We start from the raw sequence: 287,079 nt of genomic DNA, 5'->3' as shown, positions 1-287,079 counted from the left end.
AAGATTTCATGGTTTAAGTTTGGTAGATGTGAAGATTTGTTATTTTACTTGTCTTGAATGACAGTAAATGGAATCATTCTGGACTAACAAGTCATGTGGAGCTCTGGGGAACTGTGATGGACATTTGACACTATTTTCTGACTTTCTACAACCCGAACAGTACGTTCGAGAAAATAATCAAATCTAATGATATAATAATAATCTAATGATATAATATGTAATAGTAGCATTTTGTATATGATTAAATAAAATATATATACTCATCGTTTACTATTGATACTTTAGGTACATTTACACTACACCTTACTTTCAGTGCAGGACCTTGTTCCTCACTTATAATGGTAGAAGAAGTATAAATGGTATAAAGAAGCCAGACCTGCAGCTGCTGCCTAGCTCGGCCTCCACCCAGCTGCCTCAACACGGATCTCAATAATCAAATTCAGTGAAAACTGCAACAGAGTTTCTGTGACTTAAAATACAGCTGATGGTGTGCTTAATGGGAAGGAGGGCACATTTAATCATGTAATTCATTCATGAGTGTAGAGTGCTCAAGACTCAGTGTAATAGAGAACGGCAGAAAAATGAGCAAAAATCAAGGACATAAGCTTAAACTCTTTCACTCTGCTAAGATTTATAATGATTACTGGCATCTAACCTTCTGAGATGCAAAGATTCAAAGATTCTTTATTGTCATTTCGCTATATATGCAGGACATACAGGCTAATCAAAATACTGTTTCTCCTTCACCAAGTGAGAGACGCCATTAAGTAAAAACAAAACACAAACAAAAACAAGATAGAATAGTAAAATCCATGTAAGAATAGTAAACCTATGTACAGATAATATTCCGTTCTAAATAAAATAGAATAAAGAGAAGAAAAACCTATGTACAGTAACTGTTGGCTTCTGCCTTTGAGCCAGGGCGGTTTTATTTTGAAAATTTGGTGTTTCCTGTTTTATTTTGGCAATGTTTGAGTTTCCGGTTGTTCACTGCTTTTTCCCCTCTCATTCCAGGTGTCTTGACTTTCCCCTCCTCCTGTGCTCCTTCCACCTCCTGATTACCCTTCCTCCCTTCATGTGGTTCACCTGTGTAATTGTCTCCCCTCCTGATGTATTTAGTCCTCATCCTCCCTGCACTCGTTGCCAGATTGTCTTGTGTGTTTCCTAGTGATGCTGCCAAGCTTTCCAGCATTACTTTCGTGTTTCTAGTTTCCTAGCCCTTATTGTGTATGATCTCTGCCCGGTATTTTTTTGAATTACGAGCTAGCTTTTTCCCTGTGGTACTTCTGCCTGTTTGGACTGACTTCACTTGTACTGAACTTGGACTTGATTAAACAGTTTTTTGCAACCTCCAACTCTGACTCTGCTCCTGTGTCCACTACACTTCCGCCTCCAGTTCGTCTCCCAGGTTTGGGGAGCATTCTGCTCCACCTTTGGTGCCTCTGCCAGCCTGTCCTCAGGCTTCCACCCCCAGACCAACGGCCAGACTGAACGAATATATCTGGACCTGGGGGCCACCCTCCGATGCGTCTGCCTCCACAGCCAATCTTCCTGTGAGTATGCACACAACTCCCTCATCTCTTCTGCCTCTGGTCTCTCTCCCTTCGAGTGCTCACTGGGCTACCAATCGCCACTGTTTCTGGAAGAGGAGAAGGAGGTGGCGGTATCCTCAGTCCAGCATCAGTTCCGCCGCTGCAGACGCGTCTGGAGGGAGGCTTGGGCTGCCCTGCTCTGCTCGTCTGAGAACAACAAAAGGCTGGCTGACCGGCACCACTTGGACCCTTTGAGATAGTGAAAATCATTAACCCAGTGGCAGTCAGACTCCGTCTTCCGAGGTCTCTCCGTATCCACCCAGTCTTCCACTTGTCTCAGATCAAGCCACACGTCACCAGTCCTCTGCAGCCGACTTCTCCTCCACCACTGCCTCCTCGGCTCATCGATGTTCAGCCAGCCTACACAGTGCGCAGACTGCTGGACATCAGACAGGGCAGGGGACTTCAGTATCTGGTCAACTGGCACGGGTATGGTCCTGAGGAGAGATCATGGGAGCCTACAACCCGCATACTGGACTCCGCTCTCATCCAGGAGTTCCATCGCATTCACCCAGAGAAGCCAGGTGGTGCGCCAAGAGGTGCAAGTTAAGGAGGGGATACTTTCAGGTTCTGCCTTTGAGCCAGGGCGGTTTTATTTTGAAAATTTGATGTTTCCTGTTTTATTTTGGCAATGTTTGAGTTTCCGGTTGTTCACTGCTTTTTCCTTTCATTCCAGGTGTCTTGTCTTCCCCCTCGTGTGCTCCTTCCACCTCCTGATTACCCTTCCACCCTTCATGTGGTTCACCTGTGTGTAAATGTCTCCCCTCTTCCTGATGTATTTAGTCCTCGTCCTCCCTGCACTCTTTGCCAGATTGTCTTGTATGTTTCCTAGTGATCCTGCCAAGCTTTCCAGCATTACTTTCGTGTTTATAGTTTCTAGTTTTTTTAGCCATTGTTGTGTATGATCTCTGCCCGGTATTTTTTGGATTACAAAGTAGCTTTCTCTCTGTGGTAAGTAAGTAAACTTTATTTATATAGCACTTTTCACAGATAAAGATCACAAAGTGCTTTATAACAAAAGTGCAGAGTGCCATGAAAATAAAATAACTAAAATAGCACTACATAATTACAACTTATTAAAATAATGTAAAAGTAATGGTACCTCTGCCTGTTTGGGCATCCCATGTACCGAACATGGACTGATTAAACAGTTTTTTGCCACCTCCAACTCGACTCTGTGCCTGTGTCCACTACACTTCCACCTCCTGACAATAACAGAGTGTGCAGTATGGCAGCAGCATAGTTGGCAGTAGTGCAATTTAGTGAGTAAAGTTCAAAATAATAAATAAAGCAGTCCACAGGAGATAGTTACTTAGCAGCAGATGAAAAGTTGGATTTTGGTCCAGGGGCTGGGGGGAGAGGAGGGAGGTAGTGGATGGAGTTCAGCTTCCTGACAGCCTGGTGGATGAAGCTGTTTGACAGTCTTGTGGAGCGGGCCCGGTGACTCCGGTACCTTCTCCCTGATGGCAGGAGGCTGAAGAGAGTGTGTGAGGGGTGGGAGGGTTCTCCAGCAATGCTGATGACTCTGCAGCTGAGGCGGGTGTGGAAAATGTCCACGATGGAGAGCAAGGGGGCACTGATGATCTTGCTGCCTGTATTCACTATGCGTTGCAGGGTTTTTAAGCAGGAGGCACTGCAGCCTCCATACCACACAATGATGCAGCCAGTGAGAATGCTCTCAATGGTCCCTCGGTAGGAGTACATGATGGGGGATGGGACTCTTGCTCTCTTCAGTTTGCAGAGGAAGTAGAGGTGTGTTTGAGCTTTCTTGGCCAGTGATGTGGTGTTGTTGGTCCAGGAGAGGTCCGCGGAGATGTGCACCCTTAGGAACCTAGTGCTGCTCACCCTCTCCACAGCCACACCGTTGATGATATGTGGGGGGTGTTGCAGAGGTCCTCTCCTGAAGTCCACAACAATCTCTTTGATTTTCCCCATGTTGAGGAACAGATTGTTGTCCTTGCACCACTGGAACAGTTGGCTTACCTTCTGTAGTTGGTTTCATCATTGTCATTGATGAGGCCCACTACAGTCATGTCATCTGCAAACTTGATTATGATTATGTGGTTGGTGCTGTAGCTGGGCACACAGTTGTAGGTAAGCAGGGTGAAGAGCAGGTCTGTGAGGTGTTGTTGCTGACCCGTACATTTTGCGGCCTCCCTGTTAAAAAGTCTAGCACCCAGTTGCAGAGAGAGGTTTTGAGTCCCAAGTCTCTTAGTTTCTGTGTGCTGGGGGATGATTTGTGTTGAATGCTGAACTGAAGTCTGGGGACAGTATCCTCACATATGAGTTTTTGGAGTCCAGGTGGGTGAGGGCTGGGTGGAGAGCAGCAGAGATTGCGTCCTCTGTGGACCTGTTTGTCCTGTAACCCAACAGGAATAGGTCGTGGGAAGGAATGAGCTTGACGTTCTGCATGACCAATTTCTCAAAGCACTTCATTATGTTGGGGGTTAGGGCCACGGTCTGTAGTCATTGTAGTTGGATGGGTATGGGAATTTTTTGGAACTGGCATTATTGTGGTGGCTTTGAAAAATATTGGGACAACAGCCTGGCTCAGGGAGATATTGAAGATGTCCATCAGGGCATCCTTGAGCTCATCAGCACAGTCCTGCTGCCTTACGCTCATTGATCTTGTAGAGTGACCTTTTAATGCTGGCTGGAGACAGATACGCAGCCTCCTCATCCAGGGGGTGGTCGTCTGTGCTGGTGTTTTAGTTTGTGTTTCAAAGCGGCCAAAGAAGTTGTTGAAGCAGTTTAGCAAAGTGATGTCACCGTCACAGGTCTGTGGTGGGGATTTGTAGTCTGTGAGGGTTTGGATGCCCCAGAGACACACAGTGCCTCTGGTGTTGCTGAAGTGAACGGATGTTTTCTTGCTATATTGTTCTTTCGCTTCCCTGGTTCCACGGGACAGGTTGGCTCTGGCTGTTCCTAAACCTGTGGTATCCCTGGCTCCGAAGGCTGCATCCCGAGCCCTCAGGAGCCTATGAACCTCTCCTGTCAGCCATGGTTTCTGGTTGGCACGAACATTGATGATGTTCCTGTGAGTGACATCATCTATGCACTTTGCGTTGTATGAAGTAACAGTCTCTGTCTACTCCTCTATGTCTGTGTGGTCATTGTAAGTGCTGCATGTTTTGGGATGCCTTTTGGATGAGAGGTGACATCCTCAAGAACCTCAAGCAAGTCCATCAGGTGCTTTCATGCTGCAAAACAAACATCCTCAGCATAGGGCTGGGCGATATATCGATATAAAAGATATATCGATATATTTTTAAATGGGATATGAAATTAGGCCATATCGTATATATCGATATAGTTCAAACTTGTGCTGTGATCCTTGATCCATCCAGTGCACATGCGTCACTACGTGTGCAGCCTGTTACGGCAGCTCCTGATTTTCTTTCACTTTTATTCTACTTTTCTTATCTTTGAGGCACTTTTCGTTATTTTTCTTTAATACGTTGGATTACTTTCTTTTCATCACACTGAGACATGTAGGTTGTGAGATTTTTGGGGCTTTTGTTTGCCATTGCGTTACTTTTTTTCGGCGTAGCGACGCAACAACACCACATGGCCCGCATTATTTACACCAGGGATCAGCTGTTAGACCTCAAGCCGGCTTTTTCACTGACAAGGCAAGAGGAGATCCCTGTTGAAATTTGGCGCAAGACACACCGGGGATGCAGAGGAAACAAAAAGTTACGGAGGAAGAGGGAGGCTCTGAAACATCAAAGGAGAAGTATTAAGCCGTGTCTCCCCTCTATCATCATGGGGAACGTGAGGTCCCTCGCAAATAAGATGGACGAGCTGATGGCGCTGGCCCAGAGTCAGAGGGAGTATCGTGAGTGTAGTGTGATGTGCTTCACGGAGACATGGCTGCACCAGGATGTTCCTGATGATAACGCTACCATCAGGGGCTTCCACACGGTCCGTGCCGACAGAGACTGCGTCAGGAGCGGTAAGCGCAAAGGAGGAGGGCTTGCCATTCTGGTGAATAATCGGTGGTGTAACCCCGCTCACATCACCGTGAAGGAGCGCATCTGTGGCCCGGATGTTGAACTGTGTGCTGTCGGAATTCGTCCATATTATCTGCCCAGGGAGTTTTCTCATGTTATCATGGTGGCAGTTTATGTTCCCCCCTCTGCAAACCCAAACACCGTGTGTGACGCCATTCACTCTGCAATAGCCCGGTTACAGACTCCGCACCCGAGTGCATTCATTGCTATCTCGTGTGACTTCAAAAAATTTCCCTACGGGAATTAATAAAGTTTTTTCTGATTCTGATCTGATCTGATCCAAGCAAGCTGCTAACCTGGAGCTCTCAGCACCGCTTCCAGAGCTGAATGGGTGGCTGAGGATGCAGTGCTTCGGTCACATATTACACTTGGCTATTGGTGTTTTACTTTGTGTTTTATGCTGCTATTTCGACCAGGTCTCTGTTGAAAAACTGATTGTTAAATAGAGGTTAAATAAATGAATCGTGACATGTGACATGTCATATTTGGCTTTGACTTTGACTGAACATTTGCTCTCACTTTGTGATAAAAATATCGGGATATATATCGTAAATCGATATTCAGCCTGAAGATATCGGGATATGACTTTTGGTCCATATCGCCCAGCCCTACCTCAGCATGAGGAACATGCTGGGGGTGTAGTCAAAATAATGCAAATGTGTCCTGACAAATGATTTTATATGAAATATGACATGCTTGTTGTGAAACAGATATTGACTCAACTTATGACTACTTTCTTTCTTTGCCTGCCTTTTGTGTGCCTATCTGTCGATCTGGGTGGCGAGCTGCTGCATGCAGTTGCCCTTATATGCATAAAAACAGGTAGACTGAACAAACTTTAAGTAGCCATGGTTGGTTTTGTCACTCTCCATGCACCCTCAGTTCACCTTCCCCCCCAGCTGGTGACATTTTAGAAGGGGCGGCTGACTAATAGTGGGCGATAAGGCACCAACCTCCTTGACCCACACGAAAAACATAAGAGTTTATTTTGCCGTTCCAAGTATTAGTGTCCAATCAGCAGCCCCTTGGGGCGATTTCAGTCATTGAAAATTTCAGTCATTGAAATTCAAATTTTTTAAACTATAGTTTAAAAAATTCTTTCCATGAAATTTTGTGGGAATTACCGTTCTGTCATCAGAGCAATCAAGGTTGGCTATCAAAGAATTAGGACCAGTCAGACCAAATTTAAATATCAAATATCGGCGGATAAATATCGGTGGCTAACAGGATGCAGGATGAAGTAGCTAAAGCACTGTTCTACTACCCCTGCCTTCTGATTCACCCGGATGGAAACACAGACACCGCCTGGACAACCACAGGTGTCACTGACATGCACCATCTCTTGGAGAAGGTGAGAAAACATGAAACATTGAATATGCATATGGACAGCTGCCTGAAACTTTAATCTTTTGGAACAGTTAACATTGCCATACAGTTGGATGAGAGCTACATGATACCTACGATGAGGTGAGCAAGAACCGCCATATTCTAGGCCCCCATATTTACTCTGTCAAATTCTGTGGCGTGTTTGAGTTAGCCTTGCGAGGCAAGGATGAAATCTGGGTTGAGCAACCCCGAGATTTTTTGTGGACTGGGCGACTTAGTGGCGCCGCTAGACGAGGTGATTGAGGAGCACTTAAAAATGGCATTATTATTGTTCTCTCTAAATGTTGAATTGTAAATAGTTGTATTGATTGTACATTGCCAGATGAATATCACTGTATATACTGAATATGCTCTGTGATGATTTAATTTTCACTATGGCATCATTCTACACTGCTTGAACATTGACCTTTTGCCCGGTTCTACTCTCCCCTCTGGCCAACTATATAATATGTCCAAGCCAGAGCAGGAGGCAATGGAAACATACATCCATGATTCATTGAAAGCAGGTATCATCCGGCCATCCTCATCCCTCTTAGGGGCTGAGTTTTTCTTTGTTCAGAAAAAAAGATAAAACACTCGTGCATTGACTATGAAGACGTGAGCAACATCACTATAAAGAATAAATACCTGCTGCCCCTCATCTCCTCAGCTTTTGAGTCTCTCAACCATTTTCTCGAAGCTACCGAACGCCTACCATCTAGTAAGGATTCAAGATGGGAATGAGTGGAAGACAGCTTTCAACACCCCTCTCAGCCATTTCGAGTACCTGGTCATGCCATTTGGTTTAACTAACGCACCAGCTGTTTTTCAGGCCCTTGTTAATGACGTGCTGAGAGGTTTCCTTAACCATTTTGTTTTTGTGTATTTGGATGACATTCTCATCTTCTCCCAGGACCCACACCAGCATCGTCAGCATGTTTGCCTGGTCCTCCAGAGACTCTTGGAGAATCATCTCCACATCAAGGCTGAGAAGTGTGAGTTCCATATCAACACCACCTCCTTCTTGGGATTCATTATCAAGAGTGGCCAGGTACAAGCAGATCCCAGCAAGGTGCAGGCAGTGTTGGAGTGGCCCGTCCCGTCAAACAGGAAACAATTACAGAGGTTTTTGGGGTTTGCAAACTTTGAGTTCGTGGTTGAGGTGGACGCCTCTGATGTGGGGGTTGGGGCCATCCTTTCTCAACGCTCCCCTACAGACCAGAAACTTCATCCCTGTGCTTTTTTCTACAGGCGTCTCTCCCCAGCTGAGTGCAACTATGATGCTGGCAACAGAGAACTCCTGGCAGTGAAGTTGGCAATGGAGGAGTGGAAACATTGGTTGGAAGGCAGCTGTTTGTGGTGTGGACTGACCAGAAAAACTTAGCTTACCTACAGTCTGCTAAGAGACTAAACTCTCGCCAGGTTGGATGGGCGCTATTCTTTGGTCTCTTCAGGTTCACCATCACTTATTGACCTGGCTCTAAAAATGTCAAACCCGACGCTCTGTCCCACTAGTTTGACTCTGAAGCCAAACCATCCACTCCTGACTCTATTTAGCCAACTTCCTCAGTTATAGGAGCCTTGACCTGGCCTTTCATGACTGACTTGTGTGCTGCTCAGCTGGAGGAGCCTGACCCAGCTACTGGTCCTCCTGGCAAACACTTTGTTCCCCAGTGTGTCCTCTCCTCAGTCCTCCAGTGGGGCCATGATTCTAAGCTCTTCTGCCATCCTGGTATCAAGAGAACATCTCCCCTGGATTGAGTACGCACACAACACCCTGGTTTCCTCTGCTACAGGTATGTCACCCTTCCAGTGTTCCTTAGGCTATCACCCTCTCCTCTTCCTTGACGATGAAAAGGACCTGGCAGCTCTATCAGTCCAGGCTCAGTATGACCGCTGCTGGATCTGGAAAGATGCTTGCAGAGCGCTGCTCAAATCCACGTCCACCTACAAACGCCAAGCTGACTATCACAGGATCCCGGCTCTAGAATACACCCCTGGTCAAAAAGTTTGGTTATCCACTACGGACATTCCACTCAAAGTGGACTCAAAAAAGCTGTCACCCAAATTCATTGGTCCCTTTGAGATCGAAAAGATCATTAACCCTGTTTCTGTTCACAGGCGAGGATTCCAGGGCGGCTCCTCCTCACCTTCAGGCTGATTGTGGACACGTGCGCAATATAGGCATAATCAGTCCTTCAGGCTATAAGAGGCTCGGCTTTCCTGTCAACCCTCGCCAGATCGTTCCATCATCTGCCGTGGTGACTAGACCTCTTAGCTTTTCTCCTCGTGACCTTTTTCTGGATTACTTACCTTTTTTATGCCTTTTCCTCCTGACTCCCACTACCCTCCTGTCCTCTCCTGTAGAATCCTCTGTTTTTTCCCTCGTGCTCACTCACTGCCGCTCCAGCTGATGCTGTCTCACCGCCCCGGAATCCACCTGCTTCCATTCTTTCACTTTTGTCATCCTGTTTTTGGAATAAACTGTTGAACACTACTCATCTGTCTGCGTTCGAGTTCTGGCGTGTTTCTAAGACTCTGCATTACAAAAATAACGTGTGGCCACAGGATCATAATGTGTGGCCCCGAGATAGTTAATGCTTGGCCACGAGATAATAACGCGTGGCCAAGAGATAGTTAATGCGTGGCCACAAGGGACCTGAGGGATTCAGCAGACCATGTGTATTCTTTCTTCTCTCACTCAAATAGTCCCTCACATCAATGGGTAATTGAGTGCGTACAGTATATGTGATCAGGGAACTATTTGTAATATGGTATTTTTGTGTATCCTGAAGTAAAGAAGTTGTTTACATGATGGCGATAAAGCTGATGCTAGCGTCATCAACGTCTAATGCATATGTCGTTAGCGGAATAGTAATGTTAGTATTTTGTGGTCAAGGGAAAACTGCGATAGTGTTGTGGTGTGTAGTTTATTATACATTCATTTTTAATACAGCATTTTTCTGTCATATCCGTAAATTGTTAAATTTGGATGTTTCTAAAGGCTACATATGAAATGGAGAGAGAGGAAGATGCCCTCCTGCAGTTTCTGCTGGAATGTGGAATTCTAGAAGAAATCATCACAAAACTGAAAAATGCTAAGGTGAGCTGTTCTTCACCCAGAAACTATACAATTAAAAATGTCCTGCAATGATCATACCTTAGACTTATAAAAATACGCTACATGATAAAATATATAGTGTTTTTATTCAACTTATCATGGTCACTGTTATGTCTCCTCCTACGTCTTTTAAGAAGAGATCCTATTTTAACCCAAAATAATCTAATTTTGCTGGTGTTGCTTAAGTTTTATTCTAAAATAAAAATCAGTCTGAACTAAGCCTGTGTACACGTTTTTCTGTGATGGTTTGCGTGATGTGATGGTTATATTATATAGTTGTCTTTAATAGAAAACAAAAATGTTGATGTCTTTTTTGCAGATTGATCCTTCAGTAATTCCACTGATGTCCGAACAGGATCTGGAGACAAATTGGCAGCTATTACCTTCCGTCACAACACTCATCGTTCAGATACAGAAACATCCAGGAGAGGTCAGCTGCTTGAAAGAATAAGGACAAAAGTCTGTGTTCCAGATAGCAAGGCTGTTAAAAGAGCAGAGTCTTCAGAGAAATTAAAAGGGAATAAAAGTGCAAAAAGACAGGCAAGGAGGCTAGAAATTGGATGGATGGACTTCAGCGAAAAAGAAGCTAACTTCAAACAGTTACGAACTGTGAAGGGAGGTGGAACCAGGCATGTCAGTGTTGACACTACAGTTAGAGAGCTCCAAGAAATGGCAGAATCACTTTTTTCTCCAAATGGGGTCTTCAAATCGCTGAAGCTAGAGGATCATGTTTGTTATATTTGTGACTTTTCACAAAACAAGGTTGGCCAAGATTGCACAGTGGAGGACCTGTATGACAAAAACAAAGTAAAAATGCTGAGATTGTACCTCTACACCAAATACACCAAGAAACATGTTCAAGACAAGGACAACTTGAGTGATTCTCCCCCAGCAACAACCTTGGGGGTCACAGGAAATGTTGCTCAGGATTTTAGCCAAGTGGAGACATCAGAACCAGAGGTCATGACTACTGACCTATCTTTACTACAGGAATCTGATGTCATACTACTGGATGAAGAAGTATCAAAAATGCAGATGCTTTATGAAGTAGAGGAACAGGGAAGAGGATTGCATGGTGAAGAAATAAGAAGGAATTCCAGAAATGATAACAGAGTCTAACAGTATAGGATAAGTAAAACAAGGACATATGTAAGACATATGTAACAGATGTTATTCCTGAGAGATGCTGCTTAACAATGCCAATGATAGTGAAGTGACAGTTGGAGCATTACCCAGTGATCATTCTGAACTGGATGACACTTTGCCATGGTGGTCATTGTTGTGCAAACGGGGTAACTGCCTTGCTGACCTCTTGGCAGCCTTTATTGACCCTGATATCATGAACAAAGACATGCACATTAAAAGAAATTGTCCCAATGGTAACCTTGAAGAGGGAGAAGGCTCAGGTGTTTTACGTGATTGCCTCTCACAATTCTGGGGAGAATTCTACAGCAAATGCTCATTAGGTACCAAAGTGAAGGTATCTTATCTTAGGCATGATTATCAAGTCCAGGAACGGCAGGCAGTTGCAGGGATTCTTGTGATGGGTTGGACAACTATCAGGTATTTTCCACTGCTTCCCCCTCTTCCACTTTTGGAAGAAGCTCTCTACGGTACAAGTTACAGCAGTGTGACAGATAGCTTCCTGCAGTATGTTTCAAAAGAAGAGAGGAAAATTCTTGAGCTTTCACTGGAATCATTTGAGTCTGTTGACAAAGATGACCTGATGGATGTTCTGGATGCACATGACTGCCACTACCTTGCCTCTGAAGACACAATGGCTATATCAATGTCACAAGGACACAAAACCCTAATCCAGTCTCCAATGTTTGTTATCGAATGCTCGAAGCCCATCTTGAACACTTTGGCAGATACTTTGTATATACCGAGGCTTGTTGAAATAACGGAGGAACATGTACCAATGCCAAAACGTGTTAAGAAACTTTTGAAATTCCCAGAACAGATGACTGCACTTCAGGACACTGTGGCAAGGCATCTACAGGTACATAGGAGAATCAGACGACACTACTTTGAAATCATTCCTTCGCTTCTGCACAAGGGCAGATATGTTGTTGACACACCCAATCACTGTTCAGTTCATAGAGTTGTCTGTATTCCAGTGTCGACCTCAGGCACATACATATGGGCGCTATTTGATGTTGCCAATCAACTACCAAAGCTACCCAGATCTCCGTAATGACTTTGATCTTGTGCTTAGAAGCTCAATTTGGGTTATGGACACAATCTAAATTCTTGAAGCAAACTAAGGCAGATTTAATTGTGCAAACACAATTATTATATTTTGTTATCCTGTATCAGAAATTGAAATCATCAGAGGCAGCTCAAATTCCAGCAAACAAACGAGTGCAATCAAGAGTTGGAAAAGGAAAATATATTTAATTTTACAATATTTGGCACTGACAATTAAATTTAGATTCAGAACCACAGGTAAAGAAATTATCTTTAAAATATAAACTTGTATAGTGTAAGTGTATAAACTCACTTGTAGAGTGACTGCAAATTTAGAAGAAGTACTCCACAGCTTCTCTGGTACCAGGGCGCAACAGGCACAACACACACAGGGACCTGGACATTTGACATACCGAGTGCAGTTCTGGAGCATCAAGTTCTTTGTGGATAATCAGCTTCTCAAATTGCAGCCATGTTCAGAGTGTCAAAGAGGACCATCAGGAGGCGCATGAAACAAAGCGGTTTAAGGTATTTACACTTACGAGTTTTCAGTTTACAAATCTACGGTCTCATCCACTCAGAACGCCTATTATGTTTAGTGTAACATTTCACGATGTTGATGTTTTTTGTTTGTGCAGAAAGAAAGAAAGCTGTGAATAATGAGGAGTTGGACTGTATTATAAGTGTCCACAGAAGACATCCAAACGACGGCTATAAGTTAATGCGTGGTCATCTGAATGCAAGAGGTGTGCGTGTTCCAAGTGAGTATAATAATATGGGTATTATTTACATTTATTTTTAAAGTATTAATTATTTAAATATGAAAGAGGAAGTAAATAAGTGAGCCTAGCTAAGTTTAAGATAATGTTCATGTATGTTTCCATTTGCAATGCATCAGTCATTTTCCTCCCCTCAGTACTCCCCTCAGAGTTGATGCAGAGGGAGTCTACATGAGACGTCTAAGGCTGCGTGTTTTAAGACGACCGCAGTATTCTGTCCCTGGCCCAAACTCTTTGTGGCATATATAACCATTAGCTAATCAGGTCAGTGATATTAGCAGATAAACAATACATCTTTCTATAGATGTGATTAGAATTGCTTTACAATAAACTGAGGCTATTTTGTTTGGTCCCAAACACCTCAGAAACAGTTTATCTAATCATATAGTTACTCTGGATGGCATTAATTTAGCCTCCAGTACGACTGTGAGGAACCTTGGAGTTATTTTTGATCAGGATCTGTCCTTTAACTCACATATAAAACAAGTCTCTAGGACCGCCTTCTTTCACCTGCGCAATATCAGTAAGATTAGGAACATTCTGTCGCAGAGTGATGCTGAAAAATTAGTCCATGCTTTTGTTACTTCTAGGCTGGACTACTGTAATTCCCTATCATCAGGATGTCCAGTTAACTCTCTAAAAAGCATCCAGCTGATCCAAAATGCTGCTGCGAAAGTACTGACTGGAATTAGCAAGAGAGATCACATTACTCCTGTACTAACTTCTCTTCATTGGCTTCCTGTAAAATCCAGAATTGATTTTAAAATCCTTCTCCTTACATATAAGGCCCTCAATGGCCAGGCTCCTTCATATCTCAAAGAGCTGATAATACCATATCATCCTAACAGATTGCTTCGTTCCCAGAATGCAGGTTTGCTTATGGTTCCCAAAATCTCTAAAAGTAGAATGGGAGGCCGAGCCTTTAGCTATCAGGCCCCTCTCCTATGGAACCAACTGCCAGTTTGGGTTCGGGAAGCAGACACCCTCTCTAATTTTAAAACTAAGCTTAAAACCTTCTTGTTTGATAAAGCTTATAATTAGTTGTAGTTACAGTCCTAGTTATTTATTAAACTTATAGTTAGTCACAATTATCTCTATAGACACTGTTACAGTTAAGGATATAGCCCTTAGTAGGGCTGGCTCAGGCAACTGAATCATCCCCTAGTTATGCTGCTATAGGCCTAGGCTGCTGGGGGACATCCCATGATTTACTGCGCACTTCTTCTTCTTTCTCTTTCTCTCCTCAGACCCACTCTCAAATTTATTAGCCTTTATTACATGTCATTAACTCTGTGTCCTCTCTGTCCCGTAGTCCTGTGTTTGTTTCTCTCTGGTCTCTCTTTCTCTGTACCTTACTGCAGGTACCTCTGGCTCCGGAGCTGCATGTCCTATGGTCCTGGCTCCACCCACCTGCTGCTGTTTATTGTTTACAATGATCTATTTCTAACATGTTTAATGTTCCGTTCTGCTACAGATAAATATTTGATTAATATTCTTTGCAAACTGTAATGTAAATAATTACCAGTCATGACAGCTTTTTGCCTCCGTGCTCTGTTTCATAATTCTAATCTGCTGAGCACACATTATCCAATAACTGTTCACTAACTGTAATGGAAATACTGACCCACATTGTCTGTATTATGCTGCATGTCTTTCTCCCCCTCTCCTCCATTCCTAGCTGTCCTATCTTCCTCCTTTTCCTCCTTTCACCCAGCCCGGCCATCGGCAGGAGGGTCCCCCATCTGAGCCAGGTTCTGCTCAAGGTTTCTTCCTGTTAAAAGGGAGTTTTCCTTGCCACTGTCGCCTTAAGTGCTTGCTCTGGGGTCAGGCTCTGGGTCTCTGTAAAGCGCTTTGAGACAATTTTGATTGTGGAAGGCGCTATATAAATAAAATTGAATTGAATTGAATTGAATAAAATTGTGCTTTTATGTGTGTTTACAATAGTTTGACAGGTGGAGATTTGTTGTCCATGGTGGGGTGGATGGATTCAGTCGTTTAGTGGTCTACCTGACTGTGGCTGGCAATAATAGAGCTTGTACGGTCTTACAGAGCTTTATCGCTACTGTTGAGCAGCGTGGGCTGCCATCAAGGGTACAGTTTGATAAAGGGGGGGAGAATGCAGATGTAGAATTCATGATCAGGAGCAGCGGTACTGACGGGAATTTGCACATTACAGGCAGAAGTGTCCACAATCAGCGGTGAATACGTTTGGCTTACACAACAAACATACCAGTTGACTGTACGTCTTTAGCATATGTCACACATAAAAACACCATGTCAATTTTATCCTAAACACAGAGTAGAGAGGATGTGGAGAGGTGTTTATGAACATGCCCTGGACCTCTTCTATCAGATTTTTACTTCATTGGAAGATCAGGGAACACTGAACTCAGACAATGAAGTCCATCTTTTCGCACTGCACCGGATCCTCCTTCCACTAATCCAGCAAAGCCTCCACTATTTCAGAGATGCTTGGAACTTTTATGGTCTTACAACTGAAACAGAGCTGAAAATAAGAAATACGTTGAATAAAACCATTGTCAACTACTGCACAGTATGTTCAGTGTTTTCAAAGACACTGAACTTGTATCAGTTGACCTGACCTACTGAACAGTGTAGTAAATGACATCTGTCTGAAAAAAAAAGTCCAAATCCAGTCTGTGCACTATTTATGGCAGAGAAAAGTGCTTTCTCAAAGTCCATGTAGGTTTTCAGATGAGCTGGCAGCTTTAGGGTTTCAAAGCATGTGGAGGACGTAGGAAGGGTTCCCCAAGAAATCTCCAGTTTCAGTTCAGCAGGAAGCATCTCCCAGCCTACCCAGAATGTCAGCAGCTGGGTCAGTGTACCTGATGAAGCTAGAAGTTATAAAATGGATTCAAGATGACATTTAGTTCAATGTTAACTGATCATATCCATCCATGAGACATAGACGCATTTGTAAAGAGAGTAATACATTAGCCAAATAAGGTGTTTATACCCGTTTCAATGAACATCCTTAGAAAGCCGGTGATGCGGCATGTGGACTCCATGTCAAAGTCTTCATCACTCTCTGCAAATGGCCATGTGATTTTTTCAAGAAGCATCTTAAAGAACACATCAATGTAATTATATTAAAGGGAGAACTTATTTTGGTGAAGGAATATGCAGATCACATTCTTGGTAAATGGAAAAAATAACCAGCTCAGTCATTGAAAATACATGTAAATTCATTAAATAAAGTCACAAATAACTAACTAAATTACTGACTTACCTGGGGTGTGAACTGCAGTTCAGCCATTTTGGGGAAAAGAAGTGGGACATCTGGCCATCTGATGGCTGACGTGGTGGTAACGTATTGTGTCACTTCCTGTTTGCTACTTCTGCGCTGTGGTGTTACGAGTGTTATCCTAGCTTATTAATCAACTCTAACTTTGCCGTGTTCTGTGGTCAATCTCTGAATTCCTGTACACATGTATTGCTTTAGTTAAACATCTGTGGTGCACGTGTCCCTCAGGATTTAACACTACACTCTAATCTAATCACTCTATCTCTGGTCCGCTAGCTTAGCTGTTAGCAATGGCTTCTCTTTCTCCTGCTGTCTCTCCTGCTGTGTCTCCTCTCTCTTGCACGGTGTGTGAGATGTTTAGTTACTCCTCTGCCTCCTTTAGCGATAATGGTATGTGTAATAAATGTAGCATTTTTGTAGCATTGGAGGCGAGACTGAGGGAAGTAGAGGCTCGGCTCCGCACCATAGATAATCGCCCCGTAGCAGCGCTAGCTAGTCAGTCCCCTGTAGCTGATGCGGACCAGCCTAGATTAGCTACAGCTAGCCGTCCTACGTTAGCTCCTGTCAGCCGTTCCCCGGCAGCTCCCGAGCAGCCGGGAAGCCAGGGCGGCTGGGTGGCAGTCCGAAGGAAGCATAGCATGAAACAACGGCCCGTGGTTCACCATCAACCGCTTCATGTTTCAAACAGATTTTCCCCAATCAGCAACACACCCGCTGAGGAAAAAACTCTGGTTATTGGCAGCTCCATTTTGCGAAATGTGAAGTTAGAGACTCCAGCGACCATAGTTAAATGCATTCCTGGGGCCAGAGCGGGCGACGTTGAATCGTTTTTAAAACTGCTGGCTAAGGATAAACGTAGATTTGGTAAGATCATTATTCACGTTGGCGGTAATGACACCCGATTACGCCAATCGGAGGTCACTAAAATTAATGTGGAATCGGTGTGTAACTTTGCCAAAACAATGTCGGACTCCGTAGTGTTCTCTGGACCCCTGCCCGATTTGACCAGTGATGACATGTTTAGCTGCATGTCATCATTCCGTCGCTGGCTGTCTAGGTGGTGTCCAGCAAACGACGTGGCCTTCATTGATAACTGGAAAACCTTTTGGGGAAAACCTGGTCTGATTAGGAGAGACGGCATCCATCCCACTTTGGATGGTGCAGCTCTCATATCTAGAAATATGACAGATTTTATTAGACAACCAAAGTCATGACAACCCAGAGTTGAGACCAGGAGGCAGAGTTGCAGTCCTACACGCTTCTCTGCAGTTTCTCTAGAGCTGTCACCCACCCATGATTCTTACTATTCCTACCATTCCGATTCCCTTTATCCTATAGAGACTGTGTCTGCTCCCCGTCAACAAAAAGTGTATAAATTAAAAAATGCAAGAGGTGTTATTCATAAAAACCTCAAAAAAATTAATACTACAAAAGTATCTGAACCTAAAGACACCACAATTAGATGTGGGCCATTAAACATTAGATCTCTCTTGTCTAAATCTCTGTTAGTAAATGATTTGATAATGGATCAGCAGATTGACTTATTCTGTCTGACTGAGACCTGGCTGCAGGAGGAAGAGTATGTCAGTCTAAATGAGTCAACCCCTGCTATTTATATTAATTATCACATTCCTCGAGGCACAGGCCGAGGAGGAGGAGTGGGAGCAATCTACCACCCAAGTTTACTAATTAATCCTAGACCTAAGCCGAAATATAGCACATTTGAAAGCCTTAGCTGTTTTATCTGATCATTCTTTAGTAACATTTGAATTTACAATAATGAACTGCACAGCATCTGGGAATAAAATTAACTACTGTAGATATTTGTCTGATAATGCTGTTATCAAATATAAGGAAGCTATTCCATCTTTATTATCTCCGTTGCCATATCCCAGTTTTACAGAGGGCAATGGCCTAAACTTTACTCCAGCAGATATAGACTATCTAGTTGATAGTAGTGCTGCTTCATTGCGTTCAACCCTTGATTCTGTTGCCCCTTTGAAAAAGAAGGTCAGTAATCAAAGAAAGTTAGCTCCATGGTACGATACACAAATACGTACTTTAAAGCAGATATCACGAAAGCTGGAAAGGAAATGGTTATCCACTAATTTAGAGGAATTCCGCCTAGCCTGGAAAGACAGCTTCATAATGTATAAAAAAGCCCTTCGTAAGGCAAGAACTGCCTATTACTCATCATTAATAGAGGAAAACAAGAACAACCCTAGGTTTCTTTTCAGCACTGTAGCCAGGCTGACAAAGAGCCATAGCTCTGTTGAACCATGCATCCCCCTAGCTCTTACTAGTAATGACTTTATGAGCTTCTTTAGCAACAAAATAGTAGACATTAGAGACAGAGTCCATCTTATCCTGCCTACAACTGTTAATGATGTAGGTATGTCTAGAACAGCATCTTTAGAAATGTCTGCCAGTCCTGATTTGTCGTTAGACTGTTTCTCTCCCATAGATCTCGCTGAATTGACTTCAATAGTTTCTAAATCTAAATCATCAACATGTCTTTTGGATCCTATCCCGACCAGACTTCTTAAAGATGTTTTGCCTTTGATTGGCACTAACATATTAGATCAGATAAATCTCTCTTTGGTAACAGGATATGTTCCACAGGCTTTTAAGGTTGCAGTTATCAAACCTTTACTTAAAAAGCCTTCTCTGGACTCTGACATTTTGGCAAACTATAGACCTATATCCAATCTCCCCTTTAATTCTAAAATTCTTGAAAAGGCTGTTGCAACTCAGTTGTGTGACCATCTACATAGGAACGGTTTGTTTGAAGTTTTTCAGTCAGGATTTAGAGTTCATCATAGCACAGAGACAGCACTGGTGAAAGTTACCAACGACCTTCTCATAGCATCAGATAATGGACTCGTCTCTATACTTGTCCTGCTAGATCTTAGTGCTGCATTTGACACTATTGATCATAATATCCTATTGGAAAGATTGGAACATGTTATTGGGATTAAAGGAAGAGCACTAGACTGGTTTAAATCATATCTATCAGATAGATACCAGTTTGTTCATGTTAATGATGATCCCTCCATATATACCAGAGTAAGTCATGGAGTTCCACAGGGTTCTGTGCCTGGACCGATATTGTTCACCTTATACATGCTTCCCCTAGGCAATATTATCAGGAAGCATGGAATAAATTTCCATTGCTATGCGGATGATACCCAGCTATATTTATCTATGAAGCCAGACGAAACAGATCAGTTAGCCATACTTCAGGCATATCTTAAAGACATAAAGGCCTGGATGACCTGTAACTTTCTTCTTCTGAATTCAGACAAAACTGAGGTTGTTTTGTTTGGTCCCAAACACCTCAGAAACAGTTTATCTAATCATATAGTTACTCTGGATGGCATTAATTTAGCCTCCAGTACGACTGTCAGAAGCCTTGGAGTTATTTTTGATCAGGATTTGTCCTTTAACTCACACATAAAACAAGTCTCTAGGACCGCCTTCTTTCACCTGTGCAATATCAGTAAGATTAGGAACATTCTGTCGCAGAGTGATGCTGAAAAATGATGCTTTTGTTACTTCTAGACTGGACTACTGTAATTCCCTATTATCAGGATGTCTAGATTTCAGCAGGGGCCATACCATCACATCTTTCAGTCCCTTTCTCAACTGTTTAATTTGGCGCATGGTCCTCCCAACGACCTAAGAGACAGACTCAATCCATATTACAGCCCAAAGGCTCAACCCAAATTTACAAAAGTTGGCACAGTAGGGAAAATGTTCATAAAAGCACAATGAAGTGCTTAATAAAATCAATTTAAACTCAGAGTTCAAAATGAGGAGAGGAAACGAGAGGAGAGGAATCTCAACCATAGGAAACCTGAGGAGACAAGAGACGATGAGACAGGCTGTGTCTCATCAGCTGGAAGAGACAAAAAACTGAGAGAATTAAGAAGCCGAATCGGACTTCTGGGAAGATGGCGGCGAGAGCAGACGCGTAGTTAGCGACTCTCCCAAATCGGTTATAACAAACCCACCACACACATTTAACTCGACAACAACTCGACTAACCCTAACCCTAACCCTAGGTGAATCTTGCAGGAGCCCAGGGGCGCATAACGGAACTTGAAGAATGGAAAATGGATGCAGGTGAAATCATTACGGAGATGCTGGAGCAGACTCGCCAGATGCAAGAAAAGATAACTGACCTCGAAGGGAGATCGCGGAAAAATAACATCCAAATCTTTGGCATCTCGGAAGACACGGAAGAAAACTCAGCTAGCAGGTATGTAGAACAACTTCTAAAAAATGAGTTACAGCTCCCTGAAGGAACAGAGCTCCAAATCTAAAGAGCGCACCGGTCCCTCGCCCAAAAACCAAGCCCGAATGCCCCCCCCCCCCCCCCCACCCCGAGATCCATCATAGTTAACTTTCTTAAGTTTAGAGTACTAAAGGAGAGAGGGATTCGTTTCCAGACACCGCTGACGAAAATACGCATACACTGGAGCAACGGAGTGAAAACGTACGAAAACACCAGGGAAGCCACACGGGACATGAGAGAGAGGGGTTACACAGCAGACCCGCTGGGCGAAGACAGTGCACCTGCGGCAGAAGGGAGGAAGCAAAGAGCACCAGATTGGCAGCGTGTTAAAAGAAAGGAAACGAGATGTGATGCAGCGCACCGTGCCAGAGAGAAGCTCCAAGAATTTCACAGGAAAACATGAATATGTACAACTAGAGAAGAGAGGTAACACTACAGATATAAAAAACATAGATTTCTTCAACATTTATAGTATTCAAAACCGACCGGGAGAGGTTCAGTTATTTTTTTTCTAAAGTTGGACATATCTAGACCTTATAAGAATTCCACCTGTTGGGACTAATTGTGAGTCTAGGAGGGGCCCTCTTTAGAGATGAGGATTTCCCCTATTCCGACCAACGGGAACTCGGGGGGAAGTGAACGTTCTCCCCATTATGTGAAGTCATTAACTGTTCTGGTTTATGTTGTTATATTTACTGTTCATGAGTGTTTGGTTTATGAGTGTTTGGGAGTATATTTTCTAAGAATAACAAAACATAGTGATGACTAATAATATCAAGATAATGTCGCTGAATGTAAATGGTCTAAATAGTCCAATAAAAAGACAGAGGGTCATGACAAAACTTAAAAAAGAAAAAGCACAAATTATCCTTCTCCAAGAAACCCACCTATCTCAATTAGAACACAGTAAACTAAAAAGGTATGGCTACAGGAACTTATATCATAACTCATTTAAAGGAGGACATAGAAGAGGAGTAGTAACATTAATATCCAATTCAACCCAATTTGAGCTTGAGAAGGAATATAAGGATAAAGAAGGGAGATACATTATAGTACAAGGCAGACTAGAAAAAGGAACCAATAACATTAGTGAACATATATGCACCCCCAGAAAGTGACAAATATTTTTTCAAATGCCTATTTGATGTCATAGCAGCAGAAACAAATGGTATTTTAATTTGTGCAGGAAATCTGAATGTTATTAGAAACCACAAAATGGATACAACTAGCCTCAAAAAGAACAAAATTAATCTTACAAAATTCATAAATATATCTTTGGAGGAGATGGGGATGATAGATGTGTGGAGGAGCTTACACCCCCTGGAAAAAGATTTTACACACTACTCAGCAGCACATAAAGTTCATTCAAGGATAGATTACTTTTTTATGAATGTAGAGGATAGCCATAGGGTGAGGGAATGTAGAATAGGGGGAGCAGACATGTCAGATCACAACCCACTCTATTTAACAATAAGTTTAAATAACAGAAAACGACATACAGTATGGAGACTTAATCTGGGAATATTGAATAATGATCAAAGAAGGGAGAAGGTAAAAATAGAAATAAAAAGGTATATTGAGGAAAATAACAATGGCTCAGTAGATCCAACAATATATTGGGATGTTATGAAGGCAGTCATTAGGGGAAAACTAATAGCAGAAACTGCAAATGCAAAAAGGGTTAAATTAGAGACTTACATAATACATAATTTGAAGTTAAGGGAATTGGAACAGAAATATCAAAACACAAATGACATAAAGATATATCAACAAATTAAGGAAACAAAAACAAAAATAAATGACATACTACTGGATGAAATTGAAAAAAAAGAATAAATTTTTGAAGCAGAGCTAGGGCAGGCTCAAAGACCTCTAAAATATTGGCAAAACAAATACGCAAACAGCAAGCAATTAATAATATATGTAAAATCAGAGACCCAAATACAGATGAGGTGATAACTACTCCAGAGGGAATTGAAAAAACCTTCCAGAGGTATTATCAAGATTTGTATACTCAGCCTACATCTGCAAATGAAGATGAAATGAAAACATTCCTAGACATGCTAGATCTACCCTCAATCGGACTTATACAAAATGGAAAATTAACGGCTGATATTACACTGAAGGAGGTGAAAGATGCAATAAATACATTAAAAAACAATAAATCACCGGGAAGTGATATCCCGCAGAGTGGTATAAGATATTTGAGGAAGAGCTTTCACCGTTACTTTTGGCTTCGTTCAATTGGACACTTAAAAACAATAAAATACTTCCATCCTGGACAGAGGCAATAATTACAGTCATACCAAAACAAGGAAAGGACAAGGAACTTTGTGCTAGTTATAGACCAATCTCTATATTAAATGTGGACTATAAAATATATACAACAATAATTTCTAAAAGATTGCGCTCCTTTATACCAGAAATAATAGAGGAAGATCAGACAGGATTTATAAGGGGGTGCCAGACACATGATAACATTAGAAGAACACTTCACGTGGTGGATCAAGCAAGAAAAGACAAAAAAAGTACCGTGTTAGTAAGCGTTGATGCTGAAAAAGCTTTTGACTGTGTAAATTGGAAATTTCTGTATAAAGTAATGGAATGATTCGGATTCAACAATAAGTCAATACAGTGCATAAGGACACTTTATCAACAGCCGACTGCTAGAATTAAAATTAATGGAAGCTTGACAGATAAAATTAGATTACAGAGATCAACGAGACAAGGATGCTGTCTATCACCTACTCTATTCGCTCTTTTTATAGAGCCTCTTGCACAGGCTGTTAGGCAAGACCTAGACATTAAAGGTGTGGAGGTGAACGGCATAGAATAAAAAATAGGACTTTTTGCGGATGACGTCATAGCCTACCTTGAGCATCCAAATAAATCATTACCTTCGCTGATGAAGCTTTTAGAATTATTTGGACACCTCTCAGGATATAAAATAAATATCTTGAAGACACAGGTTTTAACACTTAATTATAGCCCACCAAAAGAGATCCAAGAACTATTCAATTTTAAAATTGAGTACCTGGGGGTCACAATCACAAAAGGATTATCTAAGCTATACAAAGCAAATTATAATAAGATAAATCAAGAGATACAAAAAGACATCAAAATATGGTCTACGCTAACGTTAGATTTCAGTTCAAGAATTGAAATAATCAGAATGAATGTATTACCCAGGCTTCTGTACCTATTCCAGTCCCTACCAGTAAAGGTCCCCCAGCCCCAGTTTGTGAGCAGGAATAGAATAATATCAAGGTTTGTTTGGGGTGGCAAAAAGCCAAGAACAAGATTGGAAACTCTCCAACTACCAAAGGAAGAAGGAGGGATGGGACTTCCAAAGCTTAAAGAATACTTTCATGCAGCCCAATTGAGTTATATTGTAGGTTGGTGTAAACCGAATTACACGGCAAAGTGGAAAGAAATAGAAAAAGAGTTCGGGGAATACCCAATACAGAATATTATAGGAGATGAAGAAACATACAAGAAGATTAAAAACCAAAAAGATCCAATTACAATGTTCACACTAAAACTATGGTTCAGCATAATTAAAAAATATAGGATACGGAAAGACATACATTTATTAAAGTGGATAGCCTATGATAGCAATTTTAAACCGACTAAGTACGATAAAGGATTCAAGCAGTGGACAACCAAGGGAATTACAGCATGGTGTGTTCTGATGAAAGACGGACAGCTGGAGGGTTTCCAAAATATGAAAGAGAAATATAATTTGGATAAACATGAATTTTATAGGTACCTACAACTTAGAGATTACTTTATGAAAGAGATCAGGATGGACCCCTCCAAAGAAGTGAATGGTGTGATCCAAATGATAATCAATGCATATAAGGAAACCAAAGTTAGAATTATATCCGGGCTTTATAAAAGATTGACAACAAATAGACATTCAACTAAATACATAAAAGAAAAATGGGAATCAGAATTTAACATAAAAATTACGGATGAGGATTGGTTAAACATGTGGAGAATACATCACACATCCACTAATTCGCAGGGAGTTCTCTTGGAAAAATCTGATACGTTACTTTATTTCACCCAAGGTCTAGAGTAAACAATTAAACAAAAGTGTACCTTGTTGGAGAGAATGTGGAGTTTTAGATGCTGATCTCACACATATTTTTTGGAAATGTGATAAAATAACACAATTTTGGAAAATAATACATGATTTGTTACTGAAAATACTAGGCTATAAGATCCCTATGTCTAGTACAGTATTGTATCTGCATAACCTATGTGAAGAAAATGTACAATCAAAAGATAGATACTTGGTTAAAATACTACTAATTGCTGGTAAAAAAGCTATTACAAGGAAATGGGGAAAGGAGGATCCCCCTACCCAGGATCAATGGACACAGATCATAGAGGAAAACTTCAGTTCTGTCCATGTCACTGACAAACATGTGAAACCCAGCATCTTCAGAAACTGTTACAAAGCTGAGTTGAAAACAGCAAAACAGCATTCTGAACAAAAAGTAAATATTTTAACAGTTAGAATATATAACCCACTTGCACATTATTGTTTATGTAAAACTGTTATGCTGAGACTAAGAATCAGGCCAGGACCCAAAAGCAAAACCCCAAAGACAAGCAAAAGGAGTAAAATAAATGTCCTTTAATAAACCAAAAATCAGTGGAAGTGTCCAGGGCCAAGAAACAAAACTCAAATAACGAAAAATCATCCACGAAACAAAACCAAACGAAAATACAAAATGTTCTTACATGCCAACAGAGGAAACCAAGGTAAGTACATGAGGTGGGAAAAAATGCAAGGAGGTACAGGAAGGAACACAGGGGAGACACAGACTCAGGTACAGACTTGGGTATCGACACAGGCATGGACACAGACGAACTGACAAGAAAACAGGGAAACGACGAGACTTAAATACACAAGGCAATGGGCAATAGGTGAAACCAATTGGGGCGGGGCAGACAATCACAAATGGAGGGATACAAGACAAAGACAGGAAGTAGAAAATGAAAAGATACCAAGGGGGGAGTTGTAGGTCTCAGCAGTGAGGATCACTTCCGCGTTCAAAAAGCTGCAGTTCCTCGGCTGCCGCTTAGGACTGGCTCCAGAAGTGAGCAATTCTCCATTGACCCCCATGTTAAAATAGCCAACTTTACAGCCTAAAAAAGCATATTTACAGCCTGGTACATTTTTTGTTTTTGGTCTCAATTGATAGTTTCCACCTCCATGAACACTGTGGGGGGGGGGGGGGGGGGGGGTGAATTTTTTGTAGCACAGCCGTTTTAGTGTTATTTAGGCTTAATAAATTAGGCCGTGGTTACGTTGAGTGACAGCCCATAGACAGGCACAGGCAGTTAGCTCTTTGCTAAAGCATCGGCTGGGCTAGGCAGCTACATCCAGAGGCCTCCGGCTACCTCCAGCGGTTGACAGGGGCTGCAGTGTCCATGTTTGTTTGCCAGTGTTCGGATAGGTTTTTGTGCCAATATGGCTTGTTGTAGTGTAGACTGTACTCCGTCTGTGTTGCAGCTTTTTCAGTAAGTAAATTTCTCACTATTTTACCTGGATGTTTGCACTAATTACCATGTACCGGCATATTTTGCCGCTGGCTTATGACTTAATTGCTGATTTATGGTCGCTGCTGATACAGATAGAGGACCGGAGCGGATAATGTTAGGAACGCTGCTGCAGTGTGTTCCGTGCTCTCAGAGTCCGTTTATTGCGGGAGTACTAGGCTACAATTTTCTTTTGTCTCATTTTTCTGTTTAAAAAGTCCCACATTGCATGGACAGAGCAGCTCCGTCAGTAAGCGGTGGTGTGCTGCTGTAACTGTAAGTGGATAGTGGGTGGAGGCAGCGGTGAAAACCGGTAAATATTAAACATTTTAATATATTATTATCATCATTTTTACCGTTATCATTAATAATAATGACAATAATAATAATAATGTTTTTAACTTTTTTATATATTTTATCAATATGAAATAATGAGTGTTTCACAGTTAAATAACAGGCTAGAAATAAATTTCCCCCCACAACTCCACCAAACCCTGCAGCTCCATCTAAAACCTCTCTATCTGAAACAGTCATGTTTAAAACACAGCAGCAACATTATGATCTCTGTTGTATGCTCTGTGTCGCAGTTGTACGGGGTCGAGCTACTCAGGTAGCTCGACCCCGCTAAGCTGGAGCGTGTAGCTCCCGCTTAGCTTGTTAGCCTAGCTGATTAGCCTAGCTGATTAGCTGATTAGCCTTAGGCTAGCTCGGTTGCTCCAAGCTAAGTGGCTTGGAGCAACCGAGGCAAGCCAGGGTCAGTTCTCGGCCGGCTGACCCCGGCTGACCCGTAGAGTAACCGCCTCTTCGCCAAATATGGACAATACACTCCTGCTAAAATCCAAGATGGTGCAGCGCAAATGCCCATGGTTGGGTCACAAAAGCAACTCCCCGAAACCAATGGGTGACGTCACAGTCTATGCAAGATAAAAATGAATATGCTACCCTTGCATTTCTGTAGAAAGTACATACCCATTGCAGGTCAATCTGTGCAGCTTCATCTCTGAAAAAGGAACTGCCTTCTGACAAGTGAGGCAGGGGATGACTGGACCAGAGGCATGATGTGAGCTCTCCAAACAACAACAGATGGCTTTAAATTAAGGATTAAAAGTCACCAGTGAGCTTTGTTTTGATTATGTATGAAACTGAGTCTCTGTAAATTTACGTACACAATCTAACGGTAGATCCTGTTGAAGTGGACGTATGTAGATTGTAGCCTGTCCAGTCATCGTTGATGGACCTTTCAGATAGGCAAGGGTGTATCCAGTGCTGGGACACGGAAGCAATGAAAGATTTTGACTGTGAGTACAGCCAGCAATTTCTTGAAGTTCAAAGCCTCCCCCTTCTTGGAGCTTCCGAAACACTTCCATCAACTTATTTGTTATTACCATGGGATCATTGTCATTCTCTGTAAAAAAAAAAAAAAAAAAGAAAGAAAGACATAACTCATATTGACTCACCTAAAACTGAGCAAATAAGCCTGTGATAACCATTATTTACACTATGAAAATCAATTAAGTTTGGATCAGACATGAGCATATGAAAATACGTATGACTTTAGACTGCAGAGTAGAACTGCAATTAATTTTACGTTTTTATTTTGTTTGTTGGTTTGTTTGTTTTTTTTGTTTTGGTAAATTCCTAGTTTCATACTCACCTGAAAATGTTACTTTTTGCTCTTCAAGTCCTGAAGTAAGAAGGTCTGCTTTAAGCAGTACACTTGGAACTTTATCCGCCTTGTGGTCAGCCAAACAACAGACAGTGTGTGTGTGTGTAGCTTCTTCGACTAACTTGTGCTGGTCATCTCGTCATATTCCTTCTGGCTCCACCGTTATACGGCGCAAAGAGCCTTACTACCTCGGCTGCAACACAGAAAAATGTCAAAGCTCAATGGTCACATGTCAGCTAAAACAGCTTCATCGTCTGTCTTGGGATGTTGCTGCCAGCTAACACTATTTTGCCAATTAGCCAACTAGAGTTATGCTCCCACCATTAGCAATGATCGTATTACATTTGAATCACAATGAGCCTACCACATGTAGATAAGTTTTCGATTCAACTCCAAATTGTTATCTAATTTAACCCACACCCGTGTCCTGAGTCATTGATTGACTGCCAGGTTAGCTCAGTTGGTAGAGCACGAAACTCTATCTCAGGGTTGTGGGTTTGAGCTCCACTCTGGGTGGCATCGCTTCCCACCATGTTTGGGTGCAGCCGTGGCGCAGCAAGTTAAGCATACGGCTTTGGACCGCCCAGAGATCGGCGGGTTGCTGGTTCGATTCCTCGACCAAGCACAAGGGATACGCACAATGGATATGGGTGGTGGTGAAGGAGATGTGAACCCCCCCCCCCCCCGCCTCTGTGACCATCGCCGTGGTGCCCCTGAGCAAGGGGCACCACCCAGCTCCCTGGGCTCCTTCTAGGGAATGTGCACACTTGTGTGTGTTTTGTTCACTTTGTGTGGGTAAAATGCAGAGAGTAATTTCCTCATTCAATGAGTCAATCATTAAAGTATAAACTTAACTTATTAGTAGCACGTGGCTCACATTAACTTATTTAGCTTACCTTGGACAGGTGTACGTGATGGAGCGGCAGGTATCTGCTATGAATGAGCCACCGGAGCTGGAGGAGTTCTGCTCAGAGCTTCCTCAATCAAATGCGGTGCTTCTCTCAGCAGCTCCAGGCAAGTTTTTGACATTTTGTCCTGCACCTCACATGCTGCATTAAAATTGGGGCTAGCAGGACCAATTTTTACGCTTGGTTTTTAGCAGTTGCTAAATAAAGTTTTGCTTAATAGAGTATCCAAACCAACATAGAGGTGAATAGCGCCACCCAGTGTATCAGAATGTGTTCACTAGCTGATGGGCAGGGTAACCAATCAGGTGTTAGGATCCACCCATCTAACTTTGATGGGCGAGTTTGACAGATAAAATAAATTCATGAAACACTGCAACACAAGCCCTTGAAATGATTAATTAAATAGTGAAATAATTATATATGTTTTTTGCATGAAATGAATTGGTTTTTAAATTAATCATTGACACTTTTAATAACACATTTATTTATTTAATTCCAAGTTTAATTAATTCATGACACATTTAATGAGTTATTTAATGGTGTATTTATTTACTTCATTGTAGCACTTCCACTCCTCCATAGTCTGGAGGGTATTTTTTAATAATTTCAAGTGTCACTTATGCGATTTGCTAGGCTTGTCAGTTAAAGATGAATCCTCCCGGATTGTCAAGTAAAACTCTTGAGCTTGCAATGTGTTCTTGGGAAAAGTATGGTCAAACTCTGACATGATCATACTACACAGGTCAAATACATCTTTGTCACATGGGACAACTGAAATTAATTTGCATGCCTCTTTGCAGACATCAAGATCATCATGTGGAACAATGCAGTCCTCAGAACCCCAGAGCTGTGGCACAGGGTACACCACATCAGGAATCCCACTGGGTACATTGTGATTCCTTGTTGGGTGGATGCGGTTCCAGACTGCCTTGATCTCATCAAGCCCTACCTAAAAAGAGAATATGTATATATGAATATGTATGTATATGTATAATAGCCTAGTCTACATCTTGTTTACACAAATTACCCCCTGATTGCAAACGTCTAGTAGGTCCCCACTTTACTGCTGCACACCTTCCGGGTGATGTTTGGGCTACTCATTTATAACAAAAATAAATACAGCTTTTCTGTACGAACTGGGGTCGATTTCACGAAGCAGGTTATGTGGAAACTCTGAGTATGTTAAGCCTGAAATGAGGGAAACCCAGAGTTAACCGTTTCAATAAGGGAGGTAAATTAACCCCGAGATAGGGGTAAGTCAAGGAGTAAGTTAAGCCCATTTCATAAAGCGAGGTAACTCGTACTCTGAGTCTGTTACCATGGTAACTTAGTCTGTGAACATAACCTGGTCGGGAGCAGGTTTTATTCCAGAAACCCAGAGTTTGTTTCTGACTCCTCCCCTGGAGTACATAAAAGCTGAACCGTTTCCTTATAATTGAGTCTCCATAGAACCTGCTTAAAATGGCATGTCCCTTTCTGGAAGACCCGATTGATGAAGAAGCAAGACTGATTCACAGAGAACTGCGATTGCGTCGGCCGAGGATTTTCCGTCCACGTTTGGATACGTTTTCATATCCTCCCGACTTTTTATTTGAACGTTATCGTTTTTCGTTACAGTCACTGCAATACATTCACAACCTCATCCGCCCTCTCATCACTCACATCACCCACCGTGGACGTGCACTCACCACTGAACAAATACTTTGCATTGCTCTACGTTTTTTTGCAAATGGAAGTTTTCTTTATAATATCGGCGATGCAGAACACATAAGCAAAGCAACCGTTTGCAGGGCTATAAGAAAGGTGTGCCTCGCTCTGAAGCGGTTTTTATCAGTTTTTGTTGTTTTTCCCGGACACAAACCTGTGAGAGCCATCAAAGAAGAGTTCCATGGGATTGCAGGTAAATAACTTTAAATGATTAATAACTTTTCTGTCAATAACATGTTGCTGTGACCTCTGGGAGCAATAATTTGAATATCTTTTAGGATTTCCCAATGTGATTGGCTGCATTGATGGCACCCACATTCCTGTCACTGCTCCTTCAGAAAATGAAGGAGATTATGTGAATAGGAAGTCCTTCCATAGCATCAATGTGCAGGTACATACATTGACTACTACTTTTAAATGTCAGAGCACAAATATTTCAACTAACTTGTCTCATTTTCTGTACTGTCAAGATCATTTGTGATGCAGCACACATTATCACAAATGTGGAAGCCAAGTGGCCCGGGTCTGTGCATGACTCCCGCATATATAGAGAGTCTACAATAAGCAATAGACTGGAACGTGGTAAGTGGTCTGAAACATTGCTGTTTGTCACCGCAAAGATCTTTGTCTAATTTTTCTGAGAAAAATATCAGAAGTAAAAAATGTGACTTCACTTGCAGGAGAGATTCATGGCTTCCTTCTGGGTGACAGGGGTTACCCCTGCCAACGAAATCTTATAGCCCCTTACCCAGACCCTCAACCAGGACCCCAGCAGCACTTCAATGTGGCACACTGCAGGACGAGAGCCAGGGTAGAGATGACTATAGGCCTGTTGAAAGCCCGTTTCCAGTGCTTACGTCATCTCAGAGTAACCCCTGAGAGAGCCTGTGACATAATTGTGGCATGTGTTATTCTCCATAATATTGCAACTATTAGAGGAGAGCAACACCCTGCCCTCCTCTAATAATATTGCAACTATTAGAGGAGAGCAACACCCTGCCCTACAAATAGAAGACCCCGAGGAGGACCCCATCCAGCTCCCAGAAAATCAGGATGGAAGGGCAATCAGAGATCTGATCTGCAACAACCATTTTCCATGTTAAATTACAGCCACACAGAATACCACACTGTCACATGTTCATTTTATTTAGTCTTCCTTATATCCTACAGACAGACAGAGACAAAGAGAACATTTTTCTGTTAGTTTTTCATATTGCTCTAATAATACATTAAATTTACCTCTGACTACACACACACCTCCAGCTTGTGTTTAAGTATCTCGATTTCCAGATCTGCCTTTTGGATCTGGCGGTCCAGGTATAACATTTCCTTGTCCGTTTTTTCGATTTGTTTAAGTAGATGAATTTTGTATAATTCCTTGACTGGTAACTGGAAATCCACAAGAATATTGTTCAACACAGTCAATTATACAGAATTAAACTCTGTTGTTCACTGAAACTCTCACTGTATTCATTTGTTCTGCAGAAGTTGATGGACCCTCTTCATGCTGTCCAGTTATGCTCTGTTAAAAAAGGATGAATATGTTAGCTTCCATGTCAATATAAATCCATACAAGAAAGTCACATGTACATGTAATGCTGATCTAATATGATACCTCTGAGGGCCTGTCTGTGACAGCAGACACAGTGGCCTCATCTTCATGTTCATCATCCTTTGAAGTCAAGCATTTCATTTTGTGAACTTTATACCACTATTGGTTATGGGGTTATGGTGTGTTGAGGTACTTACAACAGGCTGGAGTTGGGCCACATGAGGCTCCAATAGGTGGAGACTTCCCTCAGAATCTATTGGATTCAGGAACAAACAGCTTTTGCATCTAAAAGAGGCTTCATTAAAAAAAAACAATATAGAAGTGTGGACTTGTTACATGTTATGAAGGCACTTGTGTCCTCAGGGCTGACTGGTTCAGATGAGCTGCCCCCTGGGATTCCCTCAGCCATGGGCCTTCCTGTTGTTTGGCTAAGGGCCCTCTCCTCTGCCTCTGTTAGAGGTGGTGGTGCAGGTCCTCCACCTGTTTTACGGGCCTCTGCCCTCTTTCTGTTGGCTAGGCAGGAGTCAAATGTTAACTTCACCACATTAATTAATGAAACATTACAGGGGGCAGAATGTGTGAAAACATCATGCAGGACTGAAAGAGCTGTTACAGTATTCAATAAATAAATTAAAAATATAAATAAAAATTGAAAATTGAATTACAATTAAATTGAAATAGACATATCAAATGTTACCAAAGTGAGATACAACCAGGCATGTTATATTTCCAACTCACCTGATTGAATTATATTTTTATATTTCATTTTCAACTGCCTCCAAGTCCGTTTTTCACCCCCTGGGTTGCACCTGCATGAACAGGGGGCCAACAACATTTTTTGCATGCAATATTTTATGAGTGATTAAAAACAAAACTTACGCATTGACTCGAGCAGTGATTTTTTCCCATGCGTTTTCTCTATCTTTTGCCGCTGCCACTGTGTTGCTTTTTTTCCGGAAAATATGCTCATATTCACCGTATGCCTCCATCAAAATTTCAAGCTCCAGGGGTGAAAAAAATGTTGAGCGCTTTCGTTTTGATCCCGCTTCCATGGTGAATCAAGGAATCGGGGCTCCATTGATGATGGCTTATTTATAGTCGTGGTGCACGCGCTTGACTCGGAGTCAACATACTCAGAGTTGACAAAACTAATGTGAATCAGCTGTGTTGAAACAGGAAATTCCGAGTTTTTCATCTCAGGGTTTGTCAACTCAGGGTTAACACTCATACTCAGAGTTTGTTGAACCTCCTTCATGAAATCGGCCCCTGGTATACCTCACAGCCCCACCAAAAACAATAAAATTACTGGCAGAGACCAGTCTATGGCAGAGACATAATCGACTGTTGCTGTTGATTCAAAACCATGGAGAGCGACATTTGTTGCGTAGCCTAGTGTGTTCACGTGTGTCGGCTAAGTATGGAGCTGTCCATAGTGCTGAAACACAGAGCGGAGGAGGGAGAGATGTGTAACGCTTCATCTATACAAAAGTTGTTTTAGCGTCCCCTCCTACAGATGCTGAAAGACAATGTGCATAAATTCAATTTCATGGTCAAATCGATGATTTTTTGTTAGACTTAGGCTTAACTTTTACTGACAAATTGCCTAAACCAAAACCAAAACCGGCTAATCATCAGTTACCCCTCCAAGCACAGGGAGGAGGCAGTAAATCTGTTTACCCTCTCAGTAGAACTGGTATATCAATAAAAGTACCGTATTAAGATCACTGTTAATATCTGTGCTTTAACATAAATACACCAGTTAAAGGGAAAGAAGAGCAGTCCACATAAGATACAGACTTTCAACCTCACCTGAATAATGTTCCGAAAGCACAGCTGCACAAGTGATTTGTCCAGGTAGTCCCCAAGACACAGGCCCTCATCTTTCATTTTGCCCAGAAGATGTATCCAGTACTCCATACCTTCTTTGCACAGCACACACCAAAACCTTTCAATTCTTTGATTTGTTGTACTGGCTCCTGCGATGTAGCTTCGTTCGCCAGTTCTACTGACGACATCACTGCGGCGGGGTAGGTCTAGATGTCTCGGACAACCACATTCTCTGTTCCTGCATCTGTCCGGACGATCTGTGGACAGCCACCAAACTCCTCCATGGCCTATATAAAGTAGCTCCCTATGACGCATGGGTCGCTGCTTGTGTATGCAGCTTTCAACCAAATTATTTTGCAAGAAAAGCCATCTATGCAACCACTGATGCAGATTCCATATGGCTTCAGCTTATCATAAGAATCGAAATGCCAGACATAGTTTGGGCCTTGAGAAAAATACTGGTCAGTCTCTTGGAACGCCGCATGGCTGAGGCGTCAGGGCCAGAGCTGCAAGAATTAAATGGAAATCCTCCTTTTTTGCACGAATGCCATTCTCTAAGCACTTCTGGTACATCCACCTGTAGTACCATGTAGTTTACCATGTCTGTCCAGCTGGTGAATGATGAAATCTATTACCTCCCCAACATTAGCATAGTCTTCACGTTTAAGTCCATGCATTTTGAGCAGCCGAATTAAGTGTCCCTTGCAAGTTACTACTCCATGCCTAACATGACAGTTACTTAAATATGTCATTGTAGTTCATACCAAGCTTAAAATAAAATGAAATTAATTCAAACTTGTCCATTTTGACAGCAGACAGTCTAGACTCCACATTTTTTTTGTACTACTGTGCCACTGTATCAGTGTACAATAGCAATTACAAGTTAAAAGCCAGAAATTCCTCCAGTGCAACGCTAACAAAACACTTAGCCTCTCTATGCAGGAAAACTCCCGAATGTAAACTAGTCTGTACCTATATCTAGTAACTATAATTAATTTGTAGTTAGCCACATTTAAGCTAAGCTAAGTTAGCTAGGATTCACATATCAGAGCACACAGTCGATAGCCATAATTCCTATTTCATTCAAAACACGTTTGGAAGGGTAAATATGACAGTACTGATGTAAAAACACAACACGCTAATGATAAGCAAAAGATTCCTTACCTGAATCCAGTTGGTAGTTTGTAGCCTACAAGTCCAAGTCCTGAGAGAGAAAAATACAACACGCACCCAGTAATGTGGGTGCAAGCGCAAACAGGCAGGTGTTCCAGAGTAGTTGATTGTTAGTTGATCAGATTTTTTTTCTTGCTACGTTTAATGAAGTAAAACTGGCTTGTTTAAATTAGGAACACTATATTCAGGATGTAATCAAATATTATAAGAAAACATAAATAACACGTTATAAGAAGAAAGTTCTAAGAATTAAGCTTGATTAAATAATGTAACATTTACTAGGGGTCAAGATCATTTTTTTCAGTGTAAGGTGCCAAGCCCTAACCTATGAGGAAAACTGGGACCAAAGAGGTTTAGAGGTTTTTCTGTGTTCTTGTAGTCATAGTATTAATCCAGCAGAGGGAGTCTGGGTACTGTAAATGAAGTGATCTGATCCCATGATTTGGCATCATCTCCTTTGTCTACATCTGTATAGCTGATATCACAGTGTAATTTTCTGATTATTTCTGTTATAAAAGTTTGTTCATTTAATTGGCTAATTAAAAAAAAAAAAACTTAAGCCAGTGCAATCAAATCCAAAATTCATTCTGACCTAAATGGAACCTCAAGTTTCCAAAATTTAAATAACTGTACTAATTTGTGTGTGTGTTTGTATGGCACTGTAACGCATTTGCTCTGTTACTGCTTAGATTGCCATAATGTTTGATATCGATAACCATGGTCCTCAGAGGATGATTCCTGAAGACTTTAGCCCCTAACGCTTAGAAGTGTGTGAGATGTTCATATTTAGTTTTTAACTGTGTGGGATTATGTCCCCCTATTTTCCCATTTATTCCTTTCTTCGTCTCTCCTCCCCCTTTCCTCCACCCCTTCCTCACCACCTCCTCCCTCCTGTTCTCTCCTCTTCTTTCTTCCCAAAGAGCAGCATGCCTTCACAGTCAAAAATGGAGGACAGAAGCGAGGAGTCGTTGGCTTTCTCTGTTCGGGTCTTCACCCTGCAGGAGGATGTGAAGCCTGAAGAAGATCACATGGAGACTCATGAGGTAATACTAGAAGCTGCAGGGGGCGCACCCCCAAGTACTACACTAGTTTCATCTGATTTATGCTTTTAATTCTGAATCTGATCCTGATGCCTAATATTAATAATAAGATATACTAATAGTAATAGTATAATTATTTAGCACCTTTCATACATAAAAGCTATGCTATAGCTACAGGCAGTTTGTTCCATAGTCTAGGAGTGCAATCGCTAAAAGAAGTTTCCCCAGTCGTTTTGTAGGCCTCTTAGAATTCTTATTGGTTGATACATCTTTGTTCAAAGTATGAAGACAGAGTTCTGAACTAGCCAAAGGAAGGAAATGGTATATGCGGTGTTTATGTGTCTGATTATTTCCCCACATTTGTGGCAGGAGAATGATTTTTGAATTCCAAAGTCCAAAACAGTGGTTTGCAAAATATTCATAAAATGGGCAGAAGCACAAGGAGAAATGTGGTCGCTGGTTGTCCAAAGGGGTAAAATCACCCACAAAGAGCAACTATATGTAAAATACCTTCACTAAAGTTTGCAGACCACTGTATATCAAATTTTCTTCTGAGGTAAATGTAATAGGGTTTATTGTGTACATTTAAACATGGTCGCACAGTAATCAGATTGTGGCTAATACCACATATCTCTAATGATAATGTTGGGTTACTTATAGAATCTGCTTTCCACACCATTGATCTATTTCTGACTTCCTCTCCAGCGTTGACTCTGAGAACCACATTTTCCACATTAGAGTGGGGAAGACAATCAGCAAAGGTGGGGAAAAAGACAGGAAAAAAGAAGGAAGCAACCTGGGAACAGGACTTCAAAATAAAACACAAATTACTGAAAAAAATTCAAGAAATGACGACAAGAGTCCACAACGAGTCCATAAAGAGTTCAACAGAAGTCCAAGACAGTCCAAAAAGAGTCCAAAGACCATCACCAAGGGGCTGATCATAACAAACACAGAGATTTAAATATACAAGAACTAATTGGGAACAGGTGACACAAATTAGGGCAGGGTAGACAATCACAAAGGAGGGGGAAAAAGACAGGAAGCAACACCAGAACAGATACGCAAGGAACATAACTTCAAAATGGAATAAGAACTACTAAGAACTATAAGATTGCTCAAAAAAAAAAAGATTTTGCAAGATTGCTCAAAAAAAAAAAGATTTTGCAGATTTTGTATCAACCATACCGACTGCGCCTCTGTGACTTTGGTGTATTATTTCCCACAGTTGTAAAAAAAATGTTGACAGTAATCATTTAATTTCCTCCAAAATGTTTTAGGCAATGCTATGTAGCAGAAAACTCAATGTTTAGGTTGGTGAACCATCACAGTTGACAATTTTAAGGATGTAGTGAAATGAATGTAAACCAATGGATCACTAAAATGGTTAAAAAAAAAATACATTCCAATCAAATGGTTAGCCGTGATTTAATGTGCATGTGATTTGTATTAAATGACCTATAACATGCAAATCACCGGCATAGATAAGACACTGTGGTCTGGTTATGTTCTGAAGGAGGTGCTGGTCCAGGATCGAGTGAGCGGGGAGCGGCGTGTCAGTGTGTGCAGACAGAGAGCTGAGCAGGAGCTCACCTTGCTTCTCAGCACAGGACTGGAGACTCAGCTTGTTACTGTGCAGGATGGTGAGTAACTAATTGATAACACCATTTTCACCATTTTTTCTTAGTTTGTATTTTATAAAATGTAATCTTCATCTTACAGATTAATTACCAGTGAATTAATCGATCCTAATAATCTTGAATGCAATTCAGTTGAGTTTTATTTAGTATATAGAAACCTTGAACAGAAGTGGACTCATGGTCGGCAGGGGGGGTGAGAATGGGGGTTGGGAGATATGAGTGCGAAAGTGGGAGGAAGAGGAAGAGGGGGAGGGAGTAGAAAGACAGAAAAGTGAGAAAGAGAGAGGGGGAGGAGGGGGAGAGGGAGAGAACGAGGAGTGAGAACAAGGGAGGATGAGGGAGAGGGGGTAGATAGAGAGAGAAAGAGGTGGGGAGGGGCAAACAAGAGAAGGAGTAAAGAGAATATGCTCAGTGAAGGTTCCACGTAATGGTAATGACAGAAGACTAAAAATAATAAGACTAGGATTAGTAATAGGACTAACAACAGTACAAACAATAACAATAGTAGAACTTTTAGTAATAGGACTAATTAGTGATTAGTGATTAGTGAAATGTAGTGATGGTATGATGGAAATTCAATGCAAGAATACATCTATAGTGAGGACTAGTGTTAGACCACATTATCCTGTATGAAACTGTCAATCACATTTATTAACTTGTTAATCAAAGGTTCACCTAGCACCAATCAAAAAACTAGCCTTAAAATCATTTCATGGTCCCCAGAGGCTTCAATGTCTATTACATACAATATGATAAATATGTTGGACTATGCAAATAGATGACTTTCATCCTTAAAACAAATATTACAGTTTCTTTGGTAATTTTGGCCTGTGTTTAAGTGAGAACAAAGGTCAGGATGTGTCACCAAAAATTTTAAGAACCATTGTCTGGGGAACATAAATACACTGCCAAGTTTGAGGGTAATCTGATTCATAGATGTTGGACAAAAGGACCATTGGAAATTTTAGCCTCCTTATATTTAAACATTTTTTTTTTAGGCAACAGAGCATCAATCTTCCAGTTTACAGTTTCCAAAGAAATGGACTGCTGCCAGGTTGGAGGGCAGTCCTTCCTGATTTCCACTGGCAAACTGAGTCTTCTGCTGCAGTTCAACAGTCCAACTGGTTCGTACGGTGTATGGTAACATTAATTCTGCCCATCGTTGTGGGGATTGGTTAATGTAACAGGACTTCACACATATAGTCGTCTCCTTCGGTCCTCCAGATATGAAGAATTTCCAGCAGCTGTTAAAAACAGGGAATGATGAAGAGACAGAGAAAGGTTGCGCAGAAAGAGATAAAAGAGGACGCAAGGATACTGAGACCCAAATACCTTCTTGGAGACATCCGGCTAAGTTTGAAACAAGGACTGAAAACACCCCTACGCAGTGCTACCAAGTAAGACACTCAATAATTAAGGCTGTTGTACATTTGAAAAATAACTAGCTGATTGTTGTTTGTGTTCATAGTTCCATAGCTGTCTGTCCCAGCAGCAGAGCCTGCTTCAGGACTACCTGAGGACCGCTACTTATCAGAGAGCAATTTTAGTCAATGAGACTGACTTCAGAGACAAGGTAATAGCACACAAGACACATGGTTTTTGGTGGAGACATTATATTGTCAAAGGTTCTTTTATTAAGTCAACTAGCATCGTATGCATCGTATCATTATTAGAAGCTGACAGCAGTGTGACCTGGTCTCTCTTCTCTCTCTTCAAATTCCTGTAGGTGGTTCTGGATGTGTGTTGTGGTTCTGGTATTCTGTCTTTCTTTGCCATCCAGGCTGGAGCCACCAGAGTGTATGCTGTTGAGTCCAGCCCCATGGCCAAGTACACACAGGTCAGTTCATTTAAATCCTCCATCTTTGTCATTATATTGTTATTGGCTGTTTTAAAACACAGATCATAACTGTACACACAAGTTTTGAAAATAATCTTATTCTCTGCAGAAATAAAACCATTGTGTGAGTCTTTGCAATTACAAGTAAGATTTGAATCTCCAGACTGTGTGGTTGGAGAATAATGTTATGTGTGTATTGGCTTTGCTAAAGCCTAAAAAGAAACCACAGCAATGCTCTAGATAGCATACACACACAGAGTACATACATCACATGCAGAGCGTGGCATTCTGGGGAGTTAATGGGTTGCAGCAACATCTGGCCCACAATGCAGTAGGATAGGGGCTGCAGGGAGGAGCTGATACACACTGAACAGAGATTAGACCGATATATGGGGATTATATCACACAGAGCAGTTACAACATGCTTCCTGGAAAGTCTGGGGCATAAAATAGGCAAATTTTCAGTTTCAAAATAGTTCCATTATTTTGGAAGAGCAGATGTAAGACTTGCATTGCCTACTCCAAATATTCTCCTAATACTAACCTGTCCAAGAGCAGAGAGGCGACATCCTTGTCTGTGCCATCTCTTCTTTCAGTGCTGTCTAATGAGGAAAAGCCACACCAATGGTAATCTGTTTGATTGCTTTCTTTTTTAGACTCTAATCGTTCCTCTGAATGCCACGTTTCTTGTTTATCTGGACCATTATAAAATTTTCTTGGATGCTTCCTAGGTTTTTCCACCATAGGCTCTGCCCTACCCATTCCATCTCTGTTGCTCTGGTTGCTCCCCTGGCAAACCAGTCATTGCTTCTGAGAATTGCCACCTTGGTGGAGAGGTTTGTGTGTCCCAGTGACCCTGGGAGTTGTGCAACTGCCCCTGGTGGACAGCTGTCAAGCTGAAGGAGACCTTTCTAGCTTGGCTTGCCCACAGGTCTACCAGTGCAGTGGACAGGCACCAGTAGGCCAGAGGGGCTGCAACATTCCAACCCTTTGGTCCCCCAGCCCTTTGGTCACCATGCAACTGGACTGAGAGTTGAGTTGTATTCTCAGCAGGAAGTCAAACATGTTTCCATTGGGTGTTGGCCTCCACCAGGGTTGGTCCCTTTTCACCAGTCCTGTTTGTGATTTTCATGGACAGGATTTCAAGGCACAGCAGGGGTGACAAGAATGAGCAAAATGAACAGGACAAGGGCTGGAATCATAACAGCCTTGGATTTCTGCTGAGTTCAGACATTGGCTGGACAAATGCTCTTCTCAGATGCCTGAGCTTGACCCACTGCACATGGCTAATGGGTCCGCTGTCCAGGGTGATGTTATTAGATCTTATCAGGCCTTCTCTTGTGCAACTGGATAATCATAGCCAAATAGTACTGTAGTCCAAAGTCTGATCCCACTGTTATGCAATTGCAAACCACAGGTGAAAACTTCACTTTTAAGTGTTACTGTAGTGGCTATCTGGTTTTACAGCATTGCAAAGGTTTCTTGTCTCCTTTGTAGATCCTGGTCCAGAGTAACAGTTTGTCTGAGCGGATCAGGGTCCTAGAGGGGGAGGTGGAAGATGTCATCTGTCCTGACATGGTGGATATCATCGTCTCCGAGCCAATGGGTTATATGCTGCTCAATGAGAGACTCATGGAGAGCTTCCTGTACGCCAGGAAATGGCTCAAACCCAACGGTAGGAGTGGAGAAATTTATTGCAACTTATTTTATGTGGAGGCCAGGAAACAAGGGAAAGGACCCAGATGCAGGCTGATTAATAAAGACATTCTTTGTGTTATTAAACAAGAATCGACTTACAGGTAGACGGTTGAGGAACCAGAGTCCATGCAGCCAGGAAAGAAAACTTAGGAAAAACTAAAATCCAAAAACAGAGACAATCACAAAGGAGGAAATAAAAAACTAAACAAAGACAGGAAGTGACTCCAAAACAGATACACAAGACATGTAACTACAAAATAAAACAGAAAGTACTAAACAGAAATCAATGAAGCTAAACAAGAGTCCACAAAAGAGTCACTGCAGGGTCTGATCATGACAACTTGGGTCATGGGAGACTTAAATACACAACAGGTGTTGGGGAACAGGTGAAACACATCAAGGTGGGGCAGATAATCACAAAGATGGGAAAAACAAACCAAGACAGAAAGTAAGTAAGTCCGGAACAGAGACACGAGGGTGGTTCTACATTGAATTACTCCCCTAATTATAACACTGTTGCACTAAGAGCAACAAATAAAAATTAAAACTAAAACTAAAACTAAAACCTGACCTTTCTGGCCTTCCTTGATTTAAAATCATCAATAATGTCATCATACGAAATCTGCTCCCCTATTGAATGATTGATCATGATGACAGCAAGGCAAGTAAGCCATTCCTGAGGCATGGTTGACCTCAGGTATGACTTAAAGACTTTAGCTTTGAAAAGCTCCTCTATACAGTGGATCTCCCATCCCCTCCTTGTCCGTTCCATTTGGGAGAGACCCAGAGGTGAACTTTCTACTCCACTTTCCCCTCCTCACACAGATTCTCAGCCAGCAAGGGTGCCTGCAGCTGCAAGGGGCGCAATTTTGCCAATTCCCAGCCTGGATTTTCTATTATCTAATATGATAGATAATAGAAAACTGCTTAGTGGCGCAGATGTTTTTTTTTTTTTCACGTGGTTGTGCTGTCCCCCATGTGATGCCGCCCCAGGCAGCTGCCCGGTTCGCCCATGCCAAAAACCACCACTGTGAGGGATGTAACTACAAAATAAAACAGGAAGTGCTAAACAGACATTAATGAAGCTAAAAAAGAGTCACTGGAGGGGCTGATTATGATAACTTGGGTGTTATATTTGTATCTTTTGTCTGACAGGGCAAGAAATAGGAACAGTTAGATGATATAAATGTTAAAATCACAAAAATAAGATCCATATGTTTATAAAAAATATTAATATTATTTAAGTAGTGTACAACAGTTTGTACAATGTAGGTCTTAAGATAAAGACTTTTATTTTATACTCGTGGTGACAAGAACAGTATAAAAGAAAATATAAAAGAGAATGCAGAGATCACGTTTTTTTCATGTAATGTTCCATGGCTGGAAAGACTTATTATTAAAGATATAGCAGTTCCAAATTTAAGCAAAAAGAAAATGAATAAGAGAAAAAGAGTCCACAGATCAGTCTCTCTTATGTTTAAATTCTCTCTCTGTCTTATTTCCTTCCTTTTCTGCATCTCTCTCCAGGTCTGATGTTTCCCTCCTGTGGTGATATTCATCTGGCTCCCTTCAGCGATGAGCAGCTTTACTTTGAGCACTACGCACGAGCCAGTTTCTGGTCTCTCTCGCAACACACACACACACACACACACACACACACACACACACACACACACACACACACACACACACATACACATACACACACATACACACACACATAAGCATGCGCCTACATAAATCCATGCATGAGAACACAAACACACTGGCTCCCATTCTCTCTCTCTTTCTCTCCCCCACACACAAGCATTCTCATTGCTTGACCTCAGTCAGGCATATTTCCTGTCGGGTGTAAAACGCTTGGGCTCAGTCCAGTCCTGACTCATACAGACCAGCTAAGATTTGACTGATAGAGGCTTTTTGTAGGCCGATAAGTTGGGGTTGAGACTGATATTTTGTCCTAAAACTAAAGATATTCAATATTTTCTGTCAGGAATTGTGATTTTCTCAGAATTTTATTCATTTAAACATCATTAGTTATGTAAATTTTTTTCTAAGAAAGAATACAAACCAAATTTTAGGTAATAAAATCATAAAATATTATAACTGATATACATTTATTGATATCAGTATATGAAAAGTGTAATTCATCTGGATATAATTATTCTAATAAACATTAAACGTAATAAGAAATAATATTCACATCACTTTTTGTAGCCAACAACATACTCTTAAACTGAAATTTTGTTGCTTATTATACAGACTTCATGTCTGTGCTGGTGGCAGCACTCTTATGTCAGAGAAATCCAACTTTCCTGTTTAGAGTATATGGATCCCTTCTTTGTATGAGTTGGCATCTTGGACTTCCAAGAAGTGGTCCACAGCAGCCATGACATTATAATTACTGTCAGAATTGCGACTGCTGAGCTTCTACTTCCTCTTGGGGAAGAGGTACTAGTGTGAGGGGGCCAAACCAGGTCAAATCAGGCCAAGGACCTCCTTGGGTGATGAGCCCTTGAGACCCTTGAGGTAATGGGTGATTGCACAAAGGCCGATGACTTTTCAAGGATTTTTTCCAAGAGAACTAACTTGCAATTTTCAATTATGCAAAACAGAAATACCACAAAAGGTTACTGACATAAGTACTCAAAGAGCTGAACCTGCATATGCATGTATCGAGACCTGTGTTGCCATGGTCCTTGCCTTCATTGCTCCACCACTCCATGCAGGTCAGGCTCAGTCAGCCTTGAGGAATGAAGGTAAACTATATATATTGATGTTTTTAACCAAAACTATTTCAGCTGTGACACTGCTTAGATGATTAAATTAATAACAGCTGCAACACTTAAGGTCTTTACAAAATTCCCATGTGGACTTGTATTAATACAGTTTCTACAACACAGAAATTTCAAAAATACCTCTAGCTCTGTGTTGTTCCACAAATAATTCAAAGCACATCCAAGAGAAACTACAGGAGTCTGAATCACAAGAACAGCAAAAGATTAACAGTAAAAAGTTTATGCTTCACAAACTTAACAAATTTATTAGACAACCACCCAATGTAAGGTTTATGCCACAACTGCCCCAAATTAATTACCAAAATCATTTTTTTATGTTTCTGTAATGGTTAATACACCAGCATGTAGAAACTCATGTCATGTCATGATCTGCCGCTTATCTGGGTCCAGCCCCAGGTCGTGGGGGAGACTCCCGCCCAGTATGTAGAAGCTCTTTAACCGAAATTATATTTTTAATGCAAAAATATAATTATTATTTTTACCTATTAATTTTCAGATTTACTGTTTACAAAGTAAAGTTTTTGAAAGATTTCTAAAATAGTTTTTTTCTCATTTCTATGACAGGTGGTCTAATAAATGTGTTAAGCACTGTACAGATTTGTGTGTGTGTGTGTGTGTGTATACTGTACTGACATCAACAGTTTGCACAGAGTGCAGAGAATCAGTGGTCACATGATGAAATCTTGTTTAAATGCATTTTTCTTTCCTCAGGCAGCAGAGAAGCTTCTATGGTGTTAACCTAAGTGCTCTTCACAGTGCCGCAGTGGATGAGTTTTTCAGGCAACCTATAGTGGTAAGCTGTAACAAAACCCCTTTCACTGAATATATGAAATGAGTTACCTTGCCACAATATGAGCATCTTATCACAAGTGCATATATTATATTATAGAATGTTGGTGTTATGTGTGTAAAGAGATCTAAAATGTTTTCACTGTGTTTGGTCTAAATTGTACAGAAAAGGATTAGGGCCAGATGTGCAAAACAAAAAACAAAAATAAGTGGTATTCTGAAATAAACAGATTGCACTTTGTTTTACTTCAGTATTTTTTCCAACAAATTAATTATTCAATGTCTTTTTCAGGACACATTTGATGTTCAGATCCTGATGGCCAGGTCTGTCAAGCACTGCATCAACTTCATGGAGGCTAAAGAAGAGGATTTGCATAGGTTACCATAGTTGTGTTTTTGAAGCATTTGAAGTTGCATTCATACACTTACTGCTGAAAGACGCATTGTGACCTTTGTGTGTGTGTGTGTGTGTGTGTGTGTGTGTGTGTGTGTGTGTGTATATATATATATATATATGTGGTTAAGTGGTTACATGCATGCATGAAAAAGTGCCTGGGCCAAAAAATAAGAACAACCAGGAACTTACAGGATTCAGTAAAGGCAGGGGAGCCTCGTGTACTAAGGGACTTATGTACAAATTTGACATAATTGTACATACATAATTGTACTGTAATGTTTACTTGTAATGAACTACATTTATTTGACATGAAAATACTTCTTACAACTATTATTAGTATTAAAGAAATTAAAATCAGTTCTCACATATATATGATTTGTCAACTACTTACCATTCCATATAATAATAATAATAACAATAATAACAACAACAATAATAATAATAATAATAATAATAATAATAATAATAATAATAATTCTTATTATTATTATTGTTGTTGTTGTTGTTGTTATTAGTAGTAGTAGTAGTAGTCATAACAGCTGTTTTTACATGTCATATAAATGTCAAGTCAATTAAATATTACAGTAGTATATTTGTAATTGTAATATAGAAATGCATTGTTGTCAGATAAATTAAGGGCAGTGAAAAGTATAATATTTCCCTCTGAAATGTAGTGGAGTAGAAGTAACAAGTAGCATAAAATAAAAATATGCAAGGAAAATACAAAATAAAAATACTTAATACTAAGTAGAATACAAGTACTTCCAAACAGTGCTTTGTATTTTTACAGGTATCTTCCAGCAATGATATTTGGGAAGTGCAGCATTAGAACATCAGATATTTGAGGACATAACAAACAAAGATGGACTCAAGGAAGACATTTTTGTTTGTATGTTTCTTCCAGAATGGAGATTCCCTTTGTATTTACACTGCAGCAATCTGGTCTGGTTCACGGACTCGCCTTCTGGTTTGATGTGGCTTATTTGGGATCCAAGTAAGAGATATACATATATACTCGCCTTGGCTCCTAAAACATAAAATATTCATTTGAATTCAGTTTGTTGCAATGTGACCTCTTTAAATCATCCACCTACCCCCTAACACCCACGCCCCTGTCACCACAGGTCAGCGGTATGGCTCTCCACAGCTCCTACTGAGCCCCTGACCCGCTGGCATCAGGTCAGGTGTTTGCTTCAGACACCGCTCTTTGCCAAGCTGGGTCAAACCCTGTCCGGGACTGTCCTGCTGGCCTCTAACAACAGGTACATCTGGACCTCAAATATCCTCTTTTATCTCCTTTATTTTTTTGAAATATTCAGCAGCGTTTACCTTGTCCTCCATTCCAGGCAGAGCTATGACATCCACATCACAGCCACCGTCGACCAATCAGGCTTCAAATCTGGAAACATCCTGGACCTCAAGGACCCTTTTTTCAGGTCATCACCCTCTAATACTTATGTTACATTTCACACTGGAATATGATATTACTTCAGCAAATTCAAGTCTTGCTTTAAGAACTGTTACTTAAAGGTAACCATGATTCTGTGTACAGGATGCCATCCTGGTTCCAGAACTAGGGAGATCCAGAACATTGGTGGGGTACCAATGGTTCAGGTCGGTGGCCTCTTTCTTCCAGGATGCAAGGTGAGGAGAACAGAGGAAAAACTTCATACTGCAATAACATCTAGTTTCTCTCATCATGCAGGCATCAGTCTATTTCTAACTGTACTGTTATTAAAGTGTACTTAAATGTTATTTATTATAACTTTATTATTATTATTATCATGGCACTGAAATTATAACGAGATTATTTTTTCTTTTACTGTCAGTCTCTTTCATCTCCAGAGGAACGGGATAAGGAATTGTCACGTTACACCTCCACACACGCCTGTGCTTTGACTTATTTTTGTTATTCTTTTATACATTTTGCCAACAGACATTGGTGCATGAATGTAAACCTAAAGCAAAACTAAAATATAAACTTTATACAGATACACATGTACACAAATACATGCATGTATTTAATTTGCTGTAATAAAATGTTCACACTGAATTCAGACTTTATTTTCGCATGCGTGGTAAAAAAAAAAAAAGTAATGCAGCTGACCAAATAAAATTGAATGTTTCAAATTAATTAAAACAAAAGCAACTAGAAGAGGATTCAGAGAGCATAAACCAGAATTCACAGAAAGAAAAAAAAAATCAAACGGTGGATCTGGATCTTGTCACCGGAAGTAATAACAGCCCACAATTTTTGCTAACTTTACATGTCTATTCTTTGTTTTACGTAATTGAGTAAACAGTGTGATTAAGAATGAGTCCAGATTTGAACTTCATTGTCATAAATTCATTTCAAAACATCCAACATGCAGAAATTGCCAGTTCCTTTGTCAAAAATAATGGACAGTCTGTGGTTGAGCTTATCGGAGCTTGGTTTATGCTTTTAAGTTGAAAAGAATACACCGGAAATGCTGTAGGAGTTCCGGCTGACAGGACGCTTGATGCCGATAGAGGCTAAAATCATCAGTGTTTCGGAAGAGGTTTTGCTCTTGCATGTTCTTCGAAGCACATTAACATTTGTAACACAACTTTTTAAAAGGCCTTACTGGAATAAATCCAAGCGCTACACACAATGTTGGCTACAGGAGCAGTAAGTACACACGACTGTTAACTTTCAATATTAGCGAGTTCGCTATCGTGAGCTAACCTACATGTCTAACAGGTTGTCCTTGCTCCCTAATGCTTATCATATTCATGTTATAAAGCCAGCTATAGCTGAATTTTCAATTGCAGTGTTTAATTCTGCATGAATGACAACTTTTGGTATAGTAACATGGTGGAATTTCAGCTGAAGTTTGGTGCGAAACACAAGAAATCAGCTAAAAATGGTGAATAACGTCCGTGTTGACTATATCAAACAAAGCTAACTTAGTTTAGCTAAATTAAGTCCATCTTACGTTAGCAGTTAAATAGATGCTAACTAGAGCAGCAGCTAAACAAAATGCTGCTCAACAGAGAACAGGTTGTACTGATGCTACATGTTCTGTGTTGTCCCCAGGCTGTAACCACAGCACTGGCACAAGTGGATAGAGAAAAGATTTATCAGTGGATCAATGAGCTGTCTAGTCCAGAGACCAGGGAGAACGCCCTCCTAGAGCTTAGCAAGAAGAGGGAGTCAGTACCAGACCTGGCTCCAATGCTGTGGCACTCCTGTGGTACCATAGCGGCCCTGCTGCAGGTGAGCTAGAGCGCTATTTTTTTCACAGGTCTTACCTTACAGGTGGTGTAATCACAGTTGTTGTTTTTTTTTTAACTGTTAACACATTATTCTCCAAGGTTCTTGCTTTACCTATATTTTCGCTTCTGTAATTGCTAGGAAATCGTCAACATCTACCCATCAATCAATCCCCCCACCCTAACAGCGCACCAGTCCAACAGAGTATGTAATGCCCTGGCACTCCTCCAGTGTGTAGCCTCCCATCCCGAGACAAGGTAACAGGCTTTCATGTGTGTATCAGTGTTCTGCCTGTCATTCATGTTTTCATTAATGTATATATATTAAATCATGACTGTGTCATTGTGGATATGCTTAGTGAAATACGTAAGCAGCTTTCCTGTATATGATGGACATATGTGTTTGTGCTGGTTGTGACCACTAACAGACAATTATATATGTATATGTAAGAAGTTTGGCAGCATGGTGGGAGTTAGTGAGCTTAAAGTGAAGAAGACTGGCAAATGCTGATAACAATGTGGACTGCTTTGGTCCTCCTCAGGTCAGCTTTCCTGGCTGCACACATCCCACTCTTCCTCTACCCGTTCTTACACACAGTTAGCAAAACGCGACCATTTGAGTACCTCCGCCTCACCAGCTTAGGAGTCATAGGTAAGAAATCTTCATTAATACAATCATCCATCATTTCTTATTATATTTACATAATCTCTTTAGTTGTAGCCGCCTCACCACCTCCGTGTGTCAATACTGTCTAGGTGCTTTGGTGAAAACAGATGAGCAGGAAGTCATCAATTTCCTGTTGACCACAGAGATAATTCCCTTGTGCCTTCGGATCATGGAGTCTGGCAGCGAGCTCTCCAAAACGGTACTCTCACCTGACACTATTCTCACCAATGTATCCTGTAGTGTTATTTCAAGTGGTTTGATCTAGACTGGATCTGGAATAATTGTTTTTCAGGTTGCAACCTTCATACTGCAGAAGATTCTCTTGGATGACACAGGGCTGGCCTACATCTGTCAAACATATGAGCGCTTCTCCCATGTTGCTATGATTCTCGTAAGCCATCTCTGTTTTAATTATTAAAATTTAAGACATTTATATCTGTTTATTCAGCTTGGCCTTAGATTTTTCTTCTTCTGTTCAGGGTAAAATGGTCCTTCAGCTGTCCAAAGAGCCATCAGCCCGCCTGCTCAAGCACGTTGTCCGCTGCTACTTACGCCTGTCTGACAACTCCAGGTACTTTTATCATGAATAAGGCCCAAAATGTTTTCATTTTCTGGAGCCAGAATATAATTCAACAATCCTTCCAGAGTATTCATGTGTATGTGTCTCATGTGTCTCCATGTTTTTTGTTTTTTTTTCCCATCTTGTGCAGAGCCAGAGAAGCTCTGCGGCAGTGCCTCCCCGACCAGCTCAAAGACACCACCTTCGCCCAGGTCTTGAAGGACGACACCACCACCAAACGTTGGCTGGCCCAGCTGGTGAAGAACCTTCAGGAGGGTCAAGTCACTGACCCCCGGGGCATCCCTCTTCCGCCGCAGTGACTCTCCCCCACTACTCACAACCCTGAGGAACACCAGCAAGGAACTGCCCAACAGATGACAAGCCTACGGTCATGGACATAGATGGTGCTGTTTTAATGAAAGACTTCCAGTGGAAAGGCTCCAGTTGTTTGAGCACTGTGTCAGTGGATCCACGGTTGCAAAGACACTCGCGTTTGTTGTGACACCATTTGTTGTGCAACTGATTTACAGATGTACAGTAAATTGTTGCACTACATATAACAGTTTCAGAATATTTATTTTGCTGCTGATATATTAGCTAAGTGCCACCTAGTGGCTGATTATTGCCATTTAGCAGAGAGCCTTGTTGGGGATCTAGTAACTACTGGACAAAGTTTTGTAAAGTGATTGTTGTCAGAATTCTGACTCTAATAACATCTGACAGTGTATTGGTCACATGATACCAAAAATAACGAACATCTTGCCCCTTAAAAAATGTTTGATATTGATAAACAGAAGACGATTTACAAGGGAAACTTGATCCTGAAGTATCATGAGGTGTCCACCACACGCCTCCATAACTGCCTCAGTCTCATTTGGTCTTTTGAAATCTGTGTCAAAATCTAATTATTTGTTTTGTATCTGCACTCATATTTTCAAGTTTTTTTTCCTTTTCCTTGTTTTAGTCTCACACATCAGCTGTGCAACAAACCAACCACCAAGGTGATCCCTGCTGTAAATGACTTCTATTGTAGAGTTTGCGACTGTGTTCTGTAGTTGTTTTTTTTTTCCTTTCTCTAGAGGAGGTCATTGTGAGGGAGTCCCTCCATTTTAGTCTTGGCTCAGTCTGTGTAATTTGAGGCGGGAAGCTGAGCTGAAGCTGTGGATTATTAATGCCTCAGAACATGAGCAGGGAACACAGGTGAAGACCACAGAGAGAATATTCATATTCTAAACTTACAGACTTATGTGTGTGAGCTCTCAGGTGCGTAAGTGATGTCACTAATAAGTCCAGAGGTCAGCTCTGAACGGTTTGTAAATTTCATGATGAATCTCCTCCTGGTGTGTTGTCCCTTGTGGTCTGCGTCTAAACTGGCATGATCAAAGTTTGATGAACGAGGCTTAGTAACGTTACACGGGACAGAAAACGTGGTGATTCTGTGGTGGTTGGAGCTCTGCAGGTCCTCCACCTGGCATGACAGGACACAGGTGGTTCTGGGCCAAATCGGTGGGAAACAGGCTGCTTGTGATCCTTTGCCAGTTAGCGTAACAGCCAGACTCTTTTGTCGAAAAGCCCGGTTTAATGTGGCCCAATATGGACCTTTGAATCAGATGCTGTAAGTCTGTTTTCCTATATTTTGGAGTGACTGTTTTAGTTACTTGGTAACAAAATTGTTGAGAGAACACTGCACAATAAGCTAATACATCACTGCACAGCTTTCCCAAAGAAAGTGATATTAGAGACCAGTGGCTAAAATTTATTTTTTTCTGGTATACCAGAGCATGTTAGTCTGGATTAAACTCTGTTGGACTCATTTCAGCAGCAACTGACCATCATCATTTGCTTTGACTCGTGAGCTTTACCAAGCTACAGTATTAGGCTGCAATCCATTAGCTGTGGTTTACTTCGTTGTGTATTATCAGTCAGCCAATCAGAAGAGAGGCTCAGAAACCTGACACAAAATGATTCTTTTGGTTCGCCCTTGCAGACCATGCTTCTAACACTACCAGAATCAAACCTAATTTCAGTGTAGCTCATTTGGTTGTTAGCATCAGCTAACGCTGTCTTAGCCTTCAATACAAATAGGCTTTCTGTCTATGGTTGTCTGGCCAGTCATTGCTCTGATGCTATCCCTAGAAATGGTCATAATAAAACTTTGCCTCAGTTTTATCCTTGAACTGGAGCATTCCCTCTTCGATTACAACGGGTGGTTCACTACTTACCGTGTTACATCCCCATGGTAACTTGTGCTTGCATGCCTAACCTGCTCAAGAGCAGGTTAAGTTTAGAGGGTCAGATCAAAACCTGTCAACAACCCAAGTACTAATACAGTCATCATTCTAACAGGATCCTGACAGGCACAAAAGATTTTAGAATAAAGTGATAAATAATAAAGAGCATCAGATATTTTTTACGAAAGAATGGAATGTTTTTTGTTGGAGGTTTTCCATGTGTTCACTCTGGTTTTGAATCACTAAATGACTACATAATGAATATTATAGCTTTATTTTAATTACACAAAGATTCTTTAATCACACCCTTGTAGCCAGATGGATAAAACCCAGACTCAGCTGAGCCAGTTGATAACCAGCTTTGAAGCCAGATAACCAAAAGGTATCCTGGAAATGTAAAACTTCCTTCGTAGCACAGGCCTCTGGGAAGACTGTGATTCTTCAACAGCATCATAAGTCCACCTCTCTATCATGAGGTTACCATTATGGTCTGATGACAAGTGGTGGGGAGCTACAGATTTATATGCATCCTTGATGGAACAGTAGCAGGTATTTTGTGTTACCCCCATCTTGTGGGCAAGACTTTTGTGTGAGGAGAGATGTTTTTTTGGATTGGCTTTGGTGTGGGGCATGGAGGAAGAGGAGGGGGGCATCACCAACTACTTGTGAAAAACATTCTGCTTGACAGGTATGATTTGAACCAGTCTGAGGCAGTATCATTGAGGCCAATGTGTTTTTCAAGGGCACCCAAAAAAACTTAATGAGCTACAATATCAAAATTCCGGTAAAGAAATGAGTCCTCTGCATCGGCTTTTAGCAAATGACGAGTGGTTACTTTTATGAGGGCAGTTTAAATATATTATGACTATTCATAAAAGGAAATCAGCTGTGACTGGAAACCTGAAACACACTGGACTCAAGTAGGTGGTTAAAAAGCTGAGTCGTCTGCATCAGCTTTTAGCAAAAGATGAGCAGTAACTTTAATGAGGACGGTTTCAGTGTTATGAGGTGAATGAAAGCCTGATAAGCATCAGCGGGAATGACGCAAAGGAAGTCCAGTATATGTGGTATATGTATACTAGAGATCTTATGAGGGAAATTTGGAACTGGTGAGCAGGTGAGAGGAGAATCAGGTGACAGAGAAAGGTGGGAAGTGCTTGAGTTACTGACGGGCAGGTAGGCACGACAGGATCTGTAATGACATCGGGGTTAGTGGAATTGTAATAAACCGTGACTGAATCACTTTCAGGTCTTTCAGCATTATGTACTAATTTTGATTGAGTTTCCGTTCAATACAATTTGTCTGAACGCTAAACAGGGCCAAGGATCTGATCAAGCAACAGGACAAAAAGGATCCAGAGAGAGAGAGAGAGAGAGGGAGAGAGCTGGGGAGGAGGGGTAGGTGAGCGTCACAGTGACTTGACTCTGGCTTTAGTTTATTGCTGCAGCGTGGTGTGCAGAGGGACAGCAATTGCTTCTCCCATGCCATATGATCTGTTCCAGCTCTGCAACACGGTCAGTGGCACCAACCGGGACTCAGGGATGATCCTGCAACAGGTCAGGCACCTCTTAGCTTCCAGCTGTTTCTCCTTACTTACTGTTTTTTGCTCCTTTATCCTATTTTACACATACACACACACACAGAAAACATATATATATATAAAACCAGTGGATATGTTTTATATATATATATAAACACATAAAAAATGCAGACAGTTCCATATAGTTTCTGTAATACCTGTGTGGATGTTTACAGCACTAAAGGAAGGAATCATGGGAATATTCAGCACACCTTTACTTTCAAAATAAAATGCCACCAGTTATCACTTGGCAAGATAACATGAAAATATTTGTCTGATAGCACACAGACAGATTCATTTCCTATACACTGGGTACTTTGTTGTATGGTTGCCTGTCTGGTGCTATATTTTCCTGACCAGTGGATATGTTATGGATATGTTGTGTAGCTGTGCCACATGTCACAGAGGAAGACAGCAAATGAACTGTTGTCCATTTAGAGCTGACTGAATATTTAAATTCTCCCTTGACGTTATGATCTTTTTATGCTGCCATTTTGCGTGTGTCATTTCCCTTTTGTTAAATTTAAAACTGCTAATTTATGTCAATTTTATATATTTTATTCTTTTATTACATTACAGTGAGTTTAACAAGTGATAACAAGAATTACTGCAGGTTTGCTGCAATAATACCTGTGTATGACTCAGATTCTGTGCATAAGAATGAACTTTGTCAATAAAATGAACAGAGCAGAGTCAGTTCAGGTCATAAATGAAAGGAATGCCGAGACCACGACAGGGGATTTGGGGAGATTAGTTGGCTTTAGCAAGCTCGACACAGAGACGGAACAAAAAGTGCAGGACAGGACAGAATGCAGTGAAAACATAATGGAGCAGCAAATAAGCAGCCTGATTGACTTTAGTCAGCCGCCTACTGACACTGTAAACAGCACAGGGATGAAGAGTGAATAATGTTGAGCATGCATCTAATATGAGTACACCCAGAGAGTAGTTGCCAGAAAATGAAACAAAAAAAAATTTGAAATTTCTACACTTTTGATTATACACACTACACTGTGTGTTTATTATAATTTAGTATGATTTATGCTGAAATCTGTTTGTGTACTCCACCTTGCTCCAAGACAGAATTTCCCACAGGAATAAAAAAGTCAAATCCATTATATATTCTGTTGCTATTCTGTTATTTTCTGTAGATGGCAGTGTGAGAAAACAGCGAATGGCTTCCAGAGAGAGTGGCCTCCGTAAGTTTGTTCTTGTTTCCTTTGGTGGGATCATGGTTTCACTATTTAGATTATTAAACAGGACAGTATGTGTTATAAATTCCAAAATTTATTAATCATAGTATTGGAATCACTCATGTTCATAATTCTTTCCTATTCTTTTCAGGCATACAGGGGGATGACAACCTCCAGTCCATGCTAGTAGGTACTGTGATGAGGAAAATCAAGTCTCGTACCTGGAAGAAGCAGCGTTACTTCAAACTGCAGGATGACTACATGACCATCTGGTACAAGTCCAAGAAGGCTGGCAACACCCACTCCACTTGTAAGAATGCAGGAATTATTGATACAATGAATGCCTCTGGTCTTTTCCATAGCAGCAAAAACACAGGTGAAAGTACCCCAGTGACAATGATCCAGGATGCACAATACCAGGACCCTAGATCTAAATGCAGTGCAGCTGTTTTAATGTTCTCAGTTGCACTGGTGCCTGCAATGATCAAAATGTCTGCCCATGTCTTTCTTTGTGCCCAGTTGCCGTGAGTGATGTGGAGGCAATACGAGAGGGCCACCAGTCTGAGGTGCTGCTCAGCATCGCAGATGAGTTCCCAGCTGAACGATGCTTCACACTGGTCTTCCGCGGTCGCAGGGCCAACCTGGACCTGGTGGCCGAGTCAGCTGAGGAAGCACAGTCCTGGATCAGGGGCATGAGAAAGCTGATTGAGAACCTGGAGAACATGGGGGAGCGAGAGAGGCTTGACCAGTATCCTTTATTTGGTGTTTTCAGTTATATGCCATCATTGCCCTAAAAGGGTGTACAGGTTTGCAATCCAACTCTTTTTCCTCTTTTGTTAGCAAAATGATACACAGACAAAAAAGTGTAAATCCCATCAATTCATCAATGAAGTGTTGAGACCATGAGGTCATCTGCCCATGATATACAAAATGGGATACTTTCTTAAGTGGCGTACCCAGATGGATTGGTGACTGGTTCAAGAAGGCAGACAAGAACAATGATGGCAGGATGAACTTCAAGGAAGTGCAAGATCTACTGAAGATGATGAATGTGGACATGAACGAGCACCATGCTCATCGTCTCTTCACAGTGAGAGGCATTAAGCAAAATGGACATTCCTGTTTTTTTGTGATTTCTGTAATGATTTTCTAAAGACCAACTACTGGCAACTGCCCTTAAACCATGTTCCTTTCTCTGCTCTCAGATGGCGGATAAATCCCAGTCGGGCACCCTTGAAGATGATGAGTTTGTGCTCTTCTACAAGATGTTGACCCAACGGGAGGATGTACTGAGGGTTTTCCAGGAGTACTCAGTTGATGGTCAGAAGCTATCCCAAAGCGATTTGGAGGACTTCTTGAGAGAGGAGCAGCTGGAGGGGGATAATGTCCAGCAGCACGCCAAGCAGCTCATTGAACGCTACGAGCCCTCAGAAACAGGTACGAGGCCCATACAAATTTGTCATCAACTTAGGACATAACACAATTATTAAGGGCATTAAACAGCCTCTGAGTAAGTGCTGTTGTAGAATCTGGCTGTCCTGGTTCTGATAACCTTGTTTTTTAATAGAAGGGAGGAAGTTAAAAAGATGGTTAGTGAGGTATAAGTGGGATGTAGATTTCAGAAAGGTGTCTACCATTTTATCCAGATGTTTTGTGCTGAGGTAGTTCCATCCCACACAGTTACTCCAAAGATGAGAGTGCTCTCAATCCCATCCTGTGATGGAGAAGACTTTTTCAAGCTTTCTTAAAAAGAAAAATCTTTGTTGACCTTTCTTCAATTCAGTTCAGTTAAATTTTTATTTATATAGCGTGGAGTTATAACTGGAGTTATTAAGGCACTTTCCATATAAAGCAGGTCTAGACTGTACTCTTTATAAATATTATCTATAGAAGCCTGACATTTCAACTCCAACTCCCCTTTAACAGGTAGACCCCTTGAACAGAACCTGGCTTGAGAGAGAGAGAGAGAAGGAGGGGAGGGGGCAAGAGGGGAGGAAAGAGAACATAGGACAATGCAGATTTCATGAAGACAGCAAGATTAAAAGTAATGAGAGGACAATAGTGTGATTAGTAATGGGACTAATAGCAATGCAAACAACAACAATAAAAGAACTAATGATGGTAAGACTAATAGTAGGAATAATAATAATAATTAGTAGTAATGGGGACAGTAGATGGCCCACAGAAGGAGACTCTCTGAGGGCAGATGAACCTGTAGAGAGTGACAGCAGAAGAGAAGAGAGGATAGAAAGAACAAAATTATGGGAAAGGGAAGAAGTTCAGTCAGTAACATGAATTATTGGGATATGAATGAGTACAGCTTAACTAGGGGACGGTTCAAGCAAAGCCTGAACTAACAAAGAGAATGGTTTTTTGGCTACTCTTGTTGTGTTCTAGTTGGGTAATAAGGTACTATGAGCTCCTTGAGATATGGTGGTGCCTGAGCATTGAAGGCTTTGTAGGTAAGGAGGAGAATTTTAAATTCTTACAGGTTTTTACAGGGAGCCAATGCAGAGAAGCCAATACATGAGTAATATGAGCTTGTTTCCTGGTTCCTGTCAGTACTCACACTGTGTTGTCCTCCTCCTAGTGTTGAGATTTTTACGTCCAAGATATTGTAGTTCTTCACCTGCCATCTACCTAATACCTTGTGGTTCAGGTCTACGTACCAACTGCACTATTTATATCATAACTTATTTTATTACATGTGCTACTTTTCCTTTGCTGTCCTTGCTTTATTGCACTAATGCCTTTTTTCACAACTGTTTTTGGTTTCTTGATTTGGTTTCTTGATTACTGACAAAGTGTTTTTGAATTGAATTGAATTGAAGTGAGGTTAATGTTGGATTCCAGCACTACGTGAGAAGGTTGTGACACCATTCTGCTGTATTTCCAGCTAAGCTGCTGAATGCCATGACATTTGATGGCTTCTTGATGTACCTTGGCTCAGCTGAGGGCTGCATCTTCAACCCACAGCAGCGGGGTGTGTACCAGGACATGAGCCAGCCGCTGTGCCATTACTTCATCTCCTCCTCCCACAACACCTACCTAATGGAGGACCAGTTCCGAGGACAGAGCAGCGTGGAAGGATACATCAGGTAGTGCTGCTTGATTCACTTTACAAGCTCTTTCAAGGTTGAAAATGGTAGTATTGGAATACTGCTTGCAAGGTCAGTTGGCGAGCTCCAGTCCTCTCGTGGCTCTAAGATCAGCACTGTAAAATTGTTAGTACTGTCTCCTCACAACAAAGGGTTCTGGGATCAAATCCACCAGCTGGGAAGTTTTCTGTTTAGTGTTTGCATGTTCACATTCTCCCCATGGGTTCTCTCTGGGTATTCCAAATGCAGATTTATTTATTTATTTAATTTCTAAAATTTAGGCACTGAGTTTATCCAACTTAGAATATTTTAGTTTTAGAGGTAACTCGGTCACATCTAAACGTACAGATATGATACACAGAACCTTTGAACAAGTGTCTTATTCTTTAGAGGGACAGTGTGTTTGTTGTCCATTGCAAAAAAAGGTGATTAAAGCTGAACAAAGAGCAGAGTCTGTCAGGCAATGATTACTGAACCATTTACATTTTGATACTATAAGTAATTTATAGGATGATTTTGTCCAAATCCACATCCGGTGTCATTTCATTGATAGATTGAGAGGATATTAGGTAAGAAATTTCCCTCAGCGGAAATCCCTTACCAAATGTCCTTTCTATTTGCCTATGCCTCATTGAGCTTCTCAGGGGTAATGAGTCTTGCTGTGATGTTGCTCTGCATTAATATTCCACCAATCATCCCTTTTACAAAATTCACTGTTACTGTGACGTTGCTCTGCGTTAATCTTCCAGCGATCATCCCTTTTACCAAATTCATCAATAAAATAAAGTAGGAGTCCTGATGTCAAATTCTTCTTAAATGATTCATTTATTTACATCAAATTGAGTTATGGAAATTTCAGGCTAATTATGGCACTAACAAACGAGACTAACTTGTGGCCAGTCTATGATTGCTTCCCCTGTGACCCTGAGAAAAATTAATAAAGAGAAAGACTGAATAAGTGAATGAATGAAAGACTGAGTTTGTCTTAAAGGGCTCTAAGTCGTGGCTGCCGGTGTGTCGAAGTGGACTGCTGGGATGGCACCAATGGGGAGCCCATTGTCTATCACGGACACACTTTCACTTCGAAGATACTCTTCAAGGATGTGGTCAATGCAGTGGGCAACTATGCTTTCAAGGTAGTGTCACCTAGATTGGTTAATTTACTGTGTAAATTACCACGAATCTAAGTGAGTGCAAACTGTACGTTGCTTGCAACAAAGCATTAAAGCCAAGGAGATGTTTCAATACAAGAATCAGGAAAAGATCAGGTCCTTTCTTTTTTGTTCCATGTCAGCTAACATCTAGCTGGAAGTACAGTTTTTGTCTTGCTCCTAGGTTAGTTTCTAAAGTTAGGTAGTTATCTAAAGATATCCAAAGACAATGTTTCAATCCAACAACAGATTGTCCAGGTCATGATTTTTTCTAATCAAACCTTGCTAGAGCAAAACGTGAGCCCACAAGCTCTGAGCAAAGTCCTTAGGCTTGTCCTGACAAGTTGGCTGCCCTAACTTTAACCCTAAAGACAGTCTTTTGGAACAACATTCTTTTGTACAGCCTATTTGGCAAGATGACCACACTGGTTCACATACTGCTTTTCAAGTAGGATAGGTGTAATCTCCTCATACTAGCATTACAATTGTTTTTGCTTTCACCATTCTGTAAAGCTGTATCAACATATCGCTCAGCATCTCATTGTATATTTATGAGAGAGTACAACGATACGATATCCAAGCCATAATCTGAAAGCCCTATGAAGTGATGTAGCCAAGGATCTGCCACAGAGTTCCAGCCCTGTTCCTGACAGGTTCACATGCATGTCAGAGCCTGCTGTATATGAGCATCTGTCTGCAATTGAATATTATGGCTTCATGACCCCTTGTCCATCTATCTGCCGCTCTTTCAGCCAGCCAGGCACAACGTGCAGTTCTATGGCAGAGGGTATATTACCTTTCCTCTATGATAATGCTCTCCAAGGTTAAGTTACAAACTCACTCACTCCCTCTTCCACTTCCCGCATCCAGGTATCAGAATATCCAGTCATCTTGTCCATCGAGAACCACTGCAGTGTTGAGCAACAGAGAGTCATGGCCCAACACCTCAACCGCATCCTCGGTGACAAGCTGCTGAAAAGCACATTGGATGGCAAGGCCCCCATCCGTCTGCCATCTCCTGAGGTGAGCTGTGTAGCTCTTTGTCTTGACCCTACCTCACTCTACATTGTTCTAGCAGGCTTATGCAAAAAAGGCTCTGTCAGTGTTTATGGATTCACATAAAGACCTGTGTTCAGACAGACAGCAATGAGTCCAGTGCAGGAATCAAAGGCTGCAATGAAGACATACAGGGTTATCTAAGTTGAATCTCAAGTTTTGAAAGCTCTTAGCTCTGCTGTGCAAAGTTTCAGATGGTATTCCTAAACTAAAGGGAAATGTGGAGGCCTGTCAAAACACATCCCACACAATGGCAGTGTGTTGATGTGTATCATTGTAGGCTGATGTATGTCAACGCTTCAGGCTACACCACTGTTCTGTTTGCCAGCATCAGTGTCCAGAGTTGAGTAGCAATTTTATCACATTTGCTTCCCTAGTGGGAAGCTAACACAAATACCTTAGCTACCAATACTAGCTTTATCAAAGGGGAAAGTTTTAAGCCTACTCTTAAACATGGAGATTGTGTTTGCCTCCCAGATCCAAAATGGTAGGTGGTAAATGGACTGCATTATCAACTACTCAAAGCACTTTACACAACAAGTCACAAGCTTTTTACTAATTTGGGGTTCAGGATCTTGCCCAAGGACATGTCAGCATGTGAACTAGAGGAGCCTGGATTTTACAGGGAGACAATGCAGAGAAGCTAACACAGGAGACATAAGATCTGATCCTGGTCTTGTCAGTACTCACGCTGCAGCATCTCTAAAGATTGGTGTCCACCTGCATTATTGGCACTACTTCTCGCCTCCTGCAGTGTTGGCGAATATGATTTAGCCATTTTTTATGGCTGTTTTAACATGTCCCACAACCACTCTGCCAATCATGTCACATTATTTGAAAATGAAACTGGACCTTTCTTGTCAGGATCTGAAGGGGAAGATTCTGCTGAAGGCCAAGAAAATTGGTGGACTGGAGGAGAGTTTCAATGGGATGGTGGAAGACTCTCTTACTGGGGAGGTCAGCGATGAAGATGAGGTGGCTGAAATTGATGAAGATAACCTCCACCGGGAGAGTGTCCGTCGCAGGGTTAAGGTAGGGCAGGTTGTGGTTCAACATTCTGGCCTCAGACCCAGATAGGCTATTATACACAGTCTAATGAAATGGATTGATTCAGGATCTTCTACTTCAGTCATTTTTAGGCTGATGACGCAACACTGAGGCAAATCAGGAAGCGGATTTCAATGTATGAATGGAACACTTAATGGATTAAGCTGACTTTGCCCAAAATAAAGGCACTCCTTTTGATTAAATGCATCTTTAATTTTATGAATTACACCAAAATGTCCTTTCATAGTTATTCCAGGTTATTTAATGAATTCTTTAGAATTCCAGCAGCTGTGGGGTGGGCTTGAACCTTGCCTGTATCTACTTAGCATGTTACAATAGACACATTAAATGACTCACCTCCCTCAAAACCCAGTACTGAGAAGCCATTGAGGGGTAGGTTCCTCAAGCAACCTAGTAAAAAAATAAGCTGATGAAGTTATTGTCTTCTATTAATGATTTAAGCGAGGCTAATTGGGATTCTTCCAGTTTGGTGGAGCACCATATCCTTTCACGTTTTCACTGTATTCGCTCTAAGGTTTGGGAGCTAAACCGGGGAGCAAACCTCTTTTGTTTTATTGTCTTTTTTAGAGGGGCAGTAGAGTCAAGTGTCATTCACACTGAGCCTGCAGTACTCTCAACGAGATGGCCCATTTAGAAGGGACTAAAGTTAGTCCTATGTTACATTGAGGCATGGCAACAAATTAAGTGCTGATGGAATCACTTCCTTAAATTTAGCTACAGCACCATCAGATAGATATCTACTGAAGATGTTTTTGCCTAATGGTGTGTTCAATAATTCCAGTGTAAAAGTGATTCAATAGTTAAATGTTCAATTTCAATGCCATATGCCAGAACAGGTTGGAGCGTGTGATTAAAACGGTGAGTTGGTTTATTTACACCCTGCTAGAAGCCAGTTGAGTCTAATAATGACACAGCACTATCAATGTCCATATGAATATTAAAATCACCTACTATAATTACTTAATCTGTAGTAAGGACAAACATGAGAAAAATTTAGAGTACGGTCCAGGAGTGTAAGGTCCAAGAAATTGAATTGGCTATGGTGTTTTCCAGCTTGAGACTGAGACGTAAAGAATGGTAAAGACTGGTAAAGACTGAGACAAGAATTTCCCATCATCCTTAGGCATTGTAATGTTTTTAGTGACTTTAAGAAGAGTCGTTGAATGCAACTGATGCAAAAACCTGATTAAAAGAAGTCAGTCTGTTGAAGGCCACTCAGAGACACCCAGAAAATCCAGTCGCCTTTTTATCCAGCGGAAAAGGATTGCATAAACTTCTGTCATCCCTCATGAAAAATACAGAGGATTGAAGGGCAGGGAGCAGACACTGGGTGTTAGATGAGGTGATCTATTTTCACTGTGATAGCACAGAAAGAGACAGAGGCAGGCCAGGACAAGGGAGAAAGAAGCTTCATCACTGAGCCACCACCTGTGACACTGATGAGCTCGAACCCAAGCTGTCCAGATTTCATGTGAACTGAAGTGAACTTTTAAAACTTAAAGAGGGTTTAGAATAAAAATATTTATCTATTTAGGCTTCGCGTCTTACTGAACTAAGTGATGTACATAAACTCTTATGCAGCAACTCTTATCCACCACTGATGCAAAAAATATATCACATAGCCATGCCATGCTAGGCCAAAGTAAGTTAAGTTCTGCAAGGTGAAGTTTGTAGGTCCTATAGATATAGATTGTGTAGGTCCTATAGATATCAATTGTGTAGTCACCTCTAAAATGAGGTATACTCGCTCATTGCAGTCAGTAATCACCTCTGTTTGCTAGAGTGTAAACTAACGTGGTTTTATACTGATGTTAAAGGCTGTAGAGCATTTTAGAATAGTATGTTTGATGTCAAAAACGCATCCATGTCCATTGCTGCAAAGGATTCATTGGGCACTTAGAGTCATGTTTATTAATAAGCATCTGAGAAGCATGAAATACCACACTGGGACTCCCGTCAACACGGTCATCAGAGGTGAGGCCAGCGCCGAGTTTGACAGTGATGTGAGCTCAGCCGGTGCCCCTGCTGATGGTTTAGGTGTCTGAAGAGATGGTTGTCTTGCTGTCTGGTAGACAGGGTGAAGGTGGGAGGGGTGACGCTCTGAAGCCTTGGTTGGCTGGCTGGATCAGTTTTCATCTGGAAGCAGGGTGGGTATGCACGTGGAGGTTGCACTGTCATTGTGCCATACCAGAGATCTTTATAATCATGGGACCTACTCTGGCAACACACCAGTTTTTGCTTGGCATTGTGGATGAGTATTACTTACACAGTTCAGGAGGGGGCTGTCTCAAGGTTTCGATGTGTTCGGGACCGAAGTAGCAGTCACCTGAATCAATGAGCCTCATGGGACTTCAAGGAGTTGATGACCTAAAGAGTTTGAAATGCTTGGGAACGTTCCACTAGTTGGCAGAACTAATGAAACCCCTTGGATGAGTCTGAATCTTTTTGCCTTTGATGTAGTACATCCGAGAATGTCAACCGGCCCTTGCAAGAGCTAGAAAGGTAACTGTCAGATGACACAGAGTCAATAAGAGTCTGTCTCTGGAGCAGACAGAAGGTTAGCAGACAGGGTTGTTGACTGGTGGCTGACTGAGATGAGGCTTTTTTCAAAGCCTGGTCTTTGCACTTCCTACTAGGATTTCACTTTTCCCATGCCCCAGTCCAACTCACAAGGGAATAAGATAATTCAATCTGGACCTTCTCAAAAGCAGAATCTGGTGTGTCAGTTCATACTGTCAAGACCTAATCCAGAAACACAAGGGAATGTACCCAAACGCAGACACAAAGAGGTAGGCTTACTGGCAGATGGGTGGATGACCAGGTAGATGAATAGCAAGACAGGCAAGCAAATACTCCCTTTGACTCACTGCTGCCTCACCGGCTGCCATAGCCAGTTACCCGACCCATTTCACCATTTCATCACTGCACACCAACCTTTCATTATCCCAATAGTCAGCCAGTAATTTCCATTTTTGAACAATGCCAAGATCTAAAACCTAAATTGGTTGATGTCCTTTGTGGCATATGTCCATTCTGAGTGTTGAGGCTCATGACTTATGACTTCAATGTGTAAAAGACCTTTTGAAATACCTGGGAACTTCCTACCATTTGGCAGAGCTGATGAAACCTCTTCAATGAGTGATGAAACTCTGACACAAAATCTTTTTTTGCCTGTGGCATAGTACTTCCGGAAACACATTAGCCTGGTATTCTGTGTCAACTGTGTCAATCAGAGCTTTTTTGGATAGGATCTAGCATCCAAATTTTGCCTTCCTGCATAGGTTACCAGTGTACTTATCACCACATAGTTTTTTGTGTTTTGTCCTCTTTTGCTGCAGAAATCAAAACAGCGTCTGTCCAAGGAGCTGTCCGACTGTGTTGTCTACTGCAAAAGTGTCCACTTCAGCAGCTTCAAACACTCCCGCATCCACTCCAAGTTCTACGAAGTGGCCTCTTTCACAGAGTCCAAAGCCCGCAAACACCTGAAAGAGGCCGGTGAGTCCAGTCACAGTCGATTAAATACAAAAACATTCAAGGGGGAAGTGTTAATACTTGTAATTTAATTTAAAGTTTCATCATGAAAATATGTTTATAACATTAACATGTATCAGGGGCTTCAGTCACAACCTCTCTGTCAGCTTTAACTATATTCTTGATGTATCATTTCTGTTTCAGGGGCCGAGTTTGTGCACCATAACTCACGGCAGCTGACCAGGGTTTATCCCAGTGGCTTCCGAACTGATTCCTCCAATTTCAATCCTCAGGAAATGTGGAATGCTGGGTGCCAAATCGGTGACTGCAACTGAAAGATCCTTTCACATATGACTTACTTCTCTGATGCACTAATGTTGCACTAGGCTAATGTTTGTGTAAAGATATCTTCCTATGACCTAAATTTTTTTTTTAAGTTGCGGTGACTAGAGATGGAAATTACAAATCCCTTTTCTTCAATTCAGACATTCCACAGTCACTTTTGTTGATTGGGGATGAGTGGGATAGATATTTGAGTGTAACTTGTTAAAAAGACGATGGAGTGCAGCCATTGTTTCAATTGGAACATGCATAAAGTTTGTTTGAGTTTGTTCTGACAGGCTGAACCATGCACAAAGATCACCAGACAATATGGCCATGTGTTAAACTGATGTCTCTAACAAAAGAATGACTCCAAACAGAAAAAGCTGTTCTTACTAGATCTCGTCTCATTTATCTCATTGGTATCATTCACTACACTGCATATCCTCTCAAAGTGCCTGAAGAGAACGTGTTCTCTTTTTTGTGTTTTGCAGGAATAGCATGAAAAAGGTTGGAAAAACAAAAAATAAACCTTGTTTCTTTTCCTTTTCCCTCAGTTGCATTGAATTTCCAGACCGCTGGGGAAGCAATGGATCTGAATGATAGCCTGTTCGGTCAGAATGGCCGCTGTGGATACATCTTGAAGCCCAGTTTTATGAGAGAGGTTGAGAAAAGATTTGACCCTGAGATGCCCCCAAAACGGGATGGTTACCAACCTGTCATCCTCAACATACAGGTACAAAAAAAAGAAGCTAATTAAGGATTTAGAAATGTGGTCCTTGATTAACCATTCAAAAAAATAAAGTTTTCATTGAGAACTCTATATTTGTCTGTATTTTTTAAGGTGATCAGTGGCCAGCAGCTGCCAAAAGTCAACATCAAAGAGGATTCTATAGTGGATCCTCTGGTCCGGGTGGAGATCCATGGAGTTCCCATGGACCAGGCCAAGCAGGAGACCAGATACATTGAGAACAATGGTACAGGAGACCATACACTTCTCCCAGTAGAAATAAATAAAGGATGGATTGAATGAACAGATGAATAAACAGGATGAATAAGGTTAATTTGCCCTCTCTGCAGGGTTCAACCCTGTGTGGTACGACACTCTGCGCTTCACCATCCACACTCCTGAGCTGGCCATGGTGCGTTTTGTGGTGGAGGACTATGACAAAACATCTAAAAATGACTTTGTGGGGCAGTATACTCTTCCTCTTAGCTGCATGCAGCAAGGTAAGGCTGAACAAACAGGATGGTTGCACCTGTTATTGTTAGATAAATTGTCTGATGACATAATGTGTTGTGGCTGTATTTTTATATTACATTGTGTAATACTGAAGGTTGAGTGTATAGTGAAGGTGTTTACCAAACGTTGAGTGTATAATGATGGTTGAGTGTATTCTGAAGGTATATACTGAAGGTTGAGTGTACACATAAGGTGTATACTGACAGTTGAGTGTATTCTAAAGGTTAAGTACATACCAAAGGTTGAGTATACACCAAAGGTATATACTGAAGGTTGAGTGTATACTCAAGGTGTATACTGCCGGTTGAATACATACTGAAGGTAGATTGTATTCAGAAAGTTACTGAATGTTTGTGGTGGAACACCTTCCAACCACAGTGTATAATATGACATTCTTGAGTTTGTCATCTGTATGTGCGATTTTATGCAGGAGCGCTATAAAACACATAAACATTCCATTTAGCTTGCACAGGAGTAAATGAAAAAGCCTAATATCTTCCAAATCCCTCTGCTTCGTCTTTTCAGGTTATCGTCACATTCACCTTTTATCCAAAGATGGGACCAGTATTCCTCCCTCCTCCTTATTTGTACACATCAGGATCACAGCACTGAAATAAACCTCCTTCACTTTCCTAACAGAGGTAGTGGAAATAACATCTTTAACACATACTAATTAGCAATGAGAGTAGAATTGTTCCTAACTTTAGAAAATGTCAAGTTCCTAAAATAGTTTTTCATATTATTTGATGTGAAGAAATACTATGCCAAATGTTTAGTGGTTGTCATGCAGCAGATATATATTAGATATGCATGTTTTTTGTTCTCTACAGTGTGTGTGTGTGTGTGCATGTAACCTGCTCTGACCTGACCTTTGCTGCTTGTGTTTGCGCAAAAAGATTTGTTTGTGTTGTAGAGAAGAATGTGCCACCAATATGTTTAGGTCTGGATGTATGTGTTTTGTCAGTATTTTCTTTTAAGGAGCAGCACTTCATGGTCACTGTCTTCGTGGACTGCTGTCCTCTGCTTTCACTGTGGACAACATGCTAAACTTATGCTTCTAGATGAAAGCTGAAATGCATTTCTCTTCCTGCTATGCAGATTTAGCTGCTCACTTGGAAAGCTTTAGGGAGGAAACAGAACTAAACAGAAACATAGCAATCAAGTTGAATTTGCATTGTATATTCCAAAGTTGTAAATTTGTTTTTAAATGGTTTGAGATGGATTACATTTTAAAAAGGCTTAAAATTCAGGTTCAAATCATGGTGAGACATAGTGAGACATTTCATTGGGAAACAAGCATGCAGAGAAATAATATGTGAAATAAACAAAGCTGACTGTGACAATGAGAGAACCAAGAACAAGCTCTGAACTATGTTGAAAAAACTGTGAATTTAGTCAGTTAGCTTTGCCAGGTGTGTTAGCGAATGATTCTAACCAACATCAGCCTTCTTCAACAATGTGTCAACAATTAGTAACAATTATTTTCACTATTGGCTCATTCTCAGATTTTTTTCAATTAATTAATTCATGTTTTGTCTCTAAAATGTCAGAAAATAGCAAAAATAAATGTCCATTAATATTTCTGAACAGACCAGAATCCAAAAATGATGCTAATTGAACTGTCACATGAGAAATGGGTGCATGTGTACTGTCTAGTTTACGGTGTAGCCTTTGCAGTCTTAGTAATACAATACTGAAACAGGACCCGGTGTGGGATTAGCTGAATCAGTGGAATCTGATCTTGTTTCTTAAATCCCCAGAAAATTAAATATGTATTTGTATAAGTGAATTTGAAATGTATTGTCCCACCACAGTCCAATTCAGTTTTATTTCATGACACTAAATTCCATTTCAAAACTCACAAATTTACACATTTTGAGTTTAGCAAAGGCAAATTTCTGAAAATATGAACAAGGACACTTGAGTCTTTATGCATTCAGGGAAAATTATTTTTATTACATTAACACAACCACAGCTTTCTACTAAGTGGGGCCATTGGAGGTCGAGTGACAGAGGCATAATGACATCTCCCAATGTTCTCAGTCAGATCAGTTGTGTTTGTTTGTGTTGTGTGTTGTGTTATAAAAAGCAAGTCACTGTACTTAAAGTCTCTTTATTTGCTTGAATAACATGAATATTAGAATGAATATTAAGCTAAAGAGAAAGTTTAAAATCACAGTTTGACTAGTCTTGTGTCATGTGATATTATTTTTGTGGTTTGTACATATTACCCATTTGTGTAAATGTGTTTTGATATGTCTATTTTTGTATACACTGATACATTCATATGTATTGTACAGTATAGCACATTGTAGTGTTATAATAGCTTTTTTGCTTGTATTTTGTTTTGTTTTGTTTTTTTTATTGTAGAAGACCTTTGCCATGTCAAGCTGCAAGTAAATATAATTTTCACTTAATGATGCAACTAGTTTATTCTTCATTTGATCCAATGGTTATTTTGAATAAATTCAAATATGACCAAGAAAGCCGAGGATGAGTTCCATGAGTTCCAAAGCAAAATGCATTAGCTTGCTGCAGAAAAATAGATGCATACCTGCACATGGAACAGAATACTGTACCCCTCTGGATCCCAATCCCCCACGCCTTTAGAGCAGCTTTATTGATTTATATTGAACTATATGTAAATACATATTAACAGGGCTCTCAAGTTTTGAATGCAGGCAAGAGTGAGACCTTAGAGTCTTGTATTGTCAGGGATATGAGTCAGTAAATAAATTGTTGTACTACTCCCACTTAAGGGTCAACTGTAGACCTGTGCATGAACCTTTGCATGTCCCCTCCCCCTGGGCCATGGGCCAGAGTCGTCTGTACCCTTTGACTCCCCTATGGTTTAGTCTGTTGGACTGAACCATATTTGGATTTGTCTTTTGGACTGAACCAGATATGACTTAGTCTGTTGGACCAAACCAGATATGGTTTAGACTAATGTACAGAACCATATTAAGAATAAAGATTAAGATTAAGAGATACTTTATTAGTCCCTGTGGGGAAATTCGTTTGTAGCAGCAGTCACAAGGAATGGTTTAGTCTGTTTGACTGAACCACTTATAGTTTAGGTTGTTGTTGGACTCTACCATATAAGGTTTAGGTTGTTGTTGGACTAAACCATAGGACTTGTAATGGAGTATTTTTGTACGTGGTATTGGTACATTGGTAATTTAAGGATCTGAATAGTTCGTCCACCACTGGGCACAAATAGGAAATCAGTTTCAACATCAATATATCACTCAAACATATATGTAATTTAGCCAATAGTGAATAAATTTAGCTTAAAGTTATTGATTTGATAATTAAAAAAAACAAAATTAAGCAAGTAGCTGGAGGAAGGAACCAAGTTTTCTTCTGCGCCGTTTTCTACCGATCCTTTAGCGTCGGTGCACCAGTCACGCTAGTCATGTACATGTTATTGCTTTTCAGAATAAAACCTTTATATATTAATGTCTAATGTGCTCGTGTTTTAATGTGAATTAAACGTCCTAAACTTCAAAGAAAACGTTCGGTCATCGAGAATTGACAGTAAATCTCTAAGGACTTTTCTATAATGGTCATTTTAACGAAAAGTGAGACATTTAACTCAGTTGTCTGTAACAGACGAGTTTCCGGTGGTAGTTTAGCTAGCTTGACAATAGTCCCATGCTTTCTACACGGGGAGGTGGAACTCGACAGAAGGTGCATTTTAAGTACAGTGTAGTTTAAGTTTAACATTAAAATAGATTAAAATGGTGGGAAAGATCAAACATGTCCGCCAGAAGCTTCACCAGGCGGCGGTGAAGTTGGATACACCGCCGAACTTCACTGCACCGCTCGGGTCCGTGTCGACTCCGGGTTTGGAGAAGCCTCCTGTCCCGGCTCAACTCAGCTTTACTTCTCCGCTTCTGAAGAACAACCAGAGGGACAAAAAGGTCTGTCACGAGAAGTGTTATACGAAATACATAAGACTGATTGTGACAATTAGCGAACCAAGACCAAGCGCCGAACTGCATTCAGAAAATGTGAATTTAGCGAGTTAGCTTTGCCTGGTGTGTTAGCGAATGAGTACACCTAGTAAACACACGTTTTAAGCTTTATAAACACTCTTTCCTGTGAAGCGGCGCCGTTGTCTCATGACAGAATTGTATTACCTGACAAAGTTATTCAACTCAGTGAAAGTGTTTTATTTTGAAATCTCAGTAAGAAAAGGTAAGTCAATTCTAAACTATATATATTAGTTAATATATATTAGTGCTCTACCTATATTATACATCTCACAGGCCCCGGCAGAGAGCTCCTTCCCCACTGGGATCTTTGTTGGCACTAAAATCACTCCAGAGGCTCTTAAACAAACGCTGAAGTCTGTGGAAATTCCAGATGTACCCATACCTGCCAGGAAAGGTAAGATCCGCTGGAAGTTGATCAGAGTGACCTCAGTTTGTCTGGTGGGAAATTGCATTTTGATTTCAGGCAAGTCACATCAAAGTGGCTAAAACAACCCAAGACACTGACACTGGCAACGACTAAAAGTGTGACCATAATCTAAATCTAAATACATACTGAATAATACAGATATTAAAGGGGTAATCCAGCAATAGAGATAACCCTGATAATATTATCACATCTCTTTAGATATAGACTTCTGCTTTATGATTATTATATCATATTCTAGGGATCATTAGAAATGTATTGGACAGATCAACAACAGATGAAAAAGTAAGATAAGAGTGGATGTAGAAGTCCAAAGAAGTTGTACCTTAAAGCTTGGTACAAAGCTGAAGACACTGTCACAGGTGTTTTATTATTTGACAGACAGAAAGGAGCATCAGCCCAAACACTCACTGAACCACTGCTCAGTAACCACTAGAGTTCTAGAGAGAACACCACAGAGAACATCAACTGTCAAGTGTGCTTGTACCAAAAAAAAAAAAAATCTCAGTTTGTCTGTAGAGCTGGTAGAGACCTCGAGCTGAGTGAACAGGAAAGTGAATTTTAACTTAACATCAGTTCAGTTTTGTTTCTGTAGTGTTGAATCATAACAAAAGAGGAGAAGAGCGAGAGAGAAAGAAAGAGAGAGAGGGGAGTCCACGGGATGAGGCAGAGAGGAGTGGGGGGAAGAGAGGGAGAAAGAGGAGAGAGAGGGAGATGGGAAGATGGAGAAAGGGAGAGGTGTGAATGGGGGAGAGAGAGAGAGAGGGAGAAAGGAAGAGAGAGGAGTGAGAGAGAGAGCAGGGGACAGATAGAGAGAGCGAGAAATCAACGATGGTCAGCAAAAGCTCATGACTGTGTCTTTGAAGGTTTCAGTAATGTGTTTTGGGCCTGCAGAAGAGTTCTAAGGGCTTGAGGGTCCTGGGCCCCTGCAGAGCCTGGTCTCTCGGGGGAATGAACTATATTGGTTGAGTGCAGGTGCAGGTTCTGGTGCTTCTGCTCCACCTTCAGCCCTAGTACTGTCTTACAGTAATGCCCTTATGTACCACTAGATGGTGTATAAGACCTTGCAGTTGTCCTCCTCATGTGACAGCAGCACCGCAGCAGACTACAGTAAGGGTTGTCTTTAATTTTTTTTTTTTTTTTTGGGGGGGGGTGGGGGCTTCTGTCCTGCTTTGAAACAGCACTTTAAAAGACTGGCACACAAATCTGAGCAGAGCAGATAATCAAAGGGGTGGAAGGAGGCCGTTAATGGGGATGGATGGATGGATGACTTGGATGCTGAGCACACTGTGCTGAACGACGCCTCACCACACAACGGCCTGCTGCTATTTATAGAGCAGGAGTGATGTATATTTAGCTCATGCATGAAATCAAGGTTTAGCCACCATCGGTGTTTCCTTGCTTCAAGTGGGAGACACAGATGAAGGGCATTTTTGTTTTTCAAAGCCTGCTGTAGTCCAGGCAGAAAGCTGTTGATTTCTATTCAATTCCACACTTTATGAAAGTCAGGCTGAGTCTGGAAACCTGTTTGACGGAGGAAATCCATCTCATTGGACATCATTATTGATTCATTTGTCTCTTATCTTTTCAGTTACTAGTCTATAAAATATAAAAATGAGAAATAAGAAAAGGAAGGAAGGAAGGTGACATCCAACCAAAGGTCCTGAACCTAAGAATATTCAATTTTATGTTGGTTACATTGATATAAAACATAAAAAACAACATTAATTTAGTCAGTTGGCAATTGGCTACTCTAAATTGTGCATTCGTGTGAATGTGAGTGGTTGTTTGTCTCTATATGTCAGCCCTGTGATCGACTGGCGACCTGTTCAGGGTGTAGCCGCCTCTTGCCAGCCCCCTTGTGGCCCTTAAGAAGGTGAACGGTACAGAAAACAGACTATTAACACCCTTTTGGCTGTGTAGCCAGACTTAATGCACCCCTCCACCCACCGGGGTGGAGGGCTGAAAAGGGCTGGGTAGGTGAGGGGTATTAGCCTCCAGGCAGCCGTAATCACAGCTATCCATTTCATCTAACAGCGGGAAGACGATGCTCCCAATGGGATCTGAGTGGTGGTAACCCCCCCCCCAACACAATAGACCCCCCACCCACTCGTGAGAGATTAGATTTCTCCACCTCTACCCACATTTGTAGTCAGCAGCAGATGCCTATCTCTGCTTGTTCTCTTACTGCAAACAGCAGCAGAAACACTCATGTGGTTAAGCGCTGCAGTGGCAGATAAAGGCCTGCCGGGAATCTCAAGAGATAACAAGCCTGTCTGAACAGCACCCGTTCACACTTCCAGCACATGGGATATGTACACAGCGCATTTCAAACACTCTCAGTGGCAGGATTTTCATAAAATCTTTGCTTGACTATTTATTAGAATTTCGAAGTTGAAGAATTCAGTTCCATAGAAAACTTACTTTTGTGGTCCTGATGGTCCTTGATTGAGGATATGACTCCGCTAGCCAAACAGTCCAAGCTGGTGGTGGTGTAAAGGTGTGGGAGATGCAGTCTGAGTATTGGTGCTGAACATGTTCATCCTTTTATGGCCACAGTCTACCATTCTCTAATGGCTACTCCCGGCATGATAATGCTCCATGTCATATCAAACTGGTTTCATGAACATGACGGCAAGTTCAGTGGACTCCCCAGTCTCCAGATCTGGATCCAGAACGCCACTGGGATGCGGCACAATGTAAAACTGGCAGCATGAATGTGCATCTGACGAATCTGCAGAAATGATGTAATGCTAGTCCTCAAAAAAATAATTCCTCCTGTTTGTGTTTAAAAATAAAAATCTATATCTGTGAGGAGATTTTAAAGATCTACATCCAACCAGAGGGCTTGGAGCTGAGATCCACAGACAGCAGGGAAATCAGAAAATACTGAGAGGCAGACAGGTTCTTTTCCCTTTTCCTGGTCCCGCTTACCTTTTTTTTTCTTCACTCACAGCCTATTTGTGCATCCTGTGACATATTCTGATCTTATCAGACCACAGTGGGTTTTGACATTATTAGCCTTCTGCAGTCATGCACAGCGAGAAGGGAAATGAATATTTAGTGGAAGTCCAGGCCACTGTGTAAATATCTCTGCCCCCATTTTGTTTTATTTGGGCGTTTACTGGCAGCACTGCCAACTTAGCATGTTTGTTGCTGGATTTTCAGACCCCTTTAGTGACCCAGTCATTGACCTTTATTTATAAAATCAGAATACTAAGGATACTAAGAGTATATCAGCTGCTGCTCCAGTACACTGTCCTTCTGCAGCAGCATGATGGTTGCAGCAGTAAGCACAGTCACACATTGAGGCAGAAGCAGAATAGTATTGAATTATTTTCACACACGTACTTATATCTTCGTGAGTACACTCCTTGACATAAGGACCTGAATACCTAACCCTAACCAAAACCCAGTTCTAACCTGAACCCGAAAACAAGGTCTTAACACTCAAATAGTCCTTTAAAGTTGTGAGGACCGACCAAAATCACTCACTTTCCCAAAATGTCCTCACTCTGTAAGGTGCTTTTCTTGGTCCCTACAAAGATAGATGTGCAAGCACACACACAGACACACACTACCACCTTTCTGGTCCTTAAGGATATCCTGACCACAGGGAACCAGCAGGTAGCTTTGCTGATAAAATGCCGGCAGTACATTTTTTTTCCCATTATTAAATCCATTATTTATCCCATTAAAAGCTAAGCTGTTAGGATTTCCAAGTCTGTTGGGATCCAGTTGTAAGAGTGAAATGGTGCTGATATGTGCTGTTACTGTGTGTGTGGTTTTCACAGGCCCAGAAGAGAAGAGAGTCATGCCAAAGAAAGAGAAGATGAAGGAGAGGAGGGAGAAATGGCTTAACAGTGAGTATACATTAACATTCCGCACTTCAGGATGAATGTACACATAGTGTTGGCAGATGCACGCTGATACAGTTTTACAGCAGAGTGTTAGACACTATGTATAATTATCACCAATTTTATGATTTTATGGTGTTCTTTCATCTGTCTCAGACACCCTAAGTAAAAATGTGATGAAGTTTGTTTGGCAGGAAGAGATGATTGTACCAGATCTAAACAGGAAGTCATTCAAGGTTTGAAAATGATGAGACTGTGTCAAGGTCCATCTTTAAATGGCCAAACGGACTGCATTTATTTTTAACTGACCATTCAAAACAGTTTTACACTACACACAGTACTTTTTATTTTACGGGAGCAATTTGGGGTTCAGCATCTTGCCAAAGGACACTTCGTCACGTGGACCACAGGAGCTGGGGTTTTGAAACACAGACCTCCTGAACCACAGTTGTCCAAGCGTGTTTAAGCATGTCACAAAAGTAACAGTAATGACACTTCAACATGTGGACCAACTGAGGCCCAGATGGGGCCGAGGATCAATCATTTTTTAGCAACAAGAGGAAAGTTACAGTAATAATACTTCAGCACACGGACCGGAGGAGCTGGGGATCAGGGACCTAATACAGGACCAATTAGCTTCTAAACTGTGTTTGTACTGTCCACCAGATCCAGTTCCTCTTTGCCAGTGTTATTAGCTGTCTCTTCCTCTTTTAGTTTCTTTTGAATGCCCTCTGCCATATTTGAGTTTGCTCAAATAAGCTCGATAAACTGAGTCTCTTTGTAATAATAACTCCACCCCCCCCAACACCACTGCCACCATCTCTGCCGCCATTGCCTCCCATAATTGTAATCAGGCCTGTAACTGTACCCTTCTGCTGCACCGATCAATTCCTCAGTAACACAACACGTATCCTTGTTCAGGCTTATAATTAGGTGCTAATGACGGGGCACCTCAGTCCAGCTGAAACCCAAGACTGGCTCCACTGCTGGCAGTTTTTGGGAATTAGTAGAAAATTCAAATGAAATATGAGCTTTATTCAGATCATGGACTTGGGGTCGGGGGAATGGAGTTAGACCAGAGTGGTTTCAGAAATCCTCATACCACTAAGCTGGATTATAAGCTACATCCAGACCACCAGGATGCAGAAGAGGAACCTTTAAACATTTTTTAATTAGACATTTTTGTGTCACTGGATTTCATTGTGTAGCAGATGGATTTGTCCTGGACATAATTTGCTTTCTCTTCTCCATCTCCCCTTAGAGATCAGCTCCATCAAACAGGCCCAGGAGCGACAGGCTGCCGAGGCCCGCAGGCAGGCCACACCCGTGGTCGGAGACCTTAGGCCGCTGGCCGACGCCCTGCCGGAGCTCTGTCAGCTCATCGGCCACCAACCCACCTCTGCCGCTCTCTCCACTCGCCGCAAGAGCAGGAAAAACAAAGCGTAAGTGCCAAGGTGACCCCCCTCAGTGGGCGTCAAGTGTCAGCGTCAAAGCTGATGTTGATTTTCACTGGAGTCCTCCATGATTCTCACATTTCTTTTGCCCTTTGGACAAACAAATGTGAACCAGGAGCAGCACGGTGCAAAGATTCACTTGATGAGCTTCTTGTGCTCACTCTGTCATCTTTTAACCAACAAATAAGTGATGAAAAATTGGAGTGGCATGAGAGATTGCGGATGGATGTGTAGCAACTAGACATGGATCCACCAATTAAACGTATTCCAGGTTTATTCCTTTATTCCTGCATTCTATAGAAGGACAAATACAAATGTCTCTGCAGGTATTTAAAGGGATAGCCCATGGTAAACATAATATCCTATGATTGTTTTAATGAAATACTCTGTATTGTGTCCAAAGACCTAAGAGGACAAGGGTCCTGAAACTGAAAATCAGTTTCAAGTGTTTATAGCATGTTCACACTACCAATATTACAAGCTAAACCAAATCTGATTGTACGTGGTGGAGATACTGCTCCAGGATCAGCTCAGAAAGTTTCTGACAGCATGTGTATTACATAATTTCCTGATAGGAACAATGAAAAATGGTTAGTATATAACACATATGTAGTTACAGGTTTAAATAAAGTTGTATTGAACTGAATTTGAATTGACAGCTTGAGATGGGCTAAGGGAGTTTGAGTCTTGGACATGGAATGTGATCCCCTTTTTTGGGGAAAGATCCAGACTTAGTGTGGGAGGTGGAGCGAGAACAACAGGACATAGAAGGGCTCACCTCCATGCCCAGCCCTTCTCCAGAACCGAAGTCCTGGACTCAAATGACTATAATAAACACTGTATTCGCTGATCTAATGTTTCAGCGTGAGCCCACATTCGGGGTCCAGAATCAGATCTCCAAAGCTACTTCAGTGATCTAAAACATCAAACAGGTGGAATAACTGTCAGTGATAATATGGAGGTCAGAAAGAGTAAATGGCATCAGGGTCAGGGTAAAATCCCTTTGCTCCACCTGCCTCCAGTTCTTTGTACTTCTGCTGTGGGGACTCCTGTATGGGGACTTGTGTACTTTGGGGGCTCCTGCACCTCTGTGTAATCATATTCCTGTCTTTGTCCTCCCTTCACCCTCCAGGCCGATGAAAAGGCCCGAGCCAACGGATTTCAGTCAGATGAAACAATCCCAGAAACGCAAACTCCTGTAAGCAGTTTTTTTCCCTTTAATGTTAACATTTTTGCACAATTATCAGTGAAATCCCACGCTTCTTAACACTAATATGCTTTGCTGTTATTTGCAGAGAAACAGAGAGCGACCACTTCAGGGACATGGTAAAGACTCTCTCTGGTAAAACGAACCCTCTAGCTGACATCAGCGAGCAGCTGAGGAAGAGGATGCGGCAGGAGGAAGAACAAGGCCCAGGCTAAGGGCAGCAGATTCATGTCCTTCCACAGACTTTAAAAATCCCTGAATCCCTGTCTATGTTTGACGTCAGAGACACCAGACCGTGTCCAGTCTGGTTAAAAAAGAAGAGGAAGAACCCTGTAACTGGTATTTAGTCTTTGAGTCACACCTCTCAGCTGCTGACTAAAGGATGCTAACAGATCCTTGAGGTTTATTTAACTATATAACTACAACAGCTCCACTCATCTGTGTACATGGAATATCTTGTCGTGGCACAGCTGAGCCATTAGCATGAGTTAGCAGATGAGCAAGAGCTGTGGAAAGTGCTTCACATCATTTTCTCCACCAATCGTGGACGTGGACTTCCTCCCAGCTCACAACCAAGGATTTCAGACTCATCACAATGTTTAACAAAGTTAAATGTACTTCATTTAATGAAATATTTGTATAGAAGCTCTGAGGCTTGAAAATAAAATCTGCATTTTCCCCTTGTTACAAAGTGTTTTTTCTGTTAATTTTAAATTATATAAGCATATACACTACTCACAAAAAGTTAGGGATATTTGACTTCAAGGATATTCAGATTTCAGAATGCACCTAAAATGAAGATTCCATCTTCATGGATTATAATGCCCTAGCTCATCAAGGCTGCATCGTCAGGGAATGGCTGCTGGAGGCTGGGGTACCTCAAATGGAGTGGTCTGAACTCTCTCCCGACCTGAATCCCATAGAAAACCTATGGGATCAGCTGAGCCGTAGTATAGATGGTCGTAACCCTGCACCCCAGAACCTCAATGCCTCAGCAGGCAATATGTCAACTTGTGAACAGCATGAGACGTCGTTGCCAAGCTGTAATTGATGCTCAAGGACTCATGACAAGACACTGAGACACTGACATTTTTTGTTGTGGTGTACCCATCATCCAATCAGTTTGCATTAAATCTTATTTAAAATTTTATTGCTATAGCACTTAATCCTGGGCCTTTTCTTAGGGATTTTTCATATAGAGCGGGTTTAGAGCCAACTTTTTCTAATATTATCTACAGAGACCCAACATTTCCTCAAAGAGCAGCAACCCTAACCCTTGTCCCCCACAGAAAAGTAAAGGTTCAATCCATCAAAAGAAAACAAAGCTTACCAGTGCGATGCCCCCCACCTCCCCAGCACCACCTTCCCCTGCTATGATTAGATTGGTGGTAAGAAAAACCTAATCAATAGAGCTGCTGAGGCCATTAGGACTCATTAATAATGGAAGCCATGGAAAGAGCACAGTGTCAGATTAGAAGTAATCAGAGCTTAGCAGCCTTCAGCATGCACTGAAAATACGGACCAAGGGGTCTCGTGAACCCCGGTCTCTAGTGTGACAGTCCACCCCAGTTCCTGATGACCCTGCTCTTAATAAATGTGTCACCTCATTCATTAAAAAAATATTACTTGCAGTTTAGTCATTTGGAAGTGTCATTTTCTTTAGGAAACAGGAAGGGAAGGAACGTGTCCTGATACATGGCACAGGTCTTTGTCCAAAACCTGATTCTGCTTTGTGAAATACAACCTGAACTTAACCACATCGCCATCTCCATAAAGCTTATGTATGCCCTCAGCTGAAATTCCAGTCTGGCCAGTCACAGACTTGGATGGAGTGATGTGGATCAGGATCCTAGATGAGTTCCATAGGCCTGCTGCTTCTGATAAAACCTGAGGTGAGTGGGGCAGAGGGGGGTTCATCTCAGACATTGAAATGACAGCAGCACGATGATCACGTAGGTTGCTGCAAACTGATTGGATGATGTGGAAAGTGTGAGTGCCTTCAGTCAGCTGCTGAGGGTAAAGAAAAATCAAAGTAAGCAAGCAAGGATCAGGTGAAATGTAGTCTTTCTGTATTTTAATTTCGTGTTTCTGCTTTCCATTTTAAATTTTAACCAATAAGTGTTGCATTGTAAATGAATATGTATGACACCTTTAAAAAAAGCACAGGACGATGAGAAAAGTAACAGGAAAACAAAGACAGCAGAAGACACACAAAAACAGAAAAAAGTTTATTCTAATATCCTTTAGGCTTGATATGATGCAGCATATATATATATGTGTGTGGGTGTATGTGTGTGTGTGTACATATAGAAACAGAATCTGTCACACATGTACACATATACATATGTATGTGTGTATAAACATATAAATATATAAAAAAAAACATATACACACCCACATATGTACATACATATATTCACATACAGATTTTGTTTTTGTATATTTCTCAGTTCATCTTTATACTAATAAATATCACACGTTCTAAACAAAAACCATAAAAGAAGAGTTGAAAGGGTCACAGTGTGTGTCCACAGAGGGCATGAGCCGTGCCTCAGCGTTCGTAAATGATGTTTGCATGGAACATGTGAACTATTTAAATGTAATGAGTCTACATTTATGGCTCCAGAAAATCAGAATCAGAATCAGAATCAGAAAAAACTTTATTAATCCCTGTAGGGAAATTCTTTTGTTACTTACACACTCCCAAGTGAAAAATGAAGAAGAAATTGAACAGAGAAGATTAAGATATATATATATATATAATCCAATATTCAAACAGAAAATATAATATAGTGGAAAAATAGAAAAAATAGAAAAAACATAGACATCTTCTTATTTGCATTATATACATGAGGTATGTGTTTTAACTGTTTCAAAATGATGTATACACAGTATACATGAGTTTTTTTTTCGCTCTGTTGTGCAGCGTGGAACAATGAGTCTGTTGCTGAACGAGCGTCTGTGACTGATCAGCACATGGTGGAGAGGGTGTGAAGGAGAGTCCAATATTGTCCTAACTTTGGACAACACTCTTCTCTCCAACACTGTATTCAGTGAGTCCAGTTCCTCCCCCACAACATGGCTGGCCTTCTTTATGATTTTATTGAGTCTGTTAGTGTCTTTTACCCTCAGACTGCTGCCCCAGCAGGCAACAGTGTACAGGATGGCACTGGCCACCACAGACTCATAGAACATCCGCAGCATCGTTCGGCAGATGTTGAAGGACCTTAGCCGTCTCAGAAAATAGAGACCGCTCTGGCCCTTTTTGTACACACTGTCCACGTTTTTGGACCAGTCCAGTTTGTAATCCAGGTACACCCCCAGGTACCTGTACTCCTCCACCATGTCCACACTGACCCCTTGAATGGTAACAGGGGTCACCGTAGCCTTGGTCCTCCTCAAGTCCACCACCAGTTCCTTTGTCTTTGTCACATTGAGCTGCAGGTGGTTTCTCCTGCTCCACGTGACGAAGTTGTCAACCACAGTCCTGTACTCACTCTCATCACCACCTGAAATACATCCTACTACTGCAGAGTCATCAGAAAACTTCTGAAGGTGGCAGGTCTCTGTGCAGTATCTGAAATCAGTGGTGTAGAGAGTGAAGAGGAAGGGAGAGAGGACGGTCCCCTGTGGAGCCCCGGTGTTGCTGATCACTCTGTCTGACATACAGCACTGCAAGCGCACGTACTGTGGTCTGCCAGTCAGGTAGTCCACAATCCAGGACACCAGTGGGGCATCCACCTGCATCGTTGTCAGCTTCTCACCCAGTAGAGTCGGCCTGATGGTGTCAAAAACCTCAGTGATTTACCTGAATTACTATTCAAAATAAAATTGACAATTGTATTTCTTAGGTGAGGATAATTAGAATTGTCCAGTGCGTTACTATAATAACCCAGAGTTACACGACTTAAAAAGACTGTACAGGAAGTGTGTCCAATCAGCGTGCACCAATGCGCTCTCCTTCCTCTGTGCCCGCCTCTTTGCTCCTGTCCAATGAGAAAAGGCAGCTTTTAGAGCAGCCAGGAAAGATCTTGCCTGGGTGATGTTGCCCAGTGATTCCGTTTTTTTTCTTGCCTCCCTCACAGCTCAGAGCCATTCACTACACCGTTACTGTATCCTCCGGAGGACTGACTGCGCACTTGAGCGCGCGGTGGAGTTCGGTCGGACGCTGCAGCACCACCTGCGTTCATCACCGCTGACCATCAGCTGGCTCTCACAGAGACTGCGCGTTCCCTTTGCGCTGAAGCTCACCGTAAGCACCCTTTCATTATCATTATTTTTTTCTTTTACACATTTATAGCGACCGTCATACTCAGTTCAAAACTCCATTCCAAAATGTGTAAATTTAGCCTTCAATTTACGTTCTACGCGCACGGCTCTTTGAGGAAAATACATTCCAAGTGCATCTGAATCAAATGAAGCACAGTGAGTTGCACGGCTTCTCTACAGGCTCAGAAACTTTATTATTAGGTTGATGCTGCTTTCTACAGCACAGCCCGGCGGATTTTGGCGGAAGAGTACTGGGGGCGCAGGCAAACCATTTGTGTGTATGGGACCAACTGCTGCCGGATGCGTTATCTTTCTGTCCAAATGAATAAAGGAGCTGAGCAAGTAAATTTAAGATAAATATGGATTTAGCTTAAATTAGTAGCTTATTAAATTAAATTAAATTAAGTGACTTTCTCTTTCTATGAGGTTGAAGCGTGTGGAGCAGGACTCATGAATCTGTAGAAAAGATGTGTCAAAAGCAGAGTAGGGTTCTGTTTCTGTCCCACATGCTGATCTGAAGACTATGAGAACCTGATCATTTAAACTCGTTTTTTTGTTTGTTTGTTTTTCCAATAAGAAAACATACCAAGACCTGATTCAAGACATGAAATCGAGACATAAAATCATAGTATGATTTAAAGACATGAAAACATGAAAACATGACAACAACACATCCATCCATTTGGTCACAGACTGTTAGGGAAAGAAGTTTGTGAAGCTTAAATAAAAAAGAAAACATTTTCAGCAGTTGAATGTTTATAGACAGAGCAAACATTGTTCTGTCTATGAGGAGTACAACCTGTACAAGCATATATTTAATGATTTTGGAAGGAGTCTGATAAAATTATCCTGGTGAATTTTCAGAACGGAGGATTTCAACTTAGCATTTCCTGCTTTGACAAAACCATGCACTGATTTGAATGTGTGTGTATATGTGTGTGTACTTGTGTTTACTGGCAAAATGGCCAAGATATAATCAAGCCCACTGTTATCTATAGAAATTGAAGTGTGTATTTTCATCCTGTTTGGTTTGCACTGTCTGCTGTGCAGCTTGTCCTAATGACAATTAGTGGTGGCCTAAGCTTAATGGAAAGTGAGCGTTAAAAATCAATGTGTGGTGAAGCATGGTTAAAATGACTTTGATGTTAATCATTTCATTTCATTCAGTCATTTCAAATACGACCCTAGTGCAGATAGACGGATATTTGGAATAATTCCGGAGGAAAAAGGTGCGTCAAGTTGTAAATTCATGACTCTTATTTTGAAGAATGGGTAAATTAAATATCTCTTGTCTTCTGAAACATGCATAAATTATGCAGAAGACGCTAAATGACTATTGTAGTATGAAGACAGATTATCCTGTGTTATTTCCCTGTGTGGAAAACTGCCTCTGCCTGTAACAGAATGCCTATTTGGCAAATTACTGCTGCAAATTACTTCTGGCCTCTGAATGGCTTGGCTCGACTTGCTGCAGGCTTTTTTTTTGCTCATCTCCCACTTAGCCTACATGCACAAAAATAGAACTAAAAAAGGCGGATGGCAGAATGCGCATTCACTTCCATGTAAGTGGCGTGACTCAATCGTGGACATCTTCAGCAAAACTGGACTCATTGTGTTTACATTGGGGGTGGGGTGGGAGGGGGGGGGTGGGGGGTGGTGTCTCATTGGCTGTCTTATTTGAAGTTTGACATCAGTTTTGGTCTCTAGGTTCAGTGATCCAGACTATGGATGGTTGTTGCACATGTTGGCTCATGTGGATGCTAGCTGCAGGTCCTTGTACATTCAGGAGTCACCCCTTTTTTTAAGCATTGGAGGGGGTGTAATCAAACTCCGTAGCTAAGATATGTTGTCCATCCATCCATCCATTTATTTCCAGCTGCTAATCTGGGATTGGGTCGCAGTGGCAGCAGGTCAAGCAGGACAAACCAGCTGTCCCTCTCCCCAGCAACATTTTCCAGTTCATACTTGGGAACCCCAGGATGTTTCCACGCCAGATGAGATATATAATTTATCCAGAGTGTTTTGAGCTAATCAGATGCCCGAACCACCTCAACTGGCTCCTTTCGTCATGAAGGAACCAGTTCCCCCTTGGTGTCAGAGCTCCTAACCCTAACTCTAGGGGGTGAGCCTTGCCACCCTGCAGAGGAAACTCATTTCAGCTGCCTGTATCTGTGACCTCATTCTTTTAGTCACTAACCAAAGCTCATGACTATAGGTGAGGGTCCTAATGGTGATCACCTGGTAAATCGAGAGCTTTGCCTTCCAACTCAGCTCCCTCTTTGCCACTATGGACCGATACAATGTCTGCTTTACTTCTGCCGCTGGCCCAATCTGCCTGTCAATCTCCTGCTCCATTCTGCCCTCACACTTGGGGCAGCAGCGGTGTCCCCAGCCTCCACTCTCAGGGATTAGCAGGGCAGGCTGGTTTTATATGACTCAGTTAGTCATTTTTTTACTCAGCTGTGCAGTCAGGGTCATGGGGATGTGGACTGAAAAGCACACCCTGGAGCTGACAAATATAGATCATGGCTTGTTTGGTGATGTCAGGCTTGACAGTGTTTATTGTGGTTATCAAATCAATTTGTGTTTTTCACTCCTTTTGAATCACACCAAGAGACATTCAGAGGAGATTTAAAATCCCTCTGGATTTTGTCTCTATGTTTCTGCTGTCACATAGTGGTTAGAACACCTAAACACCTAAAAGACTAAATATGCTGTTTGTCTTACAAAATATCCACATGAGCCTTTCGGTTAAGTATTATATGTACCTGTGCAATGACCAATGAAACAGTTGTGCACCAGACTCTTGATCCCCACCATGGAACTCTTAGCAACCCTTTTGTACAGAAAAATAAACAGGAAATTATGGATTCTTTTTCAAAGTAAGATTTCTAAAACATATCAGGTGAGTAAACATCTCAGCAATAAATTTTGAATAACACGTTTATGGCTTTCGTTATCTGTTTATCTGACAATTATTGCCTAGATTAATTCAATATTATGTTGATGAAATGTCACAAAACTTATGTGACCATGTTGGATATTAAATCCTCACATCTGAGAGTCTGGAAATGGAGAGAGATTGGATAATGCAGTGTAGTCAGGAAATGGGGGGAAAGCGAACAGGAAGTGACATGCAGTAAATGGTCCAGCTGGCTGGGAATTGAACCAGGGTAGTCATGTAGTATGTCCAGTCATCCATACCTACCTCAATCTGCTCTGGGGTCTGGATTTTTTTTCTGGTAATCTGGTGTGATCCTGGAGGGGTTTCATGATCTGTGATTTGGAGGGGTGTCATGAACTGTGATCCTTGAGTGGTTTCATAATCCATAATTCTAGAGGGGTGTCAAGATCTTTGATTTAGAGGGTTGTCAAGGTCTGTGGGGTTTAAAGATCTGACGGCTGGAGAAAGAGGAAGTGTCCTTATCGTAGAGAGAGGTCAAAGCCTGTTGGAGGACAAGAGGCAACATTTCAGCCAGATCTGTGGTCCTGGATGGGTTTCATGATCTGTGATCCTGGACGGGTTTCATGAGAAAATGATAAAATGAATGATAGAGCTATTTCATTTGAGTCACTGCTAATATTAGATGTGTTTGGATAATCAGAGGAGCCAAATGTTGATCTCATTATGAAATTCTCTGACAGTGTGGCAGATGGCTTCTAAAAACAGGCTGGAAATCACACTGTCAGAAGCGGGGGAATGTGCTGTGGGGTTTAGAAATATTGCAAAGCCAATTTGATCTGATGCATCAACATCAGGTGCAAGTTCCCTTTGAAATGTGCTGGTTTAGAGGCAAACAAAACAGATTAGGATTTTTGAAGTTCTAGACTTTGTGAGTTGGTGATAATTCTCTTTTTGTTGTTGTTTTGCATAATCCCTTTAAAGCCACATGGGAGCATCCCAACACCAGGCGTGCCATACCTTCGTCGTCATGGTAACTATAATATGACCTGTAAGAGTGTTCCAGTGGCAGGTGGATTGGACAATTGTTGTTCTGATAACGATTATATGACCTGGCGTACTGTACCTTCGTCATCATTGTAACAATAAGACCTGTAGGAATGCGGTAGGCATACCAGACCTTCGTTGCCATGGTAACAATAATACAATTTGATTTTACCTTTCCTGTGTCTTGTTGGCCCACCTGTCCACCCAGACCTTTCCTGACATGGACTTTGTCGTTTTTTTATACTACATCTCAAAGTCAACTTTATTGTCAATACCATATGTACAGGTCATACACAGGTTTGAAATTGCAGTGCTCCCTAGGCCCACAGTGTTACAGTAAACAAAAGTAGTAAGATAAATAAATAAAGACAGTATAAACATAAACAGTATAAACACACAGCTCCATCAACAGTACACAACATCTCAGTAGCTGAGAAGAAAGAAAGAAAAGACCTAGTTGAGAAGAGAAATACTTGTATATAATACAAAAATCTGCGACACAAAAGAATTTGTGTGTAATTTTTAGCTCAAATTATGTAATTTAAGCAGTAACAGGGTTATAGGTTATATAGCAGCAGCTGAATGTGAGTGCCGGTGCAAGTCTGTTTCAGCCCAGTGGTGTGTGTGCGTGTGTGGGAGTGATTGATGTAAACACAAGTCCCCCGCCGTGAGTCTTTCCTCCTTCGACGAGAGCTCTGTCTGCCCGATAGCATGTTAGCCGGTCCAGTTGAATGGCGCTGTCGGGCAGTGGCAGCTGGTGAAAAAAATTCTTGGTGGGGCTGATGTGCCAATAAATTTCCCTGCCTACTCCAGTATAAGCATTCAAATAAACAGTCAGAAAATGACTTAAATTGCACAATAATAATTTAATTTCCTTCTCAAAATGACAGATAAAGTATATTAACAATTCACATAGGTTACATGTACGCTTTAGAAAGGAACAGTATCAAAAACAATACAAAAACAAATAAAAACGGTATCAAAAACAAAATTCAGCTACAGCTATGATATCAACTGAACCTACACAAATCAACAATGTGTGTGCACGTGTGTGTGTGTGTATGTGTGTGTGTATGTGTGAGAGAGACAGACAGAGAGAAGATTAACTGAATGGGGTACAAGAACTTTGCTCGTCTGTCTTTCTGTGTGGCAAATTTCTCAATGACCCTGGTGTTGAAGTCAGGAATGTCTCTTGTCAGTTTTTTCTCTATGGAGAGCATGGCCAGAGCATTGAGCCGATCTTGTGCCATGGTGTTTCTAAGGAAAGTCTTTATCCTGTTTAAAGTAGAGAAGCACCTCTCTGACTCTGATGTTGTCATCGGCGTGGTGATGAGGATGTTTAGAAGACTTACGCTTTCAGTGAATGTGTCTTGAAGATTGTTTTCCATCAAAACCTGATAGAGAGCCAATGCACCACTGCAACTCTGGAACTCCTCGATTTCATAGATCAAGGACAGTTCTGTCTTAAGTCTGGCCTTGTCCAATGAGGGATAGGCTTCCACCGTGGCTTCAAGATTCAAAGGGTTTATTGTCATTTGCACAGTAAGGAAACAGGTTTCCCTGTACAATGAAATTCTTACTTTGCTCTTCACCCAGAATGCCATACAAAACGTTGTAAGTAAAATAAAATAGATAATAGTATTTACAAAATATTAACAAGAGCATAAGTGAAAAAGTTACATAAGATATAAACTGTACTGATATATACAAATCAGCTGTTGTGCAAATTCAGCTGAGAGTGAAGTGAAGACTGTGCAAAAGAACTGTTATGTGAACAGTGCGGTATGTGTGCAGTTATTAAGGTGCAGAACAGTAATAAATAATAACAGTCAGTATGTGCAAAAGTTGCAGCCTGTTGTTACAGACTCCTGTCAGCTGTTGAGGAGTCTGATGGCAGACGGGAAGAAAGAGTTTTTAAGTCTGGTGGTCCTGCACTTCACACTCCTGTACCTCCGGCCTGAAGGGAGGAGAGTGAACAGACCTTGTTGTGGGTGGGTGGGGTCCTTGATGATGGAGGCAGCTCTCCTGTGGACTCTGCGCTGGTAGATGCTCTGCAGAGAGGGCAGAGGAGTCCTGGTGATCTTAGACGCAGTCTTCACCACTCTCTGCAGGCATTTGCGGTCCATGGCAGTGGAGCTGCCGTACCACACAGTGATGCAGCTGGTCAAGATAGACTCAACAACGCAGCTGTAGAAGTTCCTGAGGATCTTTGGTGACATGCCAAACTTCCTCAGCCTCCTCAGGAAGTACAGCCGCTGCTGAGCTTTCTTCACCAGCTGTGTGGTGTTGAGTGTCCAGGTGAGGTCGTGGCTGAGGTGGACCCCCAAGTATTTAAAGCTGCTCACCCTCTCCACTTCCAGACCCCGGATAAGTAGTGGCTGATGAGGGCTCCTCTCCTTCCTCATGTCCACTATCATCTCCTTGGTCTTGTCTGTGTTGAGGGTGAGGTTGTTGTCCTCACACCATGTCACCAGAGTGGCCACCTCCCTCCTGTAGGCTGCCTCGTTCCCGCCAGTGATGCGTCCTATCACAGCGGTGTCGTCCGCAAACTTCAGGATGATGTTGTCCTTGTGAGAGGCCACACAGTCGTGGGTGAACAGGGTGTAGAGGATGGGACTGAGGACACAGCCCTGTGGTGTGCCGATGTTTGTGATGATGCTGGCTGAAGTCTTGTTCCCTATTCTGACAGACTGAGGCCTGCCAGTCAGAAAGTCCAGGAGCCAGTCACAGATGAAGGGGTGTAGTCCAAGGGGTGCATTCCAGTGCTGAATCTGGGAACTTTCTGCTGTGTTGCTGGAACAAGTCTCCTTGCAACAGAGTGGCACTGACGAGGTGCTTGGTGAATGAAAACCTCTCCTTGGCATGGCTCATAATGGTGTCACATACCTATGCAATGACATGTAATTTTTAAAAATATTATGACAATAATAATATGACAATATGACAATATACATTTCAGTCAGGATTACTATATCAAATGGCCAGCATCTTCATTAGATTTGATCTGATTCAAATCAGAACAAGCAGCAAGTGCTCACCTCCAGTGCCAAGTGGTGTTGCGTGCCTTCTCCCAGTGTCCTCCGTTTCTTTGTGGGTGGCTCCTGAACAGGTCTTCTGTACTGCTCATCCTCCACCAGATTAGGAACAGCCTCCCTGATCCAATACAGGAATTTTGTGAGTAAGTTCCGAAAACTGGCGAGGGATATATTAATCAAACCCAAGGCTGTGTTACAATTACTGGCAATTATATTTCATCTAAACATCACATTATATTTTCATCTAAACATCATAGATACACTACATATTAACATAGCTACCGGGCTGGTCTTGTGTTCCTTTGCCAAACTGCTGAAGCTTTGAGCTACATTTTCTGTATAAAATGCTCTAAAGATGATGATGAATGAAACAATGCTAGGAAAAAACAAAAAGCTTCATCTTCCAGCATCCTCACATAGCTGCCGGCTTCTCTCTTTGTGGGGCCATCAAATGCTTCTCTGTTCCGGATGGTCTGAAAACACTTCACCAGGTCATCCTTGTGCTCATACACAGTGTTAACAGCACAACTGTTGAAGTTCCAACGTGTTGATGACGCACTTGGAAGTCGATGCGCCACCACCTCATCCAGCACTGCTCGATTTTGTGAAAAAAGAAGCAAATCCCCCCCATTTCGGAAAAAAAGTGACCGATCTGAGGGATATGAGAGGTTGCTTGTTGCATTACCAGGTTTAACTGATGGGCATAACAGTGAACGTAGTGAGCGTTTGAATAGATGTCCTGTATCTTACGCTGCACTCCTCCGGTGGCACCCCTCATTACTGAAGCCCCATCATAGCCTGGGCGATCAACTTTTTTTCTTGTCCCTCAGGAAGGATGGTGCGCAGTCTCTCCACTAAGGTGCTAGCTATTGCATCCGCACAGGCATTGGGTAGCTTGATGAACTAAAAAAAAAACGCTCTTGTATGTTGTTGCGTTGGTCAATGTATCTCAGCACCAGGACTAGCTGACAGTGTGTGGAAATGTCAGTAGTTTCATCAGCTTGGATAGCTAAAAAGTTTGCTGTCTTTACCTCATCCACGATCTGTTCTTGCAGAACTGCCAGCATACAGTCCAGCAGCACATTCTGAACCGTCTTTGAAGTGCCTTTAAATACAGTCGCACTTTCAAGGTGTTCCCTCAAGTCCCGATCTATGGATGCCATTAAGTCCACCAGACCTCGGAAAATTCCGGGATTGTCTGAAGAAACACTCTCATCATGTCCCCGCATTGATAGTTCAAAAGCACCACAAAATTTCAAGCAGTCGATGATCTTAGATAAAATATGACGTTTTTTATCCACCTCTTCATTGTGCCTTCTGACAGCAATGCGGTGCCCTTCGTCTAGCTGCGCCGCTATGCTTATCTTTCCAACCACAGCTAGCTTTATGCAGTTTTCCATGTGAACTTTTGATCATTCGTGCTTCTTAATGCGTTCTGAGAGGTGCTTTAAGTCAGTCTGTCCAGAAACTGTCCACGTCAAATCACACTTGTCACTTTTAAAAAGTATGCAGGGGAAACAAAAAAGTGCATTAGATATTCCACAGCCTGTTAGCAAGGATTTGCGCTGGGACCAATTTCTGCTAAAGGTCCTGTTATAGGCCTTTCCTTTCTCCTTGGTTGGCTGGGTGATGGTTATTTCGGGCTTGTCAGGTCCCAGCTCCTTAACACATATTTTTTCTACCATCGTCCTTCTCGCAAAAGGGTAGTTTAAAAGGGATCTCACCGAATTTGGTGGAAGCTGCCCCTCAACTGTGGTTAACGCCGCCATCATCACTTTGACTGACTAACCTGTGACCTCATAGCAATCCCTTTCGTGGCATTTCCTGAGTAAGGGGCTAAATTTTCAGCGTCCCCCAAATCCTAAAATTACGCGACGCTAATTGGCTGAATATTTTGTTTTTCCCCCAGTAACAGTACACAATTGGCTATTTCGCTACAATCGGGGGCGCTTTTCACTAGCGCCCAGGAAGAATTCTATTAATAGACCAAAATGTTACTAATCTGTGACGTCAGGGGAAATTGACTGTTGAATGAGAGTCAGCTGGTGGAAATGATGTTTATATAGTTTAGATTGCATGTAGGAACACACTATTAAGTAAAAATGACATTGATAATATACATTTTGTTAAAAAATACAAATATATAAAATATATACATATATATTTTATATATTTTTTCCCCCTCCACATCTGGGAGGGCGGTGCCCCACCGCCCCCTATGGGCCTAAAACAGCCTCTGCTCTGCTGTCGGGAATGCTGTTGTTGAGCCATGTTTCCACAAACACAAAGACACAACACTCTCTCACAGACTTCATAGTGGACCGGTGTAGACGTACGTGATCTAGCTTGTTGTCCAGCGAGCATACATTGGACAGTACGATGGTGGGGATGGCAGGTTTGTGTGGGTTAGCCGCTAGCCTATCCCGGATTCCTCCGTGCTTACCCCTCTTCTGTTTTCTCTCGCACTGGTTTAGTTGTGTAAAAAGGAACATTTTAGGAGACAGGGTTGCCTTTTTTCACACAACAGGGTGTTGGGTTTCACGGGTTTCATGTTTAAGATGGGGAGGAAAAATTTCGTCTTGGACGTCCTGGGCTCCAGGTTGGGCTTAAGGTTTGAGAAAACCTTAATAATCAGCACATCAAAATCTGGTTATCCATGGGAATATTTTTTTTTTTAACTCTGAGAGTTTGTACACTGTGTGAGCTTCAATCAAAATCCATAAACATTAAAACATGTCAAGACTCGAGTTACATACCTGACTTGAATGCCCCAAAAATATGTGAAGTGTTGTGTGACTTGAAGTTTTTTAAAGATACCCAAGTCGTTGGGTCTATGTAGAGATGGGCCATTTGCACACCCCTCAAATCAACACATGAACCTTAGCATCGAGCACTTTGATTGGCTTATTCACACCTTTCTGGAGGCATACAGGCAAACTCCTATTTCCAGTTATGTTTTGAAACTTAAATGTCTTTCAGGTGCCTCCTCAGCACCCGTTAACGTTGATACCCTGTTTGCCTGATTTCTGCTGCCTCAGTTTCTGAGATGCTGATGCAAGTGTTTCCCTGAATGCTTCCTTGAATCAGCGCTATTCCTTCTCATTTTCCTGTATCAGTCTTTCCTTATTCTTTTTTTTTCTTCCTCACTTTCTTTTTGTGGCGGTGAGGTGAGGCCCCATCCCTCTGCAGAGTGGTGTCGAGCAGCTGTCAAGCTCACTTTAATATTTTATAGGTCGCTGCTTTAATGAAGTGGAGGGAACGCTGGCCCTCATTAACAGGAGTCAGCCTATCAATGCTTAGATGTCGAGCTTCTGAATCATTTATACCTCAGATTTTTTCCCCCTCACCTGCTCTTTGATGTGTTCAGGCCCAGATCAGCACAGATACACTGAGATGAGCCGCACACTTGCGTTACTTAAACCGAGGAAGGTTTTGATATTTGAACAAGTCAAGTCAGTTTTATTTCTACAGGTCCAAATCATAACAGAAGTTATCTTAGCAGGTAGCAGGTTCAGACTGTACTCTTCATAGTATTATCTACAGAGACACAACTTTTTCCCCAAGAGCAGCACTTGGTGACAGTGAAGAGAGGGGGAGGGGGCAAACAGCAGAGAGCAGGAGGAAAGAGAACATAGCTCAGTTCAGTGCAGGTTCCACATAATGATAATGACAGAAGACTAAAAATAAAAAGAAAACAATGGTAGGATTAGTAATAGGACTAACAACATACGAAACTGTCTTATGGGTCAAATCTGGATCCTAGCCCTGTTGTTTGAGACCACTGTTCTAAAATATACTCAGAAGGCAGTCAAACTGCCAATCAGACAATTGACAGTTGATGACTTCCTTGACTTTGTCCTTCTCTGAAGGATGCAATTTCCTTTGGCATTAAGACCCTGCTGGGATTTGGCCTTATGCTCCAGGGGCTGCTTGTTTTGTACTTAAGAGATGCATCATTGTCTGTCCATGTGAGGTTGTCAGACGTCAAGCAAAGATCCCCAATCCACACTCTATCCCCTGCCTTGTGGACATCTTAAAGACACTGTGATTGAAGTCAGAGCCTGGAGGTGGGATTTTCAGGGGCTGCAAACTGTGCGCAGGAGCCTGAGAGAGAGGTTAACTCAGGACGCTGCCGCAAGCTGCTTACACAACCACCAGAGGTGTAAATCATTTCTGACAAGACAACAAACGAGTGCAGAAATGAGTGTAACCTCACATGACTGTACCAGCGGTGTATGAGTTCTGGGGGCGTCAGATGGGGGGGGGGGGGGGGCACATTCAGGGAGGATGGTACAGGACCCTTGGTTTCTGTATTAAACCAGACCACCATCTTTCCCTAACTTTTAATCAGCCAATTTGATGCTATAGCTCATCCCCGCCTATTCCGGCCCTCGTGTGTTCTGTTTTTGTTTTTTGTTTTTTTTGTTTTTATTAATTCCAGACAGCATTGTTCCATCAGCATTTTACATCTCATATGTTTTCCAAATATACAGAACATACAAAAACTCCATACAAAGGAGGCTCAAACTCACACTTAAAGCCAAATCAAGGATATGTTGAAATATTTTTCCCTTCTATCCATATTTTCACTCCCTTTCTTTTTTTCTCCTGGTGTAGAAAAAACACAAACACAAACACAAACACAAACACAAAAAAAATATGAACAATGAAATGTAAATTTTGTAGCAAAGGTCTGTAAAATACAATATTTTTACCGGATAAAATCTGCTCTCAATGGTGATAGAAAAATCAACCCAGTTTTTCCATAAATTCCTAAATTTATCTGGCTCTAGCCAAAAAAAGTCAACTTTTCCATCATATAAATGCTATGCATTACCTCGACCCAATCCTCAATTTTAGGTGCCTCTGTTTTCAGCCACTTCCTGCTGATGGCTTTTTTACCTGCCACCAACATTATTCTGAATATATATTTGTCCCCTGGATTTCCTAAAAAGGTTTTTGAAAGAACCTCAAACAAGTCCAGTTGCCTTCATACAATATTTAGAAATACCATCACATCCTCACCATAAAAAATGACCTGGATGACTGAGAATCTTCACAAGATACAGAACCCCAGGTCGCCCCTGATGTGCCCAGTGGTGTGCGAATGGGTGAATGCAGTATAAAGTACTTTGAGGGGTTGATTAGAATAGGAAAGAGAAAAAGTAGGGGGAGTCCCCCAAAACATTAGGGGACTCTAGGGACTACGAATATCCAGTGGCAGATTAGATTTTAGGACGAAGAACCTGTTAGACTCTCCTGGAGTATCGTGTCCCCCCAGGCCCCAATTTTATTTCAGTGTCAATAAAGCATGCGGGAGAGTAAATGGCATAGAGTTAATGTGGAAGAGTGTGTCGAGTCCAGTCAGCAATGCATCACCCCCTTCAGTTTTGCTGCCTCCGTAAAGACGGACGTTTTCCAATACAGTAAGAGACAGCCAATCGAACAGCCCGTGTGCTGCTGTAATTCAACAGCTCTCCGGGGACCCATTCAGCAGAGTGGCTGCATAGATAAAAGCTCCAAACTTGAAGAAAAAAACCTAAAGGGACAAGAGTAACGAGAGACTGACTTTAGTCACAAGAATGAGATTAAAAACACTACTAGTCACATTTTTGTGTTTTTTATTCACATTTAAGAAGTTCACGTACAGTGAATAACCTTAAATGACCTCCATAAAGTTGAGGGGTAAACTAAAAAAAAAAAAAAATTAGGTCACCAAAAACAGAAAAATCATGATTAAGCATGCTTTTTCAAGGATTCTATTAAAATGAAAATAGGTTCATTTACAGCTTAACTGCAGCGGTTAAAAGAAATTAAGCTTTTTGTCTGTGCAGAGGCCGTGTCCAATTAAGGGCACCTCCAGATGTGATCTGAGGGATCAGATCTTTTTCATATATTTATGTATTTAAATATTTCTTTAAGCGTTGGTCATATATTTAAATGTTTAAAATGATGTTTTCCTTACGCACTACCTCCTGACTCAGATGGGTCAGTCTTGAGAGGTTCCAAAATCAACTCATTTCCAGAAACCAGCAAACTATAACTGTGAGGGACATTCTGTCTCTGTTCACTTCCGAGTATAAGTCTACCAGTTGAGGTAAACAGATCGCACTGTTAAACCTCTGCAGAAGAATGGGGGGGGGGGCAACATAATGTGGTGGTTCAAAGAGCTGCAGTCTAAGCTCAAATGATAAAAACCATGTGGAAATCTGACATTGTGATGTGAACTGTATGTCTGCAAGGGAGCATTGCTTTACCAGACAAATACATTCTGTCTAGGTCACTAATGCAAATGTTGCTTAGCAGGTGATTACTGCGGCAAAGGAAAGGGAATTCTGGATTTTGACTTCTAGGGGTGCCAAGACCAGCATCACCTTGAGGCCTGGCTCCAGGAAAATCCTGAGTGTCCCCATTCTGTGAGGTTCCCTCTCTTTAGAGTCATTTTTATTTTCTTTAGCTTGATTAAACTCAGTGAACTCGTGTAATGACATTTTGCAATGTGGTCTCAGAGCTGCTGTCTCTGTTGAGACTGACACAATATTTTAATACTAACCAACTAAGAATGATGAGATTTGTGTTGCTTCCTCTTGCATGTTGAAACCCTGGAACCTGCAAGTTCCTTCATCTGTGATGAGTGTTAAGATGCATAGAAGAGTGGGAGGAGAGGGAAGAGTGTGGGCATATGAAGTACAACTGCTCCACCTACAGGCTGTTCACTGTAATCTCACTTTTACTGACTGTCCTTCAGTCTGTAGAGACATGGATGTATGTACAGTAACGTGGCTGCTTCTCATGGTTTCTCATTTCAGAGCACAGTGTTGGTCGGTGAACTCCTCCCTGATCTGGAAACAGACATAAACCAGGTTGGTAGACTCTGCATGCTCATTTCCTTCTATATATTAGCATTACAGAAGCATAGAGAATACAGAAGACATCCTGACTTTCAGTCTCCATTGTCGTTCAGACTCACTATATTTCTCCTAATCCATCTTTTCATCTGATTTCATGACAAGGTCGACATCTTACAAACTTCAAAAACTAGACACTTACAGCTGTTTTCCCATTGTGGGAGTGGGCCTTCCTCATGAATAGAGACTCTTTATATGAAAAATTGACAGAATGCCCTTTAGATCATGACAAAACAATAAATATGTTGCAGAACTTTCAATAGTGGCACACTGTGGACTATAATGCACACATGCACAGGTGTTTTCACTCGCATATGCTCAGGCTAAAGGTGGATAGAGGTACAGTAAAACAGGAATTGTGTGAGGTCGCAGAAGTCCATGCACCAACAGGACCAGGGTTTTCTATATCCATCTGTAAGGACCAGGTCCTTCCAGGACCCTGGAACTGGTTAGGGTTAGGGTTATGTAAAGTTTTTATTCCCATCACCAGTTCCACCTATGCTTCTTTTCCAAATCAAATGTCTGCTGTGAGTAAAGTGGTGTGTGTGTGTGTATATAAGTGAGTACTGAGTTGTGTTTTTAGTAATGGACGAAAGGGGGCAGTGATGACTTTCAAACTGTCTCAGCAAGTAACACAGTGTTGCCTCCATGTCTGCATTCTCAGGACATGTATAAATGCCACCTTCCCCTCACAGCTCACTTCACTTAATAGTAATACATGTAATTAATGATATAATACAGCCAATAAAGCCCACAGTATAGATTTATACACAATGGAAAGAGAAAAAACTCAGAATTATGGTAAAAAGAGAAAAAAATCTGACTTTAAACTCAGAATTACACATTTTTTTTATGTGACTCAACTCACAGGGCTCATTAGAATGAATTTAGGACTCAGCTTCAACTCAGCTTCTCTCCTCCAGTTTTTTGTAGGAGAGGGACAGTGCTATTGTAATAGTACTGGTGTAATAGTGCTGGTGTAACAGTGCTACTGCAGCAGTACTAGTGTAACAGTGCTACTTTTATAGTGCTGGTGTAACAGTGCTACTGTAACAGTACTGGTGTAACAGTGCTACTGTAATAGTGCGGGTGTAACAGTGCTACTGCAACAGTTCGAGTTAACCAGTGTTACTGTATAAGTGCAAGTGTAACAATGGTACTGTAACAGTGCTAGAGTAGTAGTGCTACTGTGAAAGAGCTACTGTAGCAGTGCTAGTGTAACAGTGCCACTGTAAAATTGTTACATGAAGGAAAGTAACTGCAGTAGAGTGAGTTTTTAGTGTTTGATCCACTGTGACTGTGTAATGTTTCCTGTAATATTCTGCTTCTCAGTGTTTAGCACTTCAACAGCTACTCTTAAAAACTTGTCTCATAGAGTGACATATGCATATTCATTTTTTTAAAATAAGAGTACTCGCTTCCCAAGTTTATCACAGCCCAGAGTGGAGGATTTGAGAGTGGGGGTGGAAATAGAGAGGGGAGAGAGGCTGACAGAGGAGGGAGGAGGAGAATCCCATCCCATTTATCTGACAGCCATTTAGCAGAGCGAGTCCATGTGGCAGCAGCTCTTAGCCTGCCTCTTGGTGTGACTGGCCGGCCCCTCCCCCTCACTCCCCCACCTCAGTCCAAAGTTATACAGACAACACTGTGGGTCTATACTTAGCCTTAGGCTGAGAGTGAGGAAGACATCAGAGCCTGCAGGGTAAGCTGAGCGGACGAGACATGGCTCTGCTGCTGGACAGCTCCCATAGCGTGGCAGCCTACCACTGCCTGATCGGCCGCAGGTTCAGGAGGAGGAGGAAGAAACGCTCAGAGCGCAAAGGTATGATTTCTATAGCTGCTGCTCCGCTCGGCTGAAGGCTAGAGGAAAACAGCGCTGCTGTTTGGAGGATTGTGTTTTGCCTTATGTACAGTGTGGTTTCTTCTCCTCATAGGGAGGATCAGGTGAAGTCTCGCCTTTACATTAATGTCATCTCAGTAGTTATTGTGGGTTTTCTTCCGCCTTTTTAGTGTTTGTTGTTTTTAATTATTTTTAAAAAAACTAACTTCTTTGGTAAATGAGGCCAGATTCTTGTGGTGAATAACATGCTTTAATTAAATCTAAAAAATGAATTGCATAGCCGTTAATTATTCTTCTACAGAAGATTAAAACAAAGATGCCCCCCAAAAAACCCATTACCATCATGTCTTAGTTACTTTGTTATTATGTAACTTACTGCAAGAAGCCAAATAGCAACAGTGTCACATGATTTGCAAGTTTATAATGAGAACGAGAGTGAGAGTTTTTAATGGTGTTTCACAGTAATAATAAATATAATTACTTTTGAAAACTCCACCAGTGATTAACTTCCTGGAGGGACAGCACCTGAAAAGGTCCGGTTCTGAAAACTGCAGGGCACTCTGGGACATTTTTTTAGTTCTATTACACTTTTACAACCCAGAGACACATTTAACTGTAAATTACGTAGACCACTTTTTCGACCAACAGGGGTAATGAGCGAGACGTTTAATTCCCTTGTGGAAAAACTATATAACGGTGACTGTTTACTGATCGTCCAGCACATGGGGGTGACACTGAGATACTGGATCTGTGATCAATACCCTCCTATTACATGTACCTGCACTGGGGTCCTTTGCAGACCATGGTTATACATGCATATGCCCAGAGTGGATAGCAATGGCTGAATCCTGGTACATCCTACCGGTACTGCTGGGACCTCTGTGTATTTGTTGGGAAAAGGTTTGGACAGAATTACTCACTGATTAAAAAAGTGTTCTTGGACCTGATCCAAGACCTATTACCAAGCTGGTTACGAACTGGCTCAGTTAAGTCTTGGTTTATCCATCTGGCTACGAGCATGTTCGTGTGAAAGAGGCTGAGTGTTAACTACAAGCAACCATGAATGAAGTACTTAATATGAATAATGAACAATGTGAATCCAGTTATAGGGACATATAGTTGGGATGTTGACAGGTTTTGATCTGATCCTCTGAACTTAACCTGCTCCGGAGCAGGATAGCCTCATAAGTTCCCATGGTGATATAATCCAGTAAGACGTGAACCACCATCGTAACCCTGAAAACTGGGGTTTAAACCTTAAGTTAATTGGCTAACCCCAAATCCTGCTTCGTATTACAGGCCTCTGGACTACCTGGCTATCAAGTGCTCAAGTGGCCTCCTTGGCAGATGAGCTGAATCCTCTTCAATCACATTTAGAGGCTAGATCAGTTAGCATTAGTCCTTTATTGGTCTGGACATGTTGTACTGTATAAAGTGTTTGTGGATTTGTGCATAGCAGTGACTGTGTGAAATGTAGGTGGAGGCATGGTGGTGCAGGGGTGGTGCACTGTCGCCCTACAGCAAGAAGGTTCTGGGTTTCAAGAGTTCCCTCTGGTTCAGTTGGGTTCAGTTACAGAGCATCATAATGCTGGAGTGGTGCTTGTGTCCACCTCATGAATCCAACTCCAATATTCCCTCTCTTTTAGCTCTGTTTTTTGTCTCCAGCTCAGCTTGGCTTGGCGCTTGGCTTCCTCCCACAGTCCAAAGACATGCACATAGGGTTAATTGCTGTGATGGGCTGGTGACCTGTTCAGGGTGTACCCCGCCTCTCGCCCAAAGTCAGCTAGGATTGGCTCCCGTACCCCATACTCTTAAGAGGATAAGCTGTTTAAAAAAAAATAATGGATGGATGGCTGTCCATCCCAGTATAGAGCCTCACACAGCCGTTTCCAAAACTTTTCAAGTTGAAGCATCTGAAGACACCTCCTGCGTTTACAGGGTCAGTTTCTTTCCTTAATGTTCTTTCTGAATGATTTAACACCCTGATGATAAAGTCTACAAACAGCCCTGGTAAAAAAAGTTCCACAGCATTATTATCAGTTAACTGTGACATTTGTAAAAATTATGAATGAATTTAAAATAAATGAATGAGAAAATTCATTTCAAAAGCATCTCTCAGTAAATGTCAGATACACATATATTTCATATATTTTTGTTGTAGTGTCCTTGCTTGAACATGCATTCAGCTCTGCTCATTTTCCTTTCCACGCATGTGTCACCAGCTCTGTGCACTATTGCACCCACTAATATAGTCACTGGCTGTAAAGCTCAAGTGCACTTAATCCTCACATTAATTCAAATCTCACCTGTCATAGGTGCACTGTAATTTCTCTTCTGTTTATCCCACTTGGGAATATTCAGTTTAGGCTAACTGTTATTTATGGAGAGTGTAGTTTAAAAAAAGTATTAATGTGTAAAGAAATGGAGGTATTGTGCATACTTTGCATGCAGGGAGAATAAGAAGCCCATCATTTCTTTGTCCCTGCTAAGCGGGGGTGTTGTGAGATGAAGTGAAGTGTGAGTTTAATCTACTGGGAGCAAAAGTGAATTTCAGGCGAGGTATAAGCTGATGTGCTCTGCGAGGCGTGGACAGCGCTAAGGGATGTGTCTGTCGGCCCCTAAAAAAACGCAGCCAGAGATCTCTGTCTGGCAAACAGCTGCCGGTCAGTGATGATGTGGAGGACTTGATACAGTAACCAGCTCCCCTTCCTTCCCTCCTCCCTGCAGCTACTCCACCTCTCTCTGCCTTTGCCTGGGTTTGGCCTGAAGCTTCGCTGATAACCACCTATGAAATCCCAAGGCTCAGGGTTAATTTAAGCCAGATTTGTACTTAAAATACTACTTGTATTCAACTGAAGACACAGTTTTACTACTCTTAAACAGTCATGGAAGTAATAAGTAAGAGTAACAATACCCTGATGTATAAATACTCCAATGTCCCACATTCTATGTGCAATTTTCCTCTTTTCTTTATTTTCAATTGGGAGTTGTAAGTAACAGTAAGAATTTCCATACGGGGATTAATGAAATTTTTCTGATTCTGATTCTGATTTCAAATTTAGTAAAAGTACAGAATTATCAGCAGAATGCAAAATTTACTTTGTAGTTTGAAAATTTACTTCCAAATTTTGGAATTTTGGATTTGTGTGCAGCTGTTTATTATATTCTTAATTTCTTACTTGTTTCTCTGTGCTCCACACCATGAGGAATGGCATTCACTGGACAGTCTTCTTCAGAAAGGTGACAATGATTAGACTGGCCCACTTTAGTCTGGTCCACTCTGTATAGTCCACTCTTTATCTCTGTCCTTCCAGTCCTCAGTGTAGTTCCATATGTTTGACTGATATATCATATGATGCTGGCTTTCCCTCAGTCAGCCAGAAGTGTTTTCTCCTTCCCTCTTTCTTTCTGTCCTTCTTTATCTTTCTTGAGTCAGTTGAATAATGTTTCAGTTATTTCCACCTTTAATTAAGATAGTTGGTCACAACAGGACTGAATACGGCATTAAGAATTGCCTGGGTGAACCTGGACTTGATTAGAATAGGATAGGAGATAATGAGACAAACAAAAGTCACCCGAAAGCTAAGACGAGGAATTATGACAAAGAGAATGTAGTGCTTGGCTTCACTGTGACTAGGAGACAAGGAAAGACCGGTGTGTTTAATATCTATTTATAGTTCAGAGTAGAGTGATTGGGGGGGTGCGAAATGTTTTCTTCTTCCTAGGGGGTGCGTAACAGAAAATAATTGAGAAGCACTGGTTTAGATTCAGAATCAGTCTTTACATGATGAAACATCAGCCCCTTCAAAGAAAGACAATTTTCTGTTGAAGGATTAAGTTTAGACATTTTAATTATTTATTTAAAAAAAATTCAGATTAAGCTGTTTGAGGAAAAAATTTTTTTTTCTATGTCCATAAAAAGCTGCATTCAGCAGAATAACATTTTTCTTCAAAGGCAAACTAAAAAGGCTGATTTTACATGAGTGTGCTGGATATTTTTGTACCTTTTGTTTTAAAATCAGTTGTCTGAGCAGAGAAATCATTCCTGTGGAAAAGCACTAAATGCTGTGCTCATCAAGATTCTGTTCGTCACAGTTTATCAGAGTCCCGAGTGTGGACAGTAACTTTGAAGCGTACACAGACATAACCTGCTCGTTAGGCATCAGTAGACAGCGCCTACCTTCCGCCCTCCGCCTCCACCTGCCTGTCCGTCAGCTCCTGTCTCGCTAATCCTGAAGCCTTGGGGTGTGAAATTCAACATCATCAGCTCCCCAGCTTCCCGTCCCCCAACCCTCTCTCTCTCTCTCTCTCTCTCTCTCTCTCTCTCTGGGAGATAGCAGAGGGACCTGGCTTCAGCCTTGACTGGGTGGGAGGAGGACAGCGATAGCCATCTCTGGAGAGCGGCAAGGGCAGTGATGCAGAGAGAATGGGGTGCAGGAGGGGTCAAGCAGGTGCCGGGGGAACCTGGAATCATCTCAAGCCAACCTTATCACAACTGCCATACATCCATCCCATTTTCTAACCCATTTTCTGTACTGCTTATTCTCTTAAAGGTCAAGAGTACACCCTGAGCAGGTCACCAGTCTATCACAGGGCTCACATATAGAGACAAACAACCCTCATTTTCATGGACAATTTAGATTCACCAGTTAAACTTATATGCATGTCTTTGGATTGTGTGAGCCAAGTGGAGGTGGAGACCAAAAACAGAGCTAAAAGAGAGGGAATATTGCAGTAGACATGAGGTGGACACAAACACCACTACAGCATGGTGATGCTTTGTAACTGAATGTAGAATAAGCAGATCTAGTAAAACTGGATGATTCCTAAGAATTTTGGTTGCTGCATTTCCGTCAGTAACTAACCGACCCCAGACTGTGAGACTCCCACCTCTCCTCCATTCGCACGCTGAGCACCGGCTCTCCACAGGGCTGTGTGCTGAGCCCCCTCCTGTACTGCCTCTACACCCATGACTGCAGTCCGGGCCACAACAGCAACCTCATTGTTAAGTTTGCTGACGACACTACAGTGGTCGGACTCATCTAAAAGGGAGATGAAGCAGCCTACAGAGAGGAGGTCCTGAAGTTGGCATCCTGGTGTTGGCTCTGAACACCAAGAAAACCAAGGAGATCATTGTCGACTTCAGGAGGCACAGCACCGACTTAGCCCCCCTCTACATCAACGGCGAGTGCGTGGAGAGAGTCCACACTTTCCGGTTTCTTGGGATCCTCATCTCCGCTGACATCTCCTGGACAGAGAACATCACAGCGGTCATTAAGAAGGCTCAGCAGCGGCTACACTTCCTGAGGGTCCTCAGGAAGCACAACCTGGACTCCATCCTGCTGCTGACCTTCTACCGCTCGTCCATTGAGAGCCTGCTGACATACTGCATCACAGTATGGTATGGCAGCTGCACCATGGCAGACAGGGAGAGGCTTCAGAGGGTAGTTAAGGCGGCACAGAAGATCATCGGCTGCCCCCTCCCCTCCCTGATGGACATTTACACCTCCCGCTGCCTCAGCAGAGCAAAGAGCATCACCAAGGACAGCTCCCACCCTGGCTTTGCTCTGTTTGACCTGTTGCCCTCAGGAAGGCGCTACAGGCACATCAGAACAAAGACTAACAGACTCAGAGACAGTTTTTTCCCGAAAGCCATAACACATGCACTGAACCCCACAGTCTATTCCCCTAACCCCCCGGACTTCCTTCCTTCTATCCACTCACTGTGCAATATCCGTACACTGTGCAATATTCATTAATGAGCAATAACCCATACTTGAAAAGGCTGTTGCAACTCAGTTGTGCGACCATCTACATAGGAACGGTTTGTTTGAAGTTTTTCAGTCAGGATTTAGAGTTCATCATAGCACAGAGACAGCACTGGTGAAAGTTACCAACGACCTTCTTATAGCATCAGATAATGGACTCGTCTCTATACTTGTCCTGCTAGATCTTAGTGCTGCATTTGACACTATTGATCATAATATCCTATTGGATAGATTGGAACATGTTATTGGGATTAAAGGAACAGCACTAGGCTGGTTTAAATCATATCTATCAGATAGATACCAGTTTGTTCATGCTAATGATGATCCCTCCATATATACCAGAGTAAGTCATGGAGTTCCACAGGGTTCTGTGCTTGGACCGATACTGTTCACCTTATACATGCTTCCCCTAGGCAATATTATCAGGAAGCATGGAATAAATTTCCATTGCTATGCGGATGATACCCAGCTATATTTATCTATGAAACCAGACGAAACAGATCAGTTAACCATACTTCAGGCATGTCTTAAAGACATAAAGGCCTGGATGACCTGTAACTTTCTTCTTCTGAATTCAGACAAAACTGAGGTTATTTTGTTTGGTCCCAAACACCTCAGAAACAGTTTATCTAATCATATAGTTACTCTGGATGGCATTAATTTAGCCTCCAGTACGACTGTGAGGAACCTTGGAGTTATTTTTGATCAGGATCTGTCCTTTAACTCACATATAAAACAAGTCTCTAGGACCGCCTTCTTTCACCTGCGCAATATCAGTAAGATTAGGAACATTCTGTCGCAGAGTGATGCTGAAAAATTAGTCCATGCTTTTGTTACTTCTAGGCTGGACTACTGTAATTCCCTATTATCAGGATGTCCAGTTAACTCTCTAAAAAGCATCCAGCTGATCCAAAATGCTGCAGCGAGAGTACTGACTGGAATTAGCAAGAGAGATCACATTACTCCTGTACTAACTTCTCTTCATTGGCTTCCTGTAAAATCCAGAATTGATTTTAAAATCCTTCTCCTTACATATAAGGCCCTCAATGGCCAGGCTCCTTCATATCTCAAAGAGCTGATAGTACCATATCATCCTAACAGATTGCTTCGTTCCCAGAATGCAGGTTTGCTTATGGTTCCCAAAATCTCTAAAAGTAGAATGGGAGGCCGATCCTTTAGCTATCAGGCCCCTCTCCTATGGAACCAACTGCCAGTTTGGGTTCGGGAAGCAGACACCCTCTCTAATTTTAAAACGAAGCTTAAAACCTTCTTGTTTGATAAAGCTTATAATTAGTTGTAGTTACAGTCCTAGTTATTTATTAAACTTATAGTTAGTCACAATTATCTCTATAGACACTGTTACAGTTAAGGATATAGCCCTTAGTAGGGCTGGCTCAGGCAACTGAATCATCCCCTAGTTATGCTGCTATAGGCCTATGCTGCTGGGGGACATCCCATGATTTACTGCACACTTCTTCTTCTTTCTCTCCTCAGACCCACTCTCAAATTTATTAGCCTTTATTACGTGTCATTAACTCTGTGTCCTCTCTGTCCCGTAGTCCTGTGTTTGTTTCTCTCTGGTCTCTCTTTCTCTGTACCTTACTGCAGGTACCTCTGGCTCCGGAGCTGCATGTCCTATGGTCCTGGCTCCACCCACCTGCTGCTGTTTATTGTTTACAATGATCTATTTCTAACATGTTTAATGTTCCGTTCTGCTACAGATAAATATTTGATTAATATTCTTTGCAAACTGTAATGTAAATAATTACCAGTCATGACAGCTTTTTGCCTCCGTGCTCTGTTTCATAATTCTAATCTGCTGAGCACACATTATCCAATAACTGTTCACTAACTGTAATGTAAATACTGACCCACATTGTCTGTATTATGCTGCATGTCTTTCTCCCCCTCTCCTCCATTCCTAGCTGTCCTATCTTCCTCCTTTTCCTCCTTTCACCCAGCCCGGCCATCGGCAGGAGGGTCCCCCATCTGAGCCAGGTTCTGCTCAAGGTTTCTTCCTGTTAAAAGGGAGTTTTCCTTGCCACTGTCGCCTTAAGTGCTTGCTCTGGGGTCAGGCTCTGGGTCTCTGTAAAGCGCTTTGAGACAATTTTGATTGTGGAAGGCGCTATATAAATAAAATTGAATTGAATTGAATTGAATTGAATACTTCTTGAACTGTGCACCTTACCCCCCCTTGTATTTTGTTTTTTTTTCTCTTCATATTGTTGTATAGCTTTCCTTTTACATTTTGACTTGCACTAAACTTATTTAATTTAATCTTATTTTATTTTATTTTATTCTATTCTATGTTGTATATTTATACATGTTGCACTGGAGAAGGAGATGCTTTCCATCTCGTTGTACATGTAAAAGATGTCCAATGACAATAAAAGGCATTCTATTCTATTCTATTGCCCATTATTTTGGAAAAGCTTTTCTATATAAAAAAAAAACCACTGATAAACAGAAAAAGACATTACGTGTGAACATGGTCTAACTTTCTCTAGCTACTAAGCCACGTTAGGTGCTAACGTTAGTCCAGTCAAGGTGTCTTTATGTAATGTCATGTAACTAGCTCTGCTGGCTAATGTGACAGCACATGAATATTTCCAGAACTCTTACTGTTGCCTTTATAAGCCTTTCTATGGCTGGGAAAACATTCAGCATTCAAAAGCTTTATTTACAAAGCTCTATCAAAGGATGCAGGAGGACGGAAGGAGATAATGCACTTAATTGTTTTACCTTCGGGAAGGTTGGTACTTCTCCTTGGCCCCAAGTGGAGAGGGCACCACAGTGGTTTTAATAGTTTGCTGTCAGCAGCACAAATGTCTCTAGGAGAGGAGGAGAGGGGCAGTGTGGTGGTCTGAATAGAAGCCCTGTTGGTTAAGCGAGTTGCATTAGCTTGTGCAATTGATACAGCGTTGACCCTGCCCCTACAGCTACTCCCAGGGAACCACACAGCAAATTAAAGCCGTCATAAAGATTTCACAGAGTCCCAAGTGAAAATGTTAGAAAGATGTCTGGAGCCAGAGAGTGTCCTTGGGAAGCAGCGGGGAATTTATTTTCTGGTACTTCAGCAGTGCTAGTGCAACAAAGCTGAATCAGAGAATTGCATACCAAAGTTTCTCTAATATACCGAAGTGCTTTGACCATTACAGTAGAATTTACTACAATTAACAAGTTATGATGATGATGAGATGATTTATTGTTTTTATTGTCAGTAAATTCATGAAACTAATTTATTCCTCTGCGCCATGGAGCTCCATTGTTTCCAAAAACAAATACATCAGGGACAGATGTGCCTCAGGTAGAGCATGTTGTCCGCTAATCAGAAGGTCTGTGGTATGTCTGTATGAATATATGGGTATATGAATGTATGGGTGAATGTATGGATGTGTGACTATATGGATGTATGAATGTATGGGTCAGTAAATGGCTGTGGGAATGTCTGGGTGTATGAATGTATGGGTGAATGTATGGATGTTTGCGTGTATAGTTGAATATATGGCTGTATGAATATATGGATGTATGAATGTATGGGTGAATATATGGTTGGGTGAATGTATTGCTGTATGAATGGATGGGTGAATGTATGTATGGGCGAGCAAATGGGTGAATGTATGGCTGTATGAAAATATGAATGTATGAATGTATGGGTGAATATATGGTTGGGTGAATGTATTGCTGTATGAATTTATGGGTGAATATATGGCTGTGGGTGTTTTCTTCCATCACCCTCTGCCTCGTTCATTTGTTTCCACGTGCGATTGAATATAAGGGTTTAGCATTTTTTACATTAGACTGATTCTGTTATGGTTTTCCTTGTAATCTGCTGTAAATGTCACATTTCCATCCGCTTTCGGGAACGCTGTGAAAAGTGAAGTGAATTTAAAACAGGAAACTTCCAGAGACCTGCAGGTTAATAAGCTTTCACTTTGTACCTTTCAAGCTGAAAAGGTCAGCCAATGATCATGTTGAATTGAACAAACTTTATTGAAATGTCTTACTTTTGCGATAGCCTTGTTCACAGTCAAAATGTCACGCTTTTGTTTAAGTTTAATTAAATTTACATGCTGGTACAATACAAAACCACAGAACCTGTTATTTGATTCGGGGCAGATTTATTATAGAAGGCATTTTTTTAAACTCAATTTCATTTTTGTGAGGTTTAAACAACAAATGATACAAATGAAACTTCCCTCCAGCGTTTCCAGTTTCTTTTCCCTATCCACTCCCTCTCATCCACCATCTCCCCAGCCTCCCCATCAATGTGTCACACCATGGTCCGTCAGGGTCCCAATTTCTGCACCAAATGTCATTTCATGGGGAGAAAATAGGAGTGTGTGTGTGTGTGTGTGAGAGAGAGAGAGAGAGAGAGAGAGAGAGAGAGAGAGAGAGAGAGAGAGAGAAAAGCACTGCTGCAGGCAATGTTCAACAATTTTTTTTTCTGTTTTTGTCTGTGTCACATGTTTGAGGCTGTCTGCTTCTCCTCAGGATCAATCCATCTGCATTACACCACTAAAAGAGTTCTCTGACAGCTGTTTGCAGTTGTTTTCTCTCTGGGGCTGTGACTATAACTTGGCTCCAGCATCAGAAAAAGGCCCCAAAATCCATTTGTCGCTGTCAGCTCACTAGTCACAAGCTAACACTGATTGCTGGTGTCTAAATATCCACATCAAGAAGCCTTATGCCAATCAGAAATTTACTACATTTTCTGGGTAGAATATATATATATATATATATATATATATATATATATATATATATATATATATATATATATATATATATATATATGCACGCAGGAATGGAACTACCTGTAATCTGGATTTAAGTTGGGTTTTCGTCTCTGACTTTTCAGATATATGTCATGAAAAGGCAACACACACACACACACACACACACATATATATATATATGCTCAAGTGAACATGATAACCAAGCAACAACAGCTTCCTTCTCTACATAGGCTTGTCCACTTCTACCACTAGTTGATGGGAGTTTGTATTACAGCTCCACAGATGTATGTACTTTATAAATATATGAAACAGCAACAAGTACCCACAACCTAAACGTGATCCAGACAGCAAATAATGAGCTAAACAAGCTTATTTTTCCCATTGTCTTGGAGTTTCACTCCGTTCTTCCTCCAGAGAAAAGCTGATTAGCCATTTAATTTGTCTAATTGAGTTTGTCTGACTTGTAGCTGAGAATAGCAAACATCGTAAACTGACAACAACTAAGCATTACAGAGTTATATGAAATAGGCTTAACTCTGACAACATGCTGCAGACATAAATACAGCCAAAGTCACCACATGAGGGGCAGGGGGTGAACTCTTCACCCTGTGGTCTCTAATAGACCACATCTTAAATTAAAGCTGTAAGTTCTTTGGTTGAACTGTGGACAGGCACTAGAGCCAAAAAGCACGAGAACACTATAAGTTCTTTGGTAGAACAGTGGACAGGCAGAAGAACCAAAGACTACAGAAGCAGTGTAGGTTGGTTAGTAATATGTATATATTATGATGTAAGTAAAAAATGATATGATATTGCTGACCCAGTGAAACTGGGTCTGTATAAGAGAAAACTATTGTAAAGTCATGTTAAAGTGAATAACTGATTAAACTGAATGAACTTTTTTTGAATGATGTTTTTTTCCTCCAGGTCGAACAGGGGCCCGGCCTCCTCGGAACCAACAGAGGCTGCTCACCATAGAGGGGGAAGGAGCAGGAAGCATGAGTGAGTCCTTTTTATCATTTCAACTCTAAGGGGCATATTGATATTTATGTGAATTTTAAGTTTTTAAGCATCAAGTATATTATAAATAACTTCGTACACTTGATGATGATGTTGGATCTGGGTTGTGACCAGGTGCTGTATGCTTCTATGACTGTCCTTGAAAATGTACCATCCAAATCCTTCTGGCTCAGAAGGCAGGATCAGAGCTTAATCCCAAGGGTCAGGGTGTTTCTGCTGTGAGATTTTGATGGCAGATTCTAAGCTTGCCCCAACAAAAAAAAAAGATCCTTAAAGCCCCCCTCAAGAGCCACCTCTGGATTTGGATCGTAGGCCTATTTCAGCCTAAAACCATCTGACCCAGGACCAGCCTCAATAGGACTTTATGTAAAAGTGAAGTAACACAGAGCTTTACTTTTGCCTGTCCCCATCCATGCATCAGTATATGGTTCATTCACAGGGAGAGGACGTGGTTTGATAAGTTAGCTATCTATTTATAAGCATCAGGCGGGAGTTGCTATTTCATTTTCAAAAGAGAGTGAAGCGTAAATTGAGAGGAGTCAGCGGGCTGGAAGATCTGAACCAGTTTGGCATTGTGATTCTGCGTGCTGCTGCTTTGGTCCCAGGGCTAACTGATGGAGCCTCTTTACTTGTTTCATTATTTTTGTTGGGACATTAATAATCCTGTCCCTGTTCTGTGTAAGGCAAAGCGAAACCAGTCGGGAGAACATGTGGATTATGGCTGACAGTGGAGGGGGTGGGGGGCTGGATGCAGGCTGATGGTGGAAGTATTCAAGGTTATTCAAGGGCTAAACAGAGAGTCATAGAATTAAATCAAATATTCCAGGTAACTATTAATTCAGTACTTGCCAAACAATTGTAAGTGCCAACACACATTTAGACCCTTCGTCAGTTGACCTTGAAGCTACTTAGGAAATCCCCAGTGGATTCGGTTCTCCAGCAATTTTGCAAAGAGAATTTCTATTTCTGTTTGAAGTGAAAATGTTTGCTTGCGGAGCTGCAGCACTGTCTGTTCCAGTGAAGTATCCAAAACAATGTATTCCCTCTTCCCCCACAGACAATTAGCCCCCCCCGCCATGTTACTCAGGGCATTATCTGCAATTGTGTTTCGTCTCTCTCTTGCATGCTTGTTACTTACTTCCAGTAGTCAACTGGCTCTGATTGAACGCTGGATGTATCTCTGTCCAGGCACTGTACACTTATTTATTATTTACAGTTCACATTGCGAAGCGTGAAGCTAACCTTGGCTTATAACAATAATTGGCTAGGGATGACATTCTACAGAATTTTATCAAAACAGAATCTGAATCCCAAGTTCTATCTAATCCCTTATTGAGTGTTTTTGGGTAGTGTGTTTGATTCCGGGGGGCTGGGATTGGGATTGGCTCCAGCCACCCCTCCCCCCCCTCCATGACCGTTAACAGGATAAGCGGTATAGAAAATTGATGGATGGATGTTTTATGGGGAATGAAGACATGCTTATGTACTTTTACTTTACTTTTTTATTTCACCTAGTTCACCACAGGGATTCCACTGTTCTAAAAGGACATAGGGCTTTCACCGCATATTTAGTCTCTGCTCTGTGACACTCATCAACCCTGTCCTGATTAATTTTTATGCCTCTGCGCCAGAGACAGCCATGGCCTGCAGCGTCGGCGCTCAAGGTTACCTGAAGGCGAATTTTACTGTTGCACTGCTTCAGATCACAGAATACACTGTAACACTGACCACAGGCTCAGGCTGAGCACTCGTTCTCAAGTTGCCAAAAATGACACAAGTCCTTACTTTATCGTGATGGACTGTAGATAAATATTAGCTTGTGAATGAAAGATCGGATAAGGGATTTGTTTGCCACAGACCTTAATTAGTCTTTTACCGACTTTGAACCAGATACAAAAATGAAACCAGCAATCAGAACCCATCCCTATAGTTGCCATATAACTGTCACAAACTGAACTGTCGTTGATTGTTTTCGGACATATTAAATATAAGCTTGTATTTTGTATGTATCGCCAGAATTATTGTGTTGTTCAGAAGCTGCTGGTCTTCTGTTTGAAGTGACCATGTTTAACCAATCAAATGCTAAAAAACACCTTTTTCTGGTATTTTCCTTAAGGCTCAGGATTATTTTGACTCCCCCATCTTTCCCCGCATCCCGTCTAAACCTGCATTTTATTGGATTGCTTTCTGTCCTGAGCACCGAAAGGAGTAACCTATCGAGCTTTTGCTGGAGGATGTTATAAATGGAAATTTACATTAAGTTCCGTCGGCTTTGTAAACAGGGCCTGGTGATATGTGTTCCCAAAATCACAGAGGATCTTCCAGAGAAGAACATTTAAGAAAAAAAAAATCTTACAATTCCTAATTTGTTGAATTTATAGTTTAGATTTGAATCTTTTTCTTTTCATGCTAGTTAAAACCTTGTCATTAATTTCCTTGAAAAAGGAACTTTCTAATTTTCATCTAAATTTTCCCCCCTGGCTATGTGGAATAGTTGTGGTTGTATGTTTATTTTAGAATTAATAACATTAATCTGCTCAGAGGACACCTGTATGCACATGATTTATTGTCACCACACTTTTCTAATGTCACCACATACTGTAAGTATTAATTAAGGAACACACATCACTTGTTCAGTTTCAAAGAGAGATAAAGGAATCTCTAAATTTTACATTTACAAGATCCTGCAACGAAGGCATTGTAAGTTACTCTTTCTGGGCACCGCAGGTTCATGCAGCACAGATGTTAAGGAAAATCGGAACTTCGACAACCTCTTCTCCAAAGAGGGTGTTGCAGCTGAGGCTGCTCAACTCCCCAATGGGAGTGCTGGGGGTGGGAGGAAGCGTCCCTTAGAGGAGGGCAATAATGGGCATACACATCCAAAGTACAGACCCAAGAAGCGTAAGAAGGCCCCTGGGCCCATTCTGCCAAAGAATGCCCTCATGCAGCTGAATGAGATCAAGCCAGGGCTGCAGTACAAACTGCTCTCCCAGACGGGGCCAGTCCATGCCCCTGCCTTTGTGATGACTGTGGAGGTCAATGGGCAGCTTTTTGAGGGTTCGGGTCCAACGAAGAAGAAGGCCAAGCTGAATGCAGCAGAGAAGGCCCTGCGCTCCTTTGTTCAGTTCCCTAACGCTTCTGAAGCCCACATGGCCATGGGTCGGACTCTGTCTGTTCACACGGACTTCACCTCAGACCAGGCTGACTTTCCGGACATGCTCTTTAACGCATTTGAGACATCCACCCCTCTAGATGAGTCCTTTTACCTTGCTTCCAACAGTAACGGTTGTTTCAGCTCATTGGGAATAGAGTACCCATTGCTACCCTCCCCTATACCAAACCTGGTCCAGGCTCCATTACTTCCCGCCCCTTCCACCTTCATCTCACCTACAAACGGCAAGAATCCTGTGATGATCCTGAATGAGTTGCGGCCCGGCCTCAAGTATGATTTTGTGTCGGAGAGCGGGGAAAGCCACGCTAAGAACTTTGTCATGTCAGTGACAGTAGATGCTCAGAACTTCCAGGGTTCCGGGCGGAACAAGAAGCTAGCCAAGGCCCGGGCTGCCCAAGCTGCTCTGTCCGCTCTGTTTAACATGCAGCTGGACCAGGCTCCATCACGGCAACCTATACCCAGAGAGGGACTGCAGCTCCACTTGCCACAGGTAAGCATGGAAGAAGGTAAATGAAAACTGAAAGTACCTGATGCTTTTGTTTGCATATAGTTACTCAGAATAATTGATCCTAAAAACATGTGCCTAATGTAAGGGTGGCAAGGTGGTGCAGTGGTTAGCACTGTCACCTCACAGCAAGAAGCTGCATTTGAATGCTGGTTTGTTTGATCGGATCTACAAATAACTAACCTGGCAAAGTCTGATTGAAGATGGAGACAAATACAATACATTGAGATCTAATTACACATAAACTAATTCCTGCCTGTAATCCCTGTACGCTGATAACAAAAGTGATATCTTAATTGCTATCACTCCCTGAATGCTATTCAAACATTGCTGCTCATTGTAAAAGCCTTTCCAAGTCCCTCTGCTTTACTTCCAGAGCACTGTGTGAAGCAGATCAGTGTCCGTCAATCACACCAGAGCAGCAACCCTAACTGAAATATTCAGAAAATATTCATCCTTCCATTTATCTTTCACATGTAATTCTTTCTTTCTGTCACATCTTTGTTTCGGTCCCAGATCCTGGCAGACGCCGTCTCTCGTCTAGTTGTTGACAAGTTCAGCGAACTGACGGACAGCTTTGCATCTCCGCACGCCCGACGGAAAGTCTTGGCAGGTGTCGTCATGACAACAGGTATTCTTTAAAACTATATCCAAGAAGACTTTTAATTTCAGTGTCTGAAGCTGCAGCAACAAAAAGACAATACCAAGGAGACCTTTGTTAGCTTAGCTAACTCAATGGCCTTTACTGATGTTTTGAAGACCTGTATGTTTCAGTCCTCTTTGTAGTGAGAGAAAGGTCACTTTGACACAGTGTTTCCTCAGTTAAAGAACCAATGAGAACAGATCCCAAGTCCACATGGACAAATTGAATTTGTCCAACTATCTGTAAAAAATACTTCCCTTCACAGAGGTTTGACCTAGTTAATGATTAGTTTTGCAGACTGGACTACGGAGCCAACAGTCCTGACACACCACTCCCACTATAGACTTACACCTTAATACTTTGTTGTCCAGGTAAAGACGTGAAGGAAGCTCAGGTCATCTGTGTGTCCACTGGAACCAAGTGTATTAATGGTGAATATATGAGCGACAGAGGTTTGGCCCTCAACGACTGCCATGCTGAGATTGTGGCTCGAAGGTCGCTCATCAGGTACCTGTACTCCCAGCTGGAGCATTTCCTCAGGTGAGGCACAATATGGCACAGAGCTTATAGCTGCACTAAACTGCGTCTAACATGCATCCTGTATTGTGTAACCTTACAGGACATGTCCTGTATCCTTGTAGGATGTATCTTGTGTCTTGTAACATGCATCCTGCATCCTTACAGGACGTGTTCTGTATCCTTGTAACATGCATCCTGTATCCTTACAGGAAGCATCCTTATAAGATGGATCCTGTGTCCTGTCACATATATCCTGTATCCTTACAGGATGAATCTTGTATCCCTGTAGGGTGTGTCCTGTAACCTAACCTTGATTTTGTAGCATATTTTATGATATATTGTCATTTGTTTCCATTTGTGTCTTCAGTAACAATGAAGATGAGCACCAGAGATCCATCTTCTCCAGGTGTGACAACAGACAAGGGTTCAGATTGAAGAAGAATGTCCAGTTCCACCTGTACATCAGCACCTCCCCCTGTGGAGATGCCCGCATCTTCTCTCCTCATGAAGCTGGAGTGGAGGGTGAGTGGCTTGAGATTGCCGCCCTATTGGTCCTACACTTATACTTCTACATGAGACCATGTCCTTTCATTCATTTTTCCTGTGTCAGATCAGGGAGACAGACACCCGAACAGAAAGGCTCGCGGGCAGCTGCGCACTAAAATTGAATCTGGTGAAGGAACCATCCCAGTCCGCTCCAGTAACACCATTCAGACGTGGGACGGGGTCCTTCAGGGAGAGAGGCTGCTCACCATGTCCTGCAGTGACAAGATAGCCAGGTCTGGGTTCTGTTTATTACTTGTTCACAAATCCAGTCATGACCTGCTCAACACTTTACACTGCCTAACACACTTCAGGAGGTGGCCTCCAGCACAACTTATCAGGCACTTATAAAGCAGTCTTGGGATTCCTTCCCAGACAGAGCAGCACCTAATCACTAACTCCATGATTCATATGACCCTAACAACTCACATGATGGCAGGATGGGGCAATGACTCACATGACCTCACAACCCTTGAGGTGTGAACGACCCCACAATAAGGTAAACTGTGCTGATGGACTGCCAGCTCTCCTTAGACTCTGGTTGTTCCCGGTCTCTGGAAGAGTCCTAAGATCATCTTTTATGCATATGACTGTCTCAGTATATATATAATAATCATCATATTGTAATATTTGCAAGCCTCAAATCCAGGTATTTACCTTTTTGTGGGGTCGTTCACACCTTGAGGGTCATTGAGGTCATATGTGACTTGTTTCCACGTTCTGCCATTATGGTCATTGCAGTCATGACTCACCTATTCACATACCTATTCACACATGACTCATGTGACCCTAATGACTCACATGTGACCTCAACGGCCTTCAAGGCGTGAACAACTCCACAATAAGGTCAATGCCTGGATTCCTGTCGTTAGAGCTGAAGACATTACAGATGAGAGGTCTTCAAGAACCTCAAGTCCAGTTGCCTTTCTGTAGCTTCTGGAAGTCCTTGTATATTTAAACTCTTTCTAAATATTTGTAGTTTTAATTTTTATTCTCAATTTGTATTAGTAAACCGGCTTGCCTTAAGTTGCCCCCCAAGAGTCTAATAAAGTATTTAGAATTTGAAATATTTCCATTTTTAGTATAAGTAAGCTTTGTCATATTTACTTCTTGGACTAAAGCTTTACTTAAAAAACAAATATTATAAATGTATATATCAGGGAAATTTCAAGGGATGCTTGGGCCTATATGCTCCAAGTGGTGGCGGTAACAACAAGTCCAGCAAGTGGAGTTGGCAAGCCATCTTGTGTCTGGGTCTAGAATAAGAATCCTCTAGTATTGGTTTCATGACCAACAAGGGGGCAGGGGGCAGGATAGTCTTTGCTTAAGACCTGAGACCAAAGGCTGTGCTTTTATGTGGAGATTTTCTCAGGTGTCATTGATTAGGCTTCTTGATGAATCTCCAGGAGGTCGCTAATGGGATTCAGGACTCCTCTGAACTGGAATCAGATTTGCCTTTTTTAGGTGAATTATTTGGAACAATAATGTTGATTTATACAGATTTGTCTACAGGTTTAACCTTAAATTTGTCCCTTTCAGGTGGAACGTGGTTGGTTTCCAAGGTTCCCTCATGAGCTACTTCACTGAGCCCATCTACTTCTCCAGCATCATCCTGGGCAGCTTGTACCACGCTGACCACCTCTCCAGAGCCATGTACCAGAGGATTACTGAGATCGAGGACCTGCCACAGCCTTTCAGCTTGAACAGACCTCTGCTCAGTGGTGAGATGGGACGTTTTCAAATATACCAGGGCATCAGATCTGAAAAGCTGTGTGTCACTCCTTGTGGCTTTTATGGAAGTTTGAAGTCTCCATTATGTTTCTGAGTTTACTGAATTTGCAAATCTCTAAAGAGGAAATGAAGCGTGATTGTTTGACATGATTGTTTGACTTTGTTTCCGTGGTCTGCAGGAATAAGTAACGCTGAGGCTCGGCAGCCAGGAAAAGCGCCAAACTTCAGTGTGAACTGGACAGTGGGAGATCAAGGACTGGAGGTGATCAACGCCACCACAGGGAAAGATGATCTCAGTCGACCCTCCAGGCTCTGTAAACACGCCCTCTACAGCCGCTGGATGCGTCTGCACTGCAAGGTAATACACTGCATACCCCTTCTCTTTACCCCAGTGGTTCCCAAACTGGGGGGCGCTGCCATAGCAGGGGGGGCGCGAAAAGACTGAATGAATTAATCAATAAATGATATTGCTAGCAAAACATGGAGAAGCTTTTGACGGGACTGTCACGTAAAAGAAAAGCAGAGGATGAAGCATCTCCAAATGTGCTTCCAAAACAATTACATCCTCAAAAACAACACCATCGGCAGGCGCATCTATATGTCAAAGGACATAGAGGAGCAGTTTAATGATAAGGTGCGTGACAGCCGCTTTTGTCTGCAGATGGATGAAGCCACTGACGGTAACAAAGACTGTTTATTGATAACTTATGTGAGATTCATAGATGGGGATGACATGAGGGAGGAATTGAAGAAGAACTGTTTAAAATCATAGATTCTTACTTGAAAGAGGCCAATCTCGAATGGGAAGACTGTGTGGGGATCTGCACAGACGGGGCGCAGGCTGTGGCTGGGAAACGGGGAGGGCTGCAAGCGCTCGTCAAGCGCGTCTCCCCCAATGTGCAGTGGACGCGCTGCATGATACACCGCGAAGCGCTGGCGTCTAAACACCTGAGTTCCGAGCTGAATGATGTTATGACCGACGTTATTGCCACCGTTAACTACATAAAAACACGACCTGTCAAAGCCCATATTTTTTCGACACTGTTTTCCTTTGTTTAAATTTTTGATGGGGGAATGGGGGGGGGGGGGGGGCACGAAAATTTTCTTATGTACCAAAGGGGGGGCCCAGCAGAGAAAGTTTGGGAACCACTGCTTTACCCCATGTTTCCGGCCTGCCGCTTCACTGCTAACTCTCAAGTAAAGGCAATGCATGTTTAGTTCTCTATGTTATACATTTTCATTCTAGACCATTTAAACCATTAGCAGGAAGGAAAAAAGGATTTAAAATTGGAGCCCCCAGGTGAAAAGTATGATCAGTTTGCCTTTAATCCACCCTACAAGTTGGGTCACAAGCACTGATGCTGTGAACTACAGTAGGTTTTCAAACATTGTATTTAAATGAATGTGTTGGCATGGCAATAATGAATTCTGAATTATGAAAATGAACGGATGGATGGATAAACTGAAATAGAATAAGTATGCTTTGACAAGGAACTCATTTATCCTTCAAATGCTAAGCACATGCAGGAAATAACAGATTCCGTCAACAGGTGTTGGACCAACTCAGCTCCAGTGGAACCAGTTCCCACAAAGCCCTCCTGAAACACAGAGCACTGAAAACAAAAAAGCAAACCTGTTTCCTTGATGGGCCTCTGGGTTATTTCAATTCTTAGGTGATGGATGTCCTGCTTATCAAGGGGAACATCCATCACTTCCCGTTTTAAAATCATATCTGACAACTTTTAGGAGAAATAAGCTGAGGATGGATGAGCTAGTCACCCTGGTGATGAATTGGAGGGAGTTTTATGAGTGTTAGAGTGTTTTGCAGAGATCTGGATTCCATTGCTACCACTGATTGGCTTTTAGATGGTTTAGGCAAACAGGATGGAATCTCTCATTGAACTGTTAGCCATGACGCAACCTCCGTTCTACATTCCTAGGGAGTTCTCAGACCTCGGGAACACATTTGCTAACCTAGCTACACTGCAACTGTTAACATTTTTGTTACTGACTGCCCGACCCCCCTCTCCTAACTGTCCCATAGCTCTCCTCCACCCTGCGGATCAGAACAGTGAGGCCCAGCAGCTACCATGAGGCCAAGCAGGCGGCAGTGGAGTACCACTCCGCCAAGCAGACCCTCTTCAGAGCCTTCCGCAAAGCCGGACTGGGTGCCTGGGTAAAGAAACCGATAGAGCAAGACCAGTTTGCCCTCACCATCTGAGTTATTGCATGGCCTGGTGCAGACTTTCAGTTTCAGTGGTGGAGTCATTTTCCTCTGGACTGTCATGGGCTGGAGTGTGTGTTAATTGGAAGAAAGGCACCAAATCCAGATGTCAGAATCCATGGATTTAACATTCCACCTTACCTTTTATAGCCTCATGCTACTCCCTCTCAGCCAGCACTACAAACTGTATTTTAAAAAAAGATACGTATTCAGTCAGTTATGCAACTTTATACAAATTGTTGTATATTGATGTATGTATGAATTTTGCATGGATGATTATACCAAATTCATAGGAAGTCTCCGGTAAAAGATTTGTTATCATCTTCAGTATTGTGATCTCAAATCAAATCTTCAGTATTGTGATCTCCTGCAGTTTGTAAAACCAGGTTTGATCTTGTCCGTTGCAGTTCTTTCACTGCAAATTTGAGGTCACAAGGATAATATATAATAAGCAACAACCACCACAGCTGATTGTGATGAGCTTCTCTTTAAGCAGTAACATCTATTCAATGATTATTAATTGATTAATAATTATGATTATTATTATCTAAAGTCACACCATGGTGACCATTGGAGGAACAGCAACTTAAATCTCAATAATGCTGATGCAGTTTCATTTGTGGCTTGACTGCAACAGTGGGGTCAACAGGTTTCTCCATTGGTCCTTGCTCTTTCAAAATAGATTGGCACAATAAGTTTCTATTATGTCATCAATGGATGTTTGCAATAAGTGTTGCAGACTTTTTTTTTTTTTTTCAAAAATAGCACCTAGCGACAGAGACTTTAGCTATTCTCCATAGAAGAGAGTCTCCAGTGTTTCCCCGAGGTCAGACTCCACAAACACACCTCTCTATGAGTCTCATTCAACTGACCTCCAGAGCAGCTGACAGACACACGAATGATCCTCTAGCTTTCTCTCTGACTGATCATTTTACAGGTAAATATATCTGAAACCACAGGAAAGCCGTTGTCTTTAACTTATAAAATCAAGATCTTAGCAGCAGCAGAGATAGCTTGAAATGACTGCAAGTTAACGTGGCTCAGTCTAGATATATATTAGGTTTTGTCCTAGTCTGGTTTAGAAAAAGGGTTCAGTTATTTACTAAAACATCAGCTCACTGTTGGATCAATCCACATTTGGTGCTTTAGTGAGTATTTGGTGCTGCCAGACCGTCTTCCCCCTCTCTTTAATCCTTACTGTCTTGGGTCATTTCTTCGCCAACCAGGTTTTGACACTTTCAGGAATCCTGATGCAGATATTTGTTACCACCAGGGTTTGACTAGCTGCCCAAGCTGAACCAAAGGAGGAAACTCTCCAGAGGTTGAAACCTAAAACATGTTTCCCAATATGAGCCCTGTTGCACTTATTCTAACCACTTTTATGCAATGAAACAAACATTTCAGAGTCTGTGAATGTGTCTAACTGCTGAAAACCCACATACTGCTGGTGTTGGTATTGGTGTCAAGTCATTTTTTACCACAGTAAAAGCACACCAAAGATGATGTCAGTATTTTTCAAACCTTTGAAAATGTATTTATTTTTATCTTATTTTCTGATGCTTTAATCTGCTTCTACAAACCATTCATCTGTATGTTGCTGATGATGTGTGTAACATGGGTAGCGCTATTGTCTTTATATGTCTTCACTGTGTGTCCCTGTGTTTCTAATTTAAACCATGAAAACTCTGAGCATATGCAAACATTTTCCTGTCTCAGCATAAGTTACCACAGGATCTGCACCTCAATAGAGTAGGTATGAACGGGATGAAAGGGGAACCACAACCCTCTACATGTCAGCTCTCTGTCCATATGTTGATGGTTGGTGAGCCTCTACAGTTCTAGTTCATTTCATGCACTTTGTTATTGAGTTGTCCCATAAAATACAGCAGAACCACAGGGACTAATGCATGAGCTCTACATGTAAAGCATGACAAATCGAAATATAAAATATGTAGAAACTGAGTCAAGTCACTGAGCTAGAGATTTAATAAAATGCTACTGCAGTCAGTTTATTTTGTTGTCTTTTGAACTCTTATGGGACCTCTGAGCCATTTTCATGGTAGCTATCAAAAACTTGAGATTTAATCAAGTTTAATACAGGCAGCTACCGGAAACTTTTAAGGCGGAATGTTGTCTTACAGGTTACTCAATGCTCCTAGAAGAATGTGACCATATGCGGCCCAGACGACCTCTGGATGTGGTCTGAGTGATCGGATCTCAAATGTGTCCTTAATGCTTCTTGAATGCGTCGCCTGAACTCGTGAAAGAGCTGTCCACGATCCACTGACTGGATCAGGTGAGATACATGTTAAGGTTCCAGGTCTGAACAGGGACCAGTGAACAGGGACTAGTGTCTGGATCTGGTTAAACCAGATCCACCTCTGGAAACGGTCAAGTGCAGCCTATTAGGAAGGATAAAAAAGACAGCCACAGGATCAAGGGCACTGAGATCAGCAGAGAGCTAAAGAGGGGCTAGTTCATCTTTAACGGGGTCAGCAAGTCCATGAAGAAGAAGGACGTCTGGTTCTGTCCACTTTAGGCAACCAAAGCCTTCGACTGAGTGAGTTATTCTGTGCCCAACAATTGCATTTCAGCACCATGTCTCTCACATATCAGCTGTAGCAGACTGGGGCATGGTTTTTGACTTTACCATGGATGTTCAATATTGAAATGTCACTGAGATTAAACCTGGATGTTGCCGCTTTATCTTGAACTTTAGTGAGATGGTGGCATTTGCAAGCGAAGGCAACTTTTACCACCAGTGGACAAAGGTAGTGAGTGGAAAGGTCAAACATACACATTTAAATGCAAATGCATTTGAACAGAATCATTAGCATTAGAAATGTTAAGTTTTTCAAGAACCCCTAAAATTTTGTTGATTCTGGGGTCTCCCAGGTCTTTTTTGAGGGGGAGCCAAGCTCCCCAACAGGACAGGTGAACAGGTAAAGACGCATCAGTTTCGCTTCAATGATTGGGCAACGACTGGTGTCAGTGTCATACACACACCTACCTGTCTTCTGGTTTTCATAGATCCAGAACTTAAAGGTCATCGTCATTCAATGTCGGATAGACGGAAGTGAAGAGCCTGGCTACTCATTGTGTCCTCTCATATTTCAACTCCACTGAGCAGAAAATTAAAATGGAAATTTTAGGCCTTGAACAGAGTTGAGGGTCCCATTGACCTGTACCAATTATTATGATTTATGGCAAATGATTACATTGCTGAGCTCATTCTGTGCTCCCACTCGTAACCATTCATTTCTAAATGCAGTGTTTAGAATATTACTTTGAATATTCCTCTTAGGTCCACATTCCTCTTATTAGTTATTGATTGAATGTAAAAGTCATCATTCCTCTGTTCGGTATTCATTAGAAGTTGTAACTGACTATAATGTTATGATCCTCAAACCGTATCATGGATACGATACAGTTTATTTTCATTCTGACTGATATGCAGGATGAGATGGATGAGGACATCTCATACTCAGGTCTTATTTGATATTTTATTCTTTTTTCTCAGAACAAATATACAAAGTACAGATATGCTAAACTCAGAATTCAGACTTTAAACTTTAAAGGTAAAAAACCAATGTGTGACAGACTGTTGTAAAAGTTAAATTATAAAGTTGTGAATTTGCATCTCAGAGAAAAAGCAAACTGTGGTTTTCATAGTGCTGCCTTTCTGTACTGAATGTACATTAAGTCCATGGAGAGGCCCATTAAGTGGCTAATGGGGTTTGATTGCTGGGGAAACGAGCTGTGACAAATGAGGAGATGTCCTAATGGACGGATAGCTTCAGCCACTAAGCCAGAGAATTTGATGGTGGGAGGACAGGAGACAACAAAACTCTCAGGACTTTTCAGAACAAAACTGATCAAAACACTGGTTTATTTTGACTCAGTCGAAATACAATTTGGGGCCCAGCTGCCCCCAAATGTGGATTAGTCCACCACTGAAAATAGTCCCCAACAAATGCACTACTTTGTCCCGTTTGAGAGACCAATGAATGAACCTTTTCAAAAATGAAACTAACACAAAGAAACAATCACATTCTTGGTTTGGGTCTTCTCTTGAGATTTGCTGACACATATGAATCCATCTTGATCGGATGTACAGTAATCATCTGAAACTCAAACTATAAACTTTTTTTTTTTAATTTTTACTATGGCTATCCAAGTATTATAAAGCGGTTGAGGGGAAGACTTCAAATTTGATGAGGACAAGGTCCGTTTTCCGTCACCCCTCTCAAAGACTTAGCCCAGGAACATAATTTGCAGATAAATTGGGGAAGGTGGAGGGGTATGAAGGGCTGTTTTCACTAATCCCACTTCACCTTGAAGCTCTCCTTTCACTCATTTTAAGCCAGACTCCATCAGCTCAGATACCTCAGCTTGGAAATCAGCCTCTAAACTTTGTTCTCGCATGGAGGGAATGGAGCCAGAGAGATTCTTGCTGAAAAGTGTCAATATAGAAATCTCTGTCAGTTTTCAGGGGTCTGGCTGTTTTGCTGATGATGAAGAGAGGACAGATAATCCACAGTGAGATTATCTGCCTCTCTCATGTTGCCCAGGTGCTGGTGGCTGATATGACACAAAGTAATAGGCCCCTACCAGCAAATGCGGGGGATGGAAGTGAGGAAAGCTTTAGATAGCAACAGATAAACAGCAGGTGCCTGGCATTATGTCAACAACAACAAAAGCACGGCAGCATTCACCAGATTTTTAGTCAATACCATCATTTTGACATGACATTGTAGCAGCCAGGAAACATGAATCACAAATGGAGATGCATTAGAGCTGTTGCAAGCAAAGTTGATCAAATTAATTAATTTTTTGGAGGTCTTTGTCGTGAAGCCTTCGCTGTAGGTGTTAGGATTAGGCTGGAGTGTGTGTTCTTGGTTGGACAGGGCATGGGGATGTCTCATTTTCCCGCCATATTGTCTTCACACCAGTTAGGAATCATCTCATCACTCCACCCTCTTCCTTCAGTATTTAAGGACCGGTTCAGCAGTCTGTTCTTTGCCAGTTCTTCAGTCTTCCTGTCTGGTTTGTGCCTCAGGAGTTCCTGCCATACCACACTCTGGAAGAAGACAATTTACTCTCTGTCCTCTTGTGATCCTTGTCTGCTCTTCTACATCAACCTGGGTTTCTCCGTCCTCTGCTGCCTCCAGAAATTCTGCCTCAGATTAACAGTGACTTTTGCCTGAACTTTCTGGTGGCAAAAAAGACTGGACTTTTCACTATATCTCTGAGTCCTGGAGTCTGCATTTGGGTCCAAGTCTTTGTAATCTGGTTGTAACAGTAAGTGTGTCTAATGGATCTGTATATATTCATACTTATTGGAAACAACAACACCTACATCAGAATGGTGTTGGTTGTTCAATATAACATTAAATCTCCCCCATGAAACTGATTGGCAAACTCAGCACTCTGGCACTCCCCAACATTTTTGACTGGCAGTCACACCTCCTCCACTCCAGTTCTTGGGATCCACATCTCCATCACATCCTGGATCCTTTTTCTCACTGAAGACTTCCATCGTTGCCACACTCACAAGCCTGGTGGGACATCCAAGGCCATTCCCTCAAGAGAGGGAGGATGGTAGTGTCATGTGGACCACCTCTGCCTGGGTTCTGTTCCCCCTGGCTCCCCCTGTAAAGTATAGATGATCTGAAAAGATTTGCACATTAACACAGTGTTGCATTGTGTCCAGTTCTGTAACATGTGTTCCATCTTGTGGTTGCTATTGTTTAGTACAAGAAGAAGAAGAAGAAGAAGAGGAAGAAGTTTTATTGTCATTTGTCTGGTAAGAACAATGAAACATATTTTAGCAGCTCTCTAGTTCAGCAGTGTGTAGAGATAGTCATGGTGGCTGAATTAATTATTACTTGTGCTACTAAAAGCATTAAAAATTAAATTAGAAAAACTCAGCAGCGCTATATGTCAATGGTTGAGAGTCGGAGAGAAATCAGGGAGTTGACCTTTGTACTTGTAAGCTTAGGAAAAGCCTCCAAGGAATGATTGAAATGTCCCTAAACCAAACAAAAACTACAATGTGTGAGTCCAGAATATGACACAACTGTCTGGATTTGGATGCATTTCCTCAGACAGAGGGACTGCTCAGACCAGGCATCGCCATGTGTCTCTGGTTATTGGATGGGATCTCACTGCCCCCTGTTCAGGAGAGACCCAGGAGCAGGGATGAGTTGAATTATTAAGTAAAAATTGTACACTTTCATATGAATTATGCAAAAGGGACTGTCATTTAAAAAGAAATCTCCAGATTTACCTTTTACTACATTAAAGTGATGAGAAATCTCTACATGGACATCTGTTCAGTAGAGAAGAGTAGGGCCAAGTGTGCAAAAAGAAGGAAAAAAAGTAGGATTCTGAGTTTAAACTCAGGAATCTGAGATTAAAGTCTTGATTCTGACTTTTTTTCTCAGAGTTCTGACCTCAAACTCAGATTTTTAATTTAATTTAATTTAGCTTTGCTTTGTTTTGTGTTATATGTTCACATTGTTCACACATGAAAAAACAATTGTGATATAAAAATAAATAAATAAATAAACTAATTAATTAATTTATTATATTTTACAATTAAGAATTACAACGATGACCAGAACAGGTTCAATGCTGCCAGCCAGGTGGCAGCAGACACTCTCTCTCTCTCTCTCTCTCTCTCTCTCTCTCTCACACACACACACACACACACACACACACACACACACACACACACACACACACACACACACACACACTGATAGGTTAGGAAAATCAAATCCATCCATCCCATTGGTCACGTAACCGCCAATACGTTGGTGACGTAACCACGCACTTACTTGAATGCCGGAAGAGGAGCAGAGTAGCGGAGTAACTATTAAACTTAGCAGTTGTCCGAGTCCAGGTTATCGGAAAGGTAGGCAAATAACAACAAGTGGGTTTCACTCATTTAGCAATATCAGTGTCGTTTTACTCTTGTTGCGGTGCAAAGCCCGCTAATTGCTGAAAATCTTATCAAGTTAGAACCGTTCGCCCTACCTAACTCGCTAAAAGCTAACCGAGCTCAGTGGATTGTGGTTTTATCAAAGTAAGTGGTCCGCTTTGATTTGTCTTCTGTGCCGAATTTACAATAATAACTTCCAGATTTAAAAAATAATCTTATTTTAATAAACTTTGGTAATTTAATGTCAGAAACCATTTAGCAACTTTAAATTGTCTGAATTTTCCAATCGAGTTTAGGAGTTTTGTTTAAATCTTAGGTCACTAACGCCTGTGCCTTGTTTCATTTCTTGCAGCCAAGGTGAAACGATGGAACAGGCAAGTTACCGCACTATATACCGTGTGTGTGTGTGTGTGTGTGTGTGTGTGTGTGTCAGTCAGTCAGACACTGGGCAAACAGTGGGTCATCTTTCATTCATTTGTGTAACGCTAAAGGGGCGTCTTCTCTCAGCTGTGGGGGACTGCAGAAACCGGATCACTACAGTGGGTTTGACAGGTGAAAGGCACTCAAGTACGGTTGCTACTCTGAAGAATGGACATCAGGCCTAATTACTTCTTACATTGGAGAAATAAGACATATGTCTATCTGTGGACCTACAGGCAGTTCCAGGTAGCAAACAGGGTTGACATTGCTCTAAAATGTTTGACTTGTCCTACATTTTTCTTTTCCTCCTCGGTTGTTTGTGTTTGTGCTGCAGCAGGAGCAGGTTGAATGGGATGATGTGAATAAACTCCTCCAGCATCATGGTTTTAAGCCAGTCCATTTCACAGATCCTGTAGAGAACAAGAACCTTTCAGGTACAGTCAATGGCTCTTTTCTTTGCAAATTTGTCATTTTTAAGTAAGTTTTTTTAAGTAAGTAAGTTTCCGTTGTGCATGAGTCTCCGTGTAATTTTAGATTTGGTTCTGCTGGACAGGAGGTCAGCTGGGGAGATCAGGACCACTCTGAGGACCATGCTCACAGACTCTGAGAGGAGACAAGCTCTCATCCAGGAGCTTGTCAAGTCCAACAACCAACTCAAGTGAGCCAAGCAATTCAGCCGCCAGTTATTCCTTTTTATTACTTCATCTTGAATGTAGTGTAGGTTTCAGAGAATTAGACATTTTTAACAGTTGACAAAATGATTGATAAATATCCAAATCAGAGGAGCTTATTAAAAATTGAGCACATGAAATTATGTAGGAGCCAGACAGCTTTGTTTCTGCAGGAGAACTTTATCTATTAAAGGAACAATAAACATCACCTCTCCCTTATAGTCTTATAGAAATCCTTCACAGTAGAAGCCTGCACTGTGCAGATATTACATGTCAGTGGGTGTTTTGCATCCACACATCTGTTTAATAATGTATATGCATTGTTGTGGCGACCACCTGTCCCTCTGTTATCCAATTTTATCAGCATCAGATGGTATCCCGGAGATACTCAATGAGCCTTCTAGCTCATTACAGGTATGAAGTGTAAACCTTGAAGCTGGACCGCAGCCAGGTGGTGATCACAGACCAGTGTTGGGGTGGTTGTCAGGCATACCAAGACAAATCTGGGTGGGCACCTTCAAAACACACACACTAAGACATAGACAGGCGTGTCAAGTTTCTAACCTGCTTTTGAAAGTGTTCAGTATGGGGGGGGCCTCGCTCAGATCCTTAGGCTCCCCCTGCTGTAGAGTTAGAACAAGGACAGGACACTGGATGTGGACCTGAGAGGTCTTAGACCTGAGCTCAAAGGTATTTTACAGCTTTGTAGACCAGTAGCGGAATTTTAAAACTGATTCTGCAGAGATCTGAGAACAGGTGAAATACGTTCAGACTTTTTAAGTCAGAATTCTAACTTTAATCTCAGAATTCCAACTTTATTCCCAGAATTCTGAATTCTTTCTCACAAGTCTGACTTCAAACTCGGAATTCTGATTTTTTTTTTCCTCACACGTGGCCCTAATCCTCTTTCATATCAGGTTTCATATCAGGGACACAGAAGAAAGGGGAGCTCAATTTTTTGTCCTTGATCTGTTGCACCAAAGATGAGTCTTTTGTTTTCGGCTGGGCTTTGTCCAAAAACCAGACATCATGGACCCAGTCCTGTCCACCTTAAGAAGGAAGAAGCAGGTGTAAATAAAAGGTGCTCTGTGAGAATGACCCTTTTCTGTTTGTGTTTCCAGAGAGGAGGTTCAGGAGCACGAGTCGAGCGGCTCTTCAGTCTCAGCGGGCCACAGAGCTTGAGGGGCTGCTGGACGGTGTGAAGACCAGAGTCCAGAACCTGGAGGACCGCTACCTCTGCAAGGCTGTCCAGCATCGCAGCCAGACACAGCAACTTCAGCAGGAAAAACAAGAAGCACAAGTACGTCAAGAGTCTTACATAAGCTTACATGTATGATAAACTGCGTGATTTATAAATGTGGCTGTGTAATTGTTATCTCACGCAAGAAACTGTGTGAGGTTCTGGAGCAGAAGCTGTTGAGGCAGAAGGAGAAAGAAGCTGAACTTCAGAGGAAGCTTTATTTTACAGTCAAAGAAGAAGAGCGTCACTTAGCTCACCGGAGTCAGACTTTCCAGCACATCTGTAAGAGAGTCAGCCAAGACAGCTCTGCAGCAGACCAGCAGTAAGAGCATTTCTGGTTTCTGATTGGACCACGTCATGCATAGTATTTGTGCGTACACAGTGAGGCATTGTGGTTTAAGTTGTTAAAGAGTTCTACTTCCTGAACAGTTTTAATCACCAGTTAACATGGAATAGAAAAGGCTGAATTTCCCCATGTTGTACGTGCAGGGTCCTGGATGTGATTGACTTCTATGAGACCGAAATGTCTCGGCTGCTGGATGAGCTCAGGTAACATGCCAGAAAATAGTAGACTAGTAGACTAGAAAAATGCAATCCTAAAGAACTTTGTTGCTCCTGCTTGCATTAAGGTGTCTATTTTCACCCCAGGTCAGCTAAAGGAGAATTATCAGGACCTCGTCAAAACCAAATGAAGAAGACATCTAGCAATATTACACAATCTTTCCAAACCATCCTCAAGGTAATCCAACAATCTCTGATTGAGTTTTCTGAAATGTCTTCCACTGATACAGCGATGTAGATAAAACCTTTTGTGTCTCTTCTAAGGCATATCGGGACCAGCAGAAGGAAAGCAAAAGTCAAATCGAAGAGCTAAAGCGGGAAGCTGAGCGCCTGAAGCAGGAACTGGAAACAAGGTGTGTACGTTCACCCTGCTCGAAACAAGTGCATTTGCTGTGGTATCAGTGTTGATTGTGTTTTTCTGTGTAGGCCGACCCTCAAAGAAGTGAAGTTCTACAAACACAAACTGCGTCGCTTGGAAGGATTAATCAAACCCAATAACACAAGGTAGGAGCACTGAATGTCTTTGGAGTTTAACCTGGTAGTCTCAGTACCAACCATCTTTGCAGACTACCTAAAGAAGACAACGCAACTGCAGTTCATGAGCACATCAGTGATCGAGCCAGGGAAGCCGGTTTATGTGCCCGCTATCACCATGTAAGTTTTGCGACTGGGACCCCTCAAAGACTTCTGGGTCCTTGTTGCTTTCTGAAATCTACTTCTTCAAACATAACTGTCAAGGACTTTTTTTTTTCTGTATTTCTCCCCCTCTATTTCAGCTGTTGACCGAGATCAGCACAGTTGTGGCTAATGCCAGCGCTCCATCATGCCAGCACAGACACGAACCATCCTCCGTTGGTTTAGAGCTGTCAGAGTTTCGTAGTCTGCTCCCAACGCTGGAGGTCTGGGCCCAGCAGCTCCACCTGCTTAAGGTAAACACTTTCACGTCAGCCCTGAATAAGCAGCCCTGAGACCTTTACACACTGTCAGAGGTGAAGCTGACAGAGGTTGATATTAGGTTTTCACACCATCACTAATCAGTAAATACATTTTACTATTAGTAAAGTTGTTGTTGTATTTCAGTGGTTCTGAACATTGTTCCTGTAAAGCAGGTTTTGTTTGTTTCACAGAGGAACCCGTGAGCTTCAATGTCTCTTTCATGCTCCTCACTTCTTCACAGTCTTAGCAGTTTTCCCATCAGTGGACCGATCTGCTGCTCAGGGACGAGGGTCTGTGCCAGTACTATTTGAACAACTTGAAATTCAGCCCATTCAAGTCGATTTAAACACAAGCTGAACACATACTAACCATGTCAGTCTGGAAAACACATCAGCCTCATTGAACACATTTACTGTGTGTGTTGCATATGTAGTTCTTGCACTCGATGCATGTATATTGTGTTTTTCTGTCCATCTTGGGTCGACATACTCCTCTTTTTGTTGCTGCTGGCTGAAATAATGAAAAGATCTCCTGTTTTTGATGCTCCTGGCCACAGATGTTCTCATCCCTGTGCAGTGTACTCATGAGTACCACATTCTTGCCCTTCTTTGGCACATAGGATACCAGGGACGTGTCAGCCGTGTGCACAAACTTGGAAGAATTGACGGGCCTGTTATCCTTTATCCTTAACTATAACAGTGTCTATAAAAATAATTGTGACAAACTATAGGTTTTGTCATAATAACTAAAACTGTAACGACAACTAATGATAAGCTTTGTCAAATAAAAAGGTTTTAAGCTTAATTTTAAAATTAGAGAGAGTGTCTGCTTCCCGAACCCAAACTGGCAGTTGGTTCCACAGGAGAGGGGCCTGATAGCTAAAGGCTCGGCCTCCCATTCTACTTCTAGAGATTCTGGGAACCATAAGCAAACCTGCATTCTGGGAGCAAAGCAATCTGTTGGGATGATATGGTACTATCAGCTCTTTGAGATATGAAGGAGCCTGGCCACTGAGGGCCTTATATGTAAGGAGAAGGATTTTAAAATCAATTCTGGATTTTATGGGAAGCCAATGAAATAGTATAAACTGCCTAAAGGGGCAGCAGCCCCTAAATAGCTGCTCATCAGTGGTGAGTATTAGACCAGAGGTTGTAAAACAGGTGGAGGCAGTGCACCCACTTGTCACACACTGTCCTGATGGCAGCTAGCTTGGACAGACACACAAAACACACACACACACACACACACTGACAGCAGACCCAGACAGGAGGACAGAGTGAAGATACACAGGACCTACAATTTCCACACTTTCATTAGGCCTGGGTCCAGACCCAAACATCCTGTATGTAATATAAATGTGTGTGTGTTTGTGTGTGGTCGTTGAAAATGTGTTCGGATATATGTTCTTCACAGAAAATGAGCCAAGGCCAATGAGTCTGAGTTTGAAAAAATAATTAATTGTATCATTTTTGTTTTGATAAAAAATGAAAACAGGTCCACAGACCCGAACACCATACAAGGGTTAAATAGTGTTAATTCATAGTTCATATTTACATACAGGGAAAGTTTCTGGGTACAGCCACTCTGAAAGAGCCCCTAGGAGCGAAGCCAGACCAAAGAGTCCTCCAGGGTTAGGGTTAGAGTTAGGGCTTCACCCTAACAGCCGCATTTTGCTATATTGCCTACCATATGTGGCAGAAGAAATATCAGTTTTTAACAGCAAAAAATAAAGTATATAAGAAGCATAGGATCCCAAAAAAGTTGCTCCAAAATACATACCAATCCACTGAAAATAGCATTCATTTCATATGGGAAACACACTATAACTGAAACAATGTTTTCTTTTACAGTTTGATATCACAAACACTTAGACTTCAGCAGTGTAGCAGCTGGATGTCCTTGTCTGACTCCATCTTTAAAGTTTCTTTTGCTGTAACACAAAAGTGAAACACTCATGTAGGGCATGTGACCATTCTCATATATGACAGAAAATACTTGCAGGTAAATCACTGAGTCTACCTTGACCTACCAAGATCCACAGATCTTTTGTATGATTCTCATGGGTTCAGTTTTTTTTTTTTTTTTTGTTTTTTGTACACATTCCTGTTTAGTTTTTCTGATATAGTCCATCAATGCCATGAAAACCACAAAGTAGATTTTACTGGGAAAAGCTTAGAAAAGATAACTAAAAGATAACTAAAGTTATTTACATGGTAAGGTTTTTTCTTTTTGATTAGATAAAATAGTTTAGGTTCAATCTGCTTTCTGCCCCTAGTGTAATTAAGTCATTCACAGGTGTGAATTCACAGGATCAAACAAAAGTTTCAGTTTTTCAAACATTTCTAAAATCCAGACATACAGTTCTGGTCAAAATGACTGGCAGCTCTAAATTTTAACTATATCATTGATATCATCTTCACAAATAAAAGCAAATGAACCTATTTGTATGATCATAATGTTTTAATAAAATGTCCATGATTAAAAGAAAACAAAACTTGTGTATTAGTGAAATAATACAAACACAAAATGTAGCCCAGACACAGTTGTTGGCTCCCTTCGCTAATATTTGGCTGCAGAACCTTTGGCAACAGTGACAGCCTCTAAACTTTTCTTGAAGCCATCTAGAAGCTTCTTGCACTGTCTACTGGTAGTTTCTCTCTTCCATTGCTGTACATTCAAACTATTGTAGGTTTGCAGGAATTGTTTTTGCAATGGCAGATTCCAGCTCTCCAAAAAATTAGCCTGTTTTTTTCTTTCCTGCATATTCTACACCAGCCTTTGCAATTTTTCATCACTGAGTTTCATCTTAGTGCCTCGTCTGGAAAGTATCTGAACAGATTTATGACAGTGAAATTTCTTAACAATTAACAATTGCAAACTGTTAAAACAGGGATTTAAAGATTCATTTCTTTTATATATCTGAAGATATTCTAGTCTGTACTTGAATTTCCAATCCCGCTTTTTAAAAAAACACATTATGATTATAAAAAACACAGTCAAAAGAAGTAAGATCAGTAAGGTAAATAAGGTTGCAGATTAAAAAAAAAAGCACACATTAAAACACATTATTAAAATGTTTCTTTTACACTAGTTCATCTAGCCATCCATTCACATTTCTAAAATACAGATGATTTTGTATTACAGTTCACACATATGACTTTTATGACTTCTGGAACAGAATTACAGAATATTACCACTGTTGTTGTTGCTGCACCAGTGAACCTCTCAGAGACACCATCAGGAATCAACCAACAAACCTTTGCCACAAAAGGAGAAAATACACTGCACCTTGTTCAGATTCCAGGTGTTGTTGCTAATGTACGCATGCTCGCCTTTACCCTTGAGACTGTGTGGCGTTTGTGTGTCTATTCTGTGTGGCATTGAGGTCCATGATGAACATTTCCTCTCCTGTGTGTACATCAAGCATATGTGTGGAAATGACAGTAAACCTGAACCAGTTTCTGGTCTATTGCTTTCCTCATGAGCTGAAGCAGCAACATGAGCAACCATATTTCTAATCTGGCTCCAGGTCTGGTCGTGGACCTTGATCACATTGTGGTTCGAGGTAGGAAGTGGGTGCAGGCCTGGTAGTGGCTCACTCTGTTGCCCTTCCTGAGGTCTCCCTTGCGAGAAAGAGCCAGGTAGATCCCTGGATGAGTCAGAGAGGAGTAGGTGGTGTAGTGATTCTCCTCCAAGTTCTCCTTCAGCAGGCAGTTGTCACAAAACTGCTCCTGGAAAAGATGTTCTCAGTTACTGTAAATATGTTTTCTGTATTATAGTTTTTTTCAGTAATTCCTCAAATGCTGTAAAACAGGGGTATTCAACTAAAATTTTAAGAGGTCCAGTGAGAGAAAATTACTTCAAGCAAAGGTCCAGAACACTACAATATAAACATTATGAATATATGATATATAGATATAGATATATATGTGTGTGTGTGTATATATATATATATATATACACACACACACACATACATGGACATATACATACAGGAAGGCTGGCTCTGTCATTGGCTGCAGACAGGAGACTTTTGAAGCAGTGGTGGAGAGGAGGACACTGAACAAACTGTTATCCATCATGGATAACCCTGATCACCCTCTCCACCCTGTACTGGACAGACAACGGAGCGCCTTTTCCAAAAGGCTCCGACAGCTTCGTTGTCAAAAGGACCGTTACAGGAAATCTTTCCTGCCTCATGCCATAAGACTGTTTAACACCTCATCACTGTGTCACAGATAACACTGCTGTATATGACAGATCTGACACAAGGTTCAGCTTCAACTGCACAATTTGTTTTTGTACTTAGATTTTATATTTCTATTTAAATGGCACACTTCCTTTTGTACTCTTATTTTAAATTCCTATTTCTGTAAATAATGTCTATACTGTTTATTTTTACCATTAGAGGTTTATGTTCGGAGGCTGAGTGCCTGTGTTTTGCTGCTGTGATAGCGAAATTTCCCAGCTTGGGATGAATAAAGTATTTCTATTCTATTCTATTCTATATACATATACATATACACATACATACATATATATATACAATGTACATATATATATATATATATATATATATATATATATATATAGAGAGAGAGAGAGAGAGAGAGAGAGAGAGAGAGAGTCAAGCCCGAAATTATTCATACCCCTGGCAAATTTTGACTTAAAGTTACTTTTAAATGTAAATAAAAGCTGAGAAATTTTTTTTTCCGCAGTGATGCCTCTTGTACATCGTCTTATTATCTTCTGGGAGACGCCTGTGTCATTTCCAATCAAGAAAACGCTTGCTGGTTGAATAAAAGTAATTTTAAGTCAAAATTAAAAAATATTTATACAAAAATATACAAAAATATTTATTGTCACTTAATTTGTTAAGTATAAGTAAATCTGGGCTGGAATGGTGTCAGGGCCATCGTCTTCCCCGTCTCCCGCTCACTCGCCTCTTTGTCTTCTCTCCCTGTCTCCGGCTCACTCGCCTCTCTGTCTTCTCTCGCTGCCTCCCGCTCACTTGCCTCTCTGTCTTCTCTTCCTGTCTCCAGCTCACTTGTCTATAAATGTCATCTCCTTGTATCGCTAACTTCCCTTTCCACCTGTCACTCACCTCTGCTCTCTCTCATCTCTGTATTCAGAGTCGCGCTTTCACTCTCAAATTTGATTGGCTGAGCAGTGTCACGTGGGATGGCTTAACTCGCAGGTAATTGGTCTGTCCGCTAAATAGATACTGTAAAGACTAGAAAAGCTGTGCTGGTTAAAATATTAGCGTCCTGTCGTGATGTAGAATGATCGATAATTTATTGATTGTAGGTCTGGGTCCGCATAGGACGGCGTCTGGGTCCGGACCCGGACCCGGACCGCGGTCCGCCAGTCATTTACACATTAAATCTGTGAGATGATGAATGTCTCTGTGTGTGATACTAGACAAACTGCTTTTTGGCCTTTGTGTTTTCATTTGCAATATTTTCAATGTTTGTTTTTGCCTACATTTGTTTTTTACAAATTGATTATTTTTTTTTAAATAAAGCAAGATATAAAATACATCTCACTGCTATCATTTGCTTTGGATAAAACTGACTTTACAAATATTAATCTTCATTTCGAGTTTCCACTTAGAGACACCAAACCCAGGTATGTGAGGACAGAGCAGCCTCTGTCACTGACTGTGCTGGAAAATGCAGCTCTGTGTGAGCTGGGGTTACAAGCAAAAAATTATGACAATTTGAATTCTTCTTTATGTCTTTATTTCCATGTAGCTGCCACACTCATCAAGGGGAGAAGATAACTATGTTGAAATGTATTACAACTATTCATTATACGGATATGAGGACTATGACCTGTTCAACCTCTCCTCCTCGGGTAACCTCAGCCTCCTCTGGTCTGTTTCCTCTGTTGTTTTCCTTATGTTAGCGCAGCATTAGACAGCAACATGGCCTACACTCCCAATCATAGCTTAGCAACCAGAACTAGGCAAAGCAGGCCTGACAAGCTTTGGATTTCTCCCTACGTCGCCGAGCTTCCAGCATCAAACATTTAACTCCCTGTGCTGCTTACTGTGTGATTTCCTGTGAATGTTGTTTTACACCTATTTTGCTGCATTTTAATGGCTTACCTGTTCTCTCTCTACCTACAGTCGACACCAGCTCCATCTCCTCCTCCTCCAAAGTTGACCTCAATCTCCCCTGTCTGGTCTGTCTCCTCCTGGTTCTGCGCATGCTGGCACATTAAAGAGCATTTTCTATCACACTTGTTGTGATGACGTTTTGTTGAACTGTGTAATCATGTAAACTTTCAGAATCTGCTTAATGAAACTGTATTGTATTCCCCCTCATTTGTTCTGGTGATTTTCTTGCCTGATGTATTAACACTGACTACACACATGCAGAGGTGGAGAGTAGCTAAATAAATGTACGTTTTCAGATTTTACATGTAGACATAGAATCAACTTGTAAAACTAGAGGCTTCTGTGTGACAGTCAATACAAATGCTCCTGCTGAGGAGACAGAGGGAAAGAGAGGACCAGACAAACTGACAACTTCTTTCTAATTTATGGACAATTTATTATCCATAATTACAATCACAATCACAATTACACCATAAAAATGTATAAAAATATCTGAAAAGATTAAAAATAATAACAATAAATGAATAAATAAAAGTAAAATAAAAAATAAAACAAAAACAGGGCGAACAATATATACAATAATATATACAATAATATACACAATAATATATACAATAATATACACAGGATGAAGACCTGCAGGATCCTGCTGATCTTCTCCTGTGAGAGGAGACAGAGGTGAAGAGTCAGAAACACCTGAGATCAAAGTTCCAGATAGAAGAAGGAAAACCTACAGTGTGACTTCATTCAGTCATCACCATGCTCCTTTCTCTTTATTATCCTGCTGATTCCAAAGTGAGCAAAGGACAGGACACCAAGCCTTAATGCTGATGGCAAAAACACTGTGAGCTACAATCACAGCCATGTAAAGTGTGTCTTCCCCTCAGAGAACATCTGACATCTATAGTGACAGAAAAACTACTTTCTAAGCTGCAGTGACGTGTTGCTGCCACAAGATGGCGGCATTGGTTCAACTCTCCAGTCTGTGTCTCACCTGTTGTAACACACATACTAACTCATACTAACATTTACTGTTTTGTGAATACGGAGCAGGAGAGTTTTTATTACTGAGATTTTGCAGCAGCTTTTTAATTCTAAATAATCCTAGTTTCAAACATCAGTTTACTCAGAAGCAGAATAAAATCTCACAAGGTATAATATCTCATAGATAAATCTGTATAACTATGAATAATCAAAGAGATAATTTAGGACAAAAACGCCTGATGCTCCAACTCTGTTCAGTCAAAGTCCATCAGATAAAGAACAATATGGATATTGTGAACTCTGCTGGAAAATCAAATCAAATAAACTTTTACCGTCACTGAGGAACTAACAGGACTTCTGCTGCTGCACTGTGCTCCAGTTAGACTGAAACGTCTGCTATTTGTCAGAACTATCTGACAAATAGTAGAAGGACTTCTAGTAGGCCGAGCTACTAGAAGCATATTTGTCAGAAGCACTAGTGTTTGCATATTCTGTTCTAATATGTGAACTGAATATGCTTCTAGAAGGCGGGCCTCTTAGAAGCATGTTCAATTTGAATCCACCGAACTGAGCTTTACTTCATCATCAGCAGATCTGAACAAGGACTTGAGGCAAATCAGACTGTTTGTACTCTCCCTCTGACAGAGGGGAAAACTTACATAGGAGTTCCTGACTGAGGGAGGTGAGTGTCTCTCTCTCCCTCTGTGTCTCCCTCTGTGTCTCCCTCTGAGCCACACATGAGCCTGTACAGCATAAACGCTGCTGCTGATGCTCCTCCCAGTCCCAGTGCCAGTGTGACATAAAAGTCAAGCCATTGTTGACTCTCTGGCTGTGGGCTCACAGTGGGTCTGTGAGGTCCGGGGGGATCAGCAGCTGTAAAGGACATAAAAATGTGGCTGATTTAAATCTTTAAACTGCTGCTGAAAGAAAAATAATCTTTCAAGTACAAACAATAAATATTCTCTGGTTCCAGCTTCTCAGGTGTAAAGATTTTCTGCTTCTCTCTGGTTCATTTCATTGTAAACTGAAATTTTTTTGTGTGTGCGACTGTTAGTGAGACAGAAGAAGCAGTCAGCTGAGTCCACTTACCTGTGACGTTGAGGTGACCTCGGTCAACGCTCCTCACATCGCTGGCGTTGTGGCTCCCCTCTGTCACTACAAATGCTCCTACAGAGGAGACAGAGAGGGAAAGTGAGGACCAGACAAACTGACAACTTCTTTATTTCTTTCTAGTTACTGGACAATAAACTGAAGGAGTAAACTAACCACAGACACAGGAGGTCAGGATGATGACCTGCAGGATCCTGCTGATCTTCTCCTGTGAGAGGAGACAGAGGTGAAGAGTCAGAAACACCTGAGATCAAAGTTCCAGATAGAAGAAGGAAAACCTACAGTGTGACTTCATTCAGTCATCACCATGCTTTCTCTTTATTATCCTGCTGATTCCAAAGTGAGCAAAGGACAGGACACCAAGCCTTAACGCTGATGGCAAAAACACTGTGAGTACAGTGTTGATTAACTTAAACTGTTACTGAAATAATGTGAAATTATGTGTAAAATGAATTACTAATGTACAAAACATACAATATATGAAATGTTTATTATTTGGAACAGAGCTTGGACAGTGCTAAAAAAGATATTAAAGTACAAAAACAAATACCATCTCAATTTGACAAAAAGGTCCAACCTCTGATTGTACGCCTCTTTAGTGTAACGCCTCTTTAGAGAGACACTTCAGAGGGGAAACGCCTCTCTCGTTTACTTCTCTGTTTTTATGTTAATGCTGCTGATTCATGTGTCTGTAGCTGAGGTGTTTTGTTTTTTGGTTCTCTGGGCTGTTTGCAGGACTGATGCTGTGATACTCGGGATTTGAGAGTCGGCGGGGACAGAGAGGAGGGAAACTTCTAGGAGAATTTGAGAAAAGATGCTGCCAGAATGTCTGTTCACATCTGACATAAAATCACTTCCTAATAAACAAATTTTGTTCACCCATAAATGACTTGGATCAAGTGAAATTAGATGGAGTGTATTTATACTGAATTATCCACCATGTCCAGCTTCATGAAATATTTCTGCGCCTCGGTTTTTTCACTGTACGTCTACGAAATGTGAAGCTCAACATTTCCTCTTAAATAAACAGACATGAGACATAAACTGTACCTCTCTCCATCATCAGTATAATTGCAACACGTTGGCCTACCTTCAGTTAACTTTGGTGTGTTGAAGAAAACATCACTGTTCTCTCCATGACAGGTCACATTCAGGACAAAATGTTCTGTGGGTGTAAATAAATAAGGTTTTAGACTCCGATGTGTGAAAGTGTGAAACACTGACGTTTCCATCCTGCACAACAACAGTTCACTGGCTCTTCCTGATGCAACATATTTCCTAATCACACTTCTGCTAACTCACCAGAGGTCTCCAGCACCTTTTGTTTCGTGGTCTTGTCATAACCGACCAGATCACACCAGTATTTTCCAGAGTCTTCAGCTGTGACTTTGGACACATCAAGTCTGATTTGTCTTTGTCGGAGAGCGTCTCTGTCCCACTGAACCCTTCCTGTAAACTGCTGATGCTGAGACTCTGGGACCTCGGCACCGTTTATCAGCCGATACAAAACCTTAAGAAGCTTTGACTGGAAAAAACAGACGAGGCTGATGAGAGACGCGTCGGTTTGGGTCTGAATGTCCAGTCTGATGGTGATGTTATCGTTCTCCTCTGCCTGAAAGGAGGTCTGAGTCCTTTGAACAACAGGCTTCCCTGTAGAGGACACAGAGGGACACAGAGACGTTATGTGGACTTCACTGACACGAAGACACAAGTTACGTTTCATAGACTAAACTACTCATGGAGAAAATAATGGTCAGATGATCTGATGATGAAAATAACTGACAGTTGCAGCAGCACTAACCACAGACAGAGGAGCTCAGGCCGACGAGCACCAGGATCCACAGCATCTTCTCCATCCCATGACCAACTATTGAATACAAGTAAACACAAACAGCATTAACAGGCCTAAGACTTCAGCTAGTAGCCTACCTGTTGTTGTTGTTGTTGGTCTGTCAGCTGTTTCCAGGAACCACGGAGTCCTCACAGGGTGCATGAACATGGACGAACCAGCGGAGATGCAGTTTTCCTGCTGAACAACTTTCTGGGTTCCTGGGCTCAGAGTCTGACCTGGAAATGAGACACGGCTGTTTCTATATTTTCATTTCATCTGGGGTTTAACTCTGTAACTCTCACTGTTAGAAACTCATGTTTCTCTCCATGATCACCAAACACTGTGTTTACATCAGAGGTCTGTTTATTGTGGACGGTCACTCCTTAAACAACAAAGTTATTCCTTTAAAAAATAACAGTAATAACTGCTGGACGCAGAGTTTCACTGCACAGCAGCCTGAACGTTGTCAGATGAGGAAGTTGATCGACAGCAAAGACTCAGATGAGCAGAGAGAGGTGAAGAGGAAATGGAGTCTCTTTAACACACAAAGCCAGAACAGGAAGATTCATACTTTAATAAAACTCAAATCTAAAGTTAAAGAAAGAAAGTATAAAAACAGAGGCCTGAGAAAAGTACTGGAACAATCAGCTGGAGCCCAACAACAGATAAACCACTGAAAACTGATCCAGTGGAGCAGATTTATACATGTTGTCAGATCTACATGGACTAAAAGGTGTTTGGTCTCAGTCTGTGAAAAACTGCTAATTTCTAAAGTCAGAAATTAAAGGACGGAGTCTGAACATTTTGGCCTGATTTGAGTTTGAATCCGCGCTGACGGTGAATCCAGAGCAAACCTGTCATCAGCCCCGAGTAAACAATGAAAACAACACAAACAGTGAATCGAAGATTTTAGTGACTTCTGTGTTTGTAGGCGACGGAGCAGCGAGCTGTTCCACTCAGATTATCCACATGTTGAGTTTACCTGAACTGTTTGACTGCAGGTCAGTCTGAGGCTTCAGATGAGGAAAGTGCCTGGGTTGTTTCATCAGCTGCGCTCGTGACAGGCGTAATCTGTTATCAGTAATAATGAAAGTGAAAGTTTTCTATACGTATAAAAAATCACAAGGTGATAATAACAACGATATGAACAAATGTGAACCTTTTAACGTCTTTTTGAGAATTATTATTCTGTATTTTTAGTCTTTCATTTATTTTAAGCCCAATTATTTTACTTTTTGTGCAACTGTTTGTAAAACCCGACTGAAGGTTCGTGTCCTGAGCCAGAGTCAGTACGGTTAGAACCACTAACAGGTCCAAGCAGGTCTCAGCATTTTAAGCTTTCTGTGTGTGTGTTTATGCTTTTTAAGTGGTACAGTTGTTTGTCAAAGAAATTACCAAAACAGTGGCCTCACAGTGGGTCCCTGAGGTCTGGGGGGATCAGCAGCAGCTGTAAAGGACATAAAAATGTGGCTGATTTAAATCTTTAAACTGCTGCTGAAAGAAAAATAATCTTAGTAAATATCTGGTTCCAGCTTCTCAGGTGTAAAGATTTTCTGCTTCTCTCTGGTTCATTTCATTGTAAACTGAAATTTTTTTGTGTGTGCGACTGTAAGAGCCATTTGCAAAATTGTTCATGGTCATAAATTACTTTGGTGGGCACTTGGTGTGGTGGCTTTTGTGTGCCAGTAGGTGTCGCTGGTGTGCTGCCACAGCAACAGGTATTTAGGGCTGTTAGCTCACCTCACTGGGCGTGTTTGACCCCGGAAGGGCATAAGGTTCTTGACCGCTATGGCGGCTGGTTTGAATTTCTTTGTGTGATGAAGATGCCAGTAAATGTGATCAAACTGGAAAATAAATTGACAATGTGGCACAGTAAGACGATCAATAGACTCTTCATTCATACGAAGTAAAGCAGACGGTAAGGGGAACAGTAGCGTGTCATCCAAGCCACTCCCGGGAGTCTTTACACCTCGGCGTCTCGGTATCAGACCGAGCTCCAACAGCGACTGTTAGTGAGACAGAAGAAGCAGTCAGCTGAGTCCACTTACCTGTGACGTTGAGGTGGCCTCGGTCAACGCTCCTCACATTGCTGGCGTTGTGGCTCCCCTCTGTCACTACAAATGCTCCTACAGAGGAGACAGAGAGGGAAAGTGAGGACCAGACAAACTGACAACTTCTTTATTTCTTTCTAGTTACTGGACAATAAACTGAAGGAGTAAACTAAACACAGACACAGGAGGTCAGGATGATGACCTGCAGGATCCTGCTGATCTTCTCCTGTGAGAGGAGACAGAGGTGAAGAGTCAGAAACACCTGAGATCAAAGTTCCAGGTAGAAGAAGGAAAACCTACAGTGTGACTTCATTCAGTCATCACCATGCTTGAATCCACCGAACTGAGCTTTACTTCATCATCAGCAGATCTGAACAAAGACTTGAGGCAAATCAGACTGTTTGTACTCTCCCTCTGACAGAGGGGAAAACTTACATAGGAGTTCCTGACTGAGGGGGGTGAGTGTCTCTCTCTCCCTCTGTGAACCCTCTGTGTCTCCCTCTGAGCCACACATGAGCCGGTACAGCATAAACGCTGCTGCTGATGCTCCCACCCAGGGGCGCCGCCAGAAATCTTGGGCCCCATGAAAGATTAGAATAACAACTACAAATATCAGTTATGATACAGACTAGTTTTCATGATCATATTGCTATTGTTTCTCTCAACTCAACACTTTTGTCTCTTCATTTAGATGCCCAAGTCTAGACGCCGAGGCTTCTTTGTAGCAAAGTCATGAATTAAATCTTTGAAATCGAGAGAGAGAGCCAGGTCACTTTCAATTGAGAGGATTGCCAGACTGTTCAACCTCTCCTGTACCATTGTTGACCTGAGGTAGCTCTTGATAAGTTTCAGTTTACTAAATGCTCTTTCGCCACCAGCAACTGTGACTGGGAGAGTGCAAAAAATCCTAATGGCAATACAGACTTCTCCAAAAATGCTCTGGAGTTGCATTTTGTAAATTGAATTGAGAAGCTCAAGACTGGTGCAACCAGAGGGGAAAGTGGCAGAAAATACTGTGTTGAGATGTCTGATTTCACTCTCAAACTGAGGAGTGAGGTCCTTTGTGTACTTGCTGATGAGTGGGTGACACACAGAAGCAACATCACTGTCCCTTAACCTGTGCTGCTTGAGCTCGCCCTGCTCTCTTCCTCTATTGGAGCACATCTGGTCTCCTGGCCTGAAGAGGGACCTGGCTCTAAAGTATCCATAATGTGCAAAATACAGTCTGTTATAAATTCACTCTGATAGAGTGATGCCTGCCAAATTAACATTGCATTTAAATGAACTCCATACTGTAAGTAGCCTAATAATTGTTGCTCATGAAAGAAAATAAACACCTAAAATTAATTTGAAAGTGACCGTGGATTCTCCATTTTATAGTAACAGTCTTTTCAGACTAATTCTGACTGTTGCCTATTATCACCAACACTTTAATATGCTCACTAGCTTGGTAGCTGCTCCCTGTGTAATTAAAAAGAATCCTAAAGCCTTTATCTATGGATTGTATTGCTCACCTTCCTCTCCTTCAACTGCGCTTGAGGGTGAGGGCAAGTGTCCCTCTGAGGCTGAATCTGTGCATGTTGAGGGCACTTCATTAGTTATGAAACTAGTTAGCAGTAGCACCAGCATAATGTAATGATTTATCTTGTATATTAGCCTAGCAGCCTAGTTTATCACACATATTTATCCACTTTTGTACATTCATCTTATCTACCGTGGCAATAAAGGTAGAGAATTTAAATAAAATGGCACTGTAAACTGTTCTCTTGATGGGCTAATCCAACCACTTTAATACGAAAAATGTAGGTCTATCATTCTATAGCATATTGTAAACACCAAGATGAGTGACGACTAATACCTGCTAATAGCCTACCTTTCTTTGGGAAAAACTGTGTCAGCAGCTGTCTGCCCTTTTTCTCCCTCTCAGCCTTCTCCTGCCTCTCCTTTCTTTTCTGGTAACATGACTTCATACTTCACCTACTCCTGCAGCAGCGCTAACGCTCAGAACAGCTGATCACTCTCTGAGTCCAGCATACGCATTTGACAGTCCCGCTCTGCTCGAGTCAGACTGTACCATTCTTTAATAAGAGAGGGGGGTAAATGACATGATAAAGAATTCAAGGAAAATGTTATAGAAAACGAAAACCATGTTCAATGTGCTTATTCTAACAGACGAAATGTAATATTTTATTTGAAAAGCTTAAACAGGGAAAAATTATTAAGATAATATTATTAGCCCCTCAGCCCTCAGCCCAGGGCCCCTGTCAGTGCTGGGCCCTTAGAATCGTCCTAACCTTTCCCCCCCCCTGGCGGCGCCCCTGCACACACACACACACACACTGATAGGTTAGGAAAATCAAATCCATCCATCCCATTGGTCACGTAACCGCCAATACGTTGGCGACGTAACCACGCACTTATTTGAATGCCGGAAGAGGAGCAGAGTAGCGGAGTAACTATTAAACTTAGCAGTTGTCCGAGTCCAGGTTATCGGAAAGGTAGGCAAATAACAACTAGTGGCTTTCATTGATTTAGCAATATCAGTGTCGTTTTACTCTTATTGCGGTGCAAAGCCCGCTAATTGCTGAAAATCTTATCTAGTTAGAACCGTTCACCCTACCTAACTCGGTAGAAGCTAACCGAGCTCAGTGGATTGTGGTTTTATCAAAATAAGTGGCCCGCTTTGATTTGTCTTCTGTGCCGAATTTACAATAATAACTTCCAGATTTAAAAAATAATCTTATTTTAATAAACTTTGGTAATATAATGTCAGAAACCGTTTAGCAACTTTAAATTGTCTGAATTTTCCAATCGAGTTTAGGAGTTTTGTTTAAATCTTTGGTCACTAACGCCTGCGCCTTGTTTCATTTCTTGCAGCCAAGGTGAAACGATGGAACAGGCAAGTTACCGCACTATATACCGTGTGTGTGTGTGTGTGTGTGTGTGTGTGTGTGTGTGTGTGTGTGTGTGTGTCAGTCAGTCAGTCAGTCAGTCAGTCAGTCAGTCAGACAGTGGGCAAACAGTGGGTCATCTTTCATTCATTTGTGTAACGCTAAAGGGGCGTCTTCTCTCAGCTGTGGGGGACTGCAGAAACCGGATCACTACAGTGGGTTTGACGGGTGAAAGGCACTCAAGTACGGTTGCTACTCTGAAGAATGGACATCAGGCCTAATTACTTCTTACAATGGAGAAATAAGACATATGTCTATCTGTGGACCTACAGGCAGTTCCAGGTAGCAAACAGGGTTGACATTGCTCTAAAATGTTTGACTTGTCCTACATTTTTCATTTCCTCCTCGGTTGTTTGTGCTGCAGCAGGAGCAGGTTGAATGGGATGATGTGAATAAACTCCTCCAGCATCATGGTTTTAAGCCAGTCCATTTCACAGATCCTGTAGAGAACAAGAACCTTTCAGGTAACAGTCAATGGCTCTAATTTTCTTTGCAAATTTGTCATTTTTAAGTAAGTTTTTTTTAAGTAAGTAAGTTTCCGTTGTGCATGAGTCTCCGTGTAATTTTAGATTTGGTTCTGCTGGACAAGAGGTCAGCTGGGGAGATCAGGACCACTCTGAGGACCATGCTCACAGACTCTGAGAGGAGACAAGCTCTCATCCAGGAGCTTGTCAAGTCCAACAACCAACTCAAGTGAGCCAAGCAATTCAGCTGCCAGTTATTCCTTTTTATTACCTCATCTTGAATGTAGTGTAGGTTTCAGAGAATTAGACATTTTTAACAGTTGACAAAATGATTGATAAATATCCAAATCAGAGGAGTTTTTTAAAAATTGAGCACATGAAATTATGTAGGAGCCAGACAGCTTTGTTTCTGCTGGAGAACTTTATCTATTAAAGGAACAATAAACATCACCTCTCCCTTATAGTCTTATAGAAATCCTTCACAGTAGAAGCCGTGGGTGTTTTGCATCCACACATCTGTTTAATAATGTATATGCATTGTTGTGGCGACCACCTGTCCCGCTGTTATCCAATCTTATCAGCATCAGATGGGTATCCCGGAGATACTCAATGAGCCTTCTAGCTCATTACAGGTATGAAGTGTAAACCTTGAAGCTGGACCGCAGCCAGGTGGTGATCACAGACCAGTGTTGGGGTGGTTGTCAGGCATACCAAGACAAATCTGGGTGGGCACCTTCAAAACACACACACTAAGACATAGACTGGCGTGTCAAGTTTCTAACCTGCTTTTGAAAGTGTTCATTATGGGGGGGGCCTCGCTCAGATCCTTAGGCTCCCCCTGCTGTAGAGTTAGAACAAGGACAGGACACTGGATGTGGACCTGAGAGGTCTTAGACCTGAGCTCAAAGGTATTTTACAGCTTTGTAGACCAGTAGCGGAATTTTAAAACTGATTCTGCAGAGATCTGAGAACAGGTGAAATACGTTCAGACTTTTTAAGTCAGAATTCTAACTTTAATCTCAGAATTCCGACTTTATTCCCGGAATTCGGAATTCTAATTTTTTTTTTCCTCACACGTGGCCCTAATCCTCTTTCAATCAATCAAGTTTCATATCAGGGACACAGAAGAAAGGGGAGCTCAATTTTTTGTCCCTGATCTGTTGCACCAAAGATGAGTCTTTTGTTTTCAGCTGGGCTCTGTCCAAAAACCAGACATCATGGACCCAGTCCTGTCCACCTTAAGAAGGAAGAAGCAGGTGTAAATAAAAGGTGCTCTGTGAGAATGACCCTTTTCTGTTTGTGTTTCCAGAGAGGAGGTTCAGGAGCACATGAGTCGAGCGGCTCTTCAGTCTCAACGGGCCACAGAGCTTGAGGGGCTGCTGGAAGGTGTGAAGACCAGAGTCCAGGACCTGGAGGACCGCTACCTCTGCAAGGCTGTCCAGCATCGCAGCCAGACACAGCAACTTCAGCAGGAAAAACAAGAAGCACAAGTACGTCAAGAGCCTTACATAAGCTTACATGTATGATAAACTGCGTGATTTATAAATGTGGCTGTGTAATTGTTATCTCACGCAAGAAACTGTGTGAGGTTCTGGAGCAGAAGCTGTTGAGGCAGAAGGAGAAAGAAGCTGAACTTCAGAGGAAGCTTTATTTTACCGTCAAAGAAGAAGAGCGTCACTTAGCTCACCGGAGTCAGACTTTCCAGCACATCTGTAAGAGAGTCAGCCAAGACAGCTCTGCAGCAGACCAGCAGTAAGAGCATTTCTGGTTTCTGATTGGACCACATCATGCATAGTATTTGTGCGTACACAGTGAGGCATTGTGGTTGTTAAAGAGTTCTACTTCCTGAACAGTTTTAATCACCAATTAACATGGAATAGAAAAAGCTGAATTTCCCCATGTTGTACGTGCAGGGTCCTGGATGTGATTGACTTCTATGAGACCGAAATGTCTCGGCTGCTGGATGAGCTCAGGTAAAGTGCCAGAGAATAGTAGACTAGAAAAATGCAATCCTAAAGAACTTTGTTGCTCCTGCTTGCATTAAGGTGTCTATTTTCACCCCAGGTCAGCTAAAGGAGAATTATCAGGACCTCATCAAAACCAAATGAAGAAGACATCTAGCAGTATTACACAATCTTTCCAAACCATCCTCAAGGTAATCCAACAATCTCTGATTGAGTTTTCTGAAATGTCTTCCACTGATACAGCGATGTAGATAAAACCTTTTGTGTCTCTTCTAAGGCATATCGGGACCAGCAGAAGGAAAGCAAAAGTCAAATCGAAGAGCTAAAGCGGGAAGCTGAGCGCCTGAAGCAGGAACTGGAAACAAGGTGTGTACGTTCACCCTGCTCGAAACAAGTGCATTTGCTGTGGTATCAGTGTTGATTGTATTTTTCTGTGTAGGCCGACGCTCAAAGAAGTGAAGTTCTACAAACACAAACTGCGTCGCTTGGAAGGATTAATCAAACCCAATAACACAAGGTAGGAGCACTGAATGTCTTTGGAGTTTAACCTGGTGGTCTAAGTACCCAGGGTTTGATGAGGGGACTGGAACCAGAATCATGTTTGTGCCCTTTGTATTAGGGTTAGCTTTAATGTCTCCTTGTCACCCTGGGTAAGGGACCCAGGTAGTACCCTAACCCTAACCCTAACCCATGAACAGTACCAACCATCTTTGCAGACTACCTAAAGAAGACAACGCAACTGCAGTTCATGAGCACATCAGTGATCGAGCCAGGGAAGCCGGTTTATGTGCCCGCTATCACCATGTAAGTTTTGCGACTGGGACCCCTCAAGGACTTCTGGGTCCTTGTTGTTTTCTGAAATCTACTTCTTCAAACATAACTGTCAAGGACTTTTTTTTTCTGTATTTCTCCCCCGCTATTTCAGCTGTTAACCGAGATCAGCACAGTTGTGGCTAATGCCAGCGCTCCATCATGTCTGCACAGACACGAACCATCCTCTGTTGGTTTAGAGCTGTCGGAGTTTCGTAGTCTGCTCCCAACGCTGGAGGTCTGGGCCCAGCAGCTCCACCTGCTTAAGGTAAACACTTTCACGTCAGCCCTGAATAAGCAGCCCTGAGGCCTTTACACACTGTTTGCAGGTCTTTAAAAGTCCAAAAGCATGAATTTCAGTTTCAAAAATATAAAAAAGAACATCTTTAGATACCCATCACAATCTGGACTTGCTTGAGGTTCTTGAAGACCTCTCATCTGAAAGGTTTCCTCAGTTCTAACCAACTGGTGGGGAATCTGGGTACTTGTGGCGAAATTCACACTTCAAGGGTGGTTGAGGTCACATGTGAGTCATTGCCCTACAACTGTCCCATTTCAAGCAGGACCAGCCTTCTTCTGGTTCTACTGGTTTTCATACCTTTGCTGCTTTGGTATTAAATTACATTCTTAAAGTATTGTGTGTTTAGGAGCTGCAGCGAGGTCTAACTAAACTGATTGCCAGACTGGTTCTGTGGCAGCCGTCCGAGGGCCATGATTCTGCAGATGCTCTGAAGGTGGAGGACATGATAATGTTGGTGGACACCATGCTTGAAAGCACCTCTTCTGATGATGACAAGGTAGCATTTTGCAGCACTTTTGTGCTACTTTATCAAGTCCTGTTAGATGGAAGGATGCAAAATCCGTCTGAAATGCTGCCGGGATATCTAAAATCCTCTCAGATCCTCCTGGACAGGTTGGACTCTATAGAAACCTCCTAATTCGAAAGTGTGTTCTCCAGGTGTCGAGGACTCCCACGCGATACACTCTGGCGTCCATGGTGTCACACTTCCAAAAGCTGTTTGACGTGACCTCCCTCAGCGGTGTCTATCCGCGTATGAACCAGATCTACACCAGGCTGGGAGAGATGACCAACACCATGAGGAACATCCGAGAGATTCTGGACTTAGGTAGCTAGTGCAAAGGTGGACCCCACTAAATGTTACTTTGCAGATTTTGAAATAGCGAAGATGTCCAGTTGACGTTTTCATGATGATTTTCGTGTCAGACAGCAGTGTTCCTCCGGCTGAGGTGGTGAACCAGGTGGCCAGACTGGTCTCGTCCAAAGGACAAACTGCTGGGTTCCACAAGCTGCTGAGAGACGCGGACATTGAAAGGTTCACATATATAGAACTTGCATATTGTTTGAAATACCAGAGACCAAGCCATGTCAGGATTAGAGCAGTTCTACAGTCATTCAGACTGTTCTGTTTCACCCTCGGCTCCTGTTTTTCAGTCTCATCGTCAAAGTGAAGCAGCACGAGGAGTTTTTTCCCGCTTTCCATGGCCTCATTATGGACATGTTCCAGATTCTGGGTAAGACACAACAATGTCCCATGCTGTTTAATGCAGAGTCTGGGCCAACAGCTGTGGGCCACCTACTGTCCCATTATTAGTCTCATTAATTATTATTATTATTATTAGTCATATTATCATTAGTTCTACTATTGTTATTGTTTGTGTGGTTATTAGTCCTATTACTAATCCTACTATTGTCTATAGCTGCTATAGACCTGCAGTCTTTTATCATCATTATGTGGAACCTGCACTGAGTTATGTTTTTTCCTCCTGCTCTCACTAACACCCCCCACTTCTCTCTCCCCCACTCCCTCCCTGTCCCTTTCTCTGCCCTCTCTCCCCCTCTTTCTCACTCCTCTTTCACTCTTGCTCCTCTCTACTCTCCCTCTTCCCGTCTCTCCCTCTCTCACTCCCTTCTCCCTCCCTCTACCCCTCTCCCCTTTTCCCCCTTCAGTTTTCCCCTCCACTGTCACCAAGTGCTGATCTCAGGGGAAATGTTGGGTCTGTGTAGATCATATTTGAAAGAGTTTGCTCTGAACCTGCTCTATATGAAAAGAGCCTTGAGATCATTTCTGTTATGATTTGACTCCACTAATGTCCTTTGCTGTAGCTTTAGGTTTTCTTACAATGTTTTTCACCCTTCCTTTTCCAGGAGTCAGCACTCTAGACAACATCCTCCCAGCTCTGAAGTCTTTGAAACAAACGGCACAGTGACACGCTTTTTCGACTGACCTGAGACCTGTGTTTAGTGAATGATGATGGATGTGAAGTGTGAGTGTTGTTTTAATAAAAAAAAAAGTCACCTTGCAAACCCTGATCTGTGGTGTGAGTCTAATACCAATGATGCTAACTGAATGGGAACCAATGGACAAAACTACTGTAGATACATGGAGAGATACTACTGGACTAATAGGGACTCTGTGTTGTACTTGTAGTTATCCTTTTGATGGCATAAACATAATCCCAGTGAATCGCATGCCTGCCAGAGTTCTGTGAAGGACTGCAGGGGTTTTCTGTATCACATCACCACATATCAACCACATAGTGAATTAAAGCAGTTTCTAAAGATATGTTTTTCAGATTTCTGAACGTTTCCCACCTGGACAAAAGAGAATCAAGGTTGCTGTAGAACCATAGAACAAAGTTCCTTTTAAGTTGTATGATTTTAGAACCAGTTCTTTGGACCTTTTACCCTCAGTTTCCCTGATTTCCCTTGAATCTCTTACATCTGTTAACATGTCAACATGCACAGACTTGAAACTGACCTCAGTCCCATCACAGTTATCAACATGTCTTTCTTGAGAACTAGTGAGACCTAAAGTTCCTCTGAAAGGAAACAATGACAGTAAGAGTTGACTCAGCTTTAACTCTTCATCCGTTAAGGATGTGAATGGCCTTAAAGCTGAGCTCAACGCTTTAATCGCACACTGACTGTTTCCAAGAGACATCAGGTTCCTATAAAGACTGTCCGCACTGAATCTGTCAGACTTTGTACTGACCCCCATTAGCATTCTCACCTGCAGACACAGTCCCACCTGTGGACATTGTTATATGTAGTTTTGTATTACATATACTTCTATATAGTTTAGTACAGTTTTATATAATTACATATAGTTTTATATAATTATATATAGCGTTACATAGATTTATATAGTTCTACAGGCTTTACAAAGTTCTGTATAGTTTTATATAGTTCAGAAAGTTTGCATTATGATTTTCACGTGTTCCCCTCAGGATCCGGTCTGCTGTGCGGGTGTCCTGCAGACGGTTGCTAGGAGGCGGAGACGCCTGCCTGGTAGAAATACAGAGCAGAGACCGGCTCCACTCACTCATTAATCCTCGCTCAGCATCGTAACGGTTCTACTGTGTACGTTTCTGCGCGCGGGGGGGATAATCCGGTGTGCAGTCCGGTATTTGTCGGTTCGGCGGGACTGTATGTGTTGTTTTGCTCGTTTACCCTTGTAGAACACATCCAAATCTGGGGGGAAATGTCCCCAATGGCGACAGAGTGCTATCAAGAGGACATTCTGGACTTCTTGAGGGAGCGGGGAGGGAGAGTGAGGAGCACTGATTTAACGGAGCACTTTAAAGCCGTGTTCCCGGAGGAGCCGGAGAAGAAGGCGGCGGTCCGGGAGACATTTAAGAACTACGTGAACAACATCGCTTTTGTAAAGGCGGTGAATGGGGTTAAATATGTCTACCTGAGGAAGAGGTTCCGCGGGTCTGTGAGGGAGCAGCAAAGCCCCAGACTGACAAGAACGGAACCGGAACAAGTTTTAAATGAAGGTTCACGCGGAGCAGACGCAACACTACCGGGCTCAGGTTACGGAAGTGACAGCCAGGTGAGAGCTTCGCGAGACCCCCCTCCTGAAGTCGAAGACAAGCCTCGGTGTTATGAGTTTGCAGGTGTAGCAGAGGAGGTGGACAGCAGCTCAGGTGAGATGGGGAACACATGGGGGACAGAGAGGAGACACTCCAAGAAAGACAAGCCGCAAGAAGCACCTGACATACCTGAGATTTCAGTGATCGAGGCGTCGCCTCTTCCTGCAGAGGAATCTGTGTTTACCTTGCCTGGGCCTGCAGAGACCGGTAGTACAGGACAGGCTGACACAGCTACTGCTGAATTGAGTCCCACAGACAGACAGGCTGAAACTGGAGATCTCTCAGTAGCAAGCCTGAATGAAGTAGAGCAGAGTCACGTGGTGACCAGACGCAGGAACTCTAAAGGATCCCAGCGCAGATTTCTCTCCGGGCAGCCGGACTCAGACGAGGTGGAGGACGAGGGACAGTTTGACGTACACAGCCTGTGTGGCAGTGACAGTAGCAACACCCCTAAAGGGAGCCGCAAGCACTTCCTCGAGGTCATGATGAACACTTCCCCTCAGGTGAGGCGCAGCATGGTGCTGCGCAGGTCGACCTACATGTCCTCCAAGTATGACAGTGACTCAGTGTCCGTAGCCTCCTCAAACCCAGATGAAGAGAGGGCCACTCTGGATCCCCTGGAACATGAGTGGATGATGTGTGCTTCAGATGGGGAATGGGGCAGCTTGGACCGCCTCCTCACTGCAGAGCCCAGCCTGGTCCTGAGGAAGGATTTTGTCACCGGGTTCACCTGCCTGCACTGGGCCGCCAAGCACGGCAAACCTGAGCTCATGGCTCTGATTATTAACTTCGCCAAGCAGCACAACATTCCCATCAACATCGATGTTCGATCCAACACCGGCTACACCCCACTGCACATCGCTGCCATGCACAACCACATGGAGGTGGTGAAGCTCTTGGTGGGGGCCTACAGCGCTGATGTGGAGATCAGGGACTACAGTGGGAGGAAGGCCTGCCAGTACCTCACGGACAGTGTTAGTGTGGACATACGGGACATCATAGGAGCATATGAGCAGTCAAACTCAGAGAATGCAAACCGTGGGCATGGGGGCCGCTGGAGGTTCTCCAAGGTTCTCCAGTCTAACCTGAGGCCCCTCAAATTGCTGAACCCCAGCGACTGTGACTCTGTGGATGGGGAGGGCCGACCCAGAGAGAAACCCCTCAGGAGGAAGTCTTCTCTCAGCAGAATGAAGCCCAAACTGCAGAAGCTGCGCGTGAGGACGTCTCAGATCGTCCACAGCACATCTTTTCATGACACAGAAGAAGTGGACAAGGAATCTGTGTTTGTGAGAGGCTCATTTAAGACTAGACCCAAGACTCATTTGTTTTGGTGAGACCAGCACTGGCGCAGGACAGGACTTGGTGAACAGGTATGAAAGCACAGAAATGAAGCAAAAGACACATTTAAGACAATTTTTGACATCCCATATAAAGACTGGTCTCAAGGACAGTAGTCAGCAGTCTGGACCTGGATTTCAGTATTTGTGGGTTTTTGTGTTCTTCTGAATTAGTGCAGGTAAAAAATGAGAATGTGTGTTGATATTCACCATCTCAAAATGGGGTCATTTTACACCAAACAATTCAGAAAACTTTTTTTTTTTTCAGCGGTGGATTAATCCACATTTGGTGCCTTTTGCTGATATAAATATTCAAATATATCTTATATATGCTTGTTAGTGGGACACATTTCTGCACATGGGATCTATTGACTGTAAGAAAAGTATAGAATATCACTAACACACTAATCAAATGAATTAAATACAATTAGGCCCCTCACCTAAAGAGAAAGCCACTGTGGAAGAATGCTCGTATTACACCTTTAAGTATTTAGATGATGCACCTTTGGCTACAATCACATCACTGGGTCTGTGTGGATAGATCTCAGTCTGCAGTTTTGCTCCATTCTTCTTCTTTGCAGAACTGGTCAAGCTCTGTCAGGTTGCACAGGGATCAGGCTGCTAACTCCTTCAATGTCTTTGTACTACAGTCACCACTAGCACCAACTGGCTAGACCTCTGTTGAATTAGTCACTTTAAAGGGGGTTATTATTTATGCACCCACTTATTTTCCATTATGTATTTTGACTTAATTGACATTACTTTGTAGAAATCTGCTTCATCTGCTACATTAAAGATTTTTTTTTCAAATTCTTGTCAAAAAGACAAAATATATTGACCATGATTCCATATCTAAAAGCAAAAATAGGAAATACACATACACACTCTGTAGTTCAGGTCAGCCTGCTTCCCTTCATCAGTCCACAGCTGACACTAAACCCTCTTGACCTTTTTGTAATCTGGATCAACAAGGCCAAGCTGGTGGCTTTAAGAGACAAGGTCTGGTCTTTGGTTGATGGGTAAAGTTAAGTGAGATGTTTCTGGATGAACTTAGTCAGGCCATGTGGGACTTTTGCACTTACAATATCAATTTTTTAAAAGGGCTAAATCCATTTAACTGGATCAGGATCTGGTTTACATATGTCAGTACTGGTGTATTTGACAGTTGATAAGTAACATTAATTTTACACTTGTTTCTTACCTCAGAGTCTAGGTTGATGTGTCCAACGGATCCTGGGTGGTGACAGGGCCATTTTAATAGTTTGTACACTTGATGTTTGTGCTCTAATGAAATAAAATTTAAGTCATTGTACTCGTATAAAGGACTTTGTGTCTCTTTTCCCAGAAACAGAACAGTTTGACACTCAAGGTTTTAGTTGGATTTTCTGAAGCTTTTTTACTCTTGAAGTCTTCATCAGTCGGCAGGGGGTTGCAGTTGAAAGCCCCAGAAAAGGCCAAAACAGTTTGTTTTGCACCACTGTAAACTATCAGTGGGCAAAAGAATGTGGACAACCAAATCCTCTGGCCACATGAGTCAGTGTCACTTTCCAACATCAGATGTTGACCCTTTTTTGCTTTCAGACACCAGAGCATTGATGAGGTCCAGGTACTTGATAGAGTTGGTGCCGGGTAGGGCCAGGTGCTGGATAGAGTGGGTAGTGGCCCAGGGGCTGGATAGGTGAACCTAGCCTGGCATAAACCCATAACTCAGCTTGGGCAACTTCTTTATTAGTGAAGAATTCAGATTAGATTTTTCTATGGAAGCCAAGAGCAGCCATGTGCTTATGATCTTTGTCAAAGTAAAAACTATCAACTAAAATAGAGTTCAATCATTTATCAAAACAGATGCCATAAAATAAAATACAAATAAAATTACTGATCTGGTGTCGGTGAAAAAACAGTCGGTGGTTTGGTGTCTCAAAGGCACTTTATTAGCATGTTCTGCCTTTGTCCATTTGCTAAACATATAATGTTATTAAATGAACCCACAGGAAGAAGGCGTCATTCACAGTAAATCATGGGAAATCATTTGTGTGCAACATGATCAATATTTTCGACATTTGGACTGGATACAGTTTACAGCTGAAATGTTTACATGTGCACAGCTTCACTTGGATTTTAGTGCGGACACTTTCATGTAGACAGTTTCACTTGGACAGTTAAACGTAAACAGTCGAATGTCAGTGCAATTGCTGGTTCATAATATGAACATAAAATTATCTTTAAGGCTAAGAAAGAGGCTACAATCTGACTAGTCGCAATAATTAAAACACCCATGTTTTTTCACACAGATTTCACACAGATCACAAAACTGGAAACACACCAGAATATTAAAAAGACTCAGCCACTGCTAAGGTGTCTGGAGCCTGATTGTTTTGCCTTATTAGAATCAAAATGGACGATTTTTGGCATCTTTATCAGACATTGTTGAAAACATTCTTTGTTTTTCTTTAAGATTTTTGGCTTTTGCTCCTTCACTGAAGCTGGATCTGTAAAAAACAGCTGAGGACGGTCTATAAATCTGGATATTTAGGTGCTTCAGATACCATCTTTCACAGGAAGGCCCACAAGCTCACAGCTTTTCTTCCACAGCTCTGCTTGTAGCTCAGAGTCGTAGGACAGGTCGGAGGACTGTGTCTTCTGGCCGTTGTACAGGTAACAGCCCCCCACCCCCTCCATCTCAGAGGCAGCTGCGGCGTAGATGGCTGTGGACGCTCCCTCTGATGCAGTCTGAGAAGCACATACACGAAGAAAGTCATGATAGCACCATAAACTGAGATGGGAATACTTATGGGACTGTCGGAACTTCAAGTGTCTCCTGATGTCTTGTAAGTGAAATCCTAAAAAATACAATGCTGGTAGAAACGTACCCTGAACAGGATCTTGGCCACTGGTTTCTTCAGCACCTGTGCGAGGGTCCACAGGTTGTCGTACAGTGCTGTGTCCACCATGCCGGGGTCAATGGCATTGGCGGTTACGGGAAAGCCACCAGCTGTCAGTTGTTCCTGCAGGCGGTAGGTGAAAAGGACCAGAGCCAGTTTGCTTTGAGAGTAGGCACCATGGGAACTGTAGCAGATCCTGGAGACAGAGAGGGGGTAACACAAAGGAACATGAAGCCAAACAGTCCATATGTCCAACAAATGAGTATTCCTCAATCTTCTTACCTCCTATTCAAGTCATCCATGTGCAGGACTCCTGCATAGTGCGTAGCAGAGGACATGTTGACAATTCTGGAGCAGCAGCCCTGTCGTCCTGACCTCTTCAGGATGTCCAGAAGCAGGTTGGTCAGCAGGAAGTGGCCCAAGTAGTTGAGACCAAAGTGGAACTCAAAGCCGTCCTCTGTCTGCAACTCAGGAACCAGCATGGTCCCAGCTTACATGACAAAATCACAAGGGGATACTGTTTTAGAGTTATCAAAGACCTATATTAAAAACTCTAATATGTATTCACGGTGACAGTGAAATAGCCTACCATTGTTAACCAGAACATGGAGGGGGAGACATCTGTCTCTGAACGTCTGAGCAAATTGTCGCACTGATTTAAAGGAGGTCAGGTCCAAGAAGACAAACTCAGCTGTGAAATAAATACAATTTTATGAGTCTCACCAACAGCTTTAAAGATTAAAGTTCTGTTTTTGTTGAAGATGCGTTGAAAACTGAACATTCTAACCTTCATGACGGTTTATTAATTGATCCAAATCAATCACTTTTTTGAGGTAAGATAATCAAACTAAAATCCCATGTAGGACATATATATAGATAACGTTATTATTCATTATGTGTGGTGTTTGAGTCCACCTGATGAATCTAAGTTCAGTATTCCTTCTCTTTAAGCTGTGTTTTTGGTCTGCACTAGCTCCTGGGGAAAAACAAGGACCTGAAGGAAGCTAAAAAGCTCTGTAGAACAAGAGTTACTGAACCATATGTTTAAAAAATTAATTAGTGCAGCCTTAGAATTAAATTTCAGCCTAAAACCATCAGTGTAGAGGAATATTATTTGAGAAATTTGGGGTTGGAAGTAGCTCCTGGGATTAAATCTTTGGAACTAGAATGTGCCTTTAAAACTCTGGTACGGTCTTATTTCTTAGAACCTGCAGGCATGTTGTTAATGAGTCACATGCTACTGCTCAGGCACCTGATTAAATCAATTAAAGTCCCACATTGCAGTTGCAGTCGCAGCATTAAAGTTAACTGAGACACCAAAGTCAGTAGAGATATTAGAACAGTTTCTCCCACAGAGTGGGACTGAAACAAAGAGCTCTTTGTGGTCATCATTAGATTTGGTATTTATGAAGCACACTCTCTTAACTTTAAGAGGAAATTCATTCAGATTTTACACTTTTTTAGGACTCTTTGGTCATTGGCCCAGGGGTTTAAATCAGAACTGTTTGCACTATTGAGTATTTTACTATTTGTTTCCCAAATGAAAGGAAACTAGTTAGATTTCTGCAGACGCCAGCTGAGTATCCATGAAGTCCTCAGGGGAAGTGTTATGGTCTCAGTACAAAGCCATAAAGCTGATCCAAGGTCTGAGATCAACCATATCTATGGTGAGCTGACGGTTTTCTAATCTTGTGGACAAGAACTTTTAAAGTTATTTTGACAGTAAATTTAAATAAATGTACAATCATTTTTGGATGATTTGGCATAAAAAAATGGACATTTAGTTTGACAAAATAACCTTAAATTACCGACCACTTGCTAGCTTTTTATGAAGCTTTCAACTGCCTCTAATGGTCTTGTGGTGGTTCAAAGCTGGTGTCAACACAACTAAAGACCAGGACAGTCATTTTTAACAATTAACTGGAAGTGTATCTGCACTTCTCTAGAATTAGTACCAAAATAGACCTTTCCAGGAACCTTCCCACAAATTTACAGGTACATATCAGCATATCAGTGTCTTTCTAAAAAAATAATTAGGGAAACTACAGCGCCCATTAAATGAGTGATCTAAAAAAAAAAGATTATAAAAGATATTGAAACAGAACAGACTACAAATGACTTAATATGGATGCCATCTTAACTTTCATTTTGTTTCATCTGTTTTCTTCAGAAAGACTGGAGACCAAAGATGTAGAGAGGTGGAGACAGACTGACACTGACCTTTACCTTCGCAGCCTTCCTCCTGAATCTTCCTGACAGTGGCTGTGCCCTCTTCCTGCTCGTTCCCAGCTGGAGATGATGGAGATCAGAGAGACGTGGTGGGTAGATGTCCATCAGATAACCACTTCAACTGAGTCCTATCATCACTGTCTACAGCAGTACAAGTTACTAATGTAACATGGAATTCAGTAACACTGTCTATAAAAGTGAACATGTATCTGAAGCTTTCAGCTGCATCTCATGGTCTTCTGGTCTCTGTTCAAAGCTGGTCTTTTCATCATCTATAAAAGTAAACATGTAATCACACTGAGTATGGGGGGCTGTTTCCTGTTCCATTGGAACATGAGACCATTACCTCAACCAGTCCATTTGAATTTAGCCTGATTGTGGGTAGTTTTCAAGACAGCACAGCTGGTGGATCTTCTCAAGCTGTATAGTTCAGACCAGCCACCAATGAGAAACATGTGCATCTATGAGCTAAACTCATAAAAGCCCCCAAAACCAGCTTTGAAAAGAGGCCATGTTTTGCTGTGAGAGAATATCCTGTGGAGTATTTGCTCTATTTATTTACAACTTTCAATTAAACCTGAGAGAGAGGAAGGAAAAGCAGAGCAGGCATATCATTGGACAGTAGCCTACCTATGATAACATGCATGCCAAGACTTGCCAGGTGCCTCGCTGTCTCTAAACCCATTCCTCTGGTACCCCCCGTCACAATGGCAACCCTTCCATTTTGCTTGGACAAGACTGTGTGAAGGAGAGATGGCACCACATGAGAACATAATGCAATCTTTCAAATCATTGTCAATATGACTGGATCTTTACTTTGTAAATAACAGGTAGGGTGAAAAGTAATGGCACCGCAGCCAGACCGGTGTGTCTTGCTGATACAATCTTTTCCGTTTATCAGATTGGGTGCTGCCACACAGATTTTTAACTACAATCCACAGTCTGCAATACAATGTGGACTTTGTCAACTGACCCACAAGGGCCAAAATAGAAAGCTAGAGTAGCTAGTGTAGGCAGGAACGGCTAGACAAGAATCAGCTAATTAAATTGCATCTGTTGCCATTGTAATAAACCCCAACAATACCAATTATATTTATAATACTGTATTATTATTGCAATAAAAATGGTCTGAACATCAGCCAGTCAAGTAAACATTGAAAACAAAGTCTTTACTGTCACAAAGTTCTTTTATACCATACAGTCTATGTGTCGGTATGTTCTTCAGAGTAATGCATTTTTAAGATTCATCATTCAGCCTGACCAAAAAAAAAATCAAAAGGACACACAACAAGCAGTGTTACTGTTGCAATATTACTATAATCAATACAGTTCTTTTTGTTTGTCATTAGAGATTTGTTTGATCCAATGTCAACATATTATGGCTAATTCTGCCATTTTCACTAACACTTTCTGTACAGATATGACAAATTTTTTTCTCATTTGTACAATAGCAAAACAAATATGTAGTTTTCTTTTTCCTGGGACTGAGTTTTCAGTATTTGTACTAGTGTGGCTAAAAAGGTCCTGGGTTTAGCTTGATTGAACACCTCAAATTTTTTAATGCTCCAGTGTAGGTCCAGTAGGTCTTCCGGTACACGTGCAACAAAGTTGTCAAAATTCTCAGACGTTGCAATTTCAAGTCCTCAGTCACTCAAGAGGCTGAGCCAGACTAAAGTTTCCTTCCCAAACATTGTCCAAATCATCCTCACAGGGTTCCGATTCATAGTAGCTCCGTGAGTTCTCATACAAGAAGACCTGCTGATCTACTAGAGCAGGAGCTATGCGGTTCCTCTTCCCACACAGAACAGTCCCAGAGGAACTGAAAAGCCTATGACAAGGTACACTTGTGGCAGGAACACACCAGTACTTCTGCAGCACCTTGGGGAGGGTAGGGAACAAGGCTGCATGACTTGACCACCACAACAAAGGGTCTTCATTCAGACCTAGAACCCTCTGTGACTTATAGTTGCTCAGCTCCTCTACTGCCTGAGCATGCAGCTCCTCCTGGCTCTGGTTTGCATCAGACTGGCAAAATATGGCAGCCAAAGGGTTGTCTTGGGTTGTGCTGCTAGCTGAAGATTCACTTAGAGGTGCCTGCTTTTTGCTGGGTGGTTCATCAGACAGCAAAGAGAAATCATCAAGGCATGATCGCTCCGAAATCTGCTTCTCAAGGATCGCCTTTGCCTCCTCGATAATGTTGCTCTCAACTTTGGAACGTTCCTGAGTGGACAGAAAAGGCAGTTTCTTGTACCGGGGATCCAGGAATGCAGCAATGTTGAGGAATGTTGAGACCTCTTGCGATAGCTGAGAATTCTGCAAATAGGTGCTTGATAAGACCTTGGACATGACCTCTTTAGTCATGCTGATCTCTTTGAGGTCCCCTTCCTTGACTTTGAGGGTGGTGTTCAACAGCATATGAAGTACAGGCCTCACCATGCTAATGGTTGGGTACCTACAAGAAATGAACATATTAGCCACAACTTTGAAAGGCTGGAGGACTTCAATCAAGCCCTCCAATAAAGTCCAGTCAGAGCCTTCAAAGGTGAAATGGTGGCCGCTGGAATTCTCTGTAAATGTTGCAGTTACAGCAACCTGTTGCTCTTTCAGTCTCTGTAACATTGCTAATGTGGCAAGCCAAGACCTACCCCTGTCTGTGATGAGTTCACACTGAGTGAGGCCATGCTGCTTTTGTTTTTCTGTCAGCAGATACATCGCAGGTTCTCTGAAATGATCAACAAGTTTGCGGCAACTTCCCAAGAAGCAGTCAACCCGTGGTAGCTGGAAGGCTTCGTCCATTGCATGATTGATGGTGTGGCCGAGGCATGGCATTTGAACTGACAGTTCCAGGAGAGAGCACGCTTTAACAATGTCCACTGAACCATTTGTGGTGGCACCACTGACTTTGTGAGTTATCCCCCATTCAACAAAAGTTTCATACATTGCTCTGGTGATGTTCTCGGCTGTGTTGTCCTCTTGTACTTCAAATGTTTTGAGGCACTTGTTGATCATAGAGAAACCAGTTGTACTATTAACAGAATGCATGGAGAGTGAAATGTAAGTTCTGTTTTGGGTTTGACTTTGCCAGAGATCTGTAGTAACGCCACAGTTCACAACCCCAGCAAGCTCACTAAAGACCATGTCCCGGGTACGACAATACATCTGAGGAACCATTTTAACTGCAAGGTCAATTTTGGTGGGTGGAGAGTACCCCGGATCAACAGTACTCATTAAGGTCTTAAAGGTATGTTCTTCAACTGTGGATACAGGGTACAGCCCCTCACAAATGAAGTTGAGGATAGCTACTGTCAGATCATTGTGTCGCCTGTTTTCATAGTCTAAGCTCTGCCTTAAGTTTGTGTCCTGGAGTTGCTGCTGACCATGTAGACCTGAAGGCTCACTCTTTATCCTGGAGAATGCTGTGGTGAACACCTCTCGCATCTGACCCGTGTTGCTCTTCACAAACTCACTGAACTCTACGGGATGATTCTTTTCAAGGTGGTATGACAGATTGGAGGTATTTCCAGAGTAAGCGATTTGACTCATGCATACGCGGCAGTATATCCGCTTCCAGTGCAATATGCACCCATCTGCATCTGTGTCAAAGCCAAAGTATTTCCAGACTTTACTTTTTGCTCGTGGGTGTGCGACCAGATTGAGGCCAGAGCACGAAGGTCCTGAACTTTTACCCTCCATTGGTTCCTTTCGAAAGCAATCCACTTAGATGCCTTCACTTAGCAAGCACCTTCACAAGAGTAGTGAAATAAAGATTTGAGGATGTTTAAAGGTACAAAACAGCAGAACAGCAGCTTGGTTAGGGCTTGGAAGCGACTGCTGGTCAACAGCTGGCTAATAGCAGTCGCTTCCTTCTTAATGGTCCGAGTTTCAGTCTCTATTTCATACGTGTTCCATTGTCTGACAATAGAAAGAGAGAAACGTGTTAATGTTATTGCGACTTAAGCTATATTAAGCTAAACTAGGCAGAATGCAAATACAACACAATGACGTCCAGACTACGCCTATTAGCCTATTATGTCATCTACACGACAGCTTCATTTAGCAACTTTTCAAAGTTTAGCCACTTCTTCACCAATACTTTATTGAACTACTGTTAAATTATTTTCGTAACTGGTGATAATAACGTATTGTTTGTTACCAGATTCCTGTGGGCTTTCTCATTCATCATGCGCACATGTAAATAAACCCTTTATAAGCCCTGATTCAAATGATCAGGCTCCCCCCAGCTTTGCTAACAAGGAGCCTTTGAGTCTTTAAACGTGGTTTCTCGTCGCCATGGCATTTCAAAAATCTGGCTCCTGCACAAAGTCATATAAGCTGATTAAGAGTGTGTAAACATAGTTTAATATGGTCAAGGCAACACAGCTGCAGTGAATGTTGCAACATGAACCATCAGACATCCTGCAGGTTTTTAAAAGTCCACAATGTAATTGACTAAGAAACCACTTATTTGAAAATTAATACATTTAAATTATTGAAGTCTTTTAGATGTTTAAGAACTACCTCCTGTTTCAACTTTGACCCCTGTTCTTGTATTGTACTATCATAATCTACATTTTTACCTTTGAGGGAGGTAATTGGGTTGAACAATAGTTTATGCTATATAAATTATTAGACAGCTGGTCTTTATCTTTTGGTCATGGTGCAGGATATTCCATGTAACCCCCCCACTCATTAAAGTGCCTACATTCGTTGAGAGACTATAATCGTATAAACTCATTTCACCATCTCAAGGCACAACCAGTTCTTTGTCTTGATGTGTAATGCATTGGTGATTACGTTCTCTGCTGTCACATGCTTTAGCAAAAAATTCCCTTTTGGTTAATGGCTTTAAATTAGTTTAAGTGTGCACAAAGAGCATCACAAACAGGGAGTCCTTCTTTAAAGGCAGTTCAAGCTTTTTCCACGGCTTTTGGTCACATCTGACGATTCTTCAGCAGATGGCCTTCTAGCCAAACTCTAGAAAAGCTCTAGATAAGACAGTGAATTTTATCAAAACTACACCTTCCAGGGTCATGTATTTATTTAGGGTCATGGGTCAAGCAGTTCTTCCCATGTGCTCAGAGATCAACTTTAAAAACGAAGGACATCGCTCTTGACGTTTTTAGGTAGGTCTCCATATATTTAGACAGACAGGAAGTTTATTCATTAACTGTATTCATGAACAATGCCTGCAGGACATGGGTCAATGAAATCAATCACATGTTATGTGATTAAAACCTACTAAATTAATAATTACAGCTTTTTTGTGTCACACTTAAATGCTGGCTCTTGTATAATGCAGAACATTGAAGCACAGCCCATTGCTTTTAACAGTCAATATCAAAGTATTCTAATAATATGGAGATAGTTTTTAATGGTGAATATGAATAGAGGAAGGTCAGTATGTAACCTGAAGGTCACAGGTTCCTGGTTCATTTAAAAACATATAGCTATAAAAGTCTTAAAATGTCTCACACAGCATTATTTTATTATATTACAAGCGATACACTGGAAACTGTGAAGCTGTGACTGGTGAAAACATTCACTGTCGTAATTTAGGTGGAAGATAATAATGATATATATCGTTAAATTCTGAACTTCACATGCTGAATTGACGGGAAGACTGCGAAACATAAAACGGCAAAACCATATTTTTATCTATTACTATCTTTTGTCTTTACATGAGACAAACTATCAGAAATTGTAATTTTTCCTACGGAGCCCGGTACGCATGTTAAATATCGTAGACGCAGTGAAATAATAAAAGAATGCATACATATATGAGACACTGGAACAAAAATGGTGCTGACCTGGTAAAGTAAAAGATCTGTTGAACATCTGGTAGAGAAGAACTTTAAGTCCGCATAAATACAGTTTGAGAAGAGGCACTAACACTGACTGCAGCCACATCTTTCCGTTCCGCCGAACAGCTTCCGACTCCCAGTGCGCGTCACCCTCTAAATGAGTCCGGGTCGGGGCCTGCGCGGGTTAAGTCTGCCCGTGGTTCCACCCTAAAGAAAATTGCGTCACAAAATGAATGAATGAGTGAATAAATAAATCACAGATTAATTATCAAAGCACGAAAGCTTATGCATGATAAGTCATGCATCAAAATTGACCAGCAACATGTGATTTCCTAATGACAAAGGAAGAAAAAAGGACAAGAAGAAAGGAAGGAAAATGGAAAGAAAGAAAGACCACAGGGATTTGTTCCAGTTCCATCCACTTCCATATTCTCCTCATGACCTTCACTATATTGGTTGGGCTGGTAAAATCAATTTTATTTTGAAATGATAAGTTGCTCATTGCTATGTCCTCTGGGCAACACAGTGCAGTCTGCTGAAGAAAAGCTCTAAATTGATTGGATGTTTCAAGACTGCCAGATGTTCGTCCAGTCAGCCTGGTAATGCAGAGCCACAGCTTTATATCTCTCCTTTTCTTTCTTTCTGTCTGTTTTTCTTTCTTTCTTTTTTCTTTCATTCTTCTAAACTGCTAAAAATAATAATAATAATAATAATGAGATCAGTGTAGGATGAAGAACTGCTTTACACATAATCACAGATCCCAACAGGTCAAAACAATCTGCAAACAAACTTTACGTGTGTGTGTGGCCAAGCACATACTGTGTTCAGAAAGTGTTATTTAAATAAAGGTTATCAATATGTTCTACAGTAAAAACCATTATGATAACAGAACCAAGCTTTACAGACTGACATGGATCATTCTCACCACTAATTGCTCAGTAATGCATTGGATTTAAACTAATCACCTTTTATCAGGTCCATTAAGAAACTTATTTGGCGGTATGTGTGATGCAAGGACCCTGTCTCAGACTTGACACACCCAGGCTGGTCTTTAAAGGCAGGGTCAGGACTGGATCTGCACGCGACAACTGCTACTGCAAATTCTAAGACACGGCCACATCTACTGGGCTGCTGCTGGTGGTGTTTTTTGTTGTAATTTCATTTTGAACGGAAGGACTTGAGAAAAGTCATCATGGCGTTTGATTTGAGCATCTCTATCTTCCTGCTTCTTCTTACTGGAGCAGTGACAGTAAAAGGTAAGACAACTATTGGCTGCAATGATATTAGAACCACACAATTTACCTTACAATTTTATAAGCTGATACAGTACTCACACCATGAACAGAAACTCAGAAATAGAATTATTAATTAGTCTGAGACTGATTTTAGATCAGTTGCACAGTACACTATACATGGGTAGAGAACATGTCAGCCAGTCGGCATCATTTTTGTTCCAATGTGGGCAGATAACATGAAATAAACATAGTAGCTACAAGTGTTGAAGAATTAAAGAGGTCAAAGGTTCAGCTGAAATTAAATAGTTCTATTTAAAACATTTGGAACAGATTGTGTCAATGAATTTTCAAATTTATTAGTTTTTAAGTAGAGAAGGTAACTCATACTTCTTGCATTTCAGTTTTAAGAAGCTGTTGTATTTTGTATCTAAACTGAACTTAAATTTGAGAGTTAACAGGTACAGTTATTCCAATGTTCTGTCAGAGCTGATGTAGATTTGTAAGGCTCCTTCTTTGTGTCTCCCTCATGCAGGATCTGATCTGTCTGATGCCCTTGATGACAATGGTGAGTTATGTTTACTCAGATTGGATTAATAAGAGTTTCAGGCAGTGTCAGAATAATCACTGGGATCTAGAGAGGACTTCAGTGATTCAGGATGGCTCCTTTGCACTGAGAGATCTGTATTCCTGTGGTCCTGACCTGAATAGGGTCTGGGGTCGATCGATAGATTCATGCAACTCTGTTTGTGGTGTGGACAGATTATGAGAGGATGCGGATGTTGAAAGACTGCATGTAGAATCTAAATGTCGGGATGATGCCGAGGATTGGCGGTGTCAACCAAAGACACGAGAGTCCTGCTTTCCGTTGACTCATAGATACAGCAGGTCATAACAGGCTAACCTCAGGATTACACCATTTCTGCTGCTACCCAAGGATTAAACCTGTGGTGCAACTAATCAAGACATGGTGGCCCTACGCCCAGCATTTACATTTACAGATACTAGCACAGTCTCAGTCTTAAAGGGCTTATAGTTGCTACTGATTATGAGCTGATGTAGATCAGTGACCAATCCAGGTCAACTGAAAAAAAGAATGGCTTTGAATTTGATATGACTGCAGAATGTGGACTGGTTTAAGGTTCTTCTTCTGCAGCTGTATTTCTGGTCTACTAGTATCGTCATCTGTGTCATTTTTTCTCAATATTTCTGTACTCGCAGACTCCCATTATGCACCAGCTGTCGACAGACCAAAGCGTTGGAGTGGTGAGCATGCAAACGCTTCTGGCAAAGCTTCACTGTACATGCAAAGGTTGCACCTCAAGCAGGGAGTGGCTCTCTGAGTGCTTTAATAATCCAGAATGTTGTGTAATGGTATGTTGTGTCTTTCTCAAACAGGGTTCAATCTTTTTGATGGACTTCGTGGCAATGGTGAGTGAGTGGACAAAAATATTTGGTAGCATGTCCATTAAAATTTCATGGATCTCAAGTCTGGACCCAATCCCAGCTGATACTAGACAAGAGGCACCAGAGCAGTTTAAAGTCTCAGTTTAAACTCAGACATCAAAGTCACAAAGTCAGACTTTAAAGTCAGACATTAATCTCAGAATTCTGGCTTATTTCTCTGAATTCTTTTTTCTCAGAATTAGGACTTTAAATTCCAAATTCTGTTTTTTTTTTTTTTTTGGTGGAATAATTCTGACTTTAAACTCAGATTTCTACATTTTCTTCACTGAATATGTCAGAACCATTCATAACAATCAAGTCAAATTCTTCAGTTCAGGTCAAAACTTTACTATGACACACAGGGATTGATTTAAGCTACACTCACCAACAGCCCTGTGATAAATTCTCCTTCATGAGGATCATATTGTACAGTTTTTATTGAATCGGCTGTTTAAGGTGTTGATTTATATTAATGGTTGTTTTGGAGGCTGTCATTTGTGGAGCTGATGAACTGGACTGGGTTAACCTGAGTAACAGTATCCTTTTAAATTTGGGGTCCAGTCTTTTCTGATAAATAGGGTCAAGTATTATTATTAAGCAGTGATTTGGAAATGTTGGGAAATCTGTCTTACAGGAGACTCTTCCTCAGGACCCAAACCCACTAAACCCACTGCAGGAGGTCAGTCTGCAAATGTCCTTCAAATGTCTTACATTTTTGTCAGATTGGAATTGAATTATGTAAAAGGTGTCCACTACCTGCTCAGCAGCAGGAACTGATGGAGGTCAAAAACAAAGCTAAAAGAGGAGGAATACTGGGCTTAGAGTCATCAGGTGGACACAAGCTATTTCATTTCTTTGACACATAGTCGAAGAAGTCTTTGAGTCTTTCAGAGGAAGCTGAACTGTGAGCTCTATTCTGACAATTGTAGACCACAGAAAACAATAACAAATAATTATGCATAAAATTGTGTATTTATGTTTATGAATCTGAATACCTTCAAATTAATCTGAATATGTTGAAGGTTGAATACGGATATTTTTTTTTTTCTGTTCATCCTCAGATCCCAAACCGTTCAAGGGCTCTGGAGGAGGTAAGTCCACAAAACTTCAACCCACACCTTCCTCGCCAGTTCTTGACCAAGAGATGGGTGACAAATGAAAATCAATATCAGTTGATTGAGATATATTTGGTATAATGATAAAGTTTCAATAACAATAACCTTACTGAGAAGATCTTTATTTAAACTTTGTTTAAATAAACTTTGTTTCCTTTCTAGATCACTTTGGATTCAATCTGGAGGATGCTCTCCGTCCAGGTTAAGAAAAAAAATAAAAAATGTGTGCTTTCTTAAAACTGTAATATTAAATGCTAAACTGGACATATTTAGAGGACACAGAAAACATTGTCCACACAGTTTTCCTATAATTGGTCACTGACGTCTTGTTGCTATATAACACATCAGCTAAGTATCTGGCTCACTGGAAAGTCTTGGCAGACGTGCTCTCATTTGTCCTTATGTTCTATTTTTTTTTGTTCCTCCAGCTGTAAAGCCCACTGGTAAACCTGGTGAGTCAGCGGGAGGTGAGTCAGCCAACATTAAAACTTTTCAATTACTTTTGAATGAAATTACCTCTATTATTTATTTATTTATTTTATGACCAAAAAGGAACACCACTTCTCTAAACTGCTCCTCAGACTGTCAGGAAAGCGTGCTGCAGAAACTGGGCACAATCATTGACAATCAAAATCAGCAGCTCCGCCTGCTGCTGCAGATGATGGCTCGCCTTCCTGCCTCCTCTCGCTTCAGTGAAAATTCCATGCTGGGCTGAGAATGCAGGTCTCTGCGATGCTAAGGTGAATTTCCAACAGGCTCTAACAGGACTATCCTAGTCCTATCCAGGACTAAGCTATATATACAAGAAAGGTGAATCCAGGGCAACTGCACTGATATTAGAGTCTTGAAGACATTTCACCTCTCATCCAAGAGGTTTTTTCAGTTCTGACTAACTGTTTGGGAGACCCAGGTATTTAGTCTTGGCAGAACCCAGGTACTTAGTCTTGGTAGTCAAGAACGATAACCCGGATGACTGAGAACCTTCACAGATTTCAGACACAGCTTTAGTAATCCACTTAAACTGACTAAACTTTGCTTGTGTTTTTTTTTTTTTTTAGACATGGAGAGGATGGGACGACAGCTGGTGTCTTCTTCAACGTGTCTGAACATCTTAATCTTTTTCCTGACCAATACACATTCATAGGAACACTGATGATATTTCCATCTTTATTATAGTCAAGAGTATTTTAAATACAAGCAGAACAACATCCAAATATAATGGAAGTTTAATGAGACACTGATGGCAGGGTAAAGATGATTGGTGGAGGGTACTCTGTTTAAGGATACTTTATCACGCTCAATCAATAAAGATAATCATGAAGAGTCGACTATTTTATCATCTTTTATGGGCCCCCCTAGTGGGACATACAACCAATGTATGTACGGTCTGGGCTCTTCTGTATAGAGTGTGCCTGCGTGGGTTCTCTCCGGGTACTCTGGCTTTCTCCCACAGTCTCAGAAACATGCATGGGATAGGGTAAGTGGCGACTCTAAATTGTATGAGTGAGTGCGTGTGTGGTTGTCTGTCTTTGTGTGTCAGCCCTGCAATTGACTGGCAACCAGTCCAGGGTGTACCCCGCCTCTCACCCATAGTCAGCTGGGATAGGCTCCAGCTCCCCTGCGACCCTGACGGATTAAGCGGTAGAGAATGAATGAATTATATTGTTTTTATTTTATATTATTGTTATTCTCTGCTGTTGCTATGTGTGCTTGTGCATATTTTTTCCACTTTTATTTAATTTCTGATAACTTTAATTTCTAAAATGTTTTAGCAGTGTTGGAGTTGGAGGTTGTTATAATGTAAATATTGTTATAATAATAAAACATGGCTGTTTGTGGGTTTGGGGTTAGGGTTTAGGGTTAGGGTTTAGGGTTAGGGTTGGGGGGGTGGGTCTCTTGAGTTCAACAGTATGCAAGATAAATCTGACACCTTTGACCAGGTGACCCAGGTGGGGTTGATCATCACTTTTGATGCAAAGCCACCTGGTGACCTTCTCTGCAGCTTCACTTCCGGATTGAATAGCCCTCTTCTCTGCCACTCCTATAATGCCCAGCTGATTGAGGACTTGTGAGCGGCCTGCCTCTGCTGCCGAACTCTGTTGGCTCATAGGTGGTTTTCCAGGCCTGTTCCTGGCACATGATGCATTTCCTCTCATTTGCTTCCTCAATATGCTCTTCCCAGGGAACAGTGAGTTCCAGCATGATTAGCTGTTTTATCACCTTGGAGGTGATGATCACATCTGGTCAGAGTGATGTCATTACAATGTGTTGTGGAAACTTCAGCTGCTTCCGTAGATCAATCTGCAGCTGCCAGTCGAGGCGGTGTGGAGGAGGCCTGCAGTTGTTTTCGATAGTGGGTGGGGTTTCTGTCCAGCTTTCACAAAGGCTTGGGGGGAATGATGGTGTTTTGTGATGCTGATGGTTGTGGCTGTGGTCTCAGCAACCACTTTGAGCAACTGGTCATGGAGCCAACGGTAACAGCCATCCCCCAGGGCCTTGGGGCAAAACTTCAACTTTTAGCTGTGTTATGTAAGTGAAGAAAGGCGCTCTATTATGATAATGATCATTTAATTTAAGGCCATGTACACGTAAGGTACATCCACACAGGTGATTTACTTCATAGGTAGCACAGTTCAGAAGGGTCAGGTGGTAAAAATGTCTTTTAGTCTCATCTATTTTAACTGTTTCTCATTAGATAAATGGACAGTAAAGACAGGTCTCAGTGCAGGTGTTGATCCAGATGTTTTTAGGTCGAGCATGTCAGTTACTGTGAACCAGGCAAATTCTGGGTGAAGAGAAGCCTCTGAGCAGAGAAGCAGGCAGCAGGGGGACAGAAGAGGATACTGAGGACACCTGCTGGACAAATGAGGATTAACGAAGACAGTGTGTTTGACAGGGACTGAGCTTCTGCATGTCTTTCTCATTATCATCATCGTCATCATCAACACTGAAAAACAACAATAACTTGTGGGGAATAGTTGGAATGAATCGCCCATACCTCAGACCGTGACTCAGACTGAAATCAGCACTGGGTGGCTCACAAGTTTTAGAAGAAACTGTTTGGAACACAGTCTGTCCTGCCCAGAGTGTAAAAGGACACCAGTCTGGACAGGGAGACCGTGTCCACAAATATCTACTAGCTAAACAGAGACACATGAATGCGCAGCTAAAAGCTGATTAGTGCGTTAAAACTATCTTAAAAACTAGCTAAAAAAATTACGTAGCAGTGAAGAAATAAGTTACAGTCAACATGAAGTTTTGTTTGAGGCTTGCTTTACTTCTTCTTCTCGTCATTGGAACATTGACACAAAACTGTAATTACACGATAAGATTGTCATTGCACAATCATTCTTTGTACAAAAGTACAACGAAATTGAGGTACTGTCCCACATCAGTGCAAAAGAAGGCATACGAATCACAGTCCAGAATAAAAAAGAAAAATAGAAAAAAGTAGAATAAAATAATAAAATAAAATAAAATAAATATATCCAGGATAGAAATATACAGTGTGTACAGTATATACAAAGACGGTGGACATTGTTTATTGCACATGACCTGCTGTTGGAAAGGTGGCTAGTTGGATTAAGTCAGGCTAATGTAAGTATGGTTATGGTTATGTATTTTAGTGCACTTGCCTTACAGTGACTAAATGGAATCATGGTTATTATAATTTGTCTTCTTTTTTTCCAGAAGATTTTACAAATAAATAAGTAAATAAATAAACCCAACTACCTATTTAATGTAAAAGCGAAAATAGTTCAAACAATTCAACAAAGGTCCAGCCAATTTGTGCTGGTAGTGATTGTAGTGTGTGGAAGACACCTATGACTACTCTGAAGGAGTTAAAAGCTTCAGCAGCTGAGATGGTAGAGACTCTGCATACAACAATCATTGCCCGGGTTCTTCACCAGTCAAAGCTTTATGGGAAAGCAGCAAAGAGGAAGCCACAGATGAAGAAAGCTCATGTTAAATATCGACAAGAGTTCGCCCCCAAGTCATATGGGAGACTCCAAGGTCAACTGGAAGAAGGTTCTTTGGTCTGATGAGACCAAAATGGAGCTGCATATGAGCACAAACACGCTGTGCCTACCATGAAGCACGGTGTTGTGCTGTGGGGATGCTTCTCAGCAGCAAGGCCCTGGAGAGTTCGTAAAGGCAGAGGGTAAAATGAATACTGCAAAGTATAAGGAAATCCTGGAGGACAATGGCCGGACATAGACATGGTTTAAAGACAAGGTGAATGTCTGGAGCGGCTAAATCAAAACCCAGACTTGACCACCTGGACTTGAAAATGGCTCTTCACGCCCTGATCCCTGAGAAGTTTTACCAAGAAGAATGGAGTAAATTTGTAGTGTGACAGAGACCTATCCACACCTACAAATGCATCTATGAAATACTGACTTATAGGGAATATATAGAATATTTATGCAAACACAAATTTTCCATGATATAGTTTTAATTGATTCACATTACTTTGTAGAAATCTGTAAAAAAATTCTTGTAAAAAAAAATTATACTGACCATGATTCCATTTGTAAAAGCAATAAAAGGGAAAACTATCCAAGTGAACCCTGTGAACTTAGTCATGGTTTTCAGCTGAGACCTGCTGAAGAAAGACCTGAATCAGTAATGAGATTTAATATATTTTATACGCACAGATGTACCTACAAAGTAGGTTCATGGACCCTTATTTGACCCTTAGGTTGTGTGGTTCATCAAGTCACACAAGGCCCATCAGTATGGGGACAGAACTGCTGAGGTCCCTTAATGTAACCCCCCAAGATTAAAACAAGAAAAAAAAAACTAGAAACATATTCATACATCATTTTTAATAGGATTTACTTTAGATGTACTCCCCTGCAGGTTGATCCAACCCCCAGATACTTTGGAAAAAATACAAATTACATAACCAAAGTGTCCTCACGGGTTAGATAAGGTCCTTTTTGGTAGTTTTGGTCAATATTTTATTTTTTGAAACTGCTTTGGAATATTTACTAGCACCAGAAACAACCTGTAATTGATACATGACTAGAAAATATATGATTAATCAAGGTCTTTTTAATATTGTTATACATTTCTGATGAATTGATCTGTCTCTTTGATTTATTTAAGAAATAAGCTAAATTTCAGTGATCAGTCATCCTATGTCCAGAGCTGATTGTGGTGCTGTCCCTTGTGTCTTTTTCATACAGGATTTGACCTGTCTGACGCCCTTGACGGTGAGTGATTCTCTCTGTAGCTGGGACATTTTCCAATCAAAGTTGGTACCATGTTCTTTTAAAGACAGTAGTAGTTTTGTTTTTTTTTGTGTGGTTTTTTTTTTGAAGGTAGTTCATGTACTTTGGGTTCAGGGTAATTCTCACAATCCCAGTGTCCATGGCTAAAAATCTACGATGCAATGCTGTTCATTGCATTGTGGTTCATTGCATTTGATAGATGGGCCCCCCCCCCCCCCCCCCCCCAACACCAGTGGACATCCAGGGAATGGACACTGAGAGAGTGGACTCTTACAAGTACCTATGTGTTCACCTGAACAATATACTGAATTGGACTGATAACACAAATGCTCTGTACAAGAAAGGTCAGAGCAGGCTATGGTTAATCAAGGTCTTTTTTAAAATTGTTATATATATATAAATGTATAAATGTAGTTTTAAAATGTAGTAGACCATTAAGGAAGGCTACAGGCCTGAAGCTAATGATTATTCACATCACTGATTCTTTTCTCAATTAACCGATTTGTTTTTGTGTTTTATTTAAGGTTAAAACAAATACTAGAAAATGTTTTTGAACTTCCCCAAAACCCAAATTGAAATCTCCAAATTTCCACATTGTCCAAGCAGAGGTTCACAAACTTAAAAAGGATTCATTTGACAAAGGAAACAGTGTTGGCATGTGAAACAACCCACAAGTTTCAGCAGTGACTTATGCTTCAAAGCTGCTCACTGTATGAATTGGTTCTGCCATAGCAACGCTGCAAACACTCTGTATGACTCCCTGCAACACCCAAACACTGAACACATGTCTTTCCACTATAAAGGAAAAGATGGCTGTAGAGTCATGGATAGTGGAAGCAGATAAAACACTGTTAGTTAAGAGTTGAAACTGAAGAAATAAGCTAAATTTCAGTGATCAGTCATCCTATGTCCAGAGCTGATTGTGGTGCTGTCCCTTGTGTCTTTTTCATACAGGATTTGACCTGTCTGACGCCCTTGACGGTGAGTGACTCTCTCTGTAGTTGGGACATTTTCCAATCAAAGTTAGTACCATGTTCTTTTAAAGGCAGTAGTAGTTTTTTTTTTTTTGAAAGGTAATTCATGTACTTTGGGTTCAGGGAAATTCTCACAATGCCAGTGTCCATGGCTAAAAACCTACAATGCAATGCTGTTCCATGGGTGTTCACCTGAACAACAAACTGGACTGGACTGATAACACAAATGCTCTGTCCAGGAAGGATTTACCTTCTCAGGAGACTCAGGTCCTTTGGAGTGCAGGGGGCACTCCTTAAGTCCTTCTTTGACTCTGTAGTAGCATCAGCCACGTTTTATGGTGTGGTCTGCTGGAGCAGCAGCAACAGCTCTACTGCTGACAGGAAGGCCAGCTCAGTCCTGGGTTGCCCCCTTGACCCAGTGCAGGTGGTGGGAGAGAGGAGGATGGTAGCAAAGCTATCATTAATGATGGTGAATGAGATGCAGATTCAGTTTCCCCATTGAGGCACTAATAAAGCTGTATATTATTATTATATTAAAATTGCTATAATGTAGACCTGCTTCTGTCAGTAATGACATCTATTTATTGCACGCTATAGAGTGAACTACTGGTGTTTGTTAAGTAGCGAATGCACTCAGTGTACACTCAGTTGCCAGTATATTAGGTACATCTCACCACTGTGAGATGAAGAAGATTGTGGGATGTGGATGAAAGCTAGAAAAGAAATATTAAGTCTTGAGCTCCTTTTTTTTGTCAAACTACTTAAGGGGATGTTTTAACAGATGCACTGGCATTTAAAGGCAGTGTGGTGGTGGCTAGTTAGATAATAACACTGTTCATTTCCTTTTTCCTGTTGTTCATCTAGATCTACCAATGGAGAAACCAAAAGTCACAGAGAAGCCTAAAACTGATGGTTTGTGCACACACAAACACAAACACAAACACAAACACAAACACAAACACACACACACACACACACACACACCAGAAGGTATCCGCTGATAGTTGTAACAGCACCTGAAGAGTTCACTGTTACTTTAGGTGACGCTCAGCAACCATTGGCCGAATCTTCTGCCCTTTTCTGTAGATACAATTCCCAGAGGATGTATCTTAATGCTTTTGGTGACTGTTTACGTGTGTGTGTGTGTCAAATAATGAAAAAGGACATAGTTTTGTTTTTATGTGCTGAGGTTATCATTTTCAGGAAGACAACTTCATTTGTGTTAACGTTTGTGTGGTTGTGTACTTTAGGGCGCTTTGGATTCAATCAGGGGGATATAGATGGGTGACAAATGAAAATCAAAATCAATTGAACTCAACTGGAGGAATGAACTGCATCTTCTCAGACATACAGCATACCCTCATTTAGTCTTTTAATAATCTCCCACTTTGCGTCATGTTCATACTCGAACCCTCTTTGGAAACATCTGCATTTGTGATGCATTTAGGGTTATCCATTCATTTGTCACCTGTTTGTAGCTATTGATTGAGATATATCTGGTATAATGAAAATAAAGTTTCAATAACAATAACCTTACTGAGAAGATCTTTATTTAAACTTTGTGTTTTTTAAATGTTTCCTTTCTAGATCACTTTGGATTCACTCTGGAGGATGCTCTCCATCCAGGTAAAAAAAAAAAGAAATGATATCACAGGAATATTTTACACGCAAAAACACTGATATTACAGGTGTTTTTTTAAACTGTAACATTAAATGCTAAACTGCCTTTTGTGGGATAAATAAAGAGCAAGGTAGGGCTGATACATACATATTTAGAGGACACAGAAAACATCATCCACATAATTTTCCTATAATTGGTCACTGAAGTCTTTTTGCTATGTAACACATCAGTATCTGGCTCACTGGAAAGTCTTGGCAGATGTACTCTCAAATGTTCTATTTTTTGTTCCCCCAGCTGTAAAGCCCACTGGTAAACCTGGGGCGGGAGGTGAGTCAACCAACATTAATACTTTAATGTGTGACTTTTTAATGAAACTACCTCTGTTATTTATTCATTTATTTTATGAGCAAAATGTAACGCCACATCTCTAAACTGTTCCTCAGACTGTCAGGAAAGCGTGCTGCAGAAACTGGGAACAATCATTGACAATCAAAATCAGCAGCTCTGCCTGCTGATGCAGATGATGGCTCGGCTTCCTGCCTCCTCTCGCTTCAGTGAAAAGTCCATGCGCTGAACGTGCAGGTCTCTTGGGTGCTAAGGTGAATACACAGCTATATATACGAGAAAGGTAAATCCAGGGCAACTGCACTGGTATTAGAGTCTTGAAGACATTTCACCTCTCATCCAAGAGGTTTTTTCAGTTCTGACTAACTGTTTGGGAGACCCAGGTATTTAGTCTTGGCAGTACCCACGTACTTAGTCTTGGTAGTCAAGAACGATAACCCGGATGACTGAGAACCTTCACAGATTTCAGACACAGCTTTAGTAATCCACTTAAACTGACTAAACTTTGCTTGTGTTTTTTTTTTTTTTTAGACATGGAGAGGATGGGACGACAGCTGGCGTCTTCTTCAAACGTGTCTGAACATCTTAATCTTTTTCCTGACCAATACACATTCATAGGAACACTGATGATATTTCCATCTTTATTATAGTCAAGAGTATTTTAAATACAAGCAGCACAACATCCAAATATAATGGGAGTTTAATGAGACACTGATGGCAGGGTAAAGATGATTGGTGGAGGGTACTCTGTTTAAGGATACTTTATCACGCTCAATCAATAAAGATAATCACGAAGAGTCGACTATTTTATCATCTTTTATGGGCCCCCATAGTGGGGCATACAACCAATGTATGTACGGTCTGGGCTCTTCTGTATGGAGTGTGCCTGCGTGGGTTCTCTCCGGGTACTCCGGCTCCCTCCCACAATCTCAAAAACATGCATGGGATAGGGTAAGTGGCGACTCTAAATTGTGTGAGTGAGTGCGTGTGTGGTTGTCTGTCCCTGTGTGTCAGCCCTGCGATTGACTGGCAACCAGTCCAGGGTGTAGCCCGCCTCTCGCCCATAGTCAGCTGGGATAGGCTCCAGCTCCCCTGTGACCCTGACGGATTAAGCGGTAGAGAATGAATGAATTATATTGTTTTTATTTTATATTCTCTGCTGTTGCTATGTGTGCTTGTGCATATTTTTTTCCACTTTTATTTAATTTCTGATAACTTTAATTTCTAAAATGTTTTAGCAATGTTGGAGTTGGAGATTGTTATAATGTAAATATTGTTATAATAATAAAACATGGCTGTTTGTGGGTTTGGGGTTAGGGGTTAGCGTTTAGGGTTAGGGTTGGGGGGGTGGGTCTCTTGAGTTCAACAGTATGCAAGATAAATCTTTGACCAGGTGACCCAGGTGGGGTTGATCATCACTCTTGATACAAAGCCACCTGGTGACCTTCTCTGCAGCTTCACTTCCGGATTGAATAGCCCTCTTCTCTGCCACTCCTATAACGCCCAGCTGATTGAGGACTTTGCAGAGACCCAGGTATTTAGTCTTGGCAGAACCCAGGTACTTAGTCTTGGTAGTCAAGAACGATAACCTGGATGACTGAGTGCCTTCACAGATTTCAGACACAGCTTTAGTAATCCACTTAAACTGCCTAAACTTTGCTTGTGTTTTTTTTTTTTTTTTTAAGACATGGAGAGGATGGGACAGCAGCTGACGTCTTCTTCAATGTGTCTGAACTTCTTAATCCTTTTCCTGATCAATACACATTCATAGGAACACTGATGATATTTCCATATAGTCAACAGTATTTTAAATACAAGCAGCATCCAAATATAATGGCAGGGTAAAGATGATTGGTGGAGGGTACTCTGTTTCAGGATACTTTATCAAACTTACAGTGAATCAATAAAGATAATCACGAAGAGTCAACTCTTTATTTTATCATTTTTTATGGGGCGTAGAACCATTGCAAGACAGGGGCCAGAACCTGACAGAACAAGACAAGTAATATTATTAATTACTGCTGGAAAAAGGCATTGTTAATAATATTAGCTTCACCTGTACTTTTCCTAATATAAGTCAAAATCTGAAATATGAAGGTACCTACAGGATCTTTGACCAGGTGACCCAGGTGGGGTTGATCATCCATCTTGATACAAAGCCACCTGGTGACCTTCTCTGCAGCTTCACATACAGATTGAATGGCCCTCTTCTCTGCCACTCCTATAATGCCCAGCTGATTGAGGACTATTACAAGTTCTCAACCAGCTGGGCATTATAGGAGTGGCATATGTGTACGGGTCTTTAAATTAAATGATCATTACAGATCATTTAATTTAAAGACCCGTACATGTGTGGTACATCCACACAGGTGATTTTACTTCATCTGATGGAAGATGGAAGATTTTTCCAAACAAAATCTTTGGTCAAAGGGTATGATTTTTTAATATTTATGTTAACATATATGCATATGTAGCACAGTTCTTAAGGGTCAGATGGTAAAAATGTCTTTCAGTTTCATCTGTTTTGACTGTTTCTCATTAGATAAATGGACAGTAAAGACAGGTCTCAGTGCAGGTGTTGATCCAGATGTTTTTAAGTCGAGCATGTCAGTCAGTTACTGTGAACCAGGCAAATTCTTATCACTATACTTAGTGGTGAAGAGGAGCCTCTGAGCAGAGAAGCAGGCAGCAGGGGGACAGAAGAGGATACTGAGGACACCTGTTGGACAAATGAGGATTAATGAAGACAGTGTGTTTGACAGGGACTGAGCTTCTGCATGTCTTTCTCATTATCATTATCATCATCGTCATCATCAACACTGAATAACAACAATAACTTATGGGGAATAGCTGGAATGAATCGCCCATACCTCAGACCGTGAGTCAGACTGAAATCAGCTCCACTCTGGGTGGCGCACAAGTTTTATAAGACACTGGTTTGAAACCCACATCCTGGTACCAAAGTAGATGTTACACGAAAACGTCATTCTCAGTTTTATACAAATTACGCTTTATAATTTCATTTGTTTGATCCCAATTTCTCTTCCATTTTTTCTTTTTCTCCCCCAAATATAGCTGGGAAGTTAATGTATAAATCATGCGCCAAATTCCATTCAAATTAGTACCATGTAAGAATGCCTTGCCTCCCAGCAATCAGATTCTAGGACGCCAGGGCATATTTTACAAAACCATAGTAATAACGAGGGTCTTCTGGTGAATGCGGCTACACCAGATCCAACCAGTCCCATCACACAGTGCTTTATTTTAATTAAGAAAACTTCGCTCCTCGCCGCAATCGTTTTGAGTTATATAAAGTGTTGTTGTTATTGTTATTATTATTATTTTTTTTTATCAAAGATTGTGCTTCAATGTGCCTAACATCTATACCGAAATGAATAATGAAAATAGTTATCACGTATACCCGCTTGAAGTAAGTTTCATAACGTCTGTAGTTTTGCTTACAAGCGAGAACATTTTAAATTGTATCATTTGTAAACGCAGTTCGGCGTTGCTTGAAATGGGAGCGATAACCAAACAACTACATTTTAAAAAAGTTAAAATTAAGTTGGCAAATTAGTGGACTTACTGGCTACATCTTATGTATCGCTGCACATCACTGCTAAAATAATACGCTCAAGGGTTCGTTTAAAAATGTTTTATTAAAACATGTAACGCCTTTACGAAAGGCTGCCACACCCAGTCTGTCCTGCCCTGAGTCATAAAGTGTAAGAAGACACCAGTCTGGACAAGAAAGCTGTGTCCGCAAATATCTACTAGCTAAACAGAGACACATGAATGCGAAGCTTAAAACGGATTCACGCGTGAAAACTAGCTTTAAAACTAGCTAAAAAAAAGTTACGTAGCAGCGAAGGAAGAAAAGTTACAGTCAACATGGAGTTTTGTTTGAGGCTTGCTTTACTTCTTCTTCTCGTCATTGGAACATTGACACAAGACGGTAAGCGAATTATTGGAATTGTAATTATCAGAAAATACAGGTTGTGTAATAATTATATTACGGTTATGGTTATGTATTTTTGTGCGCTTGCCTTTTAAGGAGACCGACGGAAAGCTAATGGCTAATTAAAGACTAAAAGTAATGGATGTTATGCAGACAGCTAGAGGGGCCATTATCTAACCAAAAACACTATTCAAGTAACAGTAAGACTAGCTATGGCTATTGTGCAGTGGTTAGCTCATGGTGGTGAATCCTGTCCAATTTTCCATGTTCATGTGGACACTGTCCACTTCACTGCCCAAAGCATCCACCTCAGAGCAGCAGCTTTGTGTGGGCTTATGGATAATGATGTTACACTGTATGTACAGTGCCTAAATGGAATCATAGTTATTATAATTTGTCTTTTTTTTCCAGAAGATTTTACAAAAAAATAAACAAACAAACAAACCCAACCCAACATATATAATTTAAAAGTGAAAACAGATTTCTACAAAGTAATGTCAATTAATTTAAAATATATAACTTAAAATAAGTAAGTGCATAAATATTAACCCCCTTTAAAGTGAATAATTCAACAAAGGTCCAGCGAATTGGTGGTAGTAGTGACTGTAGTGTGTGGAAGACACCTATGACTACTCTGAAGGAGTTAAAAGCTTCAGCAGCTGAGATGGTAGAGACTCTACATACAACAATCATTGCCTGGGTTCTTCACCAGCCAAAGCTTTATGGGAAAGCAGCAAAGAGGAAGCCACAGATGAAGAAAGCTCACGTTAAATATCGACAAGAGTTCGCCTCATGTCATGTGGGAGACTTCAGGGTCAACTGGAAGAAGGTTCTTTGGTCTGATGAGACCAAAATGGAGCTGCATATGAGCATAAGCATGCCATGCCCACCGTGAAGCATGGTGGTGGCGGTGTTGTGCTGTGGGGATGCTTCTCGGCAGCCAGGCCCCGGAGGGTTCGTAAAGGTAGAGGGTAAAATGAATGCTGCAAAGTATAAGGAAATCCTGGAGGACAATGGCTGGACACAGACATGGTTTAAAGACAAGGTGAATGGTCTGGAGTGGCTGAATGAAAACCCAGACTTCAATCCAATAGAGAATTTGTGGCTGGACTTCAAATTGGCTGTTCACGCCCTGATCCTTGAGAAGTTTTACAAAGAAGAATGGAGTAAAATTACAGTGTGACTGAGACCTATCCACACCTACAAATGCATCTACTAAATACTGACTTAAAGGAGGTGAATATTTATGCAATCACTTATTTTCCATGATATATTTTTAATAGTTTTATTTTGGCAAATTCTTGTAAAAAAATAATTATACTGACCATGATTCCATTTATAAAAGCAATAAAAGGGAAAAATATTTAAGTGAACCATGTGAACTTAGTCATGGTTTTCAGCTGAGGCCTGCTGAAGAAAGACCTGAATCAGTGATGAGATTTAATACATTTTATATGCACAGATGTACCTACAAAGTAGGTACATGGACCCTTATTTGACCCTTAGGTTATGTGGTTCATTAAATCATACAAGGCCCGTCAGTATGGGGACAGAACTGCTGAGGTCCCTTAATGTAACCCCCCAAGATTAAAACAAGAAAAAAAACTAGAAACATGTTCATACATCATTTTTAATAGGATTTACTTTAGATGTACTCCCCTGCAGGTTGATCCAACCCCCAGATACTTTGGAAACAACACAAATTACATAACCAAACTGTCCTCACTTACTTAGATAAGGTCAATATTTTATTTTTTAACTGCTTTGGAATATTTTCTAGCACCAGAAACAACCTGTAATTGATACATGACTGGAAAATATATGGTTAATCAAGGTCTTTTCAATATTGTTTTTACACATTTTACGGTGTATAAATGATTATTCCCAGCATTGATTCTTTTCTCAATTAACTGATCAGTTTTTGTGTTTAATTTAAGGTTAAAACAAATACTAGAAAATGTTTTTGAGCTTCCCTAAAACCCAAATTGAAATCTTCAAATTGTCCAAGCAGAGGTGCACAAACTTAAAAAGGACTCATTTGACAAAGGAAACAGTGTTGGCATGTGAAACAACCCACAAGTTTCAGCAGTGACTCATGCTTCAAAGCTGCTTGCTGTATGAATCGGCGCTGCCATAGCAACGCTGCAAACACTCTGTCTGCCTCCCTGCAACACCCAAACACTGAACACATGTCTTTCCACTATGAAGGAAAAGATGGCTGCAGAGTCATGGGTAGTGGAAGCAGATAAACACTGTTAGTTAAGAGTTGAAACTGATCTGTCTCTTTGACTTATTTAAGAAATAAGCTAAATTTCAGCGATCAGTCTTTCTATGTCCAGAGCTGATTGTGGTGCTGTCCCTTGTGTCTTTTTCATACAGGATTTGACCTGTCTGATGCCCTTGACGGTGAGTGACTCTCTCTGTAGTTGGGACATTTTCCAATCAAAGTTGGCACCATGTTCTTTTAAAGACAGTAGTATTAGTATTAGTAGTAGTAGTAGTAGTAGTAGTAGAAAGTAGTAGTTTTTTTTGGGCGGCACGGTGGTGCAGTGGTTAGCACTGTCGCCTCACAGCAAGAGGGTTCCAGGTTCAAATCGATCTGGGCTCTTCTGCGTGGAGTTTGCATGTTCTCCCAATACCTGCATGGGTTCTCTCCGTACTCCAGCTCCCACAATCCCAAAATGGGATAAGTTAATTGGCTTGCCCGTAGGTGTGAGTGAGTGGTTGTCTGTCTTTGTGTGTGTGTCAGCAGTCCAGGGTATAACCCGCCTCTCGCCCATAGTCAGCTGGGATAGGCTCCAGCTCCCCCGCGACCCTGATGGATTAAGCGGTAGAAAATGAATGAATGAATTCATGTACTTTGGGTTCAGGGAAATTCTCACAATGCCAGTGTCCAATGGCTAAAAACATTTGTTTTCATTTGATAGATGGGACCCCCCCCAACACCTTACAAGTACCTAGGTGTTCACCTGAACAATAAACTGGACTGGACTGATAACACAAACGCTCTGTACAAGAAGGATTTACCTTCTCAGGAGACTCAGGTCCTTTGGAGTGCAGGGGGCACTCCTTAAGTCCTTCTTTGACTCTGTAGTAGCATCAGCCACTTTTTATGGTGTCTGCGGGAGCAGCAGCAACAGCTCTACTGCTGACAGGAAGGCCAGCTCAGTCCTGGGTTGCCCCCTTGACCCAGTGCAGGTGGTGGGAGAGAGGAGGATGGTAGCAAAGCTATCATCAATGATGGTGAATGAGATGCAGATGCAGTTTCCCCATTGTGGGACTAATAAAGCTGTATATTATTATTATCTTAAAATTGCCATAATATAGACCTGCTTCTGTCATGACATCTATTCATTACACACTATAGAGTGAACTAATGGTGTTTGTTAAGTAACGAATCCACTTAGTGTACACTCAGTTGCCAGTATATTAGGTACATCTCACCACTGTGAGATGAAGAAGATTGTGGGATGTGGATGAAAGCTAGAAAAGTAAAGAAATGTTAAGTCTCAAGCTCTTTTTTTGTCAAACTACTTAAGGGGAAGTTTTAACAGATGCACTGGCATTTAAAGGCAGTGTGGTGGTGGTTGGAAATGGTGGCCTGTCGTCGGTTAATACCACAGTTCATTTCCTTTTTCCTTTTGTTCCATCTAGATCTTCCAAAGGAGAAACCAAAAGTCACAGAGAAGCCTAAAACTGATGGTTTGTGCACACACACACACACACACCAGAAAGTGTCAGCTGATAGTAGTTACAGCGCCTGAAGAGTTCACTGTTCACATTAGAATATAATGAAAAAGGACATAGATGGTTTTGCTTTTATGTGCTGGGGTTCAGAGATGTCATGTTCAGGAAGATAAGTTCATTTGTGTTAAAGTTGTGTAGTAGTTGAGTTGTGTATTTAAGGTGACTTTGGATTTAATCTGGGGGATGCCCTGGATACAGGTGATAGACTGAAGTAAACTTTATTTACATTAACTTTATACTAACCCTAACCCTTAAAACAAAGTTGCAAAGCCCTTTATGAAAAACAAAAATGTATTTAGCTAGGTTAAAAAAGAACAACAAGCATCGAAAAGCATCATGAAAAAAAAAGATAATTTAAGCTAGTCAGATTGATGCCCTTCTTTTTTCTTGTGCTCTAATATTAGCTGCAAATGTTTGCAAATCTGGCTAGCTAGCTCACTCCCTACAGTAGTAGCCAGGAATTAATTTGTAGGTGAGAACATTTCATTCTCCTTTACTTCATGTTGTGTAAAAAAAAAGCAGCATATCTGTAAATGATACAGAAAACTTCAGAAGTGGATGGAGACTGATTGTCAAGTCAAATAAATGTGAAAATTAATCATTTTCTTTTGGTTCCTCATCCCTTGAAAATGATTTAGTTAACATTGGTGATAATGTCTCTGTACCCACAGACACCAAACCCAAACCTGACAAACCTGCTGACACGCCACCAAAGACTAGCGGAGGAGGTGAGTCGACAAAAGTTTCTTTTCATTTTACATGGATGTTGAAAAAGGAGAAGGGTGGTGATTATATTATTGCAGATATTTTTGTACCCCCATTGAAAAAGTACATAGATAGTTTTGCTTTTATGTGCTGAGTTTCAAAGAGGTCATTTTCAGGAAGATAACTTAATTTGTTCTAAAGTTTGTGTGGTTCTATATTTTAGGTGACTTTGGATTTGATTTGGGGGATGCCCTGGATACAGGTAATAGACTGAAGCTGATGGTTTAAAGTCTCTCTTGTTTAACAGACACAATCTTGAGAAACTTTATTTATATAGAATTCCTTAAAACAAAGTTACAATCCCTTTTCTCGAAAGAAAAATAGAATTTTACAGTTTAAAAAAGAACAAGCTTCAAAAAGCATCATGAAAAAAGATAAGGTAAGCTAGTCAGTTTGATGCTCTTCTTTTTTTTCTCTTGTGCTCTAATATTAGCTGCAAATCATATCTGGCTAGCTAACTCACAGTAATAACTGGGAGTTATTTCGAAGGTCAGAACTGTAAATGTTACTATAACAGAGTGTAGGCTCACACAGTGTAAAATATAAATGGATATGTGTGTTATATTTAATTATTTATCATGGAGACAGACTGTCATGTCAAATAAATGTGAAAATTAAGCCCAGTATATTCTCAGACTGCTGTCTTTGGTCATTTCTGGCTCATCTAGCTTTTCACCCCTCGAAAATGATTCAGGTAACATTGGTGATAATGTCTCTGTACCCACAGACACCAACCCCAAACCTGACAAACCTGCTGACAAGCCAAAGCCACCAAAGACTAGCGGAGGAGGTGAGTCGACAAAAGTTTCAACTCATTTCTTGTTTCTATTGACTTTTTATTTTACATGGATGTTAAAAGATGTCAGTAAATCCCATATGCAGAGCCAAACCAACAGTGAATGTACTGTGTATCAAAACCTGAGCCATAGAGCTCCATTATTTCCAAAACCCTATTACAAATAGATTCATGAGCAGCACTGTTGCACTGGGTGACATGTCCCTTCACCACTGTGAACACACACTGCAGTTTTTATTTTAACTCAGTCCCATACACACTGTCCCGCAGCATTAAAATACTCACAAGAGCACCAAATGTGGATTCATCCGCCGCTGAAAATAGCGCCCAACAATTGCACAGTTTCCTGCTGTTCCCTCCTGAGTCACAGACAAGGCAGTCAGTGTAGCCATATGGACTAAGTTATAGTGTTAAATGACAATAAGAAAAGTATAAAATAACAGCAGTGTAATCCATTAACGGCGTGTAGCGTGCATGTGTCCTCACTTTTTGACTTAATTTGTAGTGTGCTTATCGGCAATAATTCCTACTTCTCTCTATAATGTTCTTTCATCACTATGAACACACACACTAGTTTGTTTTGGCTCAATCCCACGCACACACACACCATCCTGCTGCCCCAAATGCAAACTAGAGCACCAAATGTGGATTCATCCACCACACTGAGTAGAAAAATAATAAAGTACAGTGTATGTGAGTAGCATGATTGCTTTTTATTTATTGTGTTGTTAATTTCTCAGATTCGGGAACATTCTCTGACTCCGACTTGTTTGACGTTCGTGACGGGGATTACAAGCCCGATGGAGGCCGCTCGGGAGGAGGTGAGACATCTGCGGCTATAAACATTTCTCATTACCTTCACAGCTGTCCAACTGATGTGCATATCCAATCTGAAGTGTCATATTTCTGGGTGTAGCCTTGGGTTCTCCCCAGTATGACTCACCGTGCTTTCTTTCCATTGTTGTGTTTTGTTGTCCTTCACTGTCACTGACTCAGCCCGAGGAGGTTTAAAGAGAATGGCACAACATTTATTTGTTTATTTAACGCCATGGTAACGCTGACAAATTCAAACTGGCTATTTATGTAGGGGGTCAAGTATGTCACTTGCCATTTTTTGATTTGTTGCCTGAAGGGAAATGAAAATAGTTAAGGCACACCAGTATGGTTTGTGTTTTCCTGGCATGTGGCTTTGCTTTTAGACGACCGAATGCAGTTTTTGACAGGTGTGTGCTACATATCTTCAGAAGTGTTTTGCAGTGTTCAGGTTTTTTTTTAGAGGAAAATATAAATCTGGAAGCCTGCAAAGTTTCTGTGTGCTCAGCGTGTACGTTCACACAGTTTTTATTTGTTCACTCGGTTTATCTGCCATGCAGAGGGTTTGTTTGTCCAAAACTATATCTCTCATAGGAGCATTAAAAACAGCCCTTGTGCTTTTAAAGGAATCGTGACACAAAGGCATAGACGCGCCTGTTGTTTTTTTAGAGCGTTTCTTTGCAGTTGTTTAGTCAGAGCATGGAACGAATTAGTTGTTCTTCTGCTACAGAAAGAAAAAAGGGAATAAAAACCCCAGGCTTCGCAGCGTAATTAGAACCACATGCTCAGTTTTCACATGTGATTCTGCATGATCCTGCACATTAAGCAGCAGCTACAGTAACCTGTTATTAACTCCTCAGCTGGAATTTTCCTCACAACCAACTAGAGAAAGAGGAAGCACAGTGATGAGGCAGTAATATTGATCCATTGTTCTCCTTGTTCTTTTAAATTCAGGCCGTGCAGTGGACCCCGATCCTCAAGGTAGGTTTTTAGTCTTATATTTACTGGTCCTGTCTAGGATTCCAAGGCCATCATTGTCCAATGTTATACCTCTAAAAGTAGCATTCCCATCAACCTCAGCCTAACAAGCTGATGTAAGATGGTGAACATGGGAAACATTATACCTGAGGGTAAGGAGGGTCTGAAAGTACAAAAAAGTGCTATGGGAATTATTATTTTTTTTTTTTAATCTCGACCCACTTTATGGACCAAAAGTCAGTTTATCATTTATTATATTTTTTGAAACCTTGTCTTCTGAGTTGCCCCAAAAGTGCAATGCTAAATTGCTGGATGTGTATGTGCTGGTCTCCAGACTTAAAATCATTTGGATCCTGTATTAGTGGTCTCTTTTATAGTCTGATGGTCATAAACTCGGTTGACTGACTTGCACTTTGTCTTCCTCACAGGTGGCGCTGATCAGCCTCAAGGTAAATCTATCTCTGATCTTATTCTGCGCTAATGAGGATGCACTTCCTGTTTTTGTGTGCATGTCTGTTGGTTCCAGTTATTTCGGGCATCATTTTGCCTGCCTGTAGAACTGATATGCTTTAAAGGTCTTGAAGGGAATTTCCTGTTTTGTGTCTCAGAGGAAGCTGTGTTCACTGCTTCTGTTTTACTTCTGTTGAAGTTTTATTTTACGTGCCACTGTCACGCACTGATTTGGTGTTATGCTTGCGGCATTCAGAGTACTTCATATTTGTCAGACTTTCTTTGGATCGTTAAAGACTTTGGGTATTTGATCAGTTGGATTTCGTTTTAATCTGGCGTCTTTGAGGATTTATTGGATAATTGGCTTGAATGTCATACCGGTGCCCCTGGTCTGGTTTCTGCGGCTAAAACCCTGCTACGATTGTGTGTTGTTGCAGATCCGTGGGGCCAAATCCTGAAGATGCTAAATGCTAACATGCCAGAGGAATTCCATATGTGGATGTCCAACTTAAAGCAAATCTTAAGGCCTCTGTTAGAGAGGGCCATGGATCTGCTGCAAGCTGTGCCATGAGCCAACAGCCCATTTATGCTCTGATCGGCTCTCGGGTCTGAGGTTGCGCTTGGTTAGTGGTTTGCTGTTGGGGAAAAAAAATATTTAGCAGGGTGTTTGAAAAGACAGGAATTGGATGAAGTGGAGATTGTGATCACTGGGATAGTATCTTTTTTTTCTCTGTCCTGTAACCACAGTCTTTCAGGACCATGCTCGCCATGCTCGCAACTGTAAAGTGGTTGCGAGCTAACAATAGCTAGTTCATTCTCATAAAACAGCTAACAAGTTTACACAGAAACAGGAGAATGTAACACTTGCTTTGACCTTTGAACCCTGGCTTACTCGGTGTTATTGACACTCATAGCTGTAGGTCTGCGCACCGCTAAGCCACCCTGACAGCACCCATGCTAGCAGCCCTGCTAGAAATAATGTAAATGTTAGCTTTATCCTGTGATTCTGGACTTACCAGATACCCTGAATCTGGGTGTGTACATACCTTCCTCCTCTTCATGTGGTATTGTGACTCATTCATATGTCATTGTTATACAACATTGAAATGGGAGTGTGAACTCCCATGGATACGGTACTTTTCAGAAAATATAAATCATACATGTCGGTTGTTTTGATTGGTGGTGGGTTCTTGTTTTCCTGTGAATTTTTGTTTGCCACAAAACGGTATAATGACGGCATTATACTATCAGTGTTTTCATAGAATTCTTGAGTAGAATAGCTCAGATTATGGAGCGCCGAATGAGAAAAAAATTTGGGCGTAAAATAAACACAGCCAGGTGTTTTGAAGGTGTGGTCAAACAGGAAGCAAAAGCCGTACCGGATTTGCAGATTTTGGCAGGTCATAAATAAGCTCATATGACAGGAAATGCAGATCTGTTCGGTTAAACGTCCTGTGTAGGAGTTTTTAAGGAGTTTACACTTAATCTGCGAGCTGCCGTCATGCTGTCATCACATCATGTCTGGACATGAATGGTGTCTGCCTGTGTGTGCACTGTCCAGTGGATCTTCAACAGTCAGCACCAGTCTGCACACATTCTTAACGAGATGTGTACTTCATCATGAATAAAACAAACCTGTAGATCGGTATGCATTTGGATCTTTGTTTCCGTGGTTACCCTTCTGATGCATGTTCACCAAAATGTAAAGAAACACAGGATTAAGCACACCTTGCTTCCTGTTTGCATTATCTGTCCCCTGCATGATGGGAACTGCAGTTCCAAAGCTCATGTTCATTCCAATTAACTATGATTAAAAACCACAGGAGGGAAAAAATCCATGAATATAAGCCATACAGTACTAAAGTATACCGTGCAGTATATAGAATAGAAATGGAGAATACATCATATATTATAATGTGTTATAAAATGCAAGAACATATGATACAACAAGGATATTAGAAGTATTGTTATAAAGTGATATAAGTGTTATAATGCATTGTAAAACAAAATAATTCATCTCCCATATTAATTAATATAGAATTAATTATGTTTATTATTATTATATAGTATATAGCATGTATAGTTGTGGCGCCATTAGGATCAAACCTGGGGCAGAATAGGTTTAACCTCCCCTCCCCCAGTAGTAGAATCCAGGCTTGCCCAGAAACATTTTTCCAGCAATTTCGGCTTCCTGTGTGTGTGTGCGCTCAGCGTATTCCTGCTCCCGCTTGGCATTTTAATTTCTTATTGTCATGTCATGGCGACGCCCTGCTTTAGTACACAATGATGCATCTAAAGAAGAGAAGACACACCTCTTCATCCATGAGTCACTGTGGTTTGAAAATCGTGCCAGTCAACAGAACAGCGAGCCTCGTGATCCATGCGCAGTGTTGTGTGTTTCACTCACTCCTATTGGTTTGTGTGTGTGCAGCCTCTGTGCTCCACCCTGCCCTGGAGCTTGGGTGTGTTTTTCTGTTTTTAATCCACCCTTTCATGTGTCTCATTCACCATGTCACTTACACCCACTGACTGTGTTCTCCCTCTTCAAGTAGATTCAGGCTGGTATTAAAAGTTGTTGACTGCAACTATACACAGTACTATCCACAATACAACTGTTTATCAAAGAATAAGGCTTAAAATTTTCTGAATATCACCTTTAGGAGTGAAAAAGTTCTTGAGTGAGGAAATGAGGAGTAACTTATATCAGAAAAACATAGTAAAGAACTACAAAGATCTAAATCAGTCCCAGGGAAGACTACTAGGTGAGCTGTAAACATACACCAAATGTGAGTTTCCAGTCGGGTGTGAGTGTGTGTGTGTGCTTTGTCCTGCAGCAGCTGGATCTGGGCCGATCGCAGGAATTGCCAGCGCCATCGGAGTGGCTCTGCTGGGAGCAGCGTCCAGTTACTTTGCTTACCAGAAGAAAAAGCTCTGCTTCAAACTGCAGGGAGGTAAGTATGTTTTTCTTTATCCCATCAAAACTTTAAATTGTACTTCTTCCACTGGCAATATGTAGACAATGTATAGAGTCACAAGTAAAACAAAGTCTTTGTTCAGGTGCAGATCCAGAGAGCGGTAAAGGCCAAGGCGGTACTCACTCTGATCCTCAAGGTACGTTTCTTTGCTTTTCTGCTGCAGTTTTTATACATGAGCATGTTGTAGCGGATTTTTGCTCCGTTATACACTGTATCATATTTGAGCCCAATCATATATGGAGTGTGTACTACATCAAAAAATTAAAAAACATTTCTGTCTGAAATGCAGTGAAGTAGAAGTACACAACTAAACGCATCTGTTACTTTACAAGAACGTAGACATCAGTATCATCTACATATACGCAGGAGGTCAAATATCACTTCAGCATATGGTGTGTTATAACAGAGAATCTATGAGCTGATTATTAAAGACATTTCATATCACTTAACATGTTCATAACAAGAGCCGGCTTAAATCTGAGGCCTGTACTACAAAGCAGAATTTGGGGTTAGCCAGATAACCTCTGGTTTAAACCTGGGTTTTCAGGTTTACAATGGTGGTTCACTTCTTACCGGGTTGCATCACCATAGTAGCTTCTGCTGCATGGCTGACCTACTCAGATCAAAACCTGTCAACAGCCCTGACTACTGAAAAGTCAGACCACTGACTGAAAAAGCTGATTCCTACAGGATCATGACAGGGACAAAAGAATTTACAATGAAGTAATAAATAATGAAGAGCATCAGATATTTTTAAAAATAAATGCTTTTTCTGTTGGAGGTTTTCCGTGTGTCTCAGCTCCGTGTGTCTCCCTCTGTTTGTTTACAAACAGTTTAATAACTACACTAAATAACTACATAATAAATATTATAGCTTCATTTTAATTGAACAAAGGTGATCCAGGATGGCCAACTTTAGGCTCAGTGAAACCAGACAACCGAAAGAAATCCTGGATATATTGAACTTGCTTTGTAGTACAGGCCTCTGGCCAGGGGCACCGCCAGAAATCTTGGGCCCCATGAAAGATTAGAATTTTGGGCCCTCCTTTTTTGCGAAAATCTGTTTAGGTGATCGTGGTAACATCATTAAATGGCATTATTTTAAATGCACCATTGTCAGAATTAGACTTTAAGATATTGCAACTACGTATTGTAAAGTTATTTTGTATGGAGTCCATTCTAAATGTTCACATGTTGAAACAACTTGCATGCATCACTGTATCAGTATGGATTTACAACAGATACACAAAAACCTAAAAATTATTTTCTCTGTTTCCTACATTTCTGGACTTATTGTAGCATATATGATGAAATGTATCCCTTAATAAATAACTAGGCTATAGGCTATGAACTGCAAGAAATCCACTGAGTGTTTTTGCTTTCTTTTGTGCAACACTCATTTATTAAAAAGCACAGTAAATGTTCAGACATTCAAGGTCGATACCTACAAAACAATCTCAAAAAATTCCAAACATGAACATGAAAATTTACACTACTGATATATTAAAGGTACGTATGAAAAGGGTGCTTTCTTTCACACGAACTATTATTAACAACTACAAATATCAGTTATGATACAGACTAGTTTTCATGATCATATTGCTATTGTTTCTCTCAACTCAACACTTTTGTCTCTTCATTTAGATGCCCAAGTCTAGACGCCGAGGCTTCTTTGTAGCAAAGTCATGAATTAAATCTTTGAAATCGAGAGAGAGAGCCAGGTCACTTTCAATTGAGAGGATTGCCAGACTGTTCAACCTCTCCTGTACCATTGTTGACCTGAGGTAGCTCTTGATAAGTTTCAGTTTACTAAATGCTCTTTCGCCACCAGCAACTGTGACTGGGAGAGTGCAAAAAATCCTAATGGCAATACAGACTTCTCCAAAAATGCTCTGGAGTTGCATTTTGTAAATTGAATTGAGAAGCTCAAGACTGGTGCAACCAGAGGGGAAAGTGGCAGAAAATACTGTGTTGAGATGTCTGATTTCACTCTCAAACTGAGGAGTGAGGTCCTTTGTGTACTTGCTGATGAGTGGGTGACACACAGAAGCAACATCACTGTCCCTTAACCTGTGCTGCTTGAGCTCGCCCTGCTCTCTTCCTCTATTGGAGCACATCTGGTCTCCTGGCCTGAAGAGGGACCTGGCTCTAAAGTATCCATAATTTGCAAAATACAGTCTGTTATAAATTCACTCTGATAGAGTGATGCCTGCCAAATTAACATTGCATTTAAATGAACTCCATACTGTAAGTAGCCTAATAATTGTTGCTCATGAAAGAAAATAAACACCTAAAATTAATTTGAAAGTGACCGTGGATTCTCCATTTTATAGTAACAGTCTTTTCAGACTAATTCTGACTGTTGCCTATTATCACCAACACTTTTATATGCTCACTAGCTTGGTAGCTGCTCCCTGTGTAATTAAAAAAAATCCTAAAGCCTTTATCTATGGATTGTATTGCTCACCTTCCTCTCCTTCAACTGCGCTTGAGGGTGAGGGCAGGTGTCCCTCTGAGGCTGAATCTGTGCATGTTGAGGGCACTTCATTAGTTATGAAACTAGTTAGCAGTAGCACCAGCATAATGTAATGATTTATCTTGTATATTAGCCTAGCAGCCTAGTTTATCACACATATTTATCCACTTTTGTACATTCATCTTATCTACCGTGGCAATAAAGGTAGAGAATTTAAATAAAATGGCACTGTAAACTGTTCTCTTGATGGGCTAATCCAACCACTTTAATACGAAAAATGTAGGTCTATCATTCTATAGCATATTGTAAACACCAAGATGAGTGACGACTAATACCTGCTAATAGCCTACCTTTCTTTGGGAAAAACTGTGTCAGCAGCTGTCTGCCCTTTTTCTCCCTCTCAGCCTTCTCCTGCCTCTCCTTTCTTTTCTGGTAACATGACTTCATACTTCATATAATCCTGCAGCAGCGCTAACGCTCAGAACAGCTGATCACTCTCTGAGTCCAGCATACGCATTTGACAGTCCCGCTCTGCTCGAGTCAGACTGTACCATTCTTTAATAAGAGAGGGGGGTAAATGACATGATAAAGAATTCAAGGAAAATGTTATAGAAAACGAAAACCATGTTCAATGTGCTTATTCTGACAGACGAAATGTAATATTTTATTTGAAAAGCTTAAACAGGGAAAAATTATTAAGATAATATTATTAGCCCCTCAGCCCAGGGCCCCTGTCAGTGCTGGGCCCTTAGAATCGTCCTAACCTTTCCCCCCCTGGCGGAGCCCCTGCCTCTGGCATTAAAGAAGCTGGAGTTGCAAAGTAACAAAACCTGTGTTTAGCCTGACATCTAGTGGTGAACAGCACACAGTGCAGTAATTGCTCTATAATCCACTCAGACTGTTACTGTGCATTCATGGTTCTGTTTTTTTAACTTTCAGTTCTCAGCAACCTGCTCAGGACCAACTAGATTCTCACCAGACGGGAGGTCTGTATGACAACACAGGACTTTCTTCAACTTTTGGTCACCTCTGCTCCAGAAAAGGAGGATTTTCTCTTGGTCTTTCTGCAGCCTGAGTAGTTCAACCTACAATACAGACACCACCCAAGTGGCATCTAAGACGGATCCAACAAGCCTTTAATTGTATTTGCTTCCGTTTGGTTCAGAGTGGATGTGGAATGGGGTTTTTTGCACCTTAAATCTTAAAGGGTTTATCCACCTGAATTCCAAAAAGAAGAAATAAACATGTCATTTGGTGGTATATAGCCGTGATAGTTTTATCAGCGGAAGTGCTGCTCAGAGCCCCAAAGAACTTAATTTGAAAGATTTAATTGTAACATTTGTTTCCTTTTCCTTACCCTTTAATGCACAGTCTGCCTAAAATCATATTCCACAAATTCCTAAACATCAAGAAAGTCATCGCTTCCTTATTGTTGTCAAATTGCCATCAAAGCAACTCAGTGCTTCCTTCAGACCTTTCAAAATTAAAGCCTCCCAGGAGCAGGAACAGGAACTTGCCATTTTAGCTGCTGCTGCTGGAAGGCTTTTAATGTGAAATACATTCAGGAAATGCTGAGTTCTGTTGAAGAAGCTTTTCAATATAAAATCCTGACTTGTGGTGTGAGAAGATGGTTAAGGAACATGTAAACACTCAATAACTGTACACAGGTTAGTGATATGTCATAAGTTACATTGCTTAGGATTTTTGTATGTATTAAATGTAACACCAAGTGGAAGTATCAGCTTTTTGCTTTGCAATGCACAGTTTATTTTTTTGTCCGCAGTTTGAGTCCTGAATGTCTTGTAGCCCGCAGAATATGAGCCTCTTTTAGCTTATTGTTTTGGTTTCCCAGTCCAATCTTCTCACCAAAGTCAGCAACCATCCAACAAGCAAAGTTTGTGGAGAAACAAAACCCAACCAGGAGAAGAGTAAGTTAGTTGAATTCAGAATTTTACTCCATTGGACTCAGTTGTGTCTCATTTATTGCTCAGTGTTAATTCTCTCTGTGCTTGAATCATAAAATCAGAACTATTGCGTCGGTTGATGTTGTTGCTCTGATGCAACAACAAAGTTAAACTGAGCTGTAAATACTTGATAATAAATTGTGTATAGGCGCCTACTGACTTTTGCTTCTGGCTTAATGCTCCGGTGCACTTTGATTTTTAACATTGATGATCATGTTTTCAGTTTGAAGTGTATTTTAAACTTAAACTTTATCATTCCATCTGATGATTTAGATGGATGTTACTTTTTTGAGTGAGATTGAATTGTTTTCAATAAAGTGCTGGTAAACAGTTTTTTACCAACTTTTCTAGTGTTTTCATCCACAGGTAGCAGCCTTCAACAACAAGTAAAGCTAATTTAGTGCTAATTTAAATTCTAATTATTTAGTGTAACCACAGTCAACAGATCCATCTCTGTGACAACCCTGCAAAGGCTACTTGCCGATGAAGACAATGCAAGACATCTGGGGAAAAAAAGTTAGTAAGTGAGTTGGGATGGTTTTGTGGAGGTAAAATAACATCTCAGTATTCATGAGATTTGATGATAATTTTCCTGTTCCATTGAGAGGTGGAAAGTGAAAGTCAACGCACTGTCTGACCAGCAGAGGGTGGCAGTGAGGTTGTGACACTCCAGACTGTTACACAACTCCATGCAAAGCTAACTTTCTACTAGTTGAATGACCAGGTGAACAGAGAGATAAGCCGACACAGGCTCTTCCCTCTGCTGTTAAAAACAGACTGGGATGTGACTTCAAGGGTAGCGTCACATACTAATTCATCTTCCGCATTTTAGGAAAGGTTCCAGTAGCAGGTGGCGCAAAGATGCTGGCCCCGATGTGATTAACTGTTCCTAGAAAACCTCCTGCAGAAAGGTGGATGTGGATCCTGATTTCATCTGTGGATAAAGGTTAAAACATGTCAGGTAGGTGACTTTATTTTATTTAAATGATCCAGATTTGAACATGGACAGTATAAAATCTGTATAAAAATTATTTAAATGAGTTCTTCAGTCTGCTGGTTGAGCTTTTTATACAAAGTTAAGTAAGTTTAAAGCATAAAAAAAGGTTTCTGAGATTTTCAGTGATAAAGAATGCTTCAGTGACTCGGTTTGACTTGAGACCAGAACTCTCAGTGTGCCAGGCTGAAATATAACACTACTTGCAGCCCAGAGAGGGCATCAGACAAAAGGTTACATTCCCCTGCACCTGAATGCTGGCCAGGAAAATCAACCTCTGTCGTAGCTACACCATGAATGCTCCCCTGAAACTGGCTTTACTCTCATGGTGGAACCATGATGGACATAAAAAGAACCTTTAGCGTGTGACTTCACTGTAGCAGTCTAAATGTAGTGTATAGCAAAAATCAATAATAATAATCAATAATAGGTTTTAATATAAAGAAGAACATTGTCTCATCACCACCTGCCTCTTTTTGTGTTTCCTCTTTTGAATGACATCCATGTGATGCTAGGATTTATGGGTAAACCCACTTCATGAGGTTACAAAAGTTCAAAAAGTTCCCCAGAATGTTTGGTTTACTTTTCATGAGCCAGTTCTGAATCTGGGTGGAGGATTCCAGTCTAAGGACAATGTAACTATTGTGTTATGGGTCTGTTCCTAGAACATTTCCTTGGTAAGAACCATGTAATCGGGTTGCGCTGACAGACAGACGCCTTGGTCTAACCCTGTTTTCTGTCTGTCCTCCAGCTGGCGAGGCCTTCGTAACCCTGGCCACCACAGACTCCTACTGCATGGGGGCCACGGTGGTGGCCAGGAGTTTACGGCAGCACGGGACAACTCGAAAAATTGTTGTCATGGTCACACCTAACGTCTCGCAGCATTCAAGGTGGGTGAGGAAAAGGTTCCTGGATTCCCTTATATGGACAGACACACTAGACAGCGTTTAAATCCTGTTACATAACCTCTTGTTGCTTGGTAACAGTAGACTCTTAGCCTTCACACCTTCTGGATAATCATTTTGTCCACCAGGCTCGCCCTGGAGAGTGAGTTTGATGGGGTTGTTGTGGTGGATCCGATGGACAGTGAGGACCGCCTCCACCTGTCCCTGCTGGGACGTCCTGAGCTCGGCACCACCTTCACTAAGATCCACTGCTGGACCCTGACCCAGTACAGCAAGTGTGTCTTTCTGGATGCCGACACACTCGTGAGTCCCAACGAACACACAGATATTGCACAAATCGCAGTCCAGCACGTGAAACAGACATTCCTATCAGAGCCAACAGTTAAAGTTCATCCTTTCATGGTCTGAACTGTTGCCCAACATCGCTGTGTCGACTAGTAAACATATTGAAATCAATACCAACACTGAATAAACAACAACCACACTGAGTAAACAACAACCAAGACAGAACTTGAGAAGAGTAGCTTTAAAGCCAAGTCGGAAGCAGTAGCGTAAATGATGATGAGAATCAGGTTAAATGTTGCGTAGCAGGTTGTGATACTAAATTCTACCAAACTGCTTAAGTTAATGTCAGACCTTGATCTTTTGACAGTTGTACACACACACGCGCGCGCACAAAACTGTGCATTCAAACACCAGTCTTTCCTGCTGTTTGAATCGATCAATCAGACTTTATTTGTGTAGCACTTTTCATACATATACACAGAGTGCTTTACAAAACACCCCTCCCCACTCCCACCCACGTGCGCACACACACAAACACACTCACATAATCCATTGATAATCACAGTGTAAAAGAAAAATAAGGGACTCAATAACAACAGGAACTAAGGAAACACTATTCATGGATTTGCAATGAGAAAACACCAGAGGCAGTGTAAAAATTCAAAGTTCAGCAAAATAATATTAAATAAATAAATAAATAAATAACAATAAAAAATAAGTAAAACCAGAAATACAGAAAATGAAAATAAAAATAACTTGGTAAACCAAGTAAGTAAGTACAGACTAAAATGTGTCAATAAATAGACAAATAAACAAACCTCAATTAAAGAAACCAGACTAAAGTGGGTCTTGAGCTTGCTTGTAAAAATATCAGAGTTCTCTGCTGCCCTCAGGTCTTCAGGGAGGCAGGTCCAGAGACGTGGACAATAGAAATAAAAGGAGGTCTCATCACAGGTTTTTGTTCTCGCTTTAGATTTAATTAAAAGGCTAGTACTAGACCACCTTAGGGTTCTAGAGGGTTCATAGGTTAAAACAAACAGGTAGGACTAAGACCATTAAGAGCTTTATAAACCAATAAAAAGATCTTAAAATCAGTTCTGAAGCAGACAGGAAAGCCAGTGCATATGACACGAATGATATGTAGCCTTCTTTCATATTAACGCTGCTCCTCTCACTAAGTTATTGTCATGTAAATGGAACATGTATGTTTGAAGACCAGGCTCAGTAAACATATGCAGATAAAGTCCCAGGGGTCATAGCTGCACTGATGCACATACATGAAACGTGAGCTAGTAGTAGGTCTAACTGTGTAGTAGTGACCTCAGGTTGTGTTAGATTCTAACACAACCTGAGGTCACTACTACACTGGATTTTGATAACTCTGTACAAAATACATGTACATGCTTTGTGACATGTAAACAGTAGAGTAGGTGACAGAGGGAACATGTTGGAATCAATGCTATTTGATTTTATTTATACAGACAGATGTATGAAACCCTGAATAAATGTAAATCAATGAAAGACAGAAGTTCAACATTCATAATTGTGTTTTTATTAATGTGTAATCACTTTCACTAATCACAAAATTAGCCATCACAGTAGCCCAGAATGGACAAACCAAACACTGGTTCTAGAGAGGCCCTTTAGTGTTTTTATGTTAACTGAAGGCCATCGTAGTTTCTCGTACACATTTGGAAAGGGACAGGTGATCAGATAAGGATTCAGTTGGTTGCAATGTGCAGCCTTGCCACTAGAGGCCACTAAATCCTACGCATGGTTTGATGGACTGTTTCCTCTCAGATTCTGTGTAACGTGGATGAGTTGTTTGAGAGAGATGAACTGTCCGCGGCTCCTGATCCTGGCTGGCCTGACTGCTTCAACTCGGGTGTGTTTGTCCTCAGACCGTCCCTGGACACCCATGCCAGGCTCCTGGATCATGCCCTGCAGCACGGCAGCTTCGATGGTAACACAGGACTACATGTTTGGGTTCAAACTAACGAGCAGAAAGCTCTGTGTTCTGAATACTGACAACTGAATACCTTCATACAAAAGAATGTACAATCAGTGTCTGTCCTTACCATCCCTCATGAATTGTACCAAATCAATATGAACCCTTCCTGCAGCTAATTGGACAAATACATGAAAGCATTTTCATATTTCATATTCACAGGTATGACCTGGCAAATATTTTCCTATAGCCGCTTTGTTAGCTTGATGTATATATAGATTGATTAGCAATAGCAATAGCTTGATTATTTGAAAATTTGACTGCAGCTTAGAGCTTATATACAGTTAAGGGTCATCATTGTTTGTTGACCTGATTTCAAGATTTGAGAGATTTGAGAGATGACATTTATTTATAGATGTTTCATTCATTTTTGTTACCCCTTCCTGTAATTTGTTGCTTTCAGGAGGGGACCAGGGCCTATTGAACTCTTTCTTCAGCAGTTGGCCAGTTGAAGACATCAGCAAACACCTACCGTTTGTCTACAACCTCAGTGCCAGCTCCATTTACAGCTACCTCCCTGCTTTCCAACAGTGAGTGTGTCTGCTGTGGAGACACAGTGGTCATTTTTTTTTCTAATCACCAGAGTAACTCTATTTCCATCTTAATTCTGTTTACACACTTTTGTGTCTGTGGTATTTTGGTATGTTTTGGCCATCAGTTCTATCAATTCAGCAATAACCCAACCAAGAAGTAACAGAATCATGGACTTTTCTGCATCTTTTAGAAACAGGATGTACCAGAGGTTTGCAGTGATAAGTAAGTGAAAAAAGACAGTCCTTGAAGTTTGATTTGTGTGGGTGTTAGAAATTAAAGTTATCAGAAATTAAATAAATATACTCTATATATATAAAAGTGGCAAAAGTATACACTATCACACATAACAACAGGAAAGAATAACAATAATATAAAAGGAAAACAATATAATTTTATTATATTTAGAATAATAAAAAAATAAAACAATGTACAAATAACCTATCCCATGCATGTTTTTAGGATTGTGGGAGGAAGCTGGAGTACCTGGAGAGAACCCACACAGACTGGGGTTCAAACCTGGAACCCTCTTGCTGTGAGGCGACAGTGCTAACCACTGCACCACCATACCGCCTGCAATATAATTTTCTTATTTTAAAATAAAAAAAAAAGAATAATATACAAATAAAATATAAAATAGATATTCTGAATAGCACAAATCCTTCATCACACAAATGAAAACACACTAAAGGAAATCTAATTATAACAGCATTGCACTAAGAGCAGCAAACAAAAAAACTAAAACCTGACTTTTCTGGCCTTCCTTGATGCAAAATCATCAATAATGTCATCATACGAAATCTGCTCCCCTATTAAGTGATTGATACTGATGACAGCAAGGCCAGTAAGCCATTCCTGAGATATGGTTGACCTCAAGTACGACTTGATCAACCGGTTCGCCCGTGCCAAAAACCGCCACTGGGTTTAGATGAAGAAATGAAGCTAGGAGGTAAAGGTCAATGGGGGCAGAGCCCAAGGCCTGACCCCAGAGCAAGAATACTAAGAATACAAAGTGAATATTCATATTGTGTTAATCACACAAATTTGGTGTTTTTATTTTATGGGAACTAAATTAAATTGTCACAGATAAGAGGGGAAAACAAAAGCACTCAATGTAAATGCTGGACTTTTGTTCCTGCAGGTTTGGCCACAATGCAAAGATAGTCCATTTCTTAGGAGCAGTGAAACCCTGGAGCTCCAGCAGACAGAGCAGCTGCTCACCCACCATGGAACAGTTTGTGACTCTGTGGTGGAAGGAATACCTCGGTCACATAACGGCATCTGCACCAGAGAAACAGCCTACTCGAGGCTGGGAGAAACCACAACAGGTACCGACATTATGTGGTGTGAGAACTCTTATGTCCTATCCTCTTACTCAGGCACAAATTAATGGCTACTCAACCAGCAGTGGAGCTTAATGAGAGAAAAATAATATGAAATAAAACACCTGAATGGTTGTAATAGGCCTTTTTGAGAAAAATGTGTTTCTGACTGTCTGCGGCTCTCAGCCATGACCTCACTGCTTCCTACTGAAGAGGTGAATGTTCCTAAACACCTCACAAGTTTCATTTTTTAATAAAAAATCATTTCCTAAAACAACTGGTCACTGTAGTTTCTAACAGATGCTACTTGAACAGGAAGAAACAGTGCATTTGTTAGGGGACTATTTTAAGTGGTGGATTAATCCACATTTGGTATTCTTGGTGGACCCGTGACTTGTGATTCCCACAGTGTTGAACCGTTCAGAGCAGGAAGTCAACTCCATGTTCAGAGGGTTTTCTTTAGTGACTTCCCTCCCTTTAGTTGAAAGTTTGCTAATCAGCCACTGCTGCTACAGAGTTTGGCTTGTACACCGGTAGGCCAAATGCGGCACATGGCTGCCCAGACCTGGTCTTGTTTGTCGTCCACAGTTCTCAACATTGCTGAAACCCTTGTTTTTCAGATTGAAGAACAAGAAGCCAAGATGCCATTTAGAGAAAACTTGGACAGCTCCAATTCACTGCTTCCACATTTTTCATCCCAGAATGAGAGCCATCATTCACCGCCTGCACCAGAACCAAAACCAGAACCAGAAATAGAACCAGAGATGGTAAAAACTGATAACACCAGAATACTGATGTTTTCTTTAATCATATCTCTTCTTTTTTAGCTGTAGAATATTTTCAAAAAGGACAAGTACCTCACTAACACACAATAGAAACATTATTCTCCCACAGCTTGAAGCACCCTGCTACAGAAATTTGTGTAAAAGTAAATAAAAACACAATTCACTTTTTGAACAGACAGCTTTATGATGCTTAAAGCTGAAACGATCAATATTTGAGTATCAACAAAGACCCGGGCATCTGATTAGGACACCTGGGTGCCTTCCTTTGGAGGTCTTCCGGGGACCTGTTGCTGGAAGGAGGCCCCTGGGGCAGACCTGGAACATGGTGGAGATATATCTCGTCTGGCCTGGCAATGTCTCTGGGTCCCCTAGGAGGAGCTGGGTTACCCTGCTTGACCTGCTGATTCCACAACCCAATGCCAGATAAAGCAGCTGAGAATGGATGGATCCTAAATACCACCAAACATTTCATCCCTGTGCGTCCACAGAGGACATCTTAGCACAAAGCCTTGAAGCTCCATCACTCTTTTTAAAACACTGAGTTCATTTAAAGTCACTCATTTACTGTAGTCATTAGAAATATTTTGCTAATCTGTCCATTAATTAGCTTAATGAAAGACCTCATTAGCATAGCTGCTTGTGTTTATAATAAATCACGGTGATTATGATGGTGGGTTATTAGGCAGCTCGAGTGCCTCTTGTTAGTTCCAGTTAGATGAGACTGTTAATTTATGAGTCTTTCTGCTCGACTGCATTTGAATCCAGCAAGGAAGACGGAACACAGGGATCTTATTATCTGCCACAGGCCTCCGAGCTTCTTGTCGCATTTCTGTCATTTGTTTCGTTCATTTCAGCCTGACGCCTTGTGTTTATACAAGCATGTAAAGATTAGCCTGAACAGATACACACAAACACACACACCCTCCAGCGTGACAACAGCCATGAACATGTGTTATCAAGCTCTCTGCAGTGAGACTGAAGCAGGACTATGCTGTATTTACATCATGTTACATCAGGGTCACATGACTACTCTGTCTGTAGTGTTCCTCCACAGATAACACGCAGTTTGAGGAAGAGACAAGATTATCTGAGAGGACGGCGGAGATCCAGAACTCACCATCGGGTGATGAGGGCGGCAATGGTGCTGCAGACACTGGTACACATCCCGTACGTAAACCTTTCCTTGTCATGTTTCCTTCCCTTGTCATGTGATAAAGAATTTCAAAGTAAGAGAGACTATTTCAAGTACCCCCAGTTCTAGATGACTGAGAGATCTGAGAGCACTTTAATTCTTGCGTAGACATGAAACTAGACATGAAACATGAAACTTGAAGTGTGTTAGAAAATACCTGAGTCTTCGATTAAAAAAAAAAAAAATTCAGTATGAAACTTTCTATCCCAGAACTTTATGGCATTGTGTCTTGGTCCCAACAATGTCTATTTATTTATGTACATTTTATAAATACATTATATGTCTTACATATAAAATTGTGATCTAAAAAGTAAATGCAGTAAAAATTACATTTTTTTTCTGGACTCTGGTGGAATAGAAGTATATGGTGGTATCAAAAGGAAATGCTCAAATATTTAATATACATAGTTATACTTTCCACCACTGGTCAGTTTAAAGGAAAAACCCTTATGGAGCCAGCAGCCTCCCATTGTGATGTCAAGTTACTCAAAGAACTGTAGTCCAAGGGTTTTCCCTGGATGCAGGTGGAACAAGCACCGACATAGTCCTCCAAGGTGGGTCACCACAAATTCCTTTAGAGGAGGCCTAGGGTCTGATTAGCACCCAGAGGTTGGGGGCCCCACTGCAGTACCTGTAAGTGGACAGAGTCAAGCACAAAAAGACGGTTAGCAGGACTGTAACCTGTATTGGGTTGAGTCTGTCGAGCCTCCTTAAAAACTGATTAGCGCTGCCACCGTGCTGGGGGAGGGCAGGGTGATTTGTGGCAGTTGTGCAGGTAAAGTAGTGGGACATCCAGACCAGAACACAAACAAAAAAAACAAAGAGAGACCCGAATTGGGGGACAAACAACACACACAAAGGATGGGACGATAGCATCCACACATCCAAAAAATGTCTTCTGGAACCACTTTCTAATATAGAACAATTTGTAGAGGGTTTATAAACCTTTATAAAGGGGACCTTACCAGATTCAACACAGCCCAGGGTTGGAAAGATTGTACTCATATTAATAAGACAGAGAGTACTTGAAAGGCGACGAGCATGAAAGAAAAACTAGAAACTCGCAGCTAAAAATTCAGCCTGAAAAGAGTTCCTTGTGGTGAATTCTCTTTGAAGACCAATTTTATTATTCTCTGGATTTCATCGGAGCAGAGGGCTGCAGACCGTGAGATGGAGGAGACGGAGCATCGAAGGCAGTGGGAGGCCGGACAGGTGGACTACCTGGGCAGGGACGCCTTCCAAAACATCCAGAGGAAGCTGGACCGCTTCCTGGATTAGAACACCACATAACACCATTGTGAGCAGACTGGTGTACCACTCCTACCTGTTTCATGAAGACTGGAAACGAACCAACAGCACCAAATTACACTGGCATTATTTGATTTGATTTTTTTTTTTTACAAAGAAAGACCGCTACTATCAAATAATTTCATAGCTGATATAAACACCAAAAAATGTTCTTTTTTTACACTGATATTTTGTGCCACTGTCAATAAACTCGAAACCAGTACTGAACCTGTCTTGTGCAAGTTATTTTTTTCAGAGCTGTAGTTTTTTTTCTTGCTTTCTCCCTTGCTTTTCTTATTTCTAATTTTCTTGTCAGTGAATACATAAAAACGCCAAAACCAAACAGTCCAAGTTAATTATTGTCATTTCTTGTTCTCTGCTGGTGTTGTTTACACTCTCTGATGCTTCCATTAATACCAAACTGAATACAATATTACTGTTTTGATGTCATAATGTTCAAAAAAACATAATTTTTCATTCGAGCTAAGAACTCAATGAAGAACATTCAATGTAATTGGACATAGGAAGCCAGCTGAATATGAACCACAGCGTATTCGGTCTGATGCTCCACGGCAATAAATACACTGATATGTTAAAACAAGATCAGTAACACTTTTACTGATTCCTGAATTAGGGGACTAATTTGGTAATGATTTAATTAAAACTAATAATTAAGGATTCAATGGTTCTTTGAAGAAAATCCTTCAGAAAATCAAAACCAGAACCAAAACTATCTTAAAAACAGCTCAACTTACTTGAAGTTACTGATTTTCTGAATTGTTAATATTCAGCAACTGTATTTATGTTGACAAAAAAATGTGATATTTATTTGTTATTTATATTTATATATATTTATTTTTCAGCATTTGGGAATAGATATCACTGTTGAACAAAAAGCAAAACTTTTATTAATGTCTTCATGTCATTTGAGTTCATGTAGATAAATAGAAACCCCCAATACACACACATAGTGCAATTTCCCCATTGTGGGACTATTAAAGGTTTATCTTACATGCACAGACTTCACTGCAGATCCACTTCTTTCTGCATGAGGTTATGTGGTTATTTCTCCACTTGGGGGTACTGTGGCTCTTCCTGTCTCCATCATGGCTGCAAATGAGAGAAGCTGGAACACAGATTAATAGATGTTTGACTGCAGTCAACAGCAATGCTGTGTGATCCTTATCCACTGGGCATGCGGCGCATGTAATTTTCATCGGCATTCCTCTCATAATGTTGTGACACAACGGTGGAAGAATACAAAGCAGAGCGTCAGGTGGTGGAGCTGGGATAAGTTGCCGCTTTCCAGTGTCTGCCTCATTCATCAAGCTCTGAAGAGGCGAAAAGGAATGAGAGATCAGCCCCTGCAGATGCTGTTAAACACAGCTTCTAATCCAAGTTCACTAAAAACAGAAGGAACATTGATATCTGTAATGATTAGCTACATTCATGTAGTGTGTAATTTAGCATCAGCTGGGAGAAGTTCAACTCCCATCAGCTTCCTAGTACTAATTACAAGTAGGGATTGACACATGCAGCAACAACACTGATATTAATTAACCAGTGTAGCAGTCTAGTATAATTAAAAGCAAAATTACATTATGTAATCATGCTAATACTATTTAAAGCTGTTAGAATGTCTGAATTAGAGTGCTGCAGTTCATTTAAGGTTCAAAATATAAAAAGTTTGGTTGTGCTCCAAATCGTAGCCAATATGTCCACATGTGGACTCCAACATGATGAATGTGGGTTGTTTAAAATACTGGGTCAATAATTTATTCACTTTAATTATAAACAAAGCTAGGCGGAAAATGATATTGTAAAACCTGGAGCTTTTGGTATTAATTCTAGATAGGGCTAATTAGCTAATTGCTAATTAGCAATGCATATTTATTAGGTAATTAGCTAATAAATATCTGTTGATACTGCAAAGACAGTTTCAAACATCAGGTTTTTGCTTTCTGATAAATGCTTGAGAAATACATTAGCACTTTGTGCAGTGGAGGCTAGCAGAACAGGCCTAAAGAAGAAAAGCTAACATGCTAACTGAAACTCTAACATCATGAATGATGCAGTCAAGACTAAAGATGTACAGCTAAATTTTAGCATTAGCATGCTAACATTTTCACAGTGAGATACATGCTGATGATAATCTCACTTGTGTGAGATGCTGTGTGTGCTGTAGTGTTAGCATGCTAATATTACCTAATAGGATAAATAAACTCAACTATGTCTAGCTGAAGCTGAATTTTGACCTGATCATGCTAAAACAGCTAACATTTGCTGAGATATTTCAATAAAAAGCACAAATGTAGACCTTGTGGTGGGGCTAGATTAAAAGTCAAGGGATTACCAAAGTCTGACGGGTTCACACTCATGAGACCATGAATATGTGTAAAACTATTTACAGTGTCATTCATACAATTTCAGCACTAGAATAGCTAATAAAAATTTGGGTTTACATATTATGTCTCCTTATGGCCTGTTAAAAACGTACATGCTAAAAACCTGTTCGAATCAGATTCTCATGATTCTAACTGTAGAAAACAAAAATCTGATGTTTTTTTTTATTCATATCAAACAATTTTCATGGAGCCTTGCTATCTATTGCTGACACCACACTGACCTCCACAAAGAATTTCAGCACACTGACTCCAGTCTATGTGCTTTGACAGTGTGCGACTGACACCCAAGTGTGATTCCAAGAAATTCCACCTGATCAGAGAAAATCTCAAGGAGGATGGAACCGAACGCGACGCTTGGTCAAATAACTGGGAGCTCCAAGCACTCTTTCATCTAGATTTGTGACGCACCTGGGTCCTACTCTGTTTTTTCCTCCCCTCACTTGTTTACTATTTTTTCAAGTTTAGACGAGTCCTGATAATGTCCCCATCTGGAACTCCTCTGTGGGTTGATGAGTACATTAGCTTTCTGCTTGATGGAGTGTTTGGGATTCGGCGATGATTGTGGATGAGGTGCAGGTGTACGCAGTTACTTAAGATCAGATCCACACAGTGTGGATGAGAGGGGAAATGTGATAACTGTCCCAGAATCCTATGCACCTCCATGTGTTTTGTGTTAACTGCTTTTAACTGCAGTCATCATGTGTGGTAGCCGTCTGATTCTGATTCATAATGAGCGGTTCCACCAGTGGATTCTGATGACCCACGATTTCTGCAATCGGGCTAATTGGGGGATTGCGAGAGTAATGACAGTCAGCTGTGGAGGGGAATAAAGGGGTGCGCTCGTTTCAAGGTTCTTGACGGGGCGGCACAGCTGGGTGGAGCTGGTCCTCACAGGACCAGGCAGGCAGCCTGACTGAAAACCGGGCCAGAAACCAAACCAGATTCCCACAATTTAACGGACAGATGCATCTTGGGGAACATTTGAGGTCAATTTGTTATTTGCTGAGATACATTTTTCAGAGCTCGTAAAAGAGGATTTCACAGTTGACGCCGCTGCTACTGGGTCCAGAACTTGTAAATTAGGCATTGGTTCTGTGAATCCTGTCCATCCCAGGCAGAAGAAATTAAATACATGTTCACATCTGCTCGTAAGACGCTAATTTCTCAAGAGAGACAGATGATCCACTGGTTTAAAGTTTACCACACAGTTACTGGAACCTGAGACGGTCTTTGGGAAGGTCTTGTATCTTGTTATTCAGCTGACATAAAGCAAAGGATGGAACCCAGTCCTGTTTGAGGCAAATTAGATTCACAACGTACAAAACAACAAATTCAAGAGACAAATTTTGTGATGATGGACGCACCCTCTCCATGTAGGATAAAAACTTTCCTCTTTGGTAAGCTTATAGTTAGTTCTGGCTCAGGCCTTGCCTTGAACCATCACTTAATTAACCTGCTATAGGCTTGACTGCCGGGAGACTTCCCATGACTTCCCAAGCTCCTCTCTTCTTCTCTAATTCATACCCCATTAATGCTGTTGCTCTCTGTACTCTGAGATGTAGAATCTAGATCCGTAGGCCGCCTGCTGCCCTATAATTAGTCTCATGAATTATTATTATTAGTCCTATTGTCATTAGTTATACTATTGTTATTGTCTATCTTGTTATTAGTCCAATTACTAATCCTACTATTGCCTCCTTATGATTTTTAGTCTTTTGTCATTCATTCATCATGTGGAACCTGCACTGAGGTACGTCCTCTTTCCTCCTGCTCTCACTAACGCCCCCACCTCCCTTTCTCCCCCCTCTCTCCCCCTCTCTCTCTCCCACCTTCCCTTTCTCTCTCCTTTTCTCTGTCCTCTACATCTGTTGTTGTCTTCTATCAGTGAACCATAAATGTCCTTAATCCCGTCATCACAGTGGTTGGCAACTTGTGGCCTGTCTGATTTCCTGATTTAGATCAAGTAACAAATCAAGACCAAGACTCTGACCAAGCCTTCAAAAGCAACTTTCACATTGTTTGATCATTTTTTAAATAATTGATGCCACAGATATATTTTGGTTGACCAAAAAGTAGAGGTTTGATACCCAGAATGCTGCTTGAAAATCTGGAATTTTCCTCTGACTGGTTGAGTATCAGTAGACTGAACTCTCTCTGAGCTCTGAACAGAAAATACCATCAAGGCCACAAATGTTTTTTAACGTCACATCTTTCCAATTTAGCAGATTATCTCCTGGGACTGATGACGGTTTGATTTACTGAGGCGTTCGTGACGACTGCTTGGCCCTCATGTGAACACATACACACACACAGTCTGTGAAAAACAAGCAGTATATCACACACTTACAGTTTAGCTCAGAGTGCTAAATCTGAGCCTGATGGAAATGTCAATATCAGAGCAGCCGCAGAGGAAGAAAGGAGTTAGCTCAGCGCTGCTTTCATTAGCAAGGCATCTCCACATCAACGCTGCTCTCATGCACTGAAGATAGAAGGACCCAGATCTTCAGATGGAGCAGTCTTTTCAGTTTCTCTGTTGCGCTGACATGAAGTGCCTTGATGTTCAGCTGTATTGATCGTGTTGCTGTAGGACATTAAAAAAAAAAAATCTCTACTGCCAGAGCTCCCTTTGATTTGTCAATCAGATGCAGGCACCATGTGAAAACCTCCAATCATTCATAGATATAATTTCCCTTCATTTTGCATCTGAACAGAAGCAGATTTGATTTCATTAGGGCTAATCTGTTAATAAGGGACTTCTTTTTCAATTTCTTGTGATGTGAGTTCATGCAAAACTTTACGCTGACGACTGTGTCCTTCAGTAATGAGAGTAAACTGCAGCCACACCTGAGGGGAAAACAGGTTCGCACAATATGCAAGCTTTTCCAAATTGTACTAACTCAGGTTCTGGGTGAGAAACAAACAAGCAAAAAAAAAAAAAAGAGGTCGCGGCAAAGTTTGTTGAACTAATGGGGGGATTTCCTCATAGCTCCAGATGTTTCTTCTTTCTGGAAAGCTGCATTCCCAGAGCAACAATTGCAAGTTTCTAGTCTTTGAGAGCAACGTTGACCTACTTCCTTTGTTCTCAGATTTTTATTTTGTTCTGCTCTCTAAGGCTGGTGGAACAAAAACTTATTTACCTTTCAATAATTTCACCTTTTACCTTTTTTGGGGGGGGGTTTTGCAAGTTATTTTAAAAGCATTATCCTCACTCATGGATGTCTTGAGTCATCTTTTTTTTTCTAAATCTTTTTCTTTCCCTGTCTCAGCAATAAAAGAAAGTTTTTGTTTTTGGCTCTGAGCTTAGTAGAAAGGAGTGGAAATCATTTATTAAACTATGGGAAAATTGCTATGTCAAAGACATTATTTACAAATGAGGACATAAAATCTGCATCAGCGGTTTTCAGAAGCAGATTCAAAGATGGCGCATGCCACTAAGAGCAAGAAATGAAGAGTTATTGAAATATTTGACTCCAATAATGGACATTTATGAAAGGCACCAAAAAAAAAGAATCCCAACAACATTATACACATTTTCAATTCTGTAATTAAGTTAAACAATATTTCCTAGATAGAAAATGAAAAGTTCCTTACAGCTTGACGTAATCTGTCATTGTCAGAAGCAATTGTACTATGTCATGAAAGCAAAGACTACACAATCCTACACGAGCCAAGGGATCATTTGCTTAAGTGTGACATTGTTTATTATTATTTTTGCCCCAGTCCTTGGTCCACAAAGGTGGTTCTGAAGCGACCACACCCACATCTGTGACGCCACCCTATCCATCACCGTGGCAACCACTGAGGGTCAGCAAAGACAAGATTTCCACGGGATGTTAAAACAAAATTGTGTTGTGTGATTGTATATTGCTATGTGTATTTTTTGAAGCCGCTCCAGAACTAGATTTAAATTTCTTAACAATTGATGTTGCTAACCTTTCTTTCTTTCATTTTACTTTATTGATCTCTCCTGGGGAAATTACTCTCTGTATTTTACCCACACCAAGTGAACTAAACACACACACAAGCATGTACATGCACTAGAGACGCTGGGGCAAGGGGCTGCCTAGTGAGGCGCCCAGGGAGCTGGGGTGGATCGGTGCCTTGCTCAGGAGCACCACACCATGGTCGCAGAGGCAGGAGAGGCAGGTCTCCTTCACCACCGTATCTATTTTTCGTGCTTGGTCGAGGGACCGAACCTACAACCCTCCGATCTCAGCCCGGTCCAAAGTCCAAAGCCGCACTCTTAACTTGCTGCGTCACGGCTGCCTCAAAAGACAATTTGCCTGAACAGGGACCTAAAGAACCTAAAGTATTCAAAGCGTTGTTGGAGGTAAACAGTCAATGAGCACTTCTTGTCTCAATAAAATGAAATCAGTATTATTTTTGGAAATGTATTGATTCATCACAGATGATGGCACAGAAGAACAGTACCTGATTAGTTGGTATATTATTTTTCCTGCCATGGTAAGCATACAGAGTTCTGTGCACTTCTTTGAGTAATTTCAAATTGAAGTTTAGAAATGTGCTCATATATTTCATTTAATTTTTTTGCTTTATTACATTTAGCCAGAGCAGGTAACTGCACTTATTCGTCAGTACCACTACCTTGATGAGGTACCAATCATTTTATAGTTATTAATAATTACTAGGGGTGTCCAAAGGGACTAAACAAGTCTTTAGCCTAAAGCTAAATTGCATAACAAAGCAAGTGATAGGCAAAATTGTGGTAAGCTATGGTGCACAAAATACCATCAGCTTTTGACCTCTTGTGATAGCAGTTTTTACATTTGGATCATTTATAACATCAGCTGCTTTTAACCAGGCAGTTTCTTGGGCATACAGTATGGCATTGACCATGATGAACAGTGAAATTCCTCAGGACACATTGAGAAATGTAGCTTTAGAGTCTATGCCAATGGCATTCCTGGCTGTGCACCGGTAGATACCGGCATCTCTTTGCGTCGGGTTCTGGATAATTAGGGAACCTTGTGGATGAAGGTACTTGTTTCCAAAAAGGCGCGGCTGCGCACTGACAGCCAAGCGGGTTTTGTCTGGTGTTTCCCATGCTACCTCCACTCTAGGAATTCCAGTTGCTACACAGTTCAGCTGAACTGCAACTCCACGTTTAGCGTAAGTCACAGAGGGGGGACCATTGGTAATTTGGGGTGGGTATGCAATTACAACTACAGATACAGAAAGAAGAGAGCTACCATACTCATTTGCAACCCGGCATGCGTAGGAACCTCGATCATAGACTGATACTTGTTGGATTGCAAGTGTCCCATTGGGCAGCACAGAATACCGTCCAGCTCTCTGCGGCCTGTTGAGGATAACCCCACTGGGTAGCGTCCATGTTAGTCTTAGGGGTTCACCATTGGTTAGACAATGGAGCAACAATGTTTCCCCATTCATGACGCTAACAGGAGCGCTGTATCTGTTTCTGATCTCTGGTTTTCTCCCTGGGATCAATGTAATTGTACTTTCCACAAGGCCTCCAGAATGGTGCCCCAGACAGCGGTACATACCAGCTTCACCAACAGATGGGTTACTGATGATCAAAGAGCCGCCAGGTTGGTGGAAAAACTTTGAGAATCGAGCACCGCTAAGCAAAGGTGTGCCGTTGGGTAAGATCCATGTGACATGAGGTAGTGTTGCGCCATCAAAGGAGCAATTTAAAACCATGACATTCCCTACAGTCAGTGACAGCCTATCTGTTTTTGGGCCTCTAATTTGTGGCCTCTCGACAATCTCTTTCACATCCAAATTAACCACCAGCCTGACCTCCCCTCCTTCATTACGAGCGATACAAGCCAGCTGCCCCGAGTCTGTCCTCTTGGGTGACTGGATTTCCAAGGTACCATTCTGGTGAACTGTCATTCTGTTGCTGTAGTATGGTGCAGGGAGAATCACATTTCCTGGAAGAACCCACATGATGCGAGGGGTAGGGATTCCCTTTGCTACACAGTCCACCAGCTTCCGCTGATCCTGGACTGCAGTTACCTTGACAGCTCTGACAGTTTCCCTTAAGCCATTAATCATTGGAGGTGTTACCAGGACCTCCAACCGGATGACTTTATGGTCTTGTCCTGCACCGTTCCTAGCCATGCAGGTGTAGTTACCTCCATCAGAACGTTGGACCTTTTGAATCACCAGTGCCCCATCATCCAAGACCTGATATTTGTCTAACACAGGGGAGATCAGTCTATTTGTAGGGGATATCCACGTGTTGACCGGCATTGGTTCCCCTTTGGAGTTACATCTCAGTGTAATGGTCTCACCATAGAAAACCCTGACAGTGTTTTGATCTTTATCCTGTATGCGTGGTGGGGAAGCTGCAACCTTGACCTTGACTCTGACCTTCATCTCATCTTTGCCTAGTTGGTTCTCGGCATAGCAGGTGTAGTCCCCTTCTTCTGGCATGCCGACATCATTGAAATATAGTGTCCCATTGTCAAACACCAGATACCTACAGTTCAGGAAGAAATCAAAATCAAACAATAGAAAGCAATAATTTGAGTTATTTGGAAACACCATCACCAACTGTGATGTGTCATTTGAACAGTCAGGGCTGCCAAACTGGTTCGCCAAAGGAAAAAAAATGTCACTGTTGGACTGCACTGAAAAGATATACTCATAAACACAGTAGTGTAATAACAAGAGCTACAAGAACCCCTTCAGTTGATTCAGGAGCTCTGAACTGATTTTATTAAACTGGTGCATGAGATGGGACAGGTTAATGACAACCTATATATAGATTTTATATATAGATTTTATAGTCATGTGTTTCAGGAAGCAGTAGCTCATACCTGCGACTGCGTCCTCCACTGACATGGTCTTTCTGTTTGACTGGGTTGACCATGGTGCCATCCGGCAGCGCCCAGCTGATCTCAGGGTTGGGAAGCCCAGAGGCCACGCAGTCCACCTTCAAGTCTCCACCATACACAACCTCCTGGCTGGATCGCTGGTGTTTCTGCTCGATTTTGGCTGGCTTGGTCAGCACGTTGACCTGCAGCAGAACGTAGTCATCACCCATCTTGTTACGTGCCACGCACAGGTAGTCACCACTGTCCTTGTCAGTCACAGAACGAATAGTTATAGTGCCATTGGGGAAGACCTTGATCCTGGGATCAAAACTGCAAAAATAACAGAAACAATAGCATTCAGAGTAGATTAATCATCAGCATTTAAAACATTTAATTGAGGATGATTTTTTTTTTACCTATACTGAGCATCCACCAGCTTTTTAGAGGGTGTCCTCCAGATGATCCAGGGATCTGGCTCTCCTGTTGCCACACAGTTGAGTAGCAGCTTACTCCCATAGATCACGTCTGTTCTCTGGGGGGATGATGAAATGATACTAGCCTTGGAAGAGGATGGACTCCTCCTTGTGGTCAAGATCACGGTTCTCTTGCTGGATGTCACTGTATTACTGGCAGAACACTCATATCTCCCAGCATTTCCTGGGCCCAATCTGTGTATATAGAGGGTCCCGTTGGGGAGGACGAAAAGATTGCGTCCAGTCAAAAACTGGGAAGCAGTGAGATGTACGCCATCAGGTGTGATCCAGCGGATGACCGGTTGAGGGGCACCTGTGGCAGTGCAGTGGATGTAGGCAGTGCTGCCCTCTGGGAGGGTGGTGTTTTCATGTTGCATCTGTTGAATCACAGGTGGCAATGCTGTGACATAAAGGTGGACTACGACAATGTCAGTTCCAGCTACACTGCTATCAGTGCACTTATAAATCCCTCTGTCTGTGTAAGCGGCCTGGCTGATTCGGAGTGTTCCGTTACTCATGACAGCCACACGCTGCTGAAGGGGCACACCAAGTGGGGCAGCAGCCATGTGGACATGGTTAGGGAGCACCCATTTGACTTTAGGCATAGGGCGCCCCACCACTTTACAGTCTAAGTCCACTTTGCCACCTAAAGGCACTTTGACGTCCCTGTTCGGAGGCTGGATCACCCACGTATGCTGAGGCAGGACCACAAGGTTGACCACCATTTTGTCTGTACCATACTGGTTCTGGACCATGCACAGGTACTGGCCTCCATCCACTTGCTGCGTGTTCCTGATGATTAATGAACCATTTGGATGGACTTCGAACCTCTGAACCCGGGTGTTCTGAGCAATACTTGCCCCTGCATGAATAGACACACAGAAACTTCAGATATGACAATTTTGTCTCACACAGTCTAACATTGAAGGTGCTGGTGGAGGAAAGGTGCTGTCTTGTTGTAAAGAAAAAAAAATTAAGTGTGTGTGGAGGCCTGGATGGTGATCAGGTCTTGATGATGGATGTGGATGTGTAGGAGACCAGAATTAATATTATGGCACAGACCTTCAATTCATTACTACATTGTTATATGAGTACTCAGTACAAATGGGCCGAACCACATCCACAGCTGTGCACCTTTATGTTTGCTTAATTCTATAGTGGTGACCAAATCTGTCCACTGACTGACAGACCTTTAAACACCTGTCTAGTTGGTGTGTCCAGGACCACATTTTGATATCAGTCTTTGGAAAGAAAGAAGTGACAAGGCTGTCTGAAAAATATACATAAATATTCAGTTATGAGTTTGAGTCATACATACCAGTAGCGACTTCAGTCCATGACAGGAAAGGCTTTGGCTCACCCTCAGCCTCACAGGGAAGCTGAGCATCTGTTTCAGCTTTCACAGTGAAAGTCTGGAAATTGCTCTTAGTTATCCTTGGCTTCCCTCTTGGAATGTATCCCGGTCCAGGTAGCTGGTGCATTCTGGACACATTCTGAGTGCTTGTTAGCAGCCTGTCTGTGAATGGATTAGTTTGGATTGCAGTAACTGTTGGGGCAGGAGTAGTCATCTGCTTGACTGTCTGTCCGTTGGCTAGTTTGTGGTCACGTGACTGGGTTTTAGGATGATTGTGTAATATTCTACTAGGCTCTGATGTAGTGATGATAGGTTTGATTGTGATCCTGGGAGACTCCTGGGTAGCTGCCCTCAGTGAAGGTCCCACATTAGCTCCTGTATGAGATGTTTTGGGTAATGTGACATGTGAGACCTCTGTGGATGGGATCACAAGATCAGGCCTCGATGATGTAGATGGAAGTGTTGCCATGGTGGTACTTGTGATAGGAGCATAAACAATAACTCTTGTGTTTGCAGTTTCTATAAGATGCTGATCTACCTCTGACTCACCGCTTGTGGTGTTATTTTGACTAGAATTATGATCATATCCTTCAGGCTCTGTCTTCATCTTTGTGGTAACCTGGTCTGTCTCCAAATCCTCCTCAAAATTTGTACTCAGGGTCGTAACTGAAGCATATCCAGAAGTTGTCTTGATTTCATGCTCGATTGAGGAATCATTCTCTGAGATTCTCAAGCTTGTTTGAGAACTCATCTTTCCGTGACCCACTGCTGGAGAGGCTGTTGGAAATGATGGTGCGGCTGATGTGCTTTTGAATTGTGGTTTGGGCTGGGGCAGAAGGCTGTCCTTAGTGTTTGGGAGAGAAGCTGGTAGTGAGGAGGGTTTGGTGGCTCTCTCATTATCATGCCTAGAGACTGTGCTTTCATTATGACTCAGTCTGCCTGGTGACGTTGCTTGGCTACTGGTGAATGGAACAGTGGTATTGAATCTGGCTGTTGTAACTTCTAATGCTTCTATTTTTAGCTGTGTGGAGGTAGTGGTCTTTACTGTTGCTAGGGGAGCATTCATAGGTGTGGTGGCAGTAAATCGGGTGGGTTCATTCAGCTTTTGTTTCCTTCTGTTTGGCTTTTTCCTCCGACTCCCATTCCTTCTCCTGGAGCTAGGCTGTCGGAGTCGCGGGGGAGATTGTCCTACAGGCGCCCTCCTTGTAGTTGTGGGGATAAATGTAGTTGTTGGAGATGCTGTTGTAAGCATTGCTTGAGACTCCAAATCATTAACTGTTGTGTCCTTTGGCTGAGTTTGCAGCTGTGATGTTGTTGAAACTTCGCTAAGATATTTTCCATCTTCTTCTTGGCTTGTCTCCGATTCATTCGGGTTAACTGAAGGGATCATTTGACTTCCACTCCAAGAAAGCTCTCTGTCATTATTAGAGCTGGCAACAACAGTATTCACGCTCTTCTCCGACGCTTTGGACCAATCAGCTGTTTTGCCTCCATCAACATCTGTATTTGTGCTTTGGTTCTCTTGTAGAGAAAATGTACTGCTGCTGCTGCTTGCACTGTTTGTATTTGTCTGCCAGAAAGTGACAGCATGTAGGGGAACAGATGTGGTCTGTGGGAGGAAAAATACACTATTTGAAGTTGTGTATAGATCCACGGTTGTGTGCAGTACATTGTTTGTAGCCTGCGTTGTGTGTGGCTCTGCAGTGTAGCGATTAGACGTCACATGGGTTCCCTGTCCTTGTGTATTATGTTCATTAGCTTTCATTTGTGTATGTGGTACTGGAGCATGTGGTGTTGTGAGGTAATCCTGGCCCTCTTTCTCTTGTACAGTCACGCCATCTGATGATCCCTCAAAGGTTTCTTGTGACAGTGTAGTCTGCTCTGTCAGTCTCTTCTCCGTTGTCGACTGAACCGAGAGTGGTGTCACAGCATTATGAGGATTTCTGTCTCTAATCTTCGCCAAAATATCAGCCCATTTCTCTGGGTCTATTTTACTCTTTGTCATATTAATCCTCCTCCTGCCCTCAACTATATTTTTCCTGTCTTCAACATGTGGTCTGGGCAGTTTTCGAAGCACTGCAGGTCTTCGCCACATATTCCTCAATGGATGGACACCTTTCCTTCTCGGGGCCACGCCACCTTGAATTCTTCGTCTCAAAGGATCCTGTCGGTTCATTGGAGACACCTGAGTCACTTCAATGTCCCCTGATGCCTCCTCTGTGTCCTCTGTGAAGACTTTAATCTGAGTGTTGACCCCTGAGGCAGACTGAGGTCTTGCTAGAAACTTCCTCAAAGGCCTTATGAGCCCTTTGCCCCTGATGACTGTAATTTTTGCAGCCAGGGTATCCACACCATGTTGATTTATGGCAATGCATTTATAATAACCACTGTCTAATAACTGAGTCTTTGGGATGTGCAGAGTGCCATTGGAATAGACCAACATTCTGGAGGAGTTGGTTTGAAAACTAACTATGTTGTTGCTTGGTAGAATCCAGTTAATTTCAGCATCAGGGGAACCAGATGCCATGCAAGGCAGGGAAATGGGGTTCCCTGCCAATTCCTCAACGGGTGTAATTGAGGAGTCCTCTCCTGGGGGAGGGCTGGAGGATTCCTGCACTGTCAGATGGAATGGCAGGACAGCAAGGTCTCCATGAACCTTGGCAACGCAGTAATAAATTCCTGCATCTGTGTGACTGACAGATTTAATGGCCAACCTCCCATCACTCGACACAGATACCCTGTTGTCTGCACTGCTGTACGGTGCCTCCACTTTGGAGCCATCTGGGAGCATCCAGTAAATTACTGGTTGGCCAGAACTGTGCACGTTACAGTCCATTTGACTTGGACTTCCCAGGATAACACTCAATGCTTTATGTGTCGTGTTTGTTGACTTGATCAAGACCCATGTTCTTCTCTGTCTCCGCACCAGCTCTGTCTCCACTGTCTCTGAGAGGTCCGTGCTCAGGATCAGTTTCACCGTCTTGGCTGATGATTGGAGTCGGTTCAGCTGAAGGCCCGCAGATGTCTGCATCAGCCATGCTGGCTGGGCCATGATGTTGACTTTAACACCTGTGTAGTAAAGGGCATCCTTCTCAGAGTCCTGCCTATACACATAGGTTGGATGAGGCTCTTTACTGAGCATGACCCCCCTTTGTAAGTGGGCTGGCACATTGCTGTAGTAAGCAATTAGCCTCCATAGTTGCTCATACTTTTCTCTATCAACCGGACATTCAAGATCTACTGACAGTGAGATATTGGAGGCCAGTTGCAGCTGGTTGACCTGCTCCCAGCTGATCTTGGTCATCTTTCTTGGCTCGCCAATAATACACTCCAGATCCACCTCATTCCCATGTTCATCAGACAGGCCCAGGGAGATGTTTCCAAATGTTTCTCTGAAGTTGTCTGCAGTCAAGACTTCACTTTCAGTATCCTCAGGTGGGGAAGTCCTGTGAGGAAAGCTGATAACAGGGCTGCTGCAGACCAGGTCCTCCACAGCCTGGAGTTCTTTCTTCTGGAGGTGTCTGGGATAGGAACACATAGGACACAGCTGGCCTCCAGGAAGGGCTTTGTCTTTTTTACATTTCAAAACACCTAGAGCAAAAGAGTAGAATAAGTAGCTTGAATTATCATCTTTGAAGATGGTCTGAATGAAATTGCAGTGAAGAAATTAAAGGTCTAACCTGGTGAGGTTTTTTCCCAGTCACGGAGCCACCTCATATTGCAGTCACATGTCCACGGGTTCCCATGGAGGTACAGATTCTCCAGCTGAGGCATGGTTGCTACCAGCTTGGAGGGCAGTGACATCAACCCGTTGTCTGACAGGTAGAGGTGCCTCAGAGTTGACACGTGGAAGTGGCTCATCAGAGTGAAGGTGGTGAAAGTTGCTGGGTGCAGCTGCTGAAGTTGGTTGCCTTCTAGCTGCAGCAGTCGCAGGGAGGTGAGACCTTGGAAGGCATCTGGGTGGATGAACTCCAGTCGATTGTGGTCCAGGTGTAACCGGGCCAGAGACCACAGACCCCGAAGGGTGTGTCTGTTGATTTCCTTCAGTTTGTTGTAGCTAACCTTCAACATCTAATCCAAATGAGCAGCAAAGAGAATGAAATCCATCATTAGTAATCATGATATTAAGAATACTTCCTGTTTTATGCAATGATGCAGCCATATTTCCCTCAGTTTAAGCTTCATATATAACAGGTCTGAACAAACACATACAGAAAAAAAAACTTAAACCTTATGTTTCTCATTAATTTATTAATCCATTCATCCCCGACTCCCTTTTTTATGGTACGTACCTGCAGTGACACAAGGTCCCTGAACACTCCATTGTGTAGAGTGTGGATGTCATTTCCATGAAGCATCAGAAGCTCCAGCTTCCTCAGACCAGCCAGTGATTTGTCTGTGATCTTATTAATGCTGTTGAACCTGAAACAACAAAACCAGAACAGGCAGAATAATAATCCTTAAACATGAGAAACAGTACATGAGTCTGGGTATTCACTTGCCATATTTTTTTCTCACATTTAGACTGTAATCTATGGAAAAAGATTAGGGCCATGTGTGAATTCTGAGATTAAAGAGTTTAAAGTTCTGCCTTTTTTTTCCTTAATTCTAACTTTAATCTCTGTATCTTGACTTTTATTCACAGAATTCTGACTTTAAAATGAGAAATATGACTTTCTTAAAATCAGAATTCTGTCATTGAATTTAGAATTAAAACTTTTTTTCTCAGAATTCTGGCATTAAACTTGGAATTCAGACTTTAAACTCGATTTTTATTTATTTACTTATTTATTCACACGTGGCCATTATCTTCTTCTGTACTAATCCAATCATTGGTCGTACAGGAAAATAAAAGGCAATGCTAAAGGACTGACCCCAGGTTCATGCGTTCCACGTGTTTAGATACAGCAGCTGGGATGGTGATAAGTGAGCGGAAGGTGCAGTGGAGCTCAGTGGGCTGGGGGCAGGAGCACGGCCGGGGGCAAGAGACAGAGCCAGCGGGGGGGAAGAGCATCAGCACCAGCATGGTCTGAAGGACCCACGCGACAGGAGGGTCCATCTTCATACGCGGGAGGGAGGGGGGGTGGGACACTCACAGCAGCTGTACGAGTAACCAGAACATTACTGTCATTATAACTGTGAAAATAAAGTTGCATGAGATCCATGAGGAGGAGGCATCATTTGCTGAAATTCTGTCCGGAGTTTGACTCAGCTTTAGTGGGTGACTCTCTGCCTCAATCACCGGTCAGCTCCGGCAAAATGACGCGCACTGCGCTGGAGCGCGCTTTCACCCAAAGCGCTTCCTACATATTTAATAAACTTCGGGTTATTTGATTGGAATGAAATATACATGCTCTTACCTTAAACTCTTGATATCCTCTCGCCAGGGAACTCCTCGTATTCCATGTCAGCATGGATAAAGTCAAGAAAACGCGCAGCTAGAGCGAAAATAGAAGAAAAACTTCAGCTTCTAAGACGATGGACACAAAGTTGCTGTTAGGAAAAAAAAGAAAAAAGAAAGAAAGAAAAGAAAATGCACAGAGGAGAAAATGAGCAGGGAGTTCATGTAAAATAGTCCTAAATGAAAGGGTGCGCTGTAGATCTCCAGTAAGGAATGAGCGAGGAAGAGTCCCCCAAAGCGCACTGTGGAGAGACAAACAGGAGGAGCCACAAGTTTTTTTTGTTTTTTTTTGGCCAAAGGACATGAGAGGTTGAAGGGAGTTATAGTGGGAGTTTACTTGAGGCTGTAATACAACTACTCAATGTTGCTGAGTGTGTGAATGCTGGGTATTCTGAGTCAGAATGAAATCAGGAGGAATTAGATTAATAACCTTGAAGGATGAAGGATTCAAGAGGACCTGGGGGGGGGGGGGCAGTGTAAAAAAGCCCCCTCATTATTATTATTATTATTATTATTATTATTATTATTATTATTATTATCAGTTAGTAACAAGGAAATAAAAAAAAGGATCCAGGCTGAGTTTTAGTGAAATAAAGGTGAAGCAAAAAAAAAGCATTATTTCATCATCATCAACTTTCCACCAAACCTCAGAATTCTCCTAATTCTGACTTAAAACTCAGAATTCTGACATTAAACTCAAGATTTTGACTTTAAACTTAGAAATATAACTTTTTTATCTCCAAATTATGACTGTAAACTCAGAATTAAGACTAATTCTGAATGACGAATTCTGACTTTAAGCTCAGGATTCTGACTTTAAACTTGTGGAATTATAACTCTCTCTCCTCTGCAGTAGCCCCATCCATCCCAGGGAAGGGAAGGGGTGGCAACCAGTTCGAGAACCACTGTGTTAAATAAATGAATTAAATAAATAAATTGTGGAGGCATCAAAGCTGGTGCTGCTGACAGACGAGGATCTTCAGGTCCCTGAACTGAATCAGGGTCCCTATAGAGTGATGGTGGCTGCTTAGGAGAAGGTGAACTTTTAAACATAGCACCGCCTTATATCCTTTTTTTCCTAATTTTATTATTGATAATATAAGAACTTTGACTCCAAAATTTCTTTTGAAAAACCAAAGTGCGTCAAACATCTTGGGTGTTTTGGACTTTTTTTCTGTCCAAGTGAAGAAACAGAATATTCACAGTTCACATAATGCAGATTAAATTCATATAAGATGAAGATCCAATCATCACACTATACCATGTTCATTGCTACCTCCTGCTGGTTGAAAATAACAACACATTGTGGACCTGTGGTCCACAGGTGATCAGATTACTTGAATTCAATTTTTTCAATTCAATTCAATTTTATTTATATAGCGCCTTCCACAATCAAAATTGTCTCAAAGCGCTTTACAGAGACCCAGAGCCTGACCCCAGAGCAAGCACTTAAGGCGACAGTGGCAAGGAAAAACTCCCCTTTAACAGGAAGAAACCTTAAGCAGAACCTGGCTCAGATGGGGGACCCTCCTGCCGATGGCCGGGCTGGGTGAAAGGAGGAAAAGGAGGATAGATAGGACAGCTAGGAATGGAGGAGAGGGGGAGAAGGACATGCAGCATAATACAGACAATGGACAATATTAGTGGGTCAGCATTTACATTAGTTAGTGAACAGTTATTGGATAATGTATGCTCAGCAGATTACAGTTATAATAGCAAACAGAGCACAGAGGCAAAAAGCTGTCATGACTGGTAATTATTTACATTACAGTCTGCAAAGAATATTAATCCAATATTTATCTGTAGCAGAATGGAACATTAAACGTGTAAGAAATGGATCGTTAACAATAAACAGCAGCAGGTGGGTGGAGCCAGGACCACAGAACATGCAGCTCCGGAGCCAGAGATACCTGCAGAAAGGTACAGAAAAAGAGAGACCAGAGAGAAACAAACACAGGACTACGGGACAGAGAGGACACAGAGTTAATGACATGTAATAAAGGCTAATAAATTTGAGAGTGGGTCTGAGGAGAGAAAGAGAGAAAAGAAGAAGTGCGCAGTAGATCATGGGATGTCCCCCAGCAGCCTAGGCCTATAGCAGCATAACTAGGGGATGATTGAGTTGCCTGAGCCAGCCCTACTAAGGGCTATATCCTTAACTGTAACAGTGTCTATAGAGATAATTGTGACTAACTATAAGTTTAATAAATAACTAGGACTGTAACTACAACTAATTATAAGCTTTGTCAAACAAGAAGGTTTTAAGCTTAGTTTTAAAATTAGAGAGGGTGTCTGCTTCCCGAACCCAAACTGGCAGTTGGTTCCACAGGAGAGGGGCCTGATAGCTAAAGGCTCGGTCTCCCATTCTACTGTTAGAGATTTTGGGAACTAAGCAAACCTGCATTCGGGGAACGAAGCAATCTGTTGGGATGATATGGTACTATCAGCTCTTTAAGATATGAAGGAGCCTGGCCATTGAGGGCCTTATATGTAAGGAGAAGGATTTTAAAATCAATTCTGGATTTTACAGGAAGCCAATGAAGAGAAGTTAGTACAGGAGTAATATGATCTCTCTTGCTAATTCCAGTCAGTACTCTTGCTGCAGCATTTTGGATCAGCTGGAGGCTTTTTAGAGAGTTAACTGGACATCCTGATAATAGGGAATTACAGTAGTCCAGTCTAGAAGTAACAAAAGCATGGACTAATTTTTCAGCAACAGCGACAGAATGTTCCTAATCTTACTGATATTTCGCAGGTGAAAGAAGGCGGTCCTAGAGACTTGTTTTATGTGTGAGTTAAAGGACAAATCCTGATCAAAAATAACTCCAAGGTTTCTCACAGTCGTACTAGAGGCTAAATTAATGCCATCCAGAGTAACTATATAATTAGATAAACTGTTTCTGAGGTGTTTGGGACCAAACAAAATAACCTCAGTTTTGTCTGAATTCAGAAGAAGAAAGTTACAGGTCATCCAGGCCTTTATGTCTTTAAGACATGCCTGAAGTATGGCTAACTGATCTGTTTCGTCTGGCTTCATAGATAAATATAGCTGGGTATCATCCGCATAGCAATGGAAATTTATTCCATGCTTCCTGATAATATTGCCTAGGGGAAGCATGTATAAGGTGAACAATATCGGTCCAAGCACAGAACCCTGTGGAACTCCATGACTTACTCTGGTATATATGGAGGGATCGTCATTAACATGAACAAACTGGTATCTATCTGATAGATATGATTTAAACCAGTCTAGTGCTCTTCCTTTAATCCCAATAACATGTTCCAATCTTTCCAATAGGATACTATGATCAATAGTGTCAAATGCAGCACTAAGATCTAGCAGGACAAGTATAGAGACGAGTCCATTATCTGATGCAATGAGAAGGTCATTGGTAACTTTCACCAGTGCTGTCTCTGTGCTATGATGAACTCTAAATCCTGACTGAAAAACTTCAAACAAACCGTTCCTATGTAGATGGTCACACAACTGAGTTGCAACAGCCTTTTCAAGAATTTTAGAATTAAAGGGGAGATTGGATATAGGTCTATAGTTTGCCAAAATGTCAGAGTCCAGAGAAGGCTTTTTAAGTAAAGGTTTGATAACTGCAACCTTAAAAGCCTGTGGAACATATCCTGATACCAAAGAGAGATTTATCTGATCTAATATGTTAGTGCCAATCAAAGGCAAAACATCTTTAAGAAGTCTGGTCGGGATAGGATCCAAAAGACATGTTGATGATTTAGATTTAGAAACTAAAGATCTCAATTCAGCAAGATCTATGGGAGAGAAACAGTCTAACGACAAATCAGGACTGGCAGACATTTCTAAAGATGCTGTTCTAGACATACCTACATCATTAACAGTTGTAGGCAGGATAAGATGGATTCTGTCTCTAATGTCTACTATTTTGTTGCTAAAGAAGCTCATAAAGTCATTACTAGTAAGAGCTAGGGGGATGCATGGTTCAACAGAGCTATGGCTCTTTGTCAGCCTGGCAACAGTGCTGAAAAGAAACCTAGGGCTGTTCTTGTTTTCCTCTATTAATGATGAGTAATAGGCAGTTCTTGCCTTACGAATGGCTTTTTTATACGTTATGAAGCTGTCTTTCCAGGCTAGGCGGAATTCCTCTAAATTAGTGGATAACCATTTCCTTTCCAGCTTTCGTGATATCTGCTTTAAAGTACGTATTTGTGAATCGTACCATGGAGCTACCTTTCTCTGATTACTGACCTTCTTTTTCAAAGGGGCAACAGAGTCAAGGGTTGAACGCAATGAAGCAGCAGTACTATCAACTACATAGTTTATATCTGCTGGAGTAAAGTTTAGGCCATTGCCCTCTGTGAGAGGCTTGCTTAAGTTAGGTGTGTAAAAGGCGTTAAACTTCCTTCCATTTCCGCCTTTAAGTGAGAGGACAGCTGGGTTGTCAGTGTTAGCTTTGGCTTCTGAGCGCCCCCCCTTCTCTCTGGAAAGTCTCCATCACCACCACTGCAGTCTGAATTTATATATATATATATATATATATATATATATATATATATATATATATATATATATATATATATATATAATTTTGATATTGTAGCCAAAGCACAGGGACTAAAATGATCAAAACTGACCTGACCTCATAAAGCTTTTGTGAACTCAATGACAACTGAGATTAGAGGTTGTCACGGCCGAACAAGGACCTGAACCCAAATGCACGACTCAACAGGCAAAGTACAAAATAAAGAGTATATTTATTTTGTCAAAAGTACCAACAGAAAATCACTCACACGAGGCAAAAACAGTCTTCAATCCTTAAGAAACAAAAATTCACTCTCACGAGGCAAAAACAGTCTACAATCTTTAAGAAACAAAAAAATCACTCTTGCGAGGAAAAGGCTAAGCAACTGGGTAACAGACAAAGAAAAGTAACAACTCAATCCAAGGGAAAACAAGAACAAAAGATCCTACTAAAGAAATCAAGGCAATACAAAACCTGACTTGGCATAACATGGAATGGACGCTGGTTCTCTTTCAAAACGACAAGACGAACTGGCACAGGACAAAGGGAGACGCAGACAATATATACACACTAGGTAATGGGGAACAGGTGGAAACAATCAGGGCGGGGAAAACAATCAGACGAGCCGGAACACAAGAGGAAGGGCAAGCTACCTGAAACACAAAGGGAGAACAGATTACAAAATAAAAGCGGAAATCACGAGACAACAGACAGAAAACAAGAACATAACTTAACAGAGTTTTCTGGATGTGACAGTACCCCCCCCTTTAGGGACGGCTCCTGACGGACCAGGAATCAGAGGGTGACGATTGTAAAAGTCTGAGATGAGGTCCGGGTCCATGACAAAGCTTGCAGGGACCCAGGATCGTTCCTCTGGACCGTAGCCCTCCCAGTCGACCAGGAATTGCCTGCCCCTACCCTTGTTGCGGACGGCCAGAAGAGACTTAACAGAATAAACCGGACCGCCATCAATCATCCGGGGGGGTGGGGGGGGTTTGGCTGCAGGAACCATGGGGCTCTCCTTTGCTGGTTTAACCCGGCTGACGTGGAAGGTGGGGTGGACCCTCAGCGACCGGGGCAGCCGCAGACGAACAGAGGCAGGACCAATGACTTTGGACACTGGGAATGGCCCCACAAACCGAGGAGCCAGCTTTTTGGAGTCAACATGGAGCGGTAAGTCCCGTGTAGAGAGCCAGACCTTCTGGCCAGGGTGGTACTCCGGAGCCGGTCGGCGCCTCCGATCTGCAGCCTTCTTCATGCGATCCGCACTGCGTATGAGGATCTTGCGGGCGGCTGCCCAGATACGGTGGCAACGCCGTACCATGGCGTGGGCTGACGGGACAGTGATCTCCTTTTCTGTTTCAGAGAAAAGAGGAGGCTGGTAGCCGAACACACATTGAAATGGAGACATACCCGTGGCTGAAGTGGGGAGCGAGTTGTGGGCGAATTCCACCCACACCAGGTTCTTGCTCCAAGAAGCCGGATTCTGCGCCACCAGACATCGGAGGCAGGTCTCCAACTCCTGGTTGAGACGCTCAGTCTGGCCATTAGATTCCGGGTGGTACCCAGAGGAGAGGCTGACTGTGGCTCCGATGAGTCCGCAGAATTCTCTCCAGAATCTAGAGACAAACTGGGGCCCCCGGTCAGAAACAATATCCTTTGGAAATCCGTGAATACGAAACACATGAGTCATCATAACTTCAGCTGTTTCTTTGGCTGATGGCAGTTTGGGCAAAGCAATGAAATGAGTCATCTTAGAAAACCTGTCTACCACCGTGAGTACAGTGGTGTTACCTTCGGAGACCGGGAGCCCCGTGACGAAGTCCAGAGAGATCTCAGCCCATGGACGAGTAGGAACAGGGAGGGGCTGTAGCAACCCCATCTGCGCCCTAGAAGAGGTCTTGTTGCAGGCACAGATGGAGCATGCCTCCACATATTCCCGCACCTCACGCTCCATGGACGGCCACCAGAATCTCTGAGAAATCACATGCATGGTTCTTTTGACTCCAGGGTGGCAGGTGAGCAGCGAGGTGTGAGCCCAATGAATCACCTGTGGACGCATCGCAACAGGAACAAACAAGCGATTCTCCGGGCACCCCCTAGGTGTCGGGTTCACACCATTAGCATGCTTCACCTGAGATTCTATTTGCCATGTCACCGCTCCTACCACACGGTTAAGTGGTAGGATGGGCTCGGGATCCTTGGCAGTGGGCTCGGGGTCAAACAGACGGGACAATGCGTCGGGCTTGGTGTTCTGGGACCCCGGCCTGTAAGATAACACAAAGTTAAAACGGTTAAAAAAACAATGTCCATCTGGCCTGACGAGAGTTAAGTCTTTTCGCTTTGCGGATGTATTCCAGATTTTTATGATCTGTCCATACTACAAAAGGATGCTGCGCACCCTCTAGCCAATGTCTCCATTCTTCCAGAGCTATTTTTACAGCCAACAACTCACGGTTACCAATGTCATAATTCCTCTCCGCCAGAGAAAGCTTCCGCGACAGGAAGGCACAGGGGTGAAGCTTGTTGTCCCTTTCTGAGCGTTGAGAGAGGATAGCTCCAACTCCGTCATTGGAGGCATCCACCTCCACCACGAACTGCCGGCTGGGATCAGGCACCGTGAGGATGGGGGCGGTAGTAAACCGTTCTTTGAGCCGCTGGAAAGCCTCCTCCGCTTGAGAAGACCATAGAAAAGGAGTCTGCGGAGAGGTGAGTGCATGAAGAGGAGCAGCTATGGCGCTGAAGTTTCTGATGAACCGCCTGTAAAAGTTAGCAAATCCTAAGAATTGCTGAACCTTTTTGCGGCTATCAGGTGTAGGCCACTTAGCCACAGCGCTAACTTTAGCCGGATCCATCTGAATCTTTCCAGGGGCTACAATGAAGCCAAGGAAGGATACAGTGTTGGCATGGAACTCACTTTTTTCAACTTTAACATACAACTGGTTCTCCAGCAACCGCTGGAGAACCTGACGTACATGACCCACATGAGAATCTGTGTCAGGGGAAAAGATCAAGATATCGTCCAAGTACACAAATACAAAGTGGTTCAAAAAGTCTCTGAGGACCTCATTAATCATGCCTTGAAAAACGGCGGGAGCATTCGTTAACCCAAATGGCATAACCAGGTATTCGTAATGACCATTAGGAGTGTTGAAACCCGTCTTCCATTCGTCACCCTCCCTGATGCGTACTAGGTGATAGGCATTCCTCAGATCTAATTTCGTAAAGATTTTGGCCTGTTGAAGCTGGTCAAAAGCCGATGACATGAGGGGCAGAGGGTAACGGTTCTTTACAGTAATGTCATTGAGTGGCCCATAATCAATACATGGCCGGAGAGACCCATCCTTTTTCCCTACAAAAAAGAACCCTGCCCCAGCTGGAGATGAAGAGGGACGGATGAGGCCAGCCTTCAACGAAGACTCAATATAATTGTTCATGGCCTGTTTTTCTGGACCAGAAATGGAATACAGTCTCCCCTTAGGAATGGGGGCTCCCGGAATCAAATCTATGGGGCAATCATATGGTCGGTGAGGGGGAAGGGAAGTAGCCTTACTCTTGCTAAATACTTCTGCCAAGTCGTGGTAACAGCTGGGGACAGAGCTAAGATCTGGAGATTCAGAGTCTGTGACACAGTTAACAGAGATAGTGTTAAAAACAGGTTTCTCATTTGGATATGTTTTTACACATTTATTTTCACATCCCTCAGACCATTTCAAGATTCTCCCAGTACACCAGTCAATTTGTGGGTTATGTCTCTTTAACCAAGGAAGACCCAGAATAACAGGATGTTGGGTGGAGTAAAACAAGTGAAAACACATGAGTTCATAGTGGTCTCCTATCATAACCCCCAGAGGTTCAGTCTTGTGAGTCACTTTGAATATCAGGCTCCCGTCGAGAGCACTGGCTTCTAAAGGCTGGGATAATTGTTCAGTTTTCACATTAAGCTTTTCAGCAAGATCCCAGTCCATAAGACTCTCATCAGCACCCGAGTCAATGAGTACCCCAAGAGAAACAGTGGTGTTGGATTTCTTTACCTTGACCTCTGTTAAGGTGCGGGGAGGGAACTCAGGGGATGTGAAACGGCTCACCAGAATCCTCCCTTCTACTGGTGAGCCTGCTCTTTTACTGGACACACAGCAAGAAGATGCCCTTGCTGCCCACAATAGAAGCACCTCCCTTCCTGCAGGCGACGACGACGCTCCTCTGCAGACAATCGGGTTCGTCCCAGCTGCATGGGCTCCTCTCCCTTCTCAGAGGGGCCCTCTTCCCGAGGAACCAATGAAGGGATGCGTGGAGACTTCCGCCTGCTGGAGTAAGTAGCTGCAGCGCCACCTTGGTTTGCTTTTCGCTCCTGTAAGCGATTATCAGTTCTTATAGCAAGGGATATTAAAGAGTCAAGATCAGACGGCAGATCAATAGGCACTAACAGGTCCTGAATCTGGTCCGAGAGTCCTTTAAGAAAAATATCATACAAGGCAGTGGCATTCCATCCGCTGTCTGTGGCTAAGGTCCGAAAGCGGATGGCATAATCATTAACAGAGTCCCTACCTTGTTTGATTTTACATAGTTCTCTTGCTCTGTCTCTGTCCGATGAAATGGGATCAAAAGCCCTCCTCAGAGCCTCTATGAATTCATCAAGGGTCCGGCAGATCGATGAACCACAGGACCACTCTGCCGTAGCCCATGCCTTTGCCCTCCCAGTGAGATGGGAAACCATAAACGCCACCTTCGATCGTTCTGTGGGAAAGGCTGATGGCAAGAATTCAAAGTGCATTTCACAGTCGACGATGAAGGAGCGACATTCTCCACACTCACCCGAAAACTTTTCTGGGGGAGAGAGGCGAAGAGTAGTGGCATGGGAGCCCGAGACCGGCGACGCTCCAGCAGCGGCTGAAGCTGGACTGGCTTCTGTGCCTGAAGAGGAGGAGGGGTTCTTTATTAGAGAGAGGACTTGTTGCACTTCAGTGGCCAGGAGGTTCACCTGGGTAGTCATGGTTGCCTTGAAACCCTCTTGACTATTCGCCAGCTCCTTAAATCCCTGATGCAGAGAGGCCATCAGATCCTCCTGCTGATTCAGGCGAACACCTTGGGAACGAACGGCCGCTGTGAGGTGATCAGAGTCGGCTGGGTTCATGCTGGCCAGTTCGTACTGTCACGGCCGAACAAGGACCTGAACCCAAATGCACGACTCAACAGGCAAAGTACAAAATAAAGAGTATATTTATTTTGTCAAAAGTACCAACAGAAAATCACTCACACGAGGCAAAAACAGTCTTCAATCCTTAAGAAACAAAAATTCACTCTCACGAGGCAAAAACAGTCTACAATCTTTAAGAAACAAAAAAATCACTCTTGCGAGGAAAAGGCTAAGCAACTGGGTAACAGACAAAGAAAAGTAACAACTCAATCCAAGGGAAAACAAGAACAAAAGATCCTACTAAAGAAATCAAGGCAATACAAAACCTGACTTGGCATAACATGGAATGGACGCTGGTTCTCTTTCAAAACGACAAGACGAACTGGCACAGGACAAAGGGAGACGCAGACAATATATACACACTAGGTAATGGGGAACAGGTGGAAACAATCAGGGCGGGGAAAACAATCAGACGAGCCGGAACACAAGAGGAAGGGCAAGCTACCTGAAACACAAAGGGAGAACAGATTACAAAATAAAAGCGGAAATCACGAGACAACAGACAGAAAACAAGAACATAACTTAACAGAGTTTTCTGGATGTGACAGAGGTTTTTTCATGACCCATTTGACCACCTCCCAAGTGAGCGTCCCTCCAGCAGAGGGGGGGTTGCACCGCAGGAAAAAAATCACTGTTACTGTTCACAAAGAAAGGTTAAGGTTAGAGGACCTTAGTCGCTATGGTTACCAAAAGAAATGCGTTAAGGACCTATGTTTGTTGACCCAACCATTCATCCCGACCTCCCGATGGTGTTGCTATGTGACAACATCAACTGAATGACACCTGTGCAGGGGTCAAATCAATCTGTGTCTGTCTTCGTTTCATCATTTACAATGAGGGATTCCTTCCATGAGGCTTGGTCGGCGGAGGGTCACGGACCACAGGCATCCACTGCAATTGCTAGAAGTGCTCACAGCCTGAGACCCAATCTATAAAAATAAAAACCCAGAGAGAAACACTAGAGCTGCAAAACAATTGTCAGCAGTGAATTTATTTCAGCAGAGGAAGCGTGGTCACTTTAATAAAAAGAAAATGAAATTTTGAATTCAGTGTTGGGATCTTTGTTGTGATAATACTTAAAGCTGCACTGATCAATATTTTATATTAATAAAGGGTAAACTGAGCATTTGTATTGTGAGATGTGACACACTTTGAGAGACATCACAAATTTTGCCTTAACTCAAGATCCTTTTAGCCTCTTTTAGATCTTTGTATTGGTTTTGCTACAAATTTGGATCTCATTAACCTGGTTTCCAGCAGTTTTCAGTGAAAGAGCTCTGCTAAACCAACTGCCCACTGTCTGCTCAGCAGCAAATAGCACAACAGACCATATTTAGTTTTCTCAGGGGTTGGTGAAGACCAAACCAGAGCTAAAACAAGAGTGAATTTTGGACTAAAAACCTGGAGAGAAACACTGCACCATGAAAATTTTGTCACCAGTGAATCAGCTTTTTGAGGTGGTGATATGTCAGGTTGGGACGTTTTCTTAGAAGGAGACTTCAGATTAGAGGTTTGGTTGGAGAGGGCCGGCCATCCACAGTTGAGGTGGTGAAAGGGGGCAGAGGCAGGTCATGAATCGTGACTAATTTTCAAGCAGGAAACTGTGCTTGTGGCAGGAAGCAGATCTCCATGAGAAGCGATCCTTGGATTAGATGCATCCAATGTGAAGGAAACTACCCTTGGACCCTGGACACTGGTGGATTAGGAACGGAGCTCTAGGTTTGGACGTCTTCTCAGAAGGAGACTTCAGATTGGAGAGTTTGATTGGAGAGAGTTGGGCATCCACAGTTGAGGTGGTGAAAGGAAATACTTGAGTTCTCATTTGCAGATTCAATCACAGTATCCATAAATAACAACTAGCAAGACAATTATCAGTTGTTACAGAAAGTTGCAATCCAGATGGAAATAGTTGCAGCCTCCATCAGTCCGGTCTCAGTGCCAGATGACGAGGTGGCCTGTGGATGAGTAGACCAACTGTACACAGCCAACTGCCGTGACACACCTGAAAATAAACTCAGTTAAATGTCTGACAGAGGCAGACTGAGTAAAAAAGTTAAAGTGAAAAGAATGAGAGAGAGTATTCCTGCTTCTACACACTGTAAATCTCCCTCAGTCAGACATATGGCTTTCATATGTGCTCAGGGTGACTCTCTGAGATCTAATGACGATTTGCTTGGGAAAAAAAAAAAAAAAAAGCCAACAGAGCCCAGGCCAGAGAGCGTCTGGATATACTTCTGACATTACGTAAACACCAAGGGAAGTCTTAATGCCTGGAAAGTTAGGAGGTGAAATCCTCAACATCTGGAGATGCATCCCAAGGTTCGCTGGGTCAAAGGGTGACGAGGCAGCAGGAGGTAAAAGGATTAACGCATCATCCTTCTTCCCTCCATACTGTTTTCAGTGAGAGGCGGCCTGCAAGGTAAAGCAGGATCCCTCGAGATTTATTCACACACTCACACCATTTGCAGCATGACAACACCACCCCCCCACTCCCCCTCATCCTTCTCACCAGGACAACATAACCTCATGTATGAATCTGACCCACAGCAGATGACAGCAGGGGGGAGGTTGATGTCTGTCACTCAAACTCAAGCTGTGATATATATATATTTTTCTACCCGGCCAGGATTCTTGAAAGTGGAGCATTTAGTTCCACCAGCTTATTTCACAACTCACTCTGATGACTTACGGATGTTTTTCGGATCTTTTCTCATTTTCCTAATCAGCAAAGAGGAAGCAGAAACTGGACCTTGTATAAATGGTCCTCTCACCAAATAACCATTTGAAGGTACCTGCCATCTGTATTCTCATTTCCTGCACTGCCTCTTGCAGGAACAGATCAAGGGACCAAGGAACCAGGACTAACATCTGTTCTTCTGTTCTTCAGACACACCTAGCAGGCACAGAGCTGCACAAAAACAAACCACACACTCCTCAGAACCATGCAGGACCAAACACAAGCACTGACATCCCAGTAGCACTAAATATCCACTTCATTAATGTGTCATAACTAAAATACAAATGTATTTTAGGAAAAACAGCAATGCAATATTTGTGTTACATCTACAAGCTGATAAACTGGCATGTCATGAGTATTCACTGTCCTATCCTAGCTCCTGAGCACCTTCCACTGGAGGTTTTCACATCCAAGTACTGGTAGGAGGCCCCAGGGCGGACCCAGAACATGCCAGTGAGATTACTTATCTCATCTGGCCCGGGAACACCTTAGAGTTCCCCCCGGTGGAGCTGGAAAACACTGCTCAGCCTCAACTGTCAAGTGCTAATTAGCACGCTAACACGATACAAGAAGATGGTGAAGATGGTAAATATTATACCTGCTAAACAAAAGCAAGTTAGCATTGGAACTGTGAGCATGTTAGCAGGCTGAGATTAGCATTTTTCTCAAAGCACAGCCGCACAATGCCACTGGCAGTGGACAATATATACCTTCAGAAATACAGGCCATGAGTGGTCCTCCACAGTCATGGAACCAGGGATCAAACCACCGCCCTTCCGATTAGTGGACAACCCGCTCTACCGCATGAGTTGAGGACTATTTTCAATGGTGGATTAATCGACATTTGGCAGTGTAGTGAATATTTGGTGCAGTAGAACGGTGTGTATGTATGCATGGTAGTGAGACATTACGTGCATGCATTCTTGTTAGATTACAAAGAGTTTACTGATGTCTGGGTTGCTAGAGCTCTGAAGTGTGTCTGCTAAATTTTTTTAGATTTGTGATATGTGTAGCTGCCGTCCGGTTAGCTCAGTTGGTAGAACATGAGACTCAATCTCTCAGGGTTGTGGGTTTGAACCCCACTCTGGGTGGCACCGCCTCCCATGGGCTCACCACCCGTGGGAGGTGCCATAGGACTTTGGTGAATTGTGGACTGGGTGGCAGTCGCCCCCATGACCCCATGGACCCAGATAAACGGCAGATGATAACATGACATATGTGTAGCTTATATTTCAGGGGTTTTCTCTGGCTTCCTCCCACAGTCCCATGCATGTTAGGTTAATTGGCTACTCTACATTGCCCCTACATTGCTAGGGTTGTGTCAGGAAGGGCATCGGGCATAAAACAACGTGCCAAATTTGAAACATGCGAATCGTCAGTTTCGGATGATTCGCATCAGCAACAGCCGAAAGTAGATAAAAAATATTTCAGACTCAAGTTACTGAATTAAAGAGCTGGATTAAGAGGATAAACTTGTGATGGATGGGAGTTTTCAGAACTCAGAAACCCAAATCTGTTCTATTAATGATTGAATCTTAACTATATATTTGTTTGTTATCCCCTGTCACAAGTGTAATAAAGCAAAATTATCTTCTAATATGGCCACATGCAATCAGTAAATGTTGCTCAGTAGCCCTGGTGAAGCTGCTGGAAGCTATTTTCCCTTCTCATGTATGTATTTGTGTAGCTATGTAGTTGTGTGTGCTCAATCAGAGGTTTCTAGGCCAGTTCCTCCATTCAAGGCGAGCCTTGAATTGGCCTGCAGCCTCACTTCGGAGAATAAACAGCCCCCCCCCCCCCCCCCCCCCCCCGCCTGCTGTGCTGCAGCTGTGCTCACACCCTGCAGCAGCCTCATGTCGACAGGCTCACGGGCAAAGAAAAAAAAAAAAAACGGAAAACGCTGCGCCTGCTGTCATGAAACAGACACCGACACGCGCAACCACCTGAGACAAAGGAGCAGCAGGTCAGACTGGAGCCCTGCAACTGGCTGCCAGGTGTTGGGGAGTCCGGCTGTCATTAAACATACAAGCTAATTACAGGAATGTGAAAGGGTTCATACACATTAAACACACACACGTATTCCAACAGGTATGTAGGATTCTAACACATTGAACACACACACATGGGCCAGGCAAAGGAATTCAGACGTTTCCTATCCAGTTGATTGAACTTTTAGGAGCATTTTCTTTTGCATTTCATATCTGAAAACAAAAATATATATAAAACTTAATTTTTATTTTACTAATGATGACTGATAGAATCATTATATTACTTTTTTCTGTAATTTGATTCAGATAATCTGACTTTGCTAATTTCCCCACTGTTCATTTAGTGCCACCAACAGATCTAAAGTCAAATGTCTCAACAAGATGGACTGGGTCACATTGGTAGACACATGGAGCTCTGTTCCAGCACATATTTGAGAGCTGGACACATTCTATTTATTTAGAACTCCTGTGTGCTGTCACCTTGCTAACAGTCAGTAGTAGCATCTTATTTACTTTTTTATTGTCGGGCAATCTCTAGTGGCTATGGCAATTATGACAGGTACAAAGGAGGAAGTCAGGTGACGTGGTCTATAAAGCAGCCATATTAGAAGGAGACTTTGTTTCCCATGACTGAAACTTGACCACAATCATTACCATGTTAGTATTGTAACCATGATGACAAAGGTCCTGTGACCTTAAGGAAGTAATTAAGTAGTCGTTTTTATTGGTCTAACACTGATTTTTAGTTTCTATATCACATTCTAAATCATCTTAGCATGCTGATGCTAGTGCTGCTGTCAGATAACTGCTAGCATGGCTGCAAACTTTTGGTTACAAGTGTTCCCATAACACCCCCCGCCCATCCTCTCATTTTTAGCCACAAAACCTGTTAGCTTGGCTACCAGCAGTCAAGCACTTGAGTCCAAATATATTGGTATCAGCTGATGTCTAACACATGCAACTGTGGATGGTTGCATAGGGAGGGATGTCTTTTACTCAAGGGAGTAACAGCTGTAAATGACTCCTTTGTTTGGCATTCACAGTACACGGAGATGAGTAAGGCAGCTGGATCACAAGAAAGCTATGCATGGGAATGATGATGCGCTAGCTAGAGTTTCATGGGAGAGCAGGGTTGTTTGATGGCCACCTGTTTCTGAACAGGATGCTGCATGTATTCTGTAATGTTTGCTTGTCTCATCGCTGAGCAATCTCATCCCAGCTGCTCTTGACGACTTGGCAACAAGGGTTCACAGGTCATATAGAGCTAGATCACAGAGATAAACCAGACTCTATAATAGTATCCCTTGCTCCTGATGGTTCCCTGTGGAGCTATCAATATCAGGGAGCATAATTTCAAATCTGAGGCAGGTCTTCTCATTCGGCAAATCTCCTCTCCCTGGAGCGTCTCCCTCTAATCGGCTCCCCTGGGCACGAGCCAGCCACTCTGTTTCCTCAGCTGGGGAATGGGGATTTCAGCCAGGCCCCATTTGTCTCCATCAGCAGAGGGATCCATCTCCAGAGAATAACGCTCAGCCATCCAGAACAGCTCATAGGGCTCAGAGTTTGCAAAATAACACACATTGCAGAGCTGCTGGCTGTTTTATAGCCGCTGAAAAGCACACTGAAAGCCAGTGTTTAGTGTGTTTAGCTCAATTATAGCTAGAGTGAAGGATTGAGGGCTTCCTGAAAGGCAGCACTTGTTGTGGGCAGGAAGTGGTGTTGTAAAACTGATGTGTCAGTTTGCCAATATTGGCCTTTCATTAAAAATTGGACATGAGCCAGTAAGATGTTATAATGGAAGTGATGATGGGAATTTTCAGGAAGTACAAACACTGACTCAGTGTTGGTGTCACTTTTATTGGATATATGCTGGGGAATAGCACAGGCGTTGATTTCTTTTGTGGCTCTTTTACAGATCAGAATCACAACACACTCCCTGGCAGTGTGGTGGCTCATCTTTGTGACGTTCTAACTGAATATGGCCACAGATCTGCAGTTTAGTAAAGAAAACACATTAACTGTCAGGAATTAGGATGATTCATTGACTCGTCGTGGGCCAAGTGAGCTCGGCGGCAGTGTTTGGATGTGTTCCTGGCAAAGCAGGATGATGAATCTCAGAATCTCTCCCTCCCTCTTGTCTTACAGCCATCAGCCTGTCTTTAATGTTTCCTTCCTCTGGTGCCAAGAAGATGTTTTGAATAGCACTGATTCCCACATTGTGCTCACAACAGCAAAGTGTCCACCGAGCATGAGGGCGCTGGCGACACACTCACTCTGTATGTCAGGGGGTCACGAGGCTAAGTGGGCTTAATGTGCAAACAAGCATGGCCGAACTAGCTCAGTAGCATATGTGGGGGTGGGAGTCCAGAAAATGTCAAGGCTCACATTCAAAACACATGGGAAGGCTACTGAGGGAAAGCCTGCATGACTGAGCTCCTGCTGGTGCCTTGAAATGGGCTTTTTCCAGAGGTTTGGCCTGATGTTAGAAAGAGGGTTGGAAAGGTTGGGCTGCTAGAAGCAGTAAAGGCACCTGTACTTTTTGGTGTACCTTGACTTTTTACTTGGCCCTAAATAAACTACATTACCCATGGGGCACCTCTCACTTGTTCCCTCCCGTAACTAATGTTACGGAGGGACAACAGGACCACACACACCAGCATGTGATTAAAGGGAGGACTGGCACTTCTTTCTTTCCACTTCAAGCACTGGAAGAGAGAGAGAGAGAGAGACAGTAAGACTAGACTGTGTGTTGAAATGTGTCTCCAGAGGACGTAGGGACAGAGCACAGGATCTCAATCACATCCAGCTGTTGAGCTGTGGCGCTGATGGACAGGAACCAGTGTTCCTTCAAAACCATCTTTGCCAAGAATGTCAGCGACGAATGCAAGCGTCAGTTCTTCAAGAACTGGTACAAGTCCAGAAGAAGGGTTCCAGGAGGGAAGGAGACCTTTCAGTCTCAGGAGGACCATGGGGCTTTTGGCTGTAGCTTTTGGGCTTTGTGTTAAAAGACAACATGGGGTGCCATGACAGGAGCAGGGTCAGAGCAGGTCCTGGTAGATTGAACACCAGACTGTACCCCAGACTCTGGTCAGTAACCAGAGCGTCATCATAAAAAGGAAGCTGAGCCTGATGGAGCAACTTTCAATTTAAAGTCTACAGTTACAGATTAAAATACTGGTCTTGTTAACAGAGATGGAGTTTGTCTTCATGTGTAAGTGAACACGGGAACTGTGCAGGGGTGTTTAACCAGTGGTGACCTCAGGGTGTCAGTGACTTGGTCCAGACAGTTTCCACAATTAGGTGCCTCTATAATTAAAGTGAGCCACACTTTGTTCCAACAGCTTGTTCCTTCTAATTAAAGCAGTTTATGGAAGATCCATCAGAACCTCCATGTAATCCACTCTGTTGGAATAGCCTAATGAAAACTGAACTGTATACATCTGCCATGTGAATGGACTCTAATGTGTTTTTTTTTTTGAGTCCATAAAATCCATGACATGATGTTAAAAGCTCTGGGAAAAGGTAGTTGGTGGGCCTTGAGTTAAGTGATTGTGTGAAACTCAAGTTTCAAAGGTTTCAAATTCTGTTTTTATTTGACTTTTGCTCCTCAGAATTCAGAGGTTTCTTTCTTTTTTCTTTCTTTCTTTTGTGGCTATAATAATCTTTCACAGAAGAAAATGTTTCTCTGAACAGGAGTTCCTGTCGTGCTGTGCCTCAGCAGGACAGGTACAAAGGTGAGCACAAGTCCAGAAGGGTGGGTGGCACCTTGGTTGGAGGGTGGTGGGGGTTGGTGCGTCAAGGTGTTATCTCTTTCCCAGCAGGGGTGTGGTGTGTTCAGCCTGTGCTGATGATGACAGGAGTCCCAGGTGACCGCTCCTGACATGACCTCAGCTTGGACTTGTTATTAGAGCGATAACACAGGGCGTGTAGACAAGCGCACCCTGTTGTTATGGGTGGGTGGGCACTAAGAAGACATGACAATATATATTGCCTTAAATGTCACAGTGTGAGCCCGTCAGTGTTGTTTTCTTCTTCCTCCTCCAATCAGAGCCAATCAAAATGTTTTATTTGCATTTTTTCCACGTTAATGGAAACAGAGAACAAGATCTCATGTCAGTCTCTGAAATCTCTCATGACTGTCTCAAATCTCACCTGAGCCCTTTGTGGGATGAAGGCTGGCGCCAGACAAAAGTAAATGGACAGGTTTTTTATTTCAATTGGGCAGGTGGGGCGTCAGGCGTGACCTGATGAATTTTGTGTTACAGAAATATTAGGGAAAGATACTGGTCTGGTTTGATTGAGCTTATTTACCCAAAACCACCATCTTTCCTGAACCTTAACCACAGATGGAATCAGTCAGAATTTCTTTGACGTACTGCGAACGCCTCGCAGCAGATGTGAATTATTCCTGGAGATTCAAAGATTTCACATAAATAAAATGAACTTTGAGACATTTTTTTAAAGAATGTAGAATGTGACAGACGTAGGGTCAGTGTCTGATTGGCTGTTTCTGATCTGAGCAGACATGTAATCAGCTGAGAGCTGCTCTTCAAAGTGTCTTTTAGTCACTTTGAAGTTGGAGGAAGTGACTGATAAATGCATCTCATCACACACACGGACAACAACAGTTTCATCCTGACGCTGGTACTTTACACATTTCTGTGTGTCATTCTAAGAAGCTGGAGAGACACAACATTAGACAGGTCAACAAGATGCAGGTTTTTCCTGAACTGAGGTCAGCTAACTTCCTGCCATCACTGCACTCGTTCCCCGGTGTCATTCACTCGGGTTCTCCTCTCATGTTGACAGCCATGTATGGAGAAGCTAAACCAAGCTAAAGCGTCAGATATGACACACGACAACTTGTCCTCAGCTGCAGCAAAACATTCTCCACTATATTAAAATCCAAAGCTATTTCATTCTCATGTCAGACCTGGGGCATTTTGTTGCTTATTCTTGGTCAGTGCCCGCGCAGCCTAATGCTCTGATTGGACAGTTTAGGATTTAAAGTAATCCTAGTGGAGGTTTATATGCAAGGTCCAAACATAAGATGTGGGCCACCAGTGTAAAGCAATGTATTTTAAAAAAAAAACAAAAAAAAACTTTCCCATGTAAACCAAAACCTTCCAGACTTGCCCTGTTAAGCTTGTCAGCTCTACAGCAAGAACAAGTCACTGAGCCAAAGGGATGGTTGCCTGCGGGGGTGCCCCCCATTTGTCTCTGGCCTGTGGCCTTATTGCAGAGCACTAATTAACTCGGGTAGTGGATTCATTTACTCTGACAAGAGCTCATCTGTAACAGAGACTGCAGCTGTAGAAAATCTACAAGGACTTCAGTTATTGTGATGCGGCTGTTCTCGCCAGCATAGTCCACCAGGAGACATCTTTGTTGCATCCTGTGACCCCAATCATGATCTTTTCCACCTACTGGAAACAAGTTTGATGAGTTTCTGGGCCGAAAAAGCTCCATGTGACTAAGAGGAAGAATTGAATTGATGCTAATTAGGGCCCGAGCACCGAGTGGTGCGAAGGCCCTATTGTTTTTGTAATGTTTATTAGGGCCCGAGCACCGAGTGGTGCGAAGGCCCTATTGTTTTTGTAATGTTTATTATTATTATTATTATTATTATTATTATTATTATTATTATTCCTCCCAAACAACTGCATTTTTCAACCCCTTCCCATGCTCTAAAACGCCTGAAATTTTGCACACTCATCAGGTCTGGTGAAAAATTTGATATTTTGTGGTCCTTGTAAATGGGGGGGGCAAAATGGCTCTGCAGCGCCCCCTTGAAATTTTCAAAACCCCCCTCCCATTGGGCTTAGTTTGTCATAGGTGCATGAAAATTGGTACACATGTTGATCATACCGAGACACACCAAAAAGTCTCTTGACACCATGACCTCAACCCAACAGGAAGTCCGCCATTGTGGTCGGAAGTTGGCGATTTTGGCGAATTACACCATTGGTATGCGGACGAACTCGTGCTAGGGATTTCACCCGATCCACTTCATATTTGGTGGACCTCACCTCAAGACCATGATGATCAAAAGTTATCACAGAGTTTTCTCTAAGTTAAAGGGCGTGGCCTCTGTGGCCCGCCAAAGTTTGGTGGCGTTTGGTGAATTTGCCATGACATTTTGAATGGCTCTCACGTCCACATACTTTATCCAAACATCTTCAAACTTTATGAGCATGATGAGGGCTCTGCCCTGAACGCCTCCATATGTCAAACTCCCGCCTTACTCGTGGCGTCCCCTGCTGGTAACAGGAAATGACCTATTTTTACTCTGAAGTGTACTGCTCCTTAATAGTTGACACCATCGGCTTGGTTTCTGCTCTACAACCTTCCCAACTACTTGGTGAAGCTACATTATAAAGGCCGTGAAGCTGGGTGCAATGGCATCTGTGTGGCGGTGCGGCAACTGACGATCCCTCGCCGTGAAATTACGTTTGGATTTGTAATGCCCTTAACGACCTCCTATGATCATAAAAATTCATACACACGTTCTTGGGGGCTGGTCCTAGACTCTGATGGGGTTTTTGTAATTGGGCGGGGCAAAATGGCTCAACGGCGCCCCCTTGAAGATTTAAAATACCCCTCTCCATATGGGTTTTTTTGGAATACGAAGATGAAAATCAGTACACATAAAGAACACTTCAGGACGCACAAAAAAGTCTCTTGACACCATGACCTCAACCTAGCAGGAAGTCAGCCATTTTGTTTTTGGCGGCCAAATTTGAGTGCTTTCCACCATTGGTATGCGGATGAACTCGTGCTAGGGATTTCACCCGATCAACTTCATATCTGGTGGACCTCACCTCAAGACCATGATGATCAAAAGTTATAAGAGACTTTTCTCTAAGTTAAAGGGCGTGGCCTCTGTGGCTCGCCAAAGTTCGGTGGCGTTTGGTGAATTTGCCATGACATTTTGAATGGCTCTCACGTCCACATACTTTATCCAAACATCTTCAAACTTTATGAGCATGATGAGGGCTCTGCCCTGAACGGCTCCATATGTCAAACCCCCGCCTTACTCGTGGCGCCCCCTGCTGGTAACAGGAAATAACCTGTTTGTACTATGACGTGTACTGCTCCTTAATAGTTGACACCATCGGCTTGGTTTCTGCTCTACAACCTTCCCAACTACTTGGTGAAGCTACATTATAAAGGCCGTGAAGCTGGGTGCAATGGCATCTGTGTGGCGGCGCGGCAACTGACGATCCCTCGCCGTGAAATTACGTTTGGATTTGTAATGACCTTAACCACCTCCTATGATCCTAAAAATTCATACACACGTTCTTGGGGGCTGGTCCTAGACTCTGATGGGGTTTTTGTAATTGGGCGGGGCAAAATGGCTCAACGGCGCCCCCTTGAAGATTTAAAATACCCCTCTCCATATGGGTTTTTTTGGAATACAAAGATGAAAATCAGTACACATAAAGAACACTTCGGGACGCACAAAAAAGTCTCTTGACACCATGACCTCAACCCAGCAGGAAGTCGGCCATTTTGTTTTTGGCTGCCAAATTTGAGTGCTTTCCACCATTGGTATGCGGATGAACTCGTGCTAGGGATTTCACCCGATCAACTTCATATCTGGTGGACCTCACCTCAAGACCATGATGATCAAAAGTTATAACAGAATTTTCTCCAAGTTAAAGGGCGTGGCCTCTGTGGCTCGCCAAAGTTCGATGGCGTTTGGTGAATTTGCCATGACATTTTGAATGGCTCTCACGTCCACATACTTTATCCAAACATCTTCAAACTTTATGAGCATGATGAGGGCTCTGCCCTGAACGCCTCCATATGTCAAATCCCCGCCTTACTCGTGGCGCCCCCTGCTGGTAACAGGAAACAACCTGTTTGTACTATGACGTGTACTGGGTAGAAGAGGAGAGGACATAGGGGGACTCTGGTACTCTTGGCTGCGCCGGCTGCGACTCCGGTGGGTCGCAAGGGGTGCGAGGGCCCGTCATCGCTGCTTGCAGCTTTAATTATTATTATTATTATTATTATTATTATTATTATTATTATTCCTCCCAAACAACTGCATTTTTCAACCCCTTCCCATGCTCTAAAACGCCTGAAATTTTGCACACTCATCAGGTCTGGTGAAAAATTTGATATTTTGTGGTCGTTGTAAATGGGAGGGGCAAAATGGCTCCGCAGCGCCCCCTTGAAATTTTCAAAACCCCCCTCCCATTGGTCTTAGTTTGTCATAGGTGCATGAAAATTGGTACACATGTTGATCATACCGAGACACACCAAAAAGTCTCTTGACACCATGACCTCAACCCAACAGGAAGTCCGCCATTGTGGTCGGAAGTTGGCCATTTTGGCGAATTACACCATTGGTATGCGGACGAACTCGTGCTAGGGATTTCACCCGATCCACTTCATATTTGGTGGACCTCACCTCAAGACCATGATGATCAAAAGTTATCACAGAGTTTTCTCTAAGTTAAAGGGCGTGGCCTCTGTGGCCCGCCAAAGTTTGGTGGCGTTTGGTGAATTTGCTATGACGTTTTGAATGGCTCTCACGTCCACATACTTTATCCAAACATCTTCAAACTTTATGAGCATGATCAGGGCTCTGCCCTGAACGCCTCCATATGTCAAACTCCCGCCTTACTCGTGGCGTCCCCTGCTGGTAACAGGAAATGACCTATTTTTACTCTGAAGTGTACTGCTCCTTAATAGTTGACACCATCGGCTTGGTTTCTGCTCTACAACCTTCCCAACTACTTGGTGAAGCTACATTATAAAGGCCGTGAAGCTGGGTGCAATGGCATCTGTGTGGCGGCGCGGCAACTGACGATCCCTCGCCGTGAAATTACGTTTGGATTTGTAATGACCTTAACCACCTCCTATGATCCTAAAAATTCATACACACGTTCTTGGGGGCTGGTCCTAGACTCTGATGGGGTTTTTGTAATTGGGTGGGGCAAAATGGCTCAACGGCGCCCCCTTGAAGATTTAAAATACCCCTCTCCATATGGGTTTTTTTGGAATACAAAGATGAAAATCAGTACACATAAAGAACACTTCGGGACGCACAAAAAAGTCTCTTGACACCATGACCTCAACCCAGCAGGAAGTCAGCCATTTTATTTTTGGCGGCCAAATTTCAGTACTTTCCACCATTGGTATGCGGATGAACTCGTGCTAGGGATTTCACCCGATCAACTTCATATTTGGTGGACCTCACCTCAAGACCATGATGATCAAAAGTTATAACAGACTTTTCTCTAAGTTAAAGGGCGTGGCCTCTGTGGCTCGCCAAAGTTCGGTGGCGTTTGGTGAATTTGCCATGACATTTTGAATGGCTCTCACATCCACATACTTTATCCAAACATCTTCAAACTTCATGAGCATGATGAGGGCTCTGCCCTGAACGCCTCCATATGTCAAACTCCCGCCTTACTCGTGGCGCCCCCTGCTGGTAACAGGAAATAACCTGTTTGTACTATGAAGTGTACTGGGGAGAAGAGGAGAGGACATAGGAGGACTCTGGTACTCATGGCTGCGCCGGCTGCGACTCCCGCGGGTCGCAAGGGGTGCGAGGGCCCGTCATCGCTGCTTGCAGCTTTAATTCTCTTTGTATTTGATCCATTTTTAATATGAAAATATTTATTATAGCAGCTTTAAAGCTACATATTCAAAACAATATATATATTATTTATGCTGTAGCCTATTTATGATTCTCAAAATACTTGTTATATGTCAGTTTTCCATCCATGTAGCACGGCTTAATATCTGAATGTTTTTCTTCACTTCACTATTGTATGAAAATTCCCTTTCAAAAAAACTAGAAACTAGAAACTGACCTAGTTTTAGTCTTGCTGAGGTTACATCATTATTATCGTCATATTTGAAAGCGTGGGTTGATTAAATGAACGTGCATTACAACTCTTGACAAGAAATGAACCAGGCGTGACATCCATGATGATGGATTAATCTCTGAGGAAAGATCTACCAGGTGAGTTTTGGACAGTAAAAAAAAAGATAAAATAAGTAAAGTGGTTCGGTGTAAATGATGCAGGTTTCTGTAACTGGTTCTAGATGCTGGCGCTTTTTATTACCTCCTGATTTTTGAGCCTTTCCTGTCACAGAGGCCTTCTGGGAAGTAACCCTGCACTCCCACAGCCACTGGCGTCCCTCCACTAAATTCACCTTGAAAAGCACTTCATATGGCATTAATTAGCTGACTATTAGAGCTGTGCAGGCTCTACAGTCCTGACTGTCATCACTTAAGAGTGAGACTAGCAGGGACTCCAGACAAAACATGACTCACTTTTCCACAGTAAACATAATAACCCTACTTAAAACACTGTGTTCAGCACATTAACACCAGTCCTACCTTTGGATTCTGGAGAGGAAGCTAACAGAACTGACAAGCCAAAGCCCCAGAGGGCAACATCATGGCTGCCCCACATGGCAGCAACAGGGACTACAGTGCTTTGGAGCCTGGTTGTAATGTCTCTGCAGCGCAGACATTCAGTCCAGTCTCTGATGAATCAGTTCCTAGAAACTCATAGTCTCCCCTGTCTACCACACGCAGATCAATTCTGCGGTCAAAACCATTCCTGAGGAACTTATTCAGTGGTGAAGTGTCTTCTTAGTCAGACCAAAGATGAGAAACAGTGGCCTCCTGGAGTCTAGACACGCCCTGACAAGGCTTGTCAACAGTTAGTAGCTAAAGAGCCAGTTATTCCCCTCAGGAGCTGCTGGATACCAAAAACAGAAATAAAAAAGAAGGAATACTGGATTTAGATTCATCAGGACTTGTTTCTCCTCCCACATCCAAACACATGCAGGTTAACATTTACAGTGAGGGTGTCTGTGTTTTGCCACCAAGATGGCAACTGCCCCCAGACTGGTATGGGGGCAGTTGCTCTGTGTCTGAACTCTTTTTGGACTGTCTTGGATGTTTGTTGAACTCATCATGGACTGTTCTAGATTTGGTTTATTGAGTTTTGTTCAGTATTTCTTGTTTTATTTTGAAGTCCTGTTCTCTGCGTATCTGTTCCCAGTTTGCTTCCTGTCTTTGTCTTCGGGGATGTGGATCACCTGTTGCCAATTGCCCTCAGGGAAGTCTTGTTGCACCACTATTTGTCACTTTGTCTGTTGTCTTGCTCCTGTTTGTACCTGATGCCCTGCCTGTTTGCCCCTCATGTTTTCTTGTAGACTTACCAATGTTGCCTTTTTGCCCCGAGTAAAAATCCATGAGTTTTCCTTTGAGTTTTGGTTTCCTGGTCTCAGGCATTACTCCAGTGATTTTTTTGTTATTAAAAGATATTGTTACTCATCAGTCCACCTAGTGGGTCTGCAATTGGATCCTTGCCCTCGTGTTCCTGACCACAACCCTTAACAGTTTCACTATGTGACATTTAGTTAATTTAATAATTTGCAAAACTGCTGTGGAATTTTGTACTGTATTCTACAATAAGGCAGAATAGAGGTTTGTAATGTTACATTTTTTGCTGTTAAAATATAAAATATAGATTTTTTTATTTATGACTATATGATGTTGTGACTTCCTGTGTGGAACCCGCTGTCTGCGGATGATAAGACCGTCTGCCTTGGTGCATGTTGATGCTCGTACCTGCTGCAGAAGCCTCACAGAGAGACACACTGTAGCCTGAGAGAATCTGTTTTTTTTGTCATGAAAAGCTGAACTAAAGACACTTTAAACATCAGACATGAAAAGTCCATTCCCCAAATATTAGATTTCCATTTAAATATAAAAGCTTTGCTTTGCTACACAGGCCTGACTTTCAGAGTAAAGCCAGCAACAGCAGCTGCTCAGTGACTGGAAAGGACCAGACAGGACAACAGGAAAAGAGAACATTTTTTTTTTGTTTTTTGACAGCTCCAGGTTTTCAAACACCTCCAAAGACTCTTTAGCCTTCAGTTAAAGGTATAAAGGGATATTACTGTGTATTAAAACGATGCACCAACAGAACATTTTCAAGGCAAAGGCTGACATTAATAAAACATACAGTATTGCTGGATAAGACAGAATGGGCTTGGGCTGCAGGTTATAGACACATGCACTGTAAAAAAACTGCTTCTACTTCTACGCAGCAGAAAAAGCTTTAAATACAGAATGGAGTTTGGTGTTACAGACATTGTGATGAACGGTGATGAAATTTTTTTTTATATTTCATATATATTAAAAAAGCTACACACAAACAGGAGACAGAGCTGGATATGAATGGGACTATACATTGATGCACTGATATAGATGTGAATAGATAGTGTCTGATACTGAATCACATGACATGTAATATATTCATTATTTTTTGGACTTAAGTTGCCAGGATTCCTTATTTCATTTGACATCTATATTAACTCAGAACTGCACAGATTGTCCACCTCAGTCTGCTCCCAGTGACTCCCACTCAACTGCTGCATTGTGGGTTATGTAGGCACCAGATTTTGCAACCAAGTTTAGGGAAGAGGATTAGGGCCACATGTGGAAAAAAATTCTGAGTGTAAAGTCAGAATTCTGAGGGAAAAAAGACAGAATTCTGAATTCTGAAGTCAAGTGTGTGACATAGTGTGCACAAAGGCCACACACACACTTCCTCATCCTTAACCATGACCCCAAAAAGTGTGTTTCACTTAAAGTATTCCCCTCAGTTAATAATACATACATGTAGCTACAGTGACTGATCAATGATCAATAAGATTATTTCAATGAATTTATTTTAAAAGGCCAATATTGTCCAGAAATATGAAGCGTGTGGCTACGTGATAAGAGGAAAACGCGGATGTAATACTGACCCAGTCACATACCGGCACCTTTTACCTCACGTGGCTTGACAATGATGATGATGATGATGATGAGCGTTCTTGCGGATCAGCTGTGACTGTACAGTAACAACAAAGTCCCGGCTGCAAATGAAGCCGCTGTCCAGCTGCGACGGGAAATAACAAAGCTGAGAGAGAACAACTTTACAGCAGGAGACGAGACAGCACATTCAGCAAGCCTGTCCCCGTGGTTCAGCTTGCGTCAGGACTGGTTTCAAGTCAACGTTGTGTCTTTGCAAGACATCGTGCCCATCAAAGTGTTGACGTAAGGCACCTTTTTTACAAGTGCTACTACACATTTTCAAATAAAGTGTCGGACTCATGATTAAAAACAGTGTGATAAGTCTAAAATTAGTGACCACTGGCCAGCTGACAGTCACAGCACCAGTCCGAAGTCACATTAAATGTGACATTTGGAAATCAGACAAAATATAAGACATGATAATATAAAAAAAGACCTGATTATTCTCTTTAAAAAAAACAAAAACTAGAAAGTAACAGTCTTTTGGTTTCAAAGGAACCACTTTTTTTGCATATGAGCAGGCTCAGAGAAAACAATATGATAAAAATTTAAAACAGCAAAAAAAAAGTCAGATAAATAAACATATATAAAAAGCAAATTATCTCTGTGGTGTGATAAATGTCACAGCATCGATCGTTTGGAGTCCGTCTTGTGTGAGTGTTTTCTCTGTGACAGTACCTGTAAACAGCAAGTTCACAATATGCTGGGTCAATTGTCAGGATATTCCATCAATAAATAAACCTTGCTGACTGATCAGAAGTTCTTGAAGATCTCCAAGTCCTTCTGAGGCACAGGAGGGTCCTTCTTCCAGTCGTCCTCCGGGTAAACGTCAAAGTTGGAGGTGTCGCCCTCGTGGGAAACTTTAGGAACAATTGGAGGCTGCGGAGACAGAGGAACACAAGTTCAAGCCCAGGTCAGAAGCTTCAAAGTAATGCCAGTTTTATACCCTTTAATATGGTCAGACTATATTTGTAAAGTTTTCTGGAAGATGAAGCTCTTAATAGGCTCTTAACAAAGCTTCATACTGGACCCTGATTGACTGGAAATCAAGCATTACTAATCCGCATTAGATGAAGAGTCCTAATTCAAATCACAGACTACTGGATCAGCTCTTGAAATGATTTGCGGTCAAATGAAGCAAGAGTGATGTTAATGTTACACGACCACCAGCTCTCACCTTCAGTTTCCTCTGTGGAACTGCTTCCCAGTCCACTGTCTTGAACCAGCGGTGCTTCTTCACGTCATCTGCCCCGTTCTGAAACAGAAAAACGTGGCTGTGGACACCCATTCTGCACAAACAAACTAAAAGTATACATGGCTATATTGCTTTTAGCGTGCTTTCTGGACGGTGGTTTACATTCTCTTTCAGTAGTTCAGTTCAGGAGTCTAGAGTCTGCAAAACAATTTTTTTTACTGATTAACAGTTTTTAACTATAATAAATCAATAAACTTATAAGCTTAAAAAACTATTACAATTTGATTAATTAAACTACATGAAATGATAAATTCATAAAATAAAAAACTGTTCCGATTTCCTTAAATGATAAATTAATAGTAGAATTTTAAAATGAAATAAAGTCCAACCCACAGCAGGAGATCTGATTGGCCAGAATCCAAACGCACCCCCTGCTAAGTCAAAACATCTGTCCAATCAGAGCTCCTACTGCTGCTCTGTGAGTGAGACTCCATTTGAACTGAACCAGGACTGAATTCTCTGTGGCAGGTGCTCTACAGAGCATCTCTGGCTTAGAGAGGTGAATATGTGGGAGCAAAGTGAATGGAGTGTAGACTCAGGCAGTCCCTCCAGCTACAGCCAGCTGCATGTAGACATGAGGCTGATGTTGTGTCAACAGGAGCGGGGTCACTTTGTGCCCTGTGTGAGCACATCCTGAGAATTAAAGTGGATATTCTGACATGTTAGCCAAGTGGCTTAGCGATGACAACACTGGCCAGTGTACTAGCCCACCGCTTTGCTCTTTTGTGACACGACGCGTTGACGTGAACCGTAATTTTTAACATCAGGTCCAATTATTTCAGTGCTTTGGTTTATGATGAAAAACCTGCAGATTTAATGACAGTGATTAAACCAACGTAGTGCTCAAAGCACTGCTGTGCTAAACAGCAGCCTCTCAGAGCTGCCAGCAAGGTTGAGGACTCTTATTTTCCACATTTATTACAGCAATATGTAAAATTACAGAAAGTTAAAGGTTTGTTATTTAGCTGTTGTGAGTCATTTTGTTAAATTTAACTTAAATTTTCTTTTGTTGCCAGTTTTTGTGTATACTTTTATAATTATATTTATCAATTTTGACTGTAATTTTTACTCTTAAAGGAAGGGAAAGTGGCCAAAAACAGATCCCTTCTTACGTAATCCACAGTCCACAGAAAGAGGGCTGTAAATTAGCTAGCATTTACTTAGTTAGCATTAAGAAAGGCAGAGTCAGCAAGTCACAGATACCCATTTAATGTGGCTAACTAAAACTGCTGCTGCTTGGTACCTGAATGCAACCAAAACAACAAAAATTAAAGTTCCCAAAATAAGATTCACATTGTCTTCATGAAAATGTTAATTCTGTCAATAAATTTATAATGCTGCCACTCTTCTGGTGGCACTGTTGAGCCTCTGTACAACAGGACAGCGAAGCCCCTGAGTTACACCAGCGTTGTGTTAATGAGCAATGTGACTGCTCTGCAGATGAGTGCTGGCAGCCACAAATCAATACCATCTTGTCTGGGATTATGTGGAGTTAATCACTGCGCTTAGAGGAGTATTTGTTTTATCGAGAGCGGCTCTTGGTCTCCCGCTTCTTTTCACTGCTGTTAACTGAAGCGCGGCAGTTGCAGATGAAGCGGAAGGCTCCCAGTTAAAATTTTTAAAATGTACACACTGTTTTCCGCTCTGTGATTCTTCCAAGAGATCACTGAAGAAATGGCTGTAAAGATGCTTTTCATCCACATTCCTTCTGTTGAGGTTCTGAATGAGGTTTTTTTAAAACCTCTGCCATTATCATGGGGTTGATATGAGGGCGTCATTCCCTCCAGAACCCTTGCTTCACATGAAGCAGCAGGTAGGTAGTCCTAATCCTGGTTAAGATCCACTACTGGAAGGCACATGAAACTAATAAGATTACTGATCTTCAAGGAGGCAGGGCATGGAACAAGGTTTGAGAGTAAACCTGTCACAATAATGTGTTGTAATAACTAGTAAGTAGAGCTTTATCATCCTCTGCTTATTATCTTTAAAGCTGCATGATGTGGGTTTTGACAATTTCCATCCATCACATGTAAATCCAGCTCCAGCATTTGAGAGATATCTGCCCCTGTGTCCTGACTGTAAGGCTGATTATCAAATGCTTTTGTCATAACCTTCACAAGAGAAGCGAGGAGCTGACAAAAGTGTTGATACATGGATCTGGGTGTCCTTCAATTATTTCTAAACGCTCACATCAACAAGCAGCAGTGAGTCAGGGTGAGTGTGAACATATTTTTAACCTAGGTTTTTACCTCTCAGGCTACATGTAGCTTGAGAGAAAGACTACAGATGCTCCTCCAGCTAGAATATTTTAACTCAAGCTTGTTCCCATGCTTTCACCTACATCTCATGGTCTACATTCATACACAAAGTTTATTGTCTCATCATGTGACCTAAATGTAGAGATAAGATTCAGATTTTTTTTTAGATAAATCAATTATATATCTCCTTGAGTTAAGATTCTTCTGAGGACGGATTTTGAAGTGACTGCTCTTAAATTCAAGATTTTGAGTCAAAAATTTGTCTGTGTGTGTTCTCAACTTTTGCTGTGCAGAGCTGGAAGTTGTTTTGCTCTTGCTCAAGAACTTGAGTCATGAACTTCTATTGCTTTGTGTTGCTGAGAGGAATGAGAGGAGTAAGGATGATGCTTTCATTGGGGAATAACAATATTTAGATTACAAGTCAGACATATTATAAATACCCACAGCCACAGGCTGACATTATAATTTCTTTTCATTTATGACTAACTGGAACCACGTGGAGCTTCAATCACATTGTGGACCCTGTCCTGTCCGGCTCTGGTCACTGACCGCTGATGTCAAACTACCTTAGTGCAGGAAGAAATATGGTGAGCATGTGCCATGTGGCTCACGGAGACGCTAAGTCTAACCAGCTCACCTTCATGTTGCCTAGACGTCTGGCTCGGTCGATGACCAGAAACTTCTTGATGAGGTCTCTAGGGGGAAAAGAAAAGAAACAGTCAGTGAAATCCACAGCTGTGCAGTACATCTCTGAAAAGCCTTTTCCCTCCCTCTCTTAGAAGGAAAACTGTCAGAAAGTCCTCCTAGACCTGTCAAACTAACATGCATCCTCACAGGAGCTTGTAAAAGAGGACAAGGGCTAGCTAAGCGAGCTGTGACAATCTGACAATCCTTTAATTGAAGAAGCTGAGAATATTAACTCGTGCATGTTTTGTCGACATCTGTGTGGGGAAGGAGGGTGATTCACGGGGGTCTTAAAAAGGCAGAGTGTAGGCTTTCTGAAGAAATGCGATAGCTTTTCCATAAAGGAGCCATATCTCAAATCCTTCGAGCCGCTGACTGGCTCATAAACACAGCAGCTGGATTTTGACAAGTCAGCTGTTTCTCTGTTTCTGTCTAAATCCTTCCCTGTGCTTAAAGACAGGCCTTTGGGGTGATATGACACTGAGACATTGGGAAAATATTTGTATTTATGCCTATTTGGGGATTTAATGGGAGAAAATGAATCCAGAAAAAAATGGAAATACAACTAGGAGAAGAGAGGAAAACTAATTTAATTTCTCAGTATGTTTCCGATGAAGCTTTTTCATTTAAGATTTCAATCGAAGAATATCAGGTTTTTTATTTATCAAATGTCATTTAAAGTAACATTAAGTTATAGCCACACTATCTCTCATGGGACACTGTATGGTTAATGTGGGAAACTTTCAATAGAAAGTAGCTAAAGTTAGCGAAATGACCAAGGGGGGAGTTGTAGGTTTCAGCAGTGAGGATCACTTCCGTGTTCAGAAAGCTGAAGTTCCTTGGCTGCCGCTGGGGGCTGGCTCCGGAAGTGAGCAATTCTCCATTGACCCCCATGTTAAAATAGCCAACTTTACAGCCTAAAAAAACATATTTACAGCCTGGTACATTTTTTGTTTTTGGTCTCTATTGATAGTTTCCACCTCCTTGAACACTGTGGAGGGGGGGTTGAATTTTTTTGTACCACAACCGTTTTAGTGTTATTTAGGCTTAATAAATTAGGGCGTGGTTACGTTGAGTGACAGCCCCATAGACAGGCACAGGCAGTTAGCTCTTTGCTAAAGCATCGGCTGGGCTAGGCGGCTACATCCAGAGGCCTCCGGCTACCTCCAGCGGTTGACAGGGGCTGCAGTGTCCGTGTTTGTTTGCCAATGTTCAGATAGGTTTTTGTGACAATATGGCTTGTTGTAGTGTAGACTGTACTAACCGACCGTCTAAGGCAGGGGTTTTCAAAGTGTGGGATAGTGAGCCTCCCCTGAGAGAACTCAAAAGCATGCCACCCCCCCCTTTTAACATCTGTATGTTTTCAACACATTTTTTAAACACATTTTAACACCTTTATGTTTTCTACACATTTTTAAACACATTTTAACACCTGTATGTTTTTAACACATTTTTTAAACACATTTTAACACCTGTATGTTTTCATATCTTTATATCTTTAGCAGCAGGGAGGAGCAATGTCTCAAACGCCTCGATGACTTTCTTCTGTGACCGCAATTCATTAAGTTTCCGATCAAAAAACTCCCGCGGCTTGGTCGTTAAACTTTGGTGCTTGGTTTCAATATGACGCCGGAGTTTACATGGTCGCATACTGTCGTTAGCTAGCACCTCTTTGCAGATAACACACTGTGACAGCGGAGCATCATCAGGACCAATACACGAAAAGCCAAACTTTAAATAATCAGGGTCATACTTCCTCCGTTTTCTGCTCGCCCCAGACTCTGTGCCCTCTCTCACTTTCATTTGACATACTAAAAATCGATCCATTTTGCTCCTCGATGTTTACACTCTCTGCCTTTTCAGGTTTATTTTTTCTCTCGCCGCGCCTCCCCTGAATCCCTCTGGCGCCCCCCAGGGGAGGCGCGCCTCGCACTTTGAAAACCGCTGGTCTAAGGAGTCTGTGTTGCAGTTTATTCGGTAAGTAAATTTCTCACTATTTTACCTGGATGTTTGCACTAATTAGCATGTACCGGCATATTTTGCCTCTGGCTTATGACTTAATTGCCGATTTATGGTCGCTGCTGATACAGATAGAGGACCGGAGCGGATAATGTTAGGAACGCTGCTGCAGTGTGTTCCATGCTCTCAGAGTCCGTTTATTGCGGGAGTACTAGGCTGCAATTTTATTTCGTCTCATTTTTCTGTTTAAAAAGTCCGACATTGCATGGACAGAGCAGCACTGTCAGTAAGCGGTGGTGTGCTGTTGTAACTGTAAGTGGATAGTGGGTGGAGGCAGCGGTGAAAACCGGTAAATATTAAATATTAAACATTTTAATATATTATTATCATCATTAGTTTTTATCATTATCATTAATAATAATGACAATAATAATAATAATAATGTTTTTAACTTTTTAATATATTTTATCAATATGAAATAATAATGATTGTTTCACAGTTAAATAACAGGCTAGAAATAAATTCCCCCCCACAGCTCCACCAAACCCTGCAGCTCCATCTAAAACCTCTCTATCTGAAACAGTCATGTTTAAAACACAGCAGCAACATTATGATCTCTGTTGTATGCTGTGTGTCGGGGTTACACGGGGTCAAGCTAGTCGGGTTGGACTCGGGGACTGTCGTGTGGTGGATGTAGCTGCGTGTAGCTGCCGCTTAGCTTGTTAGCCTAACTGATTAGCGGATTAGCCTTAGGCTAGCTTGGTTGCTTCGAGCTAAGTGGCCGGGTTCTCGGCCGGCTGACCCTGGCTGACCTGTAGAGTAACCGCCTCTTCGCCAAATATGGAAAGTACACTCCCACTAAAATCCAAGATGGCGCAGCTTAAATGCCCATGGTTTGGTCACAAAACCGACTCCGCGAAACCAATGGGTGACATCACGGGTGCTACGTCCATATCTTATACAGTCTATGGAAATGACGTATTTAACTAATTAGCGTGGTCTTGACCTCATTGTGTTGTATTTACATTCTGCCTAGTAAAAAAAAAAAAGTTGCTAAAGGTCTGAAAAGTTGCTAAAGCTAGCGAACAAATGTGGCAACACTTCCTGTTAACACCCCCTGCTAAAATAATAGAAATTGTTTGTGCCAATTTATGGTAGGCTGTCATGGTATCATCCTTCTGGGTGAGGTTAAAAACCAAATACACTACTTGGCTAAACTCACCCTTCTTTTAAGTGGGTTTTCTTCTGTTACACAAAAGTAATTTCAAAGATAACACAATGTTGCTTAACAGACTGTCTGTGGTGCTACACCTTTGACTGCTGAGCTTGCCGCGTTAGAGCTACACTACACAATAGTATTACAACGGCGACCTAAGCTAGTTGGTGACCACTGCTGTAACACATTCTTCTCAAGGCCCCTAGAGAACCAAAAAAAGCTTCCCCACCATATATGGACAGCAGAGGAAGATGTGACGGTAGTGCGGTGCGTTAAAGGCCAGGTCAACATAGGGTCAACATGCTCCTTAACTAGCAGCTAATTTTATGACTAATTCTTAACAAGACTTTTACGGCTGGGGTCAAACTAGGACAATTCTCAAGTCTGTCTGATTGTCAATGCTCAGCAGCTGCTGCTGCTGGAGACACTGCCTGCAGTCTTCTGCAAGGCATTTCACTTCTTGATTGATGGGAGTGTGTGACGTGGAACTGTGTTAGAGTGATATAAATGGTGGAAGTATTAAAAATCCTTCTGTCTGCTGGGTGCAAGATAGATGGCTTAACGGTGGGAAGCTCTGAGTTCGCTGAATTATCAGGGGGAAGCAGTGTGTGTCTGGCTTCTCCTGGGCCACTGTGTCAGGACTGAGTGAGAGAGTGCATAGACACACACACATATCTTATATTAGTTGGTTACAATTTCTTCACAATGATGGTTTCAAACAAAAGTTTGCCCACACAACCATGAAAGGCATGTACACACGCACACAAGCAGAGTGCACTAAGCTTGTAATCTTGTACATTCCTGCACCCTCCAGCTGGTCTAATGGGAGGTGTGAACGATGGGGGGGGCAGTCCAAATCAGTCAGGTGTGTCATTAGCAACTGCAGGTCCACCCGAAGTCCCCTCTTTAGCTCCAAGGAGCTCATTGACCCAGCGTGAAATGGTGGTTGCAGCACTTAGAGACCCCATCCATGGCCCACTTAGCTCCCACAAATGTTACAAGTATTATGCTTAAATAGTCATTTGAATGTTTGGTGGAGGGGGTCGTCAGTGACCCTCAATAGAGAGACTAACCTTTCCTGACTTGCCACAGCTCGGAAACAGGTCCACCTGCAGGACAGGTTTTAGTTTCAAATGAACACCACTGTGGCTAGCGGTGGGAGTCCTGGTACCAGAGCTGCACCCAGGTCACTACTTTGGTGTTTTATTGCTGGAATTTTGTTGGCTTTTATATTTCTTGATTGTCTATTTTTATTTATTTATTATTCACTGTTTTATAGCAGTTTTCTCTGTGATAGGAAAAAAAAATCTAATACCATCTAAAAATGTGTGTTATTTGACCCTGGCCTAGCATCTGGAACTTACTTGACATATAAATCCAGATGCCGTGGGAATTCCAGTTTTCCAGCGAGGATCTTCTGGTAGATTCCAAATGGGTTGTCATCAAAGAAAGGTGGGTACCTGTGGAGAGGAAAGAAATGTCATCTCCAGCCTGTCCCCCGAGAAACTGTCACAGTTTGCAAGCTCCATTTGTGCACTGCCAAAAAAAAAGGCATGATGCAAGGAACTGGTAAAGCAGGTAAGACCTTACACACACACACACTCAGTGTATCAGTCTGAGGAGAATGGTGGGTGAACATGATGAGGCCATTGTTTAGAGTGGGGGGTTAATAAACTTTCAGCAGTGATCAGAACAGCCTTTGTTTACAGCTATAGTACTTTGACAATTCTCTGTGTGTGCACTTGTACTTCTATCTTTCTGAGGACCAGTTTGAGTAATACACCCTATGGTGTGAGGACATTTCTAATACACCTTCAAAGAGCTGTTTGAGGACTGAAGACTTGGTATTTAGGGGTTCAGGGTAGAACCAGGTTTAGGTTAGGATTAGACATTTAGTTGTGATGGTTAAGGTTAGGGTAAGTGTCTAGGTGTCCTCACAACTGTCTGTGAATGTTCTCATTCATCCAGGTCATTGTTCTCTCTCTCTCTTCGATTCAATTTGAGAGAGTGTCCTCACAACTGACGTAAAACATGAATATGTGTGTGCATGTACATGTCTTTCTATGGTTGTGTGGACAAATTCAAGGGTTAGGGTTAGGTTGGTTGGTTGGTTTCAAATGAGGACATTTTGATGCTGCAAGGACATTTTGACATTGTGAGGAAATTTTAGCCAGTCCACACAACTTTAAAGTACTCTTTGGTGGCTCAGATCTGGTTTTAGGGTTAGAATCAGGTTTAGGTTAGGGTAAGGGGATTATATCAAGGAGAGTCCTTACAAAGAGAGTAAGACAAGAATGTGTGTGTGAGTGCGTGTCTACCACCCACAGGCCTTCAGCAGCTACACTACACTGAACGCTTTCCCAGCTCTCCTGTTCTTTCCTCCGCTCTGGCCTGGACAAGTCATTACCCACAAATTACATAATGGGGACTGGCCTCTAAACGCATTACACATGGAGCAGAAAGGCGCATAATCGGACCAGTTTGTCACACGCCGCTTGCCTTCCCAGTGAACAGCTCCAGAGTCAGGAGACTGTGGTGGGACTGGGGGTGGGTGTCTGGGTGCTGGCTGTGCACCGCAGACTCCGCTCGTGTGCTTTTTTTTTTTATCCAAAACTGATGTTGTCATAGCTGGAGAATCTGGGTCATTCTAGTAAGGACGGGGGAGAACGACAAGATATGACCGTCTTCTGACTTTAATGGATGGTTAGCAATAAGAGTAGACAAAACAATATGTGACAAACACATTAGGCTATGTGTTTTTTTTTTTTTGCCTTTAAATGATTCCTCCGAATTTTCTGTTATCTGGATAGAAAAGCTGTATAAACAATGGGATATTAAACCTCTCACTGACACCCTGAGAACAAACTTTACCTATGAAGCAAAATATATCATTATGATCTGTTAAAGAGCGGAATTATAGATTTACACAATAAAAAAAAGAAAACAAAAGTTTGGTCTTTTGCCAGAGATGCCATTTATGAGTTGTTAATGTCTGGAGGTGTCTGAATTAATCAACTGAGATGGGTTTTAGATGTGGTATGTGAAAGGCAGGGGTCGATTCCAATGATGCTAGCAGCCAAAGTGTGGTGCATAATGAATAAAGTTTTCAAACAGTGCTTTTCAGTGCAGTGTGGAGTACTGGAAAGCAAATGTATTTTGGTGGAAGCAAAATGGTTTGCTAGAAGTGTAAACCACAAGAAGGTTTACATTTTTATTCTTGTTTTCTGTCTTAGCTGTGATTTATGGTGAAAGGTTCTACAGATGTTAGTGGAAGGAATCCTACAAGTTTTATTTTTTATACAGTAAATCTAGAAAATGGAGTCCCCGGAATAAACACGCTTTGATTAAAATTTCAAAGAGGGTTTGATCTTTGATTTAAAACACTTTTTTGATGCAACTTATTTTAATTTAAGTAAAGTGACTCTCAGATACACCATCTGCTCAGCAACAAACAGCAGACACACAATTATAGACTAGCTGGTGAACAAAAGGGAGCATGTAGCAGCTAGAGGACCAGATATTTCTACCTTTAAGGAGTCGGTAGAGACCAAAAACACTCTACTCACTGCTCCTTAACAAACTGTGAGAGTGTTTGTTCAGAGTGCCCCCTGGTGTTTAAACTGGGTAGAGTGTGGTTTGTTCTGGACTACACTGCAGCATTTACCCAGCCAGCATTTCAAAGATGAGGATGCCCAGAGCCCACCAGTCCACTGCCCGGCCGTGACCTTTGCTTTGGATGACTTCGGGGGCCAGGTACTCAGGAGTACCACACAGAGTCCAGGTCCTGATCAGACGGAGACAAAAAGCGTCAAAACATTTATTTAGCAATCATCACCTGAGCTCTATCTCCAAGAGGCTTTGTTTATTTACGATTAAGCAATTAGTTCATTAATCCATTAGTCCACTTAGTGTTAATAAGAATTCTGATAAACAAAGAATTAAGTATTCTCCGGCTGCAGCTTCTCCAACATGAGGATGTGCTTCTTCTGTTGGTGAGGCAAAACAAGCGATACCATAATGTCACCTTGGATGTTTTGGAAATGGTGATGGACATTGTTTACTGTTTTCTGCCTGTTTACTGCTATTTATTGAAATGATTCATGAATAGAATCACAAAAATAAGAAGTAGCTACTTCTGGTCTTCAGAGTTGCCATACTGAAGTAAATAATAGAATTAAAAATAAAAAAATTGGATTCGCAGACTTTTTGGACTTACTGGACTGACTATACTTTGCTCAGGCATCTAGTTTGTATTTTGTTCAATTAGAATTTTCTGGTGTGTTTTTTAAAATCTACTTTCACTAAAAAAAAAAGGAACTTACATCTGCAAATTAACACAAATATTTAATCTGTTCAACTCAAATCAAGTTTTTTTTTTTGATGGACAAAAAACTTTGTATTTTTGAATAAAAAATGACTTAAAATGGTGAAACGATTATCAAAAATGTGGCTAATTGATTTCTTATCAGCTGATATCTAATAGGTGGAATATGTGTAATCGACTTCTGCTAGTGTGGCAATATGTCGAATTTTCTGCTATATGCTGATTTGTATTTTGACATTTCTGAAAATACCACAACTGTCTTTGTAAGACAGTTGAGGCAATGTCCAAAGGTGCATCACCATTGTTAAAAGTAGGCTGCATACATTAATATGTAATGTTTAGACATCTCCCTCTACCTATGGAAAAATATAAGCATCCTCCACATTCTTGCTTCTGTGTGTAAGACGAGAGACATTTGTTGTAAAGGGAAGACAACCCCAGTAGGTAAAGTGATCTCCCTGTGACTCAGCTGTGTCATCTTTTATAGTACTATGAGGACACAGGATCTGTGTATGGCTGCAGCAGTAATGGATCTGGAAGCATCAGTCAGCATTGGCTGGGCAGCCTTAGGATAGAAAACGGGGCCAGAGTCCAGATCCAAGTACTGGCCAGCTGAAGGACGCCTGGTGAATGTGGACAATAAGAGGCTGGTTCTCCACCCTTGTGGCGAACGGATCCGCTGATTGACACTCTGCATGTGTAACAAACACGCTCGGCGTTCTCTCTGAAAGCCACTTGTCCTCTGATGAAGAGCACTTGGCCTGGAGCCAGCCTTTCATCGCCTGTCACCGATATCACCTGGGTAATGACCTCTTTCGGCCAGTTGCCATGGCGACGGTAATTTATATGGAAATGATGTTGGTCCTGGTGGAGGATGAGGAAGCTGCTGATGTCAGGGAGGGGAGCAGGGGGATACAGCCTGGGTACGGGATGGGGGGGGGGGGGGTTGGACACATGTTGTTGCTCTTCTGGGCGTTTGTGTTTAAATGTGCTGATGTGAGTCGGCCAGCAGGGGACACTGTGGCAGCGTGGGGAGGGTGGGGCTGTGATGACACTCATTCTCATCACATCCCTGAGCAATGAAAGTGCAAGAGAGCTGGTGGCAATGAGGCAGTCATCTTCCTATCCCAGGCAATTCTGCTGCCCTCCATTTATATAAGTGGGTCACTTGCACATCAGAGAGGTATCTAGTCCCCATCTGTTTTGCTCTCACCGGTCTGGGGAGAAAATGTAATCTTACTCCATTATGTTTACATGTCAGAGGGGGGGTCAACTCAGCGCTGGGGAGAAACACTGCAGTAATGAGGCCTGCAGTGCAGATAGAAAGCTGTCTGGTTTCCTTTATAGCGCGTCTTTTCAATTCGGCCACAGTCACATGGACGCCTTGCTCGTGCCGCATATTCCAAACTTAATGACATCAGCTGGGGGAGGTGGGGGTTCTTCTTGGAGTTGGGAGGATTCCCTTTAATTCCCTTGAGGGATGATATGAGCTTTTCAAGGACGCTACACATACACACAGGACATGATGTGACATGTATTTGTTTTGCAGTAGTGAAATGTCTGCATCAGCTATTTAAAAAACGAGTTATCTCATGAGCTAACGTGCCAAATTAAATGAAAATTAAATGGAAATAAAAATGTGGCAAACCAGAGAACAGCATGAGTGTTTGGTGAATGGGGTAGTTCTTAAGACCCGTGTTTGGACCATGTCTAAAGTCATGTTATTCTAAGTTACGGACTTTGTAACTTAAGGGGCAGTCTCCGAAAAGATTCCTGCATCGTTACACAATAACATAATTGTGTCTGCCTCCCTTTATAAATCACGTCGTAACTGACGTTGTTAAAATGTTGTTAAAATGGATACAGATTTTATTCCAATCACCTGTCGGAGAGCTTCTTAGCGAAGCCGAAGTCGGTCAGGCGGATGTGTCCTTCGCTGTCCAGCAGGATGTTCTCGGGCTTCAGGTCGCGGTAGACAATCTCTTTGGAGTGGAGGTACTCGATGGCGCACACAATCTCAGAAGTGTAGAAGAGGCCCGTGGCGTTGCTGAAGCGCCCGCGGCTTCGCAAGTAGCTGAACAGCTCCCCACCTGGAACATAGTCCATCAGCATGTAGAGGAAGCGCTCGTCGTGGTGGGTCCAGAACCTGAGAAACAAAAGGAAATTGGTAATACATTCTGAACACTAAGTGAGTTCTTCTTCGGTCCACAGTTGTTCTACATGTCCACTGGAGGGTACAAGTGTTAAAGTACTGTGGAAATCATGATGAAACAAGAGGCTGTATCAGTCAGACTCTTTTTATCCTCCCCCAGTGTGGTTTGGAGCTGTATGTAACAACTATTTCAGCTGGAAGGGCACTTCAGAGGAATAAAAAAAACAAGAGAGCACTGTCACTGATGAAGATGGAAGAGGCTCCGGCGTTTTCCATAAGTGCTGGCTGCTGGCCACGAGGACGATTACTGACTCCAACCTACACCGCTATTTCGTCTCTACACTTTCTTTTTTTCTTTTTCTGTTTTCTAAACCGATTCTTACCTCAATCGGCGGACACTTTTTATTCCTTATATACAGTAAATACAAATATTCAGACCCCTTTACTTCCTGCACACTTTGTGTTGTAGATTTCATGTTACAGAATATATGCGTACATGTCTTTCTATGGTTGTGTGGACTTGTGTGGATTTGAAACCACTGTTGTGATAACATTTCGATGTTGTGAGGACATTTTAGCCAGGGCACCCTCGGTAAGCGTCCTCACAAAGATAGCAAGACAAGGGGGGTGGGGAGGTGGGTGGATTAATTCAGCATTATTTCATCAAAGCTAACACGCTGTTTAACATTGTCGTGAGATTCTCGGAATAACGTTTCTGTTCAAAGGCTGAGCAGTTGCCGCCATGTTGGTTCCATTTAATTCACAACAGCGAGTTAGAGTGAAAATTCCAACTACAGTCGCCATTCTTTCTTTTTCAACATAACACACAACAGAATTAGCATTTGCTTCATTTAATCTAATTGTTTAATTTCACGTAATATCTCAGACTCCAGTGGAGCCTAAACCAAAAAGCCTCTCATTACTGTCTCACAGTGACGAGGCCTTCCCTAATAACTGGCAGTGTGGCATTTTATTATACTGTGCTATTGAATACAACTGATATATACTCACTGCACATTTGCTTTAAAATACGCTCTTTGTTTTCTTTTTTATATTAATTATATTCAGTTTCATAAATACTGCTTTGAAACCAGCAAGAACAATACTATTTATTTAATAACGACTATGCCTTTTTAGTAGTGTTTAGAAGTGTGAGCTACATTTTCACACAGTTACAATTTGTATTTTTCAAAATAAATCAACAGTGAAATTCCATGTGTCTTTGGCTGAGGTGAGGCTTCATCTGGACTCTACAAAAGATTTGTGGACTCCAGATTAGTGGAGTGCTGCAGTGCTTGGTTGTGCTTCTGGTAGTTTCATCCATCTCCACACGGGATCTCTGGACCATTGGGTTCTTGTTTACATTACTTACCAAGACCCTTCTCCTATATGAAGAGTCCTTGTTGTTCTAAACTTTCATGTAAGACTCATGGAAGAGCAGAGCTGTTTCAGAACCTTGTCCTGGTGGACTCCAATCAAGGTGCAGAAACATTTCAAAGATGATGATGAAATGGGGGCACCTGAATTTAAATTTTAAGTGTCATAGCAAGAAGGTTTTTAATTGCTGATATTTTACTTTTTTTATAATTTGCAAAAATGCCTAAAATTCTGTTCTGGTTTTTATGGGATTACGGTCGACAGTAACCCTGCCACAAGGGTGTTTGTGGGTAAAATTGGCGAACGGACTCACAGTCGGATGAGGAAGGGGTGGTTAACCTCTGTCAGCACCTCCTTCTCGTTGTGGACGTGCTGCTCCTGCTTCAGTCGGATAACGTCTGGGATCTTCATCTGCTTCAGGGCGTAGAAGGCCCTGGTCTTCTTGTCCTTGACCAGGAAGACTCGACCAAATGTTCCAGTGCCTGAGGAAGGATAGGAGGGAGGACCAAGTCAGTTCATCATCATTTGGAGAGCATTCAGGGGACAGTGACATGTCTAGATGTTGAAGGTGAAATAGACAAGGCTGCCAAATATAACAGATTATAGCTGGTGTAGTAGTGTAGAGTAGTGGTTTTTAATGTTTTTTGGCTTGTGAAACTACAAAACAAAGCAGAGTCCAAGTATAATGTGACCCCTCATTACCAGTTCTGGCCTTAGTATGCACCAGTCCATGTCCCTCTATGGTCCATATTGGACTATTTGAAGCCTGGTAAGTTGAGAGTATACAGTAATTCATCAAACAAAAACAAATTTTGAGACATTTCAGAAAAAAAAACCCTAAACATTATGAAGGTTGGGAGAGGATTTTAACAGCGTCTGTTCATCTGCAGGAGGTATAGGAGGTGAGACAAAGGACAGCGGACTGGTTTTGGTGCAGTGGGACGGACTAGTGTGGGGTCTGGTGAGGTCTCTTGGACCCTACTGTATGGGATTTTAAAAACTGTATTTTGCAGTGTAGTAGGAGGATTTAACTTGTTTAAAAAGTGTCCTAGAAATGAGTATCTGCATTTTAAAATAAGGAAGAACAGAATTCTGAAAAAGTGGATGCTGATTTTAGAAAAATCTTTTTAAAAAAGAGCAGATTTTTATTCACTTTTTAAAAGACACACAAAAAAAGATTTGGTTCCAGACTACATTTCACTAAACGCTGCTTTAGCTATTAGATGATTATATGTTATTTGTTTTATTAGGTACACCTTGCTAGTACCAGGTGCTGCAAAAATTCCTCAGAGATTTTGGTCCATGATAGCATTGCCATGGTTGTGCGGGAAAATCCCAGTAGATCAGCAGTTTACGAAATACTCAGACCAGCCCGTGTGTCGCCAAACAACCATGTCATGTTCGAAGCAGGTCATCTTGACCATGTCTACATGCTTAAATGCACTGGGTTGCTGCCATGTGATTAGCTAATCAGACATGTGTTAACGAGTAGCCAAACAAGTGTACCGAATTCTGGATATGTCGTATGTCACTATGGTAGAATGAGGATATATGGTAAAATATTGGGTGTGACTAATGTAAGGTCAATTGTACCATGTAACTGTGTTTGGATGCATGTTTTGAGTGAATAACAGGAACCTTGGAAAGTACTTGACATTCTCTCAGCCAGATCATTTTCTTGTTATTGTCAAAGTGTGATGAAATATAACCCAGTTCTCGTTGGGATGGGGTGGCGAAGAAGTAAAGGTTGGAAATCCTGGATCCTGAAATCCTAGTTCAGGACAGAAAAAAAAAAAGCACAAACGACTGCCTGAAGATGAAGATTAGCATTTGGCATTTCATTCCTCTGCTGCTGATGAGCAGTGAGGGAGACAATAAACGGCTGATGACAGTGTGTGACATAACAGCCACTCTGAGTCAGGCGCTGCAACTTGCTAATGAAATGCAGCCCCCCCCATTTTCCTACAACGAACCTTTGTCTCAGGTCCGCTGGTGTTTCCACGGCAACAGGGAAACAGCAGTACACAGTTTCTGTCACAACACCTCATATCTCCAAGGTGTCAAACTTTTTTTTATGTAAATACATCTATGGCATCACCTTGTTGCTTCTGAAAATAATTTATTATAATTACTTTTATCTATTACATCAAAAAACAACTCCAGTTGCTATGACAACTGGACAATATCTTGTCCTGAAAAGAATTTATCAGATGACTAAGTATACCTGGCCAGAGTAAAATGTTAACATGTTAGTTACTGTGTTAAAGGGTTTATGCTACTTTTTATAGAGGGATAACCGTGAGCTGAACCAGCCTTACGTTTCACCTTGTTGAGCAACCCCTTCACTGCACTGTATGAGTGTCTGAACACATACATGAAAGGAAGGAGGAAAAACAAGATAAGCTAGTCTCTTCACATGCTTAGCGATGTTATAAATCACAGGGGCTGGGTTTTTTTTTTTTGCTATTTCCTAAGCCAAGGCTGTTATCAGAAACCAAGCGGGGGGGAGGGGGGAGTGGATGGGACAATGAAGCTGAGGCCAAGAAAAGACCGGATGATTTCAGGGAGTAATATGCTGTAACTGATATTTACCCCCGTCTGGAAACTGGGTCATCCCTGACTCCTCTTCCACCTGCCATTTCGGAGGTTTAGCAAAACACAGAAGCACTGCACGAAACTCTTAAAAATTGCATTTTTATGATTCACACAAGCCGAAATCTCAAGTTCTGATGGGGACTTTACTCTGTGTCGCCTTGGAAGTGATACTCTCCAGGTCATATATAGGCGACCAGAGCATGTGGAACAGCTGAGCGGCAAATAAATCTAATGGCGCAAGAGAGTTGCCTCATGATTTCAATGACAATTAAACAACAGCGGGCAGATAAAGAGCTTTAGCTTGATTTGTTTTAGGCTGCAAATCCCTCTCATCAGACAAAATGGCTTGGCAAATTGGATTTTTATCCCCCCCACCCCACCCCTTCAACAGCACAGAATGAACGTCACTCCCCTGCCGCACCTAACCGACATTAAGCTCAAGCTTTGCTGACTGAATGCGTACAACTGAGCTACGAGTCATCCATAAAGCCCCCCGGCATGACATGAGAATTCAAAATACGTGTTAAATTTGCCTGCAACTATTATTATTAATGAAAAAGGCTTGGATGATGCAGTGCTTGATATCATTTCCATCACCATCTGGCCTTTTATGATCAGCCTGCACCACTGCTTCACTGATGACTGTCAATAGAATAGCACTGCTCTTCATGTAGAAGACTGGAACCTGGATAGATCTGGAGTTTTTCATGCAGGGAACTGATTTGGTTTTTATGATGATGTCACTGATTCCATTTACTCAGACTGGACAGAGTCGGGCTCGGTAGGACTTTGTTAAATCATCTGCGTTTCAAGAAAAAAAACATATGCCCCTGATGTGCTTTGAGTGCTTGATAAGACTAGAAAACACTGAAGTGAAGTCTTGCTGTTGTGCTTGTTATTTTTCTCTGGCACAGATGACTCTTCATTTTTTAATCATGAGTCATCAAAAGTTCTTCCTGATTAACGTCTTGTATAATCCCATGACTCAAACTTTTCTTGTGGATCAGTCAAACACCAACCTAGCGACTGCCTGAGGGGCAGGTTGGTGCCTGAACCGGGACTAACCTTGTGCGTATGAAGTCCCAGGCTCCACACCTCTGACTTAAGGAACATGACTTCAAGGCTGTTTCTGAATAGAACTGATCAACTGAACACTGAGTTAGAGAAAACAAGAGCTGGTTCTTGCTGATTTAAGAACTGAATGAACACTATGGCCGCCCAGGCAGCTCAGTTGGTAGAGCACGAGACTCAATCTCTCGGGGTTGTGGGTTTGAACCCGAGTCCGGACGGCACCGCCGGACTAGGTGCCGTAGGACTTCAGTGCATTGTGGAGGGGGCGGCAGTTGAGACGTGGGCCTGGACCCAGATAAGTAGCAGATGATGACATGGCATGAACACTATGTGCATGTGGTTTGGATGCACCAGTTGTGAAGGTCTTGATCCCCTCTGAGATTGCTACACCTTGATTGGAGTCCACCTGTGATAAATTCAACCAATGGGACGAGATCTGGAAAGGTCTCCCAGCTGCCGTGAGAGCTCTGATACAGGATTGTGTCAAAGCACAGATATAGGAAATGCTACATTGAGTTTCCCAAGAACACAGAGACCTCAAAATAAAGCACAAGGCCTGAATTAAGATGCTAAATAAGAAAATTTACATTTAAAAAAACTACATGATGCTGTCAATGAGGCCACTGTTGGGATTTATGTACATGCTTCAACTGTCAACTGATGCACCAGGGGGACACTGGACCTGTCCTCTAAGGGACCAAAGGTGTTGCGAGATCTAGCTAATGTAGCAGTAGCTGTTGCTAGCATACTGACCTCCTCTGCATTTTTTTTCAAGGGGGGGTCCAAAACAGCATGGAGACAGCACTGCCAGCCATAAACCAAAAAAGACATCTGAATGTGTCCTCAAAGGACTCTCTGGTGTTGCTCTACCACTTTGACTCCTTTTTCATTTGCTCCTGCAAATCAACTGCTGTAAGTTGACAGTATTTCCTCTCATGAATCCATAATGAAAACAGCATCAAGAGGGAACAGCTGCTGCATTTTGTATTTGCTGCTCTGAATCCTCTCTGACAACAGCTTATACAAGCTTTACATATCTTTGTGTTTATTCCTCAGGGAAAACAGCTTTTTGTTGTTGTTGTTGTTGTGAATTTGTAAATCCACTTTGAAAATATTATTGCGAAGATGGTGTACGGAGGGTTAACCACAGGAGTAAACCATTATAATAAAGCACTAGCTTTAATTTACTTTATTCACTTTGTGGTTTGATTTAGTTTAAAGAAGCAGTGCCATTTTTGTTTTGTGTTTGGTTTAGGGATTTTGTATTTGCACTTTATAAATCTACTGTGACAGCAGTTTATATTAGGTTTCTAAATGTCTCTGAGGTTATTTACCCTCTCTGCAGATACATCTGAAGTATACACATGCTCCTGTTGATACACTGTAAAAACATTTCATCCAAAGTTACATTTTGTGTATGCTCTATGACTCTTTCTCCTCTTTTCTCAATGCAAACCTTGATTTATGATGTGGATAGAGTTTACGAATAAATCAAGTAAGTTTGATCTGCATGGGGCCTGATGATACAACCAAACTCCTGGAGTGGTGGCCCAGGATGAGAGGCACCGGGTGAGGGTTGGGATTCTCGTGCCTGCCTTTTAATACATGCTCCTGGTACATGAACCAGGGAATTAAATTACTTTAACGATAACTAATACAGTGCAATAACTATCAAATTAATAAGCTGAATCGCCATGATTCTTTAAAGCCATTTAATATGAGTGAAATATTTTAGTTTGACAAGCAATAATTAGCTTTAAACAAAAAGAGGATAATAATGTCCACATTCTGATCATGTGGGACCGATGTACACTTTAAACTCAGGTCTTTAATTATTGACACACAAGTGTATGAAATTGTCATTTACATCATGTTTGTGCTGCACTATATTTATATTATCATTTTATTTTAGATCAGAGGTCTGGGACAACAGAAGCCTGACGGGGAAAGGAGTATTAAGTTTCATTCCTGTGACTGTCCTGGAGATTGGGAACTACTTTAATTGGCGTATGTGTCCATGCTCAAACTCACCGACTGTGGCGACGGTCTCCAGATCATCTAGACAATATACCCGGTGATTAAGAGACGCCTCTCCAGTTGGGCTTTTACTCTCTTTCAAGGAGTTAGCCTCACTGTTGACTCCGACTTTTGCTTTGGAGGACGCCATATCTTACTGCCGGGAGTATCTTGGTTCAGAAATATCAGTTTGTATCGGACATTTCTGGACGGAGACGGTTATCGGTCCATTGTTCTTTGTCCTGCTCTGGCAGCGCAAGTCGACTGGAGACTTGTGACGCTTACCGTTAACAAGTTCAGAGAAGTGACAGACAAGAGGACTCGAAGCCACCGACAGCAGTGAGACAAAGAGGCTGGAGACAGGTGCTCTGGCATGTAGCGCTAGCAGCTAGCATTCCAAAGGCAGCTAATGGGAAAAGCACCGCGGCACGGGAGGTATGTAATGAAAGGAAGCTACGCGATAAAGCTATCTTAGTCCGGAGTAAAAGAGAGTTTTAAAAGCTAACTAACCCTATAAAGCCCGTGGCTTTTCGGTCACAACTTTACGGACTTTCTCCATTATTCCCTCCGCTACAATAACAGACCTCACCCAGCTGTTCTTCCTCCTGTCCACATCAACCAGGAAGAGATGCAGCATCGATGTCCGAGCAAATTTCAAAATAAAATTTATTAACCAGCATAATTGAGTAAAACAAACAAAGTGTTACTGTTTCCTTCCAGGATGAACGTGTTCTACTCGAAAATCACATAATTCTGTTCTAAAAAAAAAGTGGACTAATAATTTTTCAAATAAAAAATTACAACGACAGTTTGTGCGAAACTGGTCAACTTCCTGTATTTATTATCTGACCGCAGGTAACTTGACAAGTCTGGAAGAGAGGGGTTGTTTGTTGACAAATCGTGGCCAATGGAAACCAGGCTGTCCCGGGACATTAACCAATCATGTCTGAGGAAGGGCGTGGCTATTAAAACAGGTATGATGAACTCAAAATAAATAGGTAAATAAATGTCTCAAATCTTTACAATTAACAAAGATAATCTTATTTAAAATACACAATCATTAACCATGAATTGGCATTTGTGCACCAAACGTTACTTTTAACAATGATTAATTAATACAGTTGTTGCCAGTTAATTTTCTGCCGCTGAACTAATTGAATAATCATTAACTAATCAGTTGAGCTCTAATTTTAGAATATGCTGAGTGCAGATTACCCTTAGAACAAAGCATCTGTTTAAAAGCTCAAGAAAAGCACAAGTGACCCAAAGATGGAAAGAAGGTACTTGGTTATACTTAGTTATTCAAGTGAATGGGGAAGTGATCTCAGACTTTTGGACCCGTGTTGATATTATAACCCGCCATGACTTTTCTTTGCATCACTTGCAAGTATCTCAAGAAATATTAATATCAAAGTCAAGTTGGAAGACTGCCAGAAAAGTTGCTAATCACATTCAAGCTTCCCAGCACATGAATACAATAAATATACATATTGGATAAATTTTCATCATTATTTTATGTGATGATCCAAAGAGGGAAAGCACAAAACCAGAAGGTTGAGAGTGATGCTTGAGTCCACCTGATGAATGTAAGTCCAGTATTCCCACTCTTTTAGCTCTGTTTTTGGTCTCCACTAACTCCTGAGGGAACTATGTGACTCTATAGCTGCTAAATGCTTCACTATGTTCACCAGTTAGTGAACTGGTAGTGGAGAGTGAATTTCTACAGCTTTTTTTTTTTTTAATGAAAACAGCTGCTGTAGCTGGACATAAGGCTGAACTAAATCACTAAAAACCAAAACAATGAGCTAAAAGAAGCTTAAAAAGCTGCGTTGCGCTCAGGGGATCTACAGAGTTGGTGATATGTCTCCGTGAACTCTCACATTAAATACAGTTATTTGATCTGTTAATAGAAAAATATTGATTAGTAGCTTTCTTTTAGCTGGTCTCAATGTGTAAGCCCCTTTTAAGTAGCCTATGGCTGTTGAGGCTTTACTTGGACCAGAGGTTAAAGATGTCAAAGGCTAAAAGAAGAAACCCAAGACATGTGTGCCACTAACTCAGACTTCATTACTGAGTCAGCTGCCTTCAGTGTTCAGTCCACTCCCCTGCAGTCAGACTTGGCAGAGGGAGAGCTGAGGCCCTGGCTGGTCGCTGTCACTGTTTGAGACTTATTCATTTAAACATGGCTTGAGGTGTAGCAGCTCTGCTTGCTTTGAAGTCCTGTTTGACCTGCAAATGTAATTTGGATTTTACACTGACATAACTCTCCTTCAGTGTGGCATTAGCGTCCTCCGGACTAAATAAATAAGGCTAATTCTCCACATCAGAGCAGTTTAAAAAAGCATAGGATGTGTAACACAAGGACATTAATTTTAATAAAGCATAATTCTGATTTCCTGATTTGCACATTCAGTTATTTCACAAGTTTTAAAGCTTTCTGACCACATTAGCAATGCAAACCAGAGTGGCTGCTGTTAGTATTCGTGCTGCAGCATGTATGAATAGCATGATTTTTAAATTTATTTTTTTATGCAGCGTGAATGGAATAAAGATGAATTTGATTTAGACAGAGGACAGAGTGGACTAACATCTATTTGAAACTCTCGTCTGAAGTTGTCTGAGTAAAGGAGCTACGGCTTTAGGAGGATTTCAGATCTGAAAACTTCTCGCGATGAGTTTTCTTCATGAGTGAGACTTTGAGTAATTAACTTAACAAAGAACGTGTTCAGAGATATCAGCTAATGATCTGCTATCATATCGTAGATCAAGTCTCTGAGAAAAAAAAGGAAAATCAACATTAAATCTTGATGTCTTGAGTCTTCATTGATGAGAAAACCTCTTCACATTTTTACATTTTTGACACATCAAAGGCACCTGAAATGAAAGACAGATTGAAGATGATTGGCCTCTTGACTAAAGTGTTTTCTGTTGGAATTTTATCTTTGTTAACTAGGTAAAATAAAAATGTTTTCCACAGCCTTAAACATGTAAAATATCTACTCTTACTTCTTTCCCTAAACCTAACTGGCGCATTGCAGTGGTTGTTTTTGCACAGTTACCGTCACGAAACAGTGGTTGAAAAGTAAAAGCAGCAGGATTGTGGACCTTGAAAAGGCAAGTGATTTACTTAAAAGCCCCAGCAGTCAGTTTAAGTGTTAAAAATGCCTTTAGCTTCAAATACAGATTAAAAACCGGTCTCTAAAACCAGTCATCTGACAGGATTCAGGATTTGCCTTTGCCATCACGTTTAACACAGAGGTAAAGCAATAAGGCAAATATTCACATTAGACTCTAAAGGTCCTTGAGTGAGGTTAATTAAACCAGAACAGGCTTCCTGTTTGCATGAGATCCAGGTGTTGACTTTATAGCCTCTGATAAAATGTCATGAAACGAGGCCTGGGGTCACACGCTGCAGTGTTCCAGTTGTTCCATTGGAAGTTTCATTCATTTAATTCCTTGTGCCCACAACCAACTGCTGTTGGCTGTCTTGCTGTTGCCATGCATGGGCATCAGACTGCTCTGAGCACCTCAGAAACACATATTCTAATTATGTAGCTACTCTACATAGCGTTGCCCTGGACTCCAATGCTACCGCAAGGAGTCTCCACTTTTAAGAATAGGCTAAAAACTATAGTTAGGGATGCCTCAGGCTTTTCTTGAACCATCCCTTACAGTGGATATAAAAAGTATGCACACCTTTAAACTAATACTTTGTTGAAGCACCACTCAGTCTTTTTGGGTAAACGTCTATCAGCATGGCACATCTTGACTGGGCAAATTTGCCCAGTATTTTTTGCAAAAATGCTCCAAATCTGTCAGATTGCGAGGGCATCTCCTGTGCACAACCCTCTTCAGATCACCCCACAGATTTTCAATCGGATTCAGGTCTGGGCTCTGGCTGGGCCATTCCAAAACTTTAATCTTTAAGGCCCCAGTTCCAGCTAAAGAAAAACAGCCCCAAACCATGATGCTGCCACCACCATGCTTCTCTATGGGTATAGGTGCCTTTTGGAATTATGGCCAAAAAGTACAACCTTGGTTTCATCAGACTATAACACATTTTCCCACATGCTTTTGGAAGACTTTGCATGTGCTTTTGCAAAATTCAGCCAGGCTTGGATGTTTTTCTTCGTAATTTCTTACGAAGAAAAACATCCAAGCCCGGCTGAGAAAAGGCTTCAGTCTTGCCACCCTACCCCAATGCCCAGACATATGAAGAACACAGAAGATTGTTGTCACATGTACTACATTTGCCAGAGATTCCTGCAGCTACTTTAATGTTGCTGTAGACCTCTTTGCAGCCTCCCTGACCAGTTTTCTTCTCGTCTTTCATCAATTTTGGAGGGACATCCAGTTCTTGGAAATGACACTGTTGCACTATATTTTGTTCACTTGATGATGACTGTCTTCACTGTGTTCCACGGTATATCTAATGCCTTGGAAATTATTGTGTACCCTTCTCCTGACTGATACCTTTTAACAATGAGATCAATGAAACCCTCTGACGCTTTGGAAGCTCTCTGCGAACCATGGCTTTTGCTGTAAGATGCGACTGACTGCATTCCCATCAGCCTCAGCTTGACTTTGACCTTAATGTTTACAGGTTGGAGGTAACTGCATTTTGTTTAAGAACAGCAAATATTCTAATATTAATCAGATTAAGACACAAGTGGATGACTGCAATTTTCCCATGAGACATTTAACAGCTGATATGAGCAAAGTTGTCTTGTCCACCCCCTTGTCTTCATTGGATTAAGACTTGGGTATTGCATCCAAACTCACATAGTCTATCCAAAATACACAAATTAACCACTCCATGGAGCTGAGTGGCCAATGAGCTACAGGATACTCAAGGGGGATCCTGTTTCTGGACTCATGCCAGGAATTATGTTCCCTGATTGTAATCCAGTGTCCCGCATGCTAAAAGTAGACTGTAAGGACTGCACTCAGACTTTAAGGTAGACTGGAGTCTACCTCCTGCTACAAACCTTTCAGTCTACAGTTGCCTCTCTTCAGCTATACAGCTATCTGCTGCATTTTATCTACAACGCTCTAGCTTCACAATAAAAGCCTCCTATGTCATTTTAAGGGCAATTTGCCTATTTCTGACAAGCACCACTTCGCTCGCTCAGTCGCAAAGTGCCCGTCGTTTCAGTTACACGGTGACGGTGTTGCCATCTGTCACTACAACAGGTCCAGAGTCTGAGGCGACACCCCTGATGTTTAATGAATAAGGGTCTGGTTCTCCAGTAGGGAGTGCAGGGTTCTCCGTGCTAACTGCACAGCCAGGACAACTCTAGGGCTGGCCGTGCTCTTCAGAGCAAACCCGCTATCCAACCACCTCTCGAGACCGGCAGTCTCAGATAAGCCCCAAGCGTTTGATGGGGGGGGGGGGATTGTCTCCCTTCCTTTATCAATCTCAAGCAGAGAGCTTTTTTTTTTTTGCCACCATTATTCTGTGCTCTAACTGATAACGCTGTGGAGAGCCCAGAGTGGAGTGAAAGACATATTGTGCAGGGTTTGCAAAGATAAAAAGAGAGTGAACCCGAAAAGGTCAAAGGCATCTGTGAACACACTGAATGAGTCAGTGTAAACATCCAAGGACCATGTTTAATTCTAAAGCCCTGAATAACACATCACAGCCATGTTCCTAGTACCTGTGTACTTTTTTTTTTAGTTGTGGTAATAATCTTGCATTCAGGGAACAAAAGAAAATCCAAAAATATCTTTTTTATTTATATATTTTTGAAGTTTTTAAGAATTATTTTTGAAGTTTGACCCTTAAAGCATAATTTCATGATGCCTGCGATTCTTTTTAAGATTCACCAATCGCTTATTTCTGTCCAGATTGGCTTGAAATTGGTACTGAAGGTTCAATAAACCCTCAGGATAATTTACAACATGAATAAGTAGTTGTAAATATAGCTGCTACTCGATGTTTTACAGTCATTTTTTTGTACCTGAAGAATCGTTCGCTTTTAAAAATTCATATCTCCACTAGTTTCCACTTTCTTGCGACCTAATTGGGATTCTATGTGGTATTAACATATTTCTATCACATCTAGAAGTTTTAAAAAAGCATTAAAAAAAAGAGTGCCACAGATTTTGCTAAATATATATTGAACTGAAAAATTGAGCTGACAGATTTTTTTTTAATATTCATTGCAAACACATAAAAAATTCAAAGATGTTCCATGACTGAAGTGAACATGAAAAGTTCTGAATTCTGTCTGAGTTGGCAAGGAATGATTTGTACCATGATTTTTTAAAGGGGAATTCTGGGAAATCACAACCAAACAGAATTCAGACGACTTTGGATAATTCGGGTTTGTTGCAGCTTAAGTCTTATTTTCATAACTATCCATCATTTTTTCACGCTGCTGCAGCAAAGTCATGAAGCATAGATACTGTCAAGACAGGTTGTAAACAAACCACTGACTTATTCAGAACCACTTTTATTTGGATGTCAATTCCATTGGTTACACTTCATCTGTCCCTTTTTAGGATCCAGGTCCAGGCTCAACATTGGTGGCAACAAGCTCAGTAAAGTCCTCATCCCCAGTGGTCCGGTCTGGACCTATAGAGGCATAGCTTGGGAAAGAAAACAACACAGGGTTTCAGTTATATGAGATCACCACACCCCAACCACACACAAGTAAAGGAGCAGTGAGCTTGATCACCTGGAGCATAGCAGAGGGAGAGCTATAGTAGCATCAGCTAGAGGGGCTGCCTCGGCTGCCTGACCTGAATCTGCTGTCTGATGCCCCCCGCTGCACTTGTTTGCGGGGGGGGGGGGGGGGGGTGTTAGAGGGGGATCACAAGATGTCAGAAATGTTTGTTGCTTTAAAGAACTGTTTTAAAATCACCTTACTGCTGCTGCTGCTGTTGCCATGACAGGTTCTCTTGTCAGAATTCTGTCAGTTTCAGACTCCGGACTCGATCTGCTTCACTCAGCGTCATCGCCCCTGAAATGGTGGACACAAACGATTACGTGTTGTTTGAAAAATTTATTAATAAGCTTTCCTGTTGAAAAGACCTCAGAATTATGGTATCCTGGGAATTAACAGAAGGTTTTCCATGACTAGTTTCCCAACCTTGGGGTTTTGGGATCTGGTGACAGCAAGTAATTGCTGTGTACTGTCTCTGAGGCGGACAACGTTGACAGGAAATGATAGCAGAAAGACATGCAGCAAAGGTGATTGGCTCGAACTGCTCGAGTGTCTAGCATGCTTCTGATCTACTGGGCCTCCATTATTCCCACTGTTGAGTGCTTTTATTTTCCTAAAATTGCTACCCCTGACAACTTCAGTTTGTTTCTGAATGAATGCCACACACATGTTGCAATTTCTGTCTTGGTTTGTTCAGTTTTTGCAAACTCCATTTCAACTGTAATTTCACCATCCAAGAGTGCTACCTTGAGGGCAAAGGTTTTCAGAGGGCCACAATTACAGCCCGGGATCTAAAATTGGACTAAGGTTCATGCTGTTGAAATGAAGGTAGAGTGCTTGAGTCCTTCAGAAGGTTCCTGGGATGCTGGAGTAGTTTCTGCTGTCAAAAAGGACTGAAGTAAGATCTCTGACTTTGATAGCAGAGCCACTACAACAAGTAAAACTGCCCCTACAACTTGCCCTGTGTCTATTTCAGTCTCTCAAAGAAATAGCACAGATGAAAGCTCCCTCCAGCAGATTTCCACTTAGGGTTTTTAAGGCACTTTGACGGCCCCAGTATCTCAAACACCTGCAGACAAGACACAACTGCTGCTGATGAAAATTTTTTTTTGTTCTTTTTCTTCCTGACTAGGTGCAAAATGTCTCTAAGAGCTACAAGAGTAGTATGAGCCCAGGCTTCCCGTTGAGAGTGAGGGGGGTGGGGGTGATAAAGATATCCAAGTTTTCTCGGAGGAAACGAGTTAATCTGCTACAGTGCGGCTCGATACAGAAAGCTGTCAAGAGTTGCACTGCAGATGATTAAGATCGGGAGCTGTTGCTTGGATGTGGCAGTAACTTTTTTTTTTTGCTGCCTGCTCAGTGGTTGCAGTTTTAAATTAAGAGCAATGGATGTAGTTTTTTTATTTCTATCCTTGTTGCTAAGTGTTCGTTGTGGTTGAAGAATTTCTTTTACTGGTGAAGGTCTAGCTAAAAAATGTACATGTACATCAAGAAAAAAGAATAATTAAGGTACAGTCCTACTATACAAAGTGTCCGACTATATATATTTATAGCCAAGTAATTTAATGTGCTTGGAGTAACTGTTGCTTTGTGGTCGTGTTGTTACAGTTCAGGTAGGCTAAATGTGATATCCCATGCAGAGCATATAGATTAGCGTCCTGCTAATATTTTTAAATTTAAGCTACTAACTTGCTTAAGAATCACTAGTTGTCACTTTAGTCAGTGTTTAAAGGACCATCTCCGCTGTGTTTGCTGTTTGTTGTTGTTCTCATGTGTTGCTTTTTAACTACACTTAACATTTTTTTTCAGCCATCTTTAAATGCAGTCTTTCTTTTACTCTGTCAAGCTTCTGCAAGATAAGAAAACTAGTTCTCAAATTCTTGAAACTTACTTGAGTTGTGTAATCCATCACAGCAAAGAGCCTGCATTGTTATTGTCCATGTTGTAGTTTTTTCCCGTTTTGTGGATTGGTTTGAAAAGTAAATAACAACAATATCTTTGGCAAAAAAAACTAATGTAGACTTGATAACCATGGGGACAGATTCTAGAACTTAGGAGGGTATTGTTCCTTAACCAAGACCAAGTCCACCTAAACCAGGGTGGATATTACTGAAGAACACTGGATTTTTTGCAGATGTGTTCAGCAAAAACACTTGGAGCTGGATTGGAAGTAAACAGCAGATACTGCAGATTTAAAAGCTTAAAGCTGTAAAGATTTGCTAACTGACATATTCAGCAGACACATAGCAACATTAGCATTCAATTAAAGGTGTATTTGTGGCCAGTATTGTCTCTGCTTAGCTGTGGTTTGGTCTCCAACATCTCCTGAGCTCCTTAATGTCCACCAGATAATTCTCTAACTGGAGTTTCTGGAGCATAAAAACAAAACAATGAGCTTAAAGACATTAAAAAAAACTTCATAAAGCTGAGAGTGTTCCCCTGTTCTCTCCACATATATTTATTCATGGCCAGCTGTCAATCACAGGAGGAGAATGGGGGGAGTTGGAGAGAACATAATGACAACTTACATAATGGCCCCCTGACTAAACATAGTAAAGCCCCTCTGGCTATGGCTGAACTGTGCCTTACACCTCCTTAGCAAACAGGAGGCTTGTCTCTTTTCCAAGTCTGGGCATGGGGGAGGGAGGGAGGGGGAGCCAGACATCCCCTTTGCATCCATGTGGGGGTGCTGTGGAACTTTGCAGGCGCAGGCGACACACTCTTGTTGATTCGGCTGTGCACTCACTGCACTGGAGGTTTAAATTAAACATTAAACACTGAGGGAAAATGAGCAGAGGGGAATGGGAGGAGGAGGGTGACAGAAATGGAGGGATGGGAGGAGGAGAGACAGAGACTATCCTACTTTCCTTTTTTTGCAAAATCTGACATATCAGTGGATGATTCATTGATGATTCATGATCTTTTTCGGCAAAGGGTGAACATTCTGGCACCTTGAGACCTTTTACTAACGACCTCTGTTGTATTAGAATATAGGAGCACCTGATTTAAAAAAAAAAATTAAACGTGAAATACACCCATCATTATGTTTAACCAATCAATGAGAGGAGTGAGGTCTGTGGAGGGGTGAGGTTATGGTTAAAATGTCTGATGATTGTGGTCAGGGTTTTGGTTTTTGGTGGTTTTAGGCCTTTGTCCTGGGTAAAGGTTTAGGTTTTTAGGGACTGCTTTGGGGTTAAGCTTAAAGATGATGAACTGCGGTAACGTTTGCACCTTCTTTCCCATTTGAGGCCCAGATGTGATGTAATCGAGTGGCTGAAATGTCAAAAGTGGGCGCAGGCGGGGCGGGCGGAGCGAGAGGATTAATGCAGTGCCTGGGAGCCATGCGACCGGTTCTGCTATCACGACCTTGTCGACCGACTGCCAGTCAAGTCAGACCTCTGAGGGTTTCTGCTTCCTTAGTTGAGGCTGAAGCCATGTCTGTCACGCCAAAAATCCTTCCCAATGGCAGCAGCACCCCCACCCCCCGGAGATGCCACGTGGCAGGTAAGCAGAAGCACCACCGACCTACACTGAAAGCACAGAGAGATTAGACATCCATCTCAATCAACCTTGACTGGAATTTTTCCCTCTGAATTAAAAAATCTGTAAGGGACAATTGGAGGACTCACTCAAAGACTTGCAAAAATGTGATTTCCTCATTGTGTAGCCAGGGGTTTTTGTGTCTAGAAGAAAGTGAATAAATTAAATCACATTAGATAGCGCCTAAGTACTTGACACCGGTGCCCAATTAAGATCTGTAAGGCCTAGAGCACATAGCGCAGAAGGAGCCTATAGCTTTTTAATGGCAAATACATGACAAAGGCGCTATGCTTTCGACTTTGATAACCTTGTCTTAATTACGCAATTACATGGCCATCTTCAAATCCTTCTCTCTCTTTGGTGCATTTAAAAACAGCCCTCCACAGTCAGGGCCATTTGTTCAGCATAACTTTGAACTTGCGGGGAATATTATGCAAAAAAGAAAAAAGAAACTCTCCTTTGATGCCGAGCAAAGTGCGCTTATTAAACAATTAGCATAGTTATTCCGGTGGTAATCACCCAGAGAGGCTGTAAATTGGCAGGAGCATTTAAAAATAGTCTTGCTGGAATTTCTATGCAGGGGTGTTTAATACCTGAGTGCAAGCCTTGGGGCAAAACGTTGCTACAGAGTCCCTAGTGCATCCGCAGAATGCAGATATACATTCATAAAGTCAACAACAGTCATAATAATCATAGTCTTTATGTCTTTTGATGGTTTTCGTTGCCTGTTCTGTGAGAAAAGCTTATCAAACTCCGTCTGATATGGTGATGGATAAAATACTGAGGCAGGAGCTTTTTATTACCTCGAGTACTTCAGCTGGCATCACACAAACTCTGCACAAACACTGAGGTCTTTGAGATCCAAGAGTGCTCTGCATCTCCATCTGTGGCGCTAAGAGCCCGCCGTTTTGGCATCCCAATGCCGCACATCTCAGACATCACCTATCTCGTCAGAAGATTTGCTCAACACCTGAGGTGCAAACTCCACATGGGTGAGAAAGCTGACAGATTTTGCTTTTTTTTTTTTTTTTTTTACATTTTTTTAATTTATTTCGTTTTTTTTTTTAGTTTGTTGAAGAAAAATACAGCAGTGATGTGCAGGGAGATGTCTGTCAAGATTCTCAGTCAGGTCATTCAGGTGTAGGTGGACTGCTGAGTCCTGACCTGATGGCTGGTTTTTCCAATGTAGAGGTCTGCACAATCCTCGAAATGAGACACATTATATAGTATATAAAATTATATTTTATATACACAAAAAGAGGATTGAACACAGAATCACAGCAAGACAGAAGTCATGTTGTAGAAATGCAGTGAAGCAAAAGCACTGATATATTTTCCTTTTAAACGCTCTACTATGGAACAACAAAGCACCCTCAGTAAACACGCCAAGCCTTTGTGTGAATATTGTGAGTCTGTAAATGGATCTCTGCAAACTCAAGGCTGCAGAATCCAGGGTCTCCTCAGGTCACACTTGCTAACACTTGAACGCAATTGCAATATCATTTAGTCCAACTTAAGACACGATTTCACACATGCTCCGAGTCTAATTATGTACAATCGAGTGCAAATAACAGAAGATGAGGGAAAGCTGATGGGAGGGAAAAAGTTGACAACAACAAAGATAAAGAGGGTACGAATGGTGAGCACTAAAATGATAAAAATACTGAGGATCTGCTGCAGTGGGGTTTAGTGTCTCACAGCAGATTTCACAGCATACTTAGCATTCTCAAGGCAGAAGTGAATCAATGTTTCAATTAAAGCTCCAGCAATGAAAGACTGAATTAAAAGAAAGCCCCTGCAACAGGTAATACTACAACACAAAGCATCTCTTTGCATGGGTCAGAAGAAAATGTGAGGATTGCAGTATTTTTTTTCTCCCCAGAGGATAGACCATTTTGATTTTTGTGGACCCCATGGCCTCAGAACCAGAACAAAACCATCCATTAACAATTGGTGTGTATGTAGTGTTGAAAGCAACTGTAGAAAGCCTCAAGGTCAATTACTGCAGGCAACCAAATCATTTTTATAGGGTTTTAATAGATGGGTTAAGGGAAATAGTTTAGTTTAGTTTTTTTTCTTGATCAGCATTTGCAATAACCCAAAATAATAATACAAAAAATGAAATAAAATAAAATATTTTACAAATTAAATATGCAAAATAAAGTAATTCATGACCAGTAAGTAATAAACCTTCCTCACCAACAGAAATAACAAAAAGAAATGACACAAACAAAAACAAAAACAAAACAAAAACAAAAACAAAAACAAAAAAACATGGAAAGCGCAACATACCGCTACATGAATGCAATATGCCATGTATCAGTTTTGTGTATGTATGCACAGTATATTCACCGGGAGAACCACTCTGCCCTGAGGGGACATTCGCTGTGGGGTATGTCCGAGATGCATGGGACTCCTGGCATCTGGTATGCCAGGAAGCGCTGTCCCTGGAAGAATTGGAGGATCTATTTATTTATTGGACACTGATAGCAGGGATACTACGGATTGGCCTGGGTATTGCCCTGATCTATCGGAGAATTGGAAAAACCACTGCTGGCAAATCGGCACTACCGCTAAGCGCGGAGATAAAACAGCACCTCGGGTTCATGAGTACTTGGCTGACAGAATTCCACCAGAAGATAGCTCGGATCGAAGGACTGATCAGTGACATCTCAGCCCGATCTGAGGAGGAACGGAGACAGAATGATAACATCGGAAGATAGTCCGGACACCTGTTGAGAACGGTGAAGGGACTGTCTGTCAAGCGAGGACATGTCGAAGCTACTCCATGCATCTGCAGGGGATGACGAGCACTGAGACCAGACTGATTGATTACTGATCTGGATAAATTGAACGCGGATAGATAAATTGCTTCTTGCATATTGACTGTATTGTTCTGTCCCTCGTCGCCCCCTCTCCCGGCCTGGAAGAATAGCTCAGCAGCTGTGCTCCTATCAAATTCCTATGCAGCTCGTATCTCCCTTCAAGGACAACTGATGAACTGACCTGTAAACATCCTGGCAGTCTCGGTCATACAAATCGCAAACTCTTCTCAGACTGGCGCACACACACATTCCCCTCGCTACCCGCTCCCCATCTACCATCTGTCTCCGCACCTTATCTTTTGTCCCCTCCCCACCCCCCATGTGTCCATGAAAAAATTCCAGCACGTTTCCATGTGTACTGTGTACAAATGTGATATTGCTACAATGTGATTGTTGTGTCAAATGTATCGCAACTTGCAAATTAACTTTCAGGAAAGCGTGTGGCGGCGCAAACATTTTGTTGCACGGCCCGGAGGCTATACTCCTGAACGAAATTTCGCCTGTACTTCTGTGCAAGTGACAATAAAGATCTATCTATCTATCTATCTATCTCTACATACCTTCACACCCATACCTACTTACGTACACCTACACCTACCTACAGTGCATGTACACCATAGACTGTATAAGACGTGGACGTAGCACCCGTGACATCACCCATTGGTTTCGGGGAGTCGGTTTTGTGACCAAACCATGGGCATTTGAGCTGCGCCATCTTGGATTTTAGTGGGAGTGTACTTTCCATATTTGGCGAAGAGGTGGTTACTCTACGGGTCAGCCGGGGTCAGCCAGCCGAGAACCCGGCCACTTAGCTCGGAGCAACCAAGCTAGCCTAAGGCTAATCAGCTAATCAGCTAGGTTATGACCGCGACACAGAGCATACAACAGAGATCATAATGTTGCTGCTGTGTTTTAAACATGACTGTTTCAGATAGAGAGGTTTTAGATGGAGCTGCAGGGTTTGGTAGAGTTGTGGGGGGAAATTTATTTCTAGCCTGTTATTTAACTGTGAAACAATCATTATTATTTCATATTGATAAAATATATTAAAAAGTTAAAACATTATTATAATAATTATTATTATCGTTATTATCGTTATTATTAATGACAACGATCAAAATAATGATGATAATAATATATTAAAATGTTTAATATTTAATATTTATCAGTTTCTACCGCTGCCTCCACCCACTATCCACTTACAGTTACAGCAGCACACAAACAACAGCAGCCGCTTACTGACGGAGCTGCTCTGTCCGTGCAATGTCGGACTTTTTAAACAGAAAAATGAGACGAAATAAAATTGTAGCCTAGTATTCCCACAATAAACAGACTTTGAGAGCATGGAACACACAGCAGCAGCGTTCCTAACATTATCCGCTCCGGTCCTCTATCTGTATCAGCAGTGAGCATAAATCGGCAATTAAGTCATAAGCCAGCCAACCTCTGGATGTAGCCGCCTAGCCCAGCCGATGCTTTAGCAAAGAGCTAACTGCCTGTGCCTGTCTATGGGCTGTCACTCACCGTAAGCACGCCCTACTTTTTTAAGCCTAAATAACACTAAAACGCCCCCCCCCCCCCCCCCCCCCCCACAGTGTTCAAGGAGGTGGAAACTATCAATAGAGACCAAAAACAAAATATGTAATATGTAATATGAAATAACATGGGGGTCAATGGAGAATTGCTCACTTCTGGAGCCAGCCCCCAGCGGCAGCTGAGAAACTGCAGCTTTTTGAACGCGGAAGTGATCCTCACTGCTGAAACCTACAACAACCCCCTTGATGTACACACTTATACATACATGCCCGCCTGTATACAACCCTAACAAACAAAAAAAACCAAAAACAAAACCCTATACTTTGACTAATGTAGTCTTGTACTTTAAAAACACCACACATGTACCTATGAAATTTGCACCCCCTCATCCGTGTATCTATTACAGATCATCTGTTTATATTTGTTTTTAAACTGTCTGAGGTTTGGACATTGTTTAAGTTCCACATCCAGTTTGTTCCACAGTTTTACTCCACTGCTTGATATGGTAAATCTTTTCATCGTTGTTCAAATACTGCGAATTTTTAAATGTAGTTTATCTCTCAAATTATACCCACCTTCTCTATCATAAAACATTATCTGTAAATTCCTTGGTAATAAGTTGTTTCTGTTTTTTTACATGAACAGTTCTGTTTGAAATTCGATGATGTCATACAGTTTTTTGTCATATAATTTAGATGTCAAAAACAATGAATTAGTATGATCACAAAATCTGATATGAACTATTTAAATGGCTTTTTTCTGTAGTATGAAAAGTGGTTTCAGTGAATCTTTATAAGTATTTCCCCAGACGTCTGAACAGTAATTTAGATAAGGTAAAACCAGTGAACAAAACAGAATGTGGAGTGACTTGTTATCAAGGAAATGCTTAGCTTTGGCCAGAACTGAGATGCTTTCAGATAATTTAGTGTGAATGTGCTTAATATGTGGTTTCCAGCAATTTTTTTCATCTACTATCCGTCCAAGGAATATTTACCCCTTCTATCTGTACTGTGCCCGCATATCTATTCTACTGCTGCCAAACATCATAAAATTTGTCTTGTTCAGATTTAGTGATAATTTATTCATGTCTAACCATTTTTTTATTTTGCCAAATTCTGCAGTGATAGTGTCCAAAAGTTGCTGTAAATTCTCACCAGATAAATTTAATAAGTTTTATAAGTTTGTGTTATTTTACATATGTCATTGATATAGATGGTGAATAGTTTGGGGCCTAATACTGACCCCTGGGGCATGCCACAGACAATGTCCAGACATTGCGTCTGATACTCTCCCAGCTGCACAATTTGTCTCCTGTTTTTCAAATAACTTGCAACCCACTCCAATGCTAACCCCCTAATCCTATAGAGTTCCAATTTATGTATTAATATTTCATGATTTATGATTACTTCAGTGAGTTCTGTTAAAGCTTGTGCTGTTGATCGGTTACTTCTGAATCCATATTGGCTGTCTGAGAGTAAATTGTGTTTATTTATGAAGTTCTCAAGTCTATTATTGAAAAGTTTTTCTAATATTTTAGAGAATTGTGGGAGAAGAGAGACAGGTCTGTAATTTGTGAAGTGGTGAGTATCTCCAGTTTTGTATAGCGGAATAACTTATGTTAATGGTTTACAAATACGCACAATCACTTTTTTCACTTTTTTCATATCTGTGGAAGTTTTGTTTTTGCATTTATTAACGATATGTAATATTTTGTTTTCTTCTACAGGTTTGAGAAACATAGTGCTTGGATTTCTTTCTATAAGATTATCATTATGTGTCAATTCATTTGGGATATATTTAGTTATTTTACATCCAATATTTACAAAACCATTATGAGCCATGCCAAGGAGAGGTTTTCATTCACCAAGCACCTCGTCAGCGCCACTCTGTTGCAAGGAGACTTGTTCCAGCAACACAGCAGAAAGTTCCCAGAATCAGCACTGGAAGCCACGGTGGAAGCCTATCCCTCATTGGACAAGGCCAGACTTAAGACAGAACTGTCCTTGATCTATGAAAATGAGGAGTTCCAGAGTTGCAGTGGTGCGTTGGCTCTCTATCAGGTTTTGATGGAAAACAATCTTCAAGACACATTCACTGAAAGCGTAAGTCTTCTAAACATCCTCATCACCACGCCGATGACAACATCAAAATCAGAGAGGTGCTTCTCTATTTTACACAGGATAAAGACCTTCCTTAGAAACACCATGGCACAAGATCGGCTCAATGCTCTGGCCATGCTCTCCATAGAGAAAAAACTGACATTCCTGACTTCAACACCAGGGTCATTGAGAAATTTGCCACACAGAAAGACAGACGAGCAAAGTTCTTGTACAAATAATAACTCTCCACCCCATTCAGTTAATCTTCTCTCTGTCTGTCTCTCTCACACATACACACACACGTGCACACACATTGTTGCTTTGTGTAGGTTCAGTTGATATCATAGCTGTAGCTGAATTTTGTTTTTGATACCGTTTTTATTTGTTTTTGTATTGTTTTTGATACTGTTCCTTTCTAAAGCGTACATGTAACCTATGTGAAATGTTAATATACTTTATCTGTGATTTTGAGAAGGAAATTAAATTATTATTGTGGAATTTAAGTCATTTTCTGACTGTTGATTTGAATGCTTATACTGGAGTAGGCAGGGAAATTTATCAGCCCCACCAAGATTTTTTTTCACCAGCTGCCACTGGGCTCTCAAGTTTTGAATGCAAGCAAGAGTGACATTACCCCCCAAAAGATGGGGGGACGGGGGTGTTGCGATATCATAGCCCGCCCCTTTCCTTTTTTGATTGACAGGTAAGTAACAGGCTCGACTCCATAGCAGATGTGCTTGATTCCTCCCAGTTCCATAGCAATAGTGCACCAGATAAATTTACCGGTATTTTTTTCAGCGTGAGAAATACAAAGTGTGGCGGGAGTACATGACAAAAGCCTGAAAAGTGTGACTGTCACACTCAATGCGTGAGAATTGAGAGCCAGAAAAACACAACAGCTCATAGCCAACAGAAGATGATGAGCAGCTAAATGGGTGTGGAGGTAGATGATGAATCAAACATGTAAATTGTCAATAGTGATTAAACATTCATTGAAAATCAGTGACTACCAGCAAGTACATACTGTTGCTTAATGACCCCCTGTAAAAAACATTGGCGCAAAGCTTGCTAGCTCTGAAATCAACAAACGCCTGCTAAGCCTAAACCAGGGGTCAGCCACCCGCGGCTCCAGAGCCGTATGTGGCTCTTTCATCCCTCTGCTGTGGCTCCCTGTGACTTTGGAAAATAAATGAGTATTTAATTTAAATGTATTTTTATTTTAGATCTTGTAACGTCAAAATAAAACGTTTTTAATTTTTTGGTGTCACAAACGCTGCTGTGCGACACCTGGTGGCAACATTTTCAGGTTGACAGCTGACTGTCAGGCAAAAGTCAGGCAAAGGCCCTATTGTTTAAGTTTGGATTTTTATTTCATAAATACGAGGAGGACTCAAATAGACATAGTATTTTATTTGAAAGTAAGCATTAACCAAGCGTCTTTTTTTTGGAGTTCAAAATGTTTTTGTTACATTTGTTGTAAAATTTCGTGTTCTCTGTAGTTCACTGATTTCACAACTGCAACACACTATCGTTTTTTGTACATAGCATACAGGTTAAAAAAAAAAAACTACATATGCAGTGTTATCCTCATTTTAGATGTCAAAAGGGTTTTGTGGCTCTGGGTGTTTTCTTTTCTATGGGAGATGGTCCAAATGGCTCTTTGAGTATTTAAGGTTGCCGACCCCTGGCCTAAACCATTAGCATAGAAAAACAAAGAGCTTTACTTTTATTCCAAATAACAGTTTTGCATACTTTATTCTTTCAGTTATTTGAGATTTAATTAGCCTGTTAGAATTAGAAAGTTTGAGTTGAACTAGAAAAGTATGAGATGGGATAATTCAATTGTTTTGCTCATTTTAGGTGAATGTGAAATTGGCAAAAAAATTTAAAGAAGAAAATAACTTTTTAGATTTTAAATCTAATCCAGTTCTTAGTCCGGAACACTTACTTATAAAGATCAAAATGTTAAACCCCTTCAGTCTTCTTGTAATCAACCTCGTAATTGAAAATTGAGATGCCTGTAAATGAGGGCCATAATTACCATCATCATCAGTGAGGGGAAGCCTCTTCATAAACACTTCAGTCTCAAGTGCTTACAGCATCCCTCTGAGTAATTTGGTCCGTCGCAGTAAAACCAGGGTGGGGTGAACCCTTTACATAGTGTTCAGGTTCACTTCCGCTAATTCCATTATTTCTAATTACATCCCGATTAGAATAAAAACGAACACCTCATTTTAAAAGCAGCCTAACAAAAAAAAAAAAAAAAAAAAAAAAGGGTTCTGAATGAAGCCTCCTATCTTTGAAGCAAATTCCTGTAGGGGAATAACAAACAAGGAGGAGGAGGAGGTGAAGCATGTGCAACATACAAATCACGTTGATACCACAGCCTGTTCCAGCTCTGATCAAATCCCTGTTTAAATATAGCTAAAGTTAAGATTCTATTCATAGTCAACAATAGCTATAATCTCCATTGTGGCAATGTCTTTTGCTTAAAAGCTCAAAACAGTTT

General features: G+C 41.8%; 14 protein-coding genes, 1 long non-coding RNA gene and 1 pseudogene across 27 annotated transcripts; 13 read left to right on the top strand and 3 right to left on the bottom strand.

Moving 5' to 3' along the window:
• Positions 1-30,210: 30,210 nt before the first annotated feature.
• LOC121177624 (putative nuclease HARBI1) lies at positions 30,211-31,420 on the top strand. The gene is made up of 4 exons (XM_041031899.1): positions 30,211-30,649; positions 30,735-30,847; positions 30,927-31,038; positions 31,137-31,420. Exons 1-4 carry the CDS (start codon positions 30,211-30,213, stop codon positions 31,418-31,420), a joined length of 948 nt encoding a protein of 315 aa, XP_040887833.1.
• Positions 31,421-35,931: 4,511 nt separating this feature from the next.
• Positions 35,932-47,332, top strand: carm1l (coactivator-associated arginine methyltransferase 1, like). The gene is made up of 15 exons (XM_041032169.1): positions 35,932-36,051; positions 37,565-37,691; positions 38,687-38,812; positions 38,913-39,085; positions 39,157-39,261; positions 39,415-39,525; positions 41,023-41,200; positions 42,751-42,841; positions 44,733-44,814; positions 45,103-45,188; positions 46,112-46,201; positions 46,332-46,469; positions 46,554-46,643; positions 46,760-46,851; positions 47,037-47,332. Exons 1-14 carry the CDS (start codon positions 35,935-35,937, stop codon positions 46,782-46,784), a joined length of 1,539 nt encoding a protein of 512 aa, XP_040888103.1. The 5' UTR covers positions 35,932-35,934; the 3' UTR covers positions 46,785-46,851; positions 47,037-47,332.
• Positions 47,333-47,667: 335 nt separating this feature from the next.
• Positions 47,668-52,055, top strand: cnot9 (CCR4-NOT transcription complex subunit 9). Its single transcript, XM_041032170.1, has 8 exons — positions 47,668-47,857; positions 48,266-48,445; positions 48,584-48,699; positions 48,984-49,093; positions 49,198-49,307; positions 49,401-49,499; positions 49,588-49,679; positions 49,819-52,055. The coding sequence occupies exons 1-8, from the start codon at positions 47,840-47,842 to the stop codon at positions 49,985-49,987; spliced, it is 894 nt and encodes a 297-aa protein (XP_040888104.1). The 5' UTR covers positions 47,668-47,839; the 3' UTR covers positions 49,988-52,055.
• Positions 52,056-54,869: 2,814 nt separating this feature from the next.
• On the top strand, positions 54,870-66,696 carry plcd4a (phospholipase C, delta 4a). Its single transcript, XM_041032168.1, has 15 exons — positions 54,870-54,981; positions 55,191-55,419; positions 55,632-55,761; positions 55,877-56,108; positions 57,568-57,769; positions 58,761-58,905; positions 59,791-59,943; positions 60,841-60,988; positions 61,679-61,689; positions 64,383-64,539; positions 64,720-64,836; positions 65,394-65,554; positions 65,642-65,813; positions 65,917-66,066; positions 66,605-66,696. The coding sequence occupies exons 1-15, from the start codon at positions 54,870-54,872 to the stop codon at positions 66,694-66,696; spliced, it is 2,211 nt and encodes a 736-aa protein (XP_040888102.1).
• A 2,850-nt stretch (positions 66,697-69,546) lies between these two features.
• On the top strand, positions 69,547-77,696 carry fam207a (family with sequence similarity 207 member A). The gene is made up of 6 exons (XM_041032171.1): positions 69,547-70,002; positions 70,351-70,471; positions 74,296-74,364; positions 75,620-75,800; positions 76,945-77,010; positions 77,108-77,696. Exons 1-6 carry the CDS (start codon positions 69,820-69,822, stop codon positions 77,232-77,234), a joined length of 747 nt encoding a protein of 248 aa, XP_040888105.1. The 5' UTR covers positions 69,547-69,819; the 3' UTR covers positions 77,235-77,696.
• A 19,206-nt stretch (positions 77,697-96,902) lies between these two features.
• LOC121177623 (double-stranded RNA-specific editase 1-like) lies at positions 96,903-119,891 on the top strand. Its single transcript, XM_041031898.1, has 10 exons — positions 96,903-97,002; positions 108,455-108,529; positions 111,164-112,209; positions 112,741-112,855; positions 113,239-113,407; positions 113,754-113,908; positions 113,997-114,165; positions 115,469-115,650; positions 115,840-116,018; positions 117,705-119,891. The coding sequence occupies exons 1-10, from the start codon at positions 96,903-96,905 to the stop codon at positions 117,879-117,881; spliced, it is 2,367 nt and encodes a 788-aa protein (XP_040887832.1). The 3' UTR covers positions 117,882-119,891.
• A 5,527-nt stretch (positions 119,892-125,418) lies between these two features.
• On the top strand, positions 125,419-128,861 carry LOC121177622 (annotated as a pseudogene).
• A 14,320-nt stretch (positions 128,862-143,181) lies between these two features.
• Positions 143,182-149,521, top strand: cep70 (centrosomal protein 70). 6 transcript variants are annotated; one of them, XM_041032669.1, is made up of 17 exons: positions 143,182-143,253; positions 143,633-143,654; positions 144,071-144,170; positions 144,276-144,399; positions 145,480-145,660; positions 145,747-145,922; positions 146,084-146,143; positions 146,235-146,325; positions 146,412-146,500; positions 146,574-146,651; positions 146,833-146,938; positions 147,060-147,212; positions 147,592-147,741; positions 147,903-148,071; positions 148,170-148,278; positions 148,398-148,477; positions 149,112-149,521. In XM_041032669.1, exons 2-17 carry the CDS (start codon positions 143,646-143,648, stop codon positions 149,171-149,173), a joined length of 1,737 nt encoding a protein of 578 aa, XP_040888603.1. In that variant the 5' UTR covers positions 143,182-143,253; positions 143,633-143,645; the 3' UTR covers positions 149,174-149,521. The 6 variants fall into 6 exon arrangements, 5 of the variants coding, with proteins under 5 accessions (XP_040888603.1, XP_040888604.1, XP_040888602.1 ...); XM_041032668.1 differs by lacking the exons at positions 143,182-143,253; positions 143,633-143,654 and adding an exon at positions 143,779-143,988 and having other exon boundaries at positions 147,643-147,741; XM_041032666.1 differs by lacking the exons at positions 143,182-143,253; positions 143,633-143,654 and adding an exon at positions 143,783-143,988.
• Positions 149,522-150,333: 812 nt separating this feature from the next.
• On the top strand, positions 150,334-153,490 carry LOC121177729 (ankyrin repeat domain-containing protein SOWAHC-like). Its single transcript, XM_041032040.1, has one exon. It carries the CDS (start codon positions 150,448-150,450, stop codon positions 152,173-152,175), a length of 1,728 nt encoding a protein of 575 aa, XP_040887974.1. The 5' UTR covers positions 150,334-150,447; the 3' UTR covers positions 152,176-153,490.
• Positions 153,491-153,997: 507 nt separating this feature from the next.
• dhrsx (dehydrogenase/reductase (SDR family) X-linked) lies at positions 153,998-163,212 on the bottom strand. Of its 3 annotated transcripts, XM_041032702.1 has the most exons (7): positions 163,097-163,212; positions 157,920-158,027; positions 157,281-157,349; positions 155,650-155,751; positions 155,343-155,550; positions 155,049-155,256; positions 153,998-154,908 (listed from the first exon to the last, which is right to left on the bottom strand). In XM_041032702.1, the coding sequence occupies exons 1-7, from the start codon at positions 163,194-163,196 to the stop codon at positions 154,717-154,719; spliced, it is 987 nt and encodes a 328-aa protein (XP_040888636.1). In that variant the 5' UTR covers positions 163,197-163,212; the 3' UTR covers positions 153,998-154,716. The 3 variants fall into 3 exon arrangements, with proteins under 3 accessions (XP_040888636.1, XP_040888634.1, XP_040888635.1); XM_041032701.1 differs by lacking the exons at positions 153,998-154,908; positions 155,049-155,256; positions 155,343-155,550; ... (1 more) ...; positions 157,281-157,349; positions 157,920-158,027 and adding exons at positions 159,647-159,741; positions 159,935-161,201 and having other exon boundaries at positions 163,097-163,201; XM_041032700.1 differs by lacking the exons at positions 153,998-154,908; positions 155,049-155,256; positions 155,343-155,550; ... (1 more) ...; positions 157,281-157,349; positions 157,920-158,027 and adding an exon at positions 158,095-161,201 and having other exon boundaries at positions 163,097-163,201.
• A 939-nt stretch (positions 163,213-164,151) lies between these two features.
• On the top strand, positions 164,152-176,982 carry LOC121178098 (CD99 antigen-like). Of its 3 annotated transcripts, none has more exons than XM_041032612.1 (10): positions 164,152-164,346; positions 164,858-164,890; positions 165,544-165,588; positions 165,721-165,753; positions 166,403-166,447; positions 166,830-166,859; positions 174,682-174,720; positions 175,010-175,042; positions 175,159-175,314; positions 176,746-176,982. In XM_041032612.1, the coding sequence occupies exons 1-9, from the start codon at positions 164,283-164,285 to the stop codon at positions 175,287-175,289; spliced, it is 453 nt and encodes a 150-aa protein (XP_040888546.1). In that variant the 5' UTR covers positions 164,152-164,282; the 3' UTR covers positions 175,290-175,314; positions 176,746-176,982. The 3 variants fall into 3 exon arrangements, with proteins under 3 accessions (XP_040888546.1, XP_040888545.1, XP_040888544.1); XM_041032611.1 differs by lacking the exons at positions 174,682-174,720; positions 175,010-175,042; positions 175,159-175,314; positions 176,746-176,982 and adding exons at positions 167,046-167,084; positions 167,312-167,350; positions 167,465-167,623; positions 175,592-175,857 and having other exon boundaries at positions 164,153-164,346; XM_041032610.1 differs by lacking the exons at positions 174,682-174,720; positions 175,010-175,042; positions 175,159-175,314; positions 176,746-176,982 and adding exons at positions 167,046-167,084; positions 167,312-167,350; positions 167,465-167,623; positions 167,942-168,146 and having other exon boundaries at positions 164,153-164,346.
• LOC121178100 lies at positions 170,058-174,580 on the top strand. The gene is made up of 4 exons (XR_005893466.1): positions 170,058-170,197; positions 172,076-172,102; positions 173,959-174,006; positions 174,345-174,580. It is a non-coding gene; the product is annotated as an uncharacterized LOC121178100 (long non-coding RNA).
• Positions 176,983-178,761: 1,779 nt separating the features above from the next.
• Positions 178,762-194,315, top strand: cd99 (CD99 molecule). 3 transcript variants are annotated; one of them, XM_041032555.1, is made up of 12 exons: positions 178,765-179,015; positions 181,398-181,424; positions 182,673-182,720; positions 183,437-183,493; positions 183,694-183,732; positions 184,258-184,320; positions 185,067-185,147; positions 186,094-186,120; positions 186,546-186,566; positions 189,402-189,518; positions 189,625-189,678; positions 192,958-194,315. In XM_041032555.1, the coding sequence occupies exons 1-12, from the start codon at positions 178,952-178,954 to the stop codon at positions 192,984-192,986; spliced, it is 627 nt and encodes a 208-aa protein (XP_040888489.1). In that variant the 5' UTR covers positions 178,765-178,951; the 3' UTR covers positions 192,987-194,315. The 3 variants fall into 3 exon arrangements, with proteins under 3 accessions (XP_040888490.1, XP_040888491.1, XP_040888489.1); XM_041032556.1 differs by lacking the exons at positions 189,402-189,518; positions 189,625-189,678; positions 192,958-194,315 and adding an exon at positions 187,005-187,732 and having other exon boundaries at positions 178,762-179,015; XM_041032557.1 differs by lacking the exons at positions 183,694-183,732; positions 184,258-184,320 and having other exon boundaries at positions 178,763-179,015.
• Positions 194,316-194,536: 221 nt separating this feature from the next.
• gyg2 (glycogenin 2) lies at positions 194,537-203,512 on the top strand. 2 transcript variants are annotated; one of them, XM_041031901.1, is made up of 9 exons: positions 194,537-194,943; positions 195,728-195,866; positions 196,010-196,184; positions 197,967-198,129; positions 198,578-198,704; positions 199,847-200,033; positions 200,648-200,794; positions 201,867-201,979; positions 203,157-203,512. In XM_041031901.1, exons 1-9 carry the CDS (start codon positions 194,937-194,939, stop codon positions 203,389-203,391), a joined length of 1,293 nt encoding a protein of 430 aa, XP_040887835.1. In that variant the 5' UTR covers positions 194,537-194,936; the 3' UTR covers positions 203,392-203,512. The 2 variants fall into 2 exon arrangements, with proteins under 2 accessions (XP_040887835.1, XP_040887836.1); XM_041031902.1 differs by having other exon boundaries at positions 194,540-194,943; positions 201,854-201,979.
• Positions 203,513-209,748: 6,236 nt separating this feature from the next.
• Positions 209,749-219,820, bottom strand: mxra5a (matrix-remodelling associated 5a). The gene is made up of 10 exons (XM_041032816.1): positions 219,687-219,820; positions 219,201-219,427; positions 218,619-218,748; positions 218,007-218,397; positions 216,407-217,917; positions 216,107-216,349; positions 214,291-215,170; positions 212,916-213,834; positions 212,503-212,829; positions 209,749-212,162 (listed from the first exon to the last, which is right to left on the bottom strand). The coding sequence occupies exons 2-10, from the start codon at positions 219,389-219,391 to the stop codon at positions 210,572-210,574; spliced, it is 6,183 nt and encodes a 2,060-aa protein (XP_040888750.1). The 5' UTR covers positions 219,392-219,427; positions 219,687-219,820; the 3' UTR covers positions 209,749-210,571.
• A 26,185-nt stretch (positions 219,821-246,005) lies between these two features.
• prkx (protein kinase X-linked) lies at positions 246,006-268,509 on the bottom strand. Its single transcript, XM_041032662.1, has 8 exons — positions 267,918-268,509; positions 262,534-262,702; positions 260,574-260,837; positions 258,032-258,151; positions 255,732-255,827; positions 251,146-251,203; positions 248,173-248,250; positions 246,006-247,874 (listed from the first exon to the last, which is right to left on the bottom strand). The coding sequence occupies exons 1-8, from the start codon at positions 268,051-268,053 to the stop codon at positions 247,749-247,751; spliced, it is 1,047 nt and encodes a 348-aa protein (XP_040888596.1). The 5' UTR covers positions 268,054-268,509; the 3' UTR covers positions 246,006-247,748.
• Positions 268,510-287,079: the final 18,570 nt, after the last annotated feature.

This window comes from Toxotes jaculatrix, chromosome 24, assembly GCF_017976425.1.
Source record: "Toxotes jaculatrix isolate fToxJac2 chromosome 24, fToxJac2.pri, whole genome shotgun sequence".
NCBI lineage: Eukaryota > Metazoa > Chordata > Actinopteri > Toxotidae > Toxotes > Toxotes jaculatrix.
The sequence above is the reverse complement of the archived record's forward strand: the minus strand, read 5'-3'. Positions and strand labels throughout refer to the sequence as shown.

Coding starts and splice junctions, on each gene's coding strand:
- LOC121177624 (XM_041031899.1), top strand. CDS start 30,211: ATGGCATGTCCCTTTCTGGAAGACCCGATTGATGAAGAAGCAAGACTG. Junction 30,848..30,926: donor TCCATAGCATCAATGTGCAG/GTACATACATTG, acceptor TGTACTGTCAAG/ATCATTTGTGATGCAGCACA. Junction 31,039..31,136: donor AAGCAATAGACTGGAACGTG/GTAAGTGGTCTG, acceptor CTTCACTTGCAG/GAGAGATTCATGGCTTCCTT.
- carm1l (XM_041032169.1), top strand. CDS start 35,935: ATGCCTTCACAGTCAAAAATGGAGGACAGAAGCGAGGAGTCGTTGGCT. Junction 36,052..37,564: donor ATCACATGGAGACTCATGAG/GTAATACTAGAA, acceptor TATGTTCTGAAG/GAGGTGCTGGTCCAGGATCG. Junction 45,189..46,111: donor AAAGAAGAGGATTTGCATAG/GTTACCATAGTT, acceptor TGTTTCTTCCAG/AATGGAGATTCCCTTTGTAT.
- cnot9 (XM_041032170.1), top strand. Junction 48,446..48,583: donor CCATAGCGGCCCTGCTGCAG/GTGAGCTAGAGC, acceptor TGTAATTGCTAG/GAAATCGTCAACATCTACCC. Junction 49,680..49,818: donor CGCCTGTCTGACAACTCCAG/GTACTTTTATCA, acceptor CATCTTGTGCAG/AGCCAGAGAAGCTCTGCGGC.
- plcd4a (XM_041032168.1), top strand. CDS start 54,870: ATGAGGAAAATCAAGTCTCGTACCTGGAAGAAGCAGCGTTACTTCAAA. Junction 57,770..58,760: donor AGCGTGGAAGGATACATCAG/GTAGTGCTGCTT, acceptor TTTGTCTTAAAG/GGCTCTAAGTCGTGGCTGCC. Junction 66,067..66,604: donor TCTTAGCTGCATGCAGCAAG/GTAAGGCTGAAC, acceptor TCGTCTTTTCAG/GTTATCGTCACATTCACCTT.
- fam207a (XM_041032171.1), top strand. CDS start 69,820: ATGGTGGGAAAGATCAAACATGTCCGCCAGAAGCTTCACCAGGCGGCG. Junction 75,801..76,944: donor AAGAGCAGGAAAAACAAAGC/GTAAGTGCCAAG, acceptor TTCACCCTCCAG/GCCGATGAAAAGGCCCGAGC. Junction 77,011..77,107: donor TCCCAGAAACGCAAACTCCT/GTAAGCAGTTTT, acceptor TGTTATTTGCAG/AGAAACAGAGAGCGACCACT.
- LOC121177623 (XM_041031898.1), top strand. CDS start 96,903: ATGGCTCTGCTGCTGGACAGCTCCCATAGCGTGGCAGCCTACCACTGC. Junction 108,530..111,163: donor GGAAGGAGCAGGAAGCATGA/GTGAGTCCTTTT, acceptor GTATTAATTAAG/GAACACACATCACTTGTTCA. Junction 116,019..117,704: donor GGATGCGTCTGCACTGCAAG/GTAATACACTGC, acceptor ACTGTCCCATAG/CTCTCCTCCACCCTGCGGAT.
- cep70 (XM_041032666.1), top strand. CDS start 143,911: ATGGACATCAGGCCTAATTACTTCTTACAATGGAGAAATAAGACATAT. Junction 146,652..146,832: donor ATCAAACCCAATAACACAAG/GTAGGAGCACTG, acceptor ACCCATGAACAG/TACCAACCATCTTTGCAGAC. Junction 148,072..148,169: donor CCGAGAGATTCTGGACTTAG/GTAGCTAGTGCA, acceptor TTTTCGTGTCAG/ACAGCAGTGTTCCTCCGGCT.
- LOC121177729 (XM_041032040.1), top strand. CDS start 150,448: ATGTCCCCAATGGCGACAGAGTGCTATCAAGAGGACATTCTGGACTTC.
- dhrsx (XM_041032700.1), bottom strand. CDS start 160,982: ATGGAGGGTAAAAGTTCAGGACCTTCGTGCTCTGGCCTCAATCTGGTC.
- LOC121178098 (XM_041032611.1), top strand. CDS start 164,283: ATGGCGTTTGATTTGAGCATCTCTATCTTCCTGCTTCTTCTTACTGGA. Junction 164,891..165,543: donor TGATGCCCTTGATGACAATG/GTGAGTTATGTT, acceptor CTGTACTCGCAG/ACTCCCATTATGCACCAGCT. Junction 166,860..167,045: donor GTTCAAGGGCTCTGGAGGAG/GTAAGTCCACAA, acceptor TTTCCTTTCTAG/ATCACTTTGGATTCAATCTG.
- cd99 (XM_041032555.1), top strand. CDS start 178,952: ATGGAGTTTTGTTTGAGGCTTGCTTTACTTCTTCTTCTCGTCATTGGA. Junction 179,016..181,397: donor TGGAACATTGACACAAGACG/GTAAGCGAATTA, acceptor TTTTTCATACAG/GATTTGACCTGTCTGATGCC. Junction 184,321..185,066: donor ACCAAAGACTAGCGGAGGAG/GTGAGTCGACAA, acceptor TTAATTTCTCAG/ATTCGGGAACATTCTCTGAC.
- gyg2 (XM_041031901.1), top strand. Junction 198,705..199,846: donor TACCTCCCTGCTTTCCAACA/GTGAGTGTGTCT, acceptor TTGTTCCTGCAG/GTTTGGCCACAATGCAAAGA. Junction 200,034..200,647: donor GCTGGGAGAAACCACAACAG/GTACCGACATTA, acceptor CTTGTTTTTCAG/ATTGAAGAACAAGAAGCCAA.
- mxra5a (XM_041032816.1), bottom strand. CDS start 219,391: ATGAAGATGGACCCTCCTGTCGCGTGGGTCCTTCAGACCATGCTGGTG. Junction 218,749..219,200: donor GTGGAACGCATGAACCTGGG/GTCAGTCCTTTA, acceptor TTGTTGTTTCAG/GTTCAACAGCATTAATAAGA. Junction 215,171..216,106: donor TCACAACACCACATGCTCCA/GTACCACATACA, acceptor CCAAACACTAAG/GACAGCCTTCTGCCCCAGCC.
- prkx (XM_041032662.1), bottom strand. CDS start 268,053: ATGGCGTCCTCCAAAGCAAAAGTCGGAGTCAACAGTGAGGCTAACTCC. Junction 262,703..267,917: donor GGAGACCGTCGCCACAGTCG/GTGAGTTTGAGC, acceptor ATCCTTCCTCAG/GCACTGGAACATTTGGTCGA. Junction 251,204..255,731: donor CATCTGGATTTATATGTCAA/GTAAGTTCCAGA, acceptor TTTTCCCCCTAG/AGACCTCATCAAGAAGTTTC.